This window comes from Xenopus laevis, chromosome 2S, assembly GCF_017654675.1.
Source record: "Xenopus laevis strain J_2021 chromosome 2S, Xenopus_laevis_v10.1, whole genome shotgun sequence".
In the NCBI taxonomy this organism is placed as follows: domain Eukaryota; kingdom Metazoa; phylum Chordata; class Amphibia; order Anura; family Pipidae; genus Xenopus; species Xenopus laevis.
In genome coordinates this window covers 55,178,916-55,422,708 of record NC_054374.1, presented here as the reverse complement: position 1 = coordinate 55,422,708, position 243,793 = coordinate 55,178,916, and the positions used below count along the sequence as shown (strand labels likewise).

General features: G+C 40.6%; 3 protein-coding genes across 8 annotated transcripts; 2 read left to right on the top strand and 1 right to left on the bottom strand.

Annotated features, from left to right (window-relative positions):
* The first annotated feature begins 898 nt into the window (after positions 1-898).
* On the top strand, positions 899-42,348 carry pkp1.S (plakophilin 1 S homeolog). 4 transcript variants are annotated; one of them, XM_018249246.2, is made up of 14 exons: positions 901-1,260; positions 6,450-6,550; positions 7,129-7,610; positions 8,999-9,146; positions 11,039-11,246; positions 19,858-20,035; positions 21,867-21,981; positions 22,105-22,263; positions 23,135-23,311; positions 29,475-29,628; positions 29,726-29,912; positions 31,966-32,050; positions 39,717-39,815; positions 41,570-42,348. In XM_018249246.2, exons 1-13 carry the CDS (start codon positions 1,062-1,064, stop codon positions 39,789-39,791), a joined length of 2,268 nt encoding a protein of 755 aa, XP_018104735.1. In that variant the 5' UTR covers positions 901-1,061; the 3' UTR covers positions 39,792-39,815; positions 41,570-42,348. The 4 variants fall into 4 exon arrangements, with proteins under 4 accessions (XP_041439733.1, XP_041439731.1, XP_041439732.1 ...); XM_041583799.1 differs by lacking the exon at positions 39,717-39,815 and having other exon boundaries at positions 899-1,260; positions 29,726-29,908; XM_041583797.1 differs by lacking the exon at positions 39,717-39,815 and having other exon boundaries at positions 899-1,260.
* Positions 42,349-42,948: 600 nt separating this feature from the next.
* On the bottom strand, positions 42,949-128,732 carry tnnt2.L (troponin T2, cardiac type L homeolog). Of its 3 annotated transcripts, XM_041583033.1 has the most exons (16): positions 128,698-128,732; positions 122,245-122,293; positions 111,986-111,999; positions 92,595-92,636; positions 82,426-82,488; positions 79,256-79,277; positions 79,094-79,154; positions 77,767-77,883; positions 71,497-71,574; positions 63,497-63,607; positions 62,936-63,045; positions 53,929-54,019; positions 49,278-49,318; positions 48,237-48,242; positions 47,941-47,946; positions 42,949-44,835 (listed from the first exon to the last, which is right to left on the bottom strand). In XM_041583033.1, exons 2-16 carry the CDS (start codon positions 122,277-122,279, stop codon positions 44,784-44,786), a joined length of 849 nt encoding a protein of 282 aa, XP_041438967.1. In that variant the 5' UTR covers positions 122,280-122,293; positions 128,698-128,732; the 3' UTR covers positions 42,949-44,783.
* A 5,559-nt stretch (positions 128,733-134,291) lies between these two features.
* LOC121400771 (zinc finger MYM-type protein 1-like) lies at positions 134,292-136,943 on the top strand. Its single transcript, XM_041584722.1, has one exon. It carries the CDS (start codon positions 134,292-134,294, stop codon positions 136,941-136,943), a length of 2,652 nt encoding a protein of 883 aa, XP_041440656.1.
* Positions 136,944-243,793: the final 106,850 nt, after the last annotated feature.

Genomic DNA, 243,793 nt, shown 5'->3' with positions numbered 1-243,793 from the left:
AAGGAAATAGATATGACCACGGTGCTTTAAAATATTTTAATACAAAAAGAGGAAGAACAATTTCTGTTACCCATTTTAGTATTCTGGCATCATGGTCAGTGTTTCTTGTAGGCTTGAAAAAAATATTTAAAAGTTTATAATATATTTTAAAAACTGTGAGCACAGAGTACTGTGTAGGCCTGGGAAAATATGCATACAAAATATTTTGTCTGCTGCATCACCATACATTTTAATTCTGTCATTCACAGCGTATATGGTCATGGTAATCTGCTGTACATCTTGCAGTGAAATGAATAACTATGATACGGTGAAGCCAGCATATAGACAACCAAGTTGTCTATATGCTTTAGAAGTCTTTCCTACTGCATCTTATTCATGTAGTCCTTGAAAAGTTTTCCGATGTTCATTTCCTGATAAATTCTATGTTGCTTTAATACCCAGGAAAACTGGAAAAAGAAGGATTATGTTTTATAATGTGTTTGATGGGTGTGTGATTATGCCTGTGTGTCTGTGTGAATGTCAAAACGACTACTCATACATGTGTCTGTGAGCGTGAATCTTAAAAGGGAGCCAAGCAATATGTTTCAAATAATAACATGTTAACACTTGTTGCATAATCACAATTATCTGCAGATAGATTCCACGTTATACCTGTGAGGATATTTCACAAGAATGATATAAGAATCTTACTTTTGTTACTGTAACATCTCCATTTATATCTTGGCTAAACTCCAAAAAATTTATCCATTCAGTTTTAATAAGAATCTTGACTGACAGCATATATCATTTTTGGTTTTAGTGCACTGGCAATGGAAAGGTGAACAATCTCCAGCTAAGGTGTGTCTTGCTTGGTTTTAGTCAGCACTGAGGTGTGTCTGAAAGACGCCTTCCTTAACCTGTAGTATCTCCACACTTGTGAACAGTATGAGAAGAGGAGTAGGGACGTACATTGCAAAGTGGAACAACACATACTTATTTTTCCAGTATTATTGTTTATTCAGAGAATTTACTGGAAATATATAACTCTTTTTTCATAAACTCACAAAGATAACCTTTCCACAATGCTGGCTTCACCGTCACCCTTGAAAACAGCACTTGCATCAGATGTCTTTCTGTGGCCAAATGAGTCCTCTCTGGCTGTTCCTTCAGACAAATGTCTGCGCGGTGGAGTGTCTAAGGATCAGCGCGTTAAGGAACAAGTCATGATGACTGTTAAAAGGCATAAGTCCAGGAGTTCAACCTCAAATTCAGGTTACAGAGGTAAGTTAACAAATGTGAATGTGCATAATATCTGTAAAGTGCTGCGAAATATGTTGACACTATATAAATAGCCATGTAATAACTAAAGCCTACTGAATGTAAAAATGACAGGAAAGAAAAATACATGTGCCATTAGAAGAAGTTGTACATTTTAAAATGTAATAATATAATCCTTAGCAACCCTTTAATTTTTTTTTCCTAGTATCAATGGTTGTAAACTTGTACTGTAAGAGTTTTCCATCAGTCTTGAGTCACCTTATTAAAAATAAGACCATAAGATTCTTAAGTGAAAAGTAATACAGGTATTGGATCCGTTATCTGCAAACCCTGTTATCCAGATGTTAAAAAATGATTTTACTTAAGTCTCAAAGTACTGTACAATATGCTGTAGTTATCATCTTACTACCAATGAAAGGAAATACATTCAACAAATTTTCAAACAGAATTTGTATATTTGGTACAGGTATGGGATTTGTTATCTGGAAACCCATTATCTAAAAAAAGAAAATTACAGGATCTACCATAGGCTTCATTTTAACCAAATAATTAAAATTGTATTTTCACCATAATAGCAAATCGATATTGCAGTTTGGGTTGAAATTGTATAATACAGTAGCCAGCACATACTACTACAATGATGCATACTACAAATGATACATACATACAAAAGATTACATTTTAATCAAATTCTTTTTTATGAAAACTAAAAATATTCCTTGTATTCATAAGTGGTCAGTCGTGAAATCCACTGGCACAAAATCTCTCCCCTTAGTGCCACAGATCACTTGTGGCAGGGTATTTTGGCACAGCCTGCTCCTTGCACTCTTTGCTGAATGCAGCTACTGCTTCTTAACTTGTGAACTACTGATTTGGCCAGCAATTGTAGGTTAGGGTTGGGTGAGGGTCACACTGGGGAAGATCACTCTTCATCTGCTCCTGAATATTTTCACCAGAGGTGCGCACATACAGTAAGTAGCATAGAGAGTTGGGCACAGGTCCTACAATGGCAAAATTTCACGACCTAGGGTCGGGTGCAAGTTAAGGTTTTGTGGGCCAATCTGTGGTGGCTCACTTTGAGGTAAGGGGAAAACTGGCAAAAGATATGGTGGTCTGTAAAACCACTTTGCACCCTGCCTTACATTTTGTAAATATTCTCTAGGGAATGTTATCAGTTTTGTTAGCACAAAAAATGTTTGCAAAAACCATTGCAAATGTTAGCGACCATGTTTGTTTTCTTTTTTTTACCGATTACAGATATCAATGTCTTCCTCGCAAAGCTTGTGTTCAAATGGTTTTTACAAACATTCGCAGTGTGTGTATTAAAATTTCACAATTGCAAAGCGTATTTTGCCACAAAATATTTAACAAAACTCCAGAGCAGGAGGTAACACTAACCTTTGCTGAGCAATGTAATATTCACCAGCGAATGATTTTACAATGTGAGCGGCGCTAAACATTTTAAAAATGCTTACAATTTTTAATTACATTCCGTTATGTGTGTAATGTTGAAATTTTTTTTCTTATCCATTTAAATGTCATACAAAAAGGGTCATCACTAGGAACTCAATATTAAATGAACCCTTCTTTACCTGATTTCTTCTTAAATGATTTTTTCTGTTTGGGCTGCCCCCTATGGCATTGTTCATGCACACACTGGTATCTTGACGGCTGATTTCTACACTGAGAAAACACAGGGTTGGCAAAAAAGGAAAATGCCATTTTGTTTGTTTTGATTTTTATTTAATTCCATTGATCTTAAAGAGGAAGTTCAACTTTAAATCAGGTTTTAGTTTCTCAGAATTTCACCAATTTGTAAAAGACAATGACAATTCAAAATACTGTTTTGTTATCTATATTTGCAGTAAAGCCCATTAATGAATGCAAAATAGGCAATACTCACAGCACCATATGGTCAGTAATAGTCCCCACAGGCAAAAGGACGTGCTCAGCAGCAATAAAGGTACACCCAGCTTTCAGCCTTTTCCCTAAGTGGAACCTGAGGGGAATCTATCTACCCTGATCCTATCTACTTAGTCCCTACTTCTGGGCTATTAGTACCCGGGATCTTAATCCCTCTGACTCTCCTCGTCGGAGCCTTGAGCTGCTCAGCTATATAACCTGTCTGTTACTCCTAGAGTAACCTATAATGGTGAGTAGCCTATTCTTACTAGATCTGACCTGTCTAGGTTCCACAGAGCTCTGCCTGCCTGTTCAGGTCAGAGCCAGCACAAGATGGACGACTGAAAGCATGGCTTCAGAGCCTTTTATATCCCAGCACAGTGCCATCTGCTGGTCACTGTTAGAAGTAGCAGGAGCCTAGCTTAGAGCAGAAAAGAGCAAACAGTACCCCTCCCAACTGTATTTTAGGACCCATTTAGGTGTCCATAACATTGAGGGACTGCCTGCACAAAATACTAGGGGTGGCTATTTTACACATCCCTACATTAGCATACACTAAGGCACCGTGTTGCCCCTCAGTGTGGTGCAGCCCCCAGAATTTCACAACAGCCACAGATTGGCCCCCAACATTTCATGACCAAAGCATTTTATGGCAGACGTAGTATGCATCACAAAGCATTTCATGACAGACAGAGCATGTGGTCCCCCAGCATCTCATCACAGACAGAGTGTGTGCCCCCTAGCATTTCAAAGCATGCACAGTGTGGCCCCATGACAGGCAGTGTGGAGCCCTGTGTTTAACAATAGGCACTGAACTGTAGTTGATACTAAATGGGAATGGTACATTTCCAATGTCCTTTTTAGCTGCATCTATTATGTACTATATATAACATATACAGTATAGACAAGTATAGAGTCAAAATATAGGGACTCCAATTTATAAAAGCTGGGTTATAAAGCTGATGTGCTGATAGTATTTGATAGGAAAGCAAGAAAAAAAGTCTATAAATTAGTACTAGTAAACAAATAGCACAAAAAGGTTTCATATGAAATGGAAACATATATAATCTGAGAAAAAAGGCATATATCCCCATAATCCTGATCAGTGGATTGCATAAGCACTACAGCCCCTCCCCTGTTTGGAGATTAATGCTAATATTTATATATATATATATATATATATATATATATATATATATATATATATATATATATATATATATATATATCCAATATAACATAGTAATATGTATAATTAAAGGTTCAATGTGCATTTAACAATTGATACTGACACCCCCTTCTTCTATCCAAGATATATGACAATGTCCCAGAGTACAATGGCAGAATAAATGGGGTAAACTCCCTAGCCCCATGTGTGGGGCTTCTACTTCCTTTCACCATTAAAAAGCAAGCATTATATAATTTGCATTCTGTGAATACAATCGTTGCTGCTGGTTTCATTGACTGATGTGCAATTTGTTTATATTGTATAACTCAGCAACTGAGAGGTGTTAAGAAAAACACATGCAATTTGTTATGTTTGTACCATCATTGCTTTTTTTTTCTCCAGAATTCCAGTATAATAAAAGTAACTTGTATGTGTAGACACAACACGCACAACGTAAATCCTAGAAGTAACACCTGGGGGCCGATTTATCAAGAGTCGAATATCGAGGGTTAATTAACCCTCGATATTCGACTGGGAACTAAAATCGTTCGACTTCGAATATCGAAGTCGAACGATTTTGCGCAAATCCTTCGATCGATCGATCGAAGGATTTTTCGTTCGATCGAACGATTAAATCCTTCGAATCGAACGATTCGAAGGATTTTAATCCAACGATCGAAGGAAAATCCTTCGATCAAAAAATCACAGGCAAGCCTATGGGGACCTTCCCCATAGGCTAACATTGACTTCGGTAGGTTTTATCTACCGAAATAGGTGGTCGAAGTATTTTTTAAAGAGACAGTACTTCGATTATCGAATGGTCGAATAGTCGAACGATTTTTACTTCGAATCGTTCGAATTCGAACGAATTTAACCAATTCGATGGTCGAAGTGCCCAAAAAATACTTCGAAATTCGAAGTTTTTTACATTCGAATTCTTCACTCGAATTTTGTAAATCTGCCCCCTAGTAGTCAAGTCAGGGCTCCCTTGCTTCCAGTCATCTTGGTACTTAGCATTTTGCACACAATTAACCAAAGCAGGCTGAAAAAATCTCTGTTTGGTAGGCACAAGTGGCCAAGAAGCGTGTATAAGGCCAACTACATTTCATAAAAACATTTAACCACATGCTCTGTGAACTGCATTTCTAATTAGTCCTTTTGTTTGCAAAGCAGATTGTCTTTATCAATTATAATTGATCATTTTAAGGGCCAAGTAACTTAAAGGAATGTAATCCTGTGAAAAAAATGTATGTAAAATTGCTAAGAACCTCTTCTACGCACAGTTTACATTAATCAATTTTACCCATTTTTAAGATATTAGCACCATTTTATATTGCTAATATACGGTAATGAAATCAAAACAGGGTGATACATTTTTCAAACAGTGACACAGTCTAGATCAAAGTTCAAAACAGGAAATGCGTTAGATGTTACTCTGTATATGAAATATATCAGAAAACTCAAATAAGGTGCTGTCTCAGCTGAAAATAATGTAAAAAAGGTAAAGAAATTACTGGAGCCCATACCTGCAAAGTAAGATGGATCACCGATGCAACATCATAGCATCCTAAAAGGTTCTTTAAATCTTGCATCCTATGTAAAGAAACTATTGCTATTTGGTTATCCATTCTGATGAGCCAATACATTCTGCATGGAGGGAGTTACTCAAAGAGCAGTATTCTGTCTACAGCATTTTTTTTTCCAAAATGTGGGGTTGCCCCAATGTAATTGATGCAGGACCCACCAAAAAGTGAAAGTGTAGCAAACACTGTGCACTATCACATATATACAAACTGGGAAGCATAATTGAAAATAGTATAATGTACCAGAGCTCTATAACTGCTTAGTGCTTTAGAGTTGCAGTGTTTGAATAAGGCTTGTAGTTCATGTAATGGAATTTTTAAGTAGGCAGATGCTGAACAACCTATTGTTGGTCTGGTTGTGTATATTTCATATTTGTTTCTATAGAATGTTTTCATTGTGGTTGAATTGATTGATTGACATTGATTTGTCATACTATGATCACCAGTCTCCTTACCCTTTACCCTGGATTTCAGTAATAACTGCAGTGCTTGATGTTACTGAGATGTTTGAGATACTTCATTTTTTTTTTTCATTTCAGGTTCAATGTATGATACAATGGCAGATTATAACAACATGAATCTCAGCAGCAATGCTAATCACTATTCCAAGTATCAGAGTGCAAACTCAACAGGACATCAGGTAAAACACAATTAACTGGTGCAATATGGGGCACAAGTATATTTCTTCTTCTCTTGGGCCCCAATTTTGTATCACTTGTTGCTTTCTCCCTTCCTTACATATTTCATTCTATTCTCTTCCACAATTTCGCTTTTTCTTTTAACTTTTTCCCATACACTTCCCCCTCTCCTTCTTGCATTTATCTTTTGAGCTCTACCTTTCACCATAATTACTGCTTTCTGTTTTATCTTACTCCTGTTCTCCAACCATATGTATAGATAAATTATCTATACATTTTGGCAAGGCCATCTCCCATAAAGGCCATTTTAAGCAATAATAAATTATTTTAAAATATGATTTCCATTTTCTATGTACATTTCTATATTAAAGATACATATATACACACACATGCTATATATATATATATATGTGTGTGTGTGTGTGTGTGTGTATATATATATATATATATATATATATATATATATATATATATATATATATAAAAATGTATATATATATATATATATATATATATATATATATATATATATATATATATACCCAGAAATGTAGTTTGTTTTTGAATTTTGCATTTTCAGTACAATGGAACGCTGAAGAAAGACCAACAAAGATTTAGTTGTTATAGTCAAGCTGACAACTGGGGTCATCACCGCCATATGTCCTATGGGTCACCTCTTAGTCCAGGCAGTGATTTTGACTACAAGCAGACCCTTAAAAATAGCCGAAGTGAGCCAGACCTGACAGGACCTGATGTAAGATCTACACTAAGACGCCAGAATCAGTATAATCAAACGCAGAACCAAAACCACCAGCAACAACGTTCTGGAAGAGCTCACAGTGCCAGCTTTTACAGCTACCATAGCACTCAGCAGAAGAAACGAGCCCCCATGACACCAGCCGGAACTCCATCTTCATTTTCAACTGTGCAGCATCAGCAACAACAGCAGCAGCATCAACAACAACATTGTTATTACACCAATACACAAAGGAATGATGCAAACTTACAAAACTTCCATTTTCCAGAACAAGACAATTATGGAACCATAAATATACCGTCCAAGTAAGATATTTATTGTGGGGGGTGTTGGTGGGCATACACAAAGGAATGTGTATTTGGAAATGTAATATTATCGTTAACTTTATAGAAATATTTAGAATTTATCTTTTCTCGCATCTTTTGTTTGAAATTTTTTCTATATTTGTTTTCAAAAAAGCTTTACTCCATAAGTTTATTTTAAACAAATGTCGACAATGGCCATTTTTTCTGAACTTGACCAGTGGCTACGAAGCCATTGATTCTAGGCCCAAGCAACAGCATGGGGGCCATTTACTAACGCAATGTGCAAAGTGCCAAAAAAAAGTCCCAATCGTCATCCCTATCAGGTCAGCCTAGCTGCTGCTTGGTTCCTATTCTACAGTACAGTGCTGAGTGCTGTCGGCTCGCCTGCACATTCAGGGAATTCAGCCAGCAGGAAGTGGAACAGATGGGCAGGGCCAGTAGAGTTTTTGCTAACATTTTAAATAAATAAACTCGAAACACTACTTTTTAAAGCACACCTCTGAAAGTGGTTTTCACACTATATGTCTCCTTTAAGCATTGCAGCATAAATGTTACACTATGGGACAGCATGTGCAAGTCCTCCATGCCAATGCATAACAAAAAACAATAGTTATTTGTCATGAGATGCAGAATAATTGGACTTTAACCTTTACAGACAGAACCATGGCAAAACATGCATCTTAGTTGTTTCTAAATTTTACTAATAACAACATTCACAGGACAAACAACCATTTTGGGAACATCAGGTGCAAATTTTTATGTAAAAGCCAGCAAAACATATTATGTAAAATTAGGCGACAGCACCCATTGAAATGCACTATAAATTAGTGGAACCTCAAATAAATGGTTGCCGGTTGAGCTCTTCTTCTTGCTCTCCTACCCGCCCACCTTGCACTGCCGGCTTCCAGCTTCCGGCTTCCTTTTTTATAGACGCACACCTGCTTGTCCCACCTCTTTTGTGACATCATCGGCGGGGCAGGTCTATAAAAGGAACCTAAAAGTTGGGGTGCCTCTTCTGCCTACCCCTAGTTCCGGCCCTGGTTTTCAGTGGTGAGCATAACACAACACTTTCTTACACTGTATAGAATAGTTACATCATGCCTAACAATATTATAGATTGAAAGCTCTAGCAAGCAGGGTACTTTTTGCCTAGTGTATTGGTCAGTATTTGTGTGTAATTTCTGTGTTTGAAGTATACAACCTTCTATTGTACAATGCTGCTGAATATGTTGCTATTTTATAAATGCCTGCTTATGTTGTTATTTTCAAATGCTAATATATGTATTATGTATTATATATATGTACAGTGTGTTTGTATATGTATTATGTATATATGTTATTTGCAACATAGAGACACGAAAAATAACCCATTTATTTTGTTATCTCAGGATGGATGCACAAGATGAATTTGACTCAGGGGTTATGACCTTGGACCGAGCAGTGGAACTCTTGGGATGCCTCGATGACAAATCCCAGACATCGGGAGCCAATTACATACAGCATGCATGTTATCAGGATGAGAACTGCAAGAATTTGGTAAATTATTCAAACCTTGAAAATATAATATTTATATGTGAGGGACAAATGGGAGGAACCTTAGGAAAAATAAATATAGTTCAGAAGAGAGTAAGCATTGTTTACTTAGAAATTTGCACCTGTGTCAATAAGGACAAATTAGAACTGAATGACTTTTAGAAGACTTATAGCTGACGTTTTGTAAGTGGCATATTTCACACATTGTAGGAAAAAAGCAGAGATTCCAAACTGTTATTTTTCGTCAGTCTACACAATTGATTAAACAGCTAATGAAGGCTTCATTTTTAATAGATCCAGTTCTGATAATACTGATACATAGATTACTAGCACAAGGTAAACAAAGAGGGGACTGGATGGTATTCATCCCAGATTAATTAAACAACTATTTTGTCAAATGCATTAAAGGCAATGGGCGTCCAAATAATCTTGATGCGCAACAATTTTATACGCACGACAATTTAAAACAAAAATTCAAATTTTTTTGATGCTGCAGAATTTTCGTCACAGTTTTGCGAAAACATTCGCTGGTGACGAGCGCGGAAATTTGTCTCAAATCCATGCCTGTAGAATTTATTCACCCACCACTACCAATGAGTTTGTGGTAGTATGGCTTTTTTGTGTAATAGATCTTGTCAGACTAATTTACTTGCCTTTAGTGAGCAAGAGAACATGACCTAGTGATTGTAATTATATTTTGTTCTGGAACATATTTGTACTTGGATAGAAAACTGGCTGATAAGAGTGGTTGTAATTGCAACATTTTCTAATTGAACCAGTGTTCTTGGCTCTTTACTTTTTAACTTGTTTAGTAATGGCTTTTAAGTGGGCATGGAAATTGCTGTCTTTATTTTTACTGATGATACTAAATTAAGCAAAACTAAGTTCCATGCATGATGCTGCCACTTTGCAGAGTGCTTTGACTAAAATAAAAAACTGGGCAACAAACTAGCATATGAGGTTCAATGTGATAAGTACAAGGTGCACTTTGGTTTACATAATTGCAAGTTATACACTAAAAGGTAGTATATTTGGGGTATCCTTAATGTAGAAGAGATTTTTGTGGATAGCAAAACATGCAATTCTAGTCATTCATTGGCTACTTAAACAATAAAGTCTTGCATTTAAAAGGGCATTAAATTAAGGGGTGAAAACATGTTTTTTTCTCTTTATAGGTCCATGCTTAGGCATCATCTTGATTATGCATTGCAGTTTTGAGCTCCAGTCCTTAAAAAAACAAATAATGCTTTTCTAAGCACTTTTGCAATTTACATTAAATAAGTTTTTCTGTTTCAGAGCCATTTAAGTTTTTGTTAACTGCTAATATAATGGATTATGTAACAACAGTGGCAGTGTTGTGCCTACTGATGCAAGGCACTGAGGGAACCTTGCCTGGTCAGGAGGTGGTGGTCGCTCCAGAGTTCCCCTGTGTTAATAGGTTTAACATTGCCTGTTTCATAATGGAAGACAGGAAGGACTGAGGGTTCCGAGTGCAACTATTTGGAAGTGCGAAGAACACATTTTGACACAAATACCTTTAATGAAAATGGTTTTAACCACAACTTACTGTGTGGGGAAAGTGCAAGTTGCCCACTTGTAACCATAAATGAGACCTATAATCAGGAGCAGATAGCACAGAGAATTTTTGGGTATCTGTCTAGGACCTTCTGAACTTGTCATTTAACCATATTTTGTTCTGAATCCATTATGTAAATTTTTTGCTGTTTGTTTTAAATATGTTCTCAGGGCCCCAGGACCACACGTATCACACTGACTATTTATTGCTTTTGAATTGGACTTCCTAAAGTTTTACTATATTGCCTTATGGCTGCCCTGTTTCGCATGATAATGTTACCAAAATAAGTTTTCTGTACTACTACCTAACTGTTTTTCAGGTTTACCAGAGCAATGGAATATCTAAGCTAATCAGCCTTCTCCAGAGCCCCAATGAAAATGTGCAGCAAGCTGCAGCAGGAGCTCTAAGAAATTTAGTTTTCAAAAATGCTGCCAATAAACTTGAAACAAGTCAGAATGGGGGCACACGAGAGGCTGTCTCACTTTTGAAAAGGACCTCTAACCCAGATATCCAAAAGCAACTTACAGGTTAGCACATAAGTGTCATAATACCTGGATGCATTGTAAAGTACTGCTGTCTAAATATCATGGAAGGAATTCTTAGGGCGTTATTTACTAAAGTCTGTTTGTTTCTGGTCGGAGTTTTAAAGCAGGAAAGGGGAAAGAAAACCTCAGATATTTAGAGATGTATTAAACCCTGAGGCTGTTAAAAGTCAGAATAAAAAAGTACTCCATATCAAACCTGCTGAGGACATGTAGAAAAAAAAGTTGACGTTTTGGGTGTCAAATCGGATTTTTTCCAGATTTTATCGAGTCGTTTTCCGTTTTTTTTTAGTTAATTTATTGTTAAATAAGGTAAAAATGTGTATGGAAGTTTGGTTGAAGTCGCGTTACTAAAATAAGGAGACATTTTTGGATTTTAGTAAATAACCCACTTAGAGTCAGAATATCATGCAAAAAAAGTTATGTATTATTAGCTGTTTATCAGTAGTTTTACAAAAGGCAGACACCAATCTTAAGTGATTAGGGACAGGATTTAGATTATGATTTCTCTAGATAAAGGGGTGATAAAGGGGTGGCTCACCTTTACGTTAACTTTAAGTATATGATTGAATGGCTAATTTTAACCATCTTTTCAATTGGCTCTAATTTTTTTTATAGTTTTTGAATTATTTGCCATCTTCTTTTGACTATTTACAGCTTTCAAATGGGGGTTACTGGCATGGGCGTCCGCAGAAAAATTTCCAAGGGGGGGCAAGGAAGAAAACATATTACACAAATTACTTGTACCCATATTTTGGTTTCCGCACAAACCTAACAACAGGTTTTCTATAAAAATATAAAGTAGTGACTGTTGCACGTGTATAGCATTGGCATTCTATTAGTGACGCAATCTCTTTGTTTGCCAGGACAGCACTTGGTCTTTTCTACTTTCTTAACATAATTACTAGCTAGTGGTTTGTACAATGTTATTCCCTCTAGAGTTGTAGTTATAGCTGGATACATATAGTGGGGGGCATGTGCAAGAAATCTCTGTCAGTTACATGCACACCTTAAAGCAGAATTCAACCCACTAATTTGCACCCCACCTTCCCCCCTACCCTAAATAGGCCCCCCTCCCTCCACCCCCCTGGCCTACCTGGTACCCTGGGCAAATGCCCCTAACTTTCTATTTACCCCTCCTTGCAGGTCCTGTCCAGTGGAGTTCACAGCAGCCATCTTGTCTCCTTCAGTCTTCTTCCAGTAGTGATCGGCATTTTTGGGCGCATGCACAGTTGGAGGAATCTCCGTTGCAGAGCTACTGCGCATGCACCGAAAGTCACGAAATTTGCAGAAAAACCCCCGGAAATTTCTTGACATTTGGAGCATGCACAGTAGCTGCCGAGGTTAAGGGAGGGGGGCCTATTTAGGGTAGGGGGGAAGGGGATGCAAATTAGGGGGTTGAATTCTCCTTTAAAGGAGAACCAAACCCTTTATATTAAAATCCCTTACCTCCCTACCCTATATAGACTCCCTCCCTGCTCCCCCCAGCCTAGGTGTTACCCCTGGGTAAATGCCCCTAACTCTTTACTTACCTCTCGTTACAGATTCATCGGAGTTCACGGGTGCCATCTTCTTCTCTTCTGTAATCTCCGGGTCTTCTTCTGGCATATCGGTAATTTCCGACACTTTCGGCGCATGCGCAGCTGCCAAAAACTGGAAGATTGCTCCAAATGTGCATGAGCCGATATGGTGCTTATGTCGTGAAGAAGACTGAAGGGAAGAAGATGGCACCAGTGAACTCTGATGCACTGAATCTGCAACGAGGGGTAAGTAAAGAGTTAGGGGCATTTACCAAGGTTAACGCCTAGGCTGGCTGGGAGTCTATGTAGGGAAGAGGAGTAGGAGATTTTAATATAAATGGTTTGGTTCTCCTTTAAAGCAATAAGTGAATGGTACATGGCTGCATAAGGGGGACAGAATGTTTAAATAAAGCTGGGAAAACATTATGTAAAACCAGGAAAAAAATTGTAAAATGTGGGACAAATTAAATTCAGGGAATTTGAACTTTCACTGTATATAAATAAAGCACTTTTTTGCTAACAACCATTACTTTCAACCCCCCTATGTTGGCACCCTGAATCTAGAACCAATGCCAAGCACCATGGTCTCGGCTCGTGCTTCTGCCTGTAGCAGACGCCTTTGGCCTCGGGAGGCTCTAAACAAGCGAAGGGGCACAACTGTAGGTAGAGTCTTTGGGCAGGAGGTTGTGGTACAAGACGTTAGGCAAATCAGGCCAGGTCGGGGCAGGCAGAGAATAAATGTAGTCAGTCAGGCAAGGGTCAAACCAGGAAATCAATCAGAGGGGTTAAGCAGAAGAGGTAGTCGGTATTCAGGCAAGGGTCAGGATCCAGAGGTCAGAATAATCAAAAGCCAGGCAGGTGTCACAACAGGGATCAAAACAGGTTCAAACAGATTAGCAAAAGCTCAAATAGCACCAGGAACAAACTCCTATAACGGGCAAGGCCTGGAAGCCCTATTAGGCTATTTATACTTTTTGAATTTTGCACCCTTGCGCGCTGACATCATCACGCCAGCGCACCTGCGCCTTTAAATGAGTTATCAGCACGCTGTGCGCGCCCTAGTGAGAGGGCGGCAGGCTTCCCTGCCGTCCCCCCACTAGATCACCAGGTAAGATCACTACAGGTCTCTCAGGAAACTTTAAGTGGAACTGTTTCCTGAGACGGTCAGCCCTTATGTCACCAACAGGAATCCAAGAGTTCTCCTCAGGACCGTAGCCCTTCCATTTATCCAAGTACTGAAGTTTACCTTGCATGAGGCGAGAATCGAGGAGCTCTTGGACTTCAAACTCAGACTGACCTTCAACCAACACTGGGGGAGGAACAGATAATTGACGGACTTGTGAAACTGGTTTTAAAAGAGAAACATGAAAAGAGTTAGAGAGTTTGAAATTGTCAGGTAGTTTGAGACGAACAGACGAAGGGTTGATTATTTCAATGATGGGATATTGACCGATTAACCTGGGCCCCAGCTTGAGAGAAGGGACCTTAAGCTTAATGTTTTTTGTCGCCAACCATACAGAGTCTCCTGCCTGATATTTGTGTGCATCTCTACTAGACCTATCGGCTGCTTTTTTCTGAACAGCTGTAGCTGCAGAAAGAGAATCGTGCACCCCAGACCAAATTTTAGCAAACTGTTTGAAGAATTGACAGAGGGTACAGGAGACAAAGAACCAGAAAAAGAAAATGCTTTGGGATGTAAACCATTAACAATAAAAAATGGATATTCACCAGTTGAAGAATGATTTGCATTATTGTAAGCAAATTCTGCCCAGGGTAATAGTTCAGCCCATGAAGACTGGTTATCAGACACATAACACCTCAAAAATTGTTCAATGGACTGGTTAACCCTTTCAGTTTGACCATTGGTTTGAGGGTGATATGCGGTGGAAAAAGACAACTCAATCCCCACCAGAGAGCAGAATGCTCGCCAAAATTTCAAAACAAACTGTACCCCTCTATCGGAAACAATATTGACCGGAAAACCATGTAACTTAAAAATATTAGAAATTAATAACTCAGCTAAAGTTTTGGCAGAAGGGATGTGTGGAAGGGAAATGAAGTGGCTCATTTTGCTGAACCTATCCACCACCACCCAAATCACCCTTGAGAAGGGGGAAGATCAACAATGAAATCCATTGAAAGATGGGACCAGGGTCTGTCAGGGATAGGTAGTGGCCTTAATAATCCCTGCGACAGATTCCTGGAGGATTTTTATCTTTTTCAAACAGGGCAAGAATCAACAAATCTTTTGACATCCTGCTTAAAGGAAGGCCACCATACATTGTGAGACAAGAGGGACACCGTTTTAGTGATGCCAGGATGTCCTGCCATTTTGGAATTATGGGCTTCGCCCAACACCTGTTCCCTCAAATTCTTGGGAACAAATAATCTCCCGGGGGATTTTCTACAGGGGCAGAAGACTGGACTGAGGATAATAGGGTGGCAAGATCTGATCCCAGAGCTGCCACAATTAACTCACCAGGAATGATAGGAATGCACTCACTAGAATCAGATGAGTTGGATTCAAAACTTCTAGAGAGTGCATCTGCCTTGGTGTTTTTGGAGCCACGCCTGTAGGTAAAGGAAAAATTAAACCAGGTGAAAAATAAAGCCCATCTGGCCTGCCTGGGATTCAGCCGCTTGGCAGACTCAATATATAACAAATTTTTATGGTCAGTGAAAACCGTTATCAAATGCTTTGGCCCCTCCAACAGATGTCGCCATTCCTCAAAGGCCCACTTAACAGCCAACAATTCTCTATTCCCGATATCATAATTAGCCTCAGCAGGCGAACATTTTTTTGAAAAAAAGGCACAAGGGTATATACCTTGTTGGTTGTTGGATGCCTTTGAGAAAGGACTGCCCCCACCCCAACCTCTGAGGCATCAACCTCAACCATGAATGGAAGCGTGGTGTCAGACGAAGAATGGGGGCAGACACAAACTCCTCCTTGAGGATTTTGAAGGCTTGAATAGCATACTCGGATCTTCACCTTTTTTTGTTAAATCAGTAATAGGGGCCACGATCAAGGAAAAGTTTTTAATAAATTGGAGGTAATAGTTGGCGAACCCTAAGAATCTTTGGGTTGCCCGCAAAGAAAGAGGCTGGGCCCAGTCTAGTACCACTTTAACTTTCCCAGGATCAATTTCCAGACCCTTACTAGAGATGTTAAACCCCAAAAATTGGACAGACGAAACCTCAAAGGTGCACTTCTCTAGTTTGGCATAGAGATTATTTTTCCTCAACCCGAGTAACACCTCCTGCACGTGTTTACAGTGATCACTCAAATTGGAAGAAAAGATCAGGATATCGTCTAGATAGACCACTACGAATAGCCCCAGCAGGTCCCGGAAGATGTCATTGACAAATTCCTGAAACACTGAGGGGGTGTTACAAAGACCAAACGGCGTTACTATATATTCGTAGTGGCCGTCCCTGGTGTTAAAGGCCGTCTTCCACTCATCCCTTTCCCTGATACGGATGAGGTTATAAGCACCTCTAAGATCAAGCTTGGAATAAATTTTGGCATTTTTAACCTGGTCAAATATTTCGGAAATCATAGGACCCCTGTAGTCTACACAAGGGTGAAGACCACCATCTTTCTTAACTGACAAAAAAGAATCCAGCACCGGCAGGGGAACTAGAGGATCTGATAAAACCTGTTTCAAGGTTTTCACTGATATATTCTCTCATTGCCTGGGCTTCAGGCAATGAGAGAGGATGAGTTCTTCCTTGAGGGGGAGAGGACCCAGGGATGAGGTCAATTGGGCAGTCATACTGCCTATGTGGGGGTAAGGTCTCTGCGGCTTTCTTGGAAAAAACATCAGTAAATTCGGCACCCTCACATTTTAAACCCCATTGTGAAACCTTCCCAGTTACCCAGTCGATATGTGGGTTATGTGTTTGTAGCCAAGGTAACCCTAATATCAGAGGAGAGGAAGCACCCTAAATAATAAAAAAGGCTAATTCCTCACAGTGCAAGTTGTTCGAACACATAGAGACCGCAGTCTTCTTGGTTGCCAAACCTGATCCCAACCGCTAAGATTCTCATAGGAGGATTTAGAGAGGTTGAAGGAATATTAAACTTTACTGCGAAGGCAGCATCCAAAAATTCCTCTCCGTCCCAGAATCCACAAAAGCGGAAACCTTAACAGAGCCTGTAGACCAGGTTAACATAACTGGTAACATAATCCTAGAGGAAAAATGGGGAGAGGAAACTTCTTTACCCGAATGGAGCTCCCCTTCTCCATTTAGGCTTGGAAGTTTCCCGGCCTCTTAGGACATTGATTTGAAAAATTACCTTTTTCCCCACAATAAATGCATAGACCGAAAGATCGCCTGCGAGCCTTTTCCTCAGGAGTAAGATGGGATATGCCCAGTTGCATGGGTTCGCCTGAGGCAAAGGCACAGAGGGATTAAGAGGTTTGACATTGGTAACAATATTTGGAAAGAAAGTAACCCCCAGAATGAAAGGAAGTACCCTTCTCACCCCTTCTCTCCCTCTGTCTTCTATCTACTTGGATAGCAAGAGACATGAGGTCATCCAAGTTAGAAGATAATGGATAATTAACTAGACTGTCTTTGACAGAATCTGTGAGCCCTATCCGGAACTGGCTACGAAGAGTAATGTCGTTCCACCCAGTTTCTACTGCCCATCGGCGGAATTCAGTGAAATACACCTCCGCATCCCGTTTCCCCTGGCGTAATTTACGAATCACGGAATCGGCAGATGATGCGCGATCTGGGTCATCATAAAGTATCACCATGGTGTGTAAGAAGGTTTCTAAGGAAAAGCGGCAGGTCTGATCTTTTTCTATTATATAATTCCTAGCATTTCTTTCTATCCTCCTCTGAGCACCCCTCTTACTTTACATTCCTGCCTTTCTGTAGTCTCCCCCGCATGTTGCATTCATTTCCCATTTCCCCATGTCACACACTGTCCCTACTTGACTGCCATACTGAGCTGCTGCTGCTCGTTTTTTTTGCAAGAAGTTTAAGTTCCTATCTAGCAGCGCAGGGATTGGATAGGCTGCGTGAAGTTCAAATGTCACTCTCCAAGCTTATCCAATCTCTGAGCAGCTATTCCGGGACTAAAGGAGAATTCAACCCCCTAATTTGCATCCCCCCTACCCTAAATATGCCCCTCTCCCTCCTCAGGGGCGATTCTTGGTATAATGCCGCCTGAGGCGGCCTTCTTTCGCCGCCCCCTTCCCTCCTCCCGGCACTAACCTTTATAGCGCCGGAGAGGGCAGGGGCGGTCCGCGACGATACGTGCAGAGAGCGCGATAGCGCTCTCTGCACTAGAAGAGCCGAATTTCCGGTTTGAAAACCGGAAATTCGGCTCTTAGTTACCAGGAGCGGCATTTTTGCCGCCCCTGGCAACCAGGGGGGCGCTGCCGCCTGAGGCGAGTGTCTCAACTCGCCTCATTGGTGGAGCGCCCCTGTCCCTCCTCCCCCCTGGCCTACCTGGCACCCTGGGCAAATGCCCCTAACTTTCTATTTACCCCTCCTTGCAGGTCCTGTCCAGTAAAGTTCACAGCAGCCATCTTGTCTCATTCCAGTAGTGATTGGCATTTTCGGGCGCATATGCAGTTGGAGGAATCTTCCGTTGAGGAGCCGCTGCTCATGCCCCGAAAGTCAAGAAATTTGCAGAAAAAAATTTAGTGACTTTCGGCACATGCGCAGTAGCTCCGCAATGGAAGATTCCTCCAAGTTATGTACCAATCGTTTTATAAGGGATTATTAGTATCGGACTTGGGTGTCCACCAAACCTACTACCCCATCCGCCTCCTCGCTTGCTCACCCAACACCAGCCTCTTCCCCCCATACTCACCTTTCAGGTGGGGATCGGGTCTGGGTTTTTTTCCCAGGACCATGGGGAGTAATGCCCATCTCCTATGTACTGTATACGCAAGTGTTATCTGTCCCACTGTTCACATATCAAATCAGATTTGAATAGGTTTGCCACCAGCCTAGCCAGTGAAACAGCAGCCAAGGCTGGGCAAGCATTAAAATGTATAGATAATGTACTTGTTGGTAAAATTTTCATTCACGTAAGCCCTGATCCACTCCAAATCTATCTCCAACTTACTTCTCCTGTGGGGATGGCCCCAGAGTCACCTCTAAGCTGTCAATGTGCCAGCCCACATCATTTTTCTTTAGAGGTGCCAACCCTAAATGGCAATGCACACCGTGGTACAGAGACCTTCTTTACATTTGTGGACAAGTATTTAAAGAGCCCATATTTGCTTTACCAGTTGATTTGGTGCATTCTACCCTATGGCAATACAGGAGTAAATAGATAGCAGGCTTCCTGCTAAGTCTGTGCCCATGGAATAAAAATTAAATCTGAAACTTGGTTCATTATTAAATGTGCCTGATTTTTTTTAAATGTGTTGCTAATGGACCATATGATGGAAATGAAAAGTTTTAACACAAAATGTATGCTAAAATATCCAGTTCTATTTCTGTGTAGCAAAGTTATATTTTTGGTTATTTTGAAAAGAGCGAGCTTTAATACATCTTTTAGGCAAAGGATGCATTAGACCTACTGTAATTGTGCATCAATACCTGACTCCGAGAGGGAAGTAATGAAGAGTTACTTCATTTTTTCAGAGACAGTACAGAATCTTTAATTTATTATATTTAGAATGTTTATTTCCATGAGATGAAGCTTTTATTTACATTTTCATTTAAACCTCATTTCCATGTAAAAGATATTTTCCTGAAAGTATGAAATATATGGTGTATCTGGGGCTGTAATGCATATTCTACTGTTATGGTCAACCCATTGAAAGGGGAAAATCACACATTAAACTGTGATTACATTTACCATATACATGACCATCATACTACCAATGTATATAATACTGTTAATCCATACTATCTACTTAAATATATTAAGACAGTTTTTGTTTACCGTCTAATGCATAAATTATTTCTGCAACTTTTACATTTTTATTTTTAAAACAAATCACCAGATGCATGTTTTAAGGGGTGCTTTTCTTTACCAAGTATATAATGACTATTTTGATGATAATGTTCTTTAAGATGTCCGCACCATGTGTTCTTTACAGGCTTGCTGTGGAATTTGTCTTCTACGGATCAGCTTAAAGATGAACTGGTTAAAGAAGCTCTTCCTGTTCTTAATGAACGTGTGGTGATCCCATATTCTGGTTGGTCTGAGAATTCCATGTCTAACCAGAACTGTATTCTGGATCCTGAGGTCTTTTTTAATGCCACTGGCTGCTTAAGGTGAAACTATGTTTGCAATTTACTATATAACTGTGTATAGTTATAATGTACATATGTAATGACCAACTGGTGAGATAACATACGTTCGAACATTCCCCTTTAGAGTACGTTAATTTTTATTTATTTAGTATGTTACAGATGGACCTAACATTGTAGTAGTCTTAATTTTGTATTTTACTAGGATTTTGAATTATTAGTATCCCTATTCTGTCTATTCGGGTGGACTGGGCCAGTGGGACCCCGGGAAAATACCTGGTGGGCCCCTGACAGAGATCCGCTTCTACCACTGCCCCAACCTTCCTTTCCTGGCCCTGTTCGGTCCATGAGGGCAGAAGGGCTTGCAGCTGGGGCAGGGGCCCGAAGTGTCTTTGCGGCTTGGGCTGGGGGCCCCTGGGGGGTGTGGGGGCTCCTGAAGCAGTATCCCGCTGTCCGACTATCTGTCTTTTTCCAGTCTCTGCTATCTGGTTTTAACTGTGAATGTTCAATGCTATTGTTTTTTTTTTTTAAATTTGCTTATGTTTGTTTTACTAATCTCATTATTATTATAATTAAGTGTTTATAAAGTGCCAGCAATTTCTGCAGCTCAGTACAATAAACAGTATTTGTGTATACACATATATGCACACATACATATCATATACAAAAATGCAATCAATAACCAATACAAGAGATAAAGGTGCCCTGTACAAAAGAGCTTACAACCTGAAAGACTAAAGAAGAAGAACATACTAAGGGGGTTATTTACTAAACCCTGAATGCAAACATCATGAAAAATTCGTGATTTTTCTCTTCTAAAATTAGACTTTTACAAAATCACAAATTTTTTGGAATTTTTAAAAAAACCCAGGGGATGGAAAAATCCGGATCTGAAAATCTGGCACCTCAGACCTGTCAAGGTTGCATATAAATCAATGGGAGAAGTCCCAATGATTTTTTGATGTGCGCCAGTGTCGGACTGGTCCACCGGGATACCAGGAAAACTCCCGGTGGGCCAAGGTGTCAGTGGGCCCTCCTACTTCTAACCTTTGGCCTGTTTCATGGTCATTCTCTATTTCTTTATGGGAATAAAGAGGCTTTATAATGGAAGAATAGAGTATAGTATGTAGAGAAAAGAGAGTAGGAGAATAAAGAGTGGGCCCTCAACCTAAGGTTTTCTGGTGGGCCCCTGGTATCCCAGTCTGACACTGATGTGCGCTGGGTTTCGTGCAATACCCCAAAGTTTTCAGGGGGAAAAATACGAAAAATTTGTGAAAATCTGATAAAATATCTGAAAAAATCGTGAAAATCTGATTTTTTTCCCGCACAGCAAATTTTTGGAAAATGTAATAATAAATAAGCGGGAAAAACCTGAGCGGGTTTGATCAGAGTTTGTAGCAGAAAATATTGAGATAAATTCGGACTTTGATAAATAACCCCTAAAAGTTATTTTAAGACAATCTGCCCTTCAGGTACAGTGGAAAGCTTAATTGCAAAGATTTCAAATTAACTCAATATTTAAAGTGTGATTGACAATATTCACAAAGTTACCTTCAAGTCTAGAGAGTATTGCAGTGTTCCCTAAATGGGTTGTGTCAATAGCCACAACTGACTTTGACCAAGAAATCTTGTGGTAATGCCAGAGAAGTGATGTCATTAGAACACATGCAGTTAAAAACTATGTGCTAGAACTTAACAGCCACTGTTATAGTTCAATTCTGAGAAAAAAACTGCATTGCTGGTAAAAAATGTGGAGACTTGTGAAATTATGCATATTTTACCACATTTGCAATCAAAGGCCAGTCTGTAATACATATACCATTGCTTTGTTATCACTATGTCCTAAATTGTACAGGAACCTAAGCTCTGCCGATGTTGGTCGCAAAGCCATGCGCAACTGCCCAGGTCTTGTGGAGTCTTTGATGTGTTACATTCAAAAATGTTTGGCTAATAATTGCCCTGATGACAAGGTAATATATTTTTGTTAAATATAGGTTTACACTTCAGCCACACATCAAAACATTTTAGCATCACAAAGTCATATTATGTCTACCTTCTGCATACCTGTTTCTAATATATATTTTTTGTTCTAGTCAGTTGAGAACTGTGCTTGTATCCTACATAACCTGTCTTACCACTTGGACTCTGAAGTACCAAATAAGTACTCACAGCTGAATGAGCAAATGGCCAGTCACCTACAAAATGATAAGAGCTCTACTGGCTGCTTCAGCAACAAAAGCAACAAGCTGCAGGTGTGTTTCTGTTCACCACCTTTCTTATTAATATAGAATTAGATATACAAGATTGGTCACTCATCAGGAGTGCTAAACAAATCCCTCTAATATTAAACACACATTGCATGCACAAATAGACATGGAAATGGACATATGGAGACAACGATAAGCTCATACTGTTCAAGTTCAATACACACAGTGCTTTACATGTGCTTAAAACAGTTCCTTATTTACAGTATGTTACACTAAGGGGCAGATACATCAGATAAATATGAAATTAGAACTCACCACAGAAAAACTATTCTTCATACTTCCTATGCATTCATATAAAATTTTTATAAGTGTATTTTTCAATGAGTAAAAGTCAGACTACACCATTTGGTAAATACATTTCTAAAAATTCCATAGGGATGAATAGAAAGTGGGTGTAGCTTATTGTGGTGAGCTCTAATTTCACACTTTGATATATCTGCCCCATTATGATATACACTTTGAAATACGGAGTCCACACAGGTATCCCTCATAGTGCATCAGAAATGCTCTCAAAAGTGCATCATAGACATTTACTAACAGAGCAAATCTGCACCAGTGCAATAACCTATAGCAACAAATCAAAAAAAATATGCTTTGATGATTAAACCTGCAGCAGTCGGTTCAAAGCTAACTACTGAATGTTTGCTGGTGCTTAGCCTGTCCTAGTACATTAACTCTGGTATACTTTATAGATAAAGTTGCTACATTATTTTCTCTTCATTAGTTATACTTGCAAACTTAAAATTCCACAGTGCACATCCTACCATGGCCATTTATGAAGGATTGGGAAAAGAAGTAGTAATCTCTGTAATGCTCCTTTTTTTCTACAAATATAATTTCTTATTTTTTCCTGTAGAATAATAACTTTGAGCTGCCCCTACCAAAAGAAGACTCTAACCCTAAGGGTGCTGCACTTCTGTCTCACTCCAGTGCTATTCGCACATACCTTTCTCTACTTGGACAGAGTAAGAAGGAATCAACACTTGAAGCTTGTGCTGGGGCACTCCAAAACCTTACAGCCAGCAAAGGGCAGGTGAGAGAATCCATTAAATCATTTGTGGAGTATTTGTTATTGTCCTTTGAGTAATATTTTTATAATAATATACCAATTTCTAAGAACATCATATGTCTGGAAAATGTACCAGAATATATTTTGCTTATAATCATTGTAAACAGTACACAAAGATTAGAGTTTTGAAGTGGTTAGCCCAAGTGCAATAACGCACAGCAACCAATCTGTTGGTAGCATTTATTGGTCATTTGTTTCAACAAATCTTATTTTTTGCTATTGGTTACTGCACCATTCTAAAAAGGCTTTGCTTCTACCTAAAACATGCCTAATGAAAGAAAACATAATTCTAAGCAATATTACAGTATACATTTATTAAACATGTTCAGTGTTTTTAACATTATTTGTAAAAGCAATTGCAGCATGGATTTTTTAAAAAATGTTGCAAACGTCTTAGTTATTGTTATTACTATTAAAATGTATTTTTAGAGCGCCGACATATTGGGCAGTACTGTATAATAAACTTGTTTATACAAAGAAATCACAGGAATTACATGCATATAACATACAGGGGGTCATTTATCAACACTGGGTAAATTTGCCCATGGGCAGTAACCTATTAGCAACCAATCAAATTGCTGCATTCATTGTTCTACTTGCAGCTGATTTTAAAAAGCTAATCACTGATTGGTTGCTATAGGTAACTGCCCAAGGGCAAATTTGCCCAGTGTTGATAAATGAGCCCCACATAATAACCAGTACCAGAACAAAAGGTGAGGAAGGCCCTGGGCAAAAGGGCTTACAACCTAAAGGGGGAGGGAATGAGATACAAGGTGTTAGAGTGGGCAAGATCAGAAATAAGCAGGTGAGAGATGTAGCGTATGGTATTGCATTTTGTAGCTAATAAGAGTGAGGGTAGGCTTCTCTAAATAAGTGTGTTTTAAGAGATCTTTTGAAAGGCTGTGAGAAAGTTGGGCAGACTATGGGAGATAAATTCCAGAGGAGGAGCCCAGCCTTTGCAACCAGTGTCGGACTGGGACTCCAGGGGCCCATCCAAAAACCTTAGACCAGGGGCCCACCAAAAAACCTTAGTCCTGGGGCCTACCCTCAGTACTATTATTCTTCCTCTCCTCACATAGTTACATAGTTACATAGTTAAATTGGGTTGAAAAAAGACAAAGTCCATCCATCAAGTTCAACCCCTCCAAATGAAAACCCAGCATCCATACACAAACCCCTCCCTACTTTTAATTAAATTTAATATAGAATTTAATTAAATTTAATTAAATTCTATATACCCATACCTATACTAGACATAATAGCCTTTGATATTATGTCTGTCCAAAAAATCATCCAAGCCATTCTTAAAGGCATTAACTGAATCAGCCACCACAACATCACCCGGCAGTGCATTCCACAACCTCACTGTCCTGACTGTGAAGAACCCCCTACGTTGCTTCAAATTAAAGTTCTTTTCTTCTAGTCTAAATGGGTGGCCTCTGGTACGGTGATCCACTTTATGGGTAAAAAGGTTCCCTGCTATTTGTCTATAATGTCCTCTAATGTAATTGTAAAGTGTAATCATGTCCCCTCGCAAGCGTCTTTTTTCCAGAGAAAACAACCCCAACCTTGACAGTCTACCCTCATAATTTAAGTTTTCCGTCCCTCTAACCAATTTAGTTGCACATCTCTGCACTCTCTCCAGCTCATTTATATCCCTCTTAAGGACTGGAGTCCAAAACTGCACTGCATACTCCAGATGAGGCCTTAGCAGGGACCTATAAAGAGGCATAATTATGTTTTCATCCCTTGAGTTAATGCCCTTTTTTATGCAAGACAGAACTTTATTTGCTTTAGTAGCCACAGAATGACACTGCCCAGAATTAGACAACGTGTTATCTACAAAGACCCCTAGATCCTTCTCATTTAAGGAAACTCCCAACACACTGCCATTTAGTGTATCACTTGCATTTATATTATTTTTGCCAAAGTGCATAACCTTGCATTTATCAACATTGAACCTCATTTTCCAGTTTTCTGCCCAGTTTTCCAGTTTAGACAAATCACTCTGCAAAGTGGCAGCATCCTGCATGGAACCTATAGTTCTGCACAATTTAGTATCATCTGCAAAAATAGAAACTGTACTTTCAATGCCCACCTCCAGGTCATTAATAAACAAGTTGCAAAGCTAGGGACCTAGTACAGAGCTTAATTTAATCAGTAACCTTTTGTGTGGCACTGTATCAAATGCTTTAGCAAAGTCTAAGTAAATCACATCAACTGCCATCCCAGAATCGAGGTCTCTACTTACCTTCTCATAAAAAGAAATTAAGTTAGTCTGGCAAGATCTATTACGCATAAAACCATGCTGGCACAAACTCATAGTATTATGATTTGCTATGAAGTCCAGTATCTTATCCTTTATTAACCCTTCGAAAAGCTTTCCTACCACTGACGTCAGACTAACTGGTCTATAGTTTTGAGGCTGAGAACGGGATCCTTTTTTGAATAGAGGCACCACATTAGCAATTCGCCAGTCTCTCGGCACTATGCCAGATCTCAATGAATCCTGAAAAATTAAGTTAAGAGGTTTGGCAATCACAGAGCTAAGCTCGCTAATTACCCTGGGATGAATACCATCTAGCCCTGGACCTTTGTTAATCCTAACATGTTCTAGTCTCTTTTGAATTTCTTCATGTGTGAACCATGCATCATTAGTTGTATTACTAGAATTGGGACTGTTAAGAAGGAAACCTTCACTTACTGGTTCCTCATTTGTGTAGACAGATGAAAAATATGAGTTCAAAATCTGCGCTTTTATTTCGTTTTCATCAACCAGCTGACCCCCTCTGATAATAAGGGTCCCACCCCTTCCTGCTTCATTTTTTACTATTAACATATTTAAAAAATAATTTGGGATTTTTTTTACTGCTAGCTGCAATATCCTTTTCAATATCCTTAGCTTGCCTTATAGCTTCTTTGCATGATTTATTGGCCTCCTTGTACCTTATAAATGTTTCGGCTGTACCAGCTAACTTGAAAGCCTTAAAAGCACGTCTTTTCTTACCCACCTCACCACCAACGCTTCTATTGAACCAAAAAGGTTTTGATTTGCAACGACGTTCCTTGCTTACAAGTGGAATATACTGACAAGTATATTAATTAAGCAGCATTTTAAAGACTTCCCATTTTTGTTCTGTTTTTAACCCTGTGAAAAGCATTTCCCACTTAATATGTGGCAGAGATGCCCTTATACTGTCAAAATTTAGTGTTTTAGTTACTCCCTTATAGGATTGCTTCTGCAACAGAATCTCAAAGGAGACCATGTTATGAACACTATTCACTAAATGCTCACCCACACAAATGTTAGAGATGAGTTCAGTATTGTTAGTTATTACAAGGTCCAAAAGAGAGTTATTCCTAGTAGGTTCTTGAACGAGCTGGAATAAAAAGTTGTCATTCAGCATATTTACAAACCTACTAGCTTTTTCTGTCTTAGCAACCCCATTACCCTAGTCAATGTCTGGATAATTGAAGTCACCCATAGCAACAACTTGACCCAGCTCTAAAGCCGCTTGTATCTGCAAGAGTAGCTGGGCTTCATACTTGACACTTATACGAGGTGGTTTATAGCATGCACCAATGATAATTCTTTTTGTTAACTTTTGCCCAGTCAAAATCTCTACCCAGAGTGATTCTACACCCTCACCAGTGCCAGCTATTGTTATTTCTTTAGCGCATGGCTTTAATTCAGGCTTTACATACAAACACACTCCTCCACCCTTTTTAATCCCTCTGTCCCTCCTAAAAAGGGTGTAACCATTTAAATTCACAATCCAGTCACATGTTTCATCCCACCAGGTCTCAGTGATACCAATTATATCATAATTTTTAGAGCATGCAATTAATTCTAGGTCTCCCATTTTACCTGACAAACTTCGTGCATTTGCCAGCATACAGCGGAGGTTACTACTTTTACTTTTGAAATTTGCATTACTTAGTGGAGAATTATATGTTAAGTTAGTATTCTGTTTTCTTTGTAACAGAGGGACCTCCTTAGCTGGTAAACTGTATGCCCCCCTCACTCCTCCCCCATGACCCCTTACTAACCCCACTGCCCCGTCTACCCTAGCTTCCCCATAATTCTTTAAATCACCCACCCCCCCTTGCCTAGTTTAAACACTCCTCCAACCTCTTAGCCATTCTTTCCCCTAGCACCGCGGACCCCCTTCCATTGAGGTGCAAACCGTCATGACTGTATAGGTTGTACCCCAATGAAAAATCAGCCCAGTGCTCTAGGAACCCAAACCCTTCCTTCCTGCACCAAGACTTGAGCCACGCATTTAGCTCCCTAAACTCCCGCTGTTTTCCTAAACTTGCACGTGGCAAAATTTCAGAAAAGATGACATTGGAAGACCTTTCCTTGATCTTAGAGCCTCACTTAGCCTCTATCCTCCTAGTTTCTTTTCTTTACATACTATAATCTATTATTCCATCTATTTAGCCTCTTTATTCATATAGAAATGGGGAATGGCCATGAAATAGGCCAAATGTTGAGCAGCATGAGGGCCACTGACACCTGGGCCCACCGGGAGTTTTCGTGGTATCCCGCTGGGCCAGACCGACACTGTTTGCAATGCGAACATGTGAGGAGGTAATAAGAGAAGAGTTGAAGAGCAGGTCAGTAGAGGAGAGCAGTAAGGGGCAGATGTATCAAGGGTCGAATATTGAGGGTTAATTAACCCTCGATATTCGACTGCCAAATTAAAATCCTTCGACTTCGAATATCAAAGTCGAAGGATTTTGCGCAATTCGTTCGATCGAAGGAATAATCGTTTGATCGAACGATTAAATCCTTCGATTTGAAAATTGTTAGCAAGCCTATGGGCACCTTCCCCATAGGTTAACATTGGCCTCGGTAGGTTTTAGGTGGCGAACTGGGGGTTGAAGAAATTTTTAAAGAGACAGTACTTTGACTATCGAATAGTCGAATAGTCGAACGATTTTTAGTTCGAATCGTTAGATTCGAAGTCGAAAGTCGTAGTTGAAGGTCGAAGTAGCCAATTCGATGGTCGAAGTAGCCAAAAAAAACATTTGAAATTCGAACTATTTTTCCTCTATTCCTTCACTCGAACTTAGCGAATGGGCCCCTAAGTGTTTGGGTGAATATTTGGAGATTAGTTCAGAGATAAAGGGAGGGGAAGAGTTATGAAGTGCTTTGAATGTCAGGGTCATTAGTTTGAATTTTATTCTGAAAGGTAGCGGAAGCCAGTGCAGGGATTGGCAGAGTGGTATGGCAGAGGAGGAATGGCGGCAGTGTGAGGAAGGCCAATTAATAGAGAGTTACAGTAGTCTAGATGTCATCAGCATAGAGGTGGTATTGGAAACCATACGAGTTGACCAACAAGGCAGATCTGTTAGGGTAGGGACACACTGGGCGATTTGGGGAGATTTAGTCGCCTGGCGACTAATCGCCGCGACTTTTCTCCCCAAATGCCTCCCCTCGCTCTGTGCCTGGCTAAAATGAAAAATCGACTGCGCTAATCACACGCGGCGATTCGTTTTCCGAAGTCGCCCGAAGTTTCCTCGTGAGGCAACTTCGGGCGACTTCGGAAAACTAATCGCCGCGTGTGATTAGCGCAGGCGATTTTTCATTTTAGCCAGGCGCAGAGCGAGGGGAGGCATTTGGGGAGAAAAGTCGCGGCGATTAGTCGCCAGGCGACTAAATCTCCCCAAATCGCCCAGTGTGTCCCTACCCTTAATCAGTTGTCTTGTCTTGCATTGTTTCAAAAGGGCAGGACAGAGAATATAAAGGGACAGACAAACACTGCTTTTAATAGCAATACATATACAAATAACGTAAAAACCATGGAAAATTTGTAATGAGTATATATTTCAAATTATCTGAGAATTATATTTTCTTTTAAAAGCAAAACATTAAACTGTGCATTAATATGTAATCTACTATTGCATTATTGATATTATTTAGTGTTGTAGTAGGTATTGTACCATCTGGGTCAATGTACATTCATTCACTGTCTTGTATTTATACCCACCTTTGTCTTGTGCTACCTTCTCCCCTATTTCTAGTCGTATTTGTAAAGCAATCAATAAAAATTTGTAAAAAAAAAAGTGTTAATGAATTGTAAGAAATTGATGAGCAATCAGTCCTTATTTTTACCTGTAGATGTCCAACGGGATGAGTCAAATCATTGGGTTACAAAACAAGGGGCTTCCTCAGATTGCTGGCCTTTTGCAATCTGGAAATGCTGATGTTGTGAAGACGGGATGCTCTTTAATCAGCAACATGTCCCGTCATCCAGCTCTTCACAAAACCATGGGTAAAATACATCTCAACAATGTCCTTCATTAACATTCTTAACTTTCTGAAACTATAATGTTTAATATTGTTCAATTTTTAAATCCTTCTTCTTCTAGCTACCCAGGTTTTCCCTGATGTTTCACGACTCCTCTCTCAGTCCTCTGGAAGAACAATGACCTCTGAAGATATTCTGTCCTCTGCATGTTACACAATGAGAAACCTTGCCATGGCTGAACCCCAGATAGCCAAACAAAATATTTCAGGCAATCTCCTAGGAAACTTACTCAACATGTGTAAAAGTGGGTGAGTTTTGTTTTATCAAACTATTCCATACAGAGACAAAAACTTTTAGGGGCAGATTTACTAAAGGGCGAAGTGGATAACACTAGTGACTTTTCGCCAGCAATCACATCTGCAGGGACATCGCCAATTCACTAACAGGCACATATGTGACTTTTCACTCAGGCGATTGGTCGTTGCTCAGCAAATTCACTAAAGTGACGAATTTACTGAAGTTACCTCTTTCGCCAGAGTTGCTTCGCCACCCTGAGATGAACTATTAAAATTAGGCTAGATCTCCCTCAATCTTACATCACTTTCATCATATGCTGTCTGTTGAAAATGCATTAAAGTTGAAAAACACTGGCGACTTTTCCTTTTTTTAAAGCGGGATTGCCTGCAAAAATCCTAACTTAAACTTTTTTGGGTTAACATTTTTCCCCAGACATTTGAGGGCCATGGAGCATTCATTGTACAGTGGGCTCATGTCTAGGGCATTATCTGATTGTCTGATTTTGTCTTTATTAATGTTCCTTGGACATTTGTAATAAAAAGTGGCCACTTCAAGCATTTGAACCAACATCTCTACAAAAGACGTCCATAAAACTTTAATGTACCTGCCCTATTCAAATTGACCCAAGCGTAAGATCACTAGCGACTTTTCACTAGGCATAAATGAACGCTAGTGAATCTTCACTATGAAATGCTTGCACTAAAGAAGTATCTCTATCGGAAAGTCGCCAGAGTTCAGTGCCCAGGACGCAAGTTCACATTTTAGGGAATTAACGTAGTGGTAATGAATTTGCGCCTTGCGAAGTGGTGCGAAGTGGTCACTGGCAACAATTCGTCCTTTAGTAAATCTGCCCCTTCTACAAGTTCATTTAAAGGGGTTGTTCACCTTCCAACACTTTTTTCAGTTCAGTTGGTTTCAGATTGTTCGCCAGAAAAAAATACTTTTTGAAATTACTTTCTATTTTCTATGTGTGACCATTTTTCTAATATTTAGTGTTAGTCTTATTTTTTTTACCTCTCTAAAGCTGTTCTGGGAAGGGCCTCTAAACTGTTCTAAATTTAAACATATAGTTGATACATTTCTGATCTCTGTTGTTACAGGCAACTGTTGATACAATAGTATACTCAGATGATGCTGAGAAACTGTTGCAAAATTGTAACAGTTCAGAATCTGAGCTGACAGACTTAAACACCAGAAACAGGAACCTTAAAATGTAAACTTATTTTGGAAAAACTGTAAAAAATAAAAAATGGAAAGCAATTGGAAAAAGTCTTTATTTCTGGGGAACAATCTGAAAATAATTCAACTGAAAAAGTATTTAAAATCTCCCCGACTCTGCTTGTGCGGCCAGACCCTAAGAGTTACAGGCATCTAACTACAATGGTTTTGTTTTATGCTGTTTGTTTTATCTCACAATGCAGGGCTTTCTCAGAATTTTAGTGCACCAGTTGGTATATGTTATGCTTTGTCTGTGTTAAATAACACATACTGTACATAGTTTACACAGAAAAATGTATTCAAATTCAAGATCTTTGTCTTTCAGCAACCTGCCTACTTGCTCATTGAACCAGTTCTAGTGTTGTTTTTCTTAGTCAATGTGAGTGCATTTTTAGAGCAGCACCAGATTCTGTGTCAGCATGTGAATTGTGCATGGCAGTGGCTTAAGTTGAAACCTCCTTAAGATCATTGTCTTAAGAAGGTCTCACCTTAAGCCACTGCCATGCACAATTCACATGCTGATACAGTATCTTTTTTTAAGCTATCCTTCAGTAGCATAACACATGTGAATCACAATGGGGATCTGGGCACAGAGGCAGATCCAAAATATGCAGCTCTAAAGTTTCTGCCAATAATTCAGGGATCAATACACGTAGATCTTTCCAGATGACATGATAATATCCATAAAGATTTTTCCCAGATGCAGTTGTGTTAAAATATTCAGCTAATAAAAAGGCGTGGATAGTGAAAACTAACAAGAGCATATTCAAAGAGGACATTGAATGGAACTATGCCAGTATGGATACAACATAAAAATCTGCTTAATGTGTTTGTATTCCATTTTAGAGTCTCTCCTAAGGTTGGAGAAGCAGCTCGTGTCTTCCTGACTGACATGTGGACTCAGAGGGAACTGCAGGGAGTTCTTAAACAGGTAAATTATTAACAAGGACCGGTCAGTCAAATAAAAATGTGACTTGTGGAATGTCTTCTAATGTTACACTAAAATGTGTTTTAGTGCAACATCCTATTAAAAAACTATTTCATTATTCTCTCTTATGTCATGCTTAAACAATATTAACACTAGGTGGAGGCCTTAACCACCTAAGTCACTTTTCAGAAGATTGTCAATTAATACACCATAATCAATGTATAAGATTTATTGCTGTAGCCCAATCTTTATTCTAATTAAAAATTTCCTGTGTAGCCTACCTTAATTAATAAAATCATCTACCACATTTCATCAAAATTCATAGTTTATATAATTCAAATAATTCAAATAGTGCATTTCACCTTAATTCATATGCGGTTTAAAAGGGACAGAAAAATATGTAAAAAATAAACCCTTAAAATTGCCTTTAAAAAGAGAGTCACTCTTCCCTTTTATAGTTCATTGAAGGATGCTGGATCTTGTTAATAGTGAACATGTAAATGTTTGTCCTATATTTTACTTTATTTTCACTTTATTTTCACTTTCACTGGAGCAGAGTATTGTACGTTATTATTCAATTAAAAGAGATTCGATGAGGGACCCCTCCATAAAATGGCTCAGCAGTAATTCCAACATAACCAGGCACGCTGAAGTCCAGGCAGAAGTCAAAGAGCCTCCCCCCAAATTGAGCTTTATATATGTTTCCCCCACATAGAGTATAAGAAGTATATACATTTTAGCAGCTAGTATACTATATATAATAAAAATACATCATTACTGCATGTATGTTATCACTTAGTTTACTATATATGGTTAAAATACAGCATTATTGAGTACATCTTATCAGTTAGCACACTATATATGGTGAAAATCAAGCATTAAACAGTGTTGCATTCTTTTAAATTCTAAAAGCTCTAAAAGCCATCTTTAGGGTGTTGCACTGTTCTCTCTATATTCTACTCTGTAAAACACTAATTTTCCTTACATTCCACCCCTTGATTCACAGAGACAGTATGATAGGAAAGAAATTAAAAAGTATTAGCACATATGGGCAATAGCTGATGCTTGTCAGATATGATACATTTAATCAGTTTCAGAATAATTTTTTAACCAGGGTCCTATTGATCCCATCCACTCAAAAGGGTTTTGGCCATCCTTAGCAATATTTCTAGCTTTTTCCTGCAACAGTTTAACCTATTCAATGTGGCTTAGAATGACATCCTCATTATCAGGGATGAAGGTACATGCACAGGATATAAGCTAAAACCATATTGTTTTGCAAAACAACTTTTCTCATTTGCACCATTTCATCAGTTAGAGCAGTTAATTCAGCACTGGTATTATTAACTCTCTCATCTATAGTCAATGAAAAATTATTGTCATTTCATTAATTTCATGCCCCATCCTGTCCAAGATGCACATATCATATCACCAAGCACATATCATATCATCAGTAATAAATAATTCATGTCTTATTCTATGGAAATCTTCATGTTTATCCACCAAATCTGTATCTTTTATAGTTTGTAGTCCAATAAGGCAGCCCTTCCATACGATTTTCCTTCCAATAATCCATCCATGAAGCATTAACCACTAAAGAGAAATTAAGAACAGTCTCAGTTCAGTCCATGTTAATGATGCCCCCAAACAAGGAGTTCCCAATGAAAGCACACCCAACAATTAGATCAATTTTGCCGCTTTGCAGTCTGTATGTGCATTTGTAGAATCAAGTTCTCTTGCCATAAACCAAAAGTCATATCATATATCACACAAATCATCTGAAAAGGTATAACCATTTTGCCAGCCATGTTTTTAGGATATTCACTGTAGGCTGGATTATAAAACAGGATTAGTATCTCCTTCACACATGTTCAAAAAGATGTAACATAACCCCCTGCACATATAATAGATCATTCTCCCAAACAGGTTCGGTTTCCCATCATTACTAGCTTGAAGCACACATTTACTCTCAGCAGCAATTTCCATGATCACAGTATCCACCCATAACAGTACCTTGTTCCACACCCCTGAGTGAGGTGAGTTGGAGCCAAAAGTTGCTGTTGCTGCTGTTTTAACAAACCATTAATTTTTTAAATTAATCCTGCGGCTTGCAGATAATATGAAATAAGGAACACCCTGTATACTCCTTGTTGAGATGTCCACTCCAGTAAAATTAGTCTCATTGTCAGTAGTGTTCCATATGCTATAGAATGTTTATGTAATGAAGATCTAGTCTTCACTTTCTGACATACAGGGCATTGTTGCACAATGTTTTTCGCATTACATCTGTTAAAGGTATTCCTTTAACATATAGCTTTGCGAAGTCCATAGTGCCTTGAACTCCTTGATGTCCAGAGTGCTCATGTTTCTATTGGGGCAAGATTTGAATTTCAGCCTCTTCATCTTGATGAGTTTTGTATTGACAGTCCATTTGTCTTTTTGCCATTGTACATTCCACACAGTCAAAGATCTGAACACTGCCCATTTGTCTATATATATATATATATATATATATATATATATATATATATATATATATAAACAAACATTCCTAATGTTTACATAATATATGAATTTATACCAGAAAAACATTTCATTTTAAGCATGAAAATCCACCTGATTTGGAAAGCCTCATGTCTTTCGAACGTGCCAATACCAGATATGTATAGTTTTAGGGAGATTTAGGACTTCTGTACAGCAAAAACTCCCTGCAGTATATTACTGAATTTTGAAAGCACTAAGGCAGAAAATGGCATACTTTAGATTCCAAGGACTAAAAACCCTGAAACAATAGGTTTGCCCCAGAAAACACTATTTGCAATGGCAATAAACATTTTTTTCAGGCAAAACAACACATGCTGCAGTAACAAAAATACAAAAAGCTATACAATTGTGTAAGTGTGTATATGTGTGTGTATACTAGTCAAATTGTGTGTTGTGTGACTATGTGTGCGTGCAAGTATGTCTTAGGGGCAGATGTATAAAGGGTCGAATATCGAGGGTTAATTAACCCTCAATATTCGACTGGCGAATTAAAATCCTTCGACTTCGAATATCGAAGTCGAAGAATTTTGCGCAATTCTTTCGATCGAACGATCAAAGGAATAATCGTTCGATCTAATTTTAATCCATCGATCGAAGGATTATCCTTTGATCAGAAAAAACTTGGAAAGCCTATGGGAACCTTCCTCGTAGGCTAACATTGACTTCGGTAGCTTTTAGGTGGTGAACTAGGGGGTCGAAGTTTTTTCTTAAAAAGACAGTACTTCGACTATCCAATAGTCGAACGATTTTTAGTTCGAATCGTTCGATTCGAAGTCGAAGGTCGAAGTAGCCAATTCGATGGTCGAAGTAGCCAAAAAAATACTTCAAAATTCGAAGTATTTTTTATTCTATTCTTTCACTTAGTGAATTAGCCCCTTAATGTTGTGAAAGTGTGAAACCCCCCTGATCCCCAAAAATGTATGTGAGTGTGTGTAAGTGTAAATATTAGTGTGTAATAGTGTAAAATGTGTGTGTTTGTGTATTTCTGTGTGTTTGTGTATTTGTGTGTGTGTGTTACACTAACCTGGTTGAAGGTTGGCTGAAGTCCATTGAAGAAGAGGCAGGAGGGTCCCACAATGATTTGGAGTCCATCTGATCCGGTGAGTAGGGCCTGTGGGCAGGTACAGGAAGACGTAGCAGCAGCAGGCATGCGTGCCTGCTGCTGCCTATGAGGCCCCATGGCTATCTTGCCCAAGGGCCCGCTAATTTCCCCCTCCTGCTTGTTGCCTAGGGGCTGGGGAATGAGTGGGCTTTACAAGCTGCTCATTTGCTTCTCCATATAGAAATGCTGCAGAACGCAGAATCTACATTCTGTGGCATTTCAAGTACCTTTGCCACAGAACGTAGATTCTACGTTCTGTTGCATTTAAAGACTAAAAGTGATACCGACAATAAAAAAACAGTTTTTAAAATATGAATGTACATTATAAGTTACCTATAGGTCATGCTGATTGTTTTTGCTGAGAGGTTTGTCTTTGTAAGCGATTGTTAGTTGAAGTTCCTAAACCTGACTGTTTTGTTAACCTGACTGTTCCAGCTCAACCTGCCAGTTTCACAACACGGAGTCTCTTCCGTGACCCATGATGCCTTATGGGAGAATCAAAACTCTCATCTTTGGTATCTAGGCAGTGCTGTGTATATGGCATGAGACAAGTAAATACCATCACTTTGCATCACTTTGCATATAATTGCTAGCTAAGGGCTTTTTGGCTCCTTTCAGCCCTTCTCACCATTACCAGATTTACAGGGGAATGTAATAAAAGTCGCAAAGAGCAAAACAATTCGCACCAATAAGACTAAAAATCCACATCTCGCAATGTAATATTAATATTAACTGTTATTGCATTGCGAATTTTAATTGCGCATTGCGAATTTTAATTGCGCACTCATAAGAAGTGCTTGAAGGTGTCGTAATCTTTTGGAGCAAACATAACGACTTTTTCAGTAAGAAGTTTTATTACATTGTCTGCGCATTGGTGCAAACTATAAAATTCGCAAATGGTCTTTCACTGTTGGAAGTGGTCACTAAACAGTTTCCAGGCTCGCAAAAGCTATATTAAATTCGCACAAAGCAAAATTTGTTCGCGCAAAGGCATAACTTTTCGCATTGCGAATAGTTTTTCCGTTAGCGATTTTTATTACATTCCCCCGTTGGTTCCTTATTTTGCTACTCTCCAAGTCCTACCTCTCAAAAGCCATTAGAAGTTCTAATATCTTGCACTGATGAGATCTAACAAGATTGAAATTCCAACAATAAATGTTCCTAACCATATAACCACATATTGTACCTTAAAAATACCCATTCCCACAATATTATCTGGTAATAAGGAAATTAAGATTTGTGCTTCAAAAATAAGACTTTTACCCAATTGCATTCCAACAGGTACAACAACAGCAGTTTTGCCTCCTAACCCTTTAGTCATTGCTACTGCATTTTGTGGTTCTGGCTGAGCTGTTGTGTCACTGCCAATATAAAGTGACTGGTATGTAAGTCTATTGGCTGCGGCAACGGTCACCCCTTCCCTTCTGTGTATTTCATGTCATCTAACAGATTCTTACACTCTGCATATGGTGATGTGGATGGAAGAGTTAATGGGGCTGGGCTCAACCCTCATCTAGGTCAATTACAGGAAGAGCTGATGGAGGGCCACCTTTTTAGGTTTGGCTGGCCTCAACTTCCCCTTTGCTGTTAGTTCCCTCTACATAGAGAGCAGAAATGTAGTCTCCTTTCCATCAATAGTTTCTATTTGCACACCACTGGTTAGCAAATCTAATTGTCTGTGAGCAATTTCAATGCTTGTATGCCCCTCCTGGCCCCCCTTAGCTATACTACATTGCTCTTTCCTTTCATTTCTGTCAACAATCATTTCTCCCATTTGACACAAGAGCACAGCCGCATCATAAATCATATTTCCTTCTTTTGCTTCTAAAGCACTCAACATAGTCAACAACTACATATCTCACCCCTCTGTCAGGTAAAGGATCAGGAGTGATACATCCCATTGCTCTCAGTCTCTGCACCCCCTCTGTTGTTCCCAGGGGGGGTCTAGTCTATTAATTCATAGGGACTGTCTTTAGTTTGTGCAATAGAATTCCTAATTAAGTGCAATAAGGAAAACTTTCCAGTTGTGTTACGTCCACGTTTCATGTAAGCTACACTTCCTAAACCCACTGCTTCTCTGTCCATCAGCATAATACCGTCACCTCCTAAATCCAAGACATGCAGTAATTCCTCTCCAAACTTTTGTGTAAACTTTTGTCAAAGTTTCAGTTAATTCACTAGCTGACCATGACGAGTTTCCTCAATTAACTGTTGCTCAGCTGACACATCATCCAGAATATGTGTGTTCTGCTTGCTGTCCACTTCTCTCCCTTACCTCTCTCTTTTGTCTATGCGTTAATAGGTCTGACCTCAACTTTGTTTTCACAAATTTCATCATCCATCCGCTCTTCAGACCCTGACCATTCATCCACCCCCTCCCAATCCTGAGAGGTTATCAAAGCCTGCAATTCTACATGATTTATAACAAACTTCTGCTTCTGTCTCCTCCTTTTTTTATTAACAGTCTTTATAATATACTGTTCAAACTGTGCAGCTAATTGTTATTTTTCTTGCTCTGCATTCTGACTGCATAACCTTAATTGCAAATGCTCTTTGACAATTTGCAGTCAAGATTCGCTACTATATATTTGGGTTAGCCACCTCAATGGCGGGGGAGTACTTAGCACATTTCCGGGCTACTGATACCCACTGTCCTGTGACAGAGACCCAACTGGGCAATATCCCCGTTTTCTCACTAGTGCTTTTCCCCACCCCTTTCAGCCTTTTCATCCACAAATTTTTTTTAAGAATGTCTCTTATTCAAACAGTAATTACAAATACACAATACACAAATAATACCTACTATCCCCAAGCCTAATACAAAAAATAAAATTTTTGGATAGACAAGGAAACTGGAAAAGGAGTTTCCTAAATTCCTAATTTGCTGATTCCTGGATTCCTGACCCTCTGCTAGACCCTGATTCTTGCTGCATGCCTTATTGAACCCTTGCCTGAACTTGACTATGCTTACAACTGACCGAACTTGGACTTTAACCCCTAAGCTTCCTCCTTGGTCTGGACTTCCCTGACACGTTCTCATCTTCTTTTGTCTCTCTTGCCCACTTTATGAATTATCTTACTTTCTTACTTTTGCTTTCTTCTCTTAAATGCTCTTCTCATTGATGCCGCCCTCTCGCATATAGTGCAATTATTTTCTGTATTCTTGGGTATTGTAGGTAACAGCAATGCCTTCATTGGCAGGAGCATGCTTTCATGTGCTGCAGGACATTTAGGTTTAAAACTTTCTGTCCAACTTAATTAGTTGCATCTGTGATGCTTAATTTACTTATGTTAGGAAGACCTGCTACAATATAAAAACTGTATGCTTCCTCTTCAACTGAAGCACAAACCAACAATCTCTTGCCTACATTTGCTGCACTACAATGTATTTGCTGCAGCAGGCACTAAACAAACAAGACCAAGTATGTTGGGCCTTATTTCTAGTCTAGGGGTGGCTCACCTTTAAGTGAACTTTTGATATTTTGTAGAGAGTTTTCATGGTTTATTATTTGTGGATTTTGAGTTATTTCACTTTTTATTCAGCTGCTCTCCAGCTTGCAATTTCAACCATCTGGTTGATAGGATCCACATTACCCTAGCAGCCATGCATTGATTTGAATAAGAGACTGGAATATGAATAGAAGAGGGACTGAATAAAAATAGGAGTAATAAAAAGTAGCAATACATTTGTAGCTTTATGGAGCATTTGTTTTTTTAGATGTGTTCAGTGACCCTCATTTAAAAGTTGGAAAGAGTTATAAGAAGAAGGCAAATAATTCAAAAAATAAAAAATACAATAATGAAGACCAATTGAAAAAACTTTTAAAATTGGCCATTTCATAACATACTAAAAGTTAAAGTGAATGTGAAACACCCATTCAATTTGACCAAAGATTAAAATAAATATATATTATTACAACTGGGCCATAAGAATGTGAATCTCCATATCAATAACATTCAATACATCTTTACATATTATTTCATTGTGACTACATCATCCTTTTATGATTTCCTCCCTTACAGCAAGGTCTTGACAAAAGTATAATGGGATCCCTAGGAAGCACAGCCCTCAGAAATACTATTTCTCGAGTCTTTTAATTGATAACCAACAAAGGATTTTAGGTGAGAATTATTTTAAACATTTTTCAGCAACATCAAGTTCCTTGTCCATTGCATCAACTGAGCCATGGTGGAATCAAGAGAGCAGTTCCAGCAGCAACAAATTATTCACTATAGCGCTTGGCCTGCCATGTGTTGCCAATTGTTGTTTGAAATTTTTTTTATTTTAGTTTATCATGCTGTTTATTTTGCCCTAATAAAGTTATAGAACTATCTTAACAAATAATAATGAAACAGCCTAAGTGCTTGGGTCTATAGGTTTTTTCAGCATGTCAACTCTTTCTTATATCGTAGAGCACCTAAATGTAGCATCTAACCCTTCATTGGTTTGTCCCTTGGTAATGAGTTTCCCTGCCCATGGGTTATGGAAATAACTAATAGTACAAGTTGATTCAGGGACTAGTCCCATTGCCATTTTGGAGTCAGGAAAGAGTTTTTTCCCCCTCTGAGGCAAATTGGAGACTTCAGATGGGTTATATTTTTTTTGCCTTCCTCTGGATCAACTAGCAGTTAGACAGGTTAAAATAGTTGAAAGGTTGAACTTGATGGACGTGTGTCTTTTTTTCAACCTAACTTACTATGTTACTATTTTACCCTTTATCTGGTTAGTTTTTGTTCCCTTACTTAATGTTTAATATTCCTTTTGCATATAAAATGGACAGTGCCAGATGTGCTGATCCAAGTAAATCATATATTGTGGGCATTTGGCCAATTTTAAGTCAGATATTGGTTGAGCAGACCATTTAGAAGGAACCTCCTTATACTGCCCAATAAGATATAAGGACTAGCAAAATTTGCAGAAAGAATACAATTCTGCATTTATAATTGGACTATAAAAGGTAGCTGTCAAAGAGTGCAATGTTGGTAGTTTTCATTCACAATTGGCACAATCTGTCATTTTTCTGCACTTTCCACCCTGCCTTCTAGAAAACATGAATTGCACGGCACCGCATATGAAAATAACACTTCTGAATGTAGACGATGATGTATTCATGAGGGCAGTGTCGGGTCTCAGTGCTCTGTTATGGAGTGCAATTAATTTATGCTGGAAGGCACAGTTCTAAGTGTGAAAAATAGCAGATTGCGCCTATTATTTTCAGGGCTATGCCAGTCCTGCAAGCTACAGCTCCAGAGTTTCTGCAGCTGCTCAAGTATTAATTTTATTTATTTTTTATTTCAAACAGAATATGAAAAACATTGCAGGCTTACTTTTGCCATGTTAGTAATGTAAATCTTTCCAACCCACTCTGCAGACTCACATTGGCATCAGAAAGTTTGTCAGATAACCTGTATGGATATTATGGTACTGATATTCCTTAAATAAAAATTGCCACTGAGATGGATGCCACTACTCTGCTGTGTTTCAATGAAAACCATCTAATAATGTAATCATGTTTCAAACTCAGTCATGCTGTAATCCTCAGAGAAGAGCTATAGGTTGTACCAGGAGAACATTGCAAGGTTTTAGGAACATATATCAGTAAATAATTGTCTTGCCATATAAATTGATATCTGAGTGAGGCAGTAATTCCTCAGCTCCTAAACAACTTGCAAAAAAAGTACACTGATAAGCTATTTAATACCTCTTAAGTATAAAAAAAAATGAAAAAGGCAATTTGTAAAATAGATGTATTGAAATTATTGAAATTGCTATTCTACAACTGTTTACAGTATATCATTATGGTTATAATTTGTTATAATTAAAATAAGATATAAGCATATTATATATTTAGATATTTTATTTCTTTCTCCTACAGAATTCAAACTTGTACGAGAAACTCATCCACACTCTTCAATAATCTGATTCTTAGCAGATGAGGAGTACAATTGAGATACAGGTATTGGAACAATTATCCAGACCTGGGTGTTTTCCGGATGTAGGATCTTTTAGTAATTTGGATCCCCTAAACTAATTTCAACATTAAATTAACCCAATAGGATGGTTTAGAATGGTTTAGCTGCCAATGCGAATTAATGCAGCTTAGTTATGATTAAGTAAAAGGTTTTTTTTTTTTATTACTACAAAGTTTCTCTACAGAGAAAAAGAAAATCATTTATAAAAATTAGAATTATTTTCTTAAAATGTTGGCTTCAAATGTAATCTTAGATAGACGGACTGCCCCTAATTTAGAGATTCCTGGATAATGCATTTCTGGATAAGGGGTCGTATACTGTAATATATTACAATGTGTATAAGGTGTTTTTTTTTTTTACAAAAATGTATATCTGACTGAACGTTCACAGGAATATATTTCTAAGTGGTTTAGGTGGGTTTCATTTAAAGAAACTGACTTTTATAAGAATACTGCCCTGTAGTATAACTCCAATACCTCCATCCAAGGGTCTCTCTGCTTTTCTCCCCCCCCCACCTTCTTCTACCCAGGGGCTCATTTTGTTCTGATTGTATCTTTGGACAATTTATATTTTGTTTATGAATATGTACAGATAAAATGTTGCTCACTGTATCCCCTTTCTTTTTTCTGTACCCCTTATACTATTTTTGGAAATAATAAACAGCTATTTGAAAAAAAAAAAATGTATATCTGTTGCATGTTTCACTGCAAGCTATTGTCTTAAAATAAATGCACAGTTGGCATAGTGTCTTATAGCTAAATAAAGCATACATGCAATGAAATCTTGATTTCATATTTATATTTAATACAGACCAAAAATAGTTGCTTTCACGTGGAGAGGGCTCAATGGCATATGTTTTGGTTCCAATAAAAATAAATGAACCCAAAGAACACCTTTTAATTTTAAAGTGAAATAGTTATGATTTTGTTTTCTGTAGTGTAACAGTGCTTTGCAGACATACCCCATCCCACACTAGCAGTACACCCCATAAGGGGAGATTATCCAACAGGCTTATTCATAGGCTGCACAGGGATGGGAGGTTAATGAATGTAAACCTTAGACATTACATAGATATAGCTAGTTTCTAGAAATAATAGTAATAGGCATTGCAACTATATTGTAAATACAGCATCCATCCTAAATAATTTAGCACAGAGATAGATAGATAGATAGATAGATAGATATATATATATATATATATATATATATATATATATATATATATATATATATATATATATATATATATATATATATATATATACACACACACACACAATTATTTTTCACATATTTTGGAGTCTTTATTTGTAATAGCAGATTATGAATGCATTGCTTACTTAAAGCTATAATTCACAATAATACACAAGAGTCATACAGTAAATATCCCTCAAATATATCCTTTTAAATGGTACTTAAAGATGTCAACAGCTTTTAGTGGTGGTCAGGGCTTTTATGGTTACCATAAAGTGTTACCACACTTAAAATATACAGTACACCAGGGTTGGACTGGGCCGACGGGACACCGGGAAAAATCCCGCTGGTCCCCCAGCTCTTGTGGACCTCACCGGCCCAGATCCACAGCCACATCTGCAAAGAAAGCTTCTTAATGATAATAAAAACATTGTGCGCGTTCGAGGCTTGCCGATACATGTGCACAAGGAGTGCGCAGAGACGGCCGGAGGGGGGCTCTTGGACAGCAGCTCCAGTGGGCCCCGGGCCCTCCAGGGTCCTGCATTACACACAATATAAATGTCACAAAATAAGGCCGATTAGTAATTCATATATCACCATGTAAGCTCAGAAACAACTGCAACTAACATCAGAATCTAATAATCAGCCCTGTAGCATCAGCCTACGTTACAGGCCATCCTCATTTTCTGCTTGATAATTTGCAATGACCCCCAAGCTTCTCAACAGCTGCTCAGAGCTCACAGAGCAGAAACTTTCCAAGATGGTGAACCCCTGTGACAAGTTTGAAGTCCTGGATCATTGCTGCTATATTGAGAAGCTGGAATTTCAGTTCAGTAAAAATGAATATGGCTAAATATGCCAAATTTTATATACTAAACTAAACAAATTTTATATACTAAAAATTAATATGGCTAAATATGCCAGATTTGATATACTAAACGAATATAGTTTAGTATATAAATTCTGGCATATTTAGCCATATTAATTTTTAGGGGTTAGTTGTCTTTTAAATGTCTTTGAAATCAACCTAATACAAGACTCCTTGGGTTTCTACTAATCCAGCCTTAATTTCAGAGAGGGCTGGATTTACATAGCCGGTGCCCCTAGGCCTGCTGCTACAGGAAGTTTAATAAACTGTCGTATCTCCTGCGCATCCCCAGTGTTTCTAAACCAGCATGGGTGTGGTTGGGGCCCCCTAAAATCCTGCCACCCTAGGCCCGGGCCTTGGTGGCCTTTCCACAAATCCGTGCCTGATTTCAGACCAGTACATACTTTGCCCCCACTAGTCCCCAGGTATCTAAAGTAAGGGAAGTGGTTTGCCAGGAAATTCATTTTGTTTTAGAGTAGGTTGCTATTTATGTGTGCTGTACAATTGCTTTATGACATTGGAGCTTGTTTAGTATTTGGACACTGGATAAAAAGCACAAAAAACTGCCTCAAAATGTCAGGTTGTTACTATTTGCACCCAACAATATCCCCAAAAAAATTATTTTTAAGAGCATTGACACACTTTATTGCACTGTTTTAGGAACAGAACAAACTGGTATGTTGTAGAATACTTTTGCAAACAAGGTGAAGATCAGATTAGATAGCTAAACATGATGTGGATATCACCCTGACTTTCATAAACTGAGAATCATAAAACTTGAAATTATACTAGACCACACAAGGATAAATAACTTTTTTCAAAATGTCAATAAATCCTCATTTTGCAAATTAGTTTAAGGAATAAATATATTACTTTATTATGATAACTATATTTAATTTAATACATGGGAGTATAATAATGATCTAAAATATATGTATACTGTTACTCTGTTTAAATGTATGTTTTCAACTCTAACAAGATTTGCAAGGAATATAAATATGTGAAAGAGTGGATCCCAGGTGTCAATAAGGTCTTATCTCTTCTCCCATCTCTGCTTATTTCCATCTTCCTCCAAGAATTCCTTTGCCTGCTCTAGGACCTTTGGAACTGAGGGAGAGAAACACTGTATGCTATTAAATGAACAATGAAACCAAAAAAATGGTAAAATACAAAGCTGCTTTCTACAAATGTAAAGCTTAAAGGAGTAGTTCACCTTTAAATTAACTTTTAATATGTTATATAATGGCCAATTCGAACCAAATTTTCAATTGGTCGTATTTACTTATTTTTTTATAGTTTTTGTCAATTATTTGCCTTCTTTTCATCTTTCAAATAGGGGTTATTGACCCCATGCAATACTACTGAAGACCTCACTACTGAAGACCTCTGTGCTGCAAGGTTGCTATGACAATTAGGACCCTAGAGACTGGGTGGCTAAAATGGCAAACTGGAGAGCTGCTGAATAAAAAGCTAAATAATTCTAAAATCATACATTTAAAAAAAAAAAAAAATTAAAGCCAATTGCAAAATATCACTCTCTACACTATATTAAAAGTTAACTAAAAGCTGAACAACCCCTTTAAATTTCAGATGTTTCCTCTGTATTATTAAATCCACCCATCGCCTGTGATGTTGGTTGTAAAGCAAACATTTTAATTATACAGTATAACCTTCTTGAAGTGTCAGATAAGATGAGTAAGCAAAAGCAGTCCTGCTCCTGTTTGTTAAATCATGTGGGATTATAATCCCACATAGAATGCACATATTGTATTGTTTAAAATGGAAAGTGATCAGCACTGACCCCTTTTCATTTTAATCACTACAATATATGCAAGTCGCGTGGGGATTATATTACCTCCTTCAGATAAAATTAGTTAGCAAAAGCAGTACTGGTCCAGTTTTTTGGGGGCAGCCCCCCCCCAAAAAAAAATATTCTGAGGGGCCTGGCACACACACCATTCCTTTTGAAGGACCTCTGCTTTCCCACACTACAGTGCAGCCTCTCATGTATGTATCAGCATCACTGACCAACGTTTGTGAAAACAGTAAAAGATTTTCAAAATTTTCCAAAGTAAAATATATTTTGCACTTAACTACTATTTTTCCTGTAAAGACTTAAGTGGACTAAAGTGCAAATTTTTAAGGACTGTCACTTGAATTGCTGGTGGAGATATTCAAGTTCAAGTTCACTTGCATTCCAGCTGACACAAGGTCACCCATTCTGATTAGAAGAAAAAAGGTTCTGCCTAAATATTCAGAAGGGTTTTTTTACAGTGAGTGCTGTGAAGATGTGGAATTCTCTCCCATAACCAGTTGTACTGTTATATCAATATTAGCTAGCTTTAAGAAGGGGTTGGATGGTTTTTTAGCAAGTGAGTGAATACAGGTTTATGGAAGATAGCTCATAGTACAAGTTCATCCAGGGACTAGTCTGATTGCCATTTTGGAGTCAGGAAGGAATTTTTTCCCCTTCTGAGGCAAATTGAAGAGGCTTCAGATGGGTTTTTTTGCCTTCCTCTGGATCAACTGGGTTGGATGGCTTTTTAGCGAGTGAGGGAATACAGGGTTATGAAAGATAGCTCATAGTACAAGTTGATCCAGGGACTAGTCTGATTGCCATTTTGGAGTCAGGAAGGAATTTTTTCCCCCTCTGAGGCAAATTGAAGAAGCTTCAGATGGGTTTTTTTTGCCTTCCTCTGGATCAACTGGCAGATAGGCAGGTTAAAAAAAAGTTAAAAGGTTGAACTTGGACTTTTTTTTTTTCAACCTAACTTACTATGTATATCTGAATAATGCTCAACATGTGTGTTCAAGGATACAGGCAGTCCTGTGTTGAGAGGAATGTGCATCTCTTTACAATCCATCATATGAGCACAAAGAGCTGCACATTTAGGCACTGACAAGCAGGCAAGATACAAAAAAATCAGGGTGCTTTGGGCCCATTTTTTTATGTGTTTCACTATGCTCCCACATTTAGAAATAACGAAGTCCATTATCAGGACTTAAATTTCATATTTGTACAAAAGCCATGCCAGCTTTGTAGTTAATAATCTTTTAGCATTTCCACAACAAACTTGCATGCACTTGCTAATATATATTTTGGTAGTAGGTAATATAGACATTTTCTATAACAGTGATGCTCAATGAGCAGTATGATATCTTCATGAAGTCCTTCTGTAATCATCTGCAGCCTACATGCTATCTTAACAAAGGAACATTTATGTATGTTGATATGTTTCTTTCACTAGATGGAACTAGGGCTCATTAACAAGCCATAAGTTGTGCTTGTGCAAGTTTTTTCAGAAAAAAATGCCATTCTTTAAACGTATTTGCGTTAAAGGCCACTCCTTTCACTTCTGTATAGTTGTGCTTAGTGCTTCTCGCTCTTTCCCACCTCCTGTTCCTAAATGAGCAAAATGTGCCTATTGACTTGGGACACCAAAGAGTCCTGTGTGAATTTCCACAATGAATTTCCATCTAAAAAATAAGCAGCAGATGTAATTTTCATGTTGACACCAACCAGTTGCATCCGGTCCTTGGTAAAGCTCATAGCCAACTGTGCTTTTAAATGAATTGGCCACAATATTACCAGGCATGTTGCCCCCTTAAAGAGATACTGACACCAGAAAATAAACTTTTGTAATATTCTTCATAACATTATCTTTGAATGCAGTTTATAATTTTGCCAATAAAGTATTTGCCTGATGCTTTTACATTTATTTTCTCACCACCTTTTTTCCCTATGAGGGGGCTGCCATATTTGTGCAGTAGTATTCTGTTACAATTAGAAACTCTAACTGACAAGTTTCTTAAGACTGTCCCTTTTCAACTTAAGTAAAACTGACTTACAAAAGCAGAACTATCAGCGAAAAATGATCAACATGACTTATAGGTAATTTATCATTGAGATTAATATTTTGAAAATAATTTTTTTTGTGTCAATATCACTTTAAGGCTATAATGAAAAAAATTCTGCTTTGGAGACTTGCACTCGAAATGCAACTTTGCACACTGCACGAAAATAAGCCTTATAGTATTGCTCTATAAACAACATGAACATGTGTGGTCCTTTTGAGTAACCAGCGCCACATGTGAGGCCCTAAAAATTTCCATTGTGTCCTATTCAATATATATTATGTATGCATAGTTACAAAACCTTATTTTAGTAGTATGAGAACACTGTTATTACACAATATGTATAGGAAAACTCACCTCTTACTGTATCAAAATAATAGGAAATACAAGAGAGAGAAAGAAAGAGAGAAAGAAAACATTTAAAAGTAAAAAAAAATGTACATTAAAAAAACAGATCTTACAGAAGAGAAAGAAATGGTAAGAGTAAGACGAGGAACAGTATATTATGGACAAAAATGTACAAAAATAGAATGATAACTGAAAATCTTACTAATATTTTTGTGTTTTAGTAGTATTACACTATGCATACTTACATATCCTTATTTAAGTAGTATTACAACACTGTTAAAGCACAATATATATGGTAAACTCACCTCTTACTGCATCAAAATAATGGGAAGTAAATTGGAGAGGATAAAAATGTTACAAAATTAAAAAGTCTTTACCTTTTCTTTTTTAAAAAAAAAGAAGCAAATAGTTCAGGGAAGAGAAAGAAATAGTATGATGGACTTATAAAACGAGGCATAGCATGATATGGGACTATATGAATATAGCTTTAGATAAATTAATGACAGTTTTACACTGTTACTTAGCATGTAATTATGCCAGAATCATACACCCAAATTTACACTGGCAACCAATATGTGACAATGCTAAGGATATAAACCCAGTTTTACTCTGGCGGCTAGTATGTTATAATGTTTCATTCTATACATAGAATCATAGACTGCATTTAACCAGCAAACAAAAGCATATTCAATGTGCCCCAAATAACTCTGTCAGCAGTAGTAGAATGTATACATGTTTTTGGAAAGTGAAAGTACTGTACATATCCAAAAGAATTTAAATATGCAACTAATTAAGGTAGTTTCTATACAGTGCGTTTTACAATATTTTTGTAAATGTATTTAAAAAAAGTATTTTTGAAGCAGTAGTTTACTGCATCTAATGGCAATATTTGAGTTCTCTAGAAGTTACATATTTTGGGCAATTTACAGTATGCATTACATAGCTACATAGTTAAATAGTTAAACAGGGTTGAAAAAGACCAACGTCCATCAAATTCAACACCTCCAAATGAAACCCAGCATCCATACATACACACACACAGCGACCCCTCCATACACTCACATTAATTATATATACTCATATCTATACTAACTGGTATAGGCTTTATCATTTATTGACAAATTTTCTTAAAATGGACTTTTTAAGAAATGGCCTTCCTATAATTCACAACTTTCTGGATAACAGGTTACTGGATAATTGATAAGAGATCCTATTCCCAAAATACCAAAATATTAATAAAACCTCAAACAGAACCCCCACAAATATCTATAGAGCTCATTTGTGTGGGTTAAGTTATTGTATACTATTGCCACCATGCAGAGTCAGGCAGTTCCACATATTCTTACAGCTTTTGATGATCCGAAACTCGATTCCTTAGAACGTTAATCTGAAAGAGACAGAATATCATTTAATTCACTAAATTTAAAGTGATACTGACACTAAAAAACTACTTTTTAAAATATGAATGTACATGTAGGGGCCCATTTATGGACTACTTCGACCTTCGATAGATTAAAATCCTTCTAATCGTTCGATCAAACGATTATTCCTTTGATCGTTCGATCGTAGGAATAGCGGTAAATCCTTCGACTTCGATATTCGAAGTTGAAGGATTTTACTTCGACGGTCGAATATCGAGGGTTAATTAACCCTCGATATTCTACCCTAGGTAAATGTGCCCCTAAACGTTACCTATAGGTCATGCTGATTGTTTTTTGCTGAGAGGTCTTTGTAAGCAATTGTTAGTTGAAGTTCCTAAACCTGACTGTTTTGCAAACCTGACTGTCCCATCTCAGCCTGCCAGTTAAAGTTTCTAATGCTTACTCCCTGTGACCCCGGTCACAGGGAGTAAAAGGTAATGTAACATTGGGCAAATACTTTATGGCAAAATTATAAGAAGCATGCAAAGTCAATTTTATGGTAAAAAAAAACGTTAAAAACTGATTCCTGGTGTCAGTATCTCTTTAAGGTAAAATAAATCTGGTAACACTAAAAGAACAAGTATAGCATGTACTTATTATTTTACCTGTAAGTAGGATCTATCAAGCAAATGAATTTGGTATGCATGGTTATATTTGGCCTAGGCAATGCATGTATCCAGACCAAAATGTCCTCATTAACAAGCTCAATCTATTTGATTCCCATATGCTTCTATAAAATGGGCATAATATCATATATGTGTGTGTGTATATATATATATATATATATATATATATATATATATATATATATTGTGAAAATAGCAAAGACAAAAGTTTAAAGGGACAGACAGTTTAAAGGGGAAGTCTTCAACAGATATTAAAATGGAGGAGATATTGAAGGTGATGCTGCAAACCCAGCAGCAAGCTAATGCAAATCACCAGGAAGCTTTAAGGGCCCAACAGGAAACCAATCAGCTGCTGATTACACAAATTAACACCCAAGCGGAATCCAGTAAAGTTACCTTAGCACAACAACATAGTGTTACCATGCATTTGCAGCAGGAGATCCAAGCACTGGCTGAGAAATTACAGGGTAGTGTGGCCCTGGGGCAAGTACCTTTAAATATCCGCAAAGCGGTACAAAAAAGTTTGCAAAAGATGACTCCAGCAGACTATGTCGAAGCATACCTGGCAGTGTTTGAAAGAGTGGCAATACGGGAAAAGTTATCCCCAGAGGACTGGGCTGAAGTGATAGCACCTTACTTAACAGGGGAACCCCAAAAGGTGTACTTTGATCTAAAAGAACAGGACTCTCATAGCTATAATAAGTTAAAAGAGGAAATCCTGGCCCACCTTGGAATCACTTCGGCTATTCACGCAAAAAAGTTCAATGACTGGGTTTACAGCAAAGGCAAGCCTGCACGTGAGCAAATGCATGACCTCCTGGGTCTCACAAGAAAGTGGCTGCAACCAGACGTCAACACAGCTGATCAAGTGGTGGAAAGGATCGTTGTAGGTACCGGAAAGGTCTTCCCCGGGATATACAGCGATGGGTTGGACACGCAGACCCCCAAGATATGATCCAGATGGTGGAACTTGTGGAGAGGTACATGACTACTGAGAGCTACCTAGAGGGAAGCTCTGTCCAGCGCCCTATCAAGCCTCAGAGATTGCAAGGAAATCCTGGTAAGACTGTTTCATTTATTTAAGGGGTGGTTTCCCAAGGTAAACGGGACAAAACCTCTGATATGACTTTGGGAGCCAAAGATAGGGTGGCCACCAGTCAGGGTCAAGAGGCCTCTGACAGAGATAAAAGGGGGTTACAATGCTGGAGGTGTAGAGAGTTTGGCCATTTCGCTGCTAACTGCCCCCTAACGTCTATGGATTGTAGTTGGGGGAAACAAGAATCCCTGTATGCTGTGCCAGCATGTCTGGCCTCTCTACAAGAAGAGACTGGTAAACTGTTTTGCCCAGTAGTCATACAAGGACACCGGGTGACCGCTCTCCCTCTCCTCCCACCCACAGGTCGGGGTAGTGTGCATTCATGGGGACACTAAAGACTACCCAACTGCTTTGGTTCTGTTTGAAACTCAGTCGGGAACTGTAAAGTATCAAGTGGGGGTTGTAAAAACCTTAAAGGAAACCTGTCACTTTTTTGCTGACAGTAGGACTGTAATTAAAGAGTTAACAATAACTCCATATTTTTTTAAATAAACGTTACTAATGCAGCATTTGAAAAGTGTGCACGAGACTCTACAAGTCCCGACTTTGTGAAAGTCAGTGCGCAAAGCCTCATGGGAAAGTCCAAATCTCGTGAGATTTCACCTCAGTGTTTAAATCTGAATCTGTGGGAGGAGAACGAAAAAGAAAGGTCTGTTCCTTGCCCCCCGCCCCCATACTATGCCGTCGGATTGCTGTTGTTGAAATATTTGTAAGGCTACACTTACCCTCCCGCATACGCTAATATAATAATATGCTTATAGGTTGATCAGGTGCACAGAATGAGTTAAATTCTTCTAACTGAGTTCAAACAGCAGTTCTCTGGCAGATGCGCACCATCCCCCGATAGCTAAGATAAACTCTGCGCTCTGTGGTAATTCCTCTGGAATGGCGACGGGCAGACAGAGATGTTTTCACTCCGCTGTGTGCTAATTGCTGTGGAATGCGGAAGGCATGAGTCAATGTTTTTACTCATTCGGTTCTGTTCGGTACTTCTAGCCAGTGCGCATGCTCGAGATTTCAGATGGGCAGAGGAACGAGGACGGAAGACTTTACTACATTTAGACAGAATGGCGCTTTCCAGTCACACTATTTTCAAACGTAAGAATAAATACATTTATTTGCAAATTTAAAAAATATCCCTTATCCATTTATCTGATTAAGCAAATTGCAGGCAGTATATCCATATATTAGAAAAGTGACAGGTCCTCTTTAATGCATGCTGTTATATTGGGAAGAGATTTTCCCTTGTTCTGGCAACTGTGGGGTGGGGAGAGTATTTCTGAAAAAAGTTCCTCATGCAAGGCAGAGGAAACATGCTTGTCCCCAGAACCCTTTACATACCCTGAGAATGATAATAAAGTAGGGGTGACCCCTGATGTTCCCTCACCCCTAGAAGTGTTGGCAGGACTTGAAGAGGGGGTAGAGGAAGGTGACATGGTACCTGATTTAGAGGTCTCCAAAGAGAACTTTGGAACTGCCCAAATGAGGGACCCCACTCTGAGCCATGCTAGAGAAAATATAAAAGTTATAAATGGGGAACCTCAATGTCCAGGGGCAGACACAGTGTTTCCCCACATGGCCCTGAACCAGGATCTGTTATATCATGTGAGCAAAATAAGGGGTGAAATTATAGAACAGCTGGTGGTACCCCAGCAATATAGAAAGGTGGTATTAGATATGGCACATAGACATGTACTTGGCGGCCACCGGGGAGTCGATAAAACTACAGAAAGAATTCTTCAGAGGTTCTTTTGGCCTGGGGTGGTTGGAGATGTAAAGCGATATTGTAACTCCGGCCCAGATTGTCAGTTAGCAGCACCAAGACCCCATTACAGAGGTCCCTTGGTTCCCCTTCCAATCATTGAGGTCCCATTTGAGAGGGTTGCCATGGATTTGGTCGGTCCCCTGCCAAAATCCACTAGAGGGCACCAACATATCCTTGCAATATTGGATTATGCAACCAGATATCCAGAAGCAGTACCTTTAAGGAATACTTCAGCAAAATGTATAGCCAAAGAGCTGGTCCATTTGTTTTCTAGGGTGGAAATACCTAAAGAAATACTGACAGATCAAGGCACACCCTTTATGTCCAAAGTAACCAAAGAGTTATGTCGCCTCTTAGGTATCAAACACTTACGTACCTCAGTGTACCACCCTCAAACTGATGGCTTGGTGGAAAGGTTTAATAAGACCCTGAAAGCCATGTTAAAAAAAGGTAGTAGATAAAGATGGGAAAAATTGGGACTGCTTATTGCCGTTTTTGTTGTTCTCAATCAGGGACACAGTGTGAAGGGAGATATATTTCCCCTCGGTTCATGTCTTACTTCCATATGTACAGCAGTTCTGAGTGGGTTAATTCCCCTAGAAAGTCTCACCTGGGGAATAATTAGCAGGCTAGATCAGCTAGCTGCTAGAGAGGGTTGGTGCTCAGAGTGAAAGATTGAGACACACACTGAGGAAAGCTGGGAGCGGAGTGTGGCCATTGGAAGCGGCTGTTTATGGTTCCCCAAAGGGAAAGGTCTTTTGCAAAGGTACTGTTTGTGTTTGACCGGAAAATCCCAGTAGGGGACCGGTAGTAGAGAGGGAAACTACCACAAAATACTTATAGACAAATACAAGAGGTCCTCTGCACTCAACCCATTATCAATATATTTAAGACAGAGACATTTTGTGCATACTGCTACTGAAAAATGCCTTACCCTTTAAACAAAACAGGGATTTTTTGTCCATATATTGCAATATATTTAAGCTGGCCAACTACGTCAAAGTCATCCCATATCTGGCCAGTCCTACGCTCAAGATGAAAATTGACTGCTTCATGACATGCTTTTACCTCAACACTGAAATTACTTACCTCGTATTTCTGCTTCTTAAATGTATCCTGATGATCAAACTTTTCAGCTTCAAGCTGATAGATTCTGTTAAAGAGATGCTGAGCTTCTGTCCTATACACAGCGCAAAAATAATTATTAAGTTCTAGGGTTAAATATAATCATGTCTTGTAAATAGCATATTAGATACATATTTCTTAAAAATGTCCACCAGTCCCTTGATCAGCAATCTCAGCTTCTGCACATGAGAAAACAGTGTCAACAGTACCCTGTTAGACATATATATGTCAACCATTAACAATCATAAAACTAATATACTTTTTTTGTAATTCCATACGCTGATATTTAGTAATATCCAGTTGTTATTACATAGTAAGTTAAGTTGAAAAAAGAGACATATTCATCAAGTTTAATATTATATATTAGATAATATCTAAGACCGTAGATAATTTCTCAGCCTTAGGTGTAATACATCTCTGTAGCTACACTGGAATTATTTTTTTTTTAAAAGATTTATTAGTCCAATACAAAGCCATACAAAGTAGCATAGTCAGCATATTAAACAAATAATGCAATTGGCAACGCATCGGAAGATTTTTTGTTAAACCCCTGGGAAAACAAAGAGGATGCAAAGAGGCATCCGGGGAAAGTCGAAAGGTCATATAGAGAGCAGCGAGAAGGAGATAAGAAAAGAGGTGAGATAAGGAGAGAGGAGAAGAAGAAAGGAAGAAAAGAAAAGAAGAAAAGAAATGAAAAGAGGGAGGGAGACAGTGAGCTAAATAGCAGCTACAGGAGATTGCGAGATATAAATAGATGGGCAGTGTATTCACCATCGTGCATTCACAAGTGCACATATAGACTAGGAGACAAACATTCTAAAGGATCCATGACCCGCGAGGCACATCCCTCGGTCCGTTCAACCCAAATAAGTAATAAGAAATAAGAAAGAGGAGCAGTCGGCTATCAGGGGTCTGGTGGAAGCCAGTCAATGTGGGGGGAGTGTGAGTCTCCAGGTCTATTGGAGTAGGAGTTGTTATGTAAAATCCACAGCGACCAGGTGTTAGTAAGTTTAGTTGGGCATCCCCTGGCTGCATAAATTTGTTCCAGAATGGGCAGGGTTTGTTCCACCAGACTGATCCAAAAGGGTATTGTAGGCGGTTGCTCCTCTTTCCACTTAATAGCAATGGCCTTTTTAGCCTGAAAAAGCAAAAAAAGAAGGAGATTCCTTTCTGATCGTGAGATCACAGTGTCCGCGAGATAGTTGAGAAGGAGGACCGTTGGATGATGTTCTATAGGCAAGACCATGAGCTGTGTGAGATAAGTAACAATATCAGTCCAGAACCGATGTATCTGTGGGCAAGACCAAACCATATGGAAAAAGTCAGCTTGTGAACTCTTACATCTGTTGCATTGATCAGGTATAGCAGGGTTAATTTTGTGGAGCAGGGAGGGCGTATAATATGCCCTATGAAGATATTTGAACTGAATGAGTCTGTCACGAGACCTAATAAGGGGAGAGAGGGTATCCTGCAAGATTGAAGTCCATTGCTCAATGGTGAGGTCAGGGATATTAACAATCCATTTCTCGTAGAGACCTTGGGCGGATGAGGGCTTGGCTCGACCAATCAGGCCATATAAAGTCGAGAGAGGTTTGCAGAGATGCTGCTTGCGAAGTAGGTCTTCAATTGGGGAAGTTTTGATCTGTAGGGTTTTGGAGTGAAATTGTTGGGTGAGGGCATGCCTCAATTGCAAAAAACGGAAAAGCATTCTGTTGGGAAGGTGAAATTTGTCCTTGAGCTGATCAAAAGTGAGTAACACATTATCTGCATAAACATCATTGACATATTTAACATTGAACTGTGCCCAAATAGCGGGGTCAGGTATAGTGAGCAGTTGGTCAAGATACGGATTACACCATAGCGGAGTGAACGGTGAAAGAGCTACATCAGAGTTAGAACACCCCGGGTGCACCTGTTTCCAGGCCCTAGCCACATTTCTCATCATAGATGTGCATGAAGTCAGAGGGAGCTTATCCCTGTAAATAAAGTTCCTAAGCCCTTCCAGAGAGCCAACTATTTGGGCCTCAAGGAGAGTAACCGGGTCCTCTGGGGTAGACTCAAGCCACCTTTTTATAGGTAATAATTGGGAGGCAATAAAATAACCCAGCATGTCAGGGGCTGCTAGTCCACCTGCAGTGAGGGGGGGGAGCAGTGCCGAGTATTTGACCCTCACCGGCCCGGGGGACCAGTAAAGTTTGATGAGCAAGGAGCGCAGATGCTTAAAAAAAACAGGGGGCAGCCAAATGGGTGATTGTCGAAACAAATAAAGAAATTTAGGGAGAAACTTCATCTTAAAAAGGTTAATCCTGCCAATTATGGAAAGTGGGAGCCTAAGCCATCTATCAACTGCTTTATGTAGGGAGGCCATAAGCGGGTCTATATTGAGTTCCATGAATCTCCCTATCTGGGGGTGGATATGGATACCTAAGTATTTCAGAACAGGAACCTGCTGCAGCGGGAGGTCTGGGTCAAGGAGGGCCACCGCGTCCGGGTCAAGAAGGAGAATGGTGGATTTGGCCCAGTTGATTTTGAGGCCCGAGAAGGCGGTATGGGAATTAATTAGCTGAAGGGCTGTTCTTAGGGAGGGACCAGGATCATGGAGGTAGAGGAGGGTGTCATCAGCAAAGAGGGATATTTTCTCCCTGAGTTGGCCAAACTCAAATCCCCGAACCTCTGGGCAGGACCGGATCAAGCACGCCAGGGGCTCCATAGCCAGTGCAAAAAGACCAGGGGAGAGAGGACACCCCTGACGGGTCCCCCTAGCCAAGGATATAGGGGGGGAGATGTCCAGATTCGACATGACTCTGGCCATGGGATTAGTATAGATAGCCCGAAGCCATATTAAGAAATTTTCTCTAAAGCCAAATTTTTTAAGGGTTTCCCAAAGGTAGACCCATTCAACAGAATCAAAAGCCTTCTCATTGTCGAGTGAGGCTATAATCCTGGAGCCCATATTGTCATGGGGAATAGTTAAATTGGTATAAAGGCGTCTGATGTTAAGTTCCGCAGCTTTATGGGGTATGAACCCAACCTGATCTGGGGCCACTATGGAAGTGATAACATGGTTAAGTCTTCTGGCGAGAACCTTGGTCAAAATCTTATAGTCAGAGTTGATAAGCGAGATAGGTCTATAGGAGGCACTTAAATGCGAGGGCTTCCCAGGCTTCAATATAAGCACTATGATGGCGTCCTTAAAGGAAGGTGGGAGTTGGGCCGTGGCGAGGGTGTGGTTGAACACAGCAGTGAGGTGCGGGGCTAACAGAGGGGCATAAGTGGTATACCAGAGATTGGGGATACCGTCTGGGCCCGGGGTTTTCCCTGTAGGTAAAGTTGATATGGCCTCTAATACTTCCTGTTCCTGAATAGGGGTATCTAACATAGCCCTGTATTCCAGAGGGAGAGTAGGGAGATCAAGGGTCTCTAAGTATTCCGCAATCTCGATGGGTGATTTTTGAAGTTTGGAGGAGTACAACTCCGTGTAGAAATCAGCTAGACACTTATTGATTGCAAACGGGCAGGTGATGAGCTCCTTGTCAGTATTCTCTAGGGCATGAATGGCTGGCCTAGTGTATTCATCCCTAGCCAATAGAGCTAGCATCCTACCATTTTTGTCGCCTTTCTCATACAGTGCAAATTTGTGATAGAGTTGTCCCTTGTGGGCCACCTTCCATTGCGCCTGGGCAAATTTCCGCTGCGCTACTACATGTTCAAGCTTAGTTTGTTCATTGGGGCATTGGATGTACCGCGCCTCCGCCTCTCTCTGACCATCCTCCAGCTCAGACATCGATCGTCTCGCCAGTTTCTTGGCATAAGCTATTTTGGCAATATAAGATCCTCTAAGCACAGCCTTCATGGCGTCCCAGACAAAGGGGAGAGGGGCACTGTCCAAATTAACCTGAAAATATGATTCAATTGTCTGGGGAATCTCTTTCTGAATGTCAGGATGAGTAATCCAGTAAGGATTAAGTCTCCACAATCTGTGGACGGAATTAGAGTGCATACGCCAAGATATTACTAAAGGGGCATGGTCAGATATGCCTCTGGAGAGAAACTCAGATTTGAGGATTTTGGGAGACAGATCGAGCGAGGCAAAGGCGAGGTCAATCCTAGACATAGAACCCCGTGCATAGCAAGAAAACATTCGTTTGTTAGGATTGCGAGCCCTCCACACATCAACAAACCCCGAAGTATCCGCCCACGATTTTAGTGCAGATGGACCCATTCTCGGTGCAGAAGACAGCGAGAGACGGTCCATCTCGGGGTCCATGACCGCATTAAAGTCGCCCATAATCAGTACTGGGTCGGGATTCAGAGCAGCAAGAAGCTGTAACAGGTGATAGAGAATATCATCTTGAAAGGGCGGAGGTATATATACATTTACTATAATATGAGGGGTTCCTGCAAGGGATGCATGTAGGATTGTAAACCTCCCATCAGGGTCATTCTGTATACTGAGAAGTTGGAATGGAAGCGCCTTGCTGATTAAAATGGAAGTGCCCCTGGCATAATTCGAGTAAACAGCGTGATAGGCATGCGCTATCCAGGACTTTTTGAGTAGTTGCGGGCTAGAGGTTTTGGAAAGGTGGGTCTCCTGGAGACAAATAACATGGGGGGAATATTTTCGCAAGAAGTTTAATACCAGGGACCTCTTCATGGAGGAGTTCAGCCCTCTAACATTCCACGTTATAGCTGTGATTTCTGACATAAAACAAAGTGAAATAATACCTGTCGATGTCCCCCCCCCCATAGCAAGGGTAGGTAGAGAAAAGAGTAAAGAGAGAGAACAGAGGGAGAAGAGAGAGAAAGAAAAGAAGGAGAGAAGCAATCCCAAAATTTCCCACCCTACTTGCTCCCATAGTGGAGAAGCTTGGAGCCCGAAACATAACAATTTCTCGAGGGGTGCGCCGAAACAATGAGCACACGCAACAATAAGTACAAAGTAAATAACAACTGAACAAACAAATAAAGGATATGTGTAGTGATCACTGGGAGCAAATGATCAATAGTGTTCCGCCAGGAAAGTGGAAACAGATGCCAAAGCGTAATTCCCTGAAACCGCTATGGCGGATTAAGCCCCCAGCAAAGTCACCGTGACTAAACTGATACAGAGGGAGCAAGGGTGGCTCAAAGGTAGGGTACGTGCCCAAGGAGACACTTGGGTGGCACATAAACCAATGGATCCTCAAGCCATTAGTAACAAAGGCAAAGTGGGCCATTCCTGCCCGGTGTAGAGTACCCTCCATAACTCTCTCAAGGACGTCGATCAAGCCATTGAGATGCCTCGGTAGGAGAACTGAAGAAGAGGGATTTGCCATCCAGGGAAACCCGCAGCTTCGCAGGGTACATCATAGCATACTGTATGCCAGCATCTCGAAAGCGCCGCTTCACACCCATGAACTGTTGGCGTTGTTTCCGAAGATCATTCGAAAAGTCCGGGTAAAGGGAGATAACTGCATTTTCGTAGCGTAGCTCACCCTTTTTCCGTGCTGCGGCCAGAGCCGCATCCCTATCTCTAAAGTTCAGGAGACGGGCTATCAAAGGCCTAGGAGGTGCGCCCGGTGGCAGCGGCCGAGCAGGGATGCGATGCGCCCGCTCAATAACAAAGGCAGAGGAGAATGTATCGTCGCCAAATTCCGCCTTCAACCAATTTTCCAAGAACTTTGCAGGGTCAGGTCCCTCCGATCGCTCAGGAAACCCGACAAACCGGACATTATTTCGCCTGAGGCGATTTTCCAAATCGTCGGATTTGGCCTCCACCGACTCAAGCCTCCGGTGCAATAAATCAATGCGTTCAGGCAGAGGATTGCAGGTGTCCTCAAGGTCACTCACCCTACGCTCCACCTCAGTGGTCCGATCCCGGACCCGCTGGAGGTCCTGTCGCAGGATCGCAAAGTCCACCCGGAGCTCGTCCACTTTAGCCATCGTCGCCACGTGACAGGATTGGATAGTGGAGCGGAGGGTCGCGACCACCTCCGCCAGGGTAAGGTCTTCCTCGCCAGTAAGGCCCGAGGGCTGTCCACAAGCGTGAGGTGAAGAAGCAGGGGCACTCACCGCTGAGGACGCATCGTTGGTCTCTAACGCCTCAGAGTGTGGAGTCGAGGCAGGAGGTGAGTGCACAGGCCGCACACGCTGTTCCTTAGGAGACTCAGGGCGCGGCTCGTCCGCCATTTTGGAAGGCCTCACAGAGTCTCGCAAATGTCTCCGAATATCAGGGGATTGTGCCACCGGGTGCTTCTTTTTCCCCATAAGCGTAGAGGAAACAAGGTAAAGTAACTGTTGAGTCACAGAGAGGCTGGGTAAGTCAGGATAAATACCGGAGATAGCGGTAAATCAGCGGAGCTCCGACGGCGTGCGACTGCTCACATCAGTAGTTGGCCACGCCCCCCACACTGGAATTATTTAGGAGGAACTTACTGCATAACCTTTTTACTCTTTGTAAACATTGATAGCAATGAAAATTAACTGGATTTTACTAAATATCAGCGTATAGAATTAAAAATAAGTATACTAGTTTTATGTTTGTTAATGGTTGCCCAATATATGTCTTACATAGGGTACTGTTGAAACTGTTTTCTCAAGTGCAGAAGTTGAGATTGCTGATGAAGGGACTTTCGGACATTTCTAAGAAATCTCAGGGCTCTGGTCAATATAACCAAATCTGTAGCCTTCATTACACAATACTGAGCCAGTTTTCTCCCCAAGATCTTATGCGTATCTTAGGTGTACAAACGACAGCACGTCTGGCCTTGGATTCAAAATAGGCCTTGGAGTTTCAAGTACACAAATGTTTTTCCCTTCCCACCCCTAATTTGCATATGCAAATTAGGATTCAGATTCGGTTAGGTAAAGGATTCGGGGGTTCGGCCGCCTTAAAACCTCCATTTGCTAGCTCTTCTCTAGTGTACTCTCTTCTCTAATGTACTTTTTTGTAGTCAGGATATGCTGAATATGAAATGTATGACTATGGAATAACATGACAAAGGTGTAAGGCTAAATGTTAGAGCAAAGTGTATATGTATAATGTATTTTACCAGAAAGATGTGTGAAAATCACATTTTATGTAGATGCTTTGACTGTACCCCACTGTACCCCATGTACTTTTTTGGCTAAATTATGGCATGCCAAACTAACTAAACAGTAAGAACCTTGAGAAATCCTTTCATTTTCTATTTAGAAATAAAATCAGTCTTTCATGTTTATCAAATTTTATGTGCATTATTAGAGCACTTGTTCTAAGCATCTTTTCAACTGATCTGCATTCATATTTTTTATCTTTTTTAATTATAGCTTTTGTATTCTACTTTAATTTTTGCACTTGTTCGGGTGAAAAAACAGATCAACAGAGATATTTTTTGTTATATTTAATTGCTCAACATTTGAGCTTCTGTGTTGCTCAGTCAATTATGGCCTAGCAACAAGATTGCAGTTGAATTTCCAGGCTCAAGAGTTACTTTCAAAATCTACAAAGCAGGGCTAATTGTGAACTATCTTAGAATAGATTTGAATATATTTAATGCTAAGATTGCAACAAAACCTAGTCTTAAAAGAAACACTGTCCTTTTATCGGTCTGTCTGCAAATTCAGTTTCATGGATTTATGGGTTCTTTTATTTTATATATAGTGTGAGCTTCCAGTATTGAAACCCATAGCCACGACAGTTTTTTAGCACGGAAAAGGACACTGACAGCACTTTTACGTTTGAATGCAGCTTTGCTGGCTTTTATTTGGCAAAAACACAATCTTCAGCCCACTGGCTTCACAATGGAAATCACAGTCCCGCTTTTCCACCCTCACTGGTGTACACATTACTCATGTTTATAGCCCTCACTTGCTTTCAGCGGACACAACTCCTCTCTAGGGCTCACTTCCTCTCCAGTCCTTTTGGAGCTCTCTCCAACACAGGGAGAATCACCCTTTTCCCACCGGCACACAAGACTTTCCCTCCACTCAAGGAAGTTCTCATGTGGTCCCTCACCCTCCTCCACTTAAGGAGGTCTCTAGTGCTCTGTAACTAATTACTTAGCTACCTCTACAGCTGCAAAACCCTTCATGAAGCAAGGAATGGAAGTATGCCCTGCTCTCTTCCATTCACTCCAGGGACCAATGAACCAGCTTTTCCTAAGCCGTTACACAGCTTTACTAGCTGCAGCAACATGCTTTTCGCTGGAGTTTTCATTTCACCAGCCTAATGCTGGTAAATACACACAATAGTGTGCCCTTTTGACACACATATCTTACAACAGGTATATAAAATGCTTGGGGCCTGGAGATTCCCAGATAAGGAATATTTCCATAATTTGAATCTCCATACCTTAAGTCTACTAAAAATCAATTAAACATTAAATAACCCCAATGGCATTGTATTGCCACAAATATGAATTAATGTAGTACAAGGAACTGCTTTATTATTACAGAAAAAGTTAATTATTTTAGAAAAAATGAACACTATGGGGGATGGAATTCACATAATTTTGAGCCTTCGAAAAAGGAGTTTCCAGACAGATCTCATACCTGTACTGTTTTTTTGTATACAGAATTCCAAATGATTACTTAATTATATCATGTCTGTTTGTGTATTCATATGTGACACATTTTCAGTTAAATTCAAACTCACAGTGATTTGTATGTTAAAGGTGTTTTAAAGGAATGACAATATAATGTACTGTTGCCCTGCACTAGTAAAACTCGAGTGTTTGCTTTAGAAACACAACTGTGGCTTATATAATCAAGCTGCTATGTAGCCATGGGGGCAGCAATTCACACATAAGATACAATCCCATTGTGTACTAAAGAGCGTGTATCCTGTGCCTTTTCTCATTTTTTAGCTTTGAGGGGATGGAATTCACTATAGTAGAACTTCTGAAACAAGAAACCGAATTTTACTAGTGCAGCATAAAATAGATTTTATTTTCATTACTAAAACATTTTTAATTTTTTGGTGTTTCTGTTCCTTTAAAGTATCACACTATACCTTAGTTTGTCTTCATTCAGGTTCTCAACATTTAGGGGTTTTTTTCTTTCAGCTAGAATCATTTTTTTCTTTTCTCTTTCTGTCTGTTTCTTCCCTACTTTTCTTTCTGTCTGAAATAAGTTCAAATACTTCAAGTAAGTTAAATCCTACAAGATCACATTTAAAATAAAATCTGACAAACAATAACAATAAATTAACATGCAGTATGTTTGCAAGTAATTTAGAAGGGAAACCATGTCAGGTTGGGATGGACATATTACCCTGGTTCTCCTGGAGATCACAATAACAATTAATTGCAGGAACTAAGTATATCTTTACATAGTAATTTAGTTTAAGTTTTAAAAAGACACAAAAATTATTATATATACAAACAGGGATTTGTGTTTTTTTCTTTGCAGTGTTTTGTTCACTATAGAAGACCACGGTGAGATCAATAAGTTGCTTAAACCACCAATTATAAATTATTTGATTCAGTCAAACAAGACTCTAGGCAAGTTTTAATTATGACAGCTACAAAGCAAAAGTATAATAAAACAGGTGAAATAAAAAAATGATAAATACCTTTTGAAGGTAACCACCAAAGTGAAGCATGTTGGAAAAGGCCTTTTTTTTCCTGTCATCATCCTGAGCTCTCTTTCTATTTTCCTCCTCTTCTTTGCGTGCACGTTCTTCCTTGAAAAGTGAAATAAGAGATATAAATAATTACTTTAAATTTATGACAGACTAGACTAGATGATGGAATTTTACTATAAATCGTATGAGGCAAGAAAGGCAGAAACCTCTTATAATTCACTGGGCGCACTATACTTAAACAGTGTTTGAAGCCTGACAAAAGGCGGTTACATTTGCAAAAGGAGGCTCAACTAAGTATTGATGTAATATCACCGTTGGGGCGCCAAAATTAATGAACCAGTCTAATTTGCATATTTTCGGTTAATCCAGTAAACTCTATGTTACTGCTGAAATACTACTGTTTCCATAATTATATATTTAAATGAAGTTGCTACTTCGAAAACGCAGCCAATGATAAACAAAACTGCAAAGAATTGGGATTCACAAACTTTTTCATATGACTGTATACATTTTTAATTATATCTCAGGTCCTTTTTGTTGTGGATATGATTAGGTTATTGACTCCACTGATACTCCTTGGACAAGCTTAGCTACACAGGCACTCTCTGCTTTGTGCTGTTAAAGCACCTAGAACAGGATACAATTCTTATTGAGATTTCTTAACACAGGCTTTGTGATGTGTATTATAACACAATTATAAAGAAAATACATGGTGATACATATACTTTTTTTGTAACTTAAATTTTTTTATTAAGTTTTAACATATAAAACAATATAAAGCATAGCTTATACATGTATATCTGTTGTAAGGGTATGAAGCCATGTTCTACAATATATTTGTATTTAATTACCTGTACTAGTCACTTCAGTCAGTAGGTGGCAGCAAAGGAAATGGAATAAGTACAATGCTGTGTATAGTAATGAAAGTTTATATTCATTCACCTCTCAAAACGTGAATAAGGCTAATTTAGGGGAGTGATCCGAACCCCACAAGTGTGCTAGTAAACTGTAATTACAGGTTTGGGGTTGTATGAACAAGTTCGATTAATGCATCACAGATTATCTAAGGAGGTGGAGTCCTGAGAGGAACAGGAAGTGATGTGAGACTCCCTTCTGCAGCACCTAAGGACAGTTTTGCAGTGAATGATCCAGGGTTTCCTGTCTGTGTGGTTTTGGCCGTGGAAAGACCTGTGGATCCAGAAGGAAGCATGGAAAGCTTGCTTAAAGCACCCAAGGAACTGTAAGCGCAGCCTTGCTGCATCATAGTGCATACCAGTGACATTTTGTATATTACAGTACATTGCTAGAGACATACTTCGCTGGGCTTGGAACTGCATACAGGGAAGCCTCGTGTAAAGAGAAGGACACATTACCTGTGGATTACAAATAGTATTGCGCAATACTTAAGGGTGCACCCCAAAGACAAAGACCGGGAAGGAACATTTAGGGGCAGCCAGGCTGCTTCGCGGACTGTGGGGGAATATTTAGCAGGAGCTAGTTTTAGGTTAGGCAGTATTACTGTTATTGTGTGATTTATACCTTGTTATCTGACTGTTTATACATGCCCAGCTATTTATCGTTTATTATTGTTCAGTAAACTTCACTGTTGGGTAAGAACCGTTGTCTGTGTCTGTGTGGCATCGTGTACCCTCTGAATCTGTGAGCCCACCCCTCGCTCCCGCTTTCAGTTGGCGCTGCGAGCAGGGTACATTGATCGCCATGCAGAACCCAGCCGGTCATGAGGCCGCTCCTGCCATAGCCCCCATTGCCCCTCCTGCCGTGGGAGTAGCTCAGACCATGTGTTTGCCCGCAGGAGCAATACTGAACCAGCTAGTACGGTTTGACGGCCAGAACATGCTGCTAGAAGACTGGGCCACTTACCTTAAAAGTACCCTTAGGTTGTACAATTTGACTCCTGATCTGCAATCCGATGTGGCGCTGAACGCCCTGGAAGGGGATGCGAGACGCACTGTAATGCTACGCCCAGAGGAGGAGAGGAAGACTCTGGAGGCCATACTCTCAATTCTTGAGCCTATCTACGGAGAAACGGCCGGTACTGGCAGCCTTAGGTCTCGCTTATTCACTCGCTTCCAGCTTGAAGATGAGACTATCCCCCAGTTTGCGAATGCTCTTCAAGAAATATGGGCACACATACAGAGAAGAGAGGGCAATGGCGCTAATGTTCTTGGAACTGGAGACCAAATCCTTCGGGACCAGTTTGTTCTGGGATTGCGCAGTCCCCCCCTCCGCCAGATCCTCAGGGAACGTATCCTGGTGGATGCTACGCTGCAATTTCACAAGGTACAGGCTGAAGCGGTGGCCAGAGACAAGGAGGAGGCCTATGGGGCTTACACCGTGAGGATGCAGGCTGTAAGAAGTCCAAGAACTCTTTCTGAGGAAGGGGAGCTGCAAGAGACTGTGAAGGCACTCAGTGCATCCCTGGGAGAAATCCAGAAGCAGTTGGCACAGTTGCAAGTTTCAGCAATGGCCCCAGTCCAGCCGGATTACTGGCAGAGGAGTGCCGCCCCAATGGGTCCCCCTCGATATCCCGTGGCTACAGAGGCCAGAGTGAGAAGTTCCCCCAGGCACTGGGCTGACCGGACACCACCTGAAGAGGCGCAGTCGTGGGGCCCTCCCAGGAACCGGAGAACTATGGGCCCACAGTGTTGGGTTTGTCAAGAAAGAGGACATACCTCCCGTCAATGCCCGCAAAGGGGCCTACATCCAGAACAGCCGCCGTTAAACGGGAATCCCTCGCGGTAGTGGGGCACACCGCGGGGGAAGCCAGGTGCCAAGCTATTCCTAATGACCCCCGGGACCTGGTTGCCGAAAGCCCCTACCTAACAGTGCAAATTGAAGAACAGATGGTGGGATGTCTTATAGACACAGGGTCAGAAGTTACCACCATGCCAGTGGAGTTCTTCGAAAAGCACTTCGGACACATGTTGAAACCTGACAAGGGTACTGTGATTAAGCTGACGGCGGTAAATCAGACTGCTATACCAGTGTTCGGAGTGGCTTGGATGCGGATGAAGCTATGTGGACAGGATGTCGGCAGGAAGGGAGTGGTACTGGTAGAGAATCCGGCTCGGTGTGGAGCTCCCGTGGTATTGGGGATGAATGTCCTGAGAGGGCTAGATCAGCTCCTGTTTACAAAGGAGGGACCGGGCTACTGGAAGAAAACGACTTCCCACAAGCCTACCCAGAGGGTATTCCAGAGGCTGATCCGGACCTGCGGTATCTGCAAAAGCACCCCTGAAGATAAGCCAGTGGGAGCAGTGTATGCCCCATATGGAAGAGCCTGTATCGTACCCCCACGACAGGAAAAGATTATACGAATGCCTGTCGGAGGCTGGCGGAAATTGAATGGGATAGGAGTGCTAGTAGAGCCACTGGGTGTGTCAGAAGCTGGACGGAGCCCAGTGATTGCCAGAACCATTGTGACAGTAATGGACGGTCATGTGGTAGTCCGGTGTGTCAACATACACGACCATGAAGTTACCTTTCATGCTGGAGAGAAAGTGGCTGAGCTACATGTTCTGCAAGGAGTACCACTCACAGGAAGACAATTCGCCCTACGGTCAGTTGAAAATGATATCTGGACCCTGGCAGTGGACCAGAACTCAGTGGAAGAGCCCACGCCTGAATGGAATGGCAGGCGGATCTTGGAGAAAATGAAGATCGACGCCGACCAATTCACCGCCAACCAGTTGGAGAAGATCGAAGCTGTAGTATGGGAGTTTCAATCCACTTTTTCCCGGTGTGAAGAGGACTTTGGCTGTACCACAGTTATAGAACATGAAATACTGACTGGGGATACTCCTCCAATTCGAGAAAGGTACCGGCAGATTCCGCCCACTCTCTACCAAGAGGTGAAGACAATGCTGTCTCAGATGTTAGATAGTGGAGTAGTCAAAGAGAGCCAGAGTCCATGGGCGGCGCCAGTGGTCTTGGTGCGGAAGAAGGATGGGTCCTTGAGGTTTTGCGTGGACTATAGAAAGTTAAACGCTGCCACAGTAAAGGACGCTTTCCCCCTGCCAAGGATTGAAGAGTCCCTGACGGCACTACAGAGGGCCAAGTATTTCTCAACCTTGGACTTGGCAAGTGGCTACTGGCAAGTACCTATGGCAGAAAAGGATAGACAGAAGACAGCCTTTATCTTACCTATGGGGTTGTATGAGTTCAAAAGAATGCCTTTTGGACTAACAAATGCTCCGGGTACATTTCAACGCCTAATGGAACACTGCCTGGGTGAACTGAACTTTGAGTCAATTCTGATCTACCTGGATGACATAATAGTCCATGCTCCGACGTTTGAAGAACATTTGAGAAGATTGCGGCAAGTGTTAAGTAGACTCCGTGCCCATGGTCTCAAGATCAAACCGAGGAAGTGTCATCTCTTTCAAACAAGATTAGAGTATCTGGGACACGTTGTATCAGCTGAGGGAGTTTGTCCTGCAGAGAGCAAGATAGAGGCAGTGAGTAAGTGGCCACAGCCTAAGACACTTCGAGAAGTGAAGGCGTTTCTTGGACTGGCTGGATATTATCGAAGATTTATAAAAGGCTTCGCAAAGATCGCCGGACCACTACACGAGCTCTTGAGAGGGACCGCCCAGGGTCCGAAGACACGACCCATATCGTGGGGGTTGTCGCAGCAGCAGGCTTTTGATGAGTTGAAGAGAGCCCTGATCAGTGCCCCCATCCTGGCATATGCTCAGTATGACAAACCATTTATGCTCTACACAGATGGAAGTCTGCATGGATTAGGAGCGGTGCTGGCCCAAGAACAAGACGGGCAAGAACGAGTCATTGCATATGCTAGTCGCTCCCTACGGGACTCTGAGCGCAATCCGGAAAATTATAGCTCCTTCAAACTCGAGCTGTTGGCGTTGGTCTGGGCAATGACTGAAAAGTTCTCGGGGTATCTCACTGGAGCAAAGGTCCTAGTAAGGACAGACAATAACCCCTTGGCTCACCTGCAGAATGCAAAGCTGGGCGCCTTAGAACAGAGATGGGTGGCAAGGCTGGCAAAGTTTTGATTATACCATCAAGTACCGTGCCGGTAAGGAGAACGCAAATGCAGATGCCCTGTCCAGAGTCACCTGGGAAGCCCCAACAGATGAGGTGGATGAAGAAGATGAAGGGACTGAGACACCCGATCTGGGCCGAGTGCCACGGCAGCCACCCGTAGCAAGCTCAAGTGGGGTGGCTACCCATAACACGGTGTTGCTGGGAAAGACAGAGGAAGAATGGGCTCAGGTGCAAGATGATGATCTTGAATTAAAGAAGATCAAACATTGGGTGAAGACAGGGATATGGCCCAAAATGGAAGAGCGAAGTCGCTTGTCCTCAGATGGATGGAAGCTGTTGCAACAGTGGGATCGGCTGCAAATCCGAAATAGAATAATGTACCGGAAAGTGTTTCTACCTACTGATCTTGAGGAAAGGTGGCAGATGGTGATACCCAGTAACCTGGCTCATAAAGTGGCCCTCGAAGGACATGAGAAGGGTGCCCACTTTGGCGTGGAGAAGACATACAAGTGGGTACAGAGATTAGTGTACTGTCCACAGTTGGAGCAGATTGTCCGTGAAGTATGTCAGAAGTGCCGAGCATGTGAGCTGGCGAAACCTCCTGAACAGAGGGCACCAAGTCAAGTTATTAAGACATCGGCTCCACTGGAAATCTTAATGATTGATTATATCTTGATTGGTCAGTCAGTGAGTGGACACCAATATTGCCTTGTGATGACTGATCACTTTACAAAGTTCGCTGTGGCGGTACCCACCCTTGACCAGACGGCAGGGTCAGCTGCCCGTGCAGTGTGTCAACACTTCATACAGGTGTATGGATGTCCGAAGCGGATTCATTCCGACCAAGGAGCTTGCTTCCAAGGGAAGTTAATGGAGCAGCTATGCCGGTTGTATGGGATGGAGAAGTCAAGGACGACGCCATATCACCCACAGGGAAATGGAGCCTGTGAAAGGTTCAACAGAACGCTTCTACAGATGCTTCGCACTCTGGAGAAAGAAAAGAAGCTGCGCTGGCCCGAGTATTTGCCTGAACTACTATGGGCATACAATAATCGTGTTCATAACACTACCGGCTATACTCCACATATGCTACTGTTTGGTCGCCCAGGACAGGAAGTTGCCGAAATGAATCTGGGTCCACTGTCGGAAGAGTCCCCTAGGACAGTTGACTCATGGGTGCAGGAGCACCAGGACAAACTGAGAACTGTATATCGGCTGGTCAATGAGAAGTTGCAACAACTAACCCCTAGGGATCACCAACCTGTGCAGACTGCACCCTTGACGCCGGGTGACCGAGTATTGGTGCGTGCTAAACGGCCCACAGATAAATTGGATGACCGCTGGGAAGCACAACCATATATTGTAAAGAGGCAGGTGTATCCGGAAGGCCCAGTCTACGACTTGCAAAAGGAAAACTCTAATGGACCGATTCGAAGATTACATCGCAACATGCTCAGGCCCTGTCTCTCAGAGAGTTGCCCCACGACAGACAATTCTGGAGATGTTCAGCAGCTACCTTCGAAACCTCCAAGAGATGTAGGATGGTGTGTAATTACTACATTTCCTTCACAAACTAGTGAATCACCCGCTCCCAATGGGGCGGCAGCGGAGGCTACCCCTGAGAATGCTCTACCACCCCGGGAGGAGCCGGGCCTTATTCCTACACCAAGTACAGAAAACTTAGGCTTACGCAGGTCGGAGCGCTCCACGTCAGGTATTCCCCCTCAGCGCTATGCAGCAGATGAGTTTATTTGGTGAAGCTGTCGGGACGCCAATGTTTTAGTGGGGTGGCATGTAAGGGTATGAAGCCATGTTCTACAATATATTTGTATTTAATTACCTGTACTAGTCACTTCAGTCAGTAGGTGGCAGCAAAGGAAATGGAATAAGTACAATGCTGTGTATAGTAATGAAAGTTTATATTCATTCACCTCTCAAAACGTGAATAAGGCTAATTTAGGGGAGTGATCCGAACCCCACAAGTGTGCTAGTAAACTGTAATTACAGGTTTGGGGTTGTATGAACAAGTTCGATTAATGCATCACAGATTATCTAAGGAGGTGGAGTCCTGAGAGGAACAGGAAGTGATGTGAGACTCCCTTCTGCAGCACCTAAGGACAGTTTTGCAGTGAATGATCCAGGGTTTCCTGTCTGTGTGGTTTTGGCCGTGGAAAGACCTGTGGATCCAGAAGGAAGCATGGAAAGCTTGCTTAAAGCACCCAAGGAACTGTAAGCGCAGCCTTGCTGCATCATAGTGCATACCAGTGACATTTTGTATATTACAGTACATTGCTAGAGACATACTTCGCTGGGCTTGGAACTGCATACAGGGAAGCCTCGTGTAAAGAGAAGGACACATTACCTGTGGATTACAAATAGTATTGCGCAATACTTAAGGGTGCACCCCAAAGACAAAGACCGGGAAGGAACATTTAGGGGCAGCCAGGCTGCTTCGCGGACTGTGGGGGAATATTTAGCAGGAGCTAGTTTTAGGTTAGGCAGTATTACTGTTATTGTGTGATTTATACCTTGTTATCTGACTGTTTATACATGCCCAGCTATTTATCGTTTATTATTGTTCAGTAAACTTCACTGTTGGGTAAGAACCGTTGTCTGTGTCTGTGTGGCATCGTGTACCCTCTGAATCTGTGAGCCCACCCCTCGCTCCCGCTTTCACTGTCAGTTATTAGTCTACATCAATCCAGAGAGAAGAAAAAACAATAAGGAGGAGGGCTTACTTTGACTAGAGAGGGTTAATTTCAGAATGTGGTGATACATATACTTTGTACACATATTTTATAACTATTTTATAACAAACATGCAGCTTGACTAAACTGCAATTTTAAGCAGATAGTAGTTTGCATTAGCCAAAAGGGTCATTAACTGTGTTATTATTATTATGTGTGTTATATTATACTACTCCATTTATAAACCTGTGGGGTATACAAGGTACTTACTGCAACTCTAGCTTGCCTCTCTTTTTCCCTCTCTGTTCGAATCCTCAGCTGTTCGGCTCGTTCAGCTCGTCTCTTCTCCTACAATAGGAAAAATAATACATGAAATTATAAAAAATTTACAACTATACCATTAACATTAATTCAGTTTTTTTAGACTGTATAATTATTATCTAGTTGCTGTATTATGTATTAATAACATTATATGTCTGCAAGTGAATGCTTAGCTTTGGTTTTAAAATATTTTACCTTGGTAGGAAATGATATACAAAGCCAAAGTAAACTACTCACTTGAGCCCTGCATCTGAACAAGCGAAAGATTGCTATCCATGTCTATAACCATCTTGTGTAATAACCAAAAAATTGGGTAATCATTAATCTCACAAATGTATACCTCTAATAGTCACACCTACAATAATAGCATAGTGTATAACTATACCATTGTTATTTCAGTTTTTTTAGACTGCATTATGTATTAATAACATTATATTTCTGCAAGTGAATGCTTAGCTTTGGTTTTAAAATATTTTACCTTGGTAGGAAATGATATACAAAGCCAAAGTAAACTGGCTACTCACTTGAGCCCTGCATCTGAACAAGCGAATACTGTAATTGCTATTTTGCTATCCATGTCTATGACTATTTTATGTAATAACCAAAAAATTGGGTAATCATTAATCTCACAAATGTATACCTCTAATAGTCACACCTACAATAATAGCATAGTGTATAACTATACCATTGTTATTTCAGTTTTTTTAGACTGTATAATTATCTAGTTGCTGCATTATGTATTAATAACATTATATTTCTGCCATTGAATGCTTAGCTTTGATTTTAAAATATTTCAACTTGTTAGGAAATTATATACAAAGCCAAAGTAAACTGGCTACTCACTTCAGCCCTGCATCTGAACAAGCGAATCATTGCTATTTTGCTATCCATGTCTATAACCATCTTATGTAATAACCAAAAAATTGGGTAATCATATCATTAATCTCACTAATGTATACTCTAATAGCCTACAATAATAGAATAGTGTGTGTTCTTTAATACTTTTACTATTTAGGGAAAACAAAATTCCCCTGCAAGACGTCTGTCCATCTGGCAGCCCTTCATGGCATACAAACCTTAGCCTACCTTCAACTTGGTATTTGTACTTGATGGTAACTAAGCTAGCATGAATCCTTTTTTTGAAGGTGACACTGCAATCCCAATTTTTTGTATCCTTTTTTTGTAGTAGAATTAAGGCATGATGATCAAAATTATCAAAATAAACCCCAGGTCCAAAACATACTACTGAAAGCAGTGTGTGTTTGACTGTTTCTATTCTATGTTTTACCATTTTGACCATTTTATTTCTTCGCTTTTCCTATTATTTATTATGCTTGTCCTCTCTGAGTACTTTTCTTCTCTGTAAAATTGTACAGCTCTGCCTATTCATGTAGCATAAATAAAGTTATACATAAATCTATATATTGTTTTAATATATAGATTTATGTATAACTTTATTTATGCTACATGAATAGGCAGAGCTGTACAATTTTACAGAGAAGAAAAGTACTCAGAGAGGACAAGCATAATAAATAATAGGAAAAGCGAAGAAATAAACAAGTATAATTATACAGAGATTAAGTGCCATGTGCAAATGACACAGTTAGGAAGGAGGTCCTCCCATGTAGAGTTTACAATCTAAGCAGGTGGATAACATACAGACACATATTAAAGACAAAAGTGTACAGGGCTTTGGGCATTGGCCCTTAAGTGTGAGGACTGCCTAGTGACTAGGGGTCTGGATAAGTATGCCAGTAATTTTCTATTCTTGTCCCAAATGCACAAATATAGTTTGTGATTGGTATAGTAGGCCCTTTCTGGTAAGGCCTACCTCTACTTTACTAAGGAATGAGCGAGCTGCAGTCAGTGGGGCTTAAGGTGTGTTCTGCTTCAGCATTTTGTAAATATTTTTTGGCTTCCTTCTCATGGTTTTGGGTGCCTTTCCTAGCTTGGACTATGGCGTGGGAAAGAGCTCCTCTCATCACCGCTTAAGAGGCATCCCAGCGGACAGTGGGTGAGGCAGAGTCTACATTGATGACCCAATATTCTGTATATGAGCTATCGTTTAGGGAGGCGACTGTTCCATCTCGTAGCCAGAGGGGATAATTGTGGGGGGTTCCATCTCAGCGTGAGTTGGAGGGGGGAATGGTCAGAGAGTGTCTGGGGCAGGTATTGGATTTGCGTTACTTGCGGAAGGAGTTCTGAGGAGGTTAAGGCCAGGGCTATGAGAGAATGTCTTATGTGTGGAAAAGTGACATGAATATGCCTTATAATGTGGATGTTTCCACCTCCACACGTCAGTTAGTTGAAGGGCTTCCACCCATTGTGCAAGTTTAGTAGGGATAGCTGAGCCTGGGTTAAGTCTGTCTATAGAGGGTTTCATACAACAGTTAAAGTCCCCAAATATACAGAAAGAACTATGGCAAATCCGACTAGTTTAGCATTAAATTGGTCTAGGATGGATACTGCAAATGGTGGGGGAATGTAGAGGTGTATAATTGTGAGTGATTTATTGAATAGATGGCAGTGCAGGATCAGATACCTGCCATAGTGATCTGAGTGTAATTTAATTACTCCTCTTGAATACGTGGAGTAAGTGAAGTGATAATGACATCCCACCCATGGTTTTTAAGGGACAATATCTTTTCGCCCACTAGGTGGGTTTTCCTGGAGAACGAGCATGGAAGGTGAGTGCCTCTTTATATAATTGAACATAAGGCTTCTTTGAAATATTTATTTGAGGCCCCTCACATTCCATGAGAGAATGGAAAGATCAGCCATTTGGATATGTTGTGTATATGTTGTGTGCAGTGTCCATCCTTGAACTGAGTATTGCAAACAGACAATGTGACCGGAACTTCATATATCTTATTGATAAACATAAAATGCCCAGCATGTACCCTTTTCCCTCCCTACCCACCCCTCAACCTGGGTGGGTCTAATAGCCTGAAACAACATATGCATAGGAGCTATTGAGTAAACCAGCAACTATTGCAACATTAAGAACAAAACAGTTTTAGCAATGCAGTTGTAAGCCGATGCATGTACTCCGGATTCCCATGCTTTTATTTCAGAATCTGGTATATGCTCGGGTATGCAGTTGAGGACAACAAGGTAAATTGCATTTCCCGAGTTCCTAAGGCAGAGAATTTTCCCTGTTCTGGATTGTTGTAGGTTGGTTCGGTTTTAAAAAATGCAACTGTTCCAGAGTTCTTGGGGGAATGAGTGTATATAGAATGGATAATTGAATCCAACAGACCAATAGTTACACCACTCCTAGGTACTGATCTGCTTATGCCATTGTTTGGTATGGGTTTGCCCCTCCAGGATACCTATGGAGTCCAGCTTCACATTTGCAGTGTGTAATTAGGAGGGCAAATTTTACGTATGGGGTGCTCTTATGGATAGGAGTAGTGGGGTCAACGCACTCTGGTCACTTCTCCCTCCCACAACTATTTCTGGTATTTACGGGCTTCTATTGGTGTTATGTCTCGTGGCGATTACTGACATAAGTATAGGTATATGTGCTGAGGGTGTAAAGTACATATTCATCCCACCATAGACCTCATCAGCTGGAGCTGGATTGCCGGAGAAGAAGCCCAGATAACAGTGTTTTACAGAGCATTTGGGTGATCCTAACAGTTAGTTGCGAGGGGTGATCTCCTCGGATTTTTCCTTGTTAGCCAGTCGTCTGCCTCTGTTGGAGAACTGAAAATTTCGATCTGGTCGCCATCTTGAATTTGCAGTCTAGCTGATCATGCTGTATGGTATTTGGCATTCACGAATTCTCCTCTTGATTGCAGTGAACATGGCTCTTTATTTCTGAATGGTTGGGGAAAAATCTGGGTAGAGAGATATAGCAGCTCCATTGAGGCAGATAGGTCATTTTAGTCTGGCTGCTCTAAGGGCCGCATCCCAGTCTCTGCAGTTGAGCATGCATATGAGGAATGGACGCAGAGGTGCTCCAGGGGTAATGGTTTTGTTGGAACTCTGTGCACCCTTTCCACTACAAACAAGGTAGAGAATTTATCACCTCAAGTGCTGTCCTTGCGATTTTTCAGGCAGGCCAATGTTACGCACATTATTTCTGTGCAGCCTGTTTTCTAGGTCGTTGTTTTTTTTCTGAGCTACCTTCAACTGCTGCTTGATTTCCGCGATGTAATTTGGGAGCGGAGTCACTGTGTCTTCCATTGTAGAGACCCTGGTCTCTACTTCTGTGGTGCCTTCCCTTTTGTTTTGGAGATGTAGGAGAGAGAAATCCACTTTTATCTCCTCTAGTTGTGTAGTAGTACTGACAGCCATACTTCAGGGTCCAGGTTCCTCTGCAAAGGCCTTTTGAGATGTAGGACCTGGACTTCTGGTGGTTTAGTTATAGGTCTGTATTGCTGCCTTCCTTGTGGTGCTCCCCCAAAGGTCCAGGGGTATACCTGTAACCTGGGATCTTAATGAAGTCCCTTCAGTGGCAGAGAATATATTTCCAATTACTACACAGCACTATGGTTGGTGCGTGTGAAGAGCCTGTCTGGTGCGAGTAGAGAGTTCTGGTAGTTTCAGCTTGGCTGGCAGTGTTCCAGTATGCTGGTGTGTGTGTATAACACTGGGACTGCCTTTTATTTGCCCATGAGGAAGCTATAGGCTTGGTGAGGAAAGGGCCGTGCAGCTATGTGTCATGAGGGGGAGAGCTCCCAGGGTCCCCAAGACACTTGTAAGAGGGTGAACTATCATGACTGTTGAAAATGTATTGAAATCTGATATGATGAATGTTTAATGTTTATGATAGTGTTGAATGTAAATTGGAAATGTGGGTGCATTATGGAGTTAGTGGTTAGTGGTAATTGGGTAAACTTTCCACCAGGGGGCAGTAGAACCATAGAGAACAAGGGCCAAGTTGATGGAAAATGCCTACCCAGAAAGGTCAGTGGGAACATTGACGGGATGTTCAGCTGGCTGAAGCAGGGAGGTGGCACAGGTAAAAGTCCTAGGTGGGGTGAAGAAGAGGGTTGTAGAGCGTACAACTGACTGCTTAACCAGTAGGTGATGCAGTTAAAAGGCCTTTTGCTGGGTTCAGAAGGCCAGATTGCTGTGGGGTTCATTGGATAATCTGTATAACTGTGGAAGGAACCATTTGACCAACTGGTGTCGTGAGTAACATGTGTAACTGTTAATCTGTTCTTTATTTTGGAAAACTAGTGTACTGTGCCTTTAATACTCAGAAGGGGCCCTTACACATTTACCCTCCCCTAGAATCCGGGAGGGTGCGCTGGTCCAGGCAGGTTGGGATCGTGGCTCCAGTACGGCAGCGGTCCGGGGGAATAACCATGCAAGTCCGTGTGTCTCTAGGCCTCAGTCCTTTCTCTGGCCCCAGGCGAGGTGAAAGTGTTTTCCAGGACTTGGGACGTGCCGGATTGTCTTCCCAATTACTCCGGCAAAATCGCACCTGCTTGTGCTCATAAGGTAGGCGAAATTACAGTAGGGAACCCCGGGAGCTCTTGAGATTGCACCTTCTCTGTTTTGTGGCTAGCTCCGCCCCTGATCTTGAAATTTTACAGTCATTTACCAGCAAATTCCCAGTACGGGTAAGGGGTAAGGGATCCTTAATCTTTAACTTGTCATTACAAAAAGCTCCAAATTACAGGAAGGGCGTAGAGTCCATGTTAAAGGGGAACTATTATTTAATATAAGCTTCAGCACACTGAAATAAGAAGTTTTCTAAATATAATCAGTTATAAAATTTTGTACCGTTTCTGAAATAAAGTGAGCTCTAATAGATCTAGGAAATGAAAAGCCCCTCTATAAGATAAATTGGATCTAACTGTCAATGAATATCTGACACCAACTCCTGCAAGAAGACAGAATGAAGAGAAACTTGACTATTTCAGAAACTATGCAGAATATTTAATTGATTGTATTTAGAAAGTTTCTCATTTTAGTATCATTTAATTTATATTAAATTTTGATTTTCGCGATAGTTCCCCTTTAGGCAAATTATTTAATTTTTAAAACTGATTTCATGTTACCTTAAATGATTATATAATCAAGTAATAATTAGGAATACTGTATATATTTAAAGATTTTATGAAAAAGTGGTACAGGTTCGAGATCCCTTATCCAGAAACTTGTTATCCAAAAAGCTCCACATGAAGGGATGGCTATCTCCCATAGATTCCCAAGAAAATAATTCCATAATAAGTCTGTTTTAAGAAAATAATTCCAATATACCATTCTTTCGGTAAGGGCTTCAAGTTCCTCCTCCTCCTTTTTCCGGCTTTCAAAATGAGCCTCAATAAGTGTCTGTAATTCAGTGAGATCTTTTTCCATTCTCTTCCTGTGGATGTCCTGCAGTTGTACCAAGGACAGATAGATGAGATTATCATGTGCAATAGCAAATAAATTTATTAAGAACAAAAATATGCTGTTTGTAACTGTTATTAAAAATACTATATCAAGAGCTTTTAGTGAGCAATAATATTAGTGAAAACCCACATTATACCAGAGACAGATTTTCACAAGATCGAAACTGGCAGTATCCAGGGACCAAAGATAAAAGATATTCCCGACCAGGGGTGGAGCTGTGACAAGACAGAGGTGGGCAAGACTATGGGCCCTACCATTGTTTAATCCTCCCCTGCATTAAACTTGATATTATACTTCCTGTGCTTTTGACATAGGGTTGATATATAAATCTACAGGTACAGTGACTGCATGATACAAAACTGACTGTATGGCCCTGCAATTGTTGTTGGCCAATATGCTTTGTAGCACATTTGGGCCCTTAGAGTGTTATTGACACTAGACAGTTGACAATCCAAAATGAAAATGATATGCTCTATTTGCAGATTTAATCCTACGGGATTTTATCCTGTGCAATATCCTGTAGCAAATGCTTCACTTTTATTGCATAACTCTTTAAGGATATAATTCTACAAAGAAGGTCATGCAATAATCTCCATAAACAATGCACTCCTTTGCATGCACACAAATAATATGTACACACACACACATTACTGATTGTACAGTTTTCTCAAAGTGTGCACAAATTAAAAATGTTACTTGTGCAACCAAAAAAATTAAAAATTAAATGTGACAATGAGGATTTATAATTATGCAGCAATATGGCTACTATTATTAGTGAAATACTGCAGCCCTGTGAGAGAAAAATATTCTGCACGTGGAGGCTAATTTATTAAAGGTCAGATTATAGTGCTTTTAGAGGTTTTAGAAACCACAACTAAGCTCACAAACTCTAAAACCAAAAACTCTAATACCTCAAAATCTGTAAAAAAAATTAAAATTTTTATGATAATTCGTAGCAAAGAAAATCTGAAAACCTCTAAAATTCTATTTGGTTTAAAAATTGTCCCGTAGGATCAGCACACCTCCCACTAACTTCTATATGACCTTGATAACTGTTACATGTCAAAGTTTTGCCTTACTTGTTCACATTCAATTTGAGTAAAAGATGGCAATGCATAAAACAGCTGTATGTAATGTAAAACAATGTTATACTGTCAATTTATTTTGATAACCATTTTGCAATTATGCTTACATCAAAATCCACCTTTTCTCCATCTGGTATTTTTAAAGGCATCAGATTTGGCATAAAGAGCCTAGAACAATACAACAAAGGAAAGTAAGCAGGTAAACTGAAAAAAAAAAAAAGACTACTCAACTTTTCTTTACATGTTTTATATTCTGTCTGTTTACTTACTTTGGTTTAGGTTTTGACTCCTCTGTTCCAAAAATTAGGTTATGTAAATGAGAAAAGATAAATATAGTAAATGGTTTGGTGTGAAAACATTGTTTCCCCCTCTATAGCATACCCCCTTAATGTAACAAGTTTGTCAGCCATTACCAGCAGGCAGGGTCGGACTGGGCCGTTGGGACACCAGGAAAAAACCTGGTGGGCCCTGCCGCCCAGATTCACACCCAGGATTCTTCCTGCCGTTACCTCCCTTTAGTGGGCGGTCGTGGCAAAACATAGTGCAAATGCGCTGCGTGGTGGCGTTGTGCCAGCGGTGCAGCAGGGGGGGTGGAGGGGAGCACTGGACAGCAGCCCTGGTGGGCCCCGGGCCTCCCAGTCAGTGTATTCTACACACTAGGCAAGGGCTTCAATCAATGCCTCCCCCAGTCCTGCATTACAATTTCCTACCTTAGCATTATATGGTTTCTTTTATTTAATAAATAACTCACACACACATATATGTAATACATTTTCTCAGTAGCATCATTTTATCCTCTTATCATTTTTCAAGTAAACTAAGTGCAAGTAAAGGGTGGAATATCCACAGCATTTTTCTTTTAACACGTCTATGAAAAAAGTGTAATATGTGTCTAAGCTGAATGTACTTGTACCAGGAGCCACCATATTGTCCCTGTGCCAGCAGCCATGATATTGCCCCTATGTACCCAGGCCAGCACCGTTCAAATGTGTCAGGAGCAGCAAATCCCTCATATTGCCCCCAAAGTCCCCAATTTGTACCTGTGCCAGCAGGAGCCATATATATTGACCCTAATCTGTACCTGTGCCAGCAGCAGCCATATATATTGCCCCTAATCTGTACCTGTACCTAGTAATTTTGATTGTCCTTGTTTCAGTATGCCTGGTTTCCTAATTCTGACTAAAGATCCAGGCTGAAAGTGCACTTCTCTTGCACCACGTTTTCTGTAAGTATAAACCTTGCATTTGGCTTGTTGATGTTTCACAATGTCAGCAGTAGATAATTTTGCAGGCACAGTATTTTGTGGAAGTTTGATGTCTGCAACATATAACTTAGTGTGCATCTGTCTGCCATGTAATAATTCAGCTAGAGATGACTGGGTTGTCACATGGCACTCTGTGACAACTCTGTTCTAAATACTTTCCAAGATTTCCCAGTAAGATTTGGTGTCTGTAGTGCTTCTTTCAGGCTTCTGTTGAATCGCTCGATTTCTCCATTTGCTTGTGGGCAATATACTGAAGTTTTCCTATGCACAATATTCCTCTCTCTCAGAAAGAATTCAAACTCAGATGAGACAAACTGTGGTCCGTTGTCTGATATTAACTCTTTTGGATTACCTTCTCTGCTGAAGACTGTAGACAGAAATGTTATTACTGTGGCTGATGTTATATGAGAAACAAATGCAATTTCAGGCCATTTACTGTATAGTCTATCAAGGTTATAGCAAATCTACAGTCTATAGGAGCATCTGTAAAAGGACCGACAATATCAATAACAAGTTTTTCCCATGCTGAATCAGGGAATGGTACTGGTTTTACATCTGGGCTCAACTTAACTTTGTGTTCAAAGTTCTTCGCACAACCCAGTGAAGTGTTGCTTTGTGGTGAAATTTTAGACACATGCTGTGTGGCTGGCACTGGTGCTGTAGTAATGAGACCATAAATTAATTGTAGGTTTAATGCACCAAAGAGATCCCTTCCAAGTGTAGCAGTACCCTTATTCACATTGTATTATTCACACATTTTGCAGTATTTGATTCAAATTGTACAGTCACTGGCAAGCAACAAAGCACAGGGATGGGATCCTTTAAAGGAGTGCACCCACAACCCCCCTCTTATACTGACACTAAAAAATGAATTTTGGCATATGAATGTACATTAAATGTTACCTATAGGTCATGTTGATCATTTTTTTGCCGAGAGGTTTGTTTTTGTATATAATTGTTAGTTGAAGTTCCTAAGCCTGACTCTCTGACACTCTGACTTTGCCAACCTGACTGTCCCATCTCAGCCTGTTAGTTACAGTTTCTAATGCTAACGGACTCCTGCTGCACAAATATGGCAGCCCCCTCATACAGGAACATTGGGCATCAGACAGTTAATGTAAAAGCATTGTGCAAATACTTTATGGCAAAGTTAGAAGTAGCTTGCAAAGCAAATATTATAATAGATGTAAAAAAAAGTTTAATTTCAGGTGTCAGTATCTCTTTAAGTAACTGACCAGTTTCAGGGCAGGTGCAAAGTATTTCAAGAAAATATGATTTGGTGGTATAGAAACAGCTGAACCTGTATCAAGCATCAGGTTAATGGAGTGTCCCTTGTCAGCAGACGCAGTACTGACACTGGCAGTGCATATAAACTTGTCCGGACTAAATGTACCAGCTTTATCCACACTTAATACTCTAACATTTGTAGTAGTGACTTCGTGAACATCTTTAAGCAGAACTACGGCAGATCTTAGCAAAATGTCCTACTTTTGTGCATTTGCGGCACCGTTTAGTTTTTGGAGGACATGTAACATGATTTTCAGTGTGTTGTGTTGAACTACAGCAAAAGTAGTATTTTTTATTTGTATTTGCTGCACGGATTTGCAGTGTAGGTGAATCCCTTTCCTTAGCACTGTATTTTGCCTGTGACTGTGCATTATTAGGCCACAGTGCTGAATTCACAGTCTGTACATTCCCAGCAGTTCCCTGACTGAGAGTTTTAGCCTCTGCCACTGCTGTTTCAATTTGGCTAGAAACTGTAATAGCCTTTGCAAGGGTTAAATCATGCTATAGGAGCAGTCTCTCTCTAATGTGAGGTGAGTTTGTTTTTTCCACTATTTGGTCTCTTAGCATTTCATCTGTTAGCTTCCCAAACTCACAGGTAACAACCAGCTCTATCAAAGCTGCAACAAATTGTTCTGTAGATTCCACGTTGGCGGGATTTATATCTTTCAGCAACCACATTTACTCTTGGCATGAAAAAGTTCTTTATAGCAGTAAGAGCAGTTTCATAAGTATCAACAGGTAATGTATAGAATATACGCTGTCCCTCTGCTCCCAGGCAGTGAATAAGTAAAGCACGCTTTCTAGCAGCAGAATTCTCCCCATGGTCAGCAGCAATAATGTAATTTTCAAACATACGGATCCAAGCAGTAAAAGGTATAGTAGGCTCACCTGGGTTTGGAAGAAAAGCTGCAGGCTGCTGCAGAGTTAGAAGGTCCCATCCTCGTCGCCAATCTGTTATGTTTTGGGTAGCCGAGGATGAGTAGAGTATAACAGTGCTTTATTAGCAGAGACTCATGCAGCCATTATACAACAGTCACTTTCACTTTTAAGCTGTCAGGAAGTATGCACAGTCTGGGCACAGTGACATCTACAGGCCATTTGTATAAACACCACATCAAGTTTTGCCTTACCCTTTCATATAGTTACATAGTTAAATTGGGTTGAAAAAGGCCACAGTAAATTTAGTTCAACCTCTTTAAACAACCCCAGTACATATATACAGGGATATAATTACAGAGAAAACACAGCCTGTGACTGCAGGGGGTCCAAGAGGTATAGAGATCCCACAAGTCCCTAAATCATTTAAAGTTACAGTAGATATTAGTGAAAAAATAAAAGTCAACCTCTAGACATTTTGGGGGCCTGAAAAAATTATTTGCCCTGGGGCTCAGTAATATCTAGTTAAGCCACTGCATGGATACACTCCATACTAATATATATATATATATATATATATATATATATATATATATATATATATATATATATATATATATATATATATATATATATATATATATATATATATATATATATATATATATATATATATATATATACAGTGAAACCTCAATTTTACATGCCCTGAGTTTAAGTTTTCCCTCATTTTACATTGTTATTTTGTGGTCCAAGAAAGAGGAGGTTTATGCGGAGTTAATTACATTTTTGGATGATAAAAGTCTGTCTCGGATTATGAGAGAAGTAGCTGATGATGGAAGGAAAGTGCTTCACATCCTGAGAAACCACTATACCAGCAAAGGAAAGCCACGAATAATTATCTTATACACAGATACAGTTAACATCCCTTCAGAAAGCTGCAAATTAAAGTGTCACAGACTATGGCAGAAACAGCCATTACAGCACTGAGAAATGCTGGAGAGACACTAAGTGATGGACGGTTGATTGCAATGATTCTTAAGGGCCTGCCGGAATCATTTAAACCCTTTCATATCCATATAGTTACATAGTTAAATCGGGTTGAAAAAAGACAAAGTCCATCAAGTCCAACCCCTCCAAATGAAAAATCAGCATCCATACACACACCCCTCCCTACTTTCACACAAATTATATATACCCATAACTATACTAACTATAGAGTTTAGTATCAGAATAGCCTTTGATAGTCTGTCTGTCCAAAAAATCATCCAAGCCATTCTTAAAGGCATTTACTGAATCAGCCATCACAACATCACCTGGCACTGCATTCCACAACCTCACTGTTCTGACTGTGAAGAACCCCCTACGTTGCTTCAAATTAAAGTTCTTTTCTTCTAGTCTGAAGGGGTGGCCTCTGGTACGGTGATCCTCTTTATGGGTAAAAAGGTCCCCTGCTATTTGTCTATAATGTCCTCTAATGTACTTGTAAAGTGTAATCATGTCCCCTCACAAGCGTCTTTTTTTTTCCAGAGAAAACAACCCCAACCTCAATCTACCCTCATAATTTAAGTCTTCCACACCTCTAACCAATTTAGTTGCACATCTCTGCACTCTCTCCAGCTCATTTATATTCCTCTTAAGGACTGGAGTCCAAAACTGCACTGCATACTCCAGATGAGGCCTTACAAGGGACCTATAAAGAGGCATAATTATGTTTTCATCCCTTGAGTTAATGCCCTTTTTTATGCAAGACAGAACTTTATTTGCTTTAGTAGCCCAGAATTAGACAACTTGTTATCTACAAAAAACCCTAGATCCTTCTCATTTAAGGAAACTCCCAACACACTGCCATTTAGTGCATAACTTGTATTTATATTTTTTTTTGCCAAAGTGCATAACCTTGCATTTATCAACATTGAACCTCATTTTCCAGTTTGCTGCCCAGTTTTCCAACTGAGACAAATCACTCTGCAAAGTGGCAGCATCCTGCATGGAACCTATAGTTATGCACAATTTAGTATCATCTGCAAAAATAGAAACAGTACTTTCAATGCCCACCATTAATCATTAATAAACAAGTTGAAAAGCAAGGGACCTAGTATAGAGCCCTGTGGTACTCCACTAACAATACTGGTCCAATTAAAAAATGTTCCATTTACCACCACTCTTTGTAGTCTATCTTTTAGCCAGTTCTCTATCCAGGTACAAATACTATGTTCCAGGCCAACATTTTAACCAGTAACCTTTTGTGTGGCACTGTATCAAATGCTTTAGCAAAGTCTAAGTAAATTACATCCACTGCCATCAAAGAAACGAGGTCCCTTAACTTCTCATAAAAAGAAATTAGTCTGGCAAGATCTATTACACATAAAACCTTGCTGGCATACACTCATAGTATTATAATTTGCTATAAAGTCCAGTATCTTATCTTTGAATAACCCTTCAAAAAGCTTTCCTGACACAAGGTGATGGAAAAGTGACTTTTATTGAGTTTAAAACACAGTTATGAAGTTTTGAGGACACTGAGAAATGCCATGGAGAACACTATTTGAGATGGCATGGTGTATGTTACTTGAGTGTTAATTGCCAAAAGAGTTATGGACATATGCAGTAATAACTGCTGCTATGCTTCGCAGTGTTTTAACAATTGTTTAAGGCAAACTCCATACTACATGATAAATGGGAGAAAGCCTAATCTATCAAAGATGAAATCTTTTGGGTCAGAATGCTTTGCATACCAATATGATAAAAGAAAACTAGACTCAAAGCGTAAAAAGGTAATTTTTGTAGGATATGACAGAAATAGTCCCTCATACCTGGTGTATTACCCAAGCACTGGAAAGGTATTTAAACACAGGCTAGTAAAGTTCATTACAAAGAGTGTAACGGAGAGACAAACTCAAACTGATGTGTTATAGATGCTGATGTAACATTTATAGGGAAAGGTGTGTACGCCCTATATTAAACTCAAATCCAGGAGATGTCCCAGTATCTGAAGTTGAGAGTGCAGAGGACAGTGATAATGGCCAAATACAGGACCGCCATTGTACAAGATACCCCAAAAGGGACAGTACTTAGATGACTGATCTACTAAAGTCAGATTGTAATGATCAGATACTGACAAACATTAACTACTGTTACAGAGCACATAATACTTTTAGAGAAGTCATAGATTCACCCAGTCATATATATGGCTTAATGCAGTGAAAGATTAAATAGATTCTCTAAAAGATAATGATACGTTCACACTGAACACTCTACCAGAAGGTAAAAATGCAGTGGGGGTAGATGGGGAAAAAAAAGCAATGCAGATGGATCTGAAACATACAAAGCTAGATATGTAAAAGGTACTTTTGGGTTAAGAAAATGTAAGGAGAACTTAAAACTTGAGGCATATAATGATGCTAGTGGGGCCTCAGACCTAATTGACAGAAGAAGCACAACAGGATATTGTTTTAGTCTATCCAGGAATGGTGCATTGATTTCTTGGAACAAACAAACAACCCACTGTCTTCCTGTGAGGCTGAATATATAGCACTGACTGCTACCACACAGGAGAGTTTATAAATGGACAGTAAGGGGCAGATTCACTAACTTCGAGTGAAGGATTCGAATGAAAAAAATTCGAATTTCGAAGTATTTTTTGGGTACTTCGACCATCGAATTGGTTAAATTCGTTCGAATTCGAACGAAATCGAACGAATCGAAGTAAAAATCGTTCGACTATTCGACCATTCGATAGTCGAATTACTTTCCCTTTAAAAAAAACTTCGACCCCCTACTTCGGCAGATAAAACCTACCGAAGTCAATGTTAGCCTATGGGGAAGGTCCCCATAGGTTTGCTAACCTTTTTTTGATCGAAGGATTTTCCTTCGATCGTTGGATTAAAATCGTTCGAATCGTTCGATTCGAAGGATTTAATCGTTCGATCGAACGAAAAATCCTTCGATCGATCGAACGCAGGATTAGCGCTAAATCCTTCGACTTCGATATTCGAAGTCGAAGGATTTCAATTCGAGGGTCGAATTTCGAAGTATTTTTAACTTCGAAATTCGACCCTTAGTGAATCTGCCCCTAAATGTCAATATGAGCCAGTAAAAAGTTTTGAAGATAAACAAGGTGCAAACATTTTGATATCAAATACCATTTTCTTAGATCTGTACTAAGTGAGAGAAAGATAACTCTTGAGTATTGTTCCACAAATACAATGGTAGCAGATGTAAAGACAAAGTTTAAACTGGGAGAATTTGTACATTACATGAGATTGAGTTACCGGTTATCCCATCTCTTAAGCAAAATGGCAACTATTGTTTTGGAAATGGGCAAAAAAATACCTTAACTTCTTGTTCCTCATTTACACCTGTGTGTGAATAAACCAATGCAACACTAAAAATCCTTATCCATATGGAATGTATCATAAGCTAAATAGAAACAATTGTATTGAAAATATCTGGTACTTATTAGATTTGAATGTGAATGTTAGCTTTCTAGTTTTTCTAATTTTCTAATTAAGCTTTTCCATTGAGAAGCTGCTCTGACTATTAGAAAATAGTATACTGTATACTGTTAACCCATGGATGGCCCACAAGAAGTAAATTTAAATCAAAATAACTTTAAAAATCTTTAAAAGAGAACTAAAGCTTATCAAAGGCCAGGAAAGCAATACAATATGCTTCAGGCTTCTCTACTAACCCTAAGCCACCTTAGCTCTTTAGCCTGCAAAGATATCCCAGTAGCTCCCCATCTTGTTTTCTGCTGATATACAGCACATGGTCTATGCTGCTGTCAGTTTAGGGGCCGACACACAGATAGAATATAAATATAACAGGACTGTTAATATTTCATTCAGTTTCTCATTACATGGTAGCATAGAAATCCGTGCAATTTGCATCAGAATTAAGTAAACAGCCCTGTAGCAGCAGCTTATATGAGTGGTGCAGTAATTTCAGTACATAAAATTCTGAATTTCTACCCATAATTATTTTTAGGGTTTAGTTCTCCTTTAAAATACGGGATATTGAGGTAGGTAGGGAAAGAGCAGTGGGGGTTTTCATATTGAGTTGGCAGTGGTAGAAGCTTGCAGTTACAGCATGAGGTACAGTAGGACTAGGCTATCAGAAAATTAGAGCTGACGGAATATATGGCCTTCAGGAAGAGCAAGAGAGTGTGGTTCATTAGAATGAACTAGGCTAGTTCTTGTAATACTGAAACAAGGGGGAAAATGTCTATATTTTGTACTGACCACTGTACAATATTATTTACCTTCTTCCTCTTCATTTGCTTCCTCTTCATTATCTGTGTCTGCATATATCCGGATCCAGACCACCTAAAGGTGTATTGCCTGAGGGAATTGATGTATGCTTGACTACTATGCCTTATGGGAGTCACAGTCTCCACTTTGCTGTATCTACCTCATCTATCCATTCAACTATATAGGATATGCTAATTACCTCCCCCTGCGTGAGTAAGCCTGTGGTCAAATGCATATAATAAATCCATTTGTTATTTCATTATAAGAACCTCCTATTGTCAGTAGCCCGTGTTTTGTAGTTCTACTATACCCCAAGGGAAAGCTACCACTTGGCGAAGGCCCTTACCCTGTTGTGTAAGTCGCAATGTAACCCATGCTCATACCAATAGCAGTAGCCTGGATAGCTCAGATTGTTGTTACACTGATATGACCATGATACAAATTAAATGTATCCTAGACTTCTTTCATGCAAGTAGCATTAATTAGTAACTGTCATTCTGAGAGGTTTTTTCCCACCAACTAAATCAGGTTATTGAGAAATATTTTGCAAAGCATGAACTTAATGAGCTCAAACTACGTTTTTTTAACATCCTTTACTATGTATAGTTAATAATTGCTCATGGTACAAGTTGATCCAGGGACTAGTCTGGAAGGAATTTTCCCCCTCTGAGGCAAATTAGAGAGGCTTCAAATTGGGTGTTTTGCCTCTGGATCAACTAGCAGTTAGGCTAAAAAATAGAGTTAAACTGTGTCTTTTTTCAATCTAACTTACTATGTTACTCTGTATGTTAAAATTCTTCCACTAACATACTTTGTTATAATATCTAAAATAAGGGAATACTATTATATTATAATGTATAATTTGTAGGGATGTACCAAGTTCATAATTTTAGGACTTGCTAAAAATCCACCAGAAAAGACTTGAATCCCAAAAAAAATACAAACCCAAATCTGCATATTTAAATGAGCAAAGTTTCATCCCAAGGAAATCAGGTCCTGGGAATATATTTTTTAAAAGGTGTCATCACTGATTTTGAAAAAATTATTTTCGAATATGTACTATTTTACTAACATATTGCAGATGGCAATAGCAACCAATCTGCAATTGGCTTTGAAGTCTACAAACAAATTGAAAAGCAAAAGATCTGATTTGGATAACTGTACATGTGCACAAATGAACCCTCTAATTTTTTTGAGACGAAAGCTAAACTAAAGTAAAGCACTATCTACTTAGCCCCAAAAGCTAACTTCTGAATGAATGTAATGTGTTTTAAAACCAGCAGTATTATAGTTTTTATTCAATTTATTTAACCTTGTATCCTTCAGTAATGTCATTGCAGGAAGTGAATTTTATAAACTGGATACATATGGGCAGATAATGGCAGAATAACACTCCTCAATAACCTGGGCACCCAAACTTATTTCAGTACAGACTAGTGTTTCAGGATAGCACCGTGCCCCTTTCTCAAAGTCTTTGAGAAGGAAACTTTGCCCATAGTGGCAAATGACTTTAGAGTACACATTTATGAGTCATTTATGACAGCATGTGCAGTGAACAAACTGCAATTTACAGTGCAATTGCCATGTTTTTCCCAATGATGCAGGATTTTTTTCCAGAATGCAGCATTGTTATGTTCACCTGGCAGAGTCATACCTGACAAAATTGCAGTCAGTGCATTAAAGGACCAGTAACACAAAAAAATGAAGTCCACCAGTTTTATCAGTGCAGGGCAGCAGTACATTAAATTGTCATTTCACACTTTCAGTTTTGGTGTTACTGAATGGGGAGAGACTTAACTTTCCCTAACATGGGAGTGTGACAGCTCCTTTTTCTGAATTGTTTTTTACCTTGTGTATTTTTCTCTGTAAAAACTTACCTTGCATCCGATTGGTCAATTTTCAATCCTGGCCTTCTGATCGGTCGATTCAAAAAAGGAGCGTGGCTTTGCGTGAAAAGCCACGAAAGCCGGCTATATAAAGGCAAGCTGGACGAACGCTCTTCATTCTTCACCGGCAGACGACGCGAGAGGATCGATTGGAAAATGGCTGAAGAGAATCCGGGCGGCAGACTTCGCGACATCCTTGGATGGATCCAGGACACGAAGACACCCAGACGCTCCTTCAGCAATGCCAGCTCGCATCATCGTTGACGCCATCAGTCATCACCACTTCCGACTGCAGAGCCTCCAGGATCGCCATCAGAGGAAGCTGCGTCATCTTCAGGAGCCCCTTCTGCCGTCGCCATCCAGCACACCCCAGCTTCGCGTGGACCAGGAAAGAGGCGGATCGTCGCCACCAAGAGGAACACCAAAGGAAAACAAGCGGCAAAGAAAAGAACCCAGATGACGTCAGCGGTCTTCGCCAAGAAGAGGATCGTTGCTGACCCACCGCAAACAGGAGTTTGGCTGTCGGCTTCCCCCCCTCCATCGCGAGTGAGTTCCACCGCTGTTGCAAGTGGTGGGCCACTCCAACAAAATAGCTGTAACACTTTTAGGGCCCAAAGGGTGAGGGGGAGGTCTGGCAGCTCCTACCAGTGGCGTAACTACTGGGGGAGCAGCGGGTGCAATTGGGCCAGGGCCCGCACCCCCTCAGGGTGGGGGGGCGGCGGGCCAGCAGCGCATCCCGCGCCAGGGCCCGCCCCCCTCTAGTTACATCACTGGCTCCTACGCCGGGCACCAGGTCGGCAGGGGACTGCAAAGCCACCCAGAACCGGGGCCCTCCAGCTGTAACACTATAGGGCACCCGGTTCTGCCACCTGACTGCAGAGGACGCCCCTTTTCATCATCTGCCATTCACAGCGCACCCCAGCCTACTGGTTTTACCCCTCAGGAGGAGAGTCAACCCATCCGAGTGATTGGTAACTATTCTACCAATGATGTCATAAAATCTTTGTTAGCTTTGTGGCGTCAACGCATATAAGCAGGGGGGCTGTCTCTTCTCAAGTAGCTGAAAATTTGGCATGCTTACATCGCAAGCTGGAATGAGTGGATGAAGTTCAAAACAAGTTTTCCCAAAGATCATTATCAAGGGGACAGTGATGTCTTATTGTCTTTTGTACTGGAGCAAGTTGAGGCTCAGTACTCTCTTTCAGCTATAATGAAAAAATTAGCAGGCATATCCTTTTTAAAGGTTCAAGGTGAAGCTGACATAACTAAATCCTTTTTGGTCAAACAAATCCTTCGGGGTGTTGGTAGGATTACACAAGCTGTTGACATTAGGAGACCCATCACATTATCATTGTTGAAAGATTTAGTTTTAGTTCTACCTCAAATATGATATTCTCAGTTTGAAACAATGTTGTTTACTTTGTTATTTTCGGTGTCTTTCTTTGGTGCCCTTCGGGTAAGTGAGTCGGTCTCTCATAGTAAAAGGTCCCCAGGGGGTATTGGGAGTGAAGACATTCATTTGGTTGAGAGTAAATTAAAAATTATATTAAAAAAATCAAAAACGGATAAAGTGGGGAGAGGGACAACCCTTTGGCTTGGTAATAGCACGGAACAGTCGATATGCCCAGTATTAGCTTTTAGCCATTATCAGCAAGTCAGGCCCTGCTTTCCTGGCCCTTTCTTTATACACAGTGATGGATCTTTTGTTACAAGCTTTCAATTTGTGAAAATTCTCAAAGGAGCGGTCAGTAAATTAGGTATACCACCTGACCACTAGAACACACATTCTTTCTCCATTGGAGCTGCCACGCAAGCCTCATTGATGGGTTTAGGAGAAGAGTTCATCAAAAGGCTTGGCAGATGGAACTCCTCTAGATATCAACTTTATGTTAGACCTATCCTTGTTTAGTAAGTCTTATCTTCTTCGTTACAGTTTCTCCCACATTGGTCTGGATTATTGGACACTCTTTCGTCCATAGAGCAAGAGCTAGAGCAGAACAACAAACCTACACAACTAATTTAGGCATTAAAGATGTTAGAATTGTTTGGATGGGCATTCGAGGCCTTAAATGGCCAGATTTATTACCAATAATTTTGCAAATGAAATCTCGTTGGGGTTTCCCAGCAATTATTCTGATCCATTTATCTGGGAATGACATAGGAAAGGGAAGAAAAATGTACTTAATTCGTAATATAAAAAAAGAGACCTTGCTCAGATCAAATTTATTTTTCCCAATACTGTGATAATTTGTTCTGAAGTTGTGCCCAGATTAGTCTGGCTTCAAGATGCAGGCTTTCATCCCGTTGAGAGATGCCGTAAAAAACTTAATTTTTCTATTTCAAAATTTTCCAAGACAGTTAATATTTTGGTTTATAGGCACTATGAGTTGGCCTGTATTGCTCGGACAGGGTACATTTGTCAGATATCGGTTTTGACATTCTGAACATGGGATTCCAAAGTGCAATAGAGAGAGTTTTACATGTGTGGGGAATGGCCAAGGCCAATGTAATGGTTTAATTGCATTGACGTGGAGGTATGCTATTGGCTAGGTGGTAAATTGGCGGGGCTTAAGAATATTTGTTGTTAATCTTTAAGACGGTCCGCTGCAGAGATCTGATGCAGAGGCTGGCTGGGAAGATATGTATGAGCAGGTATTAGGATCATTAGCAATGGTTAATGTTCTGATTGATATGATATTTAATAAACAGCTGCGGCCATTCTCCACCATGTATGTGTCCGTGTCTATAATTTGGTTGTTATGTTATTATTGGGTTGTGCTAAGCAAGTAATGCTGTCTGCAACTCCCATGTTCCTTTAAGATTAGTACAAATCAAACACTCCAATTGACACAGCAGAGCTCAATTCAGAACAGTAGGCAGGAAGGACAGATCATTCGCAAGCACATACAGAATAAACAAAAGTGCAAAAATTGCCCTTTGACACAAGTAATGAATGGGGTTTTACATGCTGCCAACTATGGAGAAATTTGTAGGACAACAAGTGCGGTTACAGATGTAAAATACCCCTTGTGTTTGTACATACCATCTTCTTCAGGCTCCTCCTCTCCCCCCTCATTTTCTGACACTAGGAACATAAGATACAAATTAAGTTTAAGGTTTATCTGTATTTATAGCCCTGACAAAATATTTTATGTGAAAAACATAGGGAGTATGTTTACCTTAATAATATCTTTGTTTGGTGCTTTATAAACGTAAAAAGCTTTAAACAGGGCATAAAGCCTAATATTTATATGAATTTACTGTACCAGCCCAGAGATACACAAGAGATATAACAATAATTATTTATTACTTTAAGGGGGTTATTTACTTAAACTGATTTTTCCCCTCATATTTAACCAGAAAGAAACCCAGCCTAATTCCATGAATTTGGCTTCTTTACTAATATTTCAGGTCCAAAAAATCAGATTAAAAAATTTTTTTTTTCAAGTTTAAAATCAAAAAACAAAACCAGAAAATTAGAGTTTTAATTCGAACCGTACAACTTTATCAAATATTACTCAAAAAACTCGAATTTATTGTTTTATTAAACCCAAGGTCTCTCGTAAATGGATACAACTACTTCTTGGCTTAGTGCCAATGGCCGGGGTCATAAGCCTAGGGGCTTATGCCCACAGCCATTTGCACTAATCCATGAAAAAGTTGTGTGCGTGCAGCCCCAACACTGGGCACAAAACATGTCAAGTAATGTTTTTTAATGAAAGCTCAGATTTTACCAACACCCTGCTGCAGTCATGTGTTTCTAATGAGTGGAGCATTTGATCTGCCTGAAAGCTACTAGATGCTTTCAGGCAGATCAAATGCCCCAGGGCCCCCTTCGGCTGCGCACCATGTGTGTGCACAAGCGGCGGCGCAGCACGTGTATATGTGTGTGCAATGCAAGTATGTGTGTGTGCCGTGCCGTGTGCCACGGGTGCGCCCTGTGCGCGCCTGCACTATCATTAAGAAGCTTTCTTTGCGGATGTAGGTGCGGATCTGAGTCCAACCCTGTATGTGCAAACAAATAAAAAAATGTTCCAACATTTCAAGGAAAGTCAAAGGACAATATTGCCTAACCACGTCCCAAATACAAAATTTTATCATATACAACACAGTAAACACTCTCAATGTAAATTAAAAAAGTCAAAGCAAACATAAATAAAACAACTAACACCAAAAATAGAATTTAAACAATTAACTGTTGGCAAGCCCAAATTAAAAAAAAATCACATCTTCTCAACATGAATTGATCTACTACAGTGCTGTCCAACTTCTGTCTACATGGTGGAGGGCCGATAATGGAACACACCTACTTTAAACCACACCCATGTTACCACAAAACCATGTCCACATTAATAGCACACCAAAAAACCAAATGGTTGGTCCTCACTGCAGGGATATTACTCATATGTGAAAAAGGTTGTCATATTAAGACATACCCTTACATCCATATGACTCCTTCCCCCCCCTCCTGTGGATAACACAGTACACCCAGCACACAATTAAGCACCTTAGGGGCCCCTAACAATTTTCAAATGCTAACAAACCCCCAGAACAAATACCAGGCTTATGTTTCACAGGCAGAGCAAGGCACACACAGGGCACACACAGGAAGCATAGGGCAGAACAGAGCAGGAGACATATGGGGTGCTGTTTGTCCCAAATACATTCTGTATACAAAACAATCCCTAATACACAGAATTAATGTCTCTCATGGTATATAAGTATTTGTGACCATACACAGATAAAAAAATATACAAAAGACTTATTTCTATTTAAGATTGAGAACAAAATCTGGTTAGTACACAAAAGTAAGTCACTATATTACAATCTGTACATTTTAACAAGCAATCTGTCTTACAAATGTATAACCTCGGATGCACTTATGTGCAAAGTTACTTACAGAATGAATTATGTAAAAAAACTTGGACATAATATATAATAGTGTAACTAACTAGGGCATGTCAAGCTAGATTTGAATGACAAAATAGATATTTGTGACAGAAAGCAGGATTTTATGGTACAGGATTCATTCTTTCCACAAAATGAAAGCTCAATTTCACAAAACAGATAAAATATCCAATCTGTAAAGCAATACTGTAAAGTCACAATCCTAAACCAATAAGAACAAAGCGTATTGCCATATAACAAACGAGAAGTTGCCACCTCTGCTCCACATGGCTGCATCATCTCTAAGGCATAGTATCTGGCCTGCTATAGAGGGTGCCCTCTAATGTTCCCTCTGCTGCATAGTAATAAACACGAACAAACATTTACTAAAAGGGCTGCTGTTATATGGCTATTCTTAGTGTAGTAACCTGCTTGTGTTGACATTTTGGGCACTCCTGCTGTTTTGCCATTGTCTTATGATGCATTCCTGTTTCGCTCTTCCTGTCTAAGCTGAGAGCAATAATGGGGCAGGCCACACCTACCTGCCATGTTGTAATAATTGTACCAGAAGCAGGGGCGTAACTATAATGGAAGTAGACCCTGTGGCTGCAGGGGGGACCAGGAGGTATAGGGGCCCCATGAGACCCTAATTCATATACAGTTTCAATAAATATTGGTGAAACAAGTCAACCTCTAAACATTTTGGGGGCCTGAAAAATAATTTGATGCGGGGCCCAGTAATATCTTGTTACCCCACTGAGTCCAGACGTTCCTGTGCTTGTCTGGCTGCTTTGCCTGAACTAACACAGCAGACTCATTTAATCCACCACCAGCCAGTTTATCACACATCATATTGCAGCCTAACCCATCATCATACCTCCCAATTGTCCCTTTTTTAGAGGGACAGTCCCTCTTTTGACAGCTCAACCCACTGTCCCTCATTTGTACTGAAAAGTCCCGTTTTTCTCTGCACAGAACAGCCAGGAAAAGAAACAATATTCCTAACTTAATTGGCTTTTGGCAGAGAGCCCAGAACAGCCACAGCTGCAGATAAGATACTTTTGTAACAATTTCAAGATAAGCAAATAAGTAATTGTAACAATATAAGATAACAGGTCCCTTGGGAAATGTTAGACTCAAAGCTTAAAGGGCAATTCACCTTCATTAGCAAAACTGTAATAACTGAAAAAAAACAGAAATATGTTCAAACTTTAATAACCTACAAAATTTTGTGAAATGAACATGGTAATTAGGGGGTGTGGCCACAAAAATGTGTGTGGTCAAAAAAATTGCCACACCACACGTGCCAAATTTTTTGTCCCTCTTTTTATTTCCAAAATGTTGGGAGGTATTCCCATCATTATAATTGGTCCAATATCCCTTCAGTGATGTCTGACAAACTCTCAGAGTCAGTTATAAATCTTGTATAGCCACATATGCCAGATTATATACCAATCCATTAAACCATATTTCATCACTATGGCAGCTTTGTCAAAAGCAGAGTAACAGTTTGTGAATGAGCAGAGATACCCATGGGTGAAGTTTTCCCATACTGATTAATCTGGCATATGTGGCTCAGCAAGGCAGCTGAATGACCCACTGGCGGATGGAGTTCAGCAGCATAGTCTTGTTGAAAAATTTTGAACTCACTCTAAGGAAAATACTATTTTTCTAATTATATTATACACACAAAAAGTTTTATGCACGTGACAATTTTGATGCTTGCAAATTTTTTTGGATGTGGTGGATTTTTTGCCGGCAAATTAATTCGCTTGCTGCAAAATGTGGTAATTCGCACAGAATTTGTGTCTGGCGAATTTAATCGCCCATCACTATCCCTAATCAACAAGGTTACACAATGTACTACATAGACTTTAGGGGTCATTATAACTACAGTTGCCATGTTTTTTTTTAACCACAATGCAGAATGCAGGTGAGATGTCTGACACAATTGCATCCAATGCATTACAATTTGCACAACTATTTTGTGCTCTTACACTAATCAGACCCAATTGCTCTTTTCTAATTCTGGGTATTGTCATTACTGATGTGACATGTGCGCAGTTGTGCTCTCTGCACTAGTGTTGTGCCCCCCCTCGACCCGCTCTGATGTGAAAGGCAGTGCTGGCCAAGTTGGCTGGGCGCCCTAACCGCCTAAGCAACCCAGCCTACTATGTCGCCCCCCCCCCTCCACATGCACGCAGGTGAACAATTGAGTGCGCACAAACACTCACATGCACAGACCAGCACACGCACAGATGATGCATACATGCGCATGCGCAGAGGAGCGTGAGCGTCCACGGTGCTGAGATTGCTCTTGCACTTGTGCAGATGGGGGTTAGAACTAGGGGGAATCTGCAGAAGAGGTACTGTGCCTGGCACCCCTCCAACTTTGCGCGCTAGGCACGTGCCTCTTCCGCCTACCCCTAGTTCCGGCCCTAGTGTAAGGGGTAAGCACTGGCCGGTAAGGGGACGGCATCATTAGAGCCCTTTTGTTATAAATGAATGTAAAGCATTGTGCAGCTTGTTGCTTCTATATAAATATATTATGATCCCCTAAAATTGCCCCTGCCTAAATGACCCCTTTTGTTTACACACAGTACTCGGGAGTGGCTGCTCATATAACCTACACATCATACTATACAGAATGTGTTCGCACATGATCAGTCCCACATTTCTGGCTAAACCTATTATGTAGTAGTTGAACTATAGCTAAGCACATTATTAAGAGACTGCTAAAAGCTAACTGGTGCAAGATTACTAGCTAGGAAGAAACATTGGAGCCTAACAATCACATACAAAACTTATAACTGACTGAGAGTTTGTCAGAAATATAATTGAAGGAAATTAGACCAATTATAATGATGGGTTAGGCTGCAAGATGATGTGTGATTAACTGGCTGATAGTGGATTAAATGATTCTGCTGTGTTAGTTCAGGCAAAGCAGCCAGAGAAGCACAGAAACTTATAGATATTACTGGGCACCGCAGTAAATTCTTTTTCAGGCCCCCAAAATGTTTAGAGGTTGACTTGTTTTACCAATATTTATTGAAACTGTATATGAATTAGGGTCTCATGGGCCCCTATACCTCTTGGGTCCCCCCTGCAGCCGCAGGGTCTGCTTCCTCTGTAGTTACACCCCTACTTCCGGTACATTACAACATGGCAGGTAGGTGTGGCCTGCTCCATTATTGCTCTCAGCTTAGACAGGAAGAGGGAAACAAGAACAGGGAACCAAGAACAGGAGTGAATCAGTGAATGCCCTTAACCAAAAGTGCAGCATTATATTTCTCAGCCATTTGTAAAAACTTCCAATTATGAACCTGTAGTGTTTAACAGCAGCCCTTTTAGGAAATGTTTGTTCATGTTTATTACTATGCAGCAGAGGGCGCCCTCTATAGCAGGCCAGATCCTATGCCTTAGGGATGATGCAGCCATGTGGAGCAGAGCTGGCAACTTCTCATCTTGTTTGTTATATGGCAATAAGCTTTGTTCTTATTGGTTCAGGAATGTGACTGACAGTGTTGCTTCACAGAATGGTTATTTTATCTGTTTTGTGAAACTGAGCTTTCATTTTGTGGAAAGAATTAATCCTGTACTATAAAATCTCGCTTTCTGTCACAAATATCTTATTTGTCATTCAAATCTAGCTTGGCATGCACTAGTTAGTTACACTATTATATATTATGTCCAAGTTTTTCTTTTTACATAATACATTCTGTAAGTAACTTTGCACATAAGTGCGTCCATTACATGGAGATTGCTTGTAAAAATGTACAGAATGGAGTTTGTAATATAATGACATCCTTTTGTGCACTAACCAGATTTTGTTTTCATTCTTTAATAGAAATAAGTCTTTTGTATATTTTTTCTGTGTGTGGTCATAAATACTTATATACCATGAAAGACATCAATTCTGTGTACTAGGGTTGGTTTTGTATACAGAATATATTTAGGACAAACGGCACCCCATAGAGGTCAGCACATGACCCTTCAGACAGCCAAAGTTGTTTTTGTTGTGTGGTGTTGAACCAGAACTGGCAAAGCTGTCTCCTTGAGATAAGTAAAATTGCTCCCATTATGAGGCAAAGAGCAGACACAGTGGCGTAACTACCGAGGAAGCAGACTCTGCAGTCGCGCGGTGTCCAGGGGGCCGGGCCATGCCTACTTCCTCAACACTATGCGCAGGCTGGGACAGCAGCGGCTGAAGAGTCCGGGGAAGCACCACTGGCCCAGCCGTTCATATGAACAATATTACCAGAAAGACCGGGATGCCCAATCAGCTGTACATATGAAAACAGTAACCAATCACAGACGGAACCCAGAATGTCAGCGGCATAGGCGGAGCGTGACTTTTTTGTTTGGGGAGGCTAAAGTTGGCCATACACAGGCTAAATTACATGGGGACTTGTATAATAATTATCAACCCAATTATCAGTGGAAACTGTGCCAAAGCCCAAGGGAGTGATTTATCCATTAAATACCCTCTGATTTACTAGTACAGGTACAAGGCCTGTTATCCAGAATGCTGGGATTTTCCGGATAACGGATCTTTCCGTAATTTGGGTCTTCATGCCTTAAGTCTACTAGAAATTCAATTAAACATTTAAAAATAAACCCAATAGGCTGGTTTTGCTTCCAATAAGGATTAATTATATCTTAGTTGGGATCAAGTACAAGCTACTGTTTTATTATTACACAGAAAAAGGAAATCATTTTCAAAAATTTGGACCATTTGGATAAAATGGAGTCTATGAGACAACCATTCCGTAATTCAGAGCTTTCTGGATATCGGGTTTCCGGATAAAGGGTTCCTATACCTGTACTGGAATAACTGTATTGTGATTCTAATTCTGAGCAATCAGAAAATATTTTTGGGTGCTTTGTTATCAAACCGCATATGGACACAACAAATATTGACATGGTTGCACTCACTGAAAGGCAGACATAAAGGGCACATTTACTATTGGTCGAATATCGATGGTTAATTAACCCTCGATATTCAACCGTTTAAGTAAAATCCTTCGACTTTGAATATCGAAATCGAAGGATTTACCGCAATTCGTTCGTTTGAACGATCGTAGGAAAAATATTAATCCATCGATCGAACGATTTCCTTTGATCAAAAAAAGCTAGGAAAGCCTATGGGGAGCTTCCCCATAGGCTAACATTGGTGCTCGGTAGGTTTTAGGTGGCAAAGTAGGTAGTCAAAGTTTTTTTTAAAGAGACAGTACTTCGACTATCGAATGGTCGAATAGTTCGAAGGTCGAAGTAGCCAATTCGATGGTCGAAGTAGCCAAATAAACACTTTGAAATTCTAAGTATTTTTTATTCTAATCCTTCACTCGAGCTAAGTAAATGTGCTCCTAAAGTCATTTCCAGCAATTATACCATGAGAAATAGGTAATAGAATCAACACAGTCATATTATACAATGGGAGGGGTTGCCATACAGCAATTATATTAAAGACTATTAAATTTACACCCCAAGTACATTATGTACAGTTAGAGAAAGTGGGTAATGGCACCCCAATACATTACATACTGTGAGAGGCAGTGTTTGCACCCCAAGTACATTTGTGCACTGATGTAGTAGCATGATAATTAAAGTTGAAATAAAAGACACAGCTATCATTTTAACTTTTTCTCTAAATGAAACCTGTCTGACTGTCTTCCTAACCAGTTGATCTATAGCATCCAGCAGTGGATAATTTCACACAGGTATATAATATAAAGTGAGAGGCAGTGGGCACTGACACACTCCAGTATATAGTGAGTAACGGTACACCAGGTACATTTTCTAATGGATGCAGAAACATTATATGGTGAACAACCCCTTTAATTGCAGTGCCAGTTTCCTGTAAAATACCCTCAATACATGCAATTTCATGTATAATACCCCCATATATCAGGATAAATCAATATTTTGTTCAGCATTAACCCTTATCTTGTCCATACATTTTACTCTGCTGTACACACTTATCACTGTACCCTTTTTGCAACTATCTTGTATTTATAGCTTCTAATGTGTAATAAAACTAATGTTTGCGAAGATGCCTGCGTGTTTGACAGAAAATACACTGAATTAGAGGGAAAATTGTGGAAGCACTCAAGGCTAAATCAAAATATATTTAAATATAATGATGCCTGCGTGTTTGACAGAAAATACACTGAGATATTCTTCCTACTGTTTGAGTTGAGGAGTGACATCTGTACATGCTGCATCATCATCATGCTATCCTTTCTCCCTAACTCCTACTACAGCTCCTGCGTGAGTAAACCTGTGGTCAATTGCCTTTGCATATTCTGTTCAATAAACCATCTCACCTGTTTTACTGCATAAAGAACCTCCTGGCGTCCATTATTCTATCTTTCACACCAATTAGCCTGTGGGTTGTAGTTTTACACCATCTTAAAGGGGAAGCTTCCATTTAGCGAAGGCTCCGCCCTGAGTGTAGTTTCATAGTGTAACCCATGCTCATACACTAGCTGGACACTCTTAACCCCTAATTGGCAGGATAGGCCAAGAAAGCATTACACCTCTTTAAGATCTGAAACTGGCATTATTTATGGCACTAATAATTACTGCCGGGACTTAAACTCTAAGGGCAAACCAATCAGTATTCAAACATGTTTGAAAGAAGGAAGATGCCTGCGTGTTTGACAGAAAATACACTGAATTAGAGGGAAAATTGTGGAAGCACTCAAGGCTAAATCAAAATATATTTAAATATAATGGAAGTGCTACTTACAATGCACTTCCCTGGGCCCCTGTCTCATAAATAATTCAGTATAAATGCAAGTGCATGTTTACAAAACAGGGGTTTTTTAGTTACCAAAGTTATGATCATAAAATTGAAAAGCCACCATACCACGTCAAGGTAAACCCCATATGGCGGTCCCTAACTTATTTTAAAAAGAAAAATTTCTCTGCATAATAGCATTACCTGTGTTCAGTGTGTGTTGAGCATTGGTTTCAATTTGAAGGCTGAATCCTCCCCCGCCAGTAAAGGCTTTTAAGAGAGAGGGATTGCCCAAACCAACGCCCACATTTAAAAGCGTAGGACCACCAATATATTTTGATTTAGCCTTGAGTGCTTCCACAATTTTCCCTCTAATATAGTATATTGGCCTGAAGCTGTGGCATAGCTTCATGTCGTTTTTCAATAGCACCCCATACCCACCCTTTAAAACTATTGGTGGTCCTACGCTTTTAAATGTGGGCGTTGGTTTGGGCAATCCCTCTCTCTTAAAAGCCTTTACTGGCGGGGGAGGATTCAGCCTTCAAATTGAAACCAATGCTCAACACACACTGAACACAGGTAATGCTATTATGCAGAGAAATCTTTCTTTTTTAAAAATAAGTTAGGGACCGCCATATGGGGTTTACCTTGACGTGGTATGGTGGCTTTTCAATTTTATGATCATAACTTTGGTAACTAAAAACCCCTGTTTTGTAAACATGCACTTGCATTTATACTGAATTATTTATGAGACAGGGGCCCAGGGAAGTGCATTGTAAGTAGCACTTCCATTATATTTAAATATATTTTGATTTAGCCTTGAGTGCTTCCACAATTTTCCCTCTAATATAGTATATTGGCCTGAAGCTGTGGCATAGCTTCATGTGGTTTTTCAATAGCACCCCATACCCACCCTTTAAAACTATTGGTGGTCCTACGCTTTTAAATGTGGGCGTTGGTTTGGGCAATCCCTCTCTCTTAAAAGCCTTTACTGGCGGGGGAGGATTCAGCCTTCAAATTGAAACCAATGCTCAACACACACTGAACACAGGTAATGCTATTATGCAGAGAAATCTTTCTTTTTTAAAAATAAGTTAGGGACCGCCATATGGGGTTTACCTTGACGTGGTATGGTGGCTTTTCAATTTTATGATCATAACTTTGGTAACTAAAAACCCCTGTTTTGTAAACATGCACTTGCATTTATACTGAATTATTTATGAGACAGGGGCCCAGGGAAGTGCATTGTAAGTAGCACTTCCATTATATTTAAATATATTTTGATTTAGCCTTGAGTGCTTCCACAATTTTCCCTCTAATATAGAAAAAACACTGACCCTTCAAACTCCTCCGCTGCTGCTCACCACTGTGTTGAAAAAGGTCAGAGAGAGGATTTTAAGTTTTTTTTCCTCAGTTTTTTTTTTTTTAACTTTACTTAATTTACAATTGTAAAAGTGTCAACACAGGTTTGGGGAGGTTTGGCCTCCCCTAGCCTTAAAGAAAATCCGCCTATGGTCAGCGGCAAGGAGAATAAGGCGTGTGTGTGTGTGTGCTCTGCTCCTATCACAGTAAAGACAGGAACACGCTCGTCCAATCAGTCTGGTAGTAAGGCGGAGTTTAGAGTAAAGTTGGTCAAACAAATAATGTACCAGAAGAGCATGCTAATAAGAAAGTAGCATTAAACTGAAGTTCTTGTCTGTAGCATGATTGAAGACCAGTTGACCATTTTGTTAATTGGGTATAACCCCTTGCACGTTTAAAGCATCAGTGTTCCATCCCCGATTGGCGCATGCTATTGTAATAACGTACACTGCTCTCTCTTTGTCTCACCCCCTCCCTGCTCAATTCCATTCTTGCTTGCCCCAGCAAGGCAGGAGTTGAAGCCCAGACACGAAGGGGCGGGTCGTGTTCATGTGGAGCCGGGTGCCGTAGAAGAAGTGCTGTCAGGAGAGCTCAGACATACAGCACCGGTGGGCGTGGCAATTACCATTTCTAGCGGTGCGAATACTGTCATTTTTTCTTTCCTGTTGAAATTCAATATATTGTAAGAGGGAGCTACACACAGCCTGCCTGCTTATAATTTGAACTACCATAATGGGCGACCACAAATAGAGGCAAGGGGGGGGGGGGCTTGCCACTTTGCCATCTTTATGTGTGTTCTGGGGGTATTTATACATGAACTTTCAACTGTGCCATATTTATGTGAGCTCTGGGGGTATTTATAAATTAACTTGCCCTTTGCCATCTTTATGTGAGCTCTGGGGGTAATTTTAAATTAACTTACCACTTTGCCATCTTTATGTGAGCTCTGGGGGTATTTATACATGAACTTGCCACTTTGCCATCCTTTAAATGTAATGAAAAATCGATAAATTGGAATGATCCATTTGATGGTAGTGTCAGTAACAGAATGACGATGCTATACGTATGCAATTGTACTACTTTATATATTATATAAAAGCTTTGTGGATTCTGAAACCAAAATATTGGTACAAGTAATTTGCCTCCTTGCCCCCCCCCCCTTAAAAAATTTTCTGCGGACACCCATGACTGCCCTTGTAAAGATTCTGGGAGATGTAGTTCAGCAAACTCTAGGGTTGCCACATTAAACCCCTCCATTTCTCCAAATAGCAAGTGTAAGGGTATGAAGCCATGTTCTACAATATATTTGTATTTAATTACCTGTACTAGTCACTTCAGTCAGTAGGTGGCCGCAAAGGAAATGGAATAAGTACAATGCTGTGTAAAGTAATGAAAGTTTATATTCATTCACCTCTCAAAACATGAATAAGGCTAATTTAGGGGAGTGATCTGAACCCCACAAGTCTGCTAGTAAACTGTAATTACAGGTTTGGGGTTGTATGAACAAGTTCGATTAATGCATCACAGATTATCTAAGGAGGTGGAGTCCTGAGAGGAACAGGAAGTGATGTGTGTCTCCCTTCTGCAGCACCTAAGGACAGTTTTGCAGTGAATGATCCAGGGTTTCCTGTCTGTGTGGTTTTGGCTGTGGAAAGACCTGTGGATCCAGAAGGAAGCATGGAAAGCTTGCTTAAAGCACCCAAGGAACTGTAAGCGCAGCTTCGCTGCATCATAGTGCATACCAGTGACATTTTGTATATTACAGTACATTGCTAGAGACATACTTCGCTGGGCTTGAAACTGCATACAGGGAAGCCTCGTGTAAAGAGAAGGACACATTACCTGTGGATTACAAATAGTATTGCGCACTTAAGGGTGCACCCCAAAGACAAAGACCGGGAAGGAACATTTAGGGGCAGCCAGGCTGCTTCGCGGACTGTGGGGGAATATTTAGCAGGAGCTAGTTTTAGGTTAGGCAATATTACTGTTACTGTGTGATTTATACCTTGTTATCTGACTGTTTATACATGCCCAGCTATTTATCGTTTATTATTGTTCAGTAAACTTCACTGCTGGGTAAGAACCGTTGTCTGTGTCTGTGTGGCATCGTGTACCCTCTGAATCTGTGAGCCCACCCCTCGCCCCCGCTTTCAGTTGGCGCTGCGAGCAGGGTACATTGATCGCCATGCAGAACCCAGCCGGTCATGAGGCCGCTCCTGCCATAGCCCCCATTGCCCCTCCTGCCGTGGGAGTAGCTCCGACCATGTGTTTGCCCGCAGGAGCAATACTGAACCAGCTAGTACGGTTTGACGGCCAGAACATGCTGCTAGAAGACTGGGCCACTTACCTTAAAAGTAACCTTAGGTTGTACAATTTGACTCCTGATCTGCAATCCGATGTGGCGCTGAACGCCCTGGAAGGAGATGCGAGACGCACTGTAATGCTACGCCCAGAGGAGGAGAGGAAGACTCTGGAGGCCATACTCTCAATTCTTGAGCCTATCTACGGAGAAACGGCCGGTACTGGCAGCCTTAGGTCTCGCTTATTCACTCGCTTCCAGCTTGAAGATGAGACTATCCCCCAGTTTGCGAATGCTCTTCAAGAGATATGGGCACACATACAGAGAAGAGAGGCCAATGGCTCTAATGTTCTTGGAACTGGAGACCAAATCCTTCGGGACCAGTTTGTGCTGGGATTGCGCAGTCCCCCCCTCCGCCAGATCCTCAGGGAACGTATCCTGGTGGATGCTACGCTGCAATTTCACAAGGTACAGGCTGAAGCGGTGGCCAGAGACAAGGAGGAGGCCTATGGGAGCTGCAAGAGACAGTGAAGGCACTCAGTGCATCCGTGGGAGAAATCCAGAAGCAGTTGGCACAGTTGCAAGTTTCAGCAATGGCCCCAGTCCAGCCGGATTACTGGCAGAGGAGTGCCGCCCCAATGGGTCCCCCTCGATATCCCGCGGCTACAGAGGCCAGAGTGAGAAGTTCCCCCAGGCACTGGGCTGACCGGACACCACCTGAAGAGGCGCAGTCGTGGGGCCCTCCCAGGAACCGGAGAACTATGGGCCCACAGTGTTGGGTTTGTCAAGAAAGAGGACATATCTCCCGTCAATGCCCGCAAAGGGGCCTACATCCAGAACAGCCGCCGTTAAACGGGAATCCCTCGCGGTAGTGGGGCACACCGCGGGGGAAGCCAGGTGCCAAGCTATTCCTAATGACCCCCGGGACCTGGTGGCCGAAAGCCCCTACCTAACAGTGCAAATTGAAGAACAGATGGTGGGATGTCTTATAGACACAGGGTCAGAAGTTACCACCATGCCAGTGGAGTTCTTCGAAAAGCACTTCGGACACCTGTTGAAACCTGACAAGGGTACTGTGATTAAGCTGACGGCGGTAAATCAGACTGCTATACCAGTGTTCGGAGTGGCTTGGATGCGGATGAAGCTATGTGGACAGGACGTCGGCCGGAAGGGAGTGGTACTGGTAGAGAATCCGGCTCGGTGTGGAGCTCCCGTGGTATTGGGGATGAATGTCCTGAGAGGGCTAGATCAGCTCCTGTTTACAAAGGAGGGACCGGGCTACTGGAAGAAAACGACTTCCCACAAGCCTACCCAGAGGGTATTCCAGAGGCTGATCCGGACCTGCGGTATCTGCAAAAGCACCCCTGAAGATAAGCCAGTGGGAGCAGTGTATGCCCCATATGGAAGAGCCTGTATCGTACCCCCGCGACAGGAAAAGATTATACGAATGCCTGTCGGAGGCTGGCGGAAATTGAATGGGATAGGAGTGCTAGTAGAGCCACTGGGTGTGTCAGAAGCTGGACGGAGCCCAGTGATTGCCAGAACCATTGTGACAGTAATGGACGGTCATGTGGTAGTCCGGTGTGTCAACATACACGACCATGAAGTTACCTTTCATGCTGGAGAGAAAGTGGCTGAGCTACATGTTCTGCAAGGAGTACCACTCACAGGTAGACAATTCGCCCTACGGTCAGTTGAAAATGATATCTGGACCCTGGCAGTGGACCAGAACTCAGTGGAAGAGCCCACGCCTGAATGGAATGGCAGGCGGATCTTGGAGCAAATGAAGATCGACGCCGACCAGTTCACCGCCGACCAGTTGGAGAAGATCGAAGCTGTAGTATGGGAGTTTCAATCCACTTTTTCCCGGTGTGAAGAGGACTTTGGCTGTACCACAGTTATAGAACATGAAATACCGACTGGGGATACTCCTCCAATTCGAGAAAGGTACCGGCAGATTCCGCCCACTCTCTACCAAGAGGTGAAGACAATGCTGTCTCAGATGTTAGGTAGTGGAGTAGTCAAAGAGAGCCAGAGTCCATGGGCGGCGCCAGTGGTCTTGGTGCGGAAGAAGGATGGGTCCTTGAGGTTTTGCGTGGACTATAGAAAGTTAAACGCTGCCACAGTAAAGGACGCTTTTCCCCTGCCAAGGATTGAAGAGTCCCTGACGGCACTACAGAGGGCCAAGTATTTCTCAACCGTGGACTTGGCAAGTGGCTACTGGCAAGTACCTATGGCAGAAAAGGATAGACAGAAGACAGCCTTTATCTTACCTATGTGGTTGTATGAGTTCAACAGAATGCCTTTCGGACTAACAAATGCTCCGGGTACATTTCAACGCCTAATGGAACACTGCCTGGGTGAACTGAACTTTGAGTCAATTCTGATCTACCTGGATGACATAATAGTCCATGCTCCGACGTTTGAAGAACATTTGAGAAGATTGCGGCAAGTGTTAAGTAGACTCCGTGCCCATGGTCTCAAGATCAAACCGAGGAAGTGTCATCTCTTTCAAACAAGCTTAGAGTATCTGGGACACGTTGTATCAGCTGAGGGAGTTCATCCTGCAGAGAGTAAGATAGAGGCAGTGAGTAAGTGGCCACAGCCTAAGACACTTCGAGAAGTGAAGGCGTTTCTTGGACTGGCTGGATATTATCGAAGATTTATAAAAGGCTTCGCAAAGATCGCCGGACCACTACACGAGCTCTTGAGAGGGACCGCCCAGGGTCCGAAGACACGACCCATATCGTGGGGGTTGTCGCAGCAGCAGGCTTTTGATGAGTTGAAGAGAGCCCTGATCAGTGCCCCCATCCTGGCATATGCTCAGTATGACAAACCATTTATGCTCTACACAGATGGAAGTCTGCATGGATTAGGAGCGGTGCTGGCCCAAGAACAAGACGGGCAAGAACGAGTCATTGCATATGCTAGTCGCTCCCTACGGGACTCTGAGCGCAATCCGGAAAATTACAGCTCCTTCAAACTCGAGCTGTTGGCGTTGGTCTGGGCAATGACTGAAAAGTTCTCGGGGTATCTCACGGGAGCAAAGGTCCTAGTAAGGACAGACAATAACCCCTTGGCTCACCTGCAGAATGCAAAGCTGGGCGCCTTAGAACAGAGATGGGTGGCAAGGCTGGCAAAGTTTGATTATACCATCAAGTACCGTGCCGGTAAGGAGAACGCAAATGCAGATGCCCTGTCCAGAGTCACCTGGGAAGCCCCAACAGATGAGGTGGATGAAGAAGATGAAGGGACTGAGACACCCGATCTGGGCCAAGTGCCACGGCAGCCACCCGTAGCAAGCTCAAGTGGGGTGGCTACCCATAACACGGTGTTGCTGGGAAAGACAGAGGAAGAATGGGCTCAGGTGCAAGATGATGATCTTGAATTAAAGAAGATCAAACATTGGGTGAAGACAGGGATATGGCCCAAAATGGAAGAGCGAAGTCGCTTGTCCTCAGATGGATGGAAGCTGTTGCAACAGTGGGATCGGCTGCAAATCCGAAATAGAATAATGTACCGGAAGGTGTTTCTACCTACTGATCTTGAGGAAAGGTGGCAGATGGTGATACCCAGTAACCTGGCTTGTAAGGTGGCCCTCGAAGGACATGAGAAGGGTGCCCACTTTGGCGTGGAGAAGACATACAAGTGGGTACAGAGATTAGTGTACTGTCCGCAGTTGGAGCAGATTGTCCGTGAAGTATGTCAGAAGTGTCGAGCATGTGAGCTGGCGAAACCTCCTGAACAGAGAGCACCAAGTCAAGTTATTAAGACATCGGCGCCACTGGAAATCTTAATGATTGATTATATCTTGATTGGTCAGTCAGTGAGTGGACACCAATATTGCCTTGTGATGACTGATCACTTTACAAAGTTCGCTGTGGCGGTACCCACCCTTGACCAGACGGCAGGGTCAGCTGCCCGTGCAGTGTGTCAACACTTCATACAGGTGTATGGATGTCCGAAGCGGATTCATTCCGACCAAGGAGCTTGCTTCCAAGGGAAGTTAATGGAGCAGCTATGTCGGTTGTATGGGATGGAGAAGTCAAGGACGACGCCATATCACCCACAGGGAAATGGAGCCTGTGAAAGGTTCAACAGAACGCTTCCACATATGCTACTGTTTGGTCGCCCAGGACAGGAAGTTGCGGAAATGAATCTGGGTCCACTGTCGGAAGAGTCCCCTAGGACAGTCGACTCATGGGTGCAGGAGAACCAGGACAAACTGAGAACTGTATATCGGCTGGTCAATGAGAAGTTGCAACAACTAACCACTAGGGATCACCAACCGGTGCAGACTGCACCCTTGACGCCGGGTGACCGAGTATTGGTGCGTGCTAAACGGCCCACAGATAAATTGGATGACCGCTGGGAACCACAACCATATATTGTAAAGAGGCAGGTGTATCCGGAAGGCCCAGTCTACGACTTGCAAAAGGAAAACTCTAATGGACCGATTCGAAGATTACATCGCAACATGCTCAGGCCCTGTCTCTCAGAGAGTTGCCCCACGACAGACAATTCTGGAGATGTTCAGCAGCGACCTTCGAAACCTCTGAGTCCAAGAGATGTAGGATGGTGTGTAATTACTACATTTCCTTCACAAACTAGTGAATCACCCGCTCCCAATGGGGCGGCAGCGGAGGCTACCCCTGAGAATGCTCTACCACCTCGGGAGGAGCCGGGCCTTATTCCTACACCAAGTACAGAAAACTTAGGCTTACGCAGGTCGGAGCGCTCCACGTCAGGTATTCCCCCTCAGCGTTATGCAGCAGATGAGTTTATTTGGTGAAGCTGTCGGGACGCCAATGTTTTAGTGGGGTGGCATGTAAGGGTATGAAGCCATGTTCTACAATATATTTGTATTTAATTACCTGTACTAGTCACTTCAGTCAGTAGGTGGCCGCAAAGGAAATGGAATAAGTACAATGCTGTGTAAAGTAATGAAAGTTTATATTCATTCACCTCTCAAAACATGAATAAGGCTAATTTAGGGGAGTGATCTGAACCCCACAAGTCTGCTAGTAAACTGTAATTACAGGTTTGGGGTTGTATGAACAAGTTCGATTAATGCATCACAGATTATCTAAGGAGGTGGAGTCCTGAGAGGAACAGGAAGTGATGTGTGTCTCCCTTCTGCAGCACCTAAGGACAGTTTTGCAGTGAATGATCCAGGGTTTCCTGTCTGTGTGGTTTTGGCTGTGGAAAGACCTGTGGATCCAGAAGGAAGCATGGAAAGCTTGCTTAAAGCACCCAAGGAACTGTAAGCGCAGCTTCGCTGCATCATAGTGCATACCAGTGACATTTTGTATATTACAGTACATTGCTAGAGACATACTTCGCTGGGCTTGGAACTGCATACAGGGAAGCCTCGTGTAAAGAGAAGGACACATTACCTGTGGATTACAAATAGTATTGCGCAATACTTAAGGGTGCACCCCAAAGAACATTTAGGGGCAGCCAGGCTGCTTCGCGGACTGTGGGGGAATATTTAGCAGGAGCTAGTTTTAGGTTAGGCAATATTACTGTTACTGTGTGATTTATACCTTGTTATCTGACTGTTTATACATGCCCAGTTATTTATCCTTTATTATTGTTCAGTAAACTTCACTGCTGGGTAAGAACCGTTGTCTGTGTCTGTGTGGCATCGTGTACCCTCTGAATCTGTGAGCCCACCCCTCGCCCCCGCTTTCACAAGCACAGTCACTGATGCAAGAAGCATTTCTGAAGCTTATGCTCTTCGTCTGTTCAGCTCATACACACTGATTCGTGCACACAGCAGCCATAGGGCGAAAGCTGGCTGGAATGAAATGACTTTGCCGTGGCCAGCCTCCCTGACTGTCCGGTAGAGAGGGGAGCCTTTGAGAGAGAGCAAATAGATAGCAGGACAGTCCGCTAAATAGCTGCATCTCATATTACTGATTCACTCTTAAGATGTGATGTTTACTTTTTTTTTTTTATACATGTGCTGAGGCTGTTGACTGTATATAAAAAAAGTGTTCAGTGGGTATCATTTGTGAATCTACCATTAATTCTGGTGGGGTATTATACATGGAATTGCCTCTGTGCCATTCTAATATAAATTCTGGGGGGTATAATACATGGAATTGCCACAGTGCCATTCTAATATGAATTCTGGGGGGGTATTATACATGGAATTGCCTCTGTGCCATTGTAATATGAATTTCGGGGGTATTATACATGGTATTGCCTATGTACCACGATCCTACTATGAATTCTGTAGGGTATTACACATGGAATTGCCACTGTGCCATCCTACTATGAATTCTGGGGGGTATTATACTTGGAATTGCTTCCATAATTTATGTTTGTCTATGTTTTTCTTTTGTGTTCTCATAACTTTTCTTTGTTTTACCTGTTCCATTTTTCTCCTTTCCCTTTTGCCCCCCCCCCCCTTTTCCCTCTGGCAGCGATTCCCTTTAATTATGTTAAATAGAACTGCACATGGGTAAGATAAGTTGGGCCCTAGTTATCTAGATAGCAGGCAATGATCAAATTCTTCAGCCCTTGTTCAATTTGTTTTTCCTTTATCTAAATTCATTTTCAATGTATTCCATATATGTTATTCTTACTTCAAAAAGAAAAAATGTTTATTTAATATTGGCATTGCCACTGATTAATATAAATGGAGAGGGCAGCGAAAGTTGTCCACCAGGGGGGCCCCACAAACTCTAGTTACGCCACTGAGCAGACAGTTTATGTATTTGCCCTTCCACTGGAGTTTTTAGATACTACATTTATATCAGTAAATGTCTAAACGAACTTTCTTATGGACCTCTTTTCAACCTCAGCTGCAATATAATAATACATGCTGTAATGTAGAATAAACTTGCCATCATGTGATAGTTTTAAGCAATGTAATGCAGCGAAATTTCTAAGCACTGTTACTGACCTTAAGAAATACTTTGGGTACAGAGAGAAAACTTAGTTTGTAGACATTCATTAAACATTCATTAATTGTATTTTTCTTTTTCTTTCAGTGTCATTGTTGCCTTTTATATGGCTTATAGGTTTTAGAAGCATACATTCCAGCACTTTTTTTTTAACTCTGCTTCTAGCACTGCCTACAAGCATATATGCTATTTCTGTTTTATCACATTGTTTATGAAAAAAAATAACATACCTTTGTCTTCTTCCCTGCAATGAGAAAAACAAGTTTTAGGATTGCATAAGGGCAGCTAAATGAGAAAAATGCCATTCAAAAAAAAATATGATCCCATATCCTACTTTATATTTCAAAAGTTTTTTCATTTGCAAAAAGGAAGTTTGCTGCATTTCTCCATTTGCATCCAAGTAGCAGGAATAATTCAAATAATTCAAATATCTGATTGGTGTTATGTTTTGGTAGCCGCGGATGAGTAGAGTATAACAGTGCTTTATTAGCAGGCTCATGCAGCCATTACACAACAGTAAGCAACTCTAACACCACAAGCTGTATAGAAAGTATGCACAGTATAAGTCTTGAGCACAGTGACATCTACAGGCCATTTGTATAAACACAACATATTCCCCCTATAGTAGGAAAGCATTTGGACAACTATAATAAACAGCAACAACAGTATGCATTTTAAAATAATATTATACATTCTTCACATCACAAAGTCCTTGGTCCATGCAGGTAGTTTTCTGATTCTCTCAGTAAGCCTTATAGGTTCACTTTCTTTAGGCCTATTGCAGTTCTCATCAGGAGTAGGAAAATGTCCTTCATCAATGGAGCTTCTCCAAAGTCATATCTAACAGGAGCAAGACGACTTGCATTCCATATGCGTCCATCAGACAGTTCATATGTGCATGGTCCTCGCTGGCATCTCACTTCAAGTGGGGTAGTAAATATAGATTGTCCTTGTTTCAGTATTCCTGGTTTCTTAATTCTGAATAAAGATCCAGGCTGAAAGTGTACTTCTCTGACACCATGTTTTCTGTTAGTATAAGCCTTGCATTTGGCTTGTTGATGTTTCGCAGTGTCAGCAGTAGATGATTTTGTAGGCATAGTATTTTGTAGGCATAGTATTTTGTAGGTTTGATGTCTGCAACATGTAACTTAGTGTGCATCTGTCTGCCATGTAATAATTCAGCTGGAGATGATTGGGTTGTTGCATGGCACGTTGCTCTGTAGTTATGTAGGAACTCTGTTGTAAATACTTTCCAAGATTTCCCAGTAAGATTTGCTGTCTGTAGTGCTTCTTTCAGACTTCTGTTGAATCGCTCGATTTCTCCATTTGCTTGTGGGTAATACACTGAAGATTTTCTATGCACAATATTCCTCTCTCTCAGAAAGGTTTCAAACTCAGATGAGACAAATTGTGGTTCGTTGTCTGATATTAACTCCTTTGGATGACCTTTTCTGCTGAAGACTGTAGACTGAAATGTTATTACTGTAGCTGTTGTTATATGAGAAACAAATGCAATTCCAGGCCATTTACTGTAATAGTCTATCAAGGTTATAGCAAATCTACAGTCTATAGGAGCAACTGCAAAAGGACCCACAATATCAATAGTAAGTTTTTCCCATGCTGAATCAGGAAATGGTACTGGCTGAAGTGGTGGCGTTTGTGTGATAGCTGTTTTGTCATGATTCTGACAAGTAACACAAGAATGAATTGCAGTTACCACATCGGCATCCATTTTGTGTACAAAGTTCCTGGCACAACCCAAAGTGTTGATTTGTGGTGAAATTTTAGACACTGGCCGTGTGGCAGGCACTGGTGCTGTAGTAATGAGACCATCAACTAATTGTAGGTTTAATGCAGCAAAGAGATCCCTTCCAAGTATAGCAGTACCCCTATTCACAATGTAAAAGTCACATTTTGCAGCACAGGGTCTGGATCCTTTAGGTAACTGACCAGTTTCAGGGCAGGTGCAACAAGCGGATCTTTTGCAAAGTATTTCAAGAAAATATCCTTTGGTAGTATAGAAACAGCTGAACCTGTATCAAGCATCAGGTTAATGGAGTACCCCTTGTTCTGTTTCAACCCACTGTCCTTAGTGATAGTTCCCTTGGATCTGGGCCAGGACCTTTACAGGACACAACTCACTGTTATTAGCAGATCTCTACAGACAGTTGAACTGGACTGACACAAGTATGCAGAATTTGCTGAAATGTATAGCAAAACTGATGAAAATCTCCAAACATAGATCAGACAAGTAGATCAGAGAATATTTATTTCACCAGGTTTGGTTAGGCAGTTAAAGAGCACCTAATATGGCTGCTAACTGTAAACTAGGAACAGTTGAAGAGGGGAGGGGGGTTAAGGATCACAACATCTTCCTGGACTACAGGGGGAGGAGAAGACAAATAGAGAAAGATGCAGCACACAACAATAACAATACAATAAAGACAAGTTGTATATAACATAACACTCCCTGCCTGAAATATGGCGATTCCTGTACTCCAGGGACCTGCAATGAGAAAAAGTTAACAAAAACATGCATAACAATGCTGGAGTCCTTTGTAGACATCTTGTGCCATTATATCAGTCTTAATGTTCAGACATCACAGAGCAAGGCATCAGGAGAAGTGGTGTCTTCTCTTGGTATGTGCAGTACCAGCTCTGTAAAAAGCCAGGTAGTGTCACATTTGGCTAACTTTACTTCCCGCCATCACTGGATGTAGATCTTATAACAAGTCCCATAGTTCATTTTGATGAACAAGATCACCTGCTTGTTCGGAAGACCTTGCCTCATGGCACTTGTTCTGAGTCTGAAGAACAGTTATATATTCCTTTCTCCATTGGTTCCACAACACATTGGAAAGATTTTGGATGTTTTTCCATTGACGTTCGTAATGTCTGCTGCAGACAGTCTCCTGAAGAAACTGGGACTGTGACAGTCTCTTGTGTGAGAAGAGTGTGTGGAGTAAGATTTAGAATTTCTGGGTCTGAGTTCAAAGGCATATTTAGTAGAACTTAAAAAAAGTATCTTCTTGGCAGAAGTCTGGTGTTGCCAACCATGTTGCTTTACTGTTATGACTGGTGGCAGATGTTGGTCTTGTGATCTGCTGAGCTAAGAGTGGTGGAAATGCTGTGCACTGATAGAGGGTGTCCCAGTTATGGATTTCTGTAGTCAGTTCTCTATGCAGTAGTTTACACTGAAAGTTGACTGAAGCCACTATGCTAAGTGGGTCATAGAAGTTATTCCCCACTGATAAGACTCCATGCGTAGTGGAGGGCTTGTTGCAAGCAGACACCTGGTACATAGATGCATATTTCTGGATATCCCAAACAAGTCAACATTATGCTGCACTGAGGGAATGGCTGTAATTAACACCACAGGTTCTTGACTGAAACAGATGAGGCCAGAGATTGATTGTTAATTATTTTCAGGCAAATGTTGCCATTGTGTGCAGGAAGATAAAGGGGCTACCCAGTTGTTCGACTTCTCCTGAAGGAATTCTTTATCCTCAGTTATGAGTTGTGCAGTCATCGCTGGTTGATTTGAATACAGTGTTACTGAGAGTGTCTCCCTGAGACTGGTGAGAATCCACACTACTCTGTGTGATGTGCTGAAACTCTTTCCTTTCAAGTCTTTCTTTCACACAGTAATGGTGTGGACATGGTTCAAAATAAGTATTACACCCATTTGAGAGTACATGGGTTTTGTAAGAAGAAATATAAGTGGATTTCTTTCTACTATAGCTACAGACATTTCCTACGATGACCCATCCTAGGTCAAGGCGTTGGGCATAAGGAGCATCATGAGGCCCGTTGTGATGCTGGAGTACCTTGGTGGTACTAGGTGGACTAGGAAAACTTGACTCACCAAATATAAAGCTTGGATCATTCTTCATCCTTGCAATCCGTTTGATGAAGTCACAGAAGAATGTAAATGGTGGGCAAGACACTTGTTTTTTCTCTTTATATTTTGAACCTTGTGTTACCCACTTTTCTTGAATGCCATATGGCAGCTTTGCTATAATTGGGTTAACACCATGAGCTGTGTCAAGATAGCCGAGACCTAGCAAGCGAGGATCAGTTTTTGCCAGTTGAAATTCAAGCAAGTGGTCACTCAGGTCTTGAAACTTTGATGGTCTTTTCCAGTTATTTTTGGAAAACTTTGCAGTCTTTTAACCCTTTAACTGCCAAGAACGTAGCTCCTACGTTCTTTGAAAAAAGGCTTTAAGTGCCAAGAACGTAGGAGCTACGTTCTTTACTAAAACAGCTCTCTCTCTGCACACACTGCAAAATCAGCGTGCAGAGAGGAGCAGCTAGCAGCAGAACCCCCTAGGCAACGAGCTTACCTGAAAAAGATCGGCGATCCTCCACTCCAGAGTCGCAGAGAGACGCAGCAACAGCAGCAACCGATTCAGCAGCTTCCATGTCCCAAGCATCAGCACAGCACATGTTCCTGCTCCGCCCACGCACTTCCTGGTGCTGTGACTCGGCGTGTTTCAACTGAAAAGCACTGAAAAGGACTCCTCTTCATCTAGATTTGGGAAGTGCCCCTTTTTTTACAGGTATTTACAGGCATTTACAGGCATTTACATATACACAGTACACATACTAGTAAAAGTAGTTTTTTGTTTTTTTTTGATTTTCTGATTTTTTTGATTTTTCAAACTTTTGCACATATATTACATACTCAAATACATATATGCAAATATTTATACACTTTTTAGAGCTGTACATCCATGCATACACAAACACACACTTATAGGGTTTTTTTTTTTGTTTTTTTAGTTCATTTTCTAAGTTTCCCTTATGTTATTTCCCTAAAAACTTTAGATTTCACAGCATGACTACTGGATCAAGCATTCTGACCTCTAACCACGCTGTCGGATCAGTTATTTTGTTATTTCGTTGATTTTCCTAATTGTATTTGCTTTTTTGTGATTTTTATTGCAGTTTTATGCTTGCATTGTTTTTCCTTATGTAATGTTTTAGCCTCATTTACACTTTGATAATTTGGGATAGAAACATATTTTTAGCAACTCTGTGTTCGTCAGAATGTGTACTTTCCAAAAATATATGGTTTTGGGGGGTCTTTGTACTGTTAGGGGGTCTTACGGCAAATTATATGCAGTCAGAGTGCTATGTTCACAGGAGGCGAATTGACGGCTGAGAAAATTCTTATGCACTGTTTTTTATTTGGGGTCCGCACGTGCCCACCTGCTTTGGTTTATCTATGCATATTGGGCATCAAACTGTTCAGTAGACCCTTGGCGTCAATATTTAGGGTGTTTTCTAATTGTATGTAAGAAATTGGGTGAGATGAATGCGACCAACTGCAATATTTTTAGGCGATTTTCAGAAATATCATAAAAACCACTGCCTTTAGCGTTGCTTTGCAGTATGTACATTTGGAGCAGAAAGATAATTTTAGCAAATTTTTATTTAGCAGAATGTGTACTTTCCAAAAATATATGGTTTTGGGGGGTCTTCGTACTGTTAGGGGGTCTTACGGCACATTACATGGAGTCAGAGTGCTATCTTCACAGAAGGCGAATTGACAGCCGAGAAAATTCTTAAGCACTATTTTCATTTGGGGTCCGCACGTGCCCACCTGCTTTGGTATATCTATGCATATTGGGCATCAAACTGTTCAGTAGACCCTTGGTGTCAATATTTATGGTGTTTTCTAATTGTATGTAAGAAATTGGGTGAGATAAATGCGACCAACTGCAATATTTTTAGGCGATTTTCAGAAATGTCATAAAAACCGCTGCCTTTAGCATAGTATTGCAGTATGTAAGTTTGGAGTAGAAAGACAATTATAGCAAATTTTTATTTAGCAGAATGTGTACTTTCCAAAAATATATGGTTTTGGGGGGTCTTCGTACTGTTAGGGGGTCTTACGGCACATTACATGGAGTCAGAGTGCTATCTTCACAGAAGGCGAATTGACAGCCGAGAAAATTCTTAAGCACTATTTTCATTTGGGGTCCGCACGTGCCCACCTGCTTTGGTATATCTATGCATATTGGGCATCAAACTGTTCAGTAGACCCTTGGTGTCAATATTTAGGGTGTTTTCTAATTGTATCTAAGAAATTGGGTGAGGTAAATGCGACCAACTGCAATATTTTTTGGTGATTTTCAGAAATATCATATAAACCACTGCCTTTAGCGTTGCTTTGCAGTATGTACGTTTGGAGTAGAAAGACAGTTTTAGCAAATTTTTATTCGGCAGAAGGTGTACTTTCCAAAAATATATGGTTTTCTGGGGTGAACCCAGTTTTTTGTACCTTTGCCTGTTGCAAAATGCTGTATATGTGCTGGTTATGCAGTATCTGGAATTACAGAACTCGTATGGGGTGTCTTCTTTCTGGGGCCCCTATACGCCACATACTTAGGGGTACCTATGCATATTGGGTATCAAACTGTTCAGCGTACCCCAGACTTTCATGTTTAGGGAGTTTTATATTGCTATATATTGATATGTAGGAGATACAATGCTTTAGAGTTGGAGTATTGAGGAGATTTTTGTATATGTCATAAAAATTGCGAAATGTAGGAAAGCTTTGCGGCTTGGTACTTTGGAGTAGAAAGACGTGCATACCCATATTAGATTCATCAGAATGTGTACTTTCCAAAAACATATGGTTTTCTGGGGTGAACATACATTTTTGTACTTTTGCCCCTTGAAAAATGCTGTAAATGTGCTTATTTTGCAGTATCTGGAATTCCAGAACTGATAACTCGTATGGGGTGTCTTCGTTCTGGGGCCCCTATACTCCACATACTTAGGTGCACCTATGCATATTGGGCATCAAACTGTTCAGCGGACCCTGGGCTTTCATGTTTAGGGAGTTTTATCTTGGTATATAATGATATGTGGGAGATACGATGCTTCAGAGTTGCAATATTGAGGTGATTTTCTGTAATGTCATAAAAATTGCCAAATGTAGGAAAGCTTTGCGGCTTGGTACTTTGGAGTAGAAAGACGTGCATACCCATATTAGATTCGTCAGAATGTGTTCTTTCCAAAAACATATGGTTTTCTGGGGTGAACACACATTTTTGTACTTTTGCCCCTTGAAAAATGATGTAAATGTGCGGATTTTGCAGTATCTGGAATTCCAGAACTGATAACTCATATGGGGTGTCTTCGTTCTGGGGCCCCTATACTCCACATATTTAGGTCCACCTATGCATATTGGGCATCAAACTGTTCAGCGGACCCTGGGCTTTCATATTTGGGGTGTTGTATCTTGGTATATAATGATATGTGGGAGATACAATGCTGTAGACTGGACACTTTGAGGTAATTTTTCAAAAATGTAACACTTTTATAAAAACTGCTAATTTAGGAAAGAATTGCAACTTGGTAGTTTGGAGTACAAATATATATTTACCCATTTTGAACTCGTTGGAATCTGTTCTTTCCAATGAGGGGTAGTTTTTTAGGGTAAACCTACTGTAAGTGGAATGTTTGGCCTTGAAATCAGATGTATGCTGTTTTGTGGAGCGGTGCTTTGGAAATTTGGTAGTTTACTGCTTCAGAGTTTTCAACTATCGAAGTGAGAAATCTCCATAAAATTATATATATTTGGTATTGGTTTGTTCGGGAGACACAGAACTTTCCAAATCTGCCATGTTCTCATGCATAAAATAAATTATGCTTCTGATATATGCGTTTGTATCATGTGAAACTGTTTTTTTTTGTTTTTTTTATACACTTAGAAGCCCATATCTTTTTACAGGACTGGAATGACAACTAAATTCTAGCATATTTTGAAAGCTTAGGTTGTCCTGAAAAAAACAATATCTTGTTTTCATGGGTAAACTAAAAGACCCCCCCAGGAAAGTCCCTTAAAGTGAAAGAGCAAAAAATGTTCAAAAACGGTCTGGCAATAGAAGTTCCAACTTGGCCAAATTGGCTGGCAGCGAAAGGGTTAAATAAGGCACCTTCAATGGCTTCTGGACTGCCACAGCTCTGCTCCAGGCATTCCCATGCAGCTACGAGACCTGCAGCTGCATTGCCAGTGTAAATGGATTTCAGAGTCCTAATGCGTTGTGAAGACTGCGGGCCAAGCCACTAAATCAGTAGATCCAGCTGTAATACCAATATCTGCTATGGCGGCATCAAATGTACTCTTCCAGCCCCTGTAGGTTTCTGGTCGGTCATCAAGCTTTGCTGGTGAGCTCGTGGCGAGCCATGAACTTGGCGATGTCTGATATTTTAGTTCTCTCAGGCTTTGGGTAAGGAGCTGCAATCTGAGGAAAACCAGGCCTGTCTGGCATATTAGTGTTGCATGACTCAGGGAAGTAAGGTGATGCAGAGGCATTCAGTTTAGGATTAGTTTTATAGTCCATTATCATAGTGGAGTATGTACAGATGAAGCCACTTGGATTTGTGAGTTAAATGCGTCATGACTCAGAGTTAATTGAAGAAACTGTGTTATCTAAAGTTATCTTAACTCATTTAATGCATTTAACCTTTTCATTAGCATACCAAAGCACCATTGTTCACAATGGTGAATGCTTTAATTAGATGGGATGTTGTGACACAGTTTTCTGTGTTAAATGAGATAAATGGGATATCTGTGTTTAGTTATTCTGTGTCAAACAGACAAACCAAAGTGGCTGCATCTGTATCTGCAGCAGCGTTGACAGAAGGTAGATGACTGACCATGTGTGATACTGGGTCAGGTAGTATGTCAACACCTCGAATTATAGTTTGTTGAAGCACAGGTACTAAAGCAGAATGAAGAGAACACTCATTGTGTTGTTTAGAGCTGTGGAGTATCTTTGCCATGCCTTGAAGGGACTGTTTTGAGAAATTGTCTGTGTACTCTGATATATCGGAAGCAACAGAATGCCTGCTATTTTGGCTCAAGGCATAGTCCTTGGTGCGTTTGATGGAGTCCTTTGTGTCCATCTGACTGACACTGTCTCTATCAATCTCTTTAGCAGCTTGTTCTAAAACTTTCAATCTAGCTAATGCTGCTACCTGGTCACGCTCTTTTTGCAAGATCTCCATTTTGGCTTCCATTTCTGCCTTTTGACGAGCAGTTTCTGCTTCCATTTCTGCTTTTAAGGGTAGCACCCTTCCTAGCGAATTCAGCCTCTATTTTAGCAGTTTCTAAATCAGCACGAGCTTTGAGTAGTTGCTCGCTGAGTGTAGAACACCTTGAATGTGAAGATCTGGAAGACCTTTTTGTGCGTCTAGAAGATGCAGAAACAGGAGATGTAGCTTAAAATTGATGTGTGATTTTTGCTTGAGCCTTCATCTTGGTCTCTTGTACTAGGCTGGTTCTTTGCTTATTGAGGTAATTGAATCTACTTAATTCCTCTAGAGAATCATCTGTGTTGGTGCTCTTTAAGAAAGATGAATATTTAATACTCAGTCTCTGATAACGTTCAAAGGCAATATTGAGACTTTTGAGAATGCCCTCTAGGTGCAGTAATTGTCTAACCCTAAAACTCGAATTAGGGTTTCAAAATCTTGAATGTTCGAGATTATTAAAAGCAAAAAACTTGAAAAAGCTCAAATTCAGCATCTAAAAGCTGGCGAGTTATTGTGTAAGTCAATGGGAGTTGTCGTAGATAAAATTAAAGTGTTTTTTCCAATTTTAATTTTTCTTTCTTTTTTGGTCACATTTTTAAGCAAGTATATTATCGAGATTTGAGGTTTCTTTAATTAACAAGTATATATTTGTTTGGTGAGTACACAAGTTCGGGTCGTTTTCAGGTTCAATTAAACAAAAAACTCCAATATTCATAAATTCAGATTTTGATAAATATTGTATGCCTCCTCAAATGGAACTATAAGATTCCCATATACTTAAACATTTATTAAAGGCTAAATTATCTTTTAAGCTACAGAAGAAAGCAAACTTTAATATGTGAAATCAGTTTGTATTGTCTTTAAAAACTTTTTTTAAAATAACCGTTTAATAAAGTTATATAAAATAGCCAGGCTTACATTAGCTCTAACTCTTGAAAATACAAGAAGCTGCAGTTGGCTAACATACTTCAGGCATACATACCATTGCTTTGATTTCCACAGCAGTCTCAGTGCCATTATACAATAACTAATACAAGATTACAGGCAGCTAGAGGGAGAATCTGAAGGCAAGGTCCAGGCAGCTGGTTTTTAAAATTACACTGACAGTTTAAAAAAAAAAAAGTGTTCCCTGTGCGATCCTCATGACCAGGAATCCAGTGCTGCTGCTTCTATGCCCACTCTGTGTACAGCCAGGAGTCAGACATGCAATGTAACTGAAAGCACTAGACTCCAAATATTTAAAGTAAGGTTATAATCTTTAAATAAGCAACCACTATATTGACTCTTGTGAATTTAGACATTTTACTGATCACTATAGGATATCCGAAGGGTAGTGTGTTAAAAATTTCTAAAAGGTAAAATGGATTGGACTTTTAAATAATGCTGTGGCTGCTTTGTAATGTTCTGAGCAGTGCATACAGTATAAATATATACTTACTCATATTCTTCTATTATATCTTCTATATCAGACATGTTTTCACCACAATCTAAAGTGAAAAAATTCAAATAACCAGTTAATATTTATAATAGTGTGCATATATATTAGCGTGAGTGTTTTAGTAGAAAAACAAATCAGTGATCTATTTACTCTTTACCCGATATCTCATTACAAAGACAAAGTGAATTGTATAACGTAGGGCTTGAGCAATGTTTTGTTAATCCATATAATATAAAGTTTTAATTTTACTGAATTAAACCACAAAGGAGCGTAGTAAAGCATAACTGATAACCACACACTTTAACATGTTAATATTGGGTGCAAAATCGCTGTGCCCGAGAACTGCACTCCATAATTGTTTGGAAGAATTGTAACGTATTGCAGTCGCAGTTATAGAATTCCTCAGTAACTTCAAATTTTTCTATATTATTTTTAAAGAGCAGATGTGTTAATCTCTATATATTGGTTTAATTTATGTTCATACATAATATAGGCAATGGCGTAACTAGTTGTTACTGGGCCCCATAGCAAATTCAATTTAGGGCCCCAAAATATTTATAAGTTGGCCTATTTTACCAAGATATATTAAAATTGCTAATTAATTAGGGTCTCACTGGGCCCCCTACACTCTTGGGCCCCCTGCAACCGCAGGGTCTGCTTCCTCTATAGTTACGCCCCTGAATATAGGGGTTGCTTTGTACAAGTGTATGACCAAAACATTTCAATGAAATCCCTTTGAGATAGCTCTTGATTTGACCATTTCATATTATATATTAAAACACACTAGAATGGATAAAATTGCAAATATAATTAACAATTACCAAATATTAGAATACTGTTTGATTTTTTAATAAAACACCCAAAATGCATTTAGAAATGTACAATCACATAATAGAGGAGAAAGCAGCCCCAGACATGCACTAATAAGCCAGTTTCACTGTTTTTGTTTTTAATGCACTAAAATGAAGGATTTAGTTATGTATTTGTATTGCTTTTATAACACCATTTTAAGAATATTAAAATGGATACAGACATTTAGTCATTTTAACAGTAGCTAAAGGATACAAATCCTAAGTTCAGGCTTTTGTGGTGCATTGTATAAAAATAACATTCTGATTATTTTATATGTAATAGTTATGATGAGTTTATAAAGTCAATCCAAACATGTAACAAAGTACAAAGGAATGACAGAAATTGAACCTTTTAGACTAAAAGAATGTGTTATCTTACTGTTCTGTTCTAGAATTCTTTTTTAATCTAGGCTCTCTTATCACCTTGTCATTTTATCAGAGCTCTCACAGTGCATTTCCTTCTATGGCTTTTAGCATTTAACAACTTGACAACAACATTCCTGCTGCCACAATTAACCACCTAACTGCCAGAACTTACATGTTTCTTTAAATCATCAGCTATTTTCTATAAAAATTTATCTAGTAAGCAGTATAATAGGAAACATATTTGACTAGATTTCCTGTTTTACTGGTTGCTATTTCTTGGTAAATATCACCAGTACACATGCTAATGATGTCAAATCATTCAAACAATGATTTGACATCAAGCAACTTTCATATCCAACATACATTAATTTAACATTTTTCAATTATCTTAAAGTTATTATTATTGCCATTGTAAGTATTTATACAGTGCCAACATATTAGCAGTGCTGTACAATAGGTGTATGTACTGAACATTCAGATTACATACAGAACAACCAATTACCTAACAGTCAAGTACATTCTTTTATTATGCAAGGTTTCCTTGCACCAGAATATGGTATAACAATATAACAACAACATCTTGCTGTAAATGTGTCATAAAGTCATATAGAATATCATGAAAAGCAAGGCACTCGCAGGTCTTATATGGTTAGAAATAGATTTTAGCGCCACTTTTAAGGTCTCTCTCTCTTTATTTATATATATATATATATATATATATATATATATATATATATATATATATATATATATATATATATATATATAATCATGATGTAAAGCAAGGTGAAAAATATAAATATATTAACCCAGTATCAATAGATATATTATGTTAACCCAGTATCAATAAATATGTATGTATGTGTATATATATATATATATATATATATATATATATATATATATATATATGTATGTATGTATGTGTGTATGTATGTATGTATGTATGTATGTATGTATGTATGTATGTATGTATGTATGTATGTATGTATGTATGTATGTATGTATATATATATATATATTTATTGTGAGCAGGATCATAGGAACAGACGGGTCTTGAACAGGGTAAAGTCCATTTATTGTTCACATATAAAGATTCTGTGAGCAAAGCAGCATAAAACAAAACAAAATCCTTGCCCCACTTGGGCTCTAACTAATACACAGAGTAGTTTCCCTCTCTACTACCGGTCCCCTACTGGGATTTCCGGTCAAACACAAACAGTACAACTCCCCAGAGTCACAGTACCTTTTCAAAAGTCCTTTCCCTTTGGGGAAACATAAACAGCCGCTTCCAATGGACACGCTCAGCTCCCAGCTCTCCTCAGTGTGTGTCTCCATCTTTCACTCTGAGCCCCAACACTCTCTAGCAGCTAGCTGATCTAGCCTGCTAATTATTTCCCAGGTGAGACTTTCTAGGGGAATTAACCCACTCAGAACTGCTGTACATATGGGAGTAAGACATGAACCTAGGGGAAATATATCTTCCTTCACACTGTGTTCCAGTTACCGGTTCTCTCTCTCCCTCTCCTCTCTCTATCTATATATATATATCTTATTTGATTTTGTCTAAATTTTAAAATTTAGTTATCTAGTTTCTGAATTGGTACATAAATTAAGTAGTGCAAAAATTCTACTCCGGCTCAGTTCTGACAAATTTAGTCCTTTCAATTTAGATGTATTTTCATTAAAAATATAATGTATATTTGTGTGCAGCACATAACTGTTGTATGTTGTAAAGCTACAGTATGTACTTGTTGTATGTTGTAAAACTACAGTATGTACTTCTGTGTAATATAGTTAGTATGGAATGTGTCTACGTTTTGAACATATAATAGACAATAGCCAGAGGCAACAGAAAAGGAGGAGGGGTATGTCTGTTTGTTAGGCAGGATTTAAAAGCTTATATAAAGGAGGAGGTTATGTTAGGAAATGAGGGGGCAGAAGTTTTATGGGTATAGTTCTTCACCGATTGTAAAGAGTCCAGCAAATTAATTGTAAGAGTATGCTATAGACCCCCTAATGTAAGTGAGGAGGAGGAGGGAAGCTCCTGATGCAAAAAGAAAAGGCTGCTAGTTTGGGTAAAGTAATGATGATGGGGGATTTTAATTACCAGATATTGACTGGAGCAACAGTACAGGAGGAGGGGTATGTCTGTTAGGCAGGATTTAAAAGCTTATATAAAGGAGGAGGTTATGTTAGGAAATGAGGGGGCAGAAGTTTTATGGGTAGAGTTCTTCACGAATTGTAAAGAGTCCAGGAAATTAATTGTAAGAGTATGCTATAGACCCCCTAATGTAAGTGAGGAGGAGGAGGCGAAGCTCCTGATGCAAATAGAAAAGGCTGCTAGTTTGGGTAAAGTAATGATAATGGGGGATTTTAATTACCAGATATTGACTGGAGCAACAGTACTGCCAGATCAGTTAACGGGAAAAAGTTTATAAACTTGACAATTTTATGGCACAAGTTGTTGAGGAGCCAACCATAAAAAATGCTATTCTGGATCAAGTGATCTCTAATGACCCAGAAATGTGCAAGTCATTGAACCCCTGGGTAATAGTGACCATAATGTTATATCATTTAATGTCTGGTGCAAAAACAAATATATACTGGGGCCACAAAAACCATGAATTTCAGAAAGGCAAATTTAGTGCCTTGAGGGCATTCAGAGCATTGATTGGGGCATTAAGTTTTCAGCTAAGAACACAGAACAGAAATTGTTGTCATTTAAAATTATATTAAATCATTACTGTTCTCAATTTATTCCATTAAGGAGTAAATGTAAAAGCTCTAAGAATCACCCTATGTGGCTTAATATAGAAGTAAAGAAGTTAATAGGAAAGAAAAGAAAGGCTTTTAAAAACTACAAGTCTGTTGGGGCAGAAGCTGTATTTAATGAATATAAATACTATAATAAATGTTGTAAATCAGCGATATGGAAGCCAAAGAAAGGAAACGAAGAGTGCATTCAGACGGAGGCTAAACCCAACAGATTTTTTAAATATATTAATAGTAAAAAGACGCAGGTTGAGAGTGTTGCTCCATTAAATAATGGTACCAGTATGGTTGTAACAGATACAGAAAAGGCAAATGTGCTAAATCAGTTCTTTTCTTCAGTGTGTACTATAGAGAAGTCTGAGTTCCCAGGCTCACTTCATAGCTGTACTGAAGGCTCAGCTCAGGGATCAGGATATGATCCATAAAGCTTTAATAAAAATTAATGTAAACAAGGCTCCAGGGCCTCCAGGACATACACCCCTGGGTTCTAAGAGAGCTTAGTTCAGTTTTAGACCAGCCCCTATTTCTGATTTTCTCAGATTCACTTTCATCTGGTATGGTACCTTTGGATTGAGAAAAGCTGATGTCATTCCAATATTTAAAAAGGGATTACAGTCTCAGCCTGGCAATTATAGGCCTGTAAGTTTGAAATCTGTGATGGGCTAATTATTTGAAGGATTGTTAAGGGATCACATTCAAAATTTTGTCATAGTGAATGACATTATGTACAGCAATCAGCATGGCTTTATGAAGGATAGATCATGTCAGACTAATTTTTATGATGAAGTAAGTGAGATTCTGGACAGTAGATGTGATCTATTTGGATTTTGCCAAAGCGTTTGATACCGTGCCACACAAACGACTGCTTTCTAAACTAAGGTCTGTTGGGCTTAATGAAGTTGTTTGCTCAATGATCAGAAACTGACTACAGGTTCGTACAGAGGGTGGTTGTTAATGGTACATTCTCTACTTGGAGTAAGGTTCTTAGTGGGGCCCCTCAGGGCTGGGTATTGGGTCCACTTTTATTTAACTTGATTATTAATGACTTAGGGGAGGGTATTGTAAGTAATTTATCAGTGTTTGCAGATGACACAAAATTATCCAGCCCGATTAATTCCATCCAGGATGTGGCATCCTTGCAACAGGATCTTAACAAACTGGCAATCTGGGCAGCTGAGATTCAATGTTGATAAATGTAAAAATATCCAGGCCACTTATACCCTTAATGGGACTGCACTAGAAGGGCAACTAAGCTGGTAAAAGGTACGGAAAATCTTAGCTATGAAGAAAGACTGGCCAAATTGGGGATGTTCATGCTGGAGAAGATGTGTTTAAGGGGTGATATGATAACTATCTATAAATAAATTAGGGGATCATATAATAATCTCTCTTAATGCTTTATTTACCAGTAAGTCTTTCCAGCTGACACAAGGTCACCCATTCCGATTAGAAGAAAAGTTTCCTTTTAAATATTCGGAAGGGTTTTTTTTTACAGTGAGAGCTGTGAAGATGTGGAATTCTCTCCCTGAATCAGTGGTACAGGCTGATACATTATATAGCTTTAAGAAGGGGTTGGGTGGCTTTTAAACAAGTGAGGTAATACAGGGTTATGGAATATAGCTCATAGTACAAGTTGATCCAGGGACTAGTCCGATTGCCATTTTGGAGTCATGAAGGAATTTTTTCCCCCTCTGAGGCAAATTGGTGAGGCTTCAGATGGGTTTTTTTTTGCCTTCCTCTGAATCAACTGGCAGTTAGGCAGGTTAAAAAAAAAGCCAAAAGGTTGAACTTGATGGACATGTGTCTTTTTTCAACCTAACTTACTATGTTACGATGTATTTTACCATAATTTGTACAAGGTTAACTGATTTATAACAAGCAGACAGTGCTAGACAGTAGTCGGCTCAGAACTGTAGTGGTAAAAACATAATGCACTATGATCTTAGTTTTGCTTGCACTGCTATAGGAGTGTGCTCTGCTATTGCTCTGGTTGTGCCTACCAAGGTGCATCAAGTGCAAGGTGCAAAAGAGCTCTTTACTCCTATACTCCAACATCTCACTGGCCAGTCTTCCACTAATATAGTATTATGATATGACATTGTAACTGAATATTCTGTAACCGTATTATGAAAAATTCTGGTGAAAAACAATTCATACAAAATTATCACCTTTGTGATTGCCTGCCATTTGTTTTTTGCTTATAATAAAATTAAAATGACTGCATATCCAGCTCGCTCTTCACCATGGTTTGAGCAAATGGTTTAATTTGCTTATGATTTGTAAAGGTTTATACAATGACTGCTATATTTTCTGTTCATATAACTTTAACTGAGCTTCATCATGCAGTCATCTGTTAGTCTGACTTCAGTAGTTTAGTAAGTGTATACGATATTAGCTGACTATATCCCATAAAGATATTGTTTTTCTTTAAAATAAAATTAAATAAATGCATGTATCTTACCTCTGAGAGTTCAAATTGAAAAGGCAAGCAGAATCTGTGAAAGATTCGGATCCTATATATCTATTTAAAGTATCCTGATAAGAGTTGTGGGTGTGTAATTATGATTGACACAAGGAAAGTGGGCAACATTTGCAATGGGAGGAGATTTTGTCCAGATGCTACTATTCTTCGTTATCAGAGATGCACTTCAGATGTTGGCTTTCCTCACCATATATGTAAAGGATATATTTTTTTTTACAGAGCCAAGCTATTGCATGATAAATTCGGTATATTAGAATCTGTACATTTTATATTCTTGACTGGGTAGAAGTCAAATAATATTCTCTGTGTTTTGTTGGGTGTCTAACCATCTTCAATACAGGACACAGGAGAAAAACATACAAAGGTGAAGCTTGTTCTGTGTTGGGATTGCAGGCATGTTCAAGCGGTAGATCAATAAAATTTCAGTGACACAATGGGGCTCATTTATAAAGTTTGTGCATCGCAGAATGATTTAATGATTTGCACAGTGAACATATTTGCCCTGCTCATGGTTATATTTATGAAGCTGGATAAGAGTAGAGTATTTAATGTGCAAACAGAATTGCAATTTTTTTTTTGCACTGCTAATGCCCATAAGAGCTTTTTAAATATGGAATAATTGCAAATTGCAAATAGTAATGCAAACACTCTGTGTATGAGTTACACTACAACTTTGGTGGTGGAGAAAAAAGTTGGAAAACGATTTTCGCAAGTTGTGCATTTAATTACTGTCAACACTGTTTTCGTGCACAATGACCTTACACAGTGCCTGCACTCATGCAAACACCCATCTCATTTGTGAATATTTGAGCAATGTGGATTCGCAAAAAATGGAAAGACGGGCACAGCAGTGCAATATCTTAGCATTCAGGAAAAAACACGAGAAATAAAAACATTTATGAAAAATATGCACTTTGTGAACTTTATAAATGACCCCCAACGTGTTGCAAGTAATGCACCATTGCTTCTGTTTACAGTTAGTAACTGATCGCTAAGACATTATTTTCCTAGGAACTTTTTTTAACAACTTATCCAATGTTTGTATCGACACATGATAGCAAACTTATAGTTTCATGCAAAGTATCTGGGGTGTGGGCTCTGCTGCAATCCCACCACTGCTCATAAAGATGTAAAAAATGCATGTATACCAGAAATAGGAGCAACAATCCTACAGATCTGTATGCCTTGCCTTTTCTGTACTTTTTACAGTAATAAACTTGTATTTAAAAGCCAGACTTTCCAAATACTGGTCTAGATTCAATTTAATAAAAACATCTAGAGCAATTCTAAATTTCCCCATGACTTCTCTAAACCTTGAACCTTGAAAATTTTTATTCACTTTTAATAATAATGTGATCTTTTGGTGAAGAACCCCTTTAAGGGTGCTTAAGGAATGATATGATAACTATGTATAAATATTAGGGATGCACCGAATCCACTATTTTGGATTCGGCTGAACCCCCGAATCCTTTGTGAAAGATTCGGCCGAATACCGAACCGAATCCGAACCCTAATTTGCATATGCAAATTAGGGGTGGGAAGGGGAAACATTTTTTACTTCCTCGTTTTCTGACAAAGTCACGTGATTTCCCTCCCGCCCCTAATTTGCATATGCAAATTAGGGTTCAGATTCGGTTCGGCCAGGCAGAAGGATTCGGCCGAATACGAATCCTGCTGAAAAAGGCCGAATCCTGGCCGAATCCCGAACTGAATCCTGGATTCGGTGCATCCCTAATAAATATATAAGGGAATATACTAATCTCTCTACTGCTTTATTTACCAGTAGGTCCTCCTAGGTAACTCGAGGGCACCCATTCCGATTAGTATAAAGTATTTCTTTAAGAAGGGGTTGGATAGCTTTTTAGCAAGTGGAAATACAGGATTATAGAAGATATTGTACAAGCTGATTCAGGGACTGGTCCAATTGTCATCTTGGAGTCAGGAAGGAATTTTTCCCCTTAAAGGCAAATTGGAGATACTTCAAATGTTTTTTTTGCCTTTAACAGAGAGAGAGAGAGAGAGAGAGAGAGAGACAGAGACTATTTCCAATAAGGGTTCTCATTTCATCAGTGTATCATTGTCGACAGGACACAAGAAGAAGGTGGTGGTATCAAGGAAAAGAAACAGAGTTTTAAACAACCAGTTGTGAGAAATTTTGCCAAAATGGCTTATCCTTTACCAACCCTCTTCTGCATGGCGATTGACTATATTCCACACTCAATAGAGACAGACATCATGCAGAGGTATACATAGCAATGGATGCATCCAAAAAATTTTTTGCAAAGAAGACTTTGAGTCACATTCGAATTCATTTTAACTTGCAGACCAATTAACACTTGGGGATAGACATAAACTTTTATTACAGTGTAAAGCACGCTGTATTTACTAATTACAGACTGTGGCTCTGAGAGGGCTGAATTTAACATTACCTCTTAATTGTTTTGTGTGATCTTCAATTTTCACTTTGTATATGAAAATACGTTTTTATCTTTGTGACATAATGCATTAGCAGAGTTATTGGACATGTTATTTTCCTTTCGCGTATGAGACCTCCCCGATATAGAGGGCCAGGGCCGCCATCAGGGGGTCACTGGGGGGACAGTCCTCCCGGGCCCGGTGGATTTCCCCGCTTCCAGGGGGCCCGGCCGCGACCTAACTCTGCCCTGCATTTTTCTCCACTGAGCTGCGTCCCGTGCGTACGCGTGACGTCAGTACGCACGGGCGCAACTCTATTTAAGCCGCCGCCGACTGCCGCCTGCAGTCAGAAGATCGAGGACGTCGCTGGAGGAGGACGTGCTTCCTGGAGACGGCGAACGGACGGCGAAGACGGCGAAGAAGACCCTCCTGGAGGAAGAAGAAGACGCCAGCACAAGCAGGTAAGTCCCCTGAACCACCAATGTAACCCCTGAGCCACCAATGTAACCCCTGAGCCACCAATGCGGGCCCCTGAGCCCCATACTGCCGCTGAGCCACCAATGCAGGGCCCCTGAGCCACCAATGCGGGCCCCTGAGCCACCAATGCGGGCCCCTGAGCCACCAATGCAGGGCCCCATACTGCCCCTGAGCCCCATACTGCCCCTGAGCCACCAACCCCATACTGCCCCTGAGCCCCATACTGCCCCTGAGCCACCAATGCAGGGCCCCATACTGCCCCTGAGCCACCAACCCCATACTGCCCCTGAGCCACCAACCCCATACTGCCCCTGAGCCACCAACCACATACTGAGCCACCAATGCAGGGCCCTGCCCTGAGCCACCAATACAGGGCCCTGCCCTGAGCCACCAATGCAGGGCCCTGCCCTGAGCCACCAATGCAGGGCCCTGCCCTGAGCCACCAATGCAGGGCCCTGCCCTGAGCCACCAATGCAGGGCCCTGCCCTGAGCCACCAATGCAGGGCCCTGCCCTGAGCCACCAATGCAGGGCCCCTGAACCCCATACTGCCCCTGTGACACCAATGCAGGGCCCCTGAACCCTCAATGAGGGCCCCTGAATCCCCATGCCGGGTCCCATATCCCCCAATGGGCCCCCTGATCCCCATGCAGGGCCCCTGATTTGCAGAGGGCCTGGTCAGCAGTGTTTTTTTTTTTGTGACCCTGGCTGCCAATGCAGGCCCCTGAACCCCATACTGCCCCTGAGCCACCAATGCAGGGCCCCTGAGACACCAATGAGGGCCCCTGAATCCCCCAATGGGCCCCCTGATTTGCAGAGGGCCTGGTCAGCAGTGTTTTTTTTTTTTGTGACCCTGGCTGCCAATGCGGACCCCTGAACCCCATACTGCCCCTGAGCCACCAATGCAGGGCCCCTGAGACACCAGTGAGGGCCCCTGAATCCCCATGCCGGGCCCCATATCCCACCAATGCAGGCCCCTGAACCCTCAATGAGGGCCCCTGAATCCCCATGCAGGGCCCCATATCCCCCAATGGGCCCCCTGATCCCCATGCAGGGCCCCTGACTTGCAGTAGTGTTTTTTTTTTTGTGACACATGGCTGCCAATCTAGCTCTGGTATTCCCCTGAATTGTGTTTTTATGTAACTTTAGTAGGAGCCCTGGTCACTAGTTATTTTTCTTGGTCTTGTAAAAGGTCTTCCAGTCACCAATTGTTTTTTAATCACTGTTGTGAAACTCCTGAACACTTATTGTTTTTTGTTATGAAACTCCTCGACACTTATTGTTTTTTCTTTTTTGATACTGGAAGAAGTCTTCCAGTCACCAATTGTTTTTTAATCACTGTTGTGAAACTCCTCTACGCTTATTGTTTTTTGTTATGAAACTCCTCGACACTTATTGTTTTTTCTTTTTTGATACTGGAAGAAGTCTTCCAGTCACCAATTGTTTTTTAATCACTGTTGTGAAACTCCTCGACACTTATTGTTTTTTGTTATGAAACTCCTCGACACTTATTGTTTTTTCTTTTTTGATACTGGAAGAAGTCTTCCAGTCACCAATTGTTTTTTTAATCACTGTTGTGAAACTCCTGAACACTTATTGTTTTTTTCTTTTTTAGTCCTGTCAGAAGTCTCCCAGTCACCAATTGTTTTTTTTAATCCTGTTATGAAACTCTTGGCCACCAATTTTTTTTAGTTCTGAGACATAATGTGAATTCTTTTTTCTCCCTTCCTTTTTTAAACAGCTAAACTGTATCACAGCTGCAAAAGAACAGGAACTGTTGGTATTTAGCAGGAGTGGCTCAGCTGTTTGCATGACGTCATTCTCAGCCTTGAAGCCCTCCTGCTGAACGGAGGTGAAGACAACAGGTAAGTATTGCACTTGCTGTTGTTGTTTTACATCTGTTGTCACTTGACTTTATTAATAAAAGTTTATTATCTCTGTGTCGTTGTGGTCATTGTATCAGCTGTTCTCTTTAGTTGTTTTGGTGGTGTTTCCTTTTTGTATAGTTCTGCACTTTACGTGTTTTGTTAGTTGTGTGCTTGAGATTTATTAGCATTATTTTTATACTGGTTCCAATACCTTCTTTTTGTCCTATAATGTAGATTTATTTGCACTTTGGGTTTTTCTGACATTTCATAGGACTTTTACTTTGCTTGCCATCATCTTTACAGTTTTTTTTTTGTATATAAATATATATAGGTTTTGCATTTACAGGCCTAGCTGCTTTGTGGTGCCTTGTGCTTAGCTGTTTTTTTTATTATTTTAACTTTTTCTGCTGTGGGTTTACTGTAGAGCTTTATTTTTTGAAAACTTGCACTTTATTTATTTTGTCGTGGGCTTTGGTACTTTTGCTAGGATTTTGGTCCCTAGTGTGATACATTGATACTTTTGCACTTGTGTTTATTTGTATTACTTAATTTTTGCCTTGGGTTTTGGTAATTTTGCTAGGATTTTGGTCCGTAGTGTGATACGTTTGCATCGGTTTGCACTATTTTTCAGTTTGCACTTTTTACATTTTGCACTTTATCTGCTGTTTTTGTAATTGCCCTTGTGTCCATAATCTGTTCTTAACTTTTTTTGTCAAGAGGTATTTTGTTTACACTTTGTAACAAGTGGGCTCCATCTTATTCACCTTGCATAAAAAAAGGTAAGATTTTAAAGGGCCTTCATCACAGCTACAAGAATGTATCAGCATAAGTCTGGATCTCAGAAACGAAAGGAGAAGCGAGGGCGAGAGCATGAAGATGAAAAAATCAAAAACAAGAAACCATTGCTCCAATACTTTAAAAAATCTAACAGTGGCAGTCAAGATGCAAGAGAAGATCGTATGGATGCTGGCAAAGTCATTGGGCCAATTGTCAGCACATCTTTAAACAATGTCCAAGAGGAGCCAGTTTCCTGCAGCGAGAATTGCATTTTGCCTTCATGTGACATCTCCTTGCCCATCACAGAAATCGAAGAGAATGCTTCCTGCAACATGTCTGCTGTTAACAATGACACGCTGATGGAAGAATATAGGTCATGCAGTCTGTCAAGCATCAATGCCTCTGAAGATTTCTTGAGTGAGGCATTTGAAAGTCATGAAGGTTTATCAGGTGTTAACTGGAAAGACCCAGCATTATGGCCAGACACTCTGAGAGGTAAATCTAGAGAGTACATCGTTCTTGCTGGATTGATGAGTGAACAAGATCTCTTGAAAACTGTACAGTCTTTGCCCAAGGATTGTGACGGCCAGGCCTTTAGTGAATTCCACTTGTATTCAAAATCACCGAATGGACGTGAAAAGATCCTAAGGGATTGGCTAAGATGGAGCGACAGCAAGAAAGTCTTGTACTGTACAACTTGCCTTGCTTTTTCAACAGACTCTGCCAATAAAACAGGAAGTTCTCTTTGCAGAAAGGAAGGGTATGATCCACTGAAGTCAAAGTGGCACAAATTGTACAAAAAATTGCCAGAGCATGAACATTCAGCACAGCACAGGAAGAACTACTGGAGCTGGCGATGCCTTCAGAAATCTGTTGGTGGACAGGGTGTAGACCATGACATTCAAAGAACTTTGGCAGTGGAAGCAGAGAAATTCACTGTGCTCCTGGAGAGGCTTCTTGATGTAACTCTGTTTCTTGCTTCAAGAAATTTGGCATTCAGAGGGAGTTCGCAAAGAGTTGGAGACATTCAGAATGGGAATTTTCTCGGTATCCTAGAGCTCATTGCCCATTATGATGCTGTCCTAAAGGAGCACCTAGACAAAGTGAAGAGAAGCCAAGAAAAAGGGAAAAAACTTCCAGCTCATTATTTATCATGGGGAACCCAGAATGAATTCATCAATCTGTGTGGACGGCATGTTCTCAATGCAATACTTTCCGAAAGGCAAGAGGCTATCTATTTTACAGTGATATGCGATGCTTCCCCAGATATTTCCCATACTGAGCAGAATGTCATCGTTTTACGTTATGTGCACAGATGTTCACAGACAGGTAAGTGGTGCATTCAAGAGAGATTTCTTGAATTTTTTGATTTTTTTCAGAAGACTGGTGAGGAAATTGCTGAGATGCTAACATCAAGATTGCGTGAGCACAACATCGACCTCAAAGATTGCAGAGGGCAAGGGTATGATAACGGAGCCAACATGGCTGGAAGAATTAAAGGAGTAAAATCCAGAATCCTGGAGAAGTATCCACAAGCCATTTTTTGCCCCTGTGCTGCACACTCTTTAAACCTTGTTGGCGTGCATGCAGCATCCAGCTGTCCTGAAGTGAAGACATTTTTTGGAAGTGTGAATAGATTGTACGTCCTGTTTAGCAACAGTCCTGAGAGGTGGCATACCCTAACTGAGGAAATTGCTGGTTCACTGCATGGTCTAAGTGACACTAGATGGAGTTCAAGAGTTGAAGCAATTCGGCCTGTCGCTAAGAAGCTGCCAAGCATTCTCCAAGCACTTGAGAAGATAATTTCCTCTAGAAGGCTTACAAGTGATGCACAGTCAGAAGCTGTGGGGCTGTATAATTATTTTTCTTCTTTCCGTGCAATTCTACTTGCAACTTTTTGGCTAAAAGTTCTACAGTGTTTTGATGAGAGGAACAAAATTCTGCAGGCACGGTCAGTTTCCATGGAGATTGGAGCCGCAAATATAAGAGCATTGGCAGAAGAAATGAAATCTCTTAGAGAAAAGTGGCCTGCTCTACTCTCAGAGGCTAGATTGGTTGCTGATGGCATGGAGATTCCGGCTGAACTTATGAACACACAACAGATTCGCCGAAAGAAGTCACAAACTCCTGGTCAACTGGAAGATCCTGAAGCTGTTTTTAAAGTCAATGTTTTTCTCGTGACCCTGGACACTATCATTTCTGACCTAGATCAGAGATTTAAATCAATGGAAGAAATATGCAATTTATTTGCTCCAATATTGAAGTTGAGGAAGCTAACAAATGAAGATCTAGAAGCATCCACCAAGTTGCTGGTTGCCAAATACCCTCAAGATCTTACAGACTCGTTACTGGATGAGTTACAACATCTTCGTAAGGTCTACAATGAAACATTTGAAGGGTCTCTTGGTCAACTGGAATTATTAAATTGTATCTATGACCTGCAGCTTGAAGGCATATTTGGACAGGTGTGTGTTGCCCTTCGTATCTTCATCACACTTCCTCTGTCAGTGGCTGAAGGAGAGAGAGCGTTCAGCAAACTGTCCTTGATTAAAAACTATCTACGGTCAACAATGAGTGAACAGAGACTGAATAGCCTGGCAATGCTTTCTATTGAACACGAACTTGCAAATCACCTGGATTTCAAAGAACTTATCAAAGATTTTGCAAGCAGTAAAGTGAGGAGACTTTGAGCCCTGTGTATATCACTATTTGCAATAAGCTTCAGGAGAACATGGTTTTACAAAGCACTTGACACTTTCAGTCATATCTTTTTGAGTATCCTGGTTACTTCATCAATCATGTACCACTAGATTTCTATTTATACTTCTAAATGTTATTTATTCATACTAATAAAAGTTCTTAATTTTTTATTGTAAAAATAGTTTTATATCGCGTACCACTAGGTTTCTATTTATACTTCTAAAAAGTTAAATGTTATTTATTCATACTAATAAAAATTCTTATTTTTTATTGTAAAAATAGTTTTATATCTTATTTATTCATACAAATAAAAGTAGTTATTTTGTTTGCTATAAAAATAAGTTATATAAGGCCTATATGTTTACAAACAATCACAAACTGCCAATGCACTTTATAATCATCCAGTGGTTAGATCATGAATCATGTACAACTAGGTTTCTATTTATACTTCTGAACAGTTCATACTAATAAAAGTTCTTATTTTTATTGTAAAAATAGTTTTATATCTTATGTTCTTTATTTATTCATATTAATAAAAGTAATTTTGTTTATTATAAAAATATGGTGTATATCTGTTTATTTATACTAATCAAAGTTATTATTGATGGCCTATATGTTTTCAATCACAGTGCCATTGCACTGTATAATTGTCCAGTGGTTAGGTTTCAGTTTTTTTTAATGTATACATAAAATGCATTATACAATAAATGTGTGTATACATTAGACATGCTAGATAGATGGGCACATTTCAATCTTCCATTGTCCTTATTAGGACTGGTTGTTTTTTGACCAAGGGGTTAAACAAAATGGCTCTTATTGGTACAATTTAAACATATAATAATTGTAAAACAAAGTGCAATTTAGGTTAGAGCAGGTACCTGCTTAAAGAGTCTACCTTGATGTGGTGGCAGGCTTAATAACCCTTTTGCCAAAATGATTTTATTTGCGGTTTGTGAATGTGTCCATGTGACCTTTGTGGTGGGGGGGCGTGGTTAAGATGAGGGCGTGGTTAGGGGCGTGTTAGGGGAGGTGTCGTGAGGGGGGGCCCCGAAAATTTTGTTGTGTGGGGCCCCGTGATTTCTGATGGCGGCCCTGTAGAGGGCATTCCATGTGTTAAGACAGACCCAATTACCAGAAAGTTTCCAGGTAGTGGCACCACGGAGGACCTAATGATCCCTAAGGTTTGGCGTGAGACTAAGTTTGTTTGGCTCATAATAGAGATTTTTCTATGTACACTCGATTGATGTGGCCGTTTTTGTCAGCCAGCCCTATGGTGGAGTATAAATGGGGATGCAGTTGTTTTTTTCAAGGGGACGCAGTTCTCTCCCAGTGAATTTGCCCCAATGCCTTGATTTTTATAAGGTTCAGTTTTATTTTTTGAACAAAAGTGTTCTATTGTCAAGATTTGAGGATCATTTAGCAACCCTGTAAGATAATACCTTTCAGACCTGTTCAGTGCTATATTTTTGGTCTGTTGCCACTTTATGTGTTTAGCGTGGAACTGCTTATTTCAGCTGAGTTGTATGCAGTCTGGCAACCACATGCCATGTATTGCCTTTTATGGCATTGGTAGGGAGATGTAAATTTCTGTATTTTATGATAGTATATTGGCAAGGTGGTCTGTTATTGGTTTGTTTTTGTAAACCAACCCCCCCTTTTTGTTTACCCATTCTGCTGCTTGTCCCAATTGTGGACAGTGTTAGTGGGAATCCTGCATGTTACATTGGCCCATGTTTGAATGTCTCATTCGTGCAAAAAAACATTCACAGACACCATAACGAGCATTAGCGAACATGTCTGCTTTCTTTTTGACCGATTACAGACCTCAATGACTTCCTTGTAATGTTTTGAGTCCAAGTGGCAGTTGTGAAAATACACAGTGTATGTAATAAAATGTTGCTATTGCAAATCGTTTTTTTAATAAAACTCCAGAGCATGTGTTAAAGCTAACCTTTGCATAATACACAATGTAAAATTTTCCAGCTAATATTTTTTTTAATTGCGAGCATCAGTAAACATTTCCAAACACACCATTTTTAGTCATAGGCAATAGAAGATGTTTTTGGCAGAGGGTGCCAGGGAAAGTAGGAATAGTAGCATGCACAGTGCACCACGGCAAAATTATCACACCCACTTTTTTGCCACACCTCATTCAGCCCCACCCACTTTTACATGAGCTTTCTGTGAATTTTCAGGAAACCATAGCTTTGGGGACAGCATTTGCTTAAAGTCTGAAAACCTAGGGCAACGTGATATTAATATTTTTAATGCCGTAATCCAAGAGATGGTTGCTATGTATAGGTTATGAAACCTGCAGCAAAGTACTGGAGCACTGTGTAAAACCTATAAGAGGGAGAGCAAAACAGTAACTGCATTTGTAATGTTGAAAAGTCACTGCATGGATCCTTTTTATGCTCGATAGATAGGAATGTCATATTGTAAAGGTACAAATGTACAATATCTCCTATCCCACTGCATCAGCATAATACATAAACATTATTACGTAATTTAGGTTGAAAAAAGACACACGCCCAACCTTTTGGTCTAAGCTTATAGTTGATCCAGAAGAATGAGAAAAACCCCCATCTAAAGTCTCTCTATTTGCTTCAAAAAATTCCTTCCTGACTGCAAGATGCAATCCAACAGTTTTTGAATCAACCTTATACTAAGATCTTTAACCTTGTATATCCCCAGAACACATAGCAGGATAACACAGTGGCAATTTCATGTATAACTGCACCCAGACTAATAGCAGGATGGCACAGAAGCAATTTCATTTATAAATAACCCCAGACCAATAGCAGGATGGCACAGAGGCAATTTCATGTATAAATACCCCCAAACTAATAGCAGGATGGCACAGAGGCAATTCCATCTATAAATACCCCCAAACTAATAGCAGTATAAGTAATAAAACTACATCTCTATTCTTACCTCTTCTTTGCATTGTAAGTTCAGGAGGGGGGGGGGGGTTCAGCAGAGATTGCCATACTAGAGAAGTTCCTATAGAGTCAGGTAGTGGTAAGAATAAAATACATTCCTTCCCCCTAACAACAAGCCCAGTGTGTGGACGGGAAATTCAAAGACTGATCTGTAATCTAATCCCTGCAGGTCTTCATTTTTATGAAGTTGATTACTAAAATAGCACTAGCCCTGCTCTCTCTGTTCTGACACAGCTTGGATGCCTGGATTGCAGCTAAACGGGAGATGGGGCTCAGTTGAACTATGACTGGGTAAGCCCTGCTTCTTAGCTGCCTGCGTTTACAAATGCGGGGAGATATTTTGGGCCATACCCCCCCCCACGGTTCTGATGGCTATGTTTAATTTTAATTCACACCCTAAGAACATTGGTGTTACGTTACATTGAGATACCTGGGTCAAAGCATGCAATCTGGTGTACTCACCATGCTGGAGGTAGGGTTGCCAGCTTTTCCGGAAAAAAATACCGGCATACCTATATATTTATCATTTTTCCCTATTAATAACATCGGGATCAACCATCATTTTTACCGGCCAGATGGCAACCCTGGCTGGAGGACACAATGGTCTGCTGGCCTTGTACTATGGGTCCTGCAAATGTTACATGGATTCTGCATAAGTTGCAGTGGCCCACATGGTTAGATGCTTCCTCTTTAAGAGTGTTGGTCTCTGGGTGGTGTTCCATTACTTTTAGATACCTGGGTCGAAGCATACAATCTGTCATATCCAACATGCTGGAGGGCACAGCGGCTGGTGGCCTGGTACTATAGACTCTGCATATGTCATGCTACCCTGGATGGAATAATGTTGAATCCTTATTATAGATTTATTTATGTTATGTGTTAGTTAGTTAGAGTGTGATGTAAGTGATTGCTTTTGGTTCTGTGTCACTTCCTGATACTATATTTTTCATGTTCCTGTGAGCATTTGTGTGAGATCTCTCTTTATGAAGCTGAATTAAACTGGATAACAGAGCTGATATCTAAATTAAAGTTATAAGCAGCAAAGGATTGTGTGGAACTACTCCACTCTGTGCCATATGTGATACAAGGAACTTTGGTAGGTCATCTAACCCTGATAATTATAGCATTGTCCTGAATAATTCCAACACAATTACTGGTGCCCGGAAAGATGGCAGTTTTTATATACTTAACCCCAAAAGTGGTAGAAGTTATATTAGAAGTTCCACTTCAAAAATGCTGCAAAAGACAGAAGAGGAACTAGGGAAGTTAGCAACACAGACAGACAGAGGAGATCCTAACAGGATTGCATTGTTATGTGGAAAAGCAAATTTGCATGTGTAATACAAAGAGACAGGGAGGAAGTCAATAGTGCAACCAGCTATGCAGCATCTCAGAATCACATAGTAAAACTTCCAATATTGATTATTGGAAATTTTTCATGGGAGATCAGTCACTTGTATACAACAAACATTTGGGATGTCAGTATGGCGGAGCACACCTTTGTAAGGCGTTCCTCTGTCATTCGCAGCTGTCGCGAGAGTTCGGTCCCTCCTCCCGAATGCTGTGAAATTGTGCAATATGGTACTCGCTTGTAGCGCTGACCGTTCCAAAGGAAGACGCTGGATAATATCATGTCGGCTTTATTAAATCACAAAGTGTGAAAACATTATACAGTGGGTGTGCAGCTATGGGAAAAACCTACGTGTTTCGTGCACTTCCTCAGGGTTACGTAAGCATCACGTGTCATAGTGTTTAAATAGGGTTAGGGTACAAATCAATCTCGTTTTTAAAGAAACAGTATGTGCAAAAAATACATCTTAAAAATTTCCATAAAAATCTATAAAAATTCATGTGATAACTACAAACATTTTCATTGTTAAAGTGCAAGTGCTAATATTATTCATTCTATAATCAATTTATAAGTTCTTAAACCTAGACTGGTTATATCTGATTAGTGAATATATATAGTGCATAAATAGATAAATTCAAATTAATAAAATGATCAATTATATATTGATGTTTGTGATTTCAGCATTTAATGTGATATTAATTTAATAACAATAAATCTATTTACTTATTTAATAGGTCACACTTTCAATACAAATAAATGATTATATACCCATTGTGTATTTTATATAGTATTATTTTATACCACGTAAAGTTAATATTAATTGTATTTAGTTAATTAATTTATTTATTGGCTACTCAGGATGCTTATTTTGAAAGAATATTCCCCCCCCTATATTTATTTATATCTTTATATATTTTTATTTTCATCATTTATCATAAACGTATTTTTTTGTTATAATACCTTTGGTCTCTCATTAAACAGCGCTATTATTTCATCTATTCCAGTGGATTTGATTTTTGACTGTAAATCAGTCTCAATCCATAAAATATCTAATTTCACAATCTTTATTCAACCCTTGTGGTGTTACTGTTTCCAATAATGACATCCACTTGATTTCTTGCTTAGATAATAATTCAATATCAATGTCTCCTTTCCTTTTCCCCAATCTCACAGTCTCAATTACCTGAAATGAAACAAAGTGTTCATTCATTCGCACCATGTTCACTAATTATATACAGTAGCTGAAGTTAAGTCTGTCCTGTTAATGCAGGCTTTGCGTTCTAATACTCTATCTTTAAGTTTCCTAGTTGTTTTGCCTACATATTGTTTACCACAACGACACGTAGCAAGATATATTACATTTAAGGTGCGGCAATTAGCATATGTCTTTTATAGATTTTGATAAGTTGAATGCAAGACTGAAAAATTAATTGGATACCATGGAGAGTAAAATCATGGAGAATAAACAAAGGACATTTTAGGGGGCCAAAGCAGATTATGAACAAGAGAGAGTCTTCTCATGGGTAATGAAACTAAATCCACAACGAGGCAGATGGGAACGCATGAAACCTACTCTAAAGACAGATAGAAAATATAAGTCATCCAATAGAAGTAACAATATATCTTATGCAGATTCTGACAGCACCTCTGCCAGTTTATCTTTTTTTACTGACATCAGGCAGCGATCTGGATGTGAGCCAAGGAGAAGAACAAGATCAGGAGTACAACGACATGCGAAGGAAAAAGAAAACGAGAAACGAAAGAGAGGAATTAGAGGAGCAGTCAAAATGGTCTTCATAAACTTCAGCTATAGCACTTTGTTTAGTTTCAGGTAATTGAGACTGTGAGATTGGGGAAAAGGAAAGGAGACATTGATAAATTATCTAAGCAAGAAATCAGGTGGAAACAGTAACACCACAAGGGTAGAATAAAGATTCATTTAGATATTTTATGGATTGAGACTGATTTACAGTCCAAAGGTATTAAAAAAAAATACGTTTATGATAAATGATGATAATAAAAATATATAAAGATATAAATAAATATAGGGGGGGGGATTTTTTTTCTTTCAAAATAAGCATCCTGAGTAGCCAATAAATTAATTAATTAACTAAATACAACAATTAATATTAACGTTACGTGGTATAAAATACTACATAAAATACACAATGGGTATATAATCATTTATTTGTATTGAAAGTGTGGACGATTAAATAAGTAAATAGATTTATTGTGATCAAAATAATATAAATGATCAATATAATTGATCATTTTATTAATCTGAATTTATCTATTTATGCACTATATATATATATATATATATATATATATATATATATATATATATAGATACACACTAATCAGATATAACCAGTTTAGGTTTAAGAATTTATAAATTAATTATAGAAAGAATAATATTAGCACTTGCACTTTAACAATGAAAATGTTTGTAGTTATCACATGAATTTTTATAGATTTTTATGGAAATCTTTAAGATGTATTTTTTGCACATACTAGGGCTCATTTATCAAAACTGGGCAAATTTGCCCATGGGCAGTTATCTAGAGCAACCAATCAGTTATTAGCTTTTTAAAGCCAGCTGCAAGTAGAACGAAGTAGAATGAAAACAGCAATTTGATCCCCACTATACAGGCACGAAACGCGTAGGTTTTTCCCATAGCTGCACACCCACTTTATAATGTTTTCACACTGTGTGATTTAATAAAGCCGACTTGATATTATCCAGCGTCTTCCTGTGGAACGGTCAGTGCTACAAGTGAGTATCATATTGCGCAAGATCAGTCACTGGCAGTCAGTGGCGTAACTTCGGATTCCAGGGCCCCCCTGCAAAAAAATTTCAGGGCCCCCTCTGCAGAAAATAGTGGGAGAATTTCTTTAAAGAAAGTAAAAATGGGCCTGCACAGGGACGTTCCATTCTGATAAAGACAAATGCTTACTTTCTGCTTATTTAAATAATGAAAGAAAAGGCCATACCTTCTTGTGTGCACAGAACATTCCTTTGCAGCATACTTGCTATCCCTATCCCAGGTTTAAGGTTGGAATATCTAGACGCTACCATGGTGTCTAGCATACAGGGGGAACGTGATGAGGTATAGTCTGAGGAATAGGATCGGTGCCAGACTATCATCATCAATCACTGCGTGCGCTCTTAAATAAAAAAAAACTTTGTGTGGTACAAAACGTTATCTCACGTAACACGCTGCACACAGTGATTGATGATGATACTCTGGCACCGATCGCATCAGAGAGTCTCCTGCTTTTGAACTTCCGGTGTGGGGGCAGGAAGTGGTACAAAAACTCACTGATTGTCATCACAAATGTCCTGAAATGGTCCATGCCTGTTGCGCATATTACCGAGGAAGCAGGCCCCGCCAGGCCCCCTGTACCCCCGGCCCCCCCGCGACTGCGGGGTCTGCTTCCTTGGTAGTTACGCCACTGCTGGCAGTAATTCTGGAGCTAGTTTAAAACTGCAATTTGAAGTCATACTGTACTTGTGTGGCCATTGCTAGGGTGCCTATATCTAATGAAAATTACAATGTGGCAATAGAAATACTGCAAAACAGATTAGGTCACAAGGGAACTCCGGATTCCAAACCAAAATTTTATAAAGAGGCCCACATAACACTGAACCCCCTAATATACCCATTACAGTTAACCATTTCTTCAAAAAGTATGAATAAATGCCATTTGCTATGCTGAAATCCAGCAACAGTTCTTCTCTTTCTGCATCATTTAAAATCCTGGCAGGGAAGGAGGGACTAAACACTGATGCTACAAATTGTAACAACTTCTACACAGCTTGCAGCCAGCATGCATAAAGTACATAACCCACAATGCATTGCACTGTGATGTTGCATTCCTTATTTAAATCACGTGGGAATTGTTGTTTGAGCACTACTACTACTACTAGTAGTCAGACAGATCAGCAGGAGAGCAGGCGCTTAGGGATCTGTTCCAAACCATTAAAAATAATGAAAAGGCTGCATATTTTTTAATTGATGTGCATTGCACAGTTGCTTGAAATTATGTTTACTTTTCAAAAAGCTTAAGTTAAGTTTGTGTGGTGTTCTCTTTTAATTATTATTATTAATTATAATTAAATTCTCATATGAATAAGCTCTTAAACCTGAATGTGGTAAAGCGATCCTCTGATGTGCAAGCTCTGATATGCCTATAAGATGAGCGGTAGATGCAAGTGCACAGTTTGCAGTCTATGGGAGTTGCAGTTGTAGAGGCTTAATATGCCCAATATTACTGAAGCTGATTCCCAAGGCTATAACTCTTGAATTAAGTCACCAGCAAGAGCACCAGGAATGTGATTTGCCAGTGTTTCTGAAATTCCTAAAGAAAGAGGTTCAGAGCAGACAGCATGCATATATTCATGCATGCATGCATATATTCAGATCAGAAAACCCTTCACTGTTGTGCAATCAAGAACAGTGTCATCAGAAAGAGACTAACAATGCCAATAGCAGCATCCCTGTACTCAGCTTCAAACCCTGCAACATGTGTATTTTGTGATCAGTCAGACCACAAGACTGAAAACTGTGATAAATTAACCCCAGAGACATGCAAAGAAATACTTAAAACTAAAAGGATTATGTTTTGTGTGTTTGGGGCCTATAAGCATATTGCAAAGTACTGCAGGGTGAAGGAAGTCTTAAGAGCAACATGAGTCAAGATACATCACAACCAAAGAACCATATAGAGCTCATTGAAGCCAACAGAGGACACAGTTATTTCATCAGTATCTCCAGATAACAAAGTCTTTAAGCAGCTGCACTCTAATCCGGATTTCAATGCTCTGTGGGTGCTGGATCTAATTCAAATTTCTTTATACAAATTATGACATAAATCCGCACTCCAAATGTTCAGTGAATCAAACAATTTTTATTATGCATATATTCATGTGTCCAAAGTTTCGACCCACTTTAGGGCCTATATCAAGGATAAGTGGCTATAGTGACATTAGTGCATTTTTACCAACACCTACACACAATTTTTGGCGCCAAATATGACGTTATATGAATCAAAGCCTCACATCACCTATTGTCAATTACAGAATAACTGAAAAAATATGTTTCCTCACCACACGGTGCCACTGCTGTGCTGTATATGTAAACAGTCCAATTTGATACATTCTTTGTCAATGGACTTGTGAAGTTTATACAAATGGTAAACTCAGTAACAGAAGTGACCGTGTTATCTCATTTCAGTGTGATTGGTAATAATAAAAGAAACAATGTAATAAAAACATTTCTTTAAAAAAACAACCAGTCTATAACCTTATTGCTTATTGTTTACATATGTCTCTGTTTCCATATTTACTGTCTTATCTGTATATCACAACCTGGAAAAAAAACAGCTTAGAACCAGCTGGCCATTCAGACCTTTGGGTGCAACACAATTAAATTCATGTATTCAGTATGCTTCTTTCTTTAATAGGGCTTTATCATAATCGCCCCCATGTAAACCCAGCAAGACTCTATCGACTGGCATACACCTAAATGACGCTGGGCTATGTTTGGCTTCTGCCAAGTGTTTGGCCACCAATTGTTGTGATATGTCTTGTTTTTTGTTCATTTCTTTTTTGTCTTTATCAGGATTAAGCGCTGCTCTAATACTGGATCTGTGCATTCCTATGCACTCTTTTAGCTGTCTAATGGTTTTACCACAATACAGTAAGCCATGTCACGATCGCCGCCCAGAGCAGTTCCAGGAGCTCCGGGCGGCGCGTCCTTCCCTGCCGGCAGCGATTCCAAAATGGCGGCGCCCAGGGCCGCCACGTGGGTAGCGGCGCCGGCGCAATGACGCCAGCGCGTCGGCCTAAGGACGCCAGTGACGTCACGTTGGTGCCAAATTCAAATATTTAAACGCCACCAAGACGCCTGAATGGCGCCCAAGTATAGGATCCATTTCCTACATGTTTCCTGGGTTTCCTGTGAACTATTAAGATATTTCCTTGCCTCTGATCGTTGCCTGACCCCTTGCCTGGACTTTGGACTTCGCTTGTTATTCTGCCTGCCTTTTGAACTCTTGCCTGGACTTTGATAAACCGTTTGATTACCCTTGGGATACCGCGACCTTGATTCCACAGTGGGCTTCCTCCTTGATCCAGACTACCTCCCTGGAGGGAGCTCCCGGCTCCCTGACATTATACTTGGGCCATGTATCCTACTGAGGAAGCTACGCCTGATGTCGGACGAGCGTTCCACGGACTGGCATCCCGCATGGAGGAATATGAAGCCCAGCAGTATTGCATAGGGCAGGCACTCGATACCCTTCTCTCTCGAGTGCCTCCAGCGCCTCCTGCTTCCCAAGCTGCTGTAAATGATCCCATGGCGGTCGTCTCGTCTACCACAGGTTTCTCGTCTGGTGAGCCTCGTATTCCGCCTCCTCCTCGCTTCAGTGGGGACCCACATGCCTGCAGAGGTTTCGCTACACAGTGCCAGATCCAGTTCGAGTTTCAACCCTCGCACTTCCCCAATGAACGTTCCAAGGTGGGCTATGTGATGTCTCGTTTAGTGGGCAAACCGCTTGAGTGGGCAACATCTCTTTGGGAGAAGAATTCTCCACTGACTTTTGATGCCAAGGCTTTTCTTCAAGCATTTCGTACTGTGTTTGATGCCCCGGGTCGGGTCACTAATGCTCCTTCTCGTCTTCTGCAACTCCGGCAGGGGAACCGCAGTGTCAGTGACTATGCTATTGACTTCAGAACTTTGATGGCTGAGACTTCCTGGAATGACGATGCCTATAAGGCCGTATTCTATCAAGGTCTGTCTATTCGCATTAAAGATGATCTTGTCTCCAGGGAGTTCCCTGACCTGCTGGAAGATCTGATTGCACTATCCATTAAGGTGGACACTCGTCTCAGAGAGCATCAAGTAGAGAAGGAGCGTTGTAAAAGATTTCAACCCTTGTTGGCACCTCACTTCCAAAGACCTCTCTTGCATACTCCAGCTACTCAAGCTTCTACTTCTCCTCCGGAGGAACCGATGCAAGTTGTAAGGGCTCGTCTCTCTTAACAAGAAAGGCTCCGTAGACGGATGGCGGGCCTATGTCTGTATTGTGGCGGACAGTCTCATTTTGCGAACTCTTGTCCGGTGAAGCCCACGAGTTTTGTTCCCCGAGGTATATCTAGGGTAACTCATGTAAGGGGGCACTACTCCGAAGTCTCAAGAGAACACTTACAGGTTTCTCCTTCCTTTACAGATTCGTCTAGCCACTAAGACCATTGTCGGATCAGCTTTCATTGACTCTGGGAACTTCATGGACGCTCTTTTTGCCAAATACATGGAAGTTCCCTTATTCCCATTGTCTACTCCTCTTCGTGTCACTGCCATTGACGACAGACCCCTGGAGGCTGAATTTATCTCTATGACGACTGGGGAATTGCCTGTGCAGGTTGGGACGCTGCATAAAGAAAAATTATTTCCTGCCCATCCGTTCCAGTTGTTTTGGGTCTCCCTTGGCTGCGCCTGCATAATCCCACCATTGATTGGTCCGTAGGACAGATTTCCCGTTGGAGCCCATTTTGCCGGCAGCACTGTCTTCCTGCTGAACCCCTCCAGAGGGTGAATATCTCTACGTCTGATCTGAAGACTCTACCCTCCTTTTACAGGGAATTCTCTGATGTATTCTGTAAGAAGTCTGCAGAATTCCTTCCTCCACATCGACCATACGATTGTCCTATCGATCTCCTGCCTGGAACCATGCCCCCTAGGGGCCACACCTATCCTCTTTCTCCAGCTGAGACTTCCGCTATGAAAGACTATATTCAGGAGAATCTCCAGCGGGGGTTTATCCGCCCCTCTACTTCTCCTGCCGGGGCAGGTTTCTTCTTCGTGGAAAAGAAGGATGGAGACCTACGTCCTTGCATTGACTACCGGGGCCTTAATAAGATCACAGTTAAAAACCGGTACCCCTTGCCACTGATTGCTGAACTCTTTGACCAATTGAAAGGGGCTAAGATTTTCACAAAATTGGATCTCCGTGGGGCGTACAACCTCATCCGCATCCGTGAAGGGGACGAATGGAAGACGGCATTCAACACTCGAGATGGGCACTATGAATATCTCGTGATGCCCTTTGGCCTCTGTAATGCCCCCGCTGTCTTTCAAGAGCTCGTGAATGACATCTTCCGGGATCTTTTGGGAAAGTCTGTGGTCATGTACCTGGATGACATCCTGATCTTCTCGAAAGACCTTGTATCTCATCGCTCCCAGGTGAAAGAAGTACTCTCTCGTTTGAGGAAGAACTCTCTCTTTGCCAAGTTGGAGAAATGTGTCTTTGAGGTGTCTAAGATTCCTTTCTTGGGTTATATCATCTCCCCAGAAGGTTTCGAGATGGATCCCGTTAAAGTGTCAGCAATCCAAGAGTGGCCCCTTCCCTTGAGCACCAAGGCTATTCAAAGGTTCATCGGATTTGCCAACTACTACCGGCAATTCATCAGGGGGTTCTCATCCCGTATTGCACCTATCCTTACTCTAATCCGAAAAGGGGGTAAACCCAGTTCTTGGCCTCCAGTTGCTGTAGAAGCTTTTCAGTCCCTAAAGGACGCATTTTCTTCTGCCCCAGTCCTCCGTCATCCGGATCCTAAGCTACCCTTTTGCATTGAGGTGGATGCATCTGAAGTAGGTGCTTGGGCTATCCTATCCCAGAGACATTCTGCCGATGGGAAGTTGCACCCTTGTGCCTTTTTCTCCAGAAAGTTTTCTCCTGCAGAACAGAATTACGATGTAGGAAATCGAGAACTTCTGGCAGTCAAGCTTGCTCTTGAAGAGTGGCGTCACCTCCTAGAGGGTTCTTCTATTCCGGTCACGATTTATACTGATCATAAGAACTTGGAGTTCATACACTCTATCAAGATACTGAATCCTCGTCAGGCCAGGTGGGCCCTGTTCTTCTCCCGTTTTAACTTTGTTCTGACCTATCGTCCTGGCTCCAAGAATCGGAAAGGCCGATGCGCTTTCCAGAAGTTTCACTCCGGGTGATCGTCTTCCAGAAAGACTTGAACCAATTATTCCCCCCCCCAAGATTATTGCATCTCTGTTTCCCCAATTTGCCGAACAAATCTTGGCTGGACAGTCTTCTGCTCCTCCGGATACCCCCATTGGGATGGCTTTTGTTCCCTCCGAGTTACGTCTTCCTATTCTCCAACAAACCCACTGTTCCAAGCAAGCAGGACACCCTGGTCCTGAAAAAACTCTTGAACTCCTTAGACGTTTAGTCTGGTGGCCGACTATTCGTAAAGATGTCAAAGACTTTGTTGCTGCTTGTACCGTTTGTGCCACATCCAAGTCTAGCCATTCTCGCCCCAGTGGGTTATTACAACCATTGCCTATCCCCTCTCGTCCATGGACTCATTTAGCAATGGACTTCATTGTTGAACTTCCCCCCTCTAGTGGAAACACTGTGATCTGGGTTGTGATTGACCGCTTAAGCAAGATGGCCCATTTCATTCCCCTGCGGAAGCTTCCCTCTGCTGTGGAGTTGTCTCAGCTCTTCATCCAGTATATTTTCCGTCTGCATGGTTTTCCTGTGGAAGTTGTCTCCGACAGAGGTTCCCAGTTTACAGCTACATTTTGGCGTTCCCTGTGCAAAGTTCTGGGTATTAATCTCCAGTTCTCCTCCGCTTATCATCCCCAGACAAATGGGGCAGCTGAACGTGTGAACCAAGCTCTGGAACAGTTCTTGAGGAACCATGTGTCCCTTTGTCAAGATGACTGGTCTGACCTCCTCCCGTGGGCGGAATTCGCTCATAACAATGCCTGCCACACTTACACTGGAAGATCTCCATTTATGAGATGCGAATTCCCAGCGTGTTTCATGTGTCCTTGGTGAAGCCCGCTACCTCCAACTGCTTTTCTGTGATCCAGCCTCCTCCTCCTACTATCTCTGTAGATGGTCAACAGGAATATGAGGTAGAAAAGATCCTTGACTCCAGAATCTCCAGGGGTTCTCTTCAGTACCTCATCAAGTGGAAGGGCTTTGGCCCTGAAGAATGCTCCTGGGAAGGACACTCTCATGTTCATGTGCCTCGTTTTGTGAGGGATTTCCACTCCAAATTTCCCCAGAAGCCAAGTCCTGGTGGTCCAGAGGCCCCCGTGGGGTGGGTACTGTCACGATCGCCGGCCGGAGCAGTTCCAGGAGCTCCGGGCGGCACGTCCTTCCCTGCCGGCGGCGATTCCAAAATGGCGGCGGCCAGGGCTGCCACATGCAATGACGCCAGCGAGTCGACATCAGCGTAAGGACGCCAGTGACGTCACGTTGGCGCCAAATTCAAATATTTAAACGCCACCAAGTATAGGATCCATTTCCTACATGTTTCCTGGGTTTCCTGTGAACTATTAAGATATTTCCTTGCCTCTGATCGTTGCCTGACCCCTTGCCTGGACTTTGGACTTCGCTTGTTATTCTGCCTGCCTTTTGAACTCTTGCCTGGACTTTGATAAACCGTTTGATTACCCTTGGGATACCGCGACCTTTATTCCACAGTGGGCTTCCTCCTTGATCCAGACTACCTCCCTGGAGGGAGCTCCCGGCTCCCTGACAAGCCACAAGGGCACTTTATAATGTAGACAACCATATTTGTAATACATGTAATTCTTTGTCTGATCTCATAGCATTTTTCAGTTTGCGGATGAGTAAAGCTATCTCCTACAATTAGGCTACTGCACATGATGCATCCCCGACATTTATATACCCCAGGAGATGCTCTTTCTGTGCTGTCATATATTTCTCTGTTGGGTCTGAAGGACTCAAACTTTCCTTCAAATTCCTACCTCTCTTGTAGCTGAACTTGGGTTTTTTGGGACTTTCATCACTGGAAATCATGGACCAGCTTTTCTGTACACTCTGACATATATTACTCGACTGTACCCCGTACTGACTCACGTAGTACATATCTTTGGTGTCACCCCTGTGTCTGCCACTGGTGTTGCTTTGTTCCCATAGTGTGGTGTTTTGGTCTAGGGTTAGAGCCCAATCCTAAGTATCATTAACCAACTTCACTGAATACCCTCTACTTAGGAACTTTTTGCCCATGATTTCAAGATCTAGGGCTCGCTTTTCAGCCTCACTGCTAATGTGAACCACACTAAGCATCTGAAACTGGCTGTACATGCATACAGGTATGCAATTTCCCACCTTTTTTGTAAACTCTGACGTCTAGAAATTCTATACTTTCATCACTATATTTTAGAGTGAATTTCACAGGGCTGCCCATCTCATTTAGCTCATTTACAAACTGCTCTAGCTCATTTACTGGATCCAGCCAAATGAAGAAGTCGTCATTGATTAAACACCTATAGAAGGCTCCATGTTTTCATGGAAAAAAAAATAAATGTAAGGTGGCTAAGGATATTGTTACTCTCGTAAGCATACATGTACACATTAGCATATACTGGAGCTACCTTTGTGTAATGGAGACTCACCCTGGTGGTCTAGTGGTGGGGCGGGGACGCCCGCTGTGCTGCTCCTCTTCCCTGGTGCCGGCTCCTTCCGGATTTTGTAGGCGCATGCGCACTGGCGTGAAATTGGCGCGAAATTTAAAGGTATAAAGGGACATTTTTACTATTTCTCATTGCCGTTAGTTTTCTGGTGGTTCCTGAGCCTTGTGCTAGTTCCTGTTTTGCCTGAATTCTGTTTTGAACTTCTATGTTTTGACCCGGGCCTGGCTTTTGACTTCTCTGACCTCTGTAACCTGACCCTTGCCTGAAACAGACTCTGATTCCGTCTGTCCCTCCTGATTGACTTCCTGGTTTGTCTCCTGCCTGTTGTTTGATTCCAATTCTGCCTCACCCCCTCTGATTGATTACCTGGGTTTGACCCTTGCCTGCCTGACGATCCTGCTATCTACCTGCCTCGATCCTGCCTGTCTGACCACGAATTCGCCTATTCCTTCTTGTACCATGACCTTTGGCCTTAAAGACTCTATCTACAGTCGTGCCCCTCTGCCTATCCAGAACCCTCATCTTGCACCTCTCGTTTAAGTCCAGGTGGCATCCAAGTAAGCCGAGGGCTCCTCCCGAGGCCCAAAGGCGGTCACACTACTGGTGAAGCACGAGCCGAGACCAGGGTGCCTGGTGTTTGTTCTGGTGTTGGGTGCCGACCGTGACACTTTGATCCCATAGCTGTACCCATATTTTGTTTTTCAAATTTAAAATAATTTTTCTACAGAATGATGTTCAAAATAGACAAGGTGAATATTGGTGGCCCCTTGTATAAAGCATTTCCAGTTATTAATTTACATACTGCATCTATACCCCCATCATGGGGAATACAGGTATACAAACTCTGTACATCTATTGTAACAAAAACCATTTCAGAGATTGGTACAGTCATACTTTCAATCATTTTTAGAAAGTCATTTGTGTCTTTTAAATAGCTGCCACTCTGCTGAATGCATGGTTGTAACAAAAAGTCAACATATTCGGCGATTCCCTCATTTAGAGATCCATTAGAGGAAATAATTGGGCGTCCCGGTGGCTGAGATAAATTCTTGTGGATTTTAGGTAGGGTATAAATAACAGGCTTGACTGGGTGATCAGGCAAAAAATAATTATACATGTCCTCAGTAATCCAATTGCTGTTTAGCAAAGCTTGCTAAAGAATGCACGCTTCCTAATCGTATCCTAGTCAGTGAGTAATCAATAGTGTAGATATCAGGATTTTAGATTTAAGCCATAAGTGGTTATTATCAAAGAACAAAGATTATAGAACACAAAACTAAATACAGAATTGCTGTGTTGTAGAAGAAGCTCAAGGTTAAAGGCCATTATGTTATTAGAATGTAGAATGTTTGCACAGAACAAGAAATACATCTGTTGTCTCATGTCACAAGTATAGTGCAAGGCCAAGCAAGAGACATCATCTCAGAAACTACAGCATAGATACCATTCTGGACACTGTGCTGACACAGTAGTTACACCTTATTTGGCTTTTGTACTGAGACTGTGAGTCTGTCCCTAAGATGGAAATAGTGACACAGTTATGCTAAAACAAGAATGATGATTGGATGCCTCTGGATCAGCCCCATGGAAGAAGAAATGGTTAAATAGTCATCTGTTATATTGCTTATTGTCCCCCAACGTCCTCACGAGCTTTCAGGATGTGTGAGCTATTATTTAATACTCTGTATTGTAATACTCTGTATTAATGTATACCTCAAATAAAGCTGTCTGGTTAATTTCCTGAGAGAATCTGTTTGGTTCAAGTCAGGCCCAGGGGGAACTTCGGGGCCAGGCTCGATTTGAGTAAGTATTTATTTAAATCCAAGAGGGACTTACTCATCGTGGCTGAGAATCTTATATCCCTGGAGGACTATAGGAGCATAAATCCGACATTTCTGGGGGCTTCGTTCCGGTCCTGTGGTTCTGGTCGTGACGCAAGGACAGATTGTCGAGACTCAGCTCGTGGTAAGTATGTTTCTTTTTAAATCTCGGGAAAGAATGATGCCACAGGGTTCGCAACCTAGTGCAGATATTATTAGTCTACGGAGTGGTGTATCTAAAAGTACTGTTTCGTCAGGCAGGACAGAAGCTTTTTCCCCTGTTTTGTTACGTCTTCCTAATGTTTTCCTTGAATATGTTCAATGTTGGATCACTAAATATGGCGGGCCATTTAAACTAAATAAAGAAATAAATGAAAATGAGATAGAGGAAATTCTGGATACTTTGACCTCTTCAATGGAATTAAAAGATGGAAAAATAAAAAAGGGAAGAACTTTACAAGCACTGCTGGATTTAGTCTTGACTTCCCTTTCATTAACTGTAAAGCTGCAGGTCAATTATAATTTACAGTATTCTTATGTAGAAAGACTGCTGGTTCAGTTAAAAAATTGTAGACATTCAGCTGTCCTCCTCCAGCACAGTATCAACAAACTGACAGCTGACAGTGTAAGATCATGTAATTTGAATAGGAGGAGAAGTAAAAAGAAATGTGTTGTTACTAAAGAAAATGATCATTGTAACACTTCAACTGATGCAACTAACAGAGTTAATCCAACTGACTCTGAAATATCTAATATTGCGCCAGTGTTATTTGAAAAGGTATTGGTGGGTTTCAACAATTTGAACAACTTGAATGCTGCAATTTTTCCCACATTTCCTTGTGAATTTCCAACATACAACAATGTATATGTAAAAATCATAAGAGCAGCAATTATACATACAAATAAATTACATCAAAAGTTTAAATGTAGAAATGTAAACCTCATGTTCTGTTTTGACAATGGAGGTTAGGTTTAAAGTAGAAGAAAGCTATTCTGGATTCTATGATCTCTGAAAAAGGTTGTAAATGAATTAAATTAAATAATTTAGCATTTATACATGTTTTTATATCAGAGTTGGGAATCTAGTATAATGTTTGTTTTATTTCTTGAATGGAAACCATCAGCACTGTTGTGAATTTTTCTAATGTATGTTTTATTTTGCAGGTGTTTAAAGCTTCAGACCAGAGAACCAGATCTGTTTGAGTAGTTTTAGACACTGCTGAAAGACATGCAAACAATACTTAAGGAATAAATTTAATGTTTTTAGTAATATTAGTTTGCATTTAAAATTTAGATGCACTATAATTACGTTTCTTAATTGTTCCCTTCTCTTTTCCTTAGTAGAAGATTTGACAACAATGACATAGATTGATTAGTAGAAAAGTTTATCTCTTTAACAGCTGTTCAACCTCAAGGACAAAGATATCTTTGGCAGTCTGCAGGAGAGATCGGACATCTCTAAGTTTATGTCATGTTTGTTTCCTTCCTATTCTTTCTGCATTTGTTTTAACTTTATTGTTTAATTAATATTCCTTTTCTGTATAGTTACTTTTATATGTAACAACATATTTCACATCACTAACAACTTGTTTTTCTGTATATGTCTCTTCTTATACTTTCTATTTTATTTTTATCACTCTACTGTCTTGTCTAAAATTACTAATTTCTCTAATATCACTAATGCATTTCCTTCTTATTGATTGTTAACTAACATGCATGAATGGCAGTATCCCTACTAAACTTTTACTAACCAATTGCTGTCTAAACATTTCACATTAAACAATAATTAAAATACCATTTGGCAAAGCAAAAGCTCAAGATTTTTGCCATCACATACCATATTATATTGACATATTTTTTTTTTTTTTTCATTAACGTCATCCTAAACATAGTTTACTGTGATATTTTGACATAAGTATTCCAGTATGATAACATTGTACTATGGTTTATATGGGATAGTTCTTCATTTATGGTATGATATAAAAATTTGATATCGGAAATTTTTTTTTTGTATACCATCTATTATTTGGGATATGATTCTAGACCACGTGGAAGAGTGTCAGTACATTTCCAGCATTTCCAGTTATTAATTTACATACTGCATCTATACCCCCATCATGGGGAATACAGGTATACAAACTCTGTACATCTATTGTAACAAAAACCATTTCAGAGATTGGTACAGTAATACTTTCAATCATTTTTAGAAAGTCATTTGTGTCTTTTAAATAGCTGCCACTCTGCTGAATGCATGGTTGTAACAAAAAGTCAACATATTCGGCGATTCCCTCATTTAGAGATCCATTAGAGGAAATAATTGGGCGTCCCGGTGGCTGAGATAAATTCTTGTGGATTTTAGGTAGGGTATAAATAACAGGCTTGACTGGGTGATCAGGCAAAAAATAATTATACATGTCCTCAGTAATCCAATTGCTGTTTAGCAAAGCTTGCTAAAGAATGCACGCTTCCTAATCGTATCCTAGTCAGTGAGTAATCAATAGTGTAGATATCAGGATTTTAGATTTAAGCCATAAGTGGTTATTATCAAAGAACAAAGATTATAGAACACAAAACTAAATACAGAATTGCTGTGTTGTAGAAGAAGCTCAAGGTTAAAGGCCATTATGTTATTAGAATGTAGAATGTTTGCACAGAACAAGAAATACATCTGTTGTCTCATGTCACAAGTATAGTGCAAGGCCAAGCAAGAGACATCATCTCAGAAACTACAGCATAGATACCATTCTGGACACTGTGCTGACACAGTAGTTACACCTTATTTGGCTTTTGTACTGAGACTGTGAGTCTGTCCCTAAGATGGAAATAGTGACACAGTTATGCTAAAACAAGAATGATGATTGGATGCCTCTGGATCAGCCCCATGGAAGAAGAAATGGTTAAATAGTCATCTGTTATATTGCTTATTGTCCCCCAACGTCCTCACGAGCTTTCAGGATGTGTGAGCTATTATTTAATACTCTGTATTGTAATACTCTGTATTAATGTATACCTCAAATAAAGCTGTCTGGTTAATTTCCTGAGAGAATCTGTTTGGTTCAAGTCAGGCCCAGGGGGAACTTCGGGGCCAGGCTCGATTTGAGTAAGTATTTATTTAAATCCAAGAGGGACTTACTCATCGTGGCTGAGAATCTTATATCCCTGGAGGACTATAGGAGCATAAATCCGACATTTCTGGGGGCTTCGTTCCGGTCCTGTGGTTCTGGTCGTGACGCAAGGACAGATTGTCGAGACTCAGCTCGTGGTAAGTATGTTTCTTTTTAAATCTCGGGAAAGAATGATGCCACAGGGTTCGCAACCTAGTGCAGATATTATTAGTCTACGGAGTGGTGTATCTAAAAGTACTGTTTCGTCAGGCAGCACAGAAGCTTTTTCCCCTGTTTTGTTACGTCTTTCTAATGTTTTCCTTGAATATGTTCAATGTTGGATCACTAAATATGGCGGGCCATTTAAACTAAATAAAGAAATAAATGAAAATGAGATAGAGGAAATTCTGGATACTTTGACCTCTTCAATGGAATTAAAAGATGGAAAAATAAAAAAGGGAAGAACTTTACAAGCACTGCTGGATTTAGTCTTGACTTCCCTTTCATTAACTGTAAAGCTGCAGGTCAATTATAATTTACAGTATTCTTATGTAGAAAGACTGCTGGTTCAGTTAAAAAATTGTAGACATTCAGCTGTCCTCCTCCAGCACAGTATCAACAAACTGACAGCTGACAGTGTAAGATCATGTAATTTGAATAGGAGGAGAAGTAAAAAGAAATGTGTTGTTACTAAAGAAAATGATCATTGTAACACTTCAACTGATGCAACTAACAGAGTTAATCCAACTGACTCTGAAATATCTAATATTGCGCCAGTGTTATTTGAAAAGGTATTGGTGGGTTTCAACAATTTGAACAACTTGAATGCTGCAATTTTTCCCACATTTCCTTGTGAATTTCCAACATACAACAATGTATATGTAAAAATCATAAGAGCAGCAATTATACATACAAATAAATTACATCAAAAGTTTAAATGTAGAAATGTAAACCTCGTGTTCTGTTTTGACAATGGAGGTTAGGTTTAAAGTAGAAGAAAGCTATTCTGGATTCTATGATCTCTGAAAAAGGTTGTAAATGAATTAAATTAAATAATTTAGCATTTATACATGTTTTTATATCAGAGTTGGGAATCTAGTATAATGTTTGTTTTATTTCTTGAATGGAAACCATCAGCACTGTTGTGAATTTTTCTAATGTATGTTTTATTTTGCAGGTGTTTAAAGCTTCAGACCAGAGAACCAGATCTGTTTGAGTAGTTTTAGACACTGCTGAAAGACATGCAAACAATACTTAAGGAATAAATTTAATGTTTTTAGTAATATTAGTTTGCATTTAAAATTTAGATGCACTATAATTACGTTTCTTAATTGTTCCCTTCTCTTTTCCTTAGTAGAAGATTTGACAACAATGACATAGATTGATTAGTAGAAAAGTTTATCTCTTTAACAGCTGTTCAACCTCAAGGACAAAGATATCTTTGGCAGTCTGCAGGAGAGATCGGACATCTCTAAGTTTATGTCATGTTTGTTTCCTTCCTATTCTTTCTGCATTTGTTTTAACTTTATTGTTTAATTAATATTCCTTTTCTGTATAGTTACTTTTATATGTAACAACATAGTTCACATCACTAACAACTTGTTTTTCTGTATATGTCTCTTCTTATACTTTCTATTTTATTTTTATCACTCTACTGTCTTGTTTAAAATTACTAATTTCTCTAATATCACTAATGCATTTCCTTCTTATTGATTGTTAACTAACATGCATGAATGGCAGTATCCCTACTAAACTTTTACTAACCAATTGCTGTCTAAACATTTCACATTAAACAATAATTAAAATACCATTTGGCAAAGCAAAAGCTCAAGATTTTTGCCATCACATACCATATTATATTGACATATTTTTATTTTTTTTTCATTAACGTCATCCTAAACATAGTTTACTGTGATATTTTGACATAAGTATTCCAGTATGATAACATTGTACTATGGTTTATATGGGATAGTTCTTCATTTATGGTATGATATAAAAATTTGATATCGGAAATTTTTTTTTTGTATACCATCTATTATTTGGGATATGATTCTAGACCACGTGGAAGAGTGTCAGTACATGTTGAATAGTTCTAGTATCAATTAACTTTATTATTATCAATGTACCATCACTTTGAATTAATTACCTCTTTAAAACATTTATTGATATTGTTTGTTGTAACTCTAATTCCATCTCTAAGTACCATTACACAACTCAACTACATATATCATATATTCAATGGTATATATATTTACAACCTATTTATTGTGATTACTTTAAATATAATGATGATGATGAACGATTTTACAACAAATGTTTTTTTTTTTTTTACATCAAGATATTGTAATTAATTATATTTTTGCAATCTATTTAATTTCAAAATTTTTAATGGAAAGGGTTAATTGATAGCAGTGATCACTAGTAACTGTGAAAAAGAAGAATTCCTACCATACTTACCGTAATTCTCTTTTCCTGGCCACTCTCCATATTAGCATTACATACGGGGGATTCCCCGTCCCCGCCCCCTGACCAGATAGTCCCTCCCTCCTAAACCTTTAAAAGGTACCCCTGGAGCACACTCACCTTGTCTAATAAAAAGCATCTGTACTCACAAAAAGGGGTGGGAAATGCTAATATGGAGAGTGGCCAGGAAAAGAGAATTACGGTAAGTATGGTAGGAATTCTTCTTTTTCCTGGCCACTCCATATTAGCATTACATACGGATGTATATAGCCATGTCCCTTATGCAAAGGGGTGGGAAAAAAATGAGAAGTAAAATCTCCACTAATATGCAAAGTGTTTTATTGAGTCGTAAAGGCCAAGTGAGCTCCAGTAGCAAAGGAATGATTGCTCGAGGAGGACATATCCAGCCTGTAATGTTTCACAAAGGTTCGTGCCGAAGCCCAGGAGGCCACCTCACAGATGTGTGGGGTAGGAACATCTGCCAATGCTGCCCAGGATGTTGACACAGCCCTAGTAGAGTGGGCCCTTAAGCCCTCCGGAGCTAGCTTGCCTTGTATTTCATAGGTCTTGGAAATACACAAGGAAATCCATCTACTGATAGTAGAAGAGGCAGCGGCCTGCCCCTTTCTACTCCCAGCTGGAATAACAAAAAGAGTATTTGACTTTCTGAAGGCAGCTGAAACTTCCAGATAACGTCTTAGGCAGATGACCGGGTCTATCTTCCTTAATTCCTCTGAGTTTTCCAAATTCTCCGGAAAAATGGGAAGAGTCACCTCTTTTCTCAGATGAAATGTGGAGACTACCTTCGGCAAGAAGGATCTTGCAGGTTTTAAGGAAACCCTGTCATGAAAAAAGGAGATATGTCCTTGGGCACAAGAGAGGGCTTGCAACTCTCCTATTGTACAAGCTGAGGCGATGGCCAGCAAGAATAGAGTCTTAAGAGTGAGTAGCCATGTTGATATTGATTCCAAGGGATCAAACGGTGTTGTTGATAGAGATTTTAGGACTAAAGGAAGACTCCATGCCGGAGGAGATTTGGTGACAGGAGGTCGTATCCTTAAGACTGCCTTGAAAAATCTTTGTACTGTCGGGTCTGTAGACCAAGTGGATCCAGATAGAGCTGACAGAGCTGAGGCATGTACCCTAAGGGTCCTATATTGTAGGCCCTTGTCCAGACCTGACTGTAGGAATCCTAAGACTTGAGGAAGGGAGATGTTATCCGAGACATATTCACTGTGTGAGCGCCAGAGCATAAATCTTTCCCATATCCTGTAGTATGTGCGAGATGTTGAAGACTTCCTTGCTTTGAGTAAGGTGTCTACCACCTCCTTGGGGAGGCCTAGTGTAGCCAATCTCTTGCGCTCAACCTCCAAGCCTGTAGGGATAGGGCTGCTGGGTTCGGATGCAGAATAGGGCCTTGGCTGAGCAAATCCTTCCTCATTGGTAGTGGCCAAGGAGGAGTTGTTGTCAACTTTAGGAGCAGGGGATACCAAGGCCTGCGTGGCCAGTTTGGTGCGATCAGAATCAGATCTCCTCTCTCCTGAATGAGCTTTTGAAGAACTCTCAGTATTAGAGGGAATGGAGGAAATGCATACGCCAGTTTGAAGGACCATGTCTGAAGTAGAGCATCTGATCCTGCTGCTGTCTGGCAGTATCTCCTCGAAAAGAACCTCGGGACCTTTGCATTGAGGTGAGAGGCTAGGAGGTCGCACTCTGGTAGACCCCAATTTCTCACTATGCTCTGAAAAACCTCCATGTTCAATGCCCATTCGTGGCTTGAGATGCTGTTTCGGCTCAGGAAGTCTGCCTCCTGATTCTTTACCCCTGGGAGGTGTTCCGCCGTCAGAGCAGACAAGTTGCTCTCTGCCCACTGGATTATAGGCTGAACCTCCTGAAAAAGAGATCTGCTCCTTGTTCCTCCCTGCTTCTTGATATAGGCCACCGCACTTGTGTTGTCCGTGAGGATCTTCACTGATGATCCCTTTAGGACTCTGGCGAAAGAGAATAGAGCTAGTTTTGCCGCTCGTATCTCTAAGATATTCGAGGGGACGTTGGTTTGGAGAGACGGCCAAAGCCCCTGTGCCCATTCTGGTCCCAGCCGGGCTCCCCAACCCCGGGATGATGCGTCCGTGGTCAGAATCTTCCATTGAGGTTGTGACAGTCGAAACCCTCTCGCTAGGTTTCTCTCTGAAGTCCACCAGTGTAGGGAATTCTTGAATGATTGGGAGAGGTAAATCCATTGCTCCCAGTCCTTCTGTTCCCTGTTCCATTGCTCTAGAAATAAGGCCTGGGCTGGACGCATGTGCCACCTTGCCCATCTTGTTACTGGTATGGTAGAAGTCATGGATCCCAACAAAGACATTAGATCCCGGGCCGACAGCCTGTCCTTCGAAAGAGTCTCTGAGGCTAAGTTGACCAGACTCGAGATCTTTTGGGGAGGAAGTGAGACTAAATCCTCCAAAGTGTTGAACCAGGCTCCTAGATAGACCAGGGACTGGGATGGGACTAGTTGGCTCTTCTCCCAATTTATAATCCATCCGTGGGATCTCAGATAGGAAAGGACTCGATCTCTGTCCTTGATCAGAGTTTTCTCCTCTTTGGCTGATATTAGGATATCGTCCAGGTAGTGCCAGATCGATATTCCCTCCAATCTTAGTTGGGCAATGAGGGTGACCAGAATCTTGGAGAAAACTCTCGGGGCCGTGGACAGGCCGAACGGAAGGCATCTGAACTGGAAATGTCTTCCCCCAATGGCGAAGCGAAGGAAGCACTGATGGGAATTTGCAATGGGAATATGTAGGTAGGCATCTCTCAGATCGATGGAGAGGAGCCAGTCTCCTGGAAGGACCGCTGAAATGATGGAAAAGATGGATTCCATCTTGAACTTCTGGATCCTCAAGTGTCTGTTTACCAACTTGAGGTCTAGAATAGGCCTCCATCCTCCCGAGATCTTCCTTACTAGGAACAGTGTTGAATAATATCCCTTGTTCCTTTGTTCCTGTGGGACTGGTAATATGGCATCCTCCTTTAAAAGCCACTGCAGATAGTGGTCTATGGCTTTTCTTTTTTCCCCATCTTTTGGAAATGTTGAAGTTACAAACTGATTCCCCATAGGAACCCTGAGGAATTCGAGACGGTATCCTCTCGACAGGATATCCAACACCCATTGGTCTGTGATGGAAGATCGCCATTGTTCTTGAAAAAGCTGTAGTCTGGCCCCTACTCCAATGGTATCCGACGGATAGTCAGGAGGATTTCTTGCTAGGTTGTGCCTGTCTGGATCTATCGTTTCCCTGAAAAGAGGTCTGTCCTCTTTTCCACTGAAAAGGTCTGAACCCCTCTGCAGAAGACCTGTTTTGCTGGTGTCCGCCCCTGAATCTTCCTGAGCCGCGAAAAAAGGGAGATTTGAAGTGCACGGGTTTTTTATTTTTCTTTTCCTGAGGCAAGAATTGGCTTTTTCCCCCCGAGGCCTTGGTTATGACATCATCTAGCCTGGGGCCAAAGAGTCGTCCCCCTTCAAAGGGTAAGGTGCAAAGACTCATCTTTGAAGAAACGTCAGCTGACCAGGTTCTGAGCCAGAGGGCCCTTCGTGCTGCAACCGCAAGGGACATAGATCGGGCTGCAAGTCTAGTCAGGTCTATTGCCCCTTCAGAGATGTATCCGGTCGCCAACTTGAGTTCTGCAAGGCTAGAAGAAATTTCTTGTTTGTCGGCGCCCTCCGAAAGGGCTTTGTCAATGCCTTCTATCCAAAAGGACATGGCTTTGGCCACCGAAATGAGGGCCACTGCTGGCTTACATGTCGCTCCAGCCACCTGAAAGCTCTTCCTGAGGTCTGATTCTGCCTTTCGATCCATAGGATCTCTCAATGCTGAACTGTCATCTATTGGTAGGGTAGTCTTCTTTGCCAAATGGATAACAGCCGGGTCTACGGCAGGGGCAGCGATCCAATCCTTGACATCTGATTCCTTAAAAGGATAAAGTTTTGAAAATCTCGTACCCTGAGAAAGAAATGACACTTTTTTCGCTGACTTTTTCCACTCCGTTTTTATGAGGTCCGAGACCTCTTGGAAGAGAGGAAAAGTCTGACGGCTCTTAGAGGGGTTTGGGAGCACCTTGAGAGAGACTGTACCCTCTGGATCCTCTTCTGCTCCCAGGGTCAATTTAACTGCCTTAATGAGAGGAGAGACCAAGGATAAGTCAAAGGAGCTGCTGGACCCGTCAGAGTCCTCATCTGAATCGATGTAAGAATTTGAAAATCTCTCTTGTTGCGATTCCTCCTCAGAGGAGGCTTCCGCTGTGTCCCAGACTGTACCTCTGGACGGAGAGTTCTCCTGGCTATCTTCCCAATCCTCCGTAACTCTAGTTGAAGGAGGAAAGGCTGAACTGCAGAAATCCTTCCAGCAGGTGCTGCAGAATTTTTTGCCCGGAAGAGGAGGGTTGAAACATCCCATGCATTCTGGATGGTGAGAGGAGACAGCAGTGGCTTTGCGTTTCTTAGAAGTCCCTTCTTCAGGCAAGCTGAGGAAGAGAGAGAGAGAGGACAGCCTAATTAGAAAAGGAGAGAGAGACAAGTAAGATAGAAACAACCCAAAGGAGGGACCTACCTAGCTTGGGGGGCAGAGGCATTGGAGGCTGAGGAGTCCATGAAGCCAGAAGGACAAGGCCTAGCAGGAAAAAAGAGCATGAAAAAATGCACTTGCCTAAGGGCTAAGGATGCCACCCTAATTGAATCTTACCTGTAAGGCTGAGGGAAGAAGGAAGCACGAACCTTCCCTTGGAAGGCAGAGGGTGGAAGTGAGCAGCACGAGCGCTGCCTTGTCGGGGCCTTTTATACTGCCGGTGTGGCAGCAGCCCTCTACAATCCGCCCCTCAAAAACATGGCCGCCTGGAGAGAGTGCGCCAAGCACAACATGGCCGCCGCCTGCGCGAGGATGCGCACAGGGAGAGCACGCTAGGCGCTAATGAGGAGGCGATTCAACAGTAGAGACCGCATTGGCCTCTGAAACCCCCTGTGTGCCGGAGCGGTCGCCTCCTCCCTATATTAAGGAAAAAGTCGGCAATATGCCAACCTCAAGATGGCCGCTGGACAGGAAGTTGGCTGGTCGGAAGGAGCGCAATGCGCCTGCAAGCATAGCCAGCCTCTTGGAAATAGCCCGCGTCGTAAGCAGCAACCATCCCTGGGCCGATTGATCTCTATAATAGTACTAAGAGAAAAGGAAAAGGAACTCCTCGTGACACAGGCAACTTTGAAGAGTTACCTCCATGTCACACCTCTCTCAGCAGGAAAGGCAGGGTCGTGTTGTGGTAAGGATGTCCCTCCTGCTCAGGCCTTACACACAGACGTTCACAACGAATGGGGGGAAGGCATAGCACTCTGCCCAAATTCACCTGTGAAGCTCGAGGGCTTAGGGAATGATACCCAACCAGGAAAAAACCCTCAGGTCAGAAGAAGAGTGAGGACAGAAAGAAAAAAGACAAGGTGAGTGTGCTCCAGGGGTACCTTTTAAAGGTTTAGGAGGGAGGGACTATCTGGTCAGGGGGCGGGGACGGGGAATCCCCCGTATGTAATGCTAATATGGAGTGGCCAGGAAACACAAGCAGGCCATTACCAGGGTAATGATAATAACTTATTCTAGTCATATAAAAGTATTCTGTTGAAAACAACAATTCTACTTACTCAACAATTACTTATGTGTAACTTCTCATGTTTATATTTGTGTATATGTGTGCATGCTAAATGTTAAAAAAAAAACCAAAAAAAAAACCAAAAAAAAAAACCAGACAGCCTATATATAAATTATATGATAAATGTTATACGTTTACAAAATATTTATCATTGTATTTTCAATAGCATTTATACCATGATTATACACCACAGTCATCATACTGTTTTAATATAAAATATTTCTTTATTTGTGTACTCATATCTTCTATATTTTTGTTTCTTTGTAGATAACACCACCTTTACTTACTTTCTTCTATTCTTGGCTCAATCTTTTTGACTGCCACATGGGCATGTTTGTTTAAAAATCTACCAGATAGATTAAACAGCTGAATACTCAATTGCTGTACAATGGCTACACATGAGAACTATATCAGTGGTGAAGCACACAGACAAAAGCATTCATCACACCAACTCTGCTACAGTATGAACTTTCATCGTCATTGCATTGACTAAAAGTAAAATCTTGGACTGATGCTTTAAGAGACTATTTTAAAGACATTTCTACATTGCCATTCTACAATACACCATATCATCACAGGCTAGAGGACTAGTCCGAAGTGGTGCTGGATCATCTGGACATTGAACGGAATATGCATGGATTTTCTCTATCTTCATCATTGAAATGCCTTTAAATATACTGTATATGCATATTACTGTGTTGATAAGTCCACTATGATTGTAGCATTTTATATTTGTCTGGTAGAACCAATTTTTCTCCATTTTTATATGTATTTTTTTTTTCAGCCCGCAGAGCTAGCTTAAGGATTTTGCTTATATTAGAAGAAAAAAAGTGGGGGAATGTAGATATCAGGATTTTAGATTTAAGCCATAAGTGGTTATTATCAAAGAACAAAGATTATAGAACACAAAACTAAATACAGAATTGCTGTGTTGTAGAAGAAGCTCAAGGTTAAAGGCCATTCTGTTATTAGAATGTAGAATGTTTGCACAGAACAAGAAATACATCTGTTGTCTCATGTCACAAGTATAGTGCAAGGCCAAGCAAGAGACATCGTCTCAGAAACTACAGCATAGATACCATTCTGGACACTGTGCTGACACAGTAGTTACACCTTATTTGGCTTTTGTACTGAGACTGTGAGTCTGTCCCTAAGATGGAAATAGTGACACAGTTATGCTAAAACAAGAATGATGATTGGATGCCTCTGGATCAGCCCCATGGAAGAAGAAATGGTTAAATAGTCATCTGTTGTATTGCTTATTGTCCCCCAACGTCCTCACGAGCTTTCAGGATGTGTGAGCTATTATTTAATACTCTGTATTGTAATACTCTGTATTAATGTATACCTCAAATAAAGCTGTCTGGTTAATTTCCTGAGAGAATCTGTTTGGTTCAAGTCAGGCCCAGGGGGAACTTCGGGGCCAGGCTCGATTTGAGTAAGTATTTATTTAAATCCAAGAGGGACTTACTCATCGTGGCTGAGAATCTTATATCCCTGGAGGACTATAGGAGCATAAATCCGACAAATAGTATTGATACAGAACATACTATTGTTTATATAGTTGTATATATGTGATATACTGGTAGTGGCACACGGTTATGATGTGTTTTTATATGACACTAAAACAAAACAAAAAAATCATATTGTAAAATTAATTTTTATAAAAAATCTCTTTTTATAAAAAAATATTTTTGTGTATAGCAAAGGGTTAATTGCTTTAGCAATTGGTGTCACTGATGAAGGGCCATGTGGTCCCAAAATGTTTGATTTGTTGAACTGTGTCAAGAGCACCATGGAATAAAGCTTGGGATCACCCCGTTTGTTGCATAAAGAGGTATCGGCTTTTCATTTATTGTTGACTCCACTAAAAACACTGGTCCAATTAGAAAATGTTGCATTTACCACCACTCTTTGTAGTCTATCTTTTAGCCAGTTCTCTATCCAGGTACAAATACTATGTTCCAGGCCAACATTCCTTAATTTAACCAGTAACCTTTTGTGTGGCACTGTATCATATGCTTTAGCAAAGTCTAAGTAAATCATATCCACTGCCATCCCAGAATCAAGGTCCCTACTTACCTTCTCATAAAAATAAATTAAGTTAGTCTGGCAAGATCTATTACACTGCCTAGTTCTGCTGTTCATCAGTATTATTAAGTTTATATTTTACACTGGCATGGGCCAACACACACCCCTGATAATCCTGCTCCACATATGATGAAAACTGCTTCCTAAAATAACAGAGGAGTACCATAGGAACTTATTTAAACAGATGTCCATCAAGTTCAGTCTTTAGTGCCAGAAGAAACCCTGCTTAACAGCTAGTTTATTTAAATAGAGGTGCCTTATATCCTGAACACCACTCCCTCTGTACTGATAACTGTGTAAACAACATCGAACGTTAGGAGCCTTTGCCATCTATTGACTAGTTTGAAATGTATACTTAACCAAATATAAAAAACATTTTCATAATATCCTTTTAAGTAGTATGTGCCATTGGGTAATAACATTTATTAAAACATAAGGGCCGCCCTCTGGGATCCTAGGATTAATGGTGCACACAAACAACCTATACATGTTAGGTCACATGAGCCAATTAACAGACAGAGTTCTGTATTTTTCTTCCACACTTCTTCCTGTTACAGTTAGAGTTGTAGTATTTCTGGTCAGGTGATCTCTGAGGCAGCACACAGACCATCACAAAATGGTGGTTCAAGGCAAGAGATGTAAAAGGGCAACATTTACTTAAAGAATCTTGCCAAATACAGTATATATATTTAACATATAATTTTGACATAAACTAACATAAATTGCTTAAGTATTCACTTTGGGGTTATAGTTTTCCTTTAAAGCCTGTGAGCCTGACACAGACAGGGCAGTTTTGATTTACTCGTGCTACTTACTGCCCCAGGTCCTGCAGAGATCTCAGAGCACCAATTAATATTCAGTTAGTTAGCCCTTAAGGATATGACCTCATAAAAAGTAGCAATATCAGGTGGTGTCATAACTAGTCCCACAGCAAAATAATTTTAGGGACCCCAAATATTACAGAAGTTGAACTGTTTGACTAATTTATATTGAAATTCCTTATTCTCATAGCTCCCCTACACCCTTGGAATGTGAAATATTTGGGGGACATTTACTTAGCTCGAATGATTAGAATGAAAAATACTTCGAATTTTGAAGTATTTTTTTGGCTACTTCAACCTTCCCCATAGGCTTTCTAAGTAATTTCTGATCGAAGGAAAAACGTTCGAACGATGGATTAAAATCCTTCGAATCGCTCTAATCACTGAACCAGAAAATTCTGCCAGTGGAGATAAATAAAATATGCAGCATTGCATACAAAATAGAACAGATATAGGACATGTTGTCCAGAAATCCATGTGATTTCCAGATAAGATATATATTTCTTTAATTTGGATCACCACACCTTAAGTGTTCTAACAATTCATGAAACCCAAAAGAATTGTTCTGACTCCAGTAAGGATTAATTACGGTATATTGGGCACAAGGTACTGTTTTATTATTATATAAAAACAGGAAATCAATTTTAAAAATCTGAATTATTTGATTAAAATGGAGTCTATGAGAGATGGCCTTCCTGTAATTCGGAGCTCTTGGATTGTGGGTTTCTGGATAATTGATCCCATACCTGTACAAGTAGGATAAGAGCCACAAAACTGGACAGTATTTGGTGTTTTCAGGCAGCAGGGAAACAATTCTATAGATTTCAGTGTCTTTAGGTACAGGAAAAAGAGCAGAGTCATCACCTTACACAAAATTTTCTCCTGACACTGCTGCATTACTGATGTTATAGGGATCATTTGCACCTGCACGCAAAATCATATTTCTGCCACAATTCCTGAGGGGGTTGACAGGTCTAACAGAATCACTGGAAAAGATTTTATGATTCAACAGCAGCAAGAAATGAAAGGTATGGTCAGAGGCATAACTACGTGGTGCCAGGTCCCCCCAGGGTCGGACTGGGGGGCCCGGGGCCCACCGGGACCGCTGTCCAGGGCCCCCCTCTGGCCCCCGCTACCTACTTTGAGCCGAAGCGCCGATCAGCATACTCCGTCAGGCGGCGCATCGTGCATGCGCAAAAATCACTAAGCGCGCATGCGCAAATGGCGCTACGATGCGCCGAAATAGTTTTTCCCCGAAAAACTGTTTGGGAGAGGGGGTCTGGCCCACCGGGTATTTTCCCGGTGTCCCGCCGGGCCAGTCCGACACTGGGTCCCCCAGCAATAAAATATTCATAGGGTCCTGGTGCATACAGTCAACCATACCAGGATTCATTCCCCCTACCTTGTTCTAAATTCAGAACACTGAAGACTGATTTTGGATGTTCCCCTGATGCAGCAGCAATAGGCAGCCGTGAACCCACTTCGGGCTGCACAGCAAATGTTATGATTTCTATGGTGTAGATTTTATTTCTAAAGTACACTGGTTACACTGAACTAATTCACTCCACTATATAAAATTGAATTCCTGAACAAGCAAGTGTATTTTTTTTAGTTGTAATATTGGTGTGTAGGCAGCCATGTCAGGTCATTTTGCCCGGTCTTGTGCTTTCAGAAAGAGCCAGCACTTTAGGATGGAACTGCTTTCTGACAGGCTATTGTTTTTCCTACTCAATGTAACTGAATGTGTTGCAGTGGGACCTGGATTTTACTATTGAGTGCTATTCTTAGATATACCAAGCTATCTGGTTACCTTCCCATTGTTCTGTTGTTAGGCTGATGGGGGGAAAGGGAAGGTTGTTCAGATTGGATTCTCATTAGTCTGCTATGACTGTTTGGTAAATATGTTCTAGTTGATTTGAGAACAACTAAGAACAAGAGAATTCACTAGCGGGTCCACCATCAGGGTGCATTGCAATCGTGGGCCCTGAGATTGGCTCATTTGCTCAAGTAGACAACCAGTTTGTCTGCTAACAAACTACAGAACAAACCCTACCAGGCTCATAACCCACAGGCAAAGGGCATAGGGCAAGCAGACAGAGTAAGGTAGAGAATAAGGAAGGCAGAGTAGGGCACACATAAGGAGTATAGGGCAGCCAGAATAGGGCACACACAGGGAGTATAGGACAGGCAGAGTATGGCACACACACAGGGAGCATAAGGAAGGCAGAGTAGGGCACACACAGGGAGCATAGGTCAGGCAGAGTAGGGTACACACAGGGAGTATGGTGTGGGCAGTGTAGGGCACACACAGAGCGCATAAGGAAGGCAGAGTATGGCACACATAGGGAGCATAAGGAAGGCAGAGTAGGGCACACACAGGGAGCATGGTGCAGACAGAGTAAAGCACATACAGGGAGCATAAGGAAGGCCGAGTAGGGTACACACGGAGCATGCTGTGGGCAGACTAAAGCACACACAGAGAGCATAAGGAAGGCAGAGTAGGGTACACACAGGGAGCATGGTGCGGGCACACACAGGGAGTATAGGGCAAGCAGAGTATGGCACACACACAGGGAGCATAAGGAAGGCAAAGTAGGGCACACACAGGGAACATAGGACAGCCAGAGTAGGCACACACGGAGCATAGGGCACACACAGGGAGCACAGGGCAGGCAGAGTAGGGTACACACAGGAGCATGGTGTCGGCAGAATAAGGTACACACAGGGAGCATAAGGAAGGCAGAGTAGGGCACACACAGTGAGCATAGGGCAGGCAGAGTATGGCACAAACAGGGAGCATAGGGCAGGCAGAGTATGGCACACACAGGGAGCATAGGGCAGGTAGAACAGAGCAGGAGACAGGGAAACCTATCAGCATAAATCCCAACACTTCCCCAAGACAACTGCTTATCTTAAATGGGCTGTTTAAATTAAACTTTAAATTAACTGTTGGTATGATTTTGAGAGGGATATTCGTAGACAATTTGCAATTGGGCTTCAGTTTTTTTTATTATTTGTGGTTTTTGAGTTATTTCATTTTTATTCAGCAGCTCTTCAGTTTGCAGTTTCAGCAGTCTGATTGCTAGGGTGCGATTACCCCAGCATCCATGCCTGTTTTTTTTATTTTATTTTAAGGAAAACAGGTTGCTTTCGGTTGTGGACTGGCTCCCCTCAGACATTTCCTCCAGGTGCCCATGACGATTGTAACACCACACAATAATGGATCACTCAAACCTTGTGTACAATCCTTTCGGATCAGGTGCTCAGCAGTGATTAACCCAAACTGCCACGGGTCAGGGGAATACTATGCATAATCCAATAACTGCAGCCTGATGTTTAGGGCCTCGTAGGGCCCTTTATCAAGCTTGATAAAGGGCCCTGTGAGGCCTGAAACTTTGCCACTATTTTGTCTACTTGAGCAAATGAGCCAATAAAATCACAATGCTGAAATATCACTATAACCATCAGAGTGCTGCAGTTATTTTATTATGCATGACCATTGTAACAAACACTGGGCACTTCTGAACACTGACCCCAGGAAAAGCAAGCAATGCCTTACTTGGTACCTGTGATAAATTACAGTTAGCACCCCGACCATAGCTGCTTCCTATGCAGGCATTTAACTGTAGGAGAAGAAACCCCTGTAGCTCCAGTGGTGTCCACTGATACAAGGGGCAAAGTAAGGAGAAGAGCGGTTGGATGTTGAGTCACATACAAGTGTCAATATGTTGCAGAGGGGTCCATGGTTATGTAACTGAATCTTTCCTGTGTATGCCTTGTAATGTAGTTTAGAACAGTTAATGGCAAGCGACTCCACTTACATTTAAACTTAAGGTGGATTGTAAATTGCTTGTAATTTGTGTAGATCCTCAGAATCCCCCTCAGAGCTATTTGTAATTCTTTAGGTGGATTTTCGTTTTAACCTTTTTTTTCCCCAAAGAGCTCTCTGCTGCCATCATGTGGCCAGAATCTCCTATAAATACCTGCTCAGAAGAACTACCTGGTCTTTATGAAATGGCTGCTCTAAAAGCTCCAGGTAAGAACCCAATTAGAATTTGGAATCATTTATTTTATCAGTTTAAATCCATGTTTGATTCAAACACAGATGTGTTTGTACATATATCCTACACACAGCTCATCTGTATACAGGGGTCTCTGATGCAAAAAATACACATGTGCAAACAACTGCGACACAGGCTTCAAGCAGTGAGTAGGCCTCAGTTTGTATTAAATAACTCACTGTAGTCTTATGCTCTACACACTCAATAGAACATCATTGTTTTCTTTATTTCATCATTTTGTTTTTAATTAGATTTCTGCCAACTGAAGTTGTAAACCATACAGTAATATAAAGAAAAAAAGAGCGAAGACAGAACTACTGATGAGTTAAAGATCTTATTGGCTCTGTTCACTAGAACAGATGAGATCTGCTTCATGCCATGCTAATGCAGTTTTTGAATTTATTAAAGTATTACTAGGGATGCACCAAATCCACTTTTTTGGATCTGGCCGAACTGCCGAGTCCTTCGCAAAAGATTTGGCGCAAATTGAACCAAAATACCGAACCAAATCTTAATTTGCATATGCAAATTAGAGGTGGGAAGGGGGAAACATTTTTTACTTCCTTGTTTTCTGGCAAAAAGTCACGCAATTTCCCTCCCTGCCCCTAATTTGCATATGCAAATTAGGATTCGGTTCGGCCAGGCAGAAGGATTCGGCCGAATCCGAGTCCTGCTGAAAAAGGTTGAATCCCGAACCTAATCCTGGATTCCGTGCATCCAGTATTACAAGTAGGACTAAACAGGGAGTTCTAGTGTATCTTAGGAACCAGGGAGGACACTTCTAAGGGAATCCATGTTGCGATCGATGTGGCTGCTAGAGGTGCGGGCTGCTTCGTTGGTGGTATATGATCAGCTGCAGATTATGTCTCGCTGAAGTTGTGGCTCTAACTTTGAAACAGCTGAAGGTAATCCCGTTTGGATTTTCTGAAAGGTTGTGTCTTTTTTTTAGAAGCCCTGTGTTATGTTTTGGGTAGCCGAGGATGAGGAGAGTATAACAGTGCTTTATTAGTAGAGTCATGCAGGCATTACACAACAGTAAGCTTTCACTTTTAAGCTACCAGGAAGTATGCACAGTATAAGTATGAGCACAGTGACCTCTACAGGCCATTTGGATGAACACCACATATTCCCCCTATAGTAGGAAAGCGTTTTGGCATATGTACTAAACAACAACAATGCATCTTAAAGCAATAATATACTTTCTTCACATCACATAGTCCTTGGTCCATGCAGGTAGTTTTCTGATTCTCTCAGTACGCCTTATAAGTTCACTTTCTTCAGGCCTATTGTCCTTGTTTCAGTATTCCTGTTTTTCTTAATTCTGACTAAAGATCCAGGCTGAAAGTGTACTTCTCTGGCACCACGTTTTATGTCAGTATAAGCCTTGCATTTAGCTTGGTGACGTTTCACAATGTCAGCAGTAGATGATTTTGTAGGCACAGTATTTTGTGGAAGTTTGATGTCTGCAACATGTAACTTAGTGCGCATCTGTCTGCCATTTAATAATTCAGCTGGAGATGATTGGGTTGTTGCATGGCACGTTGCTCTGTAGTTATGTAGGAACTCTGTTGTAAATACTTTCCAAGATTTCCCAGTAAGATTTGCTGTCTGTAGTGCTTCTTTCAGACTTCTGCACTGAAGATTTCCTATGCACAATATTCCTCTCTCTCAGAAAGCATTCAAACTCAGATGAGACAAACTGTGGTCCGTTGTCTGATATTTAACTCCTTTGGATTACCTTCTCTGCTGAAGACTATAGATAGAAATGTTATTACTGCAGCTGATGTATGAGAAACAAATGCAATTTCAGGCCATTTACTGTAATAGTTTATCAAGGTTATAGCAAATCTGCAGTCTATAGAAGCATCTGTAAAAGGACCGACAATATCAATAGCAAGTTTTTTCCATGCTGAATCAGGAAATGGTACTGGCTGAAGTGGTGGTGTATGTGGGATAGCTGTTTTGTCATGATTCTGACAAGTAACACAAGAATGAATGGCAGTAACCATATCGGCATCCATTGCTGGCCACCAGTATAGTTCTCTTAGTCTTTGTTTTGTATGTACAATTCCTTGATGACTCTCATGTGCAAGTTATATGAGCTTTTCTCGCAAGGTCTCTGGTACTAGTAAGCGATGAGCTCCACGGACAACATAGCCATCTACTAAGGACAGTTCGTGTCTAATCCTGTAGTACGGTTAAAGATCAGGACTAAGTTTCTTCTCAGCATTTGGCCATTTGCTTTGTAAGATGTCCTGTAATTTTATTTGAATTGGACACGTGAAGCAAGCTTGCTTAAAATCAGCAGCTGTAGATGATAGTAAGTCAGTCAATGCAACAACTTCTATGTCCTGATCCACTGTATCAGAAGCTGCAGGTAAAGGTAAACGTGACAAACAATCAGCAGTAACATTTTTCAAACCTGGTTTGTATTGCATTTTGTAGTTGAAATTCAGTTGCCTTGCTAACCATCTAGCTATATGCATTCCAGCTCTTCCTAGTCTCTTTGTTGTAAGCAGTGTAGTTAAAGGACTATGATCAATGCATAAGGTAAATTCTCTACCCTATAGGTAGGTTCTCCATTTTTCTGTTGCCCAAACACACGCTAGAGCTTCTTTTTGAACAGTGGAATACTTATACTCTGTCTCTGTAAGTGTTCTGGATGCAAATGCAACAGTTTTCTATGTATGATCAGTATGTATCTGTGTGAGAACTGCACCAACGCCATAGTCTGAAGCATCTGTAGTAACCATAGTGGGTAGTGCAAGATCAAATAAAGCTAGCTCTGGGCTGTTCACAATAAGCTGTTTCATTTGGAAAGTTTCCGTTTCAGTCCTGCTGAATCCATGCATTTCAGAACCTTTTCTAGGTACTTGTCATGGAGATCCATAGTTGGAGCGTAGATGATTATATCATCCAGGTAGCATTCTACACCAGGTATGCCATGGAGTATAGAAGACATCAGTCTTTGAAAACAACTTGGTGCTGAAGCCAGTCCATAAGGTACATGCTTGAACTGAAACAAACCACCATGGGTGATAAATGCTGTAAGGTATCTGCTTTCCTCATGCAGTAATACTTTATGATAAGCACTCTGAAGATCCAGAGTAGAAAAGAATTTTGCTCCTCAGAGTTCTGAAAATATTTCATCTATGTGTGGCAAGGCATGATTATCCATAACAACTGCATTATTAGGTTCACGGAGATCAACACACAATCGAATACCTCCAGTTTTCTTCATTGTTACAACAATTGGTTAAACCCATTCAGAGGATTCTGATTTTACATCTGGTCTTAACTTTGTGTACAAAGTTCTTTGCGCAACCCAGTTAAGTGTTGCTTTGTGGTGAAATTATAGACACTGGCTGTGTGGCAGGCACTGGTGCTGTAGTTATGAGACCATCAACTAATTGTAGTTTTAATGCAGCAAAGAGATCCCTTCAAAGTATAGCAGCACCCTTATTCACAATGTAAAAGTCACATTTTGCAGTATTTGATTGCAATTGTACAGTCACTGGCAAGCAACCAAGCACAGGGATTAGATCCTTTAAGTAAATGGCCAGTTTCAGGGCAGGTGCAACAAGCTGATCTTTTGCAAAGTATTTTAAGAAAATATCATTTGGTAGTATAGAAACAGCTGAACCTTTATCAAGCATCAGGTTAAAGGAGTGCCCCATGTCAGCAGAAGCAGTATCCACAATTTATCCACACTTAATACTGTAACATTTGTAATAGTGACTTCATGAACATCTTTAGCAGAACTACAGCAGATCTTGGCAAAATGTCCTACTTTTGTGCAGTTGCGGCAACGTTTAGCTTTGGCAGGACATGTAACATGATTTGCAGTGTGTTGTGTTGAACCACAGTGAAAGCAGTATTTTCTGTTTGTATTTGCTGCACGGTTTTGCAGTGTAGGTGAATCCCTTTCCTTAGCACTGTTTTTTGCCTGTGACTGCATTATTAGGCCACATTTTAACTCCTAACTCAACCTAATAAACCACTTTGCCAGTGTATATATGTACATAACTGATCACAAAGTAAAGCCCACTTATTCCCCCTATACTGAGTTCTCTGAATTAACTGGTCAATAAAAATGACAGAATATAATATTATAATACAGATGGGGGCATCCCTAACCATTTTAGCTAGAGTTTCAGACTTATTTTGTCATGGGGCACTTATATAATTTCATTATATCCATGGTAAATGTATTGCCACAGCCTGTAATAATCTGTAGATCTTTTCAGCCAAAACATTTTCAGAATCTATAGCTTTCAGACCTGTTGTATTTGCCTGGTATACTATTTGTAGTATATGTTGTCTGTTATAAACCAGTGAAACTTTTATGAGACCTATTCACTAATGTTTTAGACGTAATGAATAAGGCTAATTGGTCTACAATTGTTGCATATCTTTGTGTCACAGTTTGGGTTAGGGAGAAGTAGTATGTTTACCCTTGACTTTTCTAGAATAATTGTTGGGTGGCTGTCCTCAGTTGAATAAGCAACACAAAAATGGTACTGGTTTAAAATTATGGGGCATGTTTTACAAACAGTGGAGATAAATATCAAAGGTTAGGATTTGATACCTTGATTATCTACTTTTATAATAAAAGGTCAAGGCAGGAATATAACTTGAATAGATATAATTCTCTGTAAGAAAAGAATTACCCCGTTTGACCTTTAATACAGAAAATTTCCAAACTATAATCAGTCTAATGATTTCTAAAGTGCTGTGCATAATAAGAAATTAATTACAATTCCCAGTACATTCCAACAATCAATTGGAATAGGACACCATTATATTACATAGATTAAGTGACCAACTATTTGGTTAAAAAATTATTAAATATAAAGTGCTAGTGCGGAGATAGTATTAATAGTAAAAATTAATTAAAAGTTGTGAAAAGACATGATTAACCTGGATTCCAAAGTTAAAAAAAAGGGAGGGGCCACTTTCTCAGGTTCAAAAAAGAATGGAAAATGGAATAATGTAGAAAGGTGGAGTTGTCCCAAAAGCTACTGCCTATTATTTTCTAAATCCCTGGGACACCACAAAGATGGCAGGGTAACCATGACTGTGGTCTCAAATATTATGCTAGCCCTAGCTTTTGATTTTGAAAGAGCTAACTCAAACCTAAAAAAACACAAACCAATGGCCCCTTAGAGTGAAAACTAGATCGAAGTGAAAGAAGAGAAGAGACAAGCGAGTAGCTCCTGTTTGTATGTCTAAGACAGGACCAAACGTTCTATCTAATAAAAAAGAGAGGTATAGTGCCAAATCAATTTTAAATTCGAAGAGCACAGAGAACGCCAACGCGTTTCACTGTATTAGCTTTGTCAGGGCGTGTGGTGGTCACTTTGCGGATCCGTGATTTAAATCACTTCCGCATGTGACGTACTTATACTTTTATAAATAATTTTTTACCTAGTAATTGGGTATTTGTATGTTTAATTAGTAATTTAAAAAATGTATAAAAGTATAAGTACCATAATTTATTGAATTCACAATACAGTGGCGCTCTTTATTAACAACCATAGTAATTCTCTATCTATGTGGATTGACAGCCTGGGCACATGTTTTGCGACGCCCAGGATGGTGACGTCTCGCTGTAGTATGCATTCAGGATTACACTCCCTAACTTCTACAATGGATGACGCAAATCTCGAGAGACCGCAATGGTGTCACATGCGGAAGTGATTTAAATCACGGATTCACAAAGTGACCACCACACGCCTTGACAAAGCTAATACAGCGAAAAGCGTTGGCGTTCTCTGTGCTCTTCAAATTTAAAATTGATTTGGCACTATACCTCTCTTTTTTATTAGATAAAACGTTTGGTCCTGTCTTACACATACAAACAGGTGGCAAACAGGAGCTACTTGCTCGGCTCTTCTCTTCTTTCACTTCGATCTAGCTTTCACTCTAAGGGGCCGTTGGATTGTGGTTTTTTAGGTTTGCATTAGCTCTTTCAAAATCAAAAGCTAGGGCTAGCGTAATATTTGAGACCACAGTCATGGTTACCCTGCCTGCCTCCATCTTTGTGGTGTCCCAGGGATTTAGAAAATAATAGGCAGTAGCTTTTGGGACAACTCCACCTTTCTCCATTTTTCCATTTTCCATTCTTTTTTGAACCTGAGCAAGTGGTCCCTCCCTTTTTTTAAACAATTTTTTTTAACTTTGGAATCAGATTAATCATGTCTTTTCACAATTTTTAATTAATTTTTACTGAGGAATCCTATTAATTCTATCTCCGCACTAGCACTTTATATTTAATAATTTTTTAACCAAATAGTTGGTCACTTAATCTATGTAATATAATGGTGTCCTATTCCAATTGATTGTTCGAATGAACTGGGAATTGTAATTAATTAATTTCTTATTATGCATTGCACTTTAGAAATCACCTCAATTTATTTATATATACATTTGACTGGATTCAATTAATTTATATTTATATGGTCATTAATAATCCATTCTAAGTATTTATCTGTTTAGTATTGTCCTTATTGGGCTACTGGATCCTAAGCACTTGCACTTTATATAATCGATTGAGGGTTTAATTGGTGATAACTGGAGAGTGGTGATTCCTCATTTATAGGTCATCATAGACTGATTATAGTTTGTAAATTTTCTGTTTTAACGGTCAAACGGGGTACTTCTTTTCTTACGGAGAATTGGAGATAAATATCATCATGTGATGTTGTCCATAGCAACTAACCAGATCTTGGATTTGTTTACTAACTTATACAGTAGGTGACTGATCCAATCTAACTGCAGATTGGTTGCTATGTTACTGGTTTTAATTATATCAAATGTTAGATACTCCCCTCAGTGGTGTATCTTGAGTGCGCCAGGCTGCCCTGCAAAAAAAAAATATCTACAACGGGACTGGCACACTCGGACTCCCCTCCACCACCCCTACTTAACTCTGCCCATTCCGTGCCAATGTAAACTCTGTACCCATATGGGAAAACGTTATGCCATTGGCTGCCAGAATCTAATGCTGGGTTGACGGTGCCAAAATGGCTGAAACTTATTTTCCTTTAGGCCTCTCTTCCTTTTTTTGCCAGACTGGGGAAACAACCTGAAAAGGGCTCCTTTCATGTAGAAGATTCAACATCTGCTTTGACATGGATAGTCTAAAGACAGCACCTATTAGGGTCAGGCCACACAAGCAGATTCGGGGAGATTAGTCGCCCCAGCACCAAATCGCCTCTTCTTCGGGGACGACAATCTCCATGAACTGCCCTCCCCGGGCTAAATGAAAATCGTCTGCCGCAATTCCCACGTGGTGCTTCGTTTTCCGAAGTTGCCTAACGAGGAAACTTCAGGCAACTTCTGAAAATGAAGCATTGCGCGTGAATTGCCGTGGCCTGAACCTAATAGGTGCTGTCTTTAGACTATCCATGTCAAAGCATTTTCATTTTAGCCAGTGGAGGTCAGGGGGAAGGCAGTTCGGGGAGATTGTTGCCACGAAGAAGAGGTGATTTGTCACTGGGGCGACTGATCTCCCCGAATCTGCTCGTGTGGACTGACCCTTGTATGTGGAATTCATGATACAGGACGTTGAATTGGTGGAGTAAAGCCATTCTAATGTTATATATTTTCTGTCATGGTGTGAAATTATTTTGGGGCAATGCCACGTGGGTTGATTTGGGACTCTTTTAATTGCTCAGGAGCCAGGTGCCTGAAATTTCTGTCTAACACCAGAGGAAGACATACAGTAGCACAGGTACGGGACATGTTATCCAGACCCAGGGTTTCCCAGATAATGTAGCTTTCTGTAATTTGGATCTTCATACCTTAAGTCTACTAGAAAATCATGTAAACTTGAAATAAACCCAATAGGCTGGTTTTGCCTCCAATAAGGATTAATTATATCTTAGCTGGGATCAAGTACACGCTACTATTTTATTACACAGAAAAAGGTAATATTTTTTTTTTTAAAATATGGATTATTTGGATAAAATGGAGTCTATGGTAGACGACCTTTCCATAATTCGGAGAATTTTGTATGATGGGTTTCTAGATAATGGATCTCATACCTGTGTCTGCAAAACTGGTAAGGTCTCTTTATGTATAGAAATCCAAACATGCTCAAGATGTCATTTAAACTTCTTGGAGCAGATAATGGGTTCTCTAGATTGGCTTTCTGCTGCTGAAGTGTATATTTTATGCAGCTAAATAAATAGACATGTATTATTATCTTTTATAGAGGACAACCTGATTTGATTGGATTTCAGAGAATCCTTGGTTAAAGGGTAGAATAAGTAATTTACTACTTATGTTTTACTTCTGTCCTGTCTAATCTTGGCCCTAATCTCTGCGGTTGGGTTGAGAAAGCCTGTACTATATAAACTATTCAGTAAGAAGAAGAATTTAAAGGAATAAGCAATGACTTCTCCTTCGCCCAAATACATTAAAGGCTCATAAGAGTGTACAATTTATTGAAACTAAGGTTTGTTTTATAGTTTCTCTGCATACCTCACTGACACATACAAATAAATATATTCATTTGCAGAAGTATTTTGAAGCACTGAAGTAGTGATTTGATGGATATTGTATGATGCTAAGACCAAATGGAGTATCTAAACTGTGTGTGTGTCTACATTTCAGACCATAGACTTTTGATGAGGAAAAGAAGCCCTCCATATTCAGTCCAAGTTTGTTGTAAACCATGTTTACATATACTGTATATCAGGCAACTAATATTTCCCAAGTCACCATGGCAGCAATTCACCAACATGGGTTATCCCCGCCCCTTTTGGTCATTGGACAGGAACAGAAAACCTCCTCTACAAAGCCTCCTCCCTCCCCCTCTCCACTGTCTTTTTTTCCTGTCCTTGGTCATATGGATGGTTGGAGTGCTTACCCAGGATGTATTCCGTAAGAGGGGGGTTTTTCTCTCTCTTTTCCCCCCTCTTCGATGCCTCCCTTGTGCTCCCTGTGGGGGTCGCCATGGGAGAGGAGCTTCCAGAGGATGATGTGGGTCCAGTGTCCGTACCCTTTGAAGCAGGGTGGGTGTTTGGAAGCTAACAGCATAATATGCAGGGAAATGGCCTAGCATACTTTCCGGAGCATGTGCAGTCCAAAATGGCGCCTTTGCGTTCCAAGGACCGGAAATGACGCACACATCCGGAAGCGCGTTTGGACGCAGAATGCATAATTACGTCACTTTCAGGCGCCCGCCTTTAATGGAACCCCGGCGTGTTTTCGCCTGCAATGATCGCCATCACTGGAAACTTGTTTTCAAGATGGAAACGGTTAGCTCTGGGAAAGGAGCGCAATCTAAAGGCTCTGGGTAAGCAAAACAAAGAAGAAAAAAAAAGAGAGATATATGGAGTGTATGGCTGATAGTATATATCTTTGCCATTTAGTCTCCCTGCCTCCAGTGACACTCTTCTGGATCCAAGAAGTCAGCAGAGGGACAATCTCCTGCGGGACAGCAACAACAAGCTGCAGTGATGCCTCAGCTGGATGATTTAGTATCGCTGATTAAGCAAGCTGTGGTACAGGGAGTGCAGGAAGCCTCAGCATCGACTTCTGTAGCTGGCAGGAGGTCTAGGAGAGTCAGGGAATCGCTCTATGACTCGTTATCTGAAGTTTCAGAACAGGAGTTGTATGATCCAGAGGAAAGTATGACTGAGGAAGGAGAATTTGTTTCAGAAGAAGAAACTACTCTGGATGTCGCAGCAGTTGACAGTTTGATTAAAGCTGTAAGAAAAGCATTGCCATTAACAGAAGAGACTCCGATGGGTTCCTCAGCACATAGATTCTTTCCATCTCTCAAGAAAAAAGCACCAACATTTCCGGTACATGAGTCGATTAAAGACTTAATTCACTCGGAATGGAAGAATACGGAGAAGAAAGTTGTTATACAAGGGAGTTTTCAAAGAGATATCCAATTGAGTATGCTTTCTCGAAGCTGTGGGATAATCCGCCCAAGGTTGATGCAGCGGTGGTTAGGTTGGTAAAGAAAACTACGTTGCCAGTCAATGATGCGGCTGCATTCAAAGATCCTATGGAGAAAAGTTTAGAGTTTAATCTTACGAAATCTTATGTTTCAGCTGGAGCAGCTTGTAGGCCAGCAGTGGCTATAACTTCTACCTCAAGGGCAATGAAAGTGTGGCTGGATAACCTGGATGAGGCCATTTCGTCTAATGTGAGAAGGGCGAATTTGAAAGAGATGCTCTCGGAGTTAAGGCTGGCTGTAGAATTTATGGCAGATGCCTCTTTGGATTTGGTGAAGCTTTCGGCGAGGTCCATGGCACTGTCGGTGGCTTCAAGGCGGGCCTTATGGCTGAAACCATGGTTGGCAAATTCGGCATCTAAATCAAATCTGTGTCAGTTGGCCTTTGAAAGAGAGATGCTGTTCGGTGAAAAATTAGATTCAATTATTAAAAAAGCATCTGGGGGAAGAGCGTATTTCTTCCCCAGGAAAGAAGATTTAAGCGACAGAGGTCCAGACAATCATCCCCAATTGGAAATACTTTTCGTAACCGAAGATATTCCAGACCAGGTAGAAGCTATGGCAAACAGCAGAATTGGAGAAACTCTCGCGGAGACGGGACGGCAGTCCAATAAAAAGACTTCGGCCTTCCTCGCAGGTTCCAGTAAGTCACAATGAGATATGGCGGACCCAGACTGTGGCGGTGGGGGCGAGGTTAGCCCTTTTTCAACAGATCTGGGTCTCAAAAATTCAGGATGTCTGGGTCTTGAAGATAATCCAGGAGGATTTCCAAGATGCCGAGACACAATATTTTTTGTTGTTCAACGGCCCCGAAAGTATTAGGGGCAGAAGCTATTTTTCAAGATTATGTTCAACAGCTCAAAATGTCTGGCGCGGTAGAGATGGTGCCAGTCTCCCAGCAACGCTTGGGGTTCTATTCGAAGCTGTTCTTAGTGAGGAAAGCATCAGGGGGATTCAGGCCAGTTCTGGATCTGAGGCCACTCAATCAGTTCATTTCATGTCGAAAGTTCAAGATGGAGTCATTAGCCTCAATCATTATGACGATTCGTCCAGGGTCTTGGCTGATAAAGTTAGACCTAAAAGACGCCTATTTCCATATACCAATTTACAACCCGCACAGGAAGTTCCTTCGGTTTATGACGGGAGACCAACATGTTCAGTTCACCTGTCTTCCCTTCGGCCTGTCAATGTCGCCAAGAACATTTTCAAGGTGCTAATAACCAATATAGCAGCCTTAAGAGAGGTCGGAATTTCGGCATACCATTATCTAGACAACATTCTGTTGGTAGCCGAGTCAGAGGAAGAGGCCGCAAGAAACAGAGACAAGGCGATACAGGCATTGCAAGCTTTCGGATGGGTCATAAATTGGCAGAAAAGTTGTCTTGTGCCGACTCAGGATTTGGTATTCTTGGGGGCTCGAATAGAGACCAGCAGAGACCGAGTAAGTCTTCCTCAAGAAAAGGTAGAGCAGATTCAAGAAAGGATGTCTTTATTTGCGGCACAAACAAAGGTCACGGTGAAGGACTGTGTCACTTCTAGGAGTGATGACATCGACCATTCAGATGGTGAAGTGGGCGAGATGGCATCTCGGGCCTTTGCAACAGTTTCTGATCAAGTCAGGTGCGCTGAATCCTCTAAATCTAAAGAGAGATCTTTACTTTCCAGAGGAAGTTCGATCAAGTTTAAGATGGTGGATAGAAATACAAAATCTTACCAGAGGCATGCCTCTGTCCAAACCCCAGTTGGTTACAATTACAACAGACGCATCGGAGTCAGTTTGGGGAGCAGTCATGCCTGGCAGATCAGTGCAGGGAAGCTGGGATCTGCGTGCCCTCTCTTCCAATATTCTGGAGTTGAGAGCCATAGGTCAAGCTCTAAGAACCTTATCGGAAGAAATATCTCACAAGTGGGTGAAGATACGTTCCGACAATGCCACAGCAGTGGCTTACATTCACAAGCAAGGGGGAACCAGAAGTCCCAGCCTAATAAAAGAGTTGACTCCAATAATGTTCTGGGAAAGTTTTGATGGGTTCACCATTCGAGCCAATGGAGAAAGCTTCAGATTGGCACGCAACCTTAAAAGTACTGTTCCTGGTGGCAGTCATCTCAGCATGTAGGGTAAAGGAGATCCATGCCCTTTCAGCAAAGGAGCCGGACACAGTAATCTTTCAAGACAAAGTGGTGATGAGACCTTCGTGTGGATTCCTTCTGAAAGTAATCTCTCAGTTCCACATGGAGGTGGTCTTACCCTCGTTTTGTCCCAAGCCAAAAACAAAATGTGAAGAACAATGGCATACACTAGATTTAGTGCGAGCAATCTCTCACTATTTGGAGCGAACAAAGAATTGGCGCAAGTCAGACAGACTCTTTTTGATTCCAATAGGCCCAAGGAAGGGTCAAGCTCCGTCTAAATCTACGATTAGTCGATGGATAATTAATTGCATTGTGACAGCTTACCAGTTGACTAGCAGGGAGGTTCCCAGAGACCTTAAAGCTCACTCAACCAGGGCTGTTGCTACATCCTGGGCGGCGGAAGCCAGGGCCCCGCCAGAGGTGATCTGTAAGGTGGCTAGATGGACATCAGCCTCAACCTTTGTTCGGCATTATAAATTGGACGTATTACAGTCCCAAGAAGCTAGATTTGGGAGAAAGATCCTTCAATCTGTTGTTCATTAATCAATTAAAAAAGTGAAATTATGCAGCAGACAATGTGTCCCTCCCTTCTTTTGCTTGGTAGATCCCATGTTGGTGAATTGCTGCCATGGTGACTTGGGAAAGGAAGAAATTTTTTTCTACTTACCGTAATTTCTATTTGCAAGTCACTATCATGGCAGCATTCACCAACTGCCCACCCTTCAGACACTGGTTACGAAGACAGTGGAGAGGGGGAGGGAGGAGGCTTTGTAGAGGAGGTTTTCTGTTCCTGACCAATGACCAAAACGGGAGGGGATAACCCATGTTGGTGTATGCTGCCATGACAGTGACTTGGAAATAGAAATTACGGTAAGTAGAAAAAAATTCTACCTTTTTTGTTTTATGTCTGTCGATTCTATACACCTGACTCTTCCGCTCCTTAACATATCTGTGAAGTCGGCCCTCATGGCTTCAATAAAGTGCTGGGGTCTTCTTATGTAACGTAAGGTTGTTCAAATTTATGGGATTCCAGCATAATGCCTCAAAGAACATACCTCTCTGCTGTTCCCATCTCATACCTCTCTTACCCCACCAAGACATCTTCATGTGTTCCTTCGGCAAACCCATCTGCTGACCTGCCGCCCCTGCATGCTTCAGAGAATAAATAAATGCCCTAATATCAAAATGTTTCAATTTGTTGAACCTCCTGCTGTGATAAAGACAGAACATGAGTTGACACCTCTCCTGCATCAATTATGGGCCTTATGTATCTCACATATACCTTTTGACTTCCCTCTTCCCAGTGATTTTATCCTTTCGCTACTTTCCCCACCCATTGCTGCCTCAGTTGCATCACCTATTCTGAAAGAATGTGATCCAAACCTCTCTGGATCCCCCATTATCTATCCCCTCTTCTTCAGTACCTGCCTAAACTGAAAGGCTGAATATTCCCTTACTAACCTGCATGACACTCCCCTGTTTCCCATATGCTTACCCATTTCCCTTTTCCCATCTGATCCAATTTAGAACTATTAATATAAATCAATAATTTCCCTTCCTGTATCAACACATTTGTACCATTACCACTTTCCTCTTTTTTATTATTTATTTTTATTTTTATTAACTCTCCTATCTTATACCTGCCCATGTTTGGCTATTAAACCTTTTCCTACTGTCTTATTAGATGGAGCGCTGAAACTGCTCTAAACAGTAGACATGCAAAATGGTCAAACATACCTTTTTAATGCCCCTAAATCAACTGTAACCTATCTTTTACTATTAGTTCTCTTTTATGCACTTTGGGGCCCTCAAACTCTATCCCATCGTCTTATTAAATTTTAATTACTGGGTTGTGTGTTAATTCTGGTTTACCCTCTGCTATGGAGAAATGTAAAATAGCCGCTAATGTGGCACTAACTCCCGCTTTTGATTTACCCTCCTCGTAAAGTACTGTCAAAATGACAACAAATCGTTTGTCACCATTACTCGCAGAATAGCTGCCATCTTTTCCACGCATTTTTGTAGGTGGAAATTTTTTTTTTTTGTTTGTTTTTTTAATACAGATCTTTTGTACAGTTCTTCTAAGAGGGGTTCACCAGCTGCCATAAATTATCAGGACATGTATGAACTGTTGGACTGGTGTACTGACAGCAAGTGAAGCGGCTGCACCTCAATGTGGACATGCTGCATCGGAAGGGTGATCACATCAAACTCTATGGAGCACTTGGACAGCACATCAGTCACATCACTTTCCCTCTGGCTGATCCCTGCGCTCTGCATCCCCCTCTCTCTCTTCAGCTCCAGCCTCCTGCTGCCACACAACATTCAGACATTGGGAACGATCTGTTGCAGCGTTAAGTGCTGGATGTGCAATGCTGCTGCTGCTGCCGCCCTTCGCCTGCTGCCCTTCACCTCTTGAGCCGGTGACTGCTGCCCCTGAGCACCGGCACCTTCTTGGCCCAGTCTCTCCTCTTGCTGGCTGTCCGTAGATCTCTTACTGCTGCCTCTAGGGAGAGGTAGGGAGAGGAAGCGCTCACATCGCTTATGTATTGTATTCCCAAGCACGGAATCCTATAGCTGAATTTCGGTTCCCACGAATAAAGAAATTGCCGAGAGCTGGAGAAGGAGATGGGCGCAAATTTGCTGGTGAAGGAACTAATCTGAAATAGCGCCGGTGTGAGCGCCCAGGCGCAGGGACTGAGAACACGCATTGCTGGCAGTTGTGCACATGGTGCCCCCAAGTCTTTGCGGTCACCATGGAAACCGCTAATGAGCAATTGTACAATAGAAGACATCCATGGTTAGGGAAATTATGCCTCTGAGGAAGCCAGCTGATTGGCGAAATGTGTAAGGCAGGAGGTAACATCACATCAGACTCACGGGGGGGGCCTCCATAGAAGCTGTAAAAGCCTGTGCAGCACAGATGCTGATATGTGATTTTACTTCAAAACAAATGTGAGTGCAAACTTATTTTTAAAGTATATATTTTTAATAAATGGTGTTATACTATTTTGGATTTATATCTTTCTATATTGGGATTCATGGAACTGAGGTAAAAGGAGAGGAAGGATCTGCTAATACTACCTTAATTAAGGCTTGTAAGTAGGCATTTTAGCCATATGGTGGATACAACTACTTGGATATAAATGGATCGTTCTTGTGCATGCTTTCAACAGCAGTGAAAGATTTAAAGGGGAAGAGCACCTTATAATGAGATTTTTAAACACCAGGTGCCGTCCAAACATACTGCACTATTTTGGTTTTCTGTTTTTCTTTTCTCTGTTGCCATAGGCGCTGATCTATTTACAAATTTTGGAGATTTTTTTGGATACAGCTTAGAGACTGTGTGAAGATCAACAGGAGAAAGTTAAAAAACTAAAACGTTTTTACCTGGAATTGCAGCCTGAAAGTCACTTAGGATAAGATTTGGGTCACACACATCATACCTCCCAACTGTCCCTTTTTTGGAGGGACAGTCCCTCTTTTGACAGCTCAACCCGCAGTCTCTCATTTGTACTGGATTTGTCCCTCTTTTCTCTTCACTGAACAGCCAGAAAAAGAAACAAAGTTTCTCACTTAATTGGCTTTTAGCAGAGAGCCCAGAACAGCTAACAGGTGCAAATAAGATACTTTGTAACCATTTTGAGACACAAAAACACAGTTTAGATAAGGAGAAATATTTTCAAACTTTCATAACCTGCCAAATTTTGTAGAACAAACATGGTAATTAGGGGGTGTGGCCACAGAAAGGGGTGTGGTCAGAAAATTGCTGCGCTACATGCGGGAAAAATTTTTTTGTCCCTCTTTTTACTTCCAAAATGTTGGGAGGTATGACACACATATTTGCTGAAATAGGTTTTCTTTGACATAATGGGTGGGATTACAATGTGTGCACTGAGTTTGCAAATGGAAATCGGGAACTTTGCACCTGTTTTTGCACATTGACCCTTTCTTTGTGCAATATCAATACAAAATAATGTCTAATAAATTTAGGGAAGCCATTGATTTATCTGAATAAATATTAAAGGGTTAAATAAAAACTGTACCTTAATGGTCAGTGCACCTGATAATGTGAAGGAACAAGCCAGGCACACAGTGTCTGGTATATATATATATAAATGGTCCGTTATGCCCTTCATTTCCAGTAGCAGTGTCCAACACACCACCTTTGGTTATAATACTAGAGAATGAAATCAAAAGGCAGTGTATTGTATTACCTGGTGTTACTTTATGCCATAATACATGTAGACAGCAAAGCCAATGAAGATAACTGACAAGAAAAAAAGCGCAGTGAACTGTAGCCGGAACAAAATGAAAGACAGAAGCCCAGCATAGAGAAAGAAATGACAAAGAGCCAGGTTATGTTATTACTGTGTTTCATCAAAAGACATAATCAAGCCATTAAGGGCCTGGCTGGGGATAATAACCCAAACCCAAAAGAAACCCCATAAAAAAGTCACCATTTTTGATGCTGGTCAGGTGCGCCGTAAAGTTTATAATTATGCTAAAAGAATATAAATTGAGATTTTGCATGTTCAATGGTATCTTCTGAGTATTTCAACTCATTTCTGTGTAAACGGCAGACAGTCCAGAGATAAGGCAATAAGCAAGCATTATTCCACATTTAGAAGTAACAAACAAATGCCAGCACTAATTGAATAATTTATTTATTTTATTTTTTTTATTTGAAATATTTCATTTGGTTTTCACAATAAACCATAAAAATCAATATGAAAACAAATAGTATGCAGAATAAGAAGATTAATACAATGACATATTATACAGAATTTATAACTTACAATGAAGTAATATGTAAAATAAAATAGAATCTAACAAGAACTAACTATCACTAACTAAGCCAGTGTACACATAGGGGCCGATTCACTAAGCTCGAGTGAAGGATTCGAATGAAAAAAATTCGAATTTCGAAGTATTTTTTTGGTACTTCGACCATCGAATTGGTTAAATTCGTTCGAATTCGAACGAAATCGAACGAATCGAACGAAAAATCGTTCGACTATTCGACCATTCGATAGTCGAAGTACTTCCCCTTTAAAAAAAACTTCGACCCTCTACTTCGGCAGGTAAAACCTACCGAAGTCAATGTTAGCCTATGGGGAAGGTCCCCATAGGCTTGCCTGTGATTTTTTGATCGAAGGATATTCCTTCGATCGTTGGATTAAAATCCTTCGAATCGTTCGATTCGAAGGATTTAATCGTTCGATCGAATGAAAAATCCTTCGATCAATCGATCGCAGGATTAGCGCTAAAACCTTCGACTTCGATATTCGAAGTCGAAGGATTTCAATTCGAGGGTCGAATTTCGAAGTATTTTTAACTTCGAAATTCGACCCTTAATGAATCTGCCCCATAGACATTCTTGAAAGAAAAAGCCCATTGTCTTGGGAATGTCAGATAATCCCCCCCCCCATGAACATTTTACAATTGAAGAAACTGAGATATTTGACTTCTGGTATTGGAGTCACAGAACTCAAAGTAAGGAGACCATATAAGTCTAAATGATTCTTTGGAATTATTTCCTTTAGTTTTTACTAATAAAGCTTCCTGCCAACTAAGCTGGTTCATATAAGCCATTGTGTCTGCCAATGAGGGAGACTAATTTTGTAGCCAGCAGTTAAATAAAGCCTTTCTGGAGGCAGCCAAAAATAAAATTGTCAATATTTTATTTTCTTGGGACTTAAATTCTATATTAAAATTTGAAGAGAGCCTACAATCATCTAGAAGCAACAAAGCAAAACCTGGAGATAATTTAATTTTTATTTTCAGATTAATGTTAAGAAAACTGGTAACTTCCTTCCAAAATATACTGATCTTTGGACAAGTCCATAGATAGTGAAAAAGGGACACATTGTACTCATCACACTTGGGACAGTATGATACAGGACTAGAAAAAGATTCCTTTAGAAAAAAAATTCCCATAGCCTAAGTGAACTAACTTAAAATGTTGTATCCTCCAACTCTCTGCCAAAATGAATTTATTGTAATTACAAATAGACTTCACCAAATCTGCAGGGGATATTTGACATTGTAGAAACTCAGCCCATTTGTTGGACACTTTAAGGGGCCGATTCACTAAGCTCGAGTGAAGGATTCGAATGAAAAAAATTCGAATTTCGAAGTATTTTTTGGGTACTTCGACCATCGAATTGGTTAAATTCGTTCGAATACGAACGAAATCGAACGAAAAATCGTTCGACTATTCGACCATTCGATAGTCGAAGTACTTTCCCTTTAAAAAAAACTTCGACCCCCTACTTCGGCAGATAAAACCTACCGAAGTCAATGTTAGCCTATGGGGAAGGTCCCCATAGGCTTGCTAAACTTTTTTTGATCAAAGGATTTTCCTTCGATCGTTGGATTAAAATCCTTCGAATCGTTCGATTCGAAGGATTTAATCGTTCGATCGAACGAAAAATCCTTCGATCGAACGAACGTTTAGCGCTAAATCCTTCGACTTCGATATTCGAAGTCGAAGGATTTCAATTCGAGGGTCGAATTTCGAAGTATTTTTAACTTCGAAATTCGACCCTTAGTGAATCTGCCCCTAAGTAATGGGTGTGTGTCTGACCCATAATCATTCCAGAATTTTTTAGATATAGAGTTAATAGAAATCAAAGAAGGAATCTCCAAAAACTCTTCCAAATCTTCAGCTAGCCTATGATCTGACAAAACAATGTTTCTATTATTACTTAACAAAGAAAGACTACATTGACAAAATCAGCAACAAATCTAAAACCTTGAGTTGTTTATTATTGATGGTAATTCCCTTAATCAATTTAGACAAATCAATGAAACAAATTAATGGTTCTAGTGCAATATTAAATAAAAGGGGCGATAAAGGACAGCCTTGTCTCGTACCCTTAAATATTTCAAAGGGTGATGACTAAGCTCCCCCCAAGATTATTTGCGTTTTGGGACTTTTATAGAGGCATTGGATATATTGGTAAAATGGGCCATGATACCAAATTTTTGAAGGCACATAAATAGATGTTTCCATGTTATATTATCAAATGACTTCTCAGCATCAATATTAAGAATAGAACTGGGAATTTTATGCTTTTTGGCAAAAAATAAAATATGGATCAAAGCCCTAATATTTTTAACTCCAGATCTGTTTTTAATAAAGCAATTTTGGGTTTCTGAAATTACAGAGGGAAGAATTAAAGAGAGCCTATCAGCAAGAACCTTAGATAGCATCTTGATTTAATAAAGAAATTGGTCTATAGGAATAGGGAAGAGATAAGTCTTTGTCCTTTTTTGGGAACTCGAGATTCGAGAGGGTAAACGCTTTCCAAAGAATAACATGTCATTAAATAAATTTGTTAGAAAAGGTGAGATCTTTTCTTTCATTATTTTATAAAAAGATGGAGTTAAGCCATCAGGACCACCTGCTTTAGAAGTTTTCAAATTATTTATAATATTGGAGACTTCTTCAGTGGAAATTGGACTATTAAGACTTTCCAATTGTTCATTTGAGATCTGAGGGATTTTACAATTTTCAAAAAATGTTTTCATTTAACATTAGGATCAGAGTACAAGTCTTTATAATAATTTTTGAAAATGTCCACAATTTTATTAGGGTCATTTGTTAATTGGTTATGAGTATCCCTTATTTTTATAAGCTTAGCCCGCTTATTTTGTGCCTTAGTGAGATTAAAAAGCAAATTATTTGCTTTGTTACTCAAATTATGGATTTTAGCCTGCGAGTAAGATACGAAAAAATGATGTCTTACTTTGATCCAGATTTTAAGTTCCTCTGAAATATTCTTATACTTTTGGGCATTTTCAAATGAGGGGTGCTATTTAAAGCGAAGATAGAGGACACTCTGACTTTTACTTAGCTCGAAAAACTTTTTGTGGACTTTTTTAAAGAAGTGAGACTTAAATGAAGATATCTTCCCCCCCCTAGCCACTGACTTCCCACACCAGTCAGTTGAACTGAAGAAGCTACTCGGATGAGTAGTGAAACATCTTCATTGATTACTCAGCAAGTCCAGTTGTTTTTAGATTTACCTATACTAGATATACCATGACCTGGACGAATGAAAATCTTCATAGTCATGTAGGAGAGTAGACTTTTTACAGGGATTATTTAAATTACAGAAATTTGTTTTTAAGACAAGTAAAATAGTCTTTTTTGGAACTATTTGAAGCATACGCTGAACATAAGTGCCAAGTAACATCATTAATGAGTAATTTGGTGTAAATAAATCTGCCAAGTTCATCTTTAGTCGACTTAATAACAGCAACATTCAATTTTCTATTAAATAATATAGCTACCCCACATTTTTTATTAACAGCAGGAGAGAAGGCTAGCTCACCTACCCAGTCTTTTTGCAACCAAGCATTCTCTGAACCATTAAGATGGGTCACTTGTAGGAATGCTATGTCGCATTTGGTATTTTTCAAACTTTTAAGTATACTGCTCCTCTTTTAAAAGTGATTTAACCCATTTACATTCCAGGAGACAATGTATAAAGTATTTGTTTTAGGTGAGAACATCAATCTGAAGAATGAGTCCGGGCAGATTTAAATAGAACAATACATAAATAGTTACACCCACTGGTATAAACAAAGCAAAGCAAACAATATATGACAATGTTAGCATATTAAACTGAAAAAGTAGTTTATAGAACTAAAATAACAAATCAAGTTTTATCACACTTCCTTTTTTCCCTAAGGATGAAAAACTCAAACTCTCTCAATGAGATAGAGTTAAACAGAGAGCACAACAACCGCCACAGGGTCATTTTGGAGAAATCCCTTTAAAAGTCAAGTGTCAGAAATCATGTCCTCTGCGCTGGAGTGAGGAGGATTACTTGTTCTAGGAGGCAGTGGAGATCTAGATCTGGACCTGGATTCGGTCTGAATTTGAGAAGGTATCAAGTCATTGGAGAATTTGGTTTGGTGAGGATTCTCATATCTCTTCCACCTTTGATCCTTGGGGGGAGAGCTGAATTTTGAGTTGGATTTTGTTTCTGTTACAAGGTTTCCAATGTTTTTCTTTTCCAGTTGAGAAGTAAATGCAGATGCCTCTCCAGGATCACTAAAGATTCTAGCTCTAGAAGTCAAAAATATTTTAAGTCTAGCAGGATACATCAATGAAAAATTGATATGTAAATTGGCCAGAGACTGGCAAGTTTGGGAAAATTCAGTTCGTTTTTGGGAAAGAAGCAACGAGTAATCTTGAAATATCAATATTTTATTTCCTTCCACTTCTAGTGTATGTAGTTTTTTATAGGCTTGAAATAGTCTGTTCTTGTCCTAATTGAATAATCTTGATTCACACTGGTGCTCCGTCATTGGCAACCACAAAACTTCAATATGTAGAGTGAGTGGTAAATAGGAGGAGCATGAGACAGTCAGGACTTACATCAATGCCCATATCTATGTTCTTGTTCTTCTTGTTCTATGTTCTTACCAGGAGAATCATTTGACCCATATGGTTCAAAGTTTATGGAATACATTGCTGTTATCCGTAGAAATTATGGAGAAAAGCCCACTTATATTTGTCTGTAGTTTTGGCACCAAATTTTATTTCAAATAAAATGCTTATTCATGATAAATAAACACCAGATGATAAAGAAAGGTAAAGAAAAAATCAAGTCTTTTTCAGAATGCATGAATGCCTAAAATATCATCTGAGAGTTTTGGAGCTCAGTGTATTTGCTGAAACCCAAACCCATTCCAATAATGTTGTTCCACGCACCATAATGCTCATCCATACCTGCATTCCCCTTTGCATCAATGCAAGTAAACAATTGTCAGGCCTGCTGAGTTTACAATGCAGAGAATTTACATCCAGTTAATGTAACAGCACACACAGTAACATGCTGTGTCATGTGAGAGGTCCCTAATTATATTGTTCAAGTAAAGCACTTAATACATGAGAGGAGGATAGAATGGAGTGTAAGCACCGTCCAGTCTAATCAGGTCCCTTTCTCAGAGAGCTAGTCTTTGAAGGATTTCTCAACATTTGGCACTGCCTACGTCTGAGCTGCATAAATACCACTGCACGTTCCAATCACAAATCCCAGAACAGTGGACATTTGGAGTTTAGCAACAACATTTCCAGCCAGGAATCCCTTAAGAAATGGAGAGCTCAAAAAGGAACCATCCTGCAAACATGAGAAAATGTAAATGCAATAAAAACAAGCTAAAATTATACACAATAAGTAAAGTAAATGTGATCAAAGAAGCAAGACTTTTAGCAGTTTTTTTAACCAAATAATGATCAGACATGCCCTCCTGAGGGGTACACAAGGGCCAATAAGCAGCCAAATCAGTCCGTAGGGGAAGCTATTGAAGCTTTTGTTGGTCTGTCTATGGCTAGCGTCACATTAGAAAACACTATTGCCATTGCCATGTTTTTAGGCAATGATATCAAAGGCATCCACGTGCTAATGCACACATAGAGTTGAATATTGGCCTGAAAATGCATTTTGCTGCATAAATCTGCCCTTTGAAGGTAGCATTGTGGGGGGGGGGGGTGAGCCATTACTGACCACCAGTGGAGAAAAGGAACTGTAAACAGAAACTTGTCTCATTTGTTAAAATTTGTGTAACCCACTTAAAGGGGTGTTAAAATTTGAGTTAACTTTTACTATGATATAGAGAGTGATATCCTGAGACAATTTTTGCTTTTGTTTTAATTTTTTTATTAATTTTTGTTTTTTTGAGTTATTTGGCTTTTTATTCAGCAGCATTACAGTTTGCAATGTCAGTAATCTGGTTGCTATGGTCCAAATTACCCTAGCAACCATGCATTGATTTGAATGAGAATGAGGATTATTAATAGGGGAGGGTCAGAATAGAAAGAGGAGTAATAAAAACTAGCAATAACAATAAATTTGTAGCTTATAAATAATTCATAACTCATGAAAAATAAATAATGAATATCAATTCAAAAGTTGCTTAGAATTGGCCATTCTATAAAAGTTAACCTGAAGGTGAACCACCCCTTTAATATATAGCATTGTGTATCTTGCTGTTTATCTGTAAAAATGATGTTGAGCTAGAGTCCTGCACGGGTCCATTTTTTGGAACCTGTACCCGCAACCTGCAATCCGCAACCCGCATTCTTACCCGTTTGGACCTGCTACCCAACCCGCAAGTACCTTATCCGCAACCCGCTGACCGTCAAGAATCAGGAAGTGCTGTCATTGTAGAAAACTTGAAGCACAGCACCGGTTGATGTTTAAAAATAAAAAGCCTTTATTAAGCACATTTGGCAATGATCTGGATACAGCAACGTTTCAGGCTCTATGGCCTTTTCTCAAGCTTACCTACTGCTACAAAGTTACTTCCTTTTATACACAGAGGCAATACGCCATCTACTGGCCTTATCTATATTTATTACTTAGTTACAATGCTTCTCATCAGTAAAAACAAAAATGTTACAATCTTACAGATAATGTATTCATGTACAATGTCACAGAATATCTTATCGTTACATCCTGTTATATATCCTTTCCTTAATCTCTTCAAGAACAATTAGATATCTGTAAGACCTAAATATTTAAAAGCACGTTAAAAACAATCAGTTACGAAAAATTGCCTGAAGATCGTATTCCCTATTTAGCCCATAGGGCACAAGAGTCTCGAGTTTCCTTATCCATTGAGCCTCCCTTTTTAATAGTATTCTTATACGGTCATCCCCTCTACGTATTTTGGGAACATGGTCCACAATTTGATATTTGAGTTGTTGTATCCCATGGCACATTTCTACAAAGTGTGCCACTACTGCTTGCTCAATTTTTTTAGTTCTTATTGCCGATAAGGGCCACATTGGACCCTTGATAATTTTGTGAGTGACATTAACTCGGCACTACCATACATTAAGTTCACAACTAATGTAAGCCAAGAATATGTTTCCTTCTTAGATACCAAGATATTGAACTCGGGGGGCTCCTTGTCTGCGGATTTGTATGTCAAGCCCACGGACAGGAACACCCTCCTCCATTTTGACTCCTTCCACCCGGCACAGGTGAAAAAGTCATTGCCAAAATCTCAGTTTAGTAGAGTAAAACGAATTGTCACAGACAAACATGTGCTGGATGGGAGGTCGGACGAGATGGAGGAGAAATTCAGAGAGAGAGGGTACCCAAATAGACTTTTGGAAAGACAGAGGAGGGAAATTGACAAGTTCGGAATAACAGACAGATGGATCGCATTCCCTTTGTCTCGAGATACAATATCCTGAGTCACCAGATTGCAGACATTGTAAGAAAACATTGGGGAGTTCTAAGAGACGGTATACCGGGGGTTGGTTGTTTCCAACAACCCCCAGTAATGTGGTATAAATTTAACAAAACTATAGGATCCATGTTAGTGAAATCGGATCTAGGAAGTGTAATGAAAACTCAGAGCATGTTGCACCCAGTCAAATATGGCAGTTTTCCCTGTTTGGGGTGTAATTGTTGCTCAAACTGCCAAAAAGGCAGTGTGATATACCATCCGCGAAAAGGAACCCCAATCAAAATACAGGGTTACTACACCTGTGCCACTTTTTATGCTGTATACGTGATCAAGTGTCCCTGTGGACTACTTTATGTAGGTCAGACAAGCCGAACTGTAAGAGAGCGAATCAGGGAACACAAATCGGCAATAAGAACTAAAAAAAAATTGAGCAAGCAGTAGCGGCACACTTTGTAGAAATGTGCCATGGGATACAGCAACTCAAATATCAAATTGTGGACCATGTGCCCAAAATACGTAGAGGGGGTGACCGTATAAAAATACTATTAAAAAGGGAGGCTCAATGGATAAGGAAACTTGAGACTCTTGTGCCCTATTGGCTAAATAGGGAATACGATCTTCAGGCAATTTTTCGTAACTGATTGTTTTTAACGTGCTTTTAAATATTTATGTCTTACAGATATCTAATTGTTCTTGAAGAGATTAAGGAAAGGATATATAACAGGATGTAACGATAACAAGATATTCTGTGACATTGTACATGAATACATTATCTGTAAGATTGTAACATTTTTGTTTTTACTGATGAGAAGCATTGTAACAAAGTAATAAATATAGATAAGGCCAGTAGATGGCGTATTGCCTCTGTGTATAAAAGGAAGTAACTTTGTAGCAGTAGGTAAGCTTGAGAAAAGGCCATAGAGCCTGAAATGTCACGGTATCCAGATCATTGCCAAATGTGCTTAATAAAGGCTTTTTATTTTTAAACATCAACCGGTGCTGTGCTTCAAGTTTTCTACAGTATATGAATGGATGGTGGACTTTAAATGCACTTGCACTGGGACTTTTTTGAATAAAAAGGTGAAAACGGAGCTGACTGGACCAAGTTCACAAGTGCTGTCATTGTAAACCGGAAGTGACATCATTAGAAGTAGACGTGATCAGAAAAACGGAGTAAAAATAGCTATAAAAAAGACCCGCTGCCCGACCCGCAAACCTGCAGGATCACAGACCCGCAAACCTGCAGAATCACAGATCCGCTTCTATACCCTCACCCAGAACTTCTACCCGCAGGTTTTTGCAGGTACCCGACCAGCTGCAGGACTTTTTTGAGCTATGAAATGTCTTTGCTCACTTTGAATTTCAACAATGGAACCATATATAACAGTGCTGCCTAGTGCCAACAAATCTGAAGGTAAGCATTGAAGGTTTAGTTTAATCTACAGGTTAAAGACTGAGCAGAGGCAAACAATGTGGCAGCTTCCATGCATATGTATAAATGTAAAGCTGAGAAGGTCGGATTTGTGTGTACAACAAACTGTACCCTCAATCTACACATCTTTCTAAGGAAAAACAAATGGAACATTAACAATACTTAAAAGTAGTGCACCAAATCCTTATTTCCAAGATTCAGCTAAACCCCAAAGCTTTTTAGCAATAATTCAGAAGAATCCCGAACCTATTGTGAACCCTTATTTGCATTGAAAGGGGCACAGAAAAACATTTTGATCCCCTTAATCACCTGACCTTAATTCATGTGAATTTAAGGGTTGGATTCAGTTCAGCCAGAATTCTGCTCAGACTTGGATTCCACTAAATTCAGGATTTGGTGCATAAGTAAATCACATCTTCTAACTGTTTTTATCAAACTACATTGATCAAATTATAATTTTACTAAGAAGCATATATCCTTACAATATACAAAATATACAATATGGGTTTAAGGGATGCTGCAAATGTGTGATGACTTCAGATTCTGGGAAGCTGCAGAGCCTTTACTTATTGATGAAGGGATCAAGTAACAGCACTGCATAGGAATAACCCGACATATACATTACATGGCTTTTATTATGCTTTCAACTATATCAATCATTTGCATGTTTTTAAACTCTTACATACAATGTGCTTCCAGAGCATTACTATGACTCGTTTCAACAATATATTTACAGCATAAAATAAACAGAACAAACTAGTAACAATGTGAATAAAAAAAAACGTACTTTTGCCACTCCGGCTTGTACCTCATTTTCTAGCCTGTGCTGTAGAACTTCTATCTGACCCTTCAGAAAATAAAGATCCTTCAGCTTTGAGGAGCCCTGCAAATTACAAGGATATTTAGTAACACTAAATCTTAGCTATAAATATATTTCCAGCCATTCTATTTGCTATTTATAGGTGTCATTTGACATAGATATAAACCTGACTAATATGATTATCATTCAAAAAGCCTGCCATATGGTCTTAAAATTATAATCAGGTTTATAATTGCGTGTGACTGTGTCGCATGGTACAATATAGCACAATCACAAAATGACATGTATGCAGAACAACTTATTTAAGATACTTGTATTATGAATGCACAAAATGCACTATTTTAGGATTTGGCCAAATCCGGAATCCTTTGTGAAAGATTCTGCCGAATCCCAAGCAGATTCCGACCCCTAATTTGCATATGTAAATCAGGGAAACAATGGGTAAAGAGAACTGCACACTGTAAAAATGCTTGACTTTCTTGCTTGTGTAAAGAAAAGTTTTCTGGTTCCATCATTTCAGGTGTGGAACACATTGGGCAGTAGGTATGATCCACATCTGATGGCTAAATGCTAATAAATCTCCCTGTGTAAGATCACATAAAGGGAGCTACAGAAGGTGATTTATTGTTCTTTTCTGCAGCTTCAAAGTACCGCATTTGCTACTGAGCTAAAGCTTAGGCTAAAGGCACACCGAGCTTTTCTCCCCCAGGCAGTTCCCATTCATTTGCATTACATGTGGCATAGAGAGGTATCTCACTAAGCCTCCATTAGGTGCCACTGCTCTGCTGTGAGTTTTTAGGCTGAGAATTAGGACTGGTGCTTTCAGGCAGTGTCTTCATTACAGTTAGGGTTGCCACCTTTTCTGGAAAAAAATACCAGCCTGCCTCTATACCAGGGTGGTGGTGTTGATCACTTCTTTGTTGTAGCAAATACTAGTGCTGGAAAACACCAGCACTCACATTTTCTGTCTGAAAACAAACAGATCAAACTTGTTTTCTAGAGGCAATTTCAGATGTGTTTCAGCCGTGTGCTCAAGACTGTTCAGCTAGAGGCCTGTAGACTGGACATGACATCTAAGAGATATTTATAGTCATCAGCATGCACAAGATCTACACATAACTTGCATCACATCATTGTTTTACAATTATCCAGCTTAGATAAATGTGCCATTGTGGCTAACTGGCAGCAATAACTTTATATGGAAGGAGCACACCTACTGGCCAATGCCTTTCAATTAATTTACTGCAGCAGAAAATACAGCACAAGCTTCAAGGGAGACCTCCTTCCTCAGGTGCAATTGCACCCGAGTAAGGGGGTATCCCCCCAGATGTGCTCCTTCCAAACAAAGTTACTGGATACTAATTGACTTGGAAGCAGCCAGGGAAGTGAATGCACGCTTGAGAATCAAGTAAGTGGTGTGGGGAAGAATTTTCTATTTAACTAGCAGCAATACCATTGAAAGGGGGTTCAGGCACACTAGAAAATCCATAGGGCCACAAAAAGTAAAGTAAAAACTCTTAGTTTATTGATTTACATTAAAAAAGAATGTCCTAATGGCCATATGTGTTTCATGCCCCTAGGGCAAACAGTCATGGGCTAAGTTCTCTGCCACAGGAAGTGGACATTTAAAGGAGAAACAACAATGAAAAAAACAAATACGCAAGAGTGGCTAACTCGCCCAGGGCATGGAAAATTTTAGTGTGCATCCACGTGCTGCTAATTAAATGTTTTCTCCATGAGATTTTAGTGGTGCAAGGGTTCCACCTGCACATGGCACTGCATCCTGAAAAAAACTTGCAGTTACTAAAATATTCATCATCATTAGCTCCAGGTACAAGACAGAACCTGCTGTGGCCTCACACATTATGAGAGGTACACTTAAGCTAAATGAGGACTAAGGCGGCAGCTAAACTCCTGTTTGGACATGCTGTCTTCAGGCAGTAACGAGCAAGTGTCTATGACATTCAGCCAACACTGTCAGATTTTCTACCAGCTGTCAGATCATGTACAGCTCCTCCTTGTTACAGTGAGATGACTTGAGTACTAAAGGTTATGTTACACATATCTGTACAGGACATACATGTGATCGTTCCAGGCTTGCCATGTTGGCGGGTTTATAGCCAATTCGGTCTGTTTTTAATATGTAGTGGCGGCAGGGCCGCTCCTGCCATAAGGCAAGGTGAGGACCTTGCCTCAGTCGGCAGCGATTGACTGGTTACAAGGGGCGGCAAAATGCAGCCTGTATGAACGGGCAACTGATAGTCTGTAACTGTGTATACAGTCTGCATCTTTATTTTATTACGATTTTTCAGTGTACAAATTGAGCTATTTGTGGCTAGTTTTTTGAAATGTAAACCTGGCAACCCGGGGATCACACCTACTATAGACGTACATGCAGCATCACAGCATTCTGAGGATGGGATAAATCTTTGATCACTACCACTACTAGTTTCATTCACCCATTCTGTATATTAGCACATTTCTTGAACCAATGAATCAAAACAAAATCATTTGCCAATGTATTAGTAGGTACATAAATTAAAATAAACATATTTGGTACCATAGCAGGATTCAAAATCAATTTAGGGAAATCAGAAGCCCTAAGACTACAACACACTACCCCCTCAGGCTGGACTAATCCATTCCCATTCAAAAAAGCTAAAACACATCAAATTCCAGGAATCCAGTTACCACAACATCACAAGGATATCTATATGTAAATTAAACACACCTATAGGGCCTGCCCCCCTCTAGTTATGCTGCTGTTGCACACCCTGGCTCTCCGTGTCGTGAAAGCCCGGTGCGCGGTGAAGAAGGCTTCGGTATCCTACAACAATGGTAAGTGTAATAAGTTCAACTGGCACACGGGTCAAAATTCAAGCAGGGACAAACCCTTGCTTAGTTTATTTGCAAGGTGCAACGATTCGGGGTAAACCCCTTTGTCAAGCATACAAACCAATGTCGCATACGCTACTGCTTGTGTAGCTAATTAGCATAATTAATTTTGATTGCTCACAGTCCAATTGACCAAATTCATTGCAATTGGTCCACATAAGTGTTACAAAATAATTTGAAACAAAACATTAAATCCAACAAAACCCACTGTCCCCAAAAGACTTGAATTATCAAAAAGTCCATATAGTGTCCAACTCCAGAATCCCTATTAACGAGAAAACAACAGGAAAACATCAAAAATCCAAATAGTGTCCAACATTATTGAATGTCCAAAAGTGGTAAAAAAAAGATCCAAAAAAAGGAAAAGAGATTTGGCTGGGTAACACCTGAAAATGATACATTATAACCAGGAATAATTACAAATGTTACAAAATATCAAAGACTTGTTACATATATGAACTATCTTACCCTACACGAGGGGGAGGAAGTTAGGATCTGTATCTGTCCCTGTGGGATATTCCAGTTGTGGGATTATCTGTAAAAATGTATATACAGGATGTTACAAATAAATAAGACATGTTAAACTCTTTGTTTAACCCTTTAAGGTTTAAAAAGAGAGAGAAAAAAAAGATAGAGTAGAGGCTGTGTAATGCCTTCTATCAAAATAAAAATCTTCTTGAGAGCTGATTTATATATTTATATTGGATAATGTTCTCCTTCTGTTCAATTAATTCACCACTTATTCCTCTATCAGTGCACTGTAACCTCTACAACTGGATCATGATTTAAATATTAAATATTTTACACCTTCAATTAATTAATAAGGAATATTCCTGAATGTGTTATTGATTAAAAAACTGTGAGTGATTTATAGCTTAGCCATACACTTGTGTAACAATTAAATAAAAAAGTGCCCATGCTTATATAAAAAACAATGAATTCCTTTAAATTCCAATGCCAAACACTGTGTGTTTGAAACAATTGTATTTATACAATTAATTATCACATAAACTCACTAAAGTGCCTGTGTTTCATAATTCATTGATTATAATCAATCACAACATTTAATTGGTAAAGTGCCTGTGTATTCACCTTGGTTAATCGCGATTGCAATTTTAAACGTATACCTTTCCTCTGAGAACTGGAGGGTTTGTGATTTTTTTAGGTTTAAATAGCCTCTTATAACAAGACAGAAAGGATAAATAATGAGACCGCAGTCCTCCAGTCTCTGCCCTCTCCCACTTTGTGGTGCTCCAGGGACATAGAATCTTTTTTCAACTTTCTGTTTATTGAAGTTAACACACAAGCTCGACAGAATGCAATTGTCTTTTCCTGTTTACACATACAGCAATAAAATTCTACTGAGATGCAATCTTTGCCTATCGCATTATTTCACATTTACAAACCCATTTATGTGTTAACAAATTTACAACAATTCCTTATAAATGAGGAAAAGGAGCGGGGGGGAAAAGGAGGGCGGAGGGGTTGAGTGAGATCTCCTGATGGTTGAGGTATTATATTTGTCTTAGCAACAGTCCTTCTCTATATAGCCAGATATTCCATACATCCTCAAATTTACTGAGCCTATTATTCATCAAAGCAGTAAGCTTCTCCATTTCGATAGACCACCACAATTTGTTTCGGATTTCCTGCATAGTTGGAGGTGGGCCCTTCCATCTTTTAGCTATTAAACCTCTCGTGATTAGGCAGAGTTGAACACATAGTTTATGTTCATTGTATGTTATCTGTTCAGGTTTACGCAATAAGAGAGCTAACCAAGGATCAGGTGGCATTGATGTCGCCAAAGTGTCATTTATCGTTTTAAAGACTTCCTCCCATAACCTGTATATTGTAGGACATGTCCACCACATGTGCATTTCATCTGCCACTTCCCCACATCCCCTTGGGCATAGATCAGAAGAGTTGAACCATTTATGCAACTTCTTAGGAGTGTAGTACCAGTCATGATAAATTTTATACGCATTCTCTTTAATATAGGTATTTATAGAAGCTTTTGCCATTACCTTATGAATATTCTCCCATTCCTCCATTTCTATGGGCTCCCCTAGTCTCTGTTCCCATTTCAGCAAACAGTAGTAGTTGTTTTCCCCTGTGTATATGTGGCTTCCACAAGACCAGAGTATAAAACACTGATTTTATGTTTGCGTAAGGGATGATTACATAAGGATTCGAAGGAAGAGGCATCAGGATATGTTCGTCCCATCAGCCCAGAAGCGTAATGAAGGAGCTGTTGGAATCTATAATGTTCCTTCAGTGGTATATGATATTTCGACCATAAAGTATCCCATGAGATGGGTTTAGAGTTAATGAACAAATCCTGAACTCTGGAGAAACCATTATTAATCCACCATGTAAATGTTGTGGAGTTCATCCCTGGAGGAAAAGCAGGGTTATGAAACAATGAAGTAAGAGGAGAGGGGAGCGTCCGAGAAGACAGGGTTGATTTAACTTTATCCCATTCAGTCACTGAGTACTTAATAAACACATTCCTCATACTGTGTCTAGGTCGATATTTATGCTCTAGCCATAGTAAATCTGCAGCTGTATTGGGAGTGGTCAGTTGGTTTTCTAATTCTACCCATCTGCAATCATAAGGATCTGAGTGCCATTTAGATATTTGAGCTAATACAGCTGCTTTCCTATATTTCTCTAAATTTGGAAAGGCCAGTCCCCCTCGTGTGGTGGATTGATAGCAAATTTTTTTATTTATTCTGTGTCGTTTATACTGCCAAGTGAAATCGAACATCTGCTGTTGCAGCTTCTCCAGATCTTTCTTGGGAGGAGGCACGGGCAGCGCCCTAAACAAATACAAAAGTTTAGGAAGTAGATTCATTTTAACAGAGCAGATCCTGCCCATCCATGATATTGGCATTCTATGCCACCTTTGGAGATCTTTGCGTAAGGAGGTTACCAGTTGGGTGTAATTAATATCTGCAATTTGACTGGTCGTGGGAGGGATCGTCACCCCCAGATATTTAAGACCCTTTTTGACCCATTGAAATTCAAAGTTCAGTTCCAGGAATTTCTGAGTTGGTTTATCAAGTGTGAGATTAAGTGCCTCTGCTTTGGTGTTGTTAATTTTGAACCCTGACACCTTGGCTATTGAGTCTGTTAGCCAAGATCTTCACATAAATTTTGAGATCTAAATTAATCAAAGAGATAGGTCTGTAGTTCTGACACTGATTGGGGTCTCGGTTTGGTTTTGGAATCACAATAATGTTAGCTCTGGACATATCCCTAGTTATTTCCACATCTGAAGTAAGGAGCGTATTAAATAGGCTAGTAAGAGATGGCATAAGAATGGTTTGGAATTTTCTATAATATAATAGTGAAAGGCCATCTGGGCCAGGGGCTTTGGAGGGTTTATGGTGGGATATAGCTAATGCCACTTCTGCATCGGTAATATCCGTTGCTAAATCCTCCCCTTGATCCTCTCGAAGATGTGGCAGATTGGAGTCGTCTAGATATTTTTGTATATATGAATCATCTAGTGTAGGGGCTGTGGTTGTCCCATCATACAATTTCGCATAAAATTTTCCCCTGTATCCGATTTGATTGCTCTTATGAGGCCTAATCGTTTTTTGTCATTAAGAGCTCGTGCCAACATTCTGTCCAGTTTATTACCTTTGTCCAGCCTTATGAACTAATAGTAAATTTAGTTCCCCTCGGCACTTTTCTAGTTCGGTTAGAGTCGTTGCGTTTAAGTCTCGTTTATGTCTATACTCTAGATCCCTTAGTTTATCCGTAAATTCAACTATCTGCCGTGTCCTAAGTTTTTTTAAATGAGCTCCCTGTTTGATTAGGTGACCCCTGATCACTGCCTTATGAGCATCCCAAATTATTGCTGGATTAGGCGTGTCCTGATTATTCTCCTTAAAGTAGTAATCTATTTGTTGAGAGAGATCGTTGCAAAAGGCATCATCCGCTAACAGTGATTCATTAAGTCGCCATTCACCTCTTGGAGCGGACAGTTGAGGAATAAGCAATATGCCAAATTATAGGGGAATGGTCCGACCACGTTCTAGGTTCTATATTGGAACTTAGTAGGTAGGGGAGATATGTGCCTGATATTAGCAATAAGTCTATTCTGCTGTAGGATTTGTGTGGCGAAGAGTAAAAGGTAAAATCCCTTTGAGTGGGGTTCAAAATTCTCCAAACATCAAATAAGTACTGGTCTCTCATAAATTGTATCAATGCCCTATTTGCCCTGCCCGTGCCTCCATCTTTCCTGCGGCTCGACGAATCTAATTTAACATCCAAGACAGTATTGAAATCTCCTGTGACCACCAAGTCTCCAATTTTTTTGTCCATTACAAAACTATGCAAGTGAGAGAAGAATTGAGATTGATTGGTATTAGGTGCATATATTCCCACAATAGTTAATGGCTTGTCATTCAATTGTGCCTGTAACAAAAGAATCCTTCCTTCCTGATCTGCATACACGTTATGGATAACTACTGGGCAGGAGTCATGTCAAAATTGCCACCCCTCTCGTTTTATTCGGTGCTGAGGAGTAGTAATATCTGGACAATTGTGGGTGCCAATATTTAGGTTCTCTGCCTTTTTTAAAATGTGTTTCCTGTATGACTATTATAGCTGCATGAAAAGCTAGATATTCCTTACAAGCCATTCGTCTTTTAACAGGCGAATTTAAACCTTTAGCATTATGAGAAAGAATGGTTAATTTATAGTCAGACATGTCATGCATTGTAGTGTCCAGTATGTAAGGGCAGATAGAAGACCTGGTGCTCACATAAGATATACCATTTCAATAATATCATTTTGCGTATAACACTCAACCACCTAGGGAGGGATAGGGAAGGTGTGGGAAGTAGGGGAAAAACATCAACATGAAAAACTTAATAACCTCAATAATATAGCAACAAAGTAAAAAATACATTGCCTGTGAAAAATAGTTAAGGAAAAAAGAAAAAAATAGGTACCAAAAAAGAATGTCAGAATGACATGTAGGCAATGGTTGTTTCCCATCCATGGTCCTTGGGAAACTGTCCTCCGGGGTCAACTATGTGACCCGAGGTTGCAAAGTGTCCTAAAGAGGGGGCGGAGAAGAAAAGGTAGCTTGTCACCTCTTCTCCCGGGACTCAGATGAATATGTAAGAGTCATCCAGCCGGTTTAAATGAAATCTTCATGCTGTCTCCCATTGCTTATGCTGAGGCGATCTTCGGCGTTGGGGAAGTGGATCATCTGGAGGAGTATAATCTAGTCGTGCCTTGTGGCAGAATGCTTTTTGCTCTCTGGGATGTTGAAGCGTATGAGTTCTACCTTCATTATGCACTATGAGCTTGAAAGGGTATCCCCAATTGTAGCGGATATTATGTTGTCTGAGAAACAATGTAAGGCCCTTCAAGGCACGTCTTTTCGCCAGAATGGAGGGAGCTAAATCCGGATATAACACATACTCCAATGGTATCGCTACAGAGCGCCGATCAAAGCAGTCACGGAGTCAGGCGTATCAATATCAAATTGTTGGCTTTATTAAGCGCATTAAAAGTACAGTGGAGGGGGATTACAACTAGTTGTAATCCCCCTCCACTGTACTTTTAATGCGCTTAATAAAGCCAACAATTTGATATTGATACGCCTGACTCCGTGACTGCTTTGATCGGCGCTCCGTAGCGATACCATTGGAGTATGTGTTAAGCCGGCTAGAAGGAGCCAGATGTATCGCGAGAGCTGCGACTCAGCAGGAGCCGGCGTACCACGGGTGAGCTCCGCCATTAGCCGCATCGTCCTTGTGTCTAAATCCGGATATAGTTGTATCTTTTGACCTTCCACCTCTATTTCTCCTGACGGTTTCACTGCTTCCATGAGGGCTGCTTTCACACGATACTTGTGCATACGTACTATCACATCTCTAGGAGGTTCAGTCGGTTGTGGTTTAGGTCTGAGAGCTCTATGTGCTCTATCCATTTCCCGGTCTTCTTCTGGGCAATCTGGGAGCAGATTTTGGAATACCTCAGTTAGCAGTGGTTCAAGGTCCATGACAGTTTCTGGAAGACCTTTTAGTCTAATATTATTACGTCTATTTCTATTTTCAATATCTTCTTGTTGGGATTCAAGATTCTCCACTTTGGTAATAGATATAAAATGTAATTGTCGACCTGGTGGGAATATTCAGAAAGCTCGCTCGTGTGGTTCTCCACTTCATGGAGTCTGTTACCTAGACTTGCTATTTCAGTAGACAGTTCTTTAGTAGTGTTAGCATGTTCAGCTTTAATTGCCTTTTCTATGTTATGAAATAGGTGCAGTAGATCTTGCTTGGAGACCTGACTTGTTTCTCCCGGATCTTCCTCTTCTTCTAGTATAGGGTTATCCTGCGATTTCTCTTTAGCGTGTTTAGTGAAGATATTTCTTAAGTCAGAGTCTGTACTTTTCTTAGCTTTGGGAGCCATCCTGCTATGTCAGAATATACTATCGGTGTTCCAAATATGTGGAGGGCTATAGATTTCCCAATGCGTATTCGTGTTGTAGATGGATGTGCTTATAACGTCCCGGGTGTAGGAGGAGTCAAGCTATCCCGTCATCGAAATAATATACAACATGAGATCGCTGTCTTCATATGGGCAGTCAACAGCCCTGTATGATTTATGTAGTATCCGTTGAATACGGTCAGAAATTTTAAGCAGATTGACCTGACTGCCAGGTATTAGGTGACGCTGACTAACAACGATGCGTCTTAGGTAGCAGTGCACTGTGAAGATAGGGCCCCTGCAATCAACGCGGTTAAATTTCTGTACTTCTCAGCCTTTATAGCACTTTGAGGCCTTAAAGCTGTAACAGCCCTTAAGATGTTATACGTGGGAAAGCTTCAAGGGTTGTACAGACTCTCCATAAGATAATGCTCTCTGCACAATTAAAGTTGAGTTGTACAGTCTGTGTAATAGGGAGCAGCGGGAGATAATATAATGGTGCTCAATCGCGACTACCCAGACTTCCAATCCGACTGAGCAGTACAGCTATTAGTATAATATATAGGGAAGACGAAGCACAGATGGCTCTGAGGTAGAGTAATCACCAGCTCCAAGATAATAACAGTGAGCGGCACTCCGCTGCACTAACAGATAATGGCTGCGCAGTGCAGGGTAGTCTCTGCGTTCCAGCGTGGAACGCCTCTGCGTTCTGCCGAGCGCCCGGAATGAGCGCTACCGGCAGCTAACGGTGCCGTGGAAGCTGCGGGGGAGTGAGTTCAGCTTACCGCTGTTATCGGAGTCAGCTGTACAGCTCAAAGAGTCCGGCGTCACTTATCTGTGTCGCGCTCTCGTGGCAATGGCCGGCAGATGAAAGTGCCTCGTGGTCCAAGGCCTCTGCGCCCAGTCTCAGGATCGGGTCCGCCTCCGCTTGAGCCGATGGTTAACGGTTCCCTCCAGCTGAAGATCTCTGGTTTATGGACTACGTGGGTGAGTTGTATGCTGTAACTCTCCCCAGAAGTCACACTTTAGTCCGTTATAGTGGAGGAGCTCCGCAGCGTGCGTCCTTCCCGATCCACAGTTAGCCGGGACATAGAAATTTTAAATAGAAACCTTGGGAGCAACTCCACCAACTCTCTATTTTCTGTTTTCCCTTCTTATCCTCAAGGAGCAACTGGGTGAACCCCCAATCAGGAGGCATCAATTACATTTTTAATAATTGATGAATTAATAGCATTGGACACTTTATAATAATACATTTTTTACCACAATTGATTAATTAACAACTTGGATTTAAAGGTTGATTGTTATTAATTACAAAGCACAGGCACTTTACCAATTAATTGCAGTGATTACTACATCGCAAACAGCGTACCACATCTACCACTTCTTCAGACAGATCTTCAATACGGCTGTCGGATGTGGATCTCGCCTCACTGCACTCATCCCAAAAAGCTGCAGACCATACAGCGGTGCCTTTTTTAGGGTCAGGCTACATGGCCCAAGGAGGAAAACAAGGAGGGGGCTTGGAAAAGTGCATAATTCCAACAGAAGGGACACCAATTTAACACATCCAGAACGTGAGGCTATAAAATCTCTACATAATACGGATTGGTCTGACTTCGCTAAAATCGGTCGTTCGGCAAAGAAATATCTTTGCGTCTATGGGGACCTTAGCACCCTGTTTTATTGACACCACAGATTTTTTGAATAGATTAAGCATCATAACAGTACCATCTGCAACAAGTAGAGGTGGCTAAGTGTGGGTTAATTATAGGCTCTATTCTCCAGTATACACCCCTGCCACAGGTGTAATCGCAATCAGCAAAAGGAAACAGGAACTGTGAATGAGCCACTGAAGCAGTGCTAGCTGCAAAAAGTGTTGCCTTTTTGCAGCTAGCACTGCTTCAGTGGCTCATTCACAGTTCCTGTTTCCTTTTGCTGAGTACCATCTGCAACTTTTACCTTTGTTCCTTGGATATGAAGGACCCCTTCACATCCATACCACACGAGGAGGGGATTGAATGTATACGTAACTACCTGGTTAATGAAAAATTACCCAATTACAAAATTGACTTTATTTGTGACCTGTTGGAAATGGTACTTACAAAAAACTATTTTATGTTCCAAAAGAAATATCTTCAGTTGCAAGGCTGTGCCATAGGTGCCAACATGGCACCAGCCTATGCCAATCTCTTTATGGATTACTTTGAAAAAAGGTTTGTGTTATGCAATGAAGAATTCAGTCCATTTATCCACACTTACATGCGCTATGTGGATGACACCTTTCGTATCTGGAATGGCACTGTAGAGAAGTTGCACAAATTTGTAACTTATCTCAGCACCGTAAAACCCACAATTAAATTAACATTGGAAGTGAATAATGCTGAATTACATTTTCTAGATGTCAACATTAATCGGCAGATTTATCAAAGGTCGAAGTGAAGGTTCGAAGTTAAAAACTTCAAATTTCGAAATAATTTTTGGGTACTTCAAGTTGATTCGAAGTTGAAAAAAACTTCGAAATTCGAAGGTCCAATTTTGTTTTGAAGTACTGTCCCTTTAAAACTTTGACTTTGACCATTCACCACCTAAAAGCTGCCAAAGTGCTGTTTTAGCCTATGGTGGACCTCCTACAACCTGTATAGAGGCAATTGGGGGAGTCTGGGAGATCGAAGGTCAAAGTTAAAAAAAACTTTGAATCAAAGTAGCGCTACTTCGAATCGTACAATCCCAAAAAACTTCGACCACCATTCGGTTGGTCTTTTTGAATTCGAAGTTCGAAGTTTTTTTAACTTCGACCTTTGATAAATATGCCCCTAAGTGTGCTGCCACAGCAGTAGCTCTGTCTGTATTCCATGTGTAATGATTCTTTAAGTGCTGTCAATTTCTTCATATGTAATGATTTCTTATATGTATGTGTACTGAGCATCTAGGATACCCCCCCTGCTGGTCTTTTTTAGCACTGCGGCCTGGCAGCTGTTTATTATCTAGTTTTGAATTCTACCTGTCACATCTGATTACATCACTTCCTGGTGCAGAAAGGAAGCAGTTATTTCTGTAGTAACGGCCGCAATTCACTACACTGCCCATCCAAGCATCGTTGGTACTTTGCATTTTGCCTTAATGCCTGTTCATTATACTATGTATCTTTTACTGCTACATGCATCCTGGTTGTAGTTTGTAGTCACTGTTTTCCTCTCAGCAGGCACCTATGTTAGGCCTCATTAGGACTGTATAACACGTATCAGATGTTTATATATGTTTTATTGTATTTCATCTGTATCTTATGTATCCAGAATGTATTCTGATACTACTGTGTTGTTAGTATCTACAGTTCTCCCTTCTTTTGAAAATCATCATTAAACAAGTTCCAGAACTTATACAGTGTGGTGATTGAAGGGCGAGTAAACTGCCTGTTGATTCACTTCTCACAGTGACGGGGAAAGGACATTAAGTAGGTTGACTCTAAATTTGTTACTTCTCTTTACAAGAAGCCAACAGACAGAAATAACTTACTAAGGGCCACAAGTTTTCATCCTCAGGGCTTGTTTAAGGGACTGCCAAAAAGCAGTTAAGAGAGTTAAGTGTATTACCTCAACCGATGATCTCTTTGAACAAGAGTCTTTACAGATAGTGGAAAAGTTTACAGAAAAAGGTTACAATACTTCCAATTTAATAACCATTTGTAACAAAGTAGCCGCAATTCCAAGAAGTGACACTTTGGCTAGTGATGGGCATCTCGTTTTTGACGCCGGTGCCCGTTTTTGATGCCGACGCCCGTTTATTTGACGCCGACGCCCGTTTTTGACACCGGCGATTTTTTTTCGGGCGAATTTACGCGGGCGTTTCGCGAATTTATTCACTGGCGGCGATCGCGCAAATTCACCGCAAATTCGCGCCTGGCGAATAAATTCGCCCATCACTAATTTTGGCTAGAAAAACTATAAATCACAACGTATCCCCCTTTATAACATTGGGGAATTTTACAGTCTGATGTTAAATACAGTCATTTGTTTAAACAATGACATGGAGAACACTCACAAAAGAAGAATGCTTAAAAATCTAACAGACGCGATAAGAGACTGTCAGGACTGCCAGAAGTACCCGACGGCGCTGTTTACATTCCCGGCGGTCACAGTGAAGAGCCAAGATGGCGGCACTCATGCTGAACACATGGCTGCAGAGTCGCTGCATGAGGATGTCATCACTGGTGCCGGGAGTCTCTCTGAACAGGAGAAACTCCGGAGACGTATGGCTGGACTTTGTCTCTATTGTGGTGGTCAGTCCCACTTTGCCAACTCTTGTCCTGTGAAGCCTCAGAGTTCCCCTCTTCAAGGTGACTCTGGAAAGTCTCATGTGAGGGATGTTGCTCTCAAATCTCAAGAGAACACTCACAGGTTTCTTCTGCCTTTACAGATCCGTCTGGCCACTAAGACCATAGTTGGCTCAGCATTCATTGACTCTGGTGCTGCCGGAAATTTCATGGACGTTCTCTTTGCTAAGTATATATGAATGTTCCCCTGTTTCCATTGACTCCTCCTCTTCGAGTAACCGCCATTGATGACAGACCCCTTGAATCTGAGTTTATTTCCATGATGAGTGGGGAATTGCCTGTGCAGGTTGGGACTTTACACAAAGAAAAGCTATCGTTCCTGATTATTTCCTGTCCTTCTGTTCCAGTCATCTTGGGGCTTCCCTGGTTACGCCTGCATAACCCTATCATTGATTGGTCCTCGGTGCAGGTTTCCCGTTGGAGTCCATACTGCCAACAGCACTGCTTTCCTGTTGAACCCATCCAGAGGGTGAATATTTCTACGTCAGATTTGAAGACGCTTCCCTCCTTCTACAAGGAATTCTCCGATGTCTGTAAAAAGTCTGCAGAATTTCTCCCTCCTCATCGTCACTAAGATTGTCCAGTTGATCTCCTGCCTGGAACCATGCCTCCTTGAGGTCGCACTTATCCTCTCTCCCCAGCAGAGACCTCTGCCATGAAGGAATATATCCAAGAAAATCTCCAGCGGAGGTTTATCCGCCCTTCTACTTCTCCTGCAGGGGCTGGATTCTTCTTCATGGAGAAGAAGGATGGAGGCCTACGTCCTTGTATTGACTACCGGAGTCTTAATAAAATCACCGTTAAGAACCGATATCCCTTGCCTCTGATTGCAGAACTTTTTGACCAACTGAAGGGGGCTAAAATCTTCACTAAGTTGGATCTCCGTGGGGCGTATACCCTCATCCGCATCCGTGAAGGTGACGAATGGAAGACAGCATTCGACACTTGTGATGGGCACTATGAATACCTTGTGATGCCCTTTGGTCTCTGTAATGCCCCCACTGTCTTCCAAGAATTTGTGAACAACATTTTCCGGGATCACTTGGGAAAGTTTGTGGTTGTGTACCTTGATGACATCCTGATTTTCTCCAAGGACCTAGCAAGCCATCGCTCCCAGGTGAAGGAAGTACTCTCTCGTTTGAGGAAGAACTCCCTCTTTGCCAAGCTGGAGAAATGCGTGTTTGAAGTGTCCAAGATTCCTTTTCTGGGCTATATCATCTCCCCAGAGGGTTTCGAGATGGATCCTGTGAAAGTGTCTGCACCAAGGCAATCCAGAGATTCATTGGTTTTGCCAATTACTACCGGCAATTCATTAAGGGGATCTCTTCTCATATTGCTCCTATCCTGGCCCTCATCCGAAAAGGGGGTAAACCCAGCTCATGGCCCCCACCTGCTGTAGAAGCTTTTCAATCTTTGAAGGATGCCTTCACTTCTGCTTTCGTTCTCCGCCATCCTGATCCAGAGTTACCTTTCTTCATCGAGGTGGATGCTTCTGAAGTTGGAGCTGGAGCTATCCTGTCCCAAAGACATCCCTCTGATGGAAAGTTGCACCCATGTGCGTATTTCTCTAAGAAGTTCTCTCCTGCCGAACAAAATTATGATGTAGGAAATCGAGAACTCCTGGCTGTCAAGCTTGCCTTAGAAGAGTGGCGTCACCTCCTTGAAGGTTCCTTGATCCCAGTCACGATCTACACAGATCATAAGAATCTTGAGTTCATTCAATCTCTCAAGAGGCTGAATCCCAGACAAGCAAGGTGGGCTCTCTTCTTCTTTCGATTTAACTTTGTCTTGACTTATCACCCTGGCTCCAAGAATCGGAAAGCCGATGCTCTGTCTCGAAGTTTCACTCCGGTGGATCGTTCTCCGGAAAGACAAGAGCCTATTATATTCCTCCTGTCAAGATCATCGCTTCTTTGTACCCTCAATTTGTTGATCAAATTCTGGCTGGTCAATCTTCTGCCCCTCCTAATACCCCCATGGGAATGGCATTTGTACCTCCTGAACTTTGTCTGCCTATCCTGCAACAGACTCATAGCTCCAAGCAAGCTGGACATCCTGGTCCTGCTAAGACTCTACAACTTTTACGGCGTCTAGTCTGGTGGCCGACTATTCGTAAAGATGTCAAAGACTTTGTTGCTGCTTGTACCGTTTGTGCCACTTCCAAGCCTAGCCATTCTCGCCCTAGCGGGTTACTACAGCCATTGCCTGTCCCCTCTCATCCTTGGACGCATTTGGCAATGGACTTCCTCCCTCCAGTGGGAACACCGTGATCTGGGTCGTCATAGATCGTTTTAGCAAGATGGCCCACTTTATCCCTTTACGGAAGCTTCCATCTGCAGTGGAGTTGTCGCAGTTGTTTATTCAATTCATTTTCCGCCTGCATGGCTTCCCGGCGGAGATTGTCTCTGACAGAGGTTCCCAGTTTACGGCGAAGTTTTGGCGTTCCTTATGCAAGGTCTTGGGTATTGCTCTCCAATTCTCTTCTGCCTATCATCCCCAAACGAATGGGGGAGCGGAGCGAGTGAATCAAGCCTTAGAACAATTCCTGAGAAATCATGTCTCCCTCTGCCAAGATGATTGGTCTGACCTTCTCCCGTGGGCGGAATTTGCTCATAACAACGCCTGTCATTCATCCACTGGAAGATCTTCATTCATGTCTGTGTATGGCCAACATCCTCAAGCCTTTCCGCAAGACTTTGTTTTGACTGATGTCCCAGCCGCTGATGACCATGCGGCCCATATGTCCGCTATTTGGGCTGCAACCAAGTCTAATTTGGAGAAGAGTTCTCTTGTGCACAAGACCTTCGCTGATCGGAGACGTAGGTCCTCTCCTCCCTTCAAGTTTGGTGATAAAGTTTGGCTTTCTTCCCGAAACATTCGTCTGAAGGTGCCATCTCCCAAGTTGGGTCCGAAGTTTGTGGGTCCATTTCCCATCTTGGAGATTATCAATCCTGTGGCTGTCAGACTTCAGCTTCCCCCTGAGATGCGAATCCCCAACGTGTTTCATGTCTCCTTGGTGAAACCCGCTACCTCCAACCGCTTTTCTGTTGACCAGTCTCCCCCTCCTACTATCTCTGTGGATGGTCAACAAGAATATGAGGTGGAAAAGATCCTTGACCCCAGAATTTCCAAGGGTTCTCTTCAGTACCTCATCAAGTGGAAGGGCTTTGGCCCAGAAGAATGCTCCTGGGAAGGACACTCTGACGTTCATGCTCCTCGTCTTGTGAGGGATTTCCACGCTAAGTTTCCCCAGAAGCCAAGTCCTGGTGGTCCAGAGGCCCCCGTGGGGGAGGGGGTACTGTCAGGATTGGCAGAAGTACCAGATGGCACTGTTTACATTCCCGGCAGTCACAGTGAAGATCCAAGATGGCGGTGCCCATGCTGAACACATGGCTGCAGAGTCGCTGCATGAGGATGTCATCACTGGTGCCGGGATCTCGTCATAAAAGGGTGCCCAAAACACTGTGACGGCGCCCAAGAATAGGATTCAAATCACTACTGATCCTGGGTTCCTGTACTGCCTGTTTTCCAACCTTGATCCCTGCTCCAGCCTTGATTCCTGCTCCAGCCTTGATTCCTGCTCCCAGTCCTGATTCCTGCTTCCAGCATTGATTCCTGCTCCCTGTCCGTGATTCCTATTACCTGCCTGTGTTATTGAACTTTGCCTGGACTTTGGACTTTTGCATCTGATCTGCCTGCCCTCGTTAACTCCTGCCTCCGACCACTACTACTGATTCTGCTTAACCCTTCGGATACCGCGACCTTGCTCCCACTAGAGGGCTTCCTCCTTGATCCAGACTACCTCCCTGGAGGGAGCTCCCGGCTCCCTGACAGAGACAAAGGATTACAATTCAAATGGGGCTTCCCTTTCAACATGACAGTTAAAAAGGATGGACAATCGTTCGTTCTAAGATCACGAAAAGACACAGAAAGTTTTTGCCAAAAACTAGACATAGAAAAAATGCCTCATCCTGGTTGGGACATTAATACAATACCAGAATCCTTCTTAGAAACCACCATGTGTAACCTTCTACTTCCCCCCCAATAAGAAAGTACGAGCTACTTATCTTATACACATTGTAACCGCTTAGTTAAAGTGTTTAAAAAAAATCTTTATTTGCTGTAATGACTGATAGAGTAAATATCTATGTACATAGTTCATACCCACACACCCAGACCACTCTTTTGAAACAGTGATAATTCATGTTTTCAGAGATATAAATCATTTGAAAATAATTTGTAATAAACGAGTAATAGACTTCCTCAGCTCATTACAATGGCTAAATGTAAAATAACAACCATAAATGTTAATGGGTTAAATGAACCCATAAAGAGAGCGCAAATGTTTAATCATTGTAACAGAATGGGATCCAAAATTGTTTTTATGCAAGAAACAAATTTTAAAGAAAATGCAACCCATAATATAAAACAAAATATTTTTGGCAAACAATACGGAAAAAAAAAACAAATGGAGTATTGAATGCTATACATAAAAATACTCCCTTTGAATCTGATATATACACCAGAAAGGATGGAAGATGCATCATGATAAAAGGTACTCTCTATGACACCAAAATAACACTTTAGTAATATATACCTTCCCAATACTAAAATTTAAAAAAATATTTTGTCGAAATTAAAAACTTTTCAAGATGGTATAGTAATAATAGGAGGAGATTTCAATGTACCTCTTAATCCAATTGTAGATACTTCAACAAAGAAATCTCATGTACCCTATTCATTGTTAAGAAATATGAACCAAATGTTACACACTAATCTATTGGCTGATACCTGGAGATAATTTCATCCTAATGAAAGGGATTACTCACATTATTCATGTGCATATAAAAGTGATGCGAGGTTAGATTATATTTTTATTGGTCACAAATGCTTAGAACAAGTGAAAAAAGTAACAATTGAGAACTCATTCCAATCTGATCACTGTCCATTTAATCTAGTACTTAAAATACCAAACTCAACGAAACCAAACTATAGGTGGAAACTTAATGATAGTCTCATATATAAAGAAATTTATAAAGAAAAAATTATGGAAAAAATCAAAAAAAAATTCTCAGAAAATTTAGAAAAAGATACTTCCCTTCATGTAAAATGGGAAGCACATAAATGTCCACTACGAGGATATTTGATTTCCCTTGGATCCTTCTGCAAAAAAGAAAGACAAAGAAATATAGACAAACTACTCAAGGAAATAATTATCCTTGAAACCCAACATAAAAAATCACAATTAGAAAATATAATCCAAGAACTAAATGAGAAAAGAATTTAAAATTCTTTTAGATACAGAATCAAAGTTTATATGAGAATCAAATAACATGTATATGAATGTAACGCTTTCTTGGCCTATCCCGCCAATTAGGGGTTAAGGGTATCCAGCTAGTGTATGAGCATGGGTTACACTATGATACTACACTCAGGGCGGAGCCTTCGCTAAATGGAAGCTTCCCCTTTAAGATGGTGTAAAACTACAACCCACAGGCTAATTAGTGTTAATAATAGATAAATTGGACGCCAGGAGGTTCTTAGATAGTAAAACAAGTCAGATGGTTTATTGGCACAACAATATGCAAAGGCAATTGACCACAGGTTTACTCATGCAGGAGCTGTATTAGGAGTTAGCATATCACAGAGGAGAAAGGATAGCATTGATGATGATGCAGCAGGTACAGGTGTCACTCCTCAAGCCAAACAGTAGGAAGAATATCTCACTCTCAAAGACCAGCGGCAGCGACCAATGTGAAACAGGATCAATCAAGTAGGGGTCAGGCAGTGCTCTGCTAAACTGAATTCCCTATCACTGAGTTCCCTACACTAAAGGCAACCTTAGAAGCCTTTGGGAGGCTACTCCCTGCTATTCTCCTTGATGGAGCATACAACTGCTCATACTACATAAATCTGGCTATCTCTCTCTCCTAGAGAGACTATTACAGAATCTACCCTAATGATAACTAATCCTCGTTCACGGGATTGCCTGGTTCCCGACTTCAGCACCAAAGGTACAGGTCCCTTTGGGGTAAATGGCTTACTGGGGCCTTGGTGATCCCAGGCTCAATGGGAAACACCTAGCAGCACAGACACCAGGAGCCAAAGAGGAAGAGGCCACTCCCTACACAGCACTATAGCAGTGTGGCAGGGGAGTGGTATTGAACCCTTTGGCCTATAGCTATAACTGTTACACAAACAGGTCATAAAGGCTTTTGCCCAATAAACAACAGCTATAGAGAAAGATACAAGAAAGGTAGGGGATTAACTCTATAGGAGCCTAATAGATCCTATAGGTCCCTACATACATCCGGGGGGAAAATCCATTTCATCCCGACAATGGTGCAAAAATTAGAAAAATACACAAATATTAAACACAGTGGAAATATTAGTGCAAATAGGACAGTAAACAATATATGTAATACTGTGAGGATGTCAGGGAGCCGGGAGCCCCCTCTGGGGAGTAGTCCGGATCTAGGAGGAAGCCCCTCAGGAGGGATCAGGATCGTGGTATCCAGGGATTAAGCAGAAAGGGTAATCGGGTTCAGGCTACAGGTCACAAGGTAGGCAGAATATAATCAAAGTCCAAAGTCCAAGCAGGGGGTCAATAGCAGGCAGAGAATCAGCGAAGTCCAGGTCCAGGCAAAGGGTCACAACAAGGAATCAGGCAGATATAAGTAGGGAAAACAGCAAGGGAACCCAGGAAACTCTCAGGGAACAGAATCCTATTTTCGGGCGCCATCTTGGCGTCTCAGGCGTCCTTTTATGTTTGAATTTGGCGCCCTTGCGCCAGCGTCAGCGCGCCTGCGACCGTGGCACAGACATTACAAGCAGCCACAAAGTCCTTTACATCCTTGCGGATATCAGGCCACCAGACTAGGCGCCTCAAGAGTTCAAGGGTCTTGGCCGGACCAGGATGTCCAGCTTGTCTGGAGCAGTGGGTTTGTTGCAGGATGGCCAGGCGAAGTTCTGGAGGGACGAAGGCCATGCCAATCGGAGTATCTTGAGGAGCCGAGGACTGCCCAGCCAGAATCTGGTCGGCAAATTGGGGATACAGAGAGGCAATGATCTTGACTGGTGGAATGATTGGCTCCTGCCTCTCAGGGTCACGATCCACCGGAGTGAAGCTACGAGACAAGGCATCGGCTTTCAGATTCTTGGAACCTGGGCGATAAGTCAAAACAAAGTTAAAACGAGAAAAGAAAAGGGCCCACCTGGCTTGTCTGGGATTTAGCCTCTTGAGGGACTGTATAAACTCCAGATTCTTGTGATCTGTGAAAATCTGGACAGGAATTTCAGAGCCCTCCAGGAGGTGACGCCATTCTTCAAGGGCAAGCTTGACTGCTAAGAGTTCTCGATTTCCGACATCATAGTTCTGCTCTGCGGATGAGAACTTCTTGGAGAAAAACGCACAGGGGTGCAATTTTCCATCAGTGGAGTGTCTCTGAGAAAGGATAGCTCCGGCTCCGACTTCAGAAGCATCGACTTCGATGCAGAAGGGTAGTGCAGGATTGGGATGTCGGAGAACAGGAGCGGACGTGAAGGCCTCTTTCAAGGACTGAAAGGCTTCTATGGCGGATTGAGGCCACAGGCTGGGTTTACCCCCTTTCCGGATGAGGGCCAGGATAGGTGCAATGCGGGAAGAGAACCCCCGGATGAACTGTCGATAATAATTAGCAAATCCGATGAACCTCTGGATTGCCTTGGTACTCAGTGGGAGAGGCCACTCCTGGATGGCCGACACCTTCACGGGGTCCATCTCAAATCCCTCTGGAGAGATAATGTATCCTAGGAAGGGGATCTTGGATACCTCGAAGACACACTTCTCCAACTTGGCGAAGAGAGAGTTCTTCCTCAGACGAGAGAGTACCTCCTTCACCTGGGAGCGATGACTTTCAAGGTCCTTGGAAAAGATCAGGATGTCGTCCAAGTATACGACTACGAACCTTCCTAGGAGATCTCGGAACACATCATTAACAAACTCCTGGAAGATGGCAGGGGCATTGCATAGGCCGAAGGGCATAACGAGATATTCATAGTGCCCATCCCGAGTGTTGAATGCCGTCTTCCATTCGTCACCCTCCCGGATGCGAATGAGGTTGTAGGCCCCCCGGAGATCCAACTTGGAGAAAATCTTTGCCCCTTTCAGCTGGTCAAAGAGCTCGGCAATCAGGGGCAGGGGGTACCTGTTCTTCACGGTGATCTTATTCAGACCCCGATAGTCTATACAAGGCCGAAGGCCTCCGTCCTTCTTCTCCACAAAGAAGAACCCAGCCCCTGCAGGAGAGGTAGAAGGGCGGATAAACCCCCGCTGGAGATTTTCTTGGATGTACTCCTTCATAGCGGTAGTCTCTGCAGGAGAGAGAGGGTAGGTGCGCCCTCTGGGGGGCATAGCTCCTGGCAGGAGTTCAACCGGACAATCGTAGGAGCGATGTGGGGGAAGGAACTCTGCCGACTTTTTACAAAACACATCGGAAAATCCCTTGTAAGTGGAGGGCAAAGTCTTTAATTCCGCAGAGGAGACATTCACCTTCTCGAGGGGTTTTGGCGGAAGGCAATGTTGCAGGCAAAATAAACTCCAACGAGAGATCTGCCCAGTGGACCAGTCTATGGTGGGGTTATGCAGACGTAACCACGGAAGACCCAATATTACTGGAGTAGAAGGACAGGGGATGATGAAGAATGAAAGTTTTTCTTGATGCAGCGCCCCAACTTGTACAGATAGTTCCGCCGTGAACTTTGTGACGAATTCAAACTCCAGGGGTTTGTCATCTATGGCGGTAATTCGCAGGGGTGAAGATAATGGAAGCAGGGGAATCTTCATGCGTTCGGCAAAAAAGGCATCCATGAAATTGCCATCCGCTCCGGAGTCGAGGAAGGCCCTTTCGAAGATAGACTTACTTGCCAGGTGAATCTGCAAAGGAAGAAGAAGTCTGCGTGAACTTTCTTGATACTTCTCCTGAGGACCTTGAGTGATGCCCCCTACATGAGAAACCTGAGACATACCTCGGGGTACAAAACTCTTGGCTTTGGCAGGACAGGCGTTGGCAAAATGGGAATGCCCACCACAGTATAAACAGAGACCTGCCATACGTCTTCGGAGTCTTTCCTGCTCGGAGAGGCGAGTCTTTCCTACTTGCATAGGTTCCTCCAAGGGGGACGTCGACACATGAGTCACAGGAACAGCGGGTGTTTGCAGAATCGGCCTTTGAAAGCGAGGGGCCAACAAGGGAGAAAATCGTCTGCTGCGCTCTCTCTCCACCTGGTGCTCTCTGAGACGAGTGTCCACTTTAATGGATAGAGCGATCAGCCCTTCCAAGGTGTCAGGAGTCTCTCTGGAGACGAGATCATCTTTGATGCGGATGGATAGGCCTTGGTAGTATACAGCCTTGTAAGCGTCATCACACCAGGAAGTCTCCGCCATCAGTGTTCGGAAGTCTATAGCATAGTCATTGACACTGCGGCTTCCCTGCCGGAGCTGCAAGAGACGGGCAGGGGCGTTCGTAACCCGACCTGGAGCATCAAAGATTAAACGAAAAGCTTGGAGAAAGTCTTTAACATCAAAAGTCAGCGGGGAATTCTTCTCCCAAAGAGACGTTGCCCACTCCAGTGGCTTGCCTTCCAATCGAGACATCACATACCCCACCTTGGAACGCTCACTAGGAAACTGTGTGGGTTGGAACTCAAATTGAATTTGGCATTGCGTGGCAAACCCCCTGCAGGCTTGTGGGTCCCCACTGAAGCGAGGGGGAGGTGGAATGCGAGGCTCACCTGTCGGGTAGCTTGCGTTCGTAGGGGCTGCCGCCATGGGGGGATCTCCAGTAGGTGGAGCAGTGGAAGGCTCAGAAGGCACTTGAGCTAGCAGGACATCGAGTGCTTGCCCAATGCGAACCTGCTGGTTTTCGTAGTCCTCCATGCGGGATGCCAGTCCGCGGAGCGCTCGTCCGACATGAGGTGTGGCTTCCTCAGAAGGATCCATGGCCCGAAAATAATGTCAGGGAGCCGGGAGCCCCCTCTGGGGAGTAGTCCGGATCTAGGAGGAAGCCCCTCAGGAGGGATCAGGATCGTGGTATCCAGGGATTAAGCAGAAAGGGTAATCGGGTTCAGGCTACAGGTCACAAGGTAGGCAGAATATAATCAAAGTCCAAAGTCCAGGCAGGGGGTCAATAGCAGGCAGAGAATCAGCGAAGTCCAGGTCCAGGCCAAGGGTCACAACAAGGAATCAGGCAGATATAAGTAGGGAAAACAGCAAGGGAACCCAGGAAACTCTCAGGGAACAGAATCCTATTTTCGGGCGCCATCTTGGCGTCTCAGGCGTCCTTTTATGTTTGAATTTGGCGCCCTTGCGCCAGCGTCAGCGCGCCTGCGACCGTCGCGCCGCGCTGACGTCACGGCGCCGGCGTCGGAACCCACGTGGGTTGACTGGGCGCCGCCATCTTGAATTCTTCGCCGCCGGGAGCGGACGCGACTCCTCGCGCTCCCGGCGGTCTTGACAGAGGATAAGTAAGTGCAAAAACTGTTTCAGTTACATTAACCATTTACAATTTCGTGAGAACCCTTAAGGACACTCAGGCACTTGACTTATGATACTTGAACCATACCTACACATCAGGAGGTCCAGGCACAGGCTTGGCTGAAAAGAAAAATAATCATACTTTCTTCTCATATAGCAACATCACACATTTTCCCATAGTTGGAGAACATGAAATCCCACCAAACCCAAAACTTTATTCAGCCTCACATCCCCCCCTTACTCAAGTGTCCAAAGATATGACAGTCACTTGGGGTAGAAATGTAGATGATAAAGTTCCTACTCAATGAGTAGTTAGAGGTAGAATGGTTGTGGTGGGGGCTCAGCAGTCCTTTCTCATGAACCCAACATATATACAAAGGTCCTGGACAATGTCCATAAGTCCAGCAAACTGGGAAAATGGTAACTATAAATCAACTGAAGAAGGCCCAAACGTTGGGCATCAATCTGGACGACTTGTCAGTTTGAAGAAGGCCCAAATAAAGGGGCATCAATCCAGAAGAATGAAACAAAGACAACCCTCAAGGAAATCTCAACAAACTGGAGTCCAGAGAGAGCTGTGCAAACATAGAGGGGGTCATACACCCGGAGGAATTACAGTCACGCCTCCTCTAAGGAAGGCTTGTTGATCCCTCTCCCAAGGCATGATCTGGCCCGAGTATCCTCATATGAAAGGTTGTAGTTGGGGTGCGGCTTGTCAACGCGGCCCCCATTGGAAATAAGCTCACTAAGCCCAAAATGCTTCTCTTTCTGGAACTTTCTGCAGCTTTTTACATAATCCTCGTGAACCACATTACTTAGGAAGTTCAGGTCACGCGCCCTCTTGGTAGCGTCACTGTGGAAGAGGCCTCCAGAACCAATACCCTCCTTCCTGAGGAGCTCTCCGTAGATCCATTCATCAAGGTGCTTCTCCATCTCATCATACACCCATTCGGGGGCATACGGCATGTAATAGCCCCACTGGTCATACACCTTGATATTGATGATCCTCTGGATCCTTGAGACGATGCGCTGCTTCTTAGGGTCAGCACGCCCAGGGGAGACCCAAAAGGAATTGTCGACTTCAGGGCTCTTAGGAGGCAGTGGCTCATAACAGAAGAACTTTGTATCAGACGATGAAGATGGAGTTGGTAGAGGTCCAAAATCCATTTCGGCCCAGTCTGGCTCTGGAGATGCTATAGAAAGAAAACTGCTCTCCGCAGAGGAACTGGGTTGGGAGACATTAGCATTTCCATTAGTGGAAGCTGTGCTCCTTGGAAGCGTGGAGGAAGCGCGGCCGCTGCCCCTACCACGTGTGGCAGGTGTTGCATCTTTAGCGGGAGGATCTAGGGAAATGCCCCCCATAGCAACAGAGGCTTGTTCTTCACCCACAGCCGTGGGACTAGAACAGCGTGGCATTGGTGATGGACAGGCAGGGGGTGCAGGCTCGTTGCCAGTCACAGCTGCGACATCAGGCACCCTGGGGAAAATCTTCTCTTGTGCGGGAGGTGCTGGGGACAGAATCATTGGCCCTGGGGACTCCTCTACAACAGCTAGGGGCCCCATCCAGCAACCAAACCCACACACATGGCAAGAAGAGCTAATTCTTCGGAAAACTCTATCCCCTTCAGCGCCGCAGCGCCCACAATACGCCACAATCACCTTACATTCGGCAGTGATATATTTTTCTCCAAAATATATTTTTTTATATTTTTCTCCCATAGGATGTATCGGGTAGTGGGTCTTTCAGAGAGAAGTTGTTGGAAGCAGAACCGGCTTCCGGATCAGGCCAGCCATCCCATCTGTGATCCGCCATCTTTAAATCAGCCGCTCGCCAAGTGGCTAAAGATGGTCGGCAAATGGTGAAGCCGCAGCCGCAGGGTATTGGACAGAGCTGGTATGAACTCCACACAGGATCCGGCCACAGCCGTGGGCCGGTAAAGGTGCGGCACTGAGGACCTTGACAAGTTGGTATAAACCGTCTGGGTATCCGCAGTGAAGAGCGGGATAGTTGTGTAACTTTCCGCTTGTAGAGTGGAGTAGAAATGCCTAAAATCCTTTCTGCAGCAGCCGCTAGCTTAATAGGATAGGCCAAGGCAGGAGCTATGCTGGGACACGTCCTCCCTCGTGATAACACTCCACAAAATGGTGGCGGTGACGTATTGTCATAGACCGCCTCCATTCTCAGCGCGCCAAACAGTTTCTGCGCGGGACAAGATGGCGCCTGCGAAATCTCGCGAGGGCTAAAATGGCGCCAGCGAAGACTCGCAGTGAAAAACGCCAGCGATTATTCACCTGGCAGGCTTTAGTGGCGCAGGCGAATAAGGGGAACGGGAAGAACCACCAAGCCCGAACCCACGGCCTTACTATGCCCACACCAAAAATAGCAAGTGCGTGCAGGACTGCCCTTTGCCTAACGGGTCCGGCAGCCTGTCAGCAAATTTTAAAGATACAGTACACAATTTCACAAAAATTATAAAAACACAAATATAGCCTGGATTGGGGACGGGGCCCCACGTTGGGCACCAAAATGTAACGCTTTATTGGCCTATCCCACCAATTAGGGGTTAAGGGTGTCCAGCTAGTGTATGAGCATGGGTTACACTATGATACTACACTCAGGGCGGAGCCTTCGCTAAATGGAAGCTTCCCCTTTAAGATGGTGTAAAACTACAACCCACAGGCTAATTAGTGTTAATAATAGATACATTGGACGCCAGGAGGTTCTTAGATAGTAAAACAAGTCAGATGGTTTATTGGCACAACAATATGCAAAGGCAAAGCTGTATTAGGAGTTAGCATATCACAGAGGAGAAAGGATAGCATTGATGATGATGCAGCAGGTACAGGTGTCACTCCTCAAGTCAAACAGTAGGAAGAATATCTCACTCTCAAAGACCAGCGACCAATGTGTAGGGGTCAGGCAGTGCTCTGCTAAACTGAATCCCTATCACTGAGTTCCCTACACTAAAGGCAACCTTAGAAGCCTTTGGGAGGCTACTCCCTGCTATTCTCCTTGATGGAGCATACAACTGCTCATACTACATAAATCTCTCTCTCCTAGAGAGACTATTACAGAATCTGCCCTAATGATAACTAATCCTCGTTCACAGGATTGCCTGGTTCCCGACTTCAGCACCAAAGGTACAGGTCCCTTTGGGGTAAATGGCTTACTGGGGCCTTGGTGATCCCAGGCTCAATGGGAAACACCTAGCAGCACAGACACCAGGAGCCAAAGAGGAAGAGGCCACTCCCTACACAGCACTATATAGCAGTGTGGCAGGGGAGTGGTATTGCACTCTTTGGCCTATAGCTATAACTGTTACACAAACAGGTCATAAAGGCTTTTGCCCAATAAACAACAGCTATAGAGAAAGATACAAGAAAGGTAGGGGATTAACTCTATAGGAGCCTAATAGATCCTATAGGTCCCTACATGAAAATGGTAACAAATGTGGAAAATACCTAGCCAATATGTTAAAATCACAATTCGAAAAATAAATAATAATGAAAATGAAAGATGATAAACAACAATTAGTAAGCAAAACAACAGATATAGTAAACTGTTTTCAGGGATACTATTCCAAACTATATCATTTAAATCCACAATATTCGAATAATACTCAGAAAGAGAACAAATCAATAATTTTTTATCCCAAATTAACATACCTAAACTGGATAAAATAATAGCAGAAAATCTAGATAGACCCTTTTCTATCGAAGAATTTCAAAAAGTAGTTAAGAATCTACCTTTAGGCAAAAGTCCAGGGCCAGACCGCTATACAGGCCATTACTAAAAATTATTTGCTCCTATATTAAATCCAATCTTAATTGATCTATTTAATAATGAAGACAGGCACCCTCCACTACCTGAACAATCCCAAGAAGCCCATATAACGGTTTTGCCTAAACAAGGTAAAGACCCACATGAATGTTCCAGCTATAGGGCTATTTCCCTTATTAATATTGATCAAAAGATATTTGCAAAATTTACAGCAAATAGAATTATAACATACTTACCAGCCTTAATCCATGTAGACCAATCAGGTTTTATACCTGGAAGAGAAGGAAAAAACAATACGATTAGAGCATTAAATTTAATTAAACTGAAAAAAAGAAGAAGAGGCTTTAATGATATCAATGGATGCTGAAAATGCATTTGATAGAGTAGATTGGCAATACATGGAAATAGTTTCAGAAAAAATGGGATTTGGTGAAAAATTAATAAATTAAATAATGTTGCTGTATCAATGTCCAAATGCTAGAATAAAGGTAAATGGAACAATATCAAACAAAGTATCCATAACAAATGGGACCAGACAGGGGTGCCCGTTGTCCCCTTTGTTATTTGTGTTAACTATAGAATCTCTTCTAACTGCAGTTAGACAGAACATAGATATTACAGGAATCGAAGTTGGTAACACTCATTACAAGGTATCAGCTTTTGCAGATGATCTATTATTTTACATAACAAAACCTCATATCACTATTCCAAACATGATGAGCCTCATAAACACCTTTGGTTACTTATCTAACTTTAAACTTAATTATAACAAATCAGAAATACTTAATATTACCCTAACACACAAACAACTAACTTTCTGCAAAAAAAAATCTTTTTTAAATGGGCTAAAGACTCTATTAAATATCTTGGTATCCATCTAGCTCAAAATGAAAAATTATTGTACAAAAAAAACGACATGCCTATAATAGATGTAATAGATAAGGATATTTCAAATTGTAATAACATATGTGTATCATGGTTTGGTAGGATAAATATTGTTAAAATGTTAATTTTACTGAAAATATTATATGTTTTTCAAAACATGCCTATTGATGTACCTCTACTATTTTTTGACATTATCAAATCTAGATTATTCAAATTTATCTGGAAAGAAGTTGTCCCTAGAATTGCATATACAACTTTAATAAGAACAAAAGAAATGGGAGGAGTGGGCTTACCATGTTTACAAATGTACTATTAATACAATTGTCTAGAATCCTAATATGGGACAATGAAAAAGGCTTACATCTTTATATGACAGCAGAAAAAGGTGACGACATTGCAATGTTTAGATACCTTGATCTGGACAGAAAAGATGAAGAATCTCCATATTAATCTGATATGAAATAACTGTCTACACTATGGGGCACATTTACTATTGGTCGAATATCGAGGGTTAATTAACCCTCGATATTCGACCGTCGAAGTAAAATCCTTCGACTTGGAATATCGAAGTCGAAGGATTTACCGCATTTCCTTCGATCGAACGATCGAAGGGAAAATCGTTCGATCAAAGATTAAATCCATCGATCGAACGATTTTCCTTCGATCAAAAAAAGCTAGGAAAGCCTATGTAGACCTTCCCCATAGGCTAACATTGGTGCTCGGTAGGTTTTAGGTAGCGAAGTAGGTGGTCGAAGTTTTTTTTAAAGAGACTGTACTTCGACTATCAAATGGTCGAATAGTCAAACGATTTTTAGTCATAGTCGAAGGTCGAAGTAGCCAATTCGATGGTCGAAGTAGCCAAAAAATACTTCGAAATTCTAAGTATTTTTTAATCTAATCCTTCACTCGAGCTAAGTAAATGTGCCCCTACATTTTAAATACTGGCATAGAATGAAAAAAGAACATGATCTAATTCCATATCCAATCGAACAAAAAGTGATCCCTTATTGAATATAATTACCCTGCGGTAGAAGCTGAGGTCTGACCTAAGTCAGTGCCAGTAAATAATTTAAAAATTGAAGAAAAAGTACCCCACTAGCTTCAAAACTCGCTCAGCAGTCTCAAGTGATTTGAACCTTCCTAATTTAATTTAGTCACTAGTATGTGCAAGTTAGCTAATAACTTAAATATAGATACTAAAGTGCTTGTGCTATTGTTAAATCAATTAAAATTGATTATAAATTAATTAAATATTGGTAATACTATTCATTCAGTTCTATATAAAAGTTACACAAAAACGTTGATATATATATCCTTAATTGTAACCAGTTCTATTTCACAACAGTGTATCTATTTTTGGGGGTTAGTAATCTCCCCCTTCCCAATCACTTTGAATTAAGGTGCAAGTGCTTAACAGTTAATGGATAATAATAATTTGATCCAGATTTAACCAAAATTCATAATATTGAAGGTGCTCATAAGTGCTTAAATAGATTAAGGTAAAAAAATTAATTAATTAGAGACCGCAATAAATAGGATAATTATTAAAAAACACACATTTGCTCAGGTTCAGAAATAAGTTAGAAATGGAAAAAGAAGGAGGTGGAGTTGTCCCAAATCTACTACCTAATTTGTTTCTATCCCTGGGACACCACAAAGTCAAAGAAGGCAGAGTACCCGGGACTGTGGTCTCAAATTTTACTCTAGTCCTAAACTCAAAGAAACTACAGTATATAAGCCTAAAAACCACAAATCCACGGGCTCTTGTGAGCTTTAGTAACAGATAGATAAGCAGAGAGCCGAGCACTGGTTGAGGTTTGTAACCTCCCCACCCCCTCCACTACTTTGAAATCCAATCGACTGAGGTATAAAAGTTTTTGGTTTTAAAGTTTAAAAGTTAAAAGGACTCGGAACGCCGACGCGCGTTTCGCAATAATGGCTTTGTCAAGGCGCCTTGACAAAGCCATTATTGCGAAACGCGCGTCGGCGTTCCGAGTCCTTTTAACTTTTAAACTTTAAAACCAAAAACTTTTATACCTCAGTCGATTGGATTTCAAAGTAGTGGAGGGGGTGGGGAGGTTACAAACCTCAACCAGTGCTCGGCTCTCTGCTTATCTATCTGTTACTAAAGCTCACAAGAGCCCGTGGATTTGTGGTTTTTAGGCTTATATAGTTTCTTTGAGTTTAGGACTAGAGTAAAATTTGAGACCACAGTCCCGGGTACTCTGCCTTCTTTGACTTTGTGGTGTCCCAGGGATAGAAACAAATTAGGTAGTAGATTTGGGACAACTCCACCTCCTTCTTTTTCCATTTCTAACTTATTTCTGAACCTGAGCAAATGTGTGTTTTTTAATAATTATCCTATTTATTGCGGTCTCTAATTAATTAATTTTTTAACCTTAATCTATTTAAGCACTTATGAGCACCTTCAATATTATGAATTTTGGTTAAATCTGGATCAAATTATTATTATCCATTAACTGTTAAGCACTTGCACCTTAATTCAAAGTGATTGGGAAGGGGGAGATTACTAACCCCCAAAAATAGATACACTGTTGTGAAATAGAACTGGTTACAATTAAGGATATATATATCAACGTTTTTGTGTAACTTTTATATAGAACTGAATGAATAGTATTACCAATATTTAATTAATTTATAATCAATTTTAATTGATTTAACAATAGCACAAGCACTTTAGTATCTATATTTAAGTTATTAGCTAACTTGCACATACTAGTGACTAAATTAAATTAGGAAGGTTCAAATCACTTGAGACTGCTGAGCGAGTTTTGAAGCTAGTGGGGTACTTTTTCTTCAATTTTTAAACTAATTCCATATCCCTCAAAACTGATACCTTTGTTGAATAATCCTGATTTTTATTTAGAAACAGAGAATAATATACTACAAATTTGGTCTGAAAAATATTCTAAAACAATTAGAATAACAGATTTTTGGAAGCCAACAAGATAATTACACTGAAAAAATTCAGTGCAACGTATGGAGAAAACCAAAACAACAACAACCAAACAACGAATTAATTTATGAAAGTATAAAACGTTATGTTGAATCCATTGCAATTACAAAACAAAATACAGAACTATCTTGGTTAGAAAAAAATCATAGATAAAGGCACCCAAATAACTAGACCTATTTCTTTTCTATATCAAACAAGGTAATTACTCCACCATTTGCTAGTAAATGGGATTTGGAACTAGAGTTCAATCCTTCTGAGGAAGATTGGGGAAAAATCTTTTCCAACAACCTCAAAATATTGACATCTGCCAAACTTCATGAAGCTTCCTACAGACTTATCTCCAGGTGGTATTTTACACCAGAAAACTAAAATATATATATATGGATCTTCAGATACATGTTGTAGATGTAAAGAAGAAATAGGTTCATATGAACACATATTGGTACAGTTGTAAAATACTAAACAGCTATTGGAACCAAATACAAGAGGTGATAAATACATTTTTTCCTGAACAATTAAACCTTCATCCCACAGCAGTTTTATTGCTATGTGACAATAATATCAAAGATATCATAACCATACCAACTTTGAAATTTATTAAAACTTCAGCAAAATTATTAATTCCACGTAATGGAAATCAATTGATCCCCTCAGATCAGAATGGATAAAGTGTATAGAGGAAATAAGAAACACAGAAGAAATAATGCATATAGAAAAGGTATTGCTTTAAAACACTATATAAATTGGAGACCATGGCCAGAATACATGGAAGTATGGTAAGCATCAATAAAACAGAAAACTTTTTGTGGAAAACATTTGCTGATATATGTCTTGTCTCTGAAATACAAATGTGTAATAAATAATAAAGAGTGTAACAGAGTGATCAATGCTAAAATGTTATTATAATTGCATTCAATGGTGTGGAAATGTATAACTTTACTGTTCCATGTTCCCCCTATCTCCTCTTTTTTTCCTTTCTGTACACCCTTCCCTTTTGCTGAAAAAAACTAAATAAACATTGATTTCAAATTAATACACTCCCATAGACTTACAATGCATTTTGGCACAGTGATTTTGCAAGTGTTCCTGTTGTTTGTCCTTGGTGAAAAACTTTTTAAAGGTGTAGAGTTGGAATCTGCTTGTAATGCCATATAGAATTTACAAGCCTGCCAACTTTCTCAAAAGTTACAGCTAATGTTAATCTGCATGCAATCCCATAGACTTACATTGCATTTTGGCACAGTGATTTTGCAAGAGTTCCTGTTGCTTGTCGTTGATGCAAAACTTGTTGAAGGTGTAGTGTTGGAAGCTATTTGTAATGTCATATAGAATTTACAAACCTGCCAACTTTCTCAAAAGTTACAGCTAATGTTAACCTGGATGCATTGCATTTTGGTACAGTGATTTTTCATGTGTTCTTGTTGCTTTATTCTTGATGAAAAACTTGTTGAAGGTGTAGACTTGGAAACTGCTTGTAATGACATATCAAATTTGCAACCCTACCAAATTTCTCAAAAGTTTCAGCTAATGTTAACCTGAATGCACTCCCATAGGCTTACATTGCATTTTGATACAGTGATTTTGCAAATGTTCCTTTTGCTTGTCCTTGATGAAAAACTTGTTGAAGGTGTAGAGTTGGAATATGCTTGTAATGTCATAGCGTAATAACAACCTTGCCAACTTTCTCAAAAGTTACAGCTGATGTTAACCTGAATGCACTCCCATTGACTCCCATTGCATTTTGACACAGTGATTTTTTTTTTTTAAACGTTTGTTTATTAATCCAACACTTTGTTTTACAGCTTCAAACAATAAAGCATTATACATCATTGTGCACAAGACATTGCATTGGAGATTTTCATGTTAACCCCTGGGAAAATGACTAAAAGAAGTGATGGTTTAGAGAAGAAAGAAAAGAAAGAGAGAAAGGAAGGAGAGAAAGATAGGGGGGAGAAGGAAAGGGGAGAGGAGGAGAAGAAGAGCAGTCATATAAAGTTGAAGGGAAATATACAGCATTCCTCATGCATTACCTTTATACAAAGTTTTAGAGGCAGTACATTCCCAGTTACCTTAAGGCTTATATTCAGGTTGGGCAATATTTCCTTATATATATATATAAGCTAGCATTCTATTATTTGCACTTCCTAATCAAACCAGACCCTTATCATACGCGACTTCTGATGAGTTCCAGTCCATAGTTGGCTTCGGTGAGTTTTGTAGCCTATTTGAGTGGGATTCATTACGTAGTATCCACAAAGTCCAAGTATTGGTGAATTTAGAGGGGCAACCTCTAGCTGTATAGATTTGTTCCAAGATCGGCATTGTTTGCTCGACCAGTCCAATCCAAAAATATATATATTATACCATAATGGAGTGTATGGGGATACACTGACATCCTTTGTAGTAATTCTAGAGTGCACTTGCTTCCATGCCCTAACAACATTTTTCATCATTGGTGTACATTGAATAGTGGGAAGTGCTTTCCTATATATCAAATTTCTCAAACCCTCCAGAGAGCCTACAATTTGGGCCTCCAATAAGGTTACAGGGTCCTTTTGGATGTGTTTCCAACCACCATCTTAGAGGTAGGAGTTGGGATGCTAGAAAGTATCCATGCATGTCTGGTGCTGCCAATCCACCCTTCGCTGAGAGGGGTGGACCAGTAGTGTTTGGTAAGGAGGGTATGTAGTTGGTGAAAAAAAGAAAGAGGAATCCAAGTAGGTGTTTGTCTAAAAAGGTAGAGAAACTTGGGGAAGAATTTCATTTTGAAAAGGTTAATCTTTCCTATCAAAGAGAGAGGAAGTTTAACTGCTTGTCCACTGCTTTTTGAAGGGAGGCCATGAGATGCTCTATATTTAGTTCTTTAAATTTCTTGAGCTGCGGGTGGATATAAATACCCAATTATTTTATTGTGTTAACCTGTTCTAGCGGGAGATCAAGGTCTACATCTTCCGAAGCCCTCGGGTCAAGAAGGAGAAGATAGGATTTGGCCCAATTTATTTTAAGGCCCGAATACGAAGTATGATTATGTATTAATTAAAGTGCTGTTTGTAGCGAAGGGCCAGGGTCGTGCAGATAAAGCAAAGTATCATCGGCAAAAAGAGATAACTTTTCCCTGAGTCAACCAAGTTCAAAACCCCGAACATCTGGGCAGGCTCGGATTACACGTGCCAGAGGTTCCATAGCAAGGGCAAAGAGGCCAGGGGCAAAAAGACACCTTTGTCTGGTTCCTCTTGCTACGTTTATAGAGGGGGATATATCTAAATTTGACATAACTTTAGCCGTTGGATCGATATATAATGCTTGCACTCAGGTAAGGAAATTTTCCGGAACCCAAATTTTTTTTCAGAGTTTCCCACAGGTAAGCCCACTTGACCGAATTGAATGCCTTTTCATTATCGAGAGAAGCAATAACTCTAGTGCCTAAGTTATCATGGGGAATAGTTAAGTTGGTGTATAGCCATTTAATGTTAAATTCGGCTGCTTTATGAGGGATGAAACCTACTTGGTCTGGGGCTACTAATGAAGTAATAAATACATTAAGTAGCTTTGCTAGGACTTTAGTTAGAATTTTATAATCTGAATTTATGAGAGAGATGGGTCTGTAGGAAGCACAGGAAAGAGGATTCTTACCTGGTTTTATTATTAGGACTAATACTCTGGCCTGCTTTTAATATAGGCTATTTTGGAGACATAACCCCCTCTAACCACCAATTTCATGGCATCACATACAACGGGAAGTGGTGCGTATCTAAATTTAGCTGAAAATAGTTCTGTATTGTCTGTTGAATATCTTTCTGAATATCAGGGTGAGAAATCCAGTAGGGATTCAGTCTCCTTAGTTTCTGAGTGGGATTTGGGTGAAGAAACCAAGTTACTGATAGTGGGGCATGGTCAGATATCCCTCTAGTTCTGAGTTCTGATTTGATAACTTTAGGAGACATGTCAATCGAGGCAAAAGCCAGGTCAATCCTTGACATGGCACCCCTTGCATAACAAGAGAACATATGCTTATTAGGGTTACATGCCCTGCATACATCAACAAAACCTGATGTCTCTGCCCAAACTTTTAAAGCGGTAGTACCAGGTTTCTTTATGGTAGATAATGTAAGTCGGTCCCATTCAGCTGTTACTTGTCCTTGATGAAAAACTTGTTGAAGATGTAGAGTTCGAATCTGCTTGTAATGCCATATCGAAATTACAGCCCCGATAACTGTGATACAAATGTGACAAGGCAGGCCAGGTATGAATGTGAGTGTGATCAAGTGTATCCAATTTGGCTCCTTAGTTGTTATATGGATGTACTCACAAACATAGAGAGTAGTGCTACACAATCAATCTCACCGCTTTTTGTAGCGTCGGGTGCCGGCTGCGACTCTGTCTGCCCAGGTCCAGTTCAAATTCCAATACAAACTCCAGCAGCACTCCGGTATAGTGAGGTATTTTTCACTATACTGGAGTAGTGATGGGCGAATTTATTCGCCAGGCGCGAATTCGCGGCGAATTTGCGCGATTCGCGTCCAGCGAATAAATTCGCGAAACGCCCGCGAAAATTCGCAGAAAAAATTCTCCGGCGTCAAAAAAAATTTTCCCGAAAAACGGGCGCCGGCGTCGAAAAAACGGGCGCCGGCGTCAAAAACGAGACGCCGGTGCCATTTCGCGAATTTCGCGAATTTTTCGGTGCAAATTCGCCCATCACTATACTGGAGTGCTGCTGGAGTTTGTATTGATATATGGATGTACTGGCATTAGTTGGAGACCAGGGAACAACCAGAGTTAATTAACTCATAATATATAAACATACCCATTCTCATGGTCATGGTTCTGGGCGTGTAGCCATCTATTACTTTGTTATTATTTCTGTATCTTATTCACATGCTTATAGTTTTAGGTATACAGCAATTATTTTCATTCTCATGGTCATTCTCATGGTCACCGTTCTGCGTTCTGGGCATATGGCCATTATTTTGGTAAATGTTCACAATTAGGATAATGACCAAATTCTGTCATGCTTGATTATTTTATTGTTACACTAGTATAAAAAGAGAACTCAGCGGAGGGGGCTTCGAGACTTCATCTACAAGCAGGCGTGTTGTGTATAACTTTGCTCGATTGATTTGGCTTTGGGAGTTCGCTGTACTTGGCCCCCAGCTGATGTTCCTCTTAAATATCTACCAAGGGATGGATAGACATTGCGTTGTATTCAATCGGTGATGTATTAATTTTCTTACAATATATTATTCTTATCTAATATTGATCACTGTGTGTGTGTTGTATTTCTAGTCCTGTATTTGATAAGTCTGCTGAGGGAAGCTCGGTAAGACATTTTGTGTGTGATAGGTCTGCCAAGGGAAGCTTGTAGCAAGACATTTTCGTACCAGAAGTGGGGTGAGGAAATAAAATAAAATGTTTAAGAGAAAGAATAATAATGTTGCAGAGAAAGCTGTAAATATTGTAGAAATCCCTGGTTGGGATGATACTTCATGTAAAATTATTGCCACTGAGTGGTCTAAAGGTGCAGGATTGGGTGAGGATTGGGTGCATCAATTGAAAGATGCCAGTCCCATTGATGTTGTAACATGCTTAGAGAAAGTACCCTTTCAAAAAGAAGAAGAGTTGTGTGCTTTGGGAAGACGGGGGTGGATTTTGTTATCTGCATACCATAAGCAGCATAGTGATTGCTCAGAGCTAAAAGAGCATAATTCTCACTTGGAGAAACAGATAATTGATTTGCAGAGTCTGGTTCCAGTTCTGCAGTGGCAAAATAGAGTGTTAATGGACAAAGGTATCACGTTGATGTTTTTAGTTGTAAATATATGAATACTATTGTAGTTGGATAGCTAAAATGCTTCTTGTGAAACTACCTCCAGTTAATATGTGTGGCCAGCTGGAGAGTTTGGAAGCTGGAGAGAATATACCTCATTATTAATAAGTAGCAGTAATAGTATATATGTTATTTGGAAGAATAAGGTAAAAATGATAGAGGAGTATTGTTATAATAATAACATTGAGTTAATGTATCACATGCTGTATTATCCACAAGCTGCTGGACTAATAGAATAAATTGGTTTGCTAAAAGAACAATTATGAAAACAAGGTCATGGGATCTATAAAGCCTTATTGAAGAGATAATTTACAGGGCTTTTTGCAAAAATTAAATAACAGACCAATTGCAGAGAATAAGATGTGTATGTTAATTCGTAACATAATTGCAAATAAAGCCATTACAAGTTCATGCTATTTTAAGTTATTGGGAAATTAAAGAAGGAGCATTGGAACCTTACAGAGCAACGTTACAGAGATTAGTTGCAGAGAGGGCTGCAGTACAATGTGCCAAATATAAGAACAAGAAATGGAAGGGGAAAATTAAATCAAATTGGATAGCTTTTTAAAAGGAATAAATATTCAGTATGAAATGTATAGTTTGTAACTGTAAATCTGTAAATACTGTCATAGTTGGACAGTTAAACATGTCTCGTAAGTCAGTATGTGTATTGACTGTTTTTTTTTGTTTTGTTGGCTTTTTCTTACTTTGCCCTGTAGCTGGTGTGCTACAGTATTTCCATTCTGTGTACTGTGCGTATTTGATTCATGTCACATCATAATGTAGTGTCAAGTTTGTAGCAGGAATAGGAATTTAGATACCTTCAGAATATTTGACTTTCATTTGTGCTAGTTCAGGACTAGTAATTAAAAGTATTCAACTATTGGGAGGAGTTATTGATGCAGATTATTCAATAATTCTATTGAATTCAGGAGAACATGATTCAATTATATAAGCAAAAGTTGCAATGCTCAAATAATAAATATGCCAGTGTATTTTAGATAAGTAACTGAGGAAAATCCTCCAGTAGTAGTAACTGTATGAGGCGATAAAGGTTTTGGAGCAACATGAATTCAAATTGGTGCAAAGATTTGGATACAGCATTCAAACAAACAACCAGAACCTGCGAAGTTATTGGAGCAGAAAAAGTTAATGTGGTCCTGGTAATGAGACCAGGACCAGAAACATGGGACTATGTTCCAGTAGAGAAATGTTATTTGCGAGAATAATGAAATTTGTTTCTTCAACCCCCACATGATATGCCATTTGATGATGTGGTTTGCCGGTGTGATGATAATGGACTCCTTTTTGATGCATTCACCTCTGGAATACTTGTTAACACCATGCTAGGATCGGAAGTGCATGGCTTGTCCAGCTGGCATGGAGTCCGTAGAGCCGGTTTTATTTCTTTCGATTACAAATAGCTTCCAACACTAAACCTTCAACACGTATTTCATCAATGACAAGCAACAGGAACACTTGCAAAATCACTGTGACAAAATGCAATGTAAGTCTATGGGAGTGCATTCAGGTCAACATTAGCTGTAACTTTAGAGAAAGTTGGCAGGCTTGTCAATTCTATATGGAATAACAAGCTGATTCCAACTCTACACCTTCAACAAGTTTTTAATCAAGGACAAGCAACAGGAACCATTGCAAAATCACTGTACCAAAATGCAATGTAAGTTTATTGGAGTGCATTCAGGTTATCATTTGCTGTAACTTTTGTGAAAGTAGGCAGGGTGTTATTATTAACATGTATTTATATAGCGCCAACATATTGCGTAGCACTGTAAAGTAAATGTGATTATACAACTAAATCACATGAATTACATACATAGAATATATGGAGTAACAAACATCACAATCAATACAGGTACAAAAAGGTGAGGAAGGCCCTATAAATAGGCATACAGTCTAAAGGGAAGGGAGTAATACACAAGGTGTGGGAGTGGGCAAATTGAATTAAGTGGGTGAGAAATGTGGTACTGTATGTGGTGTTGCGTTTGGTAGTTAAGCAGAGTGAGGATAGGCTTCTCGAAAGAAGTGCGTTTTCAGAGATTTCTTGAAAGCAGAAAGGTTGGGAGAAAGTCGGACAGACCGTGGGAGAGAGTTCCAGAGGAGGGGTGCAGCCCTTGCAAAGTCTTGAATGCAAGCATGTGAGGAGGTAATGAGAGAAGAGTTGAGTAGCAGGTCAGTAGAGGAGCGAAGTAAGCGATTGGGTGAGTATATAGAGATGAGTTCAGAGATGTAGGGTGGGGCAGAGTTATGAAGTGCTTTGAAAGTCAGTGTCATTAATTTGAATTTGATTCTGAAAGGTAACGGAAGCCAGTTCAGGGATTGACAGAATGGTGAGGCAGAGGAGGAGCAGTTGCTGAGGTGTATGAGCCTTGCAGCAGTGCTCATTATGGACTGGAGAGGTGACAGTCTCTGGAGGGGGAGGCCAATTAAAAGAGAGTTACAGTAGTCTAGACGCGATATGATGTGAGAGTGAATAAGAATTTTGGCAGCGTCTTGGGTGATAAATGATCGTATTTTGGATATGTTCCTTAGGTGGAAGTGACATGATTTAATAAGTGACTGGATATGAGGAGTGAATGACAGGGCAGAATCTAGGATAACCCCAAGGCACCGGGCCTGGGGAGAGGGGTTGATAGTGGAATTGTTAACTATGATGGATACTTCCGGTATGTTACTGGTGTTAGTTGGAGGAAAGAGAACCATTTCAGTTTTAGAGAGGTTTGATTTAAGGTAGCGTTGCGACATCCAGGTAGAGATAGCGAACAGGCAGGAGGAGACGCGAGTTAGGAGTTCTGGGTTGAGATCAAGAGATGAGAGATAGATCTGAGTATCGTCAGCATAGAGGTGGTAGTGGAAACCATATGAATTTATTAATTTGCTGAGGGAGGAAGTATAGAGGGAGAATAGTAATGGTCCCAGGACAGAGCCTTGAGGAACTCCAACAGAAAGAGGTAGGGGAGAGGATGATACTCCATTGTAAGAGACACTGAAGGAACGATTGGTGACGTAAGAAGAGAACCAGGACAGGGCAGTGTCACGAAGTCCAAGCGACTGGAGGGACTGGAGGAGGAGCGGCTGAGAGATCAAGCAGTATTAGTAGTGAGAATTGATTGTTGGCTTTAGCGGTTAAAAGTTCATTAGTTAGTCGAGTCAGGGCAGTTTCCGTGGAGTGTTGTGGCTTAAAACCAGATTGTAGGGGGTCCAGCAGGTTATTGTCAGAGAGGAATGAGGTTAGTCGGTTGTAGACTAGGCGCTCAAGTAGTTTAGAGATGAAAGGTAGCAGAGAGATAGGTCGGAGGTTGTCAAGATTGGAGGGATCAAGAGAGGGTTTTTTCATAATGGGGGTGACAAGAGCATGTTTTAGTTGAGAAGGAAACGGTCTAGTTGAGAGCGAAAGATTAAATAGGTGAGTTAAGGCTTTGATTAGAAAAGGATTGGTATTGCGGAGAAGTTTTGAGGGAATTGGATCAAGCGGGCAGGTGGTAAGGTGAGAAAAGGCCAGAAGCTTTGAGACTTCCTCATCAATGACAGGGGTGAAGGAGCACAGGAGAGACTGGGGAGGGTGGAGGGAGGGTGGTGGAGGTCTAGGGGGGTTGAGTAGTGTAATGTCCCTTCTGATAGTGTCAATTTTGTTTTTGAAGTGCTCAGCAATATCTTGAGCAGAGACAGATGTGCATGGAGGGGTGGAGAAGGGGAAAGGAGAGGGTTAAAGGTGGAGAAAAGTTGTGCCGGTTTTTTAGAAAGGGAGTTAATGAGTGAAGTAAAGTATGTTTGTTTGGCTTGGAAGAGGCTGGTGTTAAAGGAGCGCAGGGCAGATTTGTAGCTCCAAAAGTCTGAACGGGATTTGCGCCAGCGACACTCAAGTGCACGTGAGTGTCTTTGGAGCGCTTTTGTATGAGCAGTATGCCAAAGTTGAAGTGGAATGGGTCTAGAACGTTTAGTTTTTATAGGAGCAAGCTCATTTAGGGCAGTGGTGAGAGTACTATAGAAGACAGAGGTAGCCACATTAGGACATGAGATGGTTGAGATATTAGAGTGAAGAGAGTCAAAGCAAGAAGAGAGATGTGACACGTCTACAGCTTGCAAGTCACGGTAAGTACGTGTTTGGGGAATAGCAGGGGGTGAGGAGGGAGTTAGTGAGAGTTGAAATGTGAGCATATTGTGATCAGAGAGGGGAAATGGTGAGTTAGTAAAATTGGTGGTTGAACAGAGTCTGGTAAATATGAGATCCAGAGCATTACCATTGGAGTGAGAGGGGGAGTCTGAGCCAAAGATAAGCCTAGGGAGGAGGTTAGTGAAAGAAGTTTAGAGACAGAAGAGTTGTTAATGTTGCTAACGGGTATATTAAAGTCACCTAATATGATGGATGGGATGTTAGATGAAAGAAAGTAAGGAAGCCTGGCAGCAAAGTTGTCCAGAAATTGTGCAGTTGGTCCTGGTGGTCGATATATGACGGCAATGCAGAGTGAAACAGGAGAAAAGAGCCTAATGCAGTGAGCCTCAAATGAGGAGAATGATAAAGAGGGAACAGGTGGAAGAACTTTAAAAGTACAGCGGGGAGAGAGAAGCAAACCTTCCCCACCTCCAGGTCTGTTACCAGGTCTGGGAGTATGAGTAAGGTGTAGGCCCCCATAGGACAGGGCAGCAGGTGAGGCAGTGTCAGAAGGAGAAAGCCAGGTTTCAGTAAGCGCGAGTAGGTTAAAGGAATTTGCAATGAAATGGTCGTGTATAGCGGTGAGTTGCAGACAGATCTGGCATTCCAGAGAGCACAGGAAAGATTAACTGGGTTTTTGGGTATAGGAGTAAGAGTTCTGTACTGTTTGAATTTGCTCCGGAGAGAAGGAGCTTGTGGTCGTGATATAACTGGGATGGGGTAAGAGCCAGGGTTTGGGGAAATGTCCCCAGCTGCCATTAATAGAAAGGAAAGAAAGTGAGAGTGGGATTTATAAGTCCTTAGTTTGTATGAAAAAGAGTGTTGTGGAATAGCTAAACAGAGTACTTTATAAACTTCATGCGTGGAGAGGGAAGGAGAGGAGAGTAGAGAGGCTGAGATTTGTATAGAACTGGAATTTGCCGCAGGAGGAAGTGAAAAATGTTTTATGAAGCATGAGAGTGTTAAGTTCTACATGGCATTACAAGCAGATTCAAACTCTACACCTTAAACAAGTTTTTCATCAAGGACAAGCAACAGGAACATTTGCAAAATCACTGTGCCAAAATGCAGTGCAAGTCTATGGGAGTGCATGCAGGTTAACATTAGCTGTAACTTTTGAGAAAGTTGCCAAGGTTGAAAATTCTATATGGTAGTACAAGCAGATTCCAACTCTAAACCTTCAACAAGTTTTTAATCAAGGACAAGCACCAGGAGCCCTTGCAAAATCACTGTACCAAAATGCAATATAAGTCTGTGGGAGTGCATTCATTTTAAATCTCTTTTTATTACATTTTTAAACTTCCCAAAGGGTACAGAAAGAAAAAAGGGGAATGGGGAAAGAAAATGAACATAGAAAGAACATAAAAGAAAATAATTACACACCTTAGCACTTAATTATCATAATAAAATGTTACTTAACACTCTATTACTTTTTTTTACTTTTAAACCTACGACTTTATTACAGAGAACTGTAAAACTTTTAATACAAATATCATACAGTAATTTTGATTTATTAGAGCACACATTAAATTACACATTTTTCTCATACTCTTTTATATATTCACACCAGGGACTCCAATTTTTAAAGTGTTTTCGCATAGTACCTTTTCTATATGCTATTACTTCTTCTGCCTGTCTAATTCCTTCTATAGTATTCAGCCATTCTTTCATGAGTGGAGGTTCAATAGATTTCCACTTATTGTGGAATCAGAAGTTTGGCTGAAGTTAAAATGAACTTGATTGTAGGAGTGTTTATTAAACATTTATTAAAGTTGTAATATAAAAGCAAGACAGCAGTAGAATGGAGATTTAATTGTTCAGGAAAGATTTTATCGATTATATTTTGAATGTTATCCCAGAAAGTATTTCTGTTGTCATGTCTCTGTTAAGAATGCTATTAAAGATTTGCCACAGTGCTTGTTTTAGTTCACCTTGAGAAATTATTTCAGGGATGCCTCTGACTCTCAGATTAACCCTTCAACTCCTGTTCTCAAAGTACTCCATTTGTCTCTCAAGCTCCCCAATTTGTAAAGCTTGTTTTTTGACACTTTTCTAGAGATATGTATTATGCTGAAGCAGTTTTTCCTGTGCTTTCTCCAGTGTCAATTCTTGCTGCTATACTTATAATATCTTTCCTCAGATCTCTCATCTCATTTGCTAAAGAGGCATGCAAGTCCTGTAACATATTTTTAATCTCTGACTTGGATGGAAGGCACTTTAAATAGGAGCGGATATCTTCTTCCTCCTCACTATCTGATTCAGAACGATCAGCATAGCCCTCTTTTATGTTAGGCAGTTCCAGGGGCTGACTTCTGGGTTGAATCAGTTCTCTTTTCTTTGCGGTCGCCATCTTGGATTTTAACTGATCATTACAGTCTGGATCAAATAGCTCATCAGACTCCAGTAAATCCCTAGCGATTTTGCTAGATTTTGCTTTAGAGGGTTGATTTGGTGTCTTACCGTGCCTTCCCATTCAAGAAAACATCAAGCCACGCCCCCTATGGGAGTGCATTCAGTTTAACATTAACTTTTGATAAAGTTGTCAGCCTCGTAAATACTATTTGGCATTACAAGCACATTCCAACCGTACACCTTCAACAAGTTTTTCATCAAGGA

Coding starts and splice junctions, on each gene's coding strand:
- pkp1.S (XM_018249246.2), top strand. CDS start 1,062: ATGCTGGCTTCACCGTCACCCTTGAAAACAGCACTTGCATCAGATGTC. Junction 20,036..21,866: donor AATGCCACTGGCTGCTTAAG/GTGAAACTATGT, acceptor TAAATTGTACAG/GAACCTAAGCTCTGCCGATG. Junction 23,312..29,474: donor TTACAGCCAGCAAAGGGCAG/GTGAGAGAATCC, acceptor TTTTACCTGTAG/ATGTCCAACGGGATGAGTCA.
- tnnt2.L (XM_041583033.1), bottom strand. CDS start 122,279: ATGTCTGATATAGAAGATATAATAGAAGAATATGA. Junction 71,575..77,766: donor AAGCCCTTACCGAAAGAATG/GTATATTGGAAT, acceptor TTCCTATTGTAG/GAGAAGAGACGAGCTGAACG. Junction 63,046..63,496: donor TTGGTGGTTACCTTCAAAAG/GTATTTATCATT, acceptor AACTTATTTCAG/ACAGAAAGAAAAGTAGGGAA.
- LOC121400771 (XM_041584722.1), top strand. CDS start 134,292: ATGTATCAGCATAAGTCTGGATCTCAGAAACGAAAGGAGAAGCGAGGG.